This window comes from Falco biarmicus, chromosome 7 (assembly GCF_023638135.1).
Source record: "Falco biarmicus isolate bFalBia1 chromosome 7, bFalBia1.pri, whole genome shotgun sequence".
NCBI lineage: Eukaryota > Metazoa > Chordata > Aves > Falconiformes > Falconidae > Falco > Falco biarmicus.
In genome coordinates this window covers 46,374,934-46,661,099 of record NC_079294.1, presented here as the reverse complement: position 1 = coordinate 46,661,099, position 286,166 = coordinate 46,374,934, and the positions used below count along the sequence as shown (strand labels likewise).

Here is a 286,166-nt window from a genome sequence, read left to right as displayed (position 1 = left end):
ACAGAGGCTTGATAGCTGGGTAACAGCACCATCTCTGCCTGCAACTCAGATCAAGCACAAGACCTTTTATTTGAGAAATACTTGAACTTTAAGAAGCCTCTGAAAGAGATTTTGGTGGCAGCATTAAGCAACAGGGCACTGCCTCTGCCTCGTGGGCAGGAGAGAGCTGGCCAAGAGAGACCGTGAGAAAGGACTTCAGCAACTCAAGTGGATGTGTCTCAGATCAAAAGAAGTGCTATGTTTTAGTTGAATACCTGAATCTGTGCCTAATAAGGTATTATTTCTCGAGATGCCACAAAGTGTCACCTCTGCCTCATTTTAAGTATAAACCACCCCAAATGTTTCTATTGCTTTTTGTTATAAAACAGATCGTTTCAACAATCTCAAAACACCACTGGGGGGGGGGTGGGAGGGGGGTGGAAAATAGCATATATTTAAAGTATAGAGTAATTCTGGCATAAAAACAAATAAGACAGAATTTACTGCGAATATAGCTAGGCTGGAAATTAGAAGAACGTTTCTAACCATTAAAGCAGTGAAAATCTGTAACAGCCTTTCTGTGAAGAGTAGCAGAGTCAAAACACAGACCTCGGCATTTTTATTTTTTTTTAAAAGGATTATGTGACACAGTCTCCTTGGCAGAGATACTGGAGCCAGGGATCCAGAAGGGAAGGATGTTCCCACGAGTTCCCTCCACAGGCAAACACCAGCTTCACAGTAACCATAGGACCAGTAGCTGCCCATCAGCCCTACACACTGCATGTAAGTAAATACACACAGTATACTGTATTTACACTGTGTATCTAACCAGAAACAGCACCCGATATCACTCTTCACATTTCCACTGCCTAAAGGGAGTTACGTGGCAGTGGCACCTACTTTTTCCCCTCTCCATACTACTGGGAGCCCTGGATGCCCAGCCCATATGTGCTCTCTAAACTATAATCCTCTACAGCCAAGGGAGTGCTCTACCAGTATCCAAAGCTTCAGGGGCATTTCTATCCTTCCCAAGGTGTTTGCAAGACACGGGCCTGTAAGTACCAAATTTAATTAGTCATTTTCATGGGAAGTGCAGAAATCCTGGGGCGGGTGTTATAACTTTAGATCCACAAGTAAGTTAAGTCAATAAGGTTGTGCAATAGCTTTTGCAAGTAGCCTACAAAAGGGAATCCTCCTTTCAAAACTCAGAGTGTGATCAGTTCTTCTCTTCCAAATGTCTTTAAGGTGAGCTAAAAAATTACTTGAACACTCCCTAAAAGTCACAAAGACTATGCAGAAGGGTCCAGCAGGCATCTGCTTGAAATGAATGATACTTCTAAAATATTCCGATTTCTCACTAAACTGTCAAAGGGAGCAAAAGCACAGACCACAAGACTGAAATGCAATGGGAAAACATCACCTACAACTTCAGTCACAGTGGTGTTTGATCTGGCCACACGTGGCACATCACTCCATGCTTCCTGAGCATCCTTGAAGGAAACCGTACATAAAACAAGATCAAGCTGGTCAAGATCTTCCATTTGACCTGTAACCACAAACTGGTGGGAAAAGCCTGTTCTGTTTCCTTAAGGACAACTGTCATCACAGTATTTACGTACATTATCACCAGCTATTTCTCCAAGATGAAAATATATTTTAAAGAACGTACTATTTGAAGTAGGTAACTAGAAACTTTCTGGCTCTTTTCCTTTCTGCAAATGCTCCATATATTCTTGCATGTCAGGGTAAGGGGGTGTACATTTAATGAACTGACAGATCTGGGAAGCCCAAGAGCCCCGGGCACAGCCCCAGGGCTCTCATACCTGCCACATGCAGACCGGAGGAGCAGCAGACCAGGGACCTTCACCTCCTGAACGTGAGCAGTGACACAACCGGACTTTCTCCACTTTCCTTCCCAGGGAAAGGGATGCCAGAGTCACTTTCCCCTGCAGAGCCTGCCTTAGCAGGCAAGATTATGGCTTTGACATATTATCCACTGTAGAGGCACAGCATGGTGAACATGACTGAAAACTGAGCTGTCTGTCTAGACAGTGTAGTCTGAGCAACAATGATTCCAAAGGGAAAGGCCATAAACACTCTCATCCTAGAAGAAGCCATTACCACAGAAATAAACCCATTCCATATAAATTGGGCCCAATTCTAAACCAGCTTGTGCTCCAAACTGTAAAGCTCTTCTGAACTAGTAATATCATCCCTATTCACGAAACACTGAAACAAAGCACTCTGAACAAAACGGCTTTGGCAGCTCTGCCACAGAAAAAGCTGTTCTCCACTATTCCCTGGTGGGACCCTCCTCTCTGCAGAGAGGCTTTGTACGTGAAGCCGAGCTGCAGGAAGCACTCTCAGCAGACAGACTCACAAGTGAGATGCTGCAAGTGGCTCATTCCAGCTGCTAACAGCAAGGCCATTGAGCAAGGGTGGCACGTTAAATCCCAGGGCTGCGGCAGATAGACGCTGTGCAGGTTGCCATTTGCACCAAACCCTGCCCACTTCATTCATGCAAAGGTCTCCTGGACATTAGCAAGGGCTGCCCCCATGTGTCCCCAAGCTTTTCTTCTACAATTTACAGTCATAAAAGCAGGAAAGCACTCATTCTAAGCTACTGAATATTTATTGCTCATAAGTGACTGGAAAAAATCTGAAGGCATCCTATTTTTGAATGTGCAAATCTGGTACATTGGTAGACTCCATTTTACTAGTGTGCTGTTTGGATTTTAATGAGCCACGTCTCAGGCGTTAGGTTCTGGGAATGTGTATGAAGTCATGCATATGGATTTTGTATGGAGGCATTGAAGCCAGCCAGCCACCTACAGTAAGGCACATCGCTGTTCGTGCAGTCCGACCTCCAGCAGAGGTAAGACAGACATGCATGACCCCTGGGAAAAGTCTCCTGTTCTCAGGGACCTGGGGCTTCCCAGGACTGAGGCCATACCATTTAATGACAGTGATCATGTTGGAGAAGCCTCCTCCTACACTGGGATTGTCCTGTGCTCTCCCACCTAATACCACAAGATTCAGTTTTCTCTGCCAGTATTTCCTATCTCTAGCTCTTCTCTACTGCTCGGGGAAAATCCACGCCGTCTTCTTTTCCTTCCCTTAATTTTTTTTCCTCCACGGGAGAGAATATTCTCTACTAATTAGAGAACTGAACCGCAAGCCACTGGTTTTGGATTTCACTCCTGACTAAACTACTAATCATGGGCAGCTCTGACTCCTCTCCCAACCTTTGTCTCTTTTTGTCCATGTGGACCACCCATTAACACACAAAATTCAGGTATTCATCCTAAGCAACTCTCCAAAATTCTTTTATTAATGGGAAGATAATGATAATTCCATGAGATAACATGTTCTGCTAAGATAAGAATTGCTCTCCATATTTGTCTCCACTAGTTATAAAAGGAAATTGATGGCTGGTTTACACTAAAACCTGAACTAAATATGGGTGAGGTGAGTCACATCCTTCTTGGGTATTTCTATGGCACCTGCCCTAATGGGACTTCCCATTTCAATTGTAACCTCTGGCTGCTGCAGGAGCACTGTGGTGAATGCCAAATTCTGGGTACTCAGCTCCACCTTCCTGCAACCTGTGGAAGCTGCTCTACACAGCAAGGCGTCCTTCCTGCCTCCAAGTAATTTCTTCAGTGATTTCACTATCTATGCTACTGAGGTACACATCTGGTAGAGCTCTTCTGTATTAAAAGTATTTTAAAATGCCTGTTTCTGTTTCCTCTCTCCCAAGCCATGGGAAAGCTTCAGCATCCAAAGGTTCTGGAAACCAGCTCCCAGCTCCAGAAAAGTTAAAATTTTGCTAATGTCAGCACCAAAAGCATGGTAGGCCTGTTGCAAGTCAGCAATCAGGAAATTTTATGCTGATGAGACACTACCCTACCAAGACCAAAAGCTCTCTGTTCATTGAGATGACTAATCTGGCCACCCTGCTGCTGTTGCTCAGCCTCTTCCCAAAGCCATTGCAGACCTTCCAGCCTACAGCAAAGCACCTGAGAAGATTATTTAATTTTTTTTAACATAAATCTCAGCTTTTTAAAAGATAATGCTTGAGCACCTGCTCCCGCAGGCAGCACAGAGCCATTCACCTTTGAAACAGCATCTAAACCTGCTGTGTAAAGCTGTATTTCACAGACTTTATTACACATTTCTTTTTCATCACCAAGATTCAGTTATCTGATGCCTTCTTATGGGTACCAAAAGCAGAAGAGGGTTGAAAGAGCTGAGAGACAAGTGACTACTACATTAGCTGGGAAATGAGGACACTGCAAAAGAAAATACAAGGCCTATGGCAGAAAGACAAATATGCGTGGGAAACTAGCAGAGAGAATAAAAGAAGGTGATGCACTAGATAAAGACAGGAAAGGGAAAGGGGAGGAAATCTTTGAAATTACTTGAAAGTAAAGATGGGATGTTTAGAAGTGTGGAGGAAGGAGGCAACAGCAAAACACATTAATATTGTTATTGGGAAGCTGCCAAGGCATCGCAAGAAGTGGGTCAGGTAGGAGAGGAACACATCAGAGCAGCCACTATATCGCAGTGTAGGGGGACTGCAGTAAAAAGGAGAGGAGGAACAGTGGTAGACCTGAGGGGAGGAGACCAGATCTGGGTCCTCCTGCAGTCAGCATGGGAAAACAAGAAAGGGCATTTGAGATCAAAAAGAGAGAAATATATATATATATTTAAAAATCAAATAAGGAAGGTGAGGAGCATTTAGGAAGCAACACCTGGCGAAGCTCTGTACACCCTTCCACAGCATTTCCAGGCAAGTCTGAGATGTGCTATAGGAAGAGGCAGTTCTCTAGTGAAAAGCAGGTAAACAAGTGTTTGGCACAAGAACTAGCAACATGAGGGGATAAGATGTCTCCTCAGGACAGGGTTAGAGAAAAAAATCATGGGCAAAGGGCATTATATGTTTGCATGTGTATACATACATATAAGTGTGTATATATGTACATACATGGGTGTATGTGTCTGTATGAGAAACTTTAAATATGTAACGTTTGAACAATATTAATATTTAATATATAAAAAATATTATACACTATAAAATCCTGAAGCCAGCAGATCTAGGAGGAATTTTGCAATCAACTCAGCAAGGTCAGGATTTTCCTCACCTGGATAAGACACTAGATTTTTCCCTTCTACAGGGCATCTCCCGAAAAAGAACTAACCTACCTCAGGATGACCTGTTGGAACAGCATTTCTTTGAGATCCTCCACCATCATGTTTCAAGACATAGACCTTCAGTGAGCACATGCCACCTTTCCACGCAGCTTTGGCTCCTCTGCTCACCCTTCAGCTCCCAGTCTTTGGCCCACGCAGGTACACTGCATCACACGGACACGTCTGTTCTGCCCACTCCGCTCACCTCCAGGCCAGCAGGATTCCTTAGCCCCCCCCCCCCCCCCCAGTCTATACTGCTAAGGTATTGATCCCAGACACACACCAGATAGTCTGTATTCAAGTATCCGTCACCCAAAAGATGGAGGCAGCTTGATTCCTATCTTTGTGCACTTTGTTTTGTATTCTTTGACAGATCCGCACTTAGAGTGACTCAACAGTCCCATTTAGACACCTGCTGCAAATTACAAGTTAAAAAAAAAATATCTCTGAATATTGCACAGCAATTAAGAAAAAGACCAGGGCAACAAGTAATTGAAGGCAACCTGATCTTCCCTTACAGCTGGCACCCTCTGCCCATCTGTCCAGATGAGGAGGGCAGAAGAGGCCATCTCCACACATACAGCCTTAGCAAGGGGCATTCCTTCTCATTACAAAGGAAGGGAGATTTACCTGCCTTTGAGAATCTACCGATGGAAACAACAGTTTTTTTAGCATCTCCAGAGGTGTGAAACCTCCATTACCCTGATTACCACTTCAGAGAATACGTAGTGAATGCCTATCAACATTTAAGGGATTTAAAAAGTTCTTCTCAGGTTAAATTTGCATCCTTCACCACTCTTCTGCTGTTAGTGTGAAAAGTTTCTGCTTTTCTTCTGTGCAGGGATGAGGGGGCCAGGTGGGCACTGCTCCAAGGCTTCCAGGGTAACATAAAAATATCATCCAGGCCTATTTGGTGAACTGATAATCTTAAAAAGAAATTTCATTTGTCATCATTGAATGAAAATGAAATCTCCAGAGGCCACAGAACCTAATAGGCAATATTTAGAAATTGAGGCTGAAAATTAAGGCTGTCTTGCGGAAATTATTTCTGCATGGCTTTAACATATTTCTTCATGAAATTTAATGTCACCTATAAGGGCATTCAGTGACTAGATTTTGTTATTATTTACAGCCCATTATCTAAAGTACAACACACATAATAACTCCATACAGAATATGAGTATTTAACAGTAGTCAATGAATAAAACTGTCAGCTCACCATGCCTTACCATCGTCGGTGTCTTTGCAGAATAATGGGACATCACGAGGTATGAAAACATTGAGCTTCATTATCCGAAAGGAGAATGCTTTCAACTCAGCAAGCGATAAAGTGAGAAGTATGACGGTATAAATAACCCGCTTAATAGTACCATCATAAAACACACCATCCTAATTAGCACCACTGCCAGTCCTGCCTGAGCTATGCTGCATGCTGGGGATGAGCTCCTGGGTTCAAGCAAGGCCCATGGTGAGTGAGATTTGCTTTGTATACAGCATGTCTGCTCTTGGTATCATCATGCTTTTAGCCATCATGTTCTTTTGAACATTTATTATTTGCCCTTGGTTAATGCCATCTGGTTTCTCTGTCCCTTCCCCTGTCACATCGTGCCATCTGGTCCTTTTCTAACCCATAATCACTGGTGGAGGGTCTCTACATGTCCCATTTCACATACAGATTTATATGTACATACAAGCTCCTCCACCCAGCCCCTTCCACATCTCACACTACGTGTAGTTGTCTTCACCAGTCTCCCTGTAAAGATCTGGTGCTCAAAAAGACCAAGTAGCACAAGGCACAGAACAGGGAAGGTAATCCATGACAAACCTGAGTCAGAGCCTAAGCAGATCAAAGGGATGCTTTCCAAGCAGTAGCACAAAGTATGGCTTTGTCCCTTCTGAGATGTTATGACTGTTCCATACACAAACTCCGAGGATCACCCTCTGCTTGCAAAGTGATGGAGGCTCTGTGAGATAGCGCATGCCATACAGCCCCACGCAGCCATGCCGCTGAAGCCGTGTGGGATGCACAGCCGCGCCTACGAGAGGGAACTCTCTTTCACTCCTCCAATGTTTTTTCTCAAACTCACTAAAGCTCCTACCTACAGGCAGAAAGACATTTTGGCAGAATAAAAGTGATGACAAATATAAATTCACAGCAGTAGCTCCACAGTTGAATTTGGATGCATCAAGAATAAAAAAAAAAAAAGTCACAAGCATGGGAAGGTGTCAACATGTCTTCCCTTCCATGTTTCCAAACAACATAAATGTTTACATTTAGGTGGAAGTCAGCTTTTCCCCCCACTCATGCTGAGCTGCAGCTTCCCTTCAATATCTAACTGTGCTATCATGACTATTTCCTCCCCTCCCTCACTACAACATTTGCCAAGGGTTCCCTTCAACCCTTTGTGTAGGCTGCTGTTCTCAGTAGGCTCCACTTAAAGAATGGAAGAAACCCTTCTTGAACTTCATTTTCATTCTTCTGGCAGATACTTTCAAATTGGCTACGGCATTGCCTTACAGTCTAAACCAAGAGGTTGGAGTACAATTGCCTTCTCCTGTCCCATCTACGAATCAAAGTGTGCTGTTCTCAAATCTAGGAATTTTTTTTTGAAATTACATCTCCCTCCATTTCACTGAAAAAACCCAAATCTCTCAGTGAGACCCTGCTACCAGTCAGTATGCTATAGGATCACACTAGTCCTGGCAAACAGAAACTGAAAGAACACTTCTAGCTGTTGTGGTCTAGTGTATAAATCAGTCCACCTAAGAACAAAAACATCTTTAAAAAAGAAAAACTGAATCGATGCCCTCTCTTTGAGCAGCTGATGTTTCAATTCACAGACCCTCAAACACAAGACTCAAACATGAAACCATTGCACTTTCAAACTAAAAATGGAGGCAACTGGGGTACTTATGGGAAAGCTTACGAAAGTTTCACATGTTCCCTTCTTCCCCAATCTTCTCAGGTGACACAGATCAACATCTTTCTTGAGATAAGAGACCTAGCTGAAAAGCTAGACTGATAGTGCCTTTCCCCTTTTTGTTTTAAATCATATTGTTTATTCATCAGGGAGGGAAAGGGTTTCAATCCATAAGCGTGTAATTGTTTTGCTTGCACATAGTCTTATTTTGCAATTTCTAGATCCATTCAAGCATTCCTACTCTGTCTTACCAAGGATTTGCATTCTTTGTGGGGAAAAATGTTCTCACAGCACTGAATAGTTTAGATTAATCAGATCATGATTTCTCTATGCTTACTGATTCTTTGAAATTAAATTATTTGCTCCCTTGCTAACTAAAAGTAGTTTAGAGAACTGGAGAACAGAAAATTTGCCAAAGGATGTGGTTGGAAGCTATTAAAGAATTGAATGTAAATTTACTAAAACACTTCAGTAAGAGTTTACTAAACACTTTCAGATCAAACAAAAGTAGTAGGAAAAGGGGAAGGACCCAGCTCCTACCAACAAGGCGGCAGTGACAAGTCACCATAAACCCTAGACTTAGACCATATAATTTGGTCATTAAACTGCCTTCTTCAGATTAAGGAAACAAAGCCCAATCCCAGCCTCTGTTCATGGCAATTTTTCCTTTCCCTTCCTACTTTTTCTCTTGTCCAAGGCATTCCCCTCCTCCCATGGCTACCAGGAGCTCAGGGTGTAGGTGCCGGTGCTGCCAGATCCCATCCTGCCTGCAGGAAACAGCCTTTGCTTGAGGCGATGCACTTTGTGCAAGGCAGTCAGCCCTGCAGACAGCCCACACCTGGATCTGCAGCTCTGCCCCCAGCTGAAAGGATTGCTCAATTCTGGGCCAGCAGAAGAGGCTGAGCATGCACAAGCTCACCAGGTATTTTGTGCCATGGTTAGAGCCCCATGCCAGGACGCAGGGGCTCAGCTCAGCACAGGCACCAGAGCAACTTGAACGAGCATCCACAACATCTGGCTGAACAGCTTTTTCTGCTAAAACACCATGATGAAGAATTTGTCCTGTGACCACTTGCTAACTTTACTATTCTTGATCTTTAACACTTTTTAATCTGCATAAAACAAAGCACTTTTTTATTGGATGTATGGAAGGATTATGTGAAGTCAATGCATTTTTTCATTCCAAGTCATTTAAAGGGAAAGGACAATCAGAATTAGCTTGGTCCTAAACCTGATCTTGTATGCCATCTTTTTTGATATTGAAAAAACATATATGTGAGCAGCAAGCTCCACTCCCTGTGCTCACTAGCCTGTATTACAATCAGTGGTGCTGCACATGTACACAAGACACTGGTCAGTCCCAGACCTTATGTCAGACTGGTCCTATTCAGAAAGTTAAAGTGAATTCCATTGTATCACTATTCAGGACCTTGTGCACAAAATCAACCAGTGATTTTGGGAAAAAAAACACACATATACACATGTACCCCAATAATATTTTAAATGCAGATGCCAGATACAAGTGTCTGTATTAAGCAGCACTAGATCCAAAGCCTGAGCACAAGAGACAAAAAGCAGCAAAACCAAGGGGGAAAAAAAAAAAGAGCACAGAAGGTGAAAAACAAAAAGGCGAGTACCTGGCCCACGAATATGCCCACTGAAGTGAAGAAGATACTACAGAGAAAAACTAGAAGTCTTAGGCAACTGTTGACACAAGACGAGATATTTCTCTCCTGCTAATTTGACAGACTCAGAGTCCCTGGGAAACTTCAGGCTGAACTCCGTATCAGCATTTTCTTGCTTAAACTTGTTTACAACCAAAAGCAATGCATGATTGGTGTGCGTAATTAGTCATGATCACAGCAAAATAGTCCCATAGATAGATCAAGACTGAGAACATGTGTATGAACTGATTAAAAACAGCCACTATAACACCTCCACCTTAGGCTGCATGTAACCAATTATCATTTTTGTAAATATCACTGGTTTAAGCTGTATTTTTTTCCTAATCGTTTTTATTTTGCTGTATATTTGTCAAGCTGTAAGTGATAAAAATGTAATTGTAGTTGCTCTTTAATCCTAAGGAATGGGACACACATCATACAGTCTGGCATCACTTAAAGCACTAATTAAGGGAAAGACTGTTTTGAACATACCATGGCATTCTCTCTGGCACCTTCCTAAAAAATTCCTGAGCTATTTTCTCCTAACCCACCCAATGCTCATGTTGAACTTTTCACAGTCACTGGGCCAGACACTCTGTCAATGCAAATTGAAGCAGCACCTGGGAAGCTCTGCCAGCGTGCACCAGCAGCCGACATGGCTTTTTGCTTCTCCTCTGACTGTCATCCAGGAGAAGTTGTCACTCATCCACTGGGCCCAGTGAGGATTTTTTATTATTTTTTTTTAATAACTCCAGAGAAAGGAAATTTAACGATTCACCAGAATAACCATTCCAGCTGGTAAAAGTTCACATCGCATATTTATGCCTGGAAGGGTGACAGCAAAGAAACCTTAATGTGTGCATTTCTTATCCTCATTACACCAGCCACAGTCAGAAGTAGACAGTGGCATTTAAAATTTAAGACTGTTACAAGAAATTATCATGTCCATTAATGAGGTTAACTTTTATATTGCTACAACTGCCATCCTGACTTTATCTGTATACATGGAAAGAGAGTGTTAAGTGCTACCAGTCAGGTATGTGGACTCAAACCTCTTCAAAGGTACCGGTAAAGCTGGCTTTTCCACTAGGATTTTATTAGATTCTCAATCACAATGGGTTTATACAAGACCACTGCCTGCATCCCAGCAGAAATGTCACACCAGGATTTAAAACTTCTTCCATTTTGACTATGGCATTGATATAAAATTGTTGTTTATCATTCCTATCAAAACTCTCCCAGGGAGAGACAAAACAATGCCCTTCCAGATACAGCTGTATTCACGCCACCTCCGCTTGCATTTTGAAACCTTGATCCCATTACCATGAATGCAGCTCACCTCAATTACTAGGTCCCATAAATATTTTGTAGCTGAAACCCAAACGCAGCAGGTGCTCCTTATAGCAGAGAAGGCCTGATAAACAACCCATGCCCAGACTGGTTTTAACCGATTGCCACGCAGAGATCCTTAGACTGCCTCATTAGCAATTCACAGGTTATTATATTCCCAAATTACGGTGGCCTCAAGTTTGCAGCAAGAGCTGAATCTCACCAAGATGATGATTGTGTCATAAAAGTGATCAATGAAAATCAGTATTAGACCATGAGAATTGCATCTCACAGCACCTCAAGTGTTTTAAATTCTGTTTGGTTAACAGGCAATATCACATTGCTATAAATGCATAATAGAAATGCATTTCCAGTTGGACCCTTATCACTGAGGCTTTAAATCTTTGTGACGTTTATTTGACATTGAGCCTGATAAGAGGTAGGATGATCGTTGAGGTGGGCTTGGTGCTCGCCTGCACTTCATTTGAAGTCACTACCAGTGACACGAGAAAACTTCAGACCCACAGTTTGCTGTTGCTGCCTTCTTGCACATCTGTGTTGAAGTGTTTCATCCCAACCAAGGTTTTCCCATATCACAGCACAGTTTTCTTACCCATCAAGTTCATAATGATTACAGCATACTGTGTATGGCAGCCATTGTTTTAACCTATACTTTATTTCAAGAATGTCACAAGCAAGCACACACTTGGAAAAATATGGAAGCAAGTTGGTGGGTTTTCACCTCTATTAATGCACAGATTTTTTTAATTGCCTCAAATATCATATTAAGAATTATTTTCCAGTCAGAAAGCTACCTGTTCCTACTAAAAGCATGTTATCCTAGAAGCTGTAAAGTAACAAGTTCCTACAAGGAACATTTGGATTTTCATGTTGTCTTTACCAGGAAACCTGGCATTTAACGTTTAAAGATCAGAATCACTATTACATTACTAGCTAGTGTAAAATTAATAACATTTCTTACTCAAGTCCTGTTTTAGGGACTTTAATTAAAGTGCCATATACATTTCACCATACAGCAAAGACATCCAAGCAAAATTGGTTTTGAGCCCTATGTTCACTCACAAGATACATTTCTCCTACCCCCTACCTTTCATCTGTTTGCGTTTCCTAATGAGCTTGTTAAAATAGCGGTATCTGGTGCATGCATCATTCCCAACATAATGGATCTGCATGAGTCCTGTCAAAATAGAATCTAAGTAATGGATGCATTTCATAATCATCCTCGTCACAATTAGATAAAATGGTACTCCAGGAGTCTTCCACTTAGCAGGTGCGGTACACCTTGGGAAAGCATTTCAGAAGCAATCACAACAGCTCTTGTGGTACAGATCCATTTGTCAACTTGAATTCTTGAAATTAAAAGACATCACTTTCAGGACAAGACGCTGAATCCTGACTCCTGTGTTATACTTCCCTGTCAATAGGATTACTGCCATCAAAGCATTAAAGCAAGTCAATACACAATTGATTTCAGTGACGTAGGTCACAGACTTACAGTTACATGAGTTTCTGGGACTAGTCCTGCCACAAACAGCCAAGAAATATATCCATGTACTGATAAAAAACTGGAACAGATGCTGAACACCAGTTTTTCCATGGACACTCAATTATTACTAAGTTTAAGGAAAAGATTGAAATTATTTTTATCCCTTTGATATTTGCTTGTCAAAAATGCACTTGTCAGGACTGTGTCCCTATTAAAAAAAAGTTGGTTTTCCCAAACATCTTAAACACTGCTACGACATCTATGGAGTGTCCACTAACAACAAGCCCCAGGCTAATGCACTTGGAGTAGTAATAGTGACTGTAACCTCCATATGTCCAGAAAGGACAGTCACTAGTCTGCTGGTACAAGAATATCTTGATTGATCCACTGCATTTTCCAGCTTCACAATAATGATATATTTGTTGTCATAAGACCACTGGTGCAGTTCTTTGTTCTTCAGATTTGTTATGATGGGATCGTTCTGCTGAACTATAGGCTGCTGACACATTGTGCCAACTGCTGAGATTCCCTACAGACAGCCCAAAAAAAGCACACAGAAAGTCTGCTTTGAGAAAGAAAGCCAAGTTCTGCCTTAATTTACAGTGGCACCAGCAACTACTGAGGTACCAGAGGGAGTGCAGGGAAAGGGATAATTGAACCCTTGAGTCTTTTTACCTTTGAATGCTCCAAGGTCATTGGCTCCATCCCTTTGCTCTGCCCCATTCATCATTGCTGGTTTATAATGATTATCAGCAATTAAGCCTGTCATGACATTACATTGTAATATATGCTACCACATGCTGAATATTTTGAGCTCCAAGCCTCTAGTTTATTTTTAACATTTAAGTATGAACTGAAAAAAAACACTCAAACCCAAAATTACAGGGACTTAACTTTTTTCTTGGTCTTCACAAGGAAGCATGCCTCAAAAAAAACTTTTGTTTAACTTTTTATCTGGTTTTCATTCAACATTGTATGTGGGCTTTAGAGAACTCATTTCACAAGGGAAACGCTTCAGAGTGTTAACTAGAGATAACAAGGAAAAGAGTCCCCAGTAACTGTCTTTGACATGAACGGTGACCATGTCCATCCTTCCTAGATCATATGTGACATACCAGGCTCAGCCATTCTCCTTTACAGACAACAACTGATCTTCTACTGCCTTAAATATCTTTGACATCATAATGTAGCTGAACTTATTTCACTGATGTCACCCAGCCCCTCTGGCACATTTTTGGGGTATGAGTGCATGACAGAGGTGGCCTTCTGACCACATCTGGGTGGGATTGTCCAGCGACCCTCAGCCCTTCGGTGGGGAGCATTTCCAGAGAACCAGATGTTTTCACTACAACAAAAGTCAACCCAGCTCCAGAGGCTACAACAGAGAGGCAGCGGCTTAGATGCTCAATAACCCTTCCTAGAATGTTCAGAAAACAAACAGCAATTCTGCTGCCCTCAGCCTTCTTGTTTGCACCAAACTACTCTTCACTTGCACCTTGTGCTTCACACAAGTCAAGCCAGGTCCTTTTGTCAAGTCAGTGTAGGAACTGACTTCTTCCCATGTCCCATGGACAGGGTTTTTAGCCACTGACCAGAACAAGCAGTTGTACTATAATATCAGCCTTAACATTAGAAGAGGTTTAAACAGCTGGGCTGATGCTAGACTTTGGCCTTTTCTGCTCCTTAGATTTTCAGAGGGAATATATATAAATACAGGAAACATTAGTGGAGAAAACAGTGTAGAAATATTAGTGTCTGCAGTGGCTGGGTGATCTAAAAAACATGCTCAGAGCTGAACAGTGACCTTCAAAGCCCATCCCAAGATCAAGTCCAGCTTTCTTTCAACCCTGTCATCACAGGTCCGAGTCCAAGCATCAGGCAACCACTGTCAGCCAGCAAGGGAAAGACAACCCATCCTCTGCGAGGAGCTTTCAGGGATACATCTGGAGCTGTACAGCAGTAAGCAGGGATAGGCAGTCCCTGGTAGCACGATCTTGGCAGCCTGACACCTTGGGAACTTAAGGATGCTCTGCTGAAAGGGTGTGTTTTGGTCTCACTTGCTCCAAGCAAAGGATCCCTACAACAGTGTTCCTAGTCCTTTGTCTGAAGCTGGTAATGACTCTCCTTACTTACGACCCAGCTCTTTATCTCCTGTCTTGCTTAGGAATTTGAATTACTTAGTGGCAGCTAATTCTATTCATTCCTTGTTTTGCTCTGGGGTCAATCACAACTTACTTATACTAACTGTTACTTATTTCAGTTATAGGCTAGTCAGCCTACAAACCCGAACTTGGCTAGGTTGGGTCAGCTGTCCTGGCTGTGTCCTCTCCCAGTTTCTTCTCCCCACCCAGCCGGCTCACTGACAGGGCATGAGAAACTGAAAAGTCCTTGAATTAGTCTAAATATTACCTAGCAACAACTAAAAAACTCCATATATTATCAACATTGTTCTCACACCTCATCCAGAACACAGCACTGCACCAGCTACTAAGAAGAAAATTAACTCTATCCCAGCTGAAACCAGGACAAAGGTTTTGACAGACTTTCACTTTTTTTAAAATAATACCATAAACTTTTATTGGTGCAAAATGCTATGACATCTGTGATATTTATGGAATTTACACAATAGGTAAGATACAACTGACATGTTTTCACATGACCAGTAGTCATACATCTAACTTGGCTGCTCTTCCTCACTTGGAGCTCAAAGATAGACACATGCAAAGGGCAATTCGTCTGACTTAACTTAGACATCTACCAGAAGAGGAGATCAATCACTCTTTGAAGGCAAGTGTTTCACTCCATTGGTCATAAATAATCCCAAGGTGACTAGCCTACACAGAGAGGCTAAAAATTTAGTTAAGGCAGGGTTGGTCAACTCCACTCCATTAAAGGATTTGGCCCTATTCACACAGAAGTTGAGTCGAGAGGTCCAGGGCTGAGGTAATGATTCTCTCGCCAGCATTCAATGGAAAACTAATTAGGAACATCTGAAAAAAAAATATTATCTATCCAGCTGAGGTATCGGGATACTCACAGCAAATATGCACATCCACATAACTGCATTTCATTTTGTCTCCTTCCCCTACCTCTAAAACCACACAGGAGACAAATTACCATGGCTGTTCGCCAGAGCAGGCCGTGGTGTCATCATTTCAAACTGCTTCTAGCAAGAAAGTCTTGAAATATTCATCATGTTTTAGACAGTTTTTTACAGAACTGTTGTCAGTTTGACCCACTCATAAGATACTGATGGTATTTTTTTTTCTTCTCAAAAATTCTTTCAACAAAAAGTGAATGTGATTCTTTCCATATGTATGTGAACCAAAATTCTTGCAGGAGCCATTGGACCATCAGCTCCTAGAGGGACCATCACAATGCTTTTCAGAGGGTATTTCTGCACAGCAGTGTAAAATCAGGCTTGCTCAAGGTCCTCCAACTTTTGCATTGATCACGCAGCTGACTTGACAGCACTCAGCCCTTCTTCAGTTTGTGTGCACAGCCTCCACTTTGCACTTAACCAGGCCTGGACCCAAGGAAGATGTATGCTAGCAAAGCATAGTGACATCTGAAGCCACCCTAGAAAGGACGACCAGACTACACAACATGCCTGTTGCTAACTGAGGCCTCAGCAGATCCCCAGCCGTGATTCAGCAGCCCAGGCCACCCCCAACAAACAAGCTGAGGTCTCCGAGGGTCTCTGTGCTTCCAGCAAGCTCCAGAGCCAGAGGAAAGGCCGTTTCTCACTGCAGGCTTGGGAAGCAGCCAAGGCTGCTCTTGGGCACACACTCAAAGTCCTGTTCAACAAGCACTGTAGGTACCTCCTAAGAAACACAATATATCCTCCACATCTATTGAAGCAGCAGTAGATACCATAAATCTCAGTTTGCCTATCCTTTGCCAAAAAGCAATTCCATTTCACAGGGCTCAGCCACCCAAGTTTAATTTACCACATAAGTACTGAGCTAGGATGGTTTTCCTCATAAGCAGTGTTGAGGAATGTCACATGCAAAATAACACCATGGAGCCTATTCTGCACTGACAAAGAATCAAGTGGTATTATTTTCATTTTGCTGCAAAGTTAGAACATGCATATAGGCTGCTACTATACCTCTGCTGATGTTTGGTAGCAGGTTACACTCCACTAATGGTATTTTGCCTGAACCTTCAGTGCACCGTATCCTCTATAAAATTGGTAGGGGTTTCTTTTCCACACAGATCATCACAGTTAGCAACACACCTTGCTTTTGAGAAGCCATCAGCCTACTGAAGAAGTCACTCCAGCTTTCCTCAAGGGGATGCCCCATCCTGGCATTCCCACTAAAAGCCTGGCTGTTAAACTACCACTTGCTGTAGAGACTGGATCAGAACATTTACCTATGGACCAGACATGGCCCTTTACTTCCTGCAGGACTTACTCAAGATCTACTCAGATCCAGACAGAAGATGCTACTTGGGTGTCTACATTTTCAGCCATCTCTCAGGCCTGTGTCTCTCTGGTTTAAAAGTTACTATTCTTCTACTGTTAACCATCATGTATGTTTCATGAAGTTCACACTGCATTGCTGAGGTTAGAAAGACATCTTAGGATCACCTTGTCCAACCCCCTGCTCAAGCAGGTTCCCAGAAAAGGGGTCTGCATGCACTCTTTTTTTTTGGGTCTCTGTGTCAAATGTCTCATTTCCCCCAACCCCTGGCTTCAAGTTTTTTCAGCACTTGCTCACAACAGAGCAGAGAGCTCAGCATAAAGTCATACACAGATTGCCACCCAGGGAGATGCAAAGGATGAGAAGCACCATCGCTCTCAAACAAGGTTATCTACAGCACACAACAGGAGGTGAGGGCATGAACTCTCCAGAAACACTGAAATACAGATCTGACTCTGGGCATTGTAGTGCCTCACCAACAATGCACTCAATCAAAATCAAATAAGAAAGACTTCACACTGCTGCTGCTTCCATTTTACAGTGGCATTACTACTGGGCCTGGAGGCTACAAGAAAAATCTCTCTGCTATAAGCTTTCAGGTAGCAAAGAGTTAAGATTATTATCTCCAAAAACTAAAAAGTTTTCCTGAAATGGGGCTTTCAAGGCTACTAGCCATACTTTTAGAGTGGAAAGTCAGATAGCAAAATAGCTGAATCAAGAGCAAACATTCCTCCTGTTCCCAAAGGGCATTCCCATCACTTGGCTGGCTGCACTGATGCAGGATGGCCTCTGAAAGCCCTTGGTGTCCAGATGTGACACACTTTACTCATCACACTAAAGGATAACCTTTGCTATCTGTGGGGCAGCTTCTGGCACTGTCTGTTGGATCGTGGGTTATCACAAGGAGTAGTCCACAGCAAAGAGACAGAGCTGAAACCAAAAGAAGGTGAAAGCCTTGGCTGAATGAGAAAAGCATCTTCCAAACCCAATCCCACTGGAGTGCTGGCATTATGGACATTGTCAGCGTCCCTCTTCATGCAGACCTGTGGGTCCTTGGCAGTAATTAGTGTGCCAGGTGGCGTTTCCAATTCCTCTTGGAATTAACATTATTTTTTCTACTACATGTAGCAGGAAGACACGCATCTCCATCTCCAACCCTCTGGGTCTCAGGAAGCAATTACTTTAAAAAGTCCTTATTTTCTGGGATGGCTTTATTAGCAACAGAAATTTATCTTTCAGCAAACTGCCCTTTTCATCCAAGATACTCTTCTAGAAAGCGTACAACAGCATTAGGATGAAAGCATTGAGATTGCACGCAATGGTTAGTATGTCCTATAAAATGCAGGATATGTGTAGAAAAAGGAACTGAACTTCCCTAAAAGCTTTGCCAGCTGAAGGCAAAGTGCTCAGGAGTTCATGGCTTTGAACAAATTGTCCAGAGAGAGGGGACAGGGTGAAGTCAAGCAGGACATCACACTGCCATGCAACACAGACATCTTTTACAAGCCAGGGAAGGTTTCTTTGACCCCATGAGGCTGTGTTAGCCAGGGAACCAGGCACACAGACACAGCTTTGTGGCTGGTAGCCAGGACTGCTTACACATAGCCAGCTCAGAGACAAGATCAAGGCACTCGGGTCCTTCTGCCCCATATGTGTGTCACACACCTCTAGCCCAGCCTGCCACAACCTGTGACAAGTTAAGATAGCATAAGCCATACACTTTGCAATTATAGCCATCCCCTGTCATGCCAGGATTCTGTTAAAGTCAGGAAAAAACCCAAACCCAATAGGCTCCTTTCTTCAGGGAAATCTGCCCTACTGGTCGTCTTTCTTGCCCACCGTGGACTCTGCAGAATGATGCTTTGGATTTAGTGGGTTTTCATTGCTGAATGACAGTAGTAACAAAACCAAAAAAAGCTCTCCTGTAACCAAGATTTGTCATGGAAGACCTTCATGATCCTCCTCCAAGCAAAACAAGTACCTGGTCATGGTGTGAGCTTCTGGATACTCAGAGCTAAGGGTCATGAGATACACTCCCTGACCTCTCTTCCCACCAGAATAGCAGAGAAAGCCATTTTAGCATATTGAATTAAATACTTCACCATACTGAACACCTTCTACACCATCTGGCTGAAGGACCACGGAGCACATAAGTACAAGAATAAGAGTTTCCTTTCCTGTTTTCCAGGCCACAAGGAAAACCAGCCTTTAAGCTACTTACTATCCCATGTCTTATACCCAGCTCAAGCAATACAAGCAGCATTGAAGGCTCTGCACTTCAGCTGGTACCAGTCCCTAAATCAGCTCATGAAAAAGCAGACTTCAGAGCAGCTTTACTCTCACATTTGTTCTTGCTTTGCCACCATGTACACAGGAACCAAAGATGCAGCTGCTGCCTCCAGCTCACACTGAGTAATCTGGGTCCTTTGCTTTATATAAACGCACTGTTGCCAAACAGGGCTGGTTATGCTGTTTAAGTAATAGATCAACATAAGGGTGGCCTTTTGATCAGAGTTCGCACAAATACGTTATTAAAGCTCTAGTGATCAGCAGGCTGCCTTTCTGATGATCTATTAATGTAATACATCATCAGGATGCAATTTGGGAATGATGAATTAGTGGGATATGTCATCAGAGCTCTGTTGTCGTAGGGCCGCATTACACTCCAGCAGGCCAAAAGCATGACATACTGTTTTAAAAGGTTTTCTTTAAAAACATATAAATGAGATGTGGGCCAGTGAGAGAAAATTGCACTTAGAGTCGATAATACGCCTGAGGATCCCGCATGCCTTTTGCTCCATATTAAGCACCAGCATCTCTCAGCTCTGTTCTAACATGAGGCTGACGAGAGATTGCAATAATTTGATCTCCTTCTGCTAATACCCAACCTGGCTTTGCCATTGGAGCTACTGAGCTGGAGTTGGTTGCAAAACTCAAAATGCAGCTTTGGTTTCCAACCATTACGTCTTCATAAAGCTCAGGTAATAATGAATCCCAGGGATGGCTTAGGATTTTTGCATCATTACTCATTTTTATGTCACTGACTAAGACCCCGTCTCCATGCTATGTGGCAGCAGCCCTGGGCTGTTATCTTTTAACACACCAGAGCTGGTAAGGAGGGCAGCACCATCCCCCCAGCTTCTTACAGCTGTACTGCCAGAGGCTGACTAGGTCTGAAATGGGAAATGTGGAGCAACATGTGGATGCCTGATGTTATAACATATTTTTGGCCCAGATCTAAGTGGCAGGTATCACAAAAATCTGTACCTGCTAGGACAACGCAAAAATTCTCCAGACTCCTGAGCCCCCACTAATCACCCAAGCTGTGGTGAATTATCCGACAGGACCCAGCTCTCAATCAGGCTGTCCAGAGCCCCACTGGAGCGCTGAGAAGAGCCAACCAGAGGAGATGCTGGCAGCCAGACAGAGGGATTTTTATTATCACAGCTGTTACTCAAATCACAGTCCCACCCACTGCTTTTCTGCGGCCAAGGTGGAAATGTCCTAAGACAGAGATCAGCCATGCCATCAGGAAACAAGACGTGATCAGTGCCCAGGAGGCAGACTCATCCCCATGGGGCTGACATAGACCACCAAGATACCAGGGAAGAGCCCATAATGCCAGGACTTCCACAGGATGGGGAGGAAATCAAGCAACCTGCCTGGTTCTGGGATACTCTCACATGACTGGGAGTCCATTTGGGGTCCAGACACAGCTGATGGACATGATCAGCCATGGCCATATGTCAGTAGTCCAAGTACCACCAAGATTTATCTATCTAACTGCCCCACCCCAAGTCTTTTTCCAGCTCTCCCAACACTGAAACTGTCACCATCCACATCCCTGAGATGTACCACAAACAAAAGAAATCACTGCCCAAACTTCTGATGACCAATTCCCTATTTGAAGTTGCCCACCAGAAATCAAGGAAGATACAGAGATTTTCTCCACCCTTCGCTTCAGTTTGATGCCAGCGTCCCATCATGCTTATGGATGTAACACGAGCTGTGGAGGCACTCACAGCATTCCAGCTTAACATACAACCTCTCAAGCACTTCATTTAACTACTATTGAAGAGAAATTAGAATGAAACAATTTTAATTTTAAAGACTCAGATTACTCACATAGCATTTCTGTCTTAAGCCCATGCCAAGCTCAGCCTTGTTAATTGCTTATTTGGTCATTATTACTGGAGCTGATAATCATAATCACATATTAAATGAGTTGACAAAGAGTGCGTATCACATTATAAGCCTGCCAAGACTAAGCTTGTTCTCTGAATTTTGAGCCATCCTTGCATGTGAAACTAGAGTCAATTTCTAAGTTTTGATTTTCATAATAGGTTAACATTTGTGTTACTCAATGACTTAATACCCAGGCAGAAGAGAAGGAACATTGCCTGTACCACAAAGCAGCTTTCCTAATGAATCTCTTATTGTCATGTAGGATGTGCTGGCACTTCTAAGCACAACATTCACGGCTCTGTAATTAAGTTCCTTCTTCAATGGAACAAAGCAAAACACCCATTTTTACAGCTGAGTATGGCAATAATTAGAGATCATCACTACAAGACTGCGTGCAAAATACTGTCTGATGCTCTAGCTGTATCTATGGCAAGGGGGAATGTTCCTCTATACATTGCAATTAGGATGACTGTGCATTCTTTAGGAATTAGGAAGTCATAAGAAATCAAGTGGAGACAATAATCCCCCCACCCCATAACAGAGCAGCTCACCAGAGGGGGAGCACAAGGAGCCAATTAAATGAGCAGGAGACACTTATTCTTCCATTCAAGTCAATATATCCTCATCTTTGTTAATGGAAAGTACTTCAGTTTGAAATCCAGGAACACAGCAGCCAGTACCATTGTCCTCTTATCAAGTCAAACGAAAATTAGCAGCTTAATAGTGCACAGCCACTAGTGGAAGCAGACTACTATAATTTATTGCCCCTCTTAGTATGCTTCTCCAGTGACAGCCATGCAGCTCAGTCCTTTCTAGCCAGTACCAGCTCATTTCAGTATTGAAAGAACTGAAGTTGCTGATGGCATCATATCATCTACACCACTGACAAGGCACAGAGGGTCTCGAGGAACACTACATCTAATTAACTTACCACCATATGATTTACTACTACTTTTTGTTTCTCTTCAAATCTTGCAACCTGGACTTCCCAAAGCCACAGCTACCTCCAGCTGTACTGGGGTTTTACCACACACCTTCCCAGCTTTCTTTTTTGTTTGGTTTGTTTTTTTTGTTTTCCTTGGTTTTTGTTGGGTTTGGTTTTGGGTTTTTTTTCAAAATAGAAGTTGCAACCCAGAGGCATGGAAGAAACCTTTCCCCAAAGTCTGGGGTTTTTTTGCTGACCCTGGAGCAGCTCTGGAACTAGCATGGCTGGGCCAGGGCAGAGCAAGATCCACTATCACATATCCAGGGCAAAGGCAGAGCTGTTCAATCTGTGAACAGCACCTGCCTAAAGCACATCATCCTGTTTCAAAAGCCAGCAGCATTTTTGCAGAGTGCTGCAAAACGCACCAGCTGCACTGCTGGGTGCAAACACATCTGGCACCAGTGACATACCCAGACATGGTCCAGCCAGTCCCAACATCAGCCTCCTCCCTCAGAGAGGGATCTGACCCACCAATGCATCACCGGGCAGAACAAGTTCTGCTGAAGCCTTTTTCTAGCAGAAATATATTTTTTTTTTCCTTCAAAGGCAGAATCAGTCCGATATCAATTGAATTTTGCTCTAAGAAGGAAAAAACAAAAATATTGCCTCCAAAAAAAAAAACCACCAGTCTCCCACCTTCTGATTTCTCATTTTTAAAGTTGCATATATAAAATAAACATTTCATAATAAGACATTTGAAAAATGGATCAGTGATAAGACATACCATAAACCAAACATTTTTCACTGATAAATTGTTGCTCTTCTCTTTCTGTAAAGACAGTTTTCCATTTTAATTTCTTTTGACAAAGCAGCCGAACTTCAAAATTCCCTCTCTTCCAAAAACCTTTCACAAAGCTGAACATCTGCTCTCTGCACAGCGTCAGTATGAAACTAATAACAAAAAATTATTAACCCTCATGAGTCAGCCATGTAAAACTGGTGGGAACTCATACAGCCACAGCTATACCTTGTGTTTGGAACGAAAGACTCACACCTTTGTTGACTCCAGTACAATCCAGATATTTGTTTAGAGACGGCTTTCAATGGGTTAGATCAGGATCTGCAAAGGTGAGACAGGGGGGGAGAAAGCATGTGAAGACAGAAGTAGCTACAAACCGAAAGTGGTTTCAAAACACCCAATTATCCCATCCTTCCTACAAAACTTATTCAGAGCACAGTGCCGAGGTGCAAGGAAGCTGAAGCCGTTTTGCTGAGCCTGAGCACTACTCAGCTTATTAAATATGCAACCTACAATAAAGAAATAAAGCCCCCATACATCAAATCATAGCCAGATACAGCACGCAACTGTTTCAAATGAGTATCTGACACAAGAATAAGGGTCTGCTTTAGAAAGTGATGAGTGCCCTTGTTTCATAGGGTTGAAGAGTACTTGTGAAGAGAGCGTGCTGTGAGCATAGGAGGATGTCATGTATAATAGAGCAGCCTGCTGCTGATGGTGATCTGCTGAATTACCAGACCTTTGATGTGGGAAGAAAGCAAAGAAAGAAGAGGGGGGAAGGAAAAGAAAAAGACCCAGCACTTCATGTCTCCCATGAAATACTGAAGGCTTCATAAAGAAAGCATCCATTTGAGAAGCACAGCTGATAAAACACTGGGGTTTTGTGCAGCAAGGTTGTTATCGTACACAAAATAAAGACTCACACAAATACCCATCGTGGAGTGGGTGGAGTGGAGGGAAAGTAGTTACAGCTGATCTCAAAAGAGGATTTGAGTAAGCTGCTGACTCCGGCTAGGAAATATCTCCAAGGCCAAGCGATTTTATAATCTCACACTTATAGCCTCAAATCTTATCTGGCCAAACAAGAAGGTAATCTCAAGTACAGGGAAAGCCACGTGATAAGGGTATTTCTGGAGCCATACCTGTCAGAAACAGGAATTAGTAGGAGAGATGTATCCTTCAAATCTCAGACCAAGAAAAGCTGTTCTCCCCCGCTCCCAGGTACACTGGCCCAGACGTGCATCTGCAACCAAGTTGTGCAGAAAAGACCTCAAAAATGGGTTGAAATTAGGTGAGGTCCTGCAGGCAGCATTCACTCCATCACCAACACTGGTGATGGTTCCAGCTACCAAGCTGTGCTCTGCCCTTTGCTGTCACAGAAGAGCTTTGCTTGCTGTTCCCTGCAGAAAAACTCATTTTGCGTAGGTTCCTATAAACTTTCCTCCACCTTTTGCTATCATGATCTCTCTTATATGCCTTCCCCTCATTATCCAGTAACACATCCAGTGTTATCCCAACAAAGCAATCCAGCTGCAGTAAATGCTTCTCTGAATCATCAATCCATCTCCACAATTCATCATCACCCAGGGCTGGCCAGCCTTCCTGGATGGCCCAGGGAGTCCTACCAAAGGGCACACATTTGCCCTTAGCCATTACAGCTGGAGTCAGTCTGACAAACAATAGGAAAAAAAAATAAACCTACTCTTCAGAAGCGCAGCTTGGCAAGAAACGTTACCGATGGCCATGTTTCTTTTTTTCTGCTCTGTATAATGCATTTTCCACTGAAATTGAGGGGCTGGTTTTGAAAAATGTTTCACATGGGATTGCATCACACCAGAAATCAAACCCTGGTATCTTTATTCTGGCAACAAGGAAATTCTGGAGGCTGCTAATGATATTCAGACACTCTGCCTAGGTCTTCCCAACTGTAAATAGGAATAGCAAAACTGATCACAGAATCAGCCTAGGATACGATTGGCTTTCTGGGCTGCGAGTGCACATTGCCAGGTCATACCCAATTGCATCCACCAATACTCTTAAGTCCTTCTCCATAGGGCTGCTCTCAGTCCATTCATCACCCAGTCTGTACTGATACTGGTGACTGCCCTGACCCACTTGCAGGATCTCGCACTTGGCCTTGTTGAATTTCATGAGGTTCATACAGGCCCACTTCTCAAGCCTGTCTAGGTCCTTCTGGATGGTATCCCTTCCCTCTAGTGTATTGGCTGCACCACTCAACTTGAGTGTAAGGCTGCAGATGGCACCAATCCAACTAGATCTATTAATAAAGACATTGAACAGTAGCCATCCTGATACGTACCCCTGAGGGATACCAATTGATGCTGATCTCCCTTTGTACACAAAGACATTGACTGCAAGCCCTTGGATGCAGTTATCAAGCCAGTTACTTATCCATCAAATAGTCCATCCATACCTCTCCAATTTAGCAACAAGAACTGCAGTAGAGTGACTGCATTAGTGGATAAGTCAAGATAAAGGACATCAGTTGCTCTTCCCTTATCCACTAATGCAGTCACTCTATTGCAGAAGGCCACCAGATTTATCACAGTACCATGTAAAGCTATGTCAGCTGTCTCTAATCACCTCCCCATTATTCACATGCCTTGCTTGAGGTCCTTTATCAAGTGTTTTGGGACTCGCAAGATAAAGAGAAATAAAGGGGGACCAGGCAGGAATCTTCACTGACAGAGACAAAAAAACAGAACATGTTCAGAGCTGGTCAAGGCATGGGCTTTGGTGGCCAAAGAAGTGCTGAAAACAAACAGCACTTCCCAGCAAGGGGGGAGATTTTACCATACAAGCGTGTTCTTAAAAGATACAGCTGAAGAGATACAGAAAGATCACACTGAAATTGAGAAATCTAGTTTCATCTTATCCTCAAATAAATAGTAACAATGAGAAAATTCCTAAGATTTCTTCAGACAGGAAATCTATGTCCTTATTCAAGTCTGTTACTGCAGCCCTCCATTACAAGAAGACATAAAACACATATGCTAGCAAAGTGTGTGTTCAAGTTCTTGAACGTGTACATCAAATCTTTTTTCACAACACACGGCATATTCAACATAGTATTACGCTGGTCCAAGTTTAACCTGTACTTCTTCGACAGCTTGTGCTTCTCTTGGAACAACACTGAAGGAGTCTTCAGACAACTTGCAAAAACTTGAGTTAGTTTAAGCAATTCCCAGTAAAGAAGCTATTGCAATATGTAGCCAGAAGGCATCATGATCCCCCGGCTAATGGGTTTAAGGATATATAAAGTTACTATCACAATCAAACTCTGATCGGTGTTCAAAGCTCTAAAATTACACAACAGCCCAAGAAAAAACATGGCTTGACACCCACAGTTAAAACCTGGTCACAGATGGGGCCCTTTGTCCTTTCTGCAAGGACAGAGCAATACCCAAAGGGCTGGGTTTGCACCAGCCCACAGAGGTACCACCAAGCCATGTAGGGTTGAACCTCTGCATCCCAATTGTAATAGTGCAAACACCTCCCCACAGAGCCCACAGGCACCTACAGCAGTACTTCAGGGCCACCACACAGCTTTGGAACAGACACCTGAACATCTCTTTATAAGGAACCCCAAAATCAAAAGTGCGTTTCTCAGAGTATTAGCAAGGATATGCAGCACAAAGCAGAGAAGCACTAAGCAAATGGGTCAACCACACCAGAAATACTGATTTATAGGTCCATGTTTTCCTACCATGTGTCTCTGCAGGCAAGATTCTTGCTTGTAGGCTTGGTTTTCAGCATCTCTGCAGGTTCCCAAGATGCAATAAAGCCTGTACAGACATCACTTACTCCAGAAAGGTGCCTAATTTCCCTCTCCTAGCAATCACCAGTGCCAAATAACCCATCCTGGTGAGAAACCACATCCTCAGCCCAGCTGGAGAAACCCATTCCTGCAGCTCAGACAAAGCACACTACAACCACAAAAAAAAAAAAACACCAAACAGCAAACCCCTGAAACCAATTTATACTTTCCCAGTGGGATGATTCAGAGCCATTAAGCACCTGTGGTTTCGGCACAAAAGCCCTTTAGGACATTTTCCCCAGTAGCACCAAATAAACTTCTATATGGGTACACTCAGGTGGGTGCTATTTTATGCCCTTTCCTCATGGTCATCTATAGATTTCAAGAAACTGGAGTAATAGCTCTCCTGTCTTTTTTGGTCTTTTATCACGAGAATATATGTTTCCCCCATGTGTCTTCTTCTCTGTATGGTATGCCAGGTAAAAGAATATGAATTAATAATAAAGAAGATCATACTGGCTTCTAAAGCTAGCAGCCCACACTGAGTCTGCTCAGGACATGACACATAACTGGTTTATTCCACAAGCTTATTCACCATAATTTTCTCTCCTTACAGGCTGCTCTTTTCTTACTGAAGTGCTAAACATGATTTTTGCACTCCAAGGATGCACTTTTCCCTGATTTCACATGCTTAATTCCCTGTTATACCCAAAGAGAGTCTCAAAGGAGAGAAAATGATGAAGTGCAAGTAGTCCAAACCCAAAAAAGCATTACCCTTGGATTTATTGCTTCTCGAGCAAGAAAGCTGGTAATGATACTGAAAGCTCTCTGCACCTTACAGCCCCTTCACTCTTACCAGCCATGTCCTCATATATTATTTTGCTGGGTTTATATTACACATTTCATCATACAAGCAACTCTGCTGTTATAAATGCATCAGGCCTCAAAACACAGAAATCATCATCAGTGGCAAATTGTAACACTCTCTCCCTGTTCTTTAATTTCTTCTCTAACATTTAATATTAACTAATGAAATAATTGATACTGGCCCAATAGCATCTGGCAGTATCCAACAAGTTGCCTCCCTTAAATCTGCTAAACTACAAACATTTTGTGGATTATTGTTCCATTTTTGTTATTTTGTTATGCATGAGTTTTTTCTTTCCTTTCAGTGGTGTGTTTAAGAATAAGCTTTGATATTTTAGAAAAAAACACAGTGTCATAGAATCACAGAATGGTTTGGGTGGGAAGGGAGCTTTACAGCCCATCTATTCCATGCCCCCTGCAGCTAGCGGGGACATCTTCAACTTATCAGGTTGCTCAGAGCCCCATCCAACCTGGCCTTGAATGTTTCCAGGGATGGAGTATCCACCACCGCTCTGGGCAACCCGTGCCAGTGTCTCACCACCCTCATCATAAAAAATTCCTTCTTTATATCTAGTCTGAATCAACCCTTTTTTAGTTTAAAACTATTGTCCCTTGTCCTATTGCAACAGGCCCTGCTAAAAAGTCTGTCCCATCTTTCTTATAAGACCCATTTAAGAATTGAAATTAAGGTGTCCCCAGTGCCTTCTCTTCCCCAGGATGGACAACCCCAACTCTTTCAGCTTTTCCTCATAGGAGAGGTGCTCCATCCCTCTAACCATTTTCATGATCTCCTCAGGACCTGCTCCAACAGATCCATGCCTTTCTGTGCTGAAGACCCCAGAGCTGGACACAGTAGTGCAGGTGGGGTCTCACCAGAGTGGAGCAGAGGTGGAGGATCACCTCTCTCGACCTACTGACCATGCTACTTTTGATACAGCCCACAATACAGTTGGTTTTCTGGGCTGCAAGAGCACATTGCCAGGTCACGTCCAGCTTTTCATCCAGCAATACCCCACACAGGGCTGCTCTCAATCCATTCATCACCCAGTCTGTACTGATACTGGTACCTACCCTGACTCACATGCAGGATCTTGCACTTGGCCTTGTTGAACTTCATGAGGTTCATATGGGCCCACTTCTCAAGCCTGTCCAGGTCCTTCTGGATGGCATCCCTTCCATCCAGCCTGTCGACCACACCACTCATCTTGGTGTTGTTGGCAGACTTGCTGGGAGTGCACTTGATCCCACTGTCCATGTCATTAATAAAGATATCAAACAGTACTGGCCCCAGTGCAAACCCCTGAGGGGCACTACTTGTCACCTATCTCCATCTGAACATTAAGCCATTGACCACATCCACTAAACAGTCCATCCATCAAATCCATCTCTCTCCAGTTTAGAGAAGGATGTTGGGGGGACCATATCAAAGGCCTTACAGAGCTCCAGATAGACAACATCTAGCTCTTCCCTTGTCTACTGTCACAGCACTCTCAAAACTAGCCAGCTGCAACAAGGTCTCCTACCATCACATACCAACAGACTCTTCACACCAGTCCCTCTGCTGCCTTCTCCTGGTCTCTCCTCATCCAGAGCACACTCTCTTCCCTTTCCAGATTTCTCTTCATTGGCTGCTTAATCACTTAACAGAACCAGCCACAGCTGCACCTTATCCACATCAGCCAACCCACCACCCCTGAAGCCAGCCCACAGCTGTATGTTATCAATGATAATTAACCTGCCTTCATTCCTCTACAATTCCCCCCTTTTTTTTTTTTCTTTTCTTTTTTCTTTTCTTTTTTCTTTTCTTTTTTCTTTTCTTTTTTAACATTTCATAGCTTAGGTATTTAACAATAATCGTAACCTTTTTACAAATAAACTTTTCATACAGTCCTCTATAGTCTACTGCTGTAGTTACTCCATCATAGAAGGCCACTAGGTTGGTCAGGCAGGACTTGACCTTGGTGAAGCCATGGTGGCTCTCTCAAATCACCATTCTGTCCTCCATGTGCCTCAGCATACCTTCTAGGAGGATCTGTTCCATGATCTTCCCAGGCACAGAGGTGAGGCTGACAGGTCAGTAGTTCCCAGGGTCCTCCTCTCTGCCCTTGTTAAAAATGGGTGCAATATTTCCCTTTTTCCGGTCACCAAGGACTTCACCTGACTGCCATGATTTTCTAAATATGGAGATTGGCTTGGCAACTACATGAGCCACTTGCCTCCGGACTCTGGGATGCATCTCAACAGGTCCCATAGAAGACCTTCTCTTACAGCAGGAGGGACCTTGTTCCCCCAGTCCCTGTCATGTGGTCCATCCATTTGAGAGGTGTGGGAAGAGAGGTTGCCAGTGAAAACTGAGCCAATAATGACCTCCTAACACTTACCATATCTGCTTGGTGCAGATACGTCAGTACTTGCTCATATTGATAAAAGGGGATCATTCCAGTATCTCAAATTTATATAGTTCACATGCCCAACTTTATAAAAGAAAGGCAGAGTCCTCCTGATGTTCCTGACAACTGCTGGAAAATGTACAGCTAATTTAGGCACAAAAACTTGGAGATGGGTTTAATTAAACCAAGAAAGAAGCTTCAGGTTTTTGTTATAATCTAGTCATTGTTTTCTTAGCCATGAGAAGGACACCAACTGCAACTACTTTTGAGCAGCCTCCTCACTGCAAGGAAAAGGTTTAGACTTCTGCGCAGCTTCTACCTCTTCACCTCCTTCCCTAGCACCCCTTGGCTATGTGTCACAACACTCTCATCCCAGACCAGCCCTCCAAGCACACCGGGGTTACTGTCTGTTTTCACTGGAGGTAATGAGATTTCTTTCTGAAAGAAGAAAATGGCTTGTCAGCTCAGGACCTGACAATATCTGTTTAGCTCCAGAATGAATATAAGTAACTTCAGTGATATGAGCAAGAATGCCATTTTCTGACAACGCAGACTAAGAACAATCATTTCAATTACAGACAAAAAGGCTGTTGCCACCTAAAATCAGATGTCAATCTACTCAAGTACAAATTGGCTTTCTTTGACACAATAATTATGACTGGCTCAATAATACATCAACACTGGCTAGCAAATGGCACGTTGAGCATGGGTCAGCGCTACCCTGCTTGGGATCATCCGGCTTAGAAAACCTCTGGTGATTTATGTTGTCATCGCACACAGCGCTTCGGTCGGGGCAGATTTACATAGCGGCTTTGAAGGCTTGAGCCACCTGTGTCGGCAGAGCAGGCACCGTGGCAGGCTGGTTGGGGTTACATTTGCTCTGGGGCTGGCCCCTGGGTTTGGACCTCCCTTGAGCAGGGCACTACCAGATGATGCTGGGATGGCAACGCACGGCAGAAGCACTTGCTGTCTAAGGATGATGCCAAAGCGGCACAGAGTAACTGCTCAGAGATGAATTTTGTCTTTAAGCAGCAAAGGTATTTATTTTGTGCAACATTGGGGAGCTAGCCAATTTGCACCGGACAAACTAGATCCCAAGTTTTCAGTGAAAAGTCAGGTAATTTATACAGTTTTCATGAAAGGTTACAATATCTTTACATACATATTCATTTGATTTCGACATCTAATCATTCTATTCATAATAGGTGGGATCTAGGTGGAGTAAACCTTTCAACTTTCTTTGTTCAACAATTTCCTGACTCATGGTCACCTTATCTCCTTCAGGTACCCACCTTATCTTTTCTAATTATTCAGAGTACATTCCTAACATCTTCAGTGGAACCTTTTCTAATTATTCAGAGTACATTCCTTTCTCAACACAAACAGAGCATCACCCAGAGCATTGTACCAAACTCATCCTGACCAATCTTTTTAAGACGTTGCTCTGTTTCAGGATGGGATTGATTTTATGAAACCTCAGACATTTGAAGGTAGACTTTTAAACTAAACCCATTGTCTCAGCTTCCTCCATGGTCAACACTGTGAGACACACACCCCAAAAGACAACTACATCTATCTGAGGTGCCTGAGACGCACAAGAAAATGTCAATGTAGCTGGGCTTGAGTATAACAGAATTCACACCATTTTGTGCTGTAAACTTCATTTTGCATAAATAATATCACATGCTGCAGTGTCTCTCTCTCTCTCATGCTCCCTTTTAATCAGTGACACAAAGAAAGGTGTATTAAATTAGGCCCTTGATTACTGTGAATGGGATAGTGTAAACAAATAGGCACAAAACAATGCCAAACACTGCTGCGATAGATATGCTGCCAAGCAAAAGAAAAGGAGCTCAAGATGCAGAATTTCATCAGAGGAGAAGTTAAACAGAAAAGTAAACATAAACCAGCTTGGATTCCTACACAACAAAGACATTTAAATGTGGTCAGTTAGATGATAATGATATTGCAGTTTGGAAGCAAAGCCCAAATACAATGAGAAGCTGAGCACAAGCAAGAAAAACCATCCTGTAGATCACAGGAATGCCCCTTCTCTTGAAACTGGAAGCCTGGCTAGGAGGTCAGGGACAAGAAACTGCTTGTGCTGTATGTGACTTTGGTTTAATCCAGTTGTAAACCAGTAGGTCACATATAACCACCATGATCAGGGTTCCTAGTAATGTCTTGTGTATATGCATCTACACTTGTTGGTACAACAGTAAGCTGGAAGGAACCACCTTTGAATGTGTCTTTTCACCACCTCTTATAGGACATCCCAGATGAACAACACAGGCCAGACATCAAAGTATCCTTCATCTGGCTGATGAGATATAAGCCACCCTCAAGTCAATCCTTTGCTTGACGAATTGCATCATCACCATCCCCTTACCAGACAGGTACTGTTTAAAAGTCTCAGTGTTCTCATCCACTTTGCCTTAACCTCAACAGAGCTAGAAAAAGCATCTTGCAAAATTTTAGTTGGAAGGACTCCTCCCAGTCCTTCTGAACCCAAGGATCGTGTACCCATGAAGGACTGACTCTTGTGTGCACAGAGTTGTTTGTACACATCTTTGTTTCAGACTCAAACAGATATTTAGTCCCAAAAAATTACTCACAGCCGTGATGAACAAACTGTGAACTCTCTCATGCTAAGTGTAAGGGATGCTTTTACTTCTGATAAATTTATCTGCACACTCATGAATCAGATCCTAGGAAAACTCTCTGTCAACAGGGATAAAGTATTTGTAGAGACTGTACATGTGCATTAAATTAAATACAGCCATTTAAAAATCCCCTCGGAGAGCTACCGCTTTTCGACACACATGTTGAAGTGGAAAACACCTTTGAGCTACCCTAGGGCTAACCCTCAAAATCCACCATCCCCACTGTACCCAGGCACGTCTCATCCCATTTTCCCTGTTTTTTTCTCGGGATGCAGTAAATGGCTATTGGCTGCAGCACCAAACCACCCCCTGTCATGCGGACCACTACTGCCAGCTGATGGTCTGCAAACTTGCACCCAGCTGCCCGAGGATGCCCTGGCACCATTTCTCACACCTAAGCCTTGGAGCCTGGGCCCACCCAGTCTTCGGGAAGAGGTGGAAATGTTTTATTTGTCTGCACAGGATGCATCGTTTGAATCACAATCCACACTGAGGCAAGGTTTGTATTCAAAGATTTGCTCACAACTGGATTTTTTTGAAGATCTATTATTTGGATCAAGCCAGGCTGTGCTTCTTTAATGTTATTCCATCACGGTCTGCTGCTGTATCCATTAGTTACACCAAGACAAAAATACAAATGGATGCAGTAGCAGAAATCATGTTATACAGTCAAATCTTTTTACACAAATAAGTTCCCCACACCCAGGTGGATTTGCTCTGAAGATATTAGCTGGTTACTTCTGAGGACGTTTCTGGAAGCCAGGAATTGCAGATCTTTGCAATACCCTTTGAGAAGCAGGCTCATTATTCTTTCCCAAAAAAAGCCCTATGTGTGTGTCTACATGTGTGTGTCTGTGTGAAGGAACAATTTATCTGGATGACTAAAATCCCAATATGAGTTGACAAAGCATTGACTGCTTGTGTATTTAAAACCATGACAACCCTGACATTTTATAAGTTTTTTGCTCCGGGCATAGGATAATTTACATTACAATTTTAATATTTTGAGAAAAAAAGGCCTGAGAGGTTTTCCTGCTCAATTGCTTTGTTCAAAGTATCTCAGAAAAACTTGATGGGCTGTGATCATATTTCTTCTTGGGCCAAAGCCCAGCCAGAACTTAATTTGGCTACTGCCGTAAAAGGTAATAAAGAACCATTTCCATAAATACATTAGCAACAGAAGGAGGGCTAAGGAGAATCTCCATCCTTTATTGGATGCAGGAGGAAACAGAGTGACAAAGGATGAGGAAAATGCTGAGGTACTTAATGCTTTCTTTCCCTCCATCTTTAATAGTAAGACCAGTAATTGTCGGGGTACGCAGCCCCCTGAGCTGGAAGACGGGGACAGGGAGCAGAGTGAAACCTCCATAATCCAAGTGGAAATGGTCAGTGACCTGCTACGCCACTGAGACACACACAGTCTCTGAGGCCTGATGGGATCCACCCAGAGGTACCAAGGGAGCTGGCAGAAGTGCTCACTGAGCCACTCCATCATTTATCAGCAGTCCTGGCTAACTGGGGAGGTCCCAGTTGACTGGAAGTCAGCCAATGTGCCGTCCATCTATAAGAAGGGCTGAAAGGAGGATCCGGGAAACTACAGGCCTATCAGTCTGACCTCTGTGCTGGGGAAGGTTATGGAGCAAATCATCTTGGAGGCCAACACACAGCACATATGGGACAACCGGTGATCAGGTGCAGTCAGCATGGGTTTATGAAAGGCACATCCTGCTTGACTGACCTGATCTCCTTCCTACGGCAAGGTGGCTCAGTGAGTGAGGGAAGGCTGTGGATGCTGTCTACCTGGACTTTAGTAAAGGCTTACAAACTGTTTCCCACCTCATTCTCCTGAGAAACTGGCTGCTCATGGCTTGGACAGGCATACTCTTCACTGGGTAAAAAACTGGCTGACGGTTGAGCCCAAAGAGTGGTGGTGGATGGAATTCAATCCAGCTGGTGGCCAGTCACAAACGGTGTTCCCCACAGCTCAGTGCTGAGGCCAGACCTGTTTAATATCTTTATCAGTGATCTGGACGAGGGGATGGGGTGCACCCCCAGTCAGTTTGCAGATGACACCAGGCTGGGCAGTGCTGCCCTGCTGGGGGGCAGGGGGCTCTGCAGGGGGGCTGGGCAGGCTGGGCTGATGGGCTGAGGCCAGGTGTGTGAGGTTCAACACGGCTCAGTGCCGGGTCCTGCCCGTGGGTCACACCAGCCCCAGGCAGCGCTGCGGGCTGGGGCAGGGGGCTGGGAACTGCCCGGCGGGGAAGGGCCCGGGGGGCTGCTCAATGGCCGGCTGAACACTAGCCAGCAGGGTGCCCAGGTGGCCAAGGAGGCCAACACACCCTGGCTGGTGCCAGGAACAGTGTGGCCAGCAGGGCCAGGGCAGTGCCCGTCCCCTGTGCTGGGCACTGGTGCGGCCGCCCCTCGAACCCTGTGTGCAGCTCTGGGCCCCTCACGCCAAGAGGGACGCTGAGGGGCTGGAGCGTGTCCAGAGCCGGGCAGGGGCTGGGGAAGGGGCTGGGGCACAAGGCTGATGGGGGGCGGCTGGGGCAGCTGGGGGGTCAGCCTGGAGAAAAGGAGGCTCGGGGGGGACCTTATTGCTCCCTACAGCTGCCTGAAAGGAGGTGGTAGCAAGGGGGGAAGTCAGTCTTTCAGATAACAAGCGCTATGTCAGGAGAAAACAGCCTCAAGTTGTGCCAGGGCAGGTTTAGACTGGATATTAGGGAAAAATTCTTCACCAAAAGGGTTGTCAAGCACCGGCACAGGCTGCCCAGGAAGATGGTGGAGGCACCATCCCTGGGGGTGTTTAAAAGATGTGTAGCTGTGGTGCTTTGGGACAGGGTTTAGTTGTGGCCTTGGCAGCGCTGCGTTAATGGTTGCTCATGATGATCTGAAAGGACTTTTCCAACCTAAACAATTCTATTATTTTATGATCAAGCTTCTGTTTTGCAAGACAATGGAATGAACTTTGTTCTTGGCTCATGATGCAGTTCCCCACCCTCTTAATGACTGATTGGTCTGGAATTAATATTTGTACCTTGTTTGGCCTTACAGATGTGACCTTGCTGCAAAATTCAGCTGATCTGATTAACTACAAATTTAATGTGCCTAGAGATGAGCTTCCAGCAGAGCTTGCAGGAGTCGTAAGCTCTTCAAGGCTCAGCTTTCTCACAGGTCTGCACAGCACCAGATGCAATGAGCCCTTTATCCCGAGGGGTGCCTCTGGCACAACCTCACTCAATGCACTAATAAACATACAGCTCAAAAAGGACTGTTCCATGTAAGTCTTGGCACTGGCACTTTTCCTCCCTCCTGCTGCAAAACTACAGAGCTGGTGACCTGCACAAGTGCGCTGGTGTAACATGTTGGGAGTAAACAAGTATTGCACAGAAGAGAACAGCTCATGAGGACTGGTTTTATACAGACTTACTTCCTCTGGGACTACCCTCTCCCATGCAACATAACCATGTCATCTCCTGCACCATGGCCGCGTTGCTGCAGGCAGCGGGGAGCTGGCAGCCCCCATCTGCTGCTGAGCCAAGCCATGGGCTGTACCTGGGCTGCACCTGCCCATCCTCCCAGCCCCTGTCAGAAATGGAGTGCTGGATTTTTTATCATTATAGACATTTTTATACGTTTTGCACATTTCTGGGTGTTGAACTGGAGCACTTAAAGTCAGCTCAGGCACCTCTGCCATGCACTGTAGCAGGACATGTAGACATACACCCACGAGGTTCAGTGGGGCTGAGACCTCAACAGTAGCAGAAACACCACAGAGCAGGGTGTGGGAACCACATTACACCCCACAGCTTCAGCGCACACCCAGCTTCAGATACTACATATCATGTTCTAATTTCTTCATTCAGTTTTTAATAATAAACAGATTTCAGAAGGATGCACCTACAAGTTTGCTCCATCTAGTAGAAAACCTGCGATGGGCTGCTCTCACTCTGGGTTTGTGTTGTACATTCCTGTCAGCATAATGAGGATGTGAAGACAATGAAAGATGCAGCACCAGGATTAAACACATCTTTAGAAAAAAACACTGGCTTTGTGAAGGGATACAGGAAAAACAGACCCAACCTAACCTTTTGGAACACATTAGTTTTATCTGCTGTGATACCAGACACAGAAACCTGCCGAGTGTTAGGGCTTTTGGTTACTTATTATACTGTGAAAGATCTGGAAATGGCATTGAACCAAACATTAGAAAAAAACACTGAAATAATGGATCAAGGACTTGCTGTGCAGTTACATTTATGATGAAAGTCAAACGAGCAGTGGGCAGTTTTGTGGCATGCATGGATCTCAAGAACATCTGGGGAAAAAAAGGACATTTTTCACCTGGCATTGATAAAAAGCAATGGGAGCAAAGACTGGAACAAAGTAATTCTCTAAATAGAAGGTTCCAGCTGGATCCTTACTAATAGCATGAGAGAATATTCATGTTCTACATCATAAATATATGAAATTTTTACATTCCCACTCCTGTCCAGTTGTCCTCCCCCAGGTCATCTCCAAGGGCTGTTGCTGCCCTCTGCATTGGTGTCACCAGGACTCACTGCGGGGGAATCAGGCTGGAGGCTGCATATGGTACCATCCAACTCAACCAACTAAAACAAACACCAATGAAATAAACCAGCATCTTGAAAAGTAATTTGAAATCCGCAGTAATATCTGCTTCAAGCAAATAAAAGCAGATTAAAGAAAATGAGATATTTCAGAAATGCCATGACTATACAACCCAGCCAACGCATTCTGAAGACAGCAGCTCCATGAGAAAATTCATCACCATTGGCCCTCCACTGGCATGAGAGCAGAAGAACAAGTTCAACAGCATCAGCATGAAATCGCTCACTGAGAGCCAGAGACCCTCCCTCCACAGCACCCTGCTCCGAGATGCAGGGAGCTGCGCCAAAGCATCCGTGCAACCCAACATCAGCTATCGAGATAGGACCACGGGTCCTCAAAATCTTGGCCACAATCTGGCTCTGAAGACATAGCAAAACTCCTCAGTGGGTATTTTGATTCTTAAAGTGCTTCCAGAAATATGATCCCAAACTGGAACACAGCCCAGCAATTGCTGTGGCAGACAACTTGGCACGGTGGCTGCTGCCCGACTGAGCCCAAGCACAAATTAACAAAAAGTGTGTGTGTGTGTGTGGGTGTGTGTGTGGAAGTTACAACCGGAGAGAAAAGCCTGGCATAGAATGCTGAATATTAGTAGAAATGACACCAAAAAGGGCAATAAAAGCTATAAATGGGAAACAGCAACAGGAAGGCTGTGCCTGTCCACAACATGCATAAATGCTGGAAGTGGCATCTGTAGGCTTGAGGTTGCCAAACCTGCCCAAGTCTCTCACAGTGGTGATCCAGTATTCCTAGCACTGGGAGAGAAGGCTTAGGCAGAATGCCGTAACAGCTGATTTGCTGCCAATGGCCTGGAGAGATGATCCAAAGATTTTGCCAGCAGTGTGACTTTTAGCATCAGTTGCAGACACAATTTCTGGTAGCAGGTCTGTTGTGAGTGTGACCTGGGCTGAATATGACTGAGCTCCTGTGCCTGGGGTCATTTGGTGACCTGTGCAAATACGTATCAGTTTCAGCAAGGCAATGGGCATCTCCATTACAATAAAATAAATTATTTTTAGTGTCTTTGTCCTGCCTCTTGCTGTAGCGTTGGGAACACCCTGCTGTTCACAGGGAGCAGAGGCAGAGCCTAACAGTCCCTCTATTTCAATGAGACAAATTATGTAAATGACAATATGCATATTCAACAAATGAACAAACTAAGTCAATGGCTTCTCTGCAGGAATCATCCCAAAATTTAGATGTTCGCTTTTCCCTGGGAACGTTCCTTCAGAGCAGGTGGGGATGATAGCATGGTCACGCTGTGTGGAAGGAGAGACCCACAGGAAAAGGCTGGTCTTGGCCATGCGCTATGAATAAGGCGTAAAAACCCTACTGGAAAGAGAAAGGAAGCAAAATAGCAGGAGTGAATAAAATGAATGAAACGCAGCTCTGTGATTTTTCACACAGTGGTTATTTCTGTAGCATGCTGCATTTGATCGAGTGCCATATTTCATATCTGCAAGCCACTTCAGCAGGACCAAAGTGCTCCAGCCTCCTCGCACAGCCCCCAGAGCAGCCACATCCCACAGCTGTGGGGAAACTCTGGAGCATCTCAAGGTTTTGAAACTTAGCTCAGCTCCTCCTCCATGAGAAACCCAGGTTTCTGCAGGGAAGAACAGCTGGCATAAGTGAATCACCCCAAATAAATGGAAAAACTTTATTTTGGCAGAAAGTGGAAAAACTGCGTCTGACTGGAGTCCTCTATTTTGCCAGCAGTGCTTCTAAGGAAAGCACCACAACGCTGTGCACATTGGGCATGCTGTGCAAGCTGGGCATGTTGGTGTTGGCCCTTCAGAGCCATTACTTTCCCAGGTGAGTTCCTTGAGGAACAGCCAGGTTCTTGCAACATGCTTTGATTTTTTTTCTCACCTGCATGTAGGAACAGATACACATCTTCAGAAACGATAATCACATTCAAAAACAAATAACCACTGAGTGTTACAGCCACTATAGCTACTTTTGGCTGACCAAGGCAGCAAACCCCCCTTTATTTTCTATGGCATTGCACCATTTCTGAAGGTCTCAGAAAAGCAGAGAGTTGTCAGGAGATGAGGATCTCCTCATCTGGGTTCTGGTGGGAATTCAGGGTTAAAAATAAAAATTAAAGTTTGGGAAAGAGCTGAGAAATTATCTTTTCAGTAAGATATCGGGCTGCTCATGTCACGGAACATCTTGTTGTTAGCAGAGTTCCTCTGGGCTCTGTTCGAAGCCCTTTTTTATTTTCTATACAAACGAGCTAGACCTACACTTCTAGAGAGTCAATTTGCATTTTTATGGGGATGAAGCCATTTTGTATGCCAGTGGGCCTTCTCCGAATAGCACTCTGGTTACTTTTTAAAAGGCATTTAACATAATGAAGGGTAGATTGCTGAATATTAAGCCACTGAGTTTAGCAAAGGAAATGTCAGAGAGTGCATTTCATCTAGATGCATTAAAAATGGCAAATAGCGTACCATCCAGTTCCTTATCAAACAAATACACGCCATTTTCCCTTCAAATACGCAGAATACACAGCCAGGTTTCCAAATTTCAGCCTTTGCAGTGTTGGGGTGTATCAACGTCCCCGCAGAGCAAGAGCTCGCCAGCTCCAGACACCCTCTGTATAAATAAAATGCGGTGGTATTTAAAGAGGGACAAGAAGCAGTGAGTAGAAGGGTGGGGATGCACCGTAAACTAACGCTCAGCAGTTTTGCAGCTGAGTCTCCCACAGCCCTTTCATCCTGAGGGGTAGTTGCCTGGACATCTTCAGTGTTGTCCCAGACCACTGGAGAAAGCACGTCCAGGGTCTCCAAGGATGTGTCTTTCAAGCACCTCCAGTGATTAACCTTGTGTATATATATATTGCACACAATAATGTGCTGCACTATTTCAATGAGCTAATTGACTATAAAAGCAGAGACTAGTTCAGTCTTTACACTTAAATTGCTATTGCTCATCAAACTTTTGATCTTTTTAAATAAAGAGCAGTTACTAAAGCCTTTAAGAAAAAATAAATGCCACCTATAAAATTCCCTCAACATTCTTTAATGTAGAAAAAAAAATTAAGGATTAATGATCAGTATTCTGGACAAAATGCCTAAGTGGGCTGACAGGTAACAACAGTTTCTCAGCGTTCAAATCCAAATGAGCTGATATCCTGAAAGAAGAAGAAACAAAAAGACTCTACTCTTAAGCAGAAAGTGTTTTTTAGAAGTGTCAAGAAAGCACCGCAAAATGCAAATACTGCAGATTCCCATGATCCCGGTACTGAGCAGCTCGGTCTGGCACTAGTAACAGGCTGCTGCGCTGCCGTGGGCGAAGCGTAGGAAAGGGCCAGATCCCCTCCTCACCATCCTCAGAAAGCTTGAAGAAAAGAGCCTGCTCACAGAGGAGAGCAGTGAGCAGCAGTGCTGCACAGAGACCCTCGGAGCAGAGCCCACGGTGCCTGCTTGGGTGCCCACTCTGCTGCACCCCCAGTTACAGCAAAGCGCTGGTGTCCTAGCTCATCACCTCTTTTGTTCTTTACCTTCCTTTGTGGGAAGACACTGGAATGCATTTTCTGCATCCATCAGCTCCTGTTTCAATTCGATGGCAAAAATCAGATGATCACATCTTCCTCAGTGCTCTCATATATTTCCATCAACTTCAGCAGAACCGGTCCGGATTTACCCCAGGGCAGAGGAGACACAGACCGTACCAACAGGCTCCTTTTCTGCTGTGTAGCTCAAGGGGATTTAAAACCTGGCAAGCAAAAGTGGGGATGTTTTCCTCCTGTTCATTGTATCTTACTCCCATGCTGTCACCTAAGACGCACAGTGCCTCAGCTCTGCAATCCGCTCTGAGCAGGCACACATGGATCCCAACCCGGACCCCGGGCCAAAGCATCGCTGCGTGTAAGCCAGATCACACCAGCCCCTGTATTTCCCAGGTTCAGCAGCACAAATAAGCTGCACTTCACACCTAGAAACATTAATTCGTACAATGAAATCATTAGAGATGCAAGATGAGAGGCACTGGGAAGAACTGAGGTACATCAGCAGAGAGCGGAGAGCAGCACGAGCCAGAGCTCGGTGTTGTTTGCAGCTCTGGCCGGGCACATAACGCGGTGGAGTGGCACAACCCTCTGGCAGAAGCAGGTAACACGTACATCACTTTCTTCTGGGTGGGACTGCTGGGATGGTACGGTGCAAACAGGAGGCTGAAGGGAGCCCCCGGAGTGCATCGCCCCTGGGGAGTCAGGTGCTGCCTGTCGGAGATAAAACGGGCAGGAGGGACTGAGTATTTGGTAGGTAAATATTGCTGCAGAAACACCTTCTGGTGGTGCAGACCAGACTAATACGTGCAACAGGCATTTATCAACTGCATGGATGGTTCACTCATGCGCCAAAATGCCCTCAGGGAACAGACTGTAATAACAAAGTAAACCTTCATTCTTTTAAATTAGCATTGCAGGTTGTACTGTGCAGGGTTAAGCTGGACATGGCATTGCTTGCTTCAAGGAATGCTAGAGGTGAACGAGTGCCTCGCTGGGAGAAGATCACTCCTTGCAGTGGGACGGGATGAAAGCTGCATAACCTGTGGGGTTAACAGGTGCACAGGGATCGACATAGCCCTCTTGGAACAGAACAAAAAAAAAGTCTGAGTTCTTATAAAATTGCCAGGAAGTGTTTGCAGAAGTTTGCTTGCTGTTCTTGCTGTGCTTTGTTTTGGTGGTGGTTCGATGTTGTTTTTTTTTAATTAAAGAATTTGGGCTGTTGCACAAGGCAAATTGGGTGAGACTAGGAGGACCAGCAGCTCCGTTCCTGCACAGGTCAGCCTCAGCCAGACACCTGCCCCATGGTCAGCCTTAAAGCTGACCCATCCCCTCGTAAAATACAAAGCAGCCATGTCAGGAGCAAACTGGGTGGGTTTCCTAGAGTTTACACTAGGTTTTCTTCAAGTGGAGAGGTCCAGCTCTGGGATTTGGTGGAGTAGATCTGGTGCATGTGCCCAGGCCAGGGAGGGAAAGGCCACTGCTATTTCCAGCGGAACAGCAAATGCAGGGATGTGCAGTGATGAGGCAAAAGCTGGTACTCAGTGTACCTCACAGGCATGAAAAGCTTAGCAGCCACAATTTACTATGCTTTGCACTTCCACCCTCACTGCTGTAAAGCATGGGAACTTTATAATGAATGAAGTCCTCTCCAGGCTGCTGCAAACATCACCGCCATGCCACGACATAGTTGATGCGTTGCAGCGCTTCCCGACAGCCCCTACCACAGTCTGCCTCACACCCAACCTCAGCTAACGGCGTGGACACCAAGGAGACATGAACAAATCTCCGAGTGGGAAGGCAGCCCACACCAGAGCTCATTAAAGGAAAGCCTAATTGGCAACATCAGCTTTGCAGCAGGCTTTGACGTATTGCAGGAGCTCAGGGAGGCTGAAGGGTGGGATCCCATGGAAAGGAGGTGGGCGCTTCCCAGTGAAGGCTGTCTTCTCAACACTGATCCCCTCCCCGCCTCTGACAGCAGTTTTCAGGGTGGAACAGCTGTGGTCCCGTGCTCAGGGTAGCGCTGGGAAAGCAGAAAGTGAAGGACTGATGCGCAGTGTTAATATTATACACCACCAAGCAGCGGACACGGGCCAGGGCAGGAGCAAAGGAGACCAAGTGGACATGGGAAGCACGGAAAAGAGGAGCTGAGTGCTGGCTTCCACCACAACACCCAGCAGGGTCCCATTATCCCGGCTTTCCTTTACATGGACATCTAAGCTGAGCAAGACAGATAAAAAATATCCTCTTTTCAGCCAGAATTCGATCGAGTTCAACTTGACTCAAAGGACAGCCTCAGCCACATCCCAAAAATGCTTATATTGCATACCCCAGAAATATAAGTGCCATTAAACTGAGCAGGTTTTGGCAGCCAGGAGGCTGATGCCCAGAGACAGGGAGACCACCAAAGATGTTCAGAGAGGCAGAAACTCAGAGGTGGAAGGAGATGGCTGATTGCAGGGATTCGGTGAGGCGGCACCGCATGCTGCTCCCCCAGCCACCGTCATGAGGGACCCTGAGAGCTGCGGGAGGAGGGGGATGCAGAGCTGGCCTGGGGACTGCTGCTTGCCCAGAAGATGCCACCACTGACAAACCACAGCTTTGCAAAAGTGTTGCCTTTCCGTGCATTTTGGTAGACCGCTTGTTAATTCTCCTTTCTAATGCAGATCAATGAGCGCTACTTTTTCTGCTCTGATATGTTAATTTCTAGAAAACAGACAAAAGTCTATTTAATTTAAACTCCAGACTTGGTGGATAACTTCTCCACAAGAACTGAAGAAGGAATAAGAACACAACAGGAAGCTTCGGGGGGCCCAAAGGTTGTTTGTTTATCTTTGAACTTTGTGCCAAAACAATAAAACACAATTATTCTAATTTTTGCATGCAATTTCCAGCATTGTAAATCCTTTATGTAAGAATACATCAAAACCCTTCTGCCTGCCAATCCCCTCTGTTGCTAAGGAACAAGCAGGCAGAAACCCTGAGCTGGGAGACTTGAAAGTCCTCATTAAAAGGCTTTGTGCATCACTATCAGTGAAATGCTAATTCAGTAAGGCTGATTGATACCCCTGTGTTATCAGGTTCCAGCGATGAGGAAGCCGGTCTGGCTCACCTTCAGTCACTCTTGTTAACAGCAAAAAAAGATTTCTCACTTAAGCAAGTGGAAACATTTTAATCCTAAAAAGCAAGCAAAGTTTTCATGTTCAGCATACTTCATTTCTGCCCAGTGTGCACAAGGCTTGGGAAATTATTTACATACATTTAAAATTCACTTAGCAACCCAGGCTGCATCACTTAATTAAAATGTTTCCAGTCGTATAATCATAGGACATCGTTTTGAGCATCCTACGAGGCTGATCAGCACTGACTTGGAAGGAAAGCTGCTGATCCAGACAGAAACTTTTTGCCAAGACCATGTCTCCTTCCTCCAAGGCTCCCAGTCTCAACGTCATTGTAAAATCAATGTTGTTCACCCATTATTAATTTTTACTTCAATCTCACACCTCTCCTGGAATGGGGCTTTGTATGCACAAACGTTGCCATGTTACAAGAAACAGTATTTTAGCCTTTTTGTTAAACCTCCTCCTCCACTTTAAATCCAGACGGGACTTGGATTGTTGCACTGTTAAAGTAAAAATATACGTGTATCAGGGAAACACTATTTAAAACCAATTGTTCTGCAGAGCAGAGGAGGGAGGTGCAGGGTTATGCTTTCTATGCTCACTTAAGGAAAAGACAATTTACCCCAAGTGCTCATATAAGGGACTTCTTTCTTCCCCACTATAAAAATGAAGGAGCTGCAGCAAGTGGTTTCCAAGCCCAGATACTCCACTAAGCCAGGATTTATAAGATTTCACATCCTTTTCCACCTCCTTTTGAAGCAGGCAGTGACAGTCACCCTACCCCTCCACAAGTGACAGCAGCAAATCATGACCAGACTGTGCGCAATTGGTCACCCCCTTATTAATTTGTAAAGCTAAATTAGGAAGGGAACACTTTGCAGTTTAATCAAAGCTACAACACCACGATTAATGCACTGAAAGGTTGGAAGGGGTTGACCCAGAAATGAATTCCCAACAGAGCAGGCACAGCTTCACACCAAAATTAAATGGAGGGACGTGTCAGGGGGAGGAAACAAGCATATTCGAAAGACATCAGGGACCTTTTTACACCAATGAGGTAAAGAATTTCACAGCGATGTAGCCAAACAACCCATATTTCACTATCATGCCCCGAGCAGAGGAAGTTATTGTTTGATCTAGGTTTTAAATGAAGCCGTTATTTGACTCTGCTCTCAGTGAAAGCGGAGCATTATAGAGCAATTTATCCAGGATTTTCTCAGGCAGTTCAGTTCATCCAGCAAACCCCACAGCCATCCCTGCATCCCATCTCTGGGCAGCACAAGCCCTCTCCTGCCACATCGAGATCGGCATCAGACACACCAGCTTTCTCAGGGACATATCCCTTATTAAAGGAGCAGCAAATCCATGAACAAGTCACCTTTCTCCCCTGCCAAGCCCTGGTTTCCATTGCAGTAATGTTGTCCAAGTTCTCACCAAACCTCTCATAGGAGCTCACTGCTATCTGTGGGACATGCACATGCTATATGAGGTTACGTAGGGGGTTGGTTTCTAATTCTACTTGGGGTTTTGGTGATGGGGAATTAACTATGAGCTGGCCATGTTAGAAGTGGTCCTTAGACCAGCCCAAATCACCTTGTGTCATCCTTTTCTAGGAGGCATTTAAGATGGAATTGAGTTTGGAAGGGTGATTGTTTACTGCAATCCATCAGAGAACCGCTGTGATGCTGCCATACCCCAGAGGATGTTGAGGACCCACTTGGCAAGGGGAGGACAAGTGTCCCTGTGGCAAAGCTGCTGGAAAACATTTGTCCTGGCTTTCAGCATCACCCAGGGAGCCTTCTCCATCCCACTGTGAGCGCTTTCCACTGATTTGCATCCAGCCAATGCAGGAAATTTGCAGTTCCCACTGGAGTTTGGGTAATCAGAGTTGTGTCAAGTTGTGAGTGTTGTCCAGATGATGCCCAAACCTCCTTCTCCCCCCACAGCTGCCCCCCATCCAAACTCCTGTAGCAGCACCCAGGAGACCTGCGTCACCCCCAGCATAAAGAGGAGGGGAAGGAGTCCTGGCACCGCACTGCTTTAAACTGTTAAGGTTTATTAATATTGCTATTTACCCTGGGTTTTTCCATCACCAGTTCATGCAAAAAGATTAATATTTACCTTGGTGTAAACCCCAGAAAGCTGTTTATATAGCTCTTAATGCACAGCAACAGTTCAGCTGGGAACTCTGATCTCCGGCACTGTGCATATATATCTGGGCTGTTCTCCATACACCCAGTGACAGTAGTTTGAAAGGAACAATTAAAAAAAATAAAAAAAAAAATTTCAGAGGCAAATATTAACCGCCAACAGCTTGCCAGAGTTGTCTGCTGGAGCTGCAAGTGCCACAGAGCAAATCGCTCATTAGCAACACGCACAAAAGGAGGGTTTATTTGAGGCAATTAAATAACAACAGCGGTTGTGCAGCTCAGGGCCTTGAAATACATTTAATTAAACGTTTTTATGGATAAGGAAAAATCAGGTCAAGCAAACACAGGCACAATTCAGAACTGTTACCAGATTTTTGAAGTTTCTCAGCGACCCACTTTTTTGCAGCTCAGACTTGTTGAACAGTTCTTGGAGCATTTGGCTGCGGGAGAACAAGAGGGAACTGGGGAACTCCATTAATATTTTTTCCCTATTAAACTGATACATAATTTTGAAATCACTCTATTTGCAACAGAAGAGTTAGAAAACAATGGGAATTTGTCAGTTTTGTGAATTTTTATGAACCCCCAGGACACAGACACAGCAAGAAACCCACCCAGAGACCCTACACATGGCAGGTGCCTCACAGACATCACCCCAAGTTCTTCCAGGTGTAGAAAACTCTTTGCTGAGGACACAAATACTGTCAAATCCCTCAACCTGCAGTTGGGCCAAACTGCATCATTCAGAGAGCCAGCATATGTCTGATCTGATTTTAAGGCTTCAGGTAATGATGCATTTACCACTTCCCTTACAAACTGATCCATATGATTGATTACTCCCATTTTTAACCGTTGTCTCCTAACACCAGGTTCAATTTATGTAACTTCAGCTTCCACCTACCAGAACATGCCACATTCCTCCCATCAAAATGAAGAAGTAACGTCATTAGACATGAAGGTACATTAAAATGCCATCAAGTGAATAGCCTCGCTGATGAAGGCATTTTGCTATGTTGTTTCCCTTTGCAGCGGCACTGGGAAGCCCTTGCATGCAGCAAAGAAACTCAAATACTTCTGGAGGCTGCAATGAGGCTCATGCAGAGGCACCCCAAAAGGCTGCAGCCTTGGAAGCTGCACCACAGCGATCTGCCTTGAGGTGGATTAACAGGACGCAATGCTGCATTAACCTGGCGCTGCAGTTTCAGGAGCAGCTTCCTGCATGAAATGTCTTTTTATGTTCTCATTTTTCCCTCTTGACCCGTTTCTCAGAATAAAGCATCTAGCACTTGCTAATGCCTGAGCTGTGGCATGGCAAAAATGTCTTTACGGAGAGGGTGGCCAAGCACCGACACAGGCTGCCCAGGGAGGCGGTGGAGGCACCATCCCTGGGGGTGTTTAAAAAACACGTAGACATGGTGCTTTGGGACAGGGTTTAGTGGTGGGCTTGGCAGTGTTGGGTTAACAGTTGGACTCGATGATCTGAAAGGTCTTTTCCAACCAAAATGATTCTGTGATTCTATGACCTTCGGTCTGGCCCTGCTGGTCTGATTCCTAAGGACTTGCTCAGGCACGCAGAAATATGTGGATATATATGAGAAATGCAGTGCACTTCTTTTTGAAACCGGGAAAATATAGTCAAACAAAAATATAGTGATTGATCCAAACTTCCACAGGGGAAAAAAAAAAAAAAAAAAAAAAAAGAAGCATGTTCACTAACATAGGACCATCAAGGGATTGCCTTGTAAATGCTGAAGCCCAGCTAGCTGTGAGTCTCTGCAGCAATCTACCCTCAATACCTCAGCTGAGAAAAATTCACGTAATATGTTAATATTATAAGAAGATTAACATATCTACTAACCAGGTCAAAATCCCAGGAAATAAATGTCTGTCGCCTAATTGCAGTGACTCTGAATCAAATACAAAGACTAAAACCAGCCTGTGCACAGGGTCTCCAAGGGACCATACTCCCTCCCCTCCCCCAAACTGAACAAGTTCAACTTTCAGCATTATCACGCATCTTTCTTGAGTATCCTAGGGGGTAGAGGGAAAACCTAAAACTGTAATCATAAACAGACTCAAACACCAGATCTGAATTCCCTCTGCATTTCCCTCCTTACATCAGCTCACCATGAACCTACAGATTAAGAAACCTGCTTTGGAAAGAAATACAAAAATACCGACAAAGTTTTGCCAAAAAGGGATGGACAAGTAAATATTCTGACCCTAATCCTTGCCTCATACCGCTTTTCTTCAGGGGCAGAGTTATGAGACTGATCCTAGATTGCACCAACAAGCTGGACCTCTCACAGCAACCCCCACAGTCCTCCCAAACTCCCCCATAAATGCGGCTCATTGGACCCCTCCTGGTGTTTTCATAGCAGCCAGAGAAGTTTGCACAGATTAATGTCACAGGAGGATAATTCTTCACCTCAGGTGAATACATTGCTTTGAACCATATATAATGTAGTCAAAGAAAATGGAAATAGTGATTTTAAATCCAGGTACTGTAAAACTATGAGGTGCATGGGGATGAAGTTATTTTACAACACTGGCTAAATAAAAGTTTGAGAAGGGGCTCAGCTATTTCTCAAACCTGTCTGGCACTCTTTGTGGAGGAGAAATTATGGCAATGACCATCAGAAGTAGTTCATGATGCATTTGATACTGAGTTAAGTAGCAAATTAATATTTTCCCCCTTTTCAAAAAATGTAGCCTGCCATAGTCAGTCTTGCTTCCACTATAAAGGCAGCTCAGGCATTCACTTTCTTCCAATGCAATATATATTTCATTTTTCCTACTTGAATAGTTAAGTATCTCAACAGTAAAACTCAAGGAATTTATGGTTTATTTTAAAAGCCCATGTAGAATAAGGCAAGAGTCCAGAGCCACAAAGCTTTATTTAGCTAGCTATGGCTTTATTTCCTAGCTATTAAGAAGTCATCCATTATATTCAGCATTATTCTAACATATAGATTTTTCCCTAACCTATTGCAAAGTCACTCTGGAGCCCAAATTTCAAGATGAATTCAAGCAATGAGAAAAGGATGCTCCTGCAGCAGTCAGGTGATGTACCTGAGAAAGGCCTTAAGATCATGTCCCATTTTGCAAGGAGTCATTTTTTCACCTGGTTGTGAGCAGTCATGATTTACGAGCTGTATAGCAAATGTTCCGCGACATAGAATTTGGCCAAAAAACCCATTTCCCAGCTGGGAGTTGCTGCGCTGGTGGGGCAGCTCGCTGAGGAGCACTGTCTGGGTGTGCTGGGGTCGTCACTGCCTGCAGTGAGACCTGGGTGCTCACTCAATTGGCTTTATTCTTGGAAAAGCAATATAAAAATGAAGTCTAACCAGAGGTAGAGGGTCTTCAAAGATGCATAAACAGCTTTCTAAGGTTTACAGCTCCACCTTGGTGCAGCAGATTCTGCAGGGGTTGCAGCCAACATGCAGAAAAGTATGGTTACTTAGCAATTGCAAGTATTCTTCATCTTCAGTACTATTTAGCAGTGTTGCGTTCTTAATACTCATGGCATAAATATTCCCAGTTCATTAATGGGAAGCCGGCACAGTGCAGTTGTGACTATGTTCTGCTCAAAGCAGAGAGTCTGTAAGAACACCAGCACCAACCCCCAGCTGCATCGACCCTCAGGGGGACCAACATTTCCTTTGCTCGTAAATTAGAAAGCAGAGGCATCGGAGAACACAGAAACAGAAGAAACTGGAGGGGGCATCAGCCTTCTGTCTCGGGTTTTCTTTTTCTGCGTGAATATTTTTCTCAGCTTTTTGATTAATAGAAAGTTTCATCTACTTTTCATCCAAAACTCACTTACATATATTTTCAAACTGGTATGATGTCAGAAATCCCCCCAGCTGTCACTAAAAAGCTTTTCTCCAACTTTAACAGTGTCAAAAGCCAACACCTAGCAGCATTCAGGCCACAAGGAGGCACTGCTATTAGAGCGGCTCCTATGGAAAAATCCAGCCTTGACTAATTTACAAGCAGTCCCAACCTTTTCTAAACCCTCTCTCAGGCATACAGGTAAAACTAAAGCCAAAAGAGGCATCACCCCAGAGAGGCTAGAGCCTCCCCCCTTGCAGGACACATGGGGGGACGAGCATCAGGCTTCCCACTAACAACCAACAACAGAAAAAACACATCAGAATACAACTATAGTGATATTAACAGGGATATAAAGGGGCACCACACGGAGCCTTAAATACTGTACCATGAGTCAGACCACTGTCTTTAATCTGAGTTTAAGTGTCTATAAATTGATATATCTCTTCATGAACATGCCAAGCGAGTGACCACCTGAACGCAGCCCTGAGCTTATGGCTGTCTTATGGTTAGGTTCAGCAGGAGCAGAGAAGAAAAGTAAATCATATTATGCAAGGTGAGTATTCATCTCATTAAATTTAGTAATAAAGAAAGAACTTAATAATATTCTTGCAGGCTGGCTTTCAAATTGACTAGTTAATGGATTATTAGATATCTTTTATAGACAGTAGAAGATCTGCCAAAAGTGTGTGGATTGATAGAGCCATACAAGATGAATGGTTAGTGTCCGTTAAACCTTCAAATAAATTGTGCAAGCCTTTGGGTAATATGCAATTAGGCATGTTACCATAAAAAACATTGCTTCATCTGATAATAGCCATTAATTCCCAATATTTATAAGCACCTATCGTATGTTGGGCAATGACTTTCCCATCTGAAGACTCCCAGCTGCATATTTGCACCTTAAAGCTCCTGTGCCAAGCCCCAATTGAGGCTGCAGATGTGTACCAAGAGCAAAGCCCTACCAGCCTAGCTGAATTAGTGCATTTGTCTCCTGATATTTGGCATGAAAATGGATCATTGAAGAGGGAGAGACAGGAAAATTACAGGTTTTCAATGACACTTTTCACAATGGCTTTCTAATCCACCATGCAGTCTTTTCAGCCTGAACACCGTAAAGTCCATTTAGCTGGAATGAGAGCATTAAATCCTTAATTTTACAGGGAAGCTGCAGTTGGATCTAAATATCATGTTTGAACAGAACTTTTAAATTATGTACTTGAACTGGTCAATTTGTTTAATAAAGGTCACTCAGCACCAAGAACATAAGTTTGGAGATTTGATGAAGGCGAATTACTATCAGCGGCACAGAGTGGGCTGCTGCTGAGCATCCCACAAGCCACTGCCTGCAGGAAAATCATGCTTATTAAAATGGCTAAAGTGACATATTAATTACTTGGGCAAATTTGAACTGCAAGCAAGTGTGAGGTGGCTGGCGCTGGTTGCCACACCTTGCCTGCACAGTCAAGCAGCACTTGGCCCCAGCAGCAGAATTCACGCAACAGCCATGGACCCCATAGCTACACACCATACAAGACCACCTTCTGCAGCTCCAGAAGGATCCAAAGCAAATATGCAACAATTTTTATCCTATTTCAGCCTGGGTTTATCCCATATTTTTGCATCCCAGTGTCAAGGTGCCCAGAACTACACAGTTCACGAGTGATGCACCTGCACTTGGTTTTCAAGTGGCCTAAAGGGGAGTGAACTCTATAGTCTCAATAGCACAGAATTTCACAGCAAATTGCTTTTCCTCCTTTGCTTCTCTTCTTTAATATACTTTGCACCTCCTAACAGAATCGCATGACCAACACATCCAGTACCATGCCCAAAAGACCGAATTACCAGCTATGCAAAAAGAGCAGCAGGTTAGCAACCAGTAGGCGGAAAATTATTCATCAAAAGTACGTGGTAGTTACTTTCAAATAACAAATGAGCACACACAAATTATCAAATCTACGAGGCAGCTATTTCCAAATAACAGAAGGCCATGCAGAAATTTGCTGATCAGAAAGGACCCTGGGAAACCATTGCAATAAGTCATTCAAATATGTACAAATACATAAAAAGGTTGGTGACCGTGATATTAAATGTGTATATTACAGTAGCATATGCAGCCAGTAAACAGAGGTAGAGTCCACATGTACTACAATGTCCCATCATCACCATCACGCTACAGGTAATTTTAAGTATTTGCACAATTTCATGTTTATTGCAAGGGTTCAAAGCCCCTGCTTTTGAGCCAGACCCATTCAATGCTGGGTGATTTACTGAGCTTAGCCACTGACACACAACTTCAAGATCTCAGCCCTCAGAGGTAATGCATGTGGCATGGTGTTTTATGCTCAGGAATGCAGGCGTGTAGCAAAGGAGGGTTGCAAAGTTCAGGTGTCTGCATCTGGTTCTGGATAGGATTCACACTGAGTCATCTCAGTCCAAAGTACTAGGTGCTCGGGTTCCAAAGGCATTACTTAAAAATTGCTTAGTACAAACACTGCAAGGCAGAAAGAGAAAGCTCTTGGTGGGGGACTTCTTTAAAAACCATCCTGAAGATTAATCCCACCTTTTTTAAGAGAGAAGAAATATGGATTCCCCAGACCTAAGATTCAGCTTTGTCCCCAGGCACCCAGGCAAAGCTTTATTTAAGCAATAAAACACGGCAAGCGTCTGTGCCTTTAGCACTTCATCTGTCACTCATGGGAGAGCAGGAGAACTTCTTCCCTGAGAATCCCAACCCCAAAAAGCAGCACCAGAGGAACAACATCCCCTCTTAGAAGATTTAATCTCCAGGCAGTGGGAATGCATCAGCTAATGGAGCAGGTATTTAGGAAGTACAGACTACTAATGTGCCAAAAAATGGTCTTTCTGTAGGGTTACTCTTTTCTTCTGATGTAAAACCTGAGCTGTGCAGGACACGCTAACGAGGCCAGGCAATGGCAACGGGGCAACCATGAGCCACAGGTCCACATAAATGTACTCTGTGCTCATACCCTGCTCCTGGGGAGACCTAACCAAAGCTTTGAGTCAAAGGCAATCCTCAAGCCCAAAAACCAGCTGGGACCATGAAAAGGCAAAAATAACAGGGATAATAAAGTAAAAAAAAAAAAAAAAAGGCAAATTACTCCAGCATGTCTGGACTTTAACAGAGAGCTACTGTCATTGTGTTTGTTTACAAGCTTTTAGGTAGAACAAGGTAGATTAGAGACATCAAGAGGAGGTGACTGGAGAGACTAAACATTTCCCTGTCCTCCCAAGCCTTCCAAAACACAGTCCTTGAGATCTCTCTTCAGCTGACATTCAGATGAACCTGATGGATGTGAAGGTTTAATAAGCAGTACCCACTGCACAAGCAAATCCCAAGTGCCAGGACACAGGGCAGCTATTCCTGCCCAACTCAAGCAAGAGCACCTCGAAGGCAGAAAAGCAGGAGCACAGTCCCCAGCTGGACTTAACGGAGGCCAGTATGGATGCCATGTGTGCAGAAACTTTGCTTTACCATGCTGACACAATTATTCGGTGCACTCCTGGAAGCTGTGGCTTGTGGGAGCGGCACCAAGGTGGCTGGCCTCGAAAGGAAACACTGGGTTTGGGACTGGCAGCTCTTCCCCAGGTCAATGGTTCCTCTCCTACAAGCACAGCTTCCCCTGGGGCAACCCAGACATGGCAGCATCTTGCACGCCTTTCCAGATCCCTTCTGTTGTGCCAAGCTGGGGCTGCTGTGAGAGAGCACAGCAGCTGCCCCCAGAGCTGGAGTTCAAGTGGAACAAGGACCCCCAGTCCTTGGAGAGGACTGATGCCCAGGACTGTGGATCACAGGGCTTTGGATACTAGAACTCTCCTAATCAAGGGCAGTGATGCAATCCCAAGTCTCCTTCTTTACTTTCTGACCTTCCCACATTCAAGGCAAGACACACTAGCATGAAGCTTCTCAGTGTTCCCCCTCTGTGCTCAAAACAACGGAAAAGGCAGCTGCCCTCCCTTCTACCACGTGGAGAAAAATTACCTTGTTTCTGCTGCATTAGAGACCAGGAGCTCTGAATTGTCCTGTAGTAGAGGAACAATTAGCTAAACCAACACAGGCAGCAGGAAGCTTGTCACATCCCAAACATGACTCCAAAAGCTAATGAAATTATTGTAAAGGCAAAATTATTCCATTATTTTAAACCTACAGCTGTGTGACCCTATATATAAAAACCCTATATATAATGAGCCTGAAGCAAACAATAATGCAAGATTTTGCCTACTAAAGAGCAAAGAAAAATTATATAAAAGCATTGAATCCTACATCCTAGGACCACTCTCAGGGGGCTACTCAGTGGTAAAGAGCTCCTCCAGCCCCGTTTCTGATGTTCCTTCCCTGCCCATCAGCCAGAGAAAGGGTCAAAGCCATTCAGGAAAACAAAATATCTGTGTTAAAAACAAGGGTTTGTCTATAGAAAGAAGTATCCCAAAACAGCAAAGATACGGATCTAAAGCACAAAAATCTTGCAGCTGATTTTGCCAAGCACCAGGCTAATGTCTCACTGCCAGCCCCTTCGGCCGGCTCGGCACGCAGATGTGCTATGCCTTACCTGGGATTAGTCATTGCAAGCAGCGTATGAGCATTTAGCCTTAGAAGTGTGCTCAGATATAGTACATTACCCAAGACTGATTGAAGACAATTCCCTGTCCTGAAGGTGTTGATGGCCTAATATGTCACACAAGCTTTCCTTTTGAGCAGCCTTGTGGACTTTCCCTTATCCCGTCTGACACATCCATAATGGCACTGTTCTGCTAGAAAAGTCATCCAAGGAAGGAGATTTAGGCTGGGATGTTTTACAGCCGGCAGAACGTGAAGCCATTGCTCATTTATGCCAGGTGTGATGAGCTATTGCCTCTCTCTGCCTCCTCTGCCCCTGCTCACGCTAGCAAGATCCACAAAACTGAAGGGGATAAACGAGAAACAGCAAAATGTTTGTGAAATCCATTTGCAACCAGCAGCAGGGAAGGGAAACGATGGCGTAGCCACATTAATCTGCTACCTCCTGCAACGTCGTTAGGATCTGTGTATCATTAATGACTTCCTGTAATCATGGCATGGGGAATCAGATACATATTCAATTTACTGAAAATTGTAGTCGTCGTACTGTCCCACTGTACTGCCTCGTCCACTGGCCCAGCAACATGCTACTGCCAGCAATTACTGGAGCCCCTTTAGACAGAGCAACAGAGGTCCACATTGCTAATTCATAACCAAAAAAACCCAGAAAAAGAAGATTTTCCCTTAGACAGAAGTAACGTTGAGGGAACTGCAAGACTGCTGTTAGGAAAGTGGCCTCTCCACCACTGACAGTTTTTCGGAACCAGTCAGACACCAGTCAGGATCAGTCCACAATCTTTTCTGGGACAAGGCAATGAGTCAGAGACTTCTTTCTGCCGGGGGTACATAGATTTCACTGTGTTCTGCACCATATATACTGTATTTCATGTACTTCTACAACACTGTCTCATCAGTCTAGCCCAGGAGGTTCCTTTCCTCTACAATTACGGTAATTTAGCTATTGTTGCTGTGCTTTTACCCCAAATCCTTGAGGATGGCAGTTTAAAAGAAGGAGTACTTTTTAAGGGTTTATTGATATAAGTGCTCAAGGCCAGGCTGGATGGGGCTGGGAGCAGCCTGGGCTGGTGGAAGGTGTCCCTGCCCATGGCGGGGGGGCTGGAACTGGATGATCTTTAAAGTCCCTTCCAAACCAAACCTTTCTATGATGATTGTTATTATTACCGAAAAACTGCAAAGCTCTGGTTAGCACAACATTGAGTAGTCCCAGAGGAGAAGGTAGGAACTTATAGCTGGGGAGGTTGAGGGGTCCCACTCCCATGGTGCACACACTCACTAATGACACATACCAGCATACAGACTGGTTCCAGTATGTATCCCAGCAAGTCTGCAAAGGGAAAGCCTAAGGGAGAAGCTGAGATGGAGGGCAAACAGCAAGCTCAAAGAGATGAGGAGATTATTTGATTCATCTGTAAATCCTCACCCATCTCCAGAGAGAAAATGCTGTCTTGCCAAATAATATCAGCTCCTTTGTGCAAAGACTTTTTTTCATTGGTTTGGGATATAGTTGTTAAGCTGACAAAAATATCATTTTAAATATAACACTGGGATACATTTCCAGAAGTTTTTCTCAGCAAAGAAAGCAGCAGCAGGGGAGAGCAGGACCCACAGGCAGCCACCACGGATACCCAGCCCCTGATTTTCCCTTTTTCTATCCCTGCACCCTCAAGTTTGGACAGTAGAGAGAGGAATTAGGATCAGCAATTTGCTTCATGATGCTATTTGCCTCACTTAGTCTGTGAGACATCTGTCTAACCTTTCCTTAAAAATTCCCACTGTGGAGATTCCTCTCCTGGCTTGGGCAATCTGTCCTGATGTTGAACTAACTTTAGAGTAACTCAAACCTGCATCCCTCTTTAAGCCTACTATTTCTTGTCCCACCTACAGTGGATGTGGAGGATGAACCACTCCCTACCCCTCTGCAGCTGCCTCGCCTCTTGGGTACGTTGAAGTCCCTTCAGTCGTTGTTTCTTTAGGTTAAACCATTCCAGGTCTTTTAGGACCTCTATTTTCTACACGTTGATCATTAATCTTCCCCTTCTGCATGGCATCCCTTTGGTCCATGACTCTCCTAAACCCAGTGGCCAAAACCAGGTAAGAGACTTCAGCCAAAGCCCCAGAGCTGAGCAGCACGGGAGGACTTGACTGTACACCTTGCAGAGGAGGTGCCTGCTTGCACACCCCAGGACACATTTTGCCTTTTTGATAGCACTGTGGCATCACTAATTTGTGCGACTCCCTCACACCCAGAGTCTTTTCTCCAAAACCACAGTCTTGCTGGCTGATCCAGCCCTTGTGCAGGACCTGGCATTTCTTCTTATGGAATAGAATCACGGAATGGTTTGGGCTGGAAGAGATCTTAAAGATCACCTGGTCCCACCCCCCTGCCCCGGGCAGGGACACCCCTCCCCAGCCCAGGCTGCTCCCAGTCCCGTCCAGCCTGGCCTTGGGCACTGCCAGGGATGGGGCACCCGCAGCTGCTCTGGGCAGCCTGGGCCAGCGCCTCGCCACCCTCACGGGGAAGAATTCCTTCCTAATACATAATTTTACCTAATATCTAATTTTTTCAAACCGTTTCTCTGGTTTGTCCTATCCATACATTCGGTCCCTATCCAGCCGCTGGCAAATAGTCTCAACTCCAAATATTATAATCCTTTTTACTCCATCATCCAGCTCATTCTTCAAAAACTCTGAACGCTATTGGAGCCAGGAGAGACCTCTTTGGACTGCCAGTTACTATGTTCACCCTGTTTGACAGTGAAACATCATTAATGAATCCAAGGACATACTTTGAGTCAATCTCCACCCACCTCATTCCTAGTTTCACCCCATTGTCTATTCTGCCTCTGTATAAACATGTAAGTCAAGACCTGATGAAAACTCCAACCACAATAAATGTCTTCACTCACGGACCATCTCAGTGCTTAAAGGACAAGTTTAAGATGTTGCTGGGCTTCTCAAATGACCACTAGGAGATAAGCAGAGATCCAGCTCAGCTTTGATGACTTCCAAGAAGCACTAACACAGCAGCAGCAGAAAGTTGGGTGAGGGTCAATTCACGCTACAGGAAGACGTGCCGCAGAGGTGACACCGAGTGACAGGCCCATGGGGACCTCAGCAGTACCAGGGCTGAGCAATGCTCCCACCCACCTCAAGCTGTTCAGGGTGGTTTACATCTCTTTACAAGCAACCCTTGACCCAGGGTTGTGGGAGGCTCCTTCAGTTCTCCTGAACATCACATCACCTTTGTCTGGTATCTCCAGAATAAGATATAGAAGGGAAAAGCTGCCCTGCTGCCCTCATCAGTCTAGTTTTCCTTCAGCATAAATATGATCTGTTTTTATTTAAAGTAACTTTGACCTAAAATGTTTATTTTCTCTCAATGTGCTGCAGCCAAAAGCCTTAAAACCACAGTTCGCCCTCTAATTACATTACCTCCCTTCATGATTCCCACAGAGATGGAAAATACCCTGGATTAGCACTTTTCCAACTGTTTGTGTATCTCTAGGAGGAGAAGGCTTGTATGAAGTCATGAAACCTCCCTGGCAGATGGGGAGGTCACACCTGAGTGCACCTGAGGGTTGTTAGTTGGAATTGCCTCCATCCATCCCTCAAGTACTCCAGTCCTGTACAGGTGTCCTGGCTGATTCCAGCTGCAGAGATGAGAAATCAAAAAGATGCTCAGATGCTTCTGAAACTGAAATAAACAGCTCTATGTTTCCCCAGGGGTCAATCAAAGCCACCATGTCCTTACTGAGTACAAAGGTCACTTGCTCTCCTGGGAAGGCTGAGGGTGTTCACTGTGCTCCCCCAACCCAACGGTCCTGGCCACAGCCTAAGCCAGGAGAGCTGCAGGAGCAATGCCAGAGAAGAGGAGGAGCCCAGGCTAAAAGGATGGTTTGTCCTTGCCTCATTTTCTCCTCCATTCTTCTCCACATTGATTTTATCTATTTGCTCTTTTGCCCAAGACATGGTTTCGCAGCACAGAGAACAAATCTAGTGCCACAATGGAAAATGTGTGTTTATTAATTTCCACCAGGCACTACATCTGTGCTTCTTTCTTGTTGAGTTACTTTTTAGTACACTTCTGTTTCTCTTACGGGGCAGGCAGATAATTGTTATCTATCTCTCTATAATTGCAGCAAATGCTCATTAATCAATACAACACTGGGCAGAAATCCTGTTTTAGTTGACACCTGGGCTTCTGACTGACTATGAGACAAACCTAATTACCTCCTCAGCTAACAGAAACCACACACTTTGAAAATGAAAGGCTCCTTTTTACATGAGTCCATTTTAATGATGGAAGCTGGCAAGCTGTGATGAAAGATCCAGACACACCACTTTAGGCCATACCTTGATGCCTTTGTAGGAAGCAAAGTATGGCTTAAGCATTTAGCATTTTTAAGCCAAAGAATTGCCCAGCACTGCTAGAAAATACAAGATGGGGAAGGTTTGTGCTTGAGAGCTGTTTGATGGTATTGATAATACACACAGGGGTTTTATATTACTTTTATAAGCATGGGATGTCTGGAAGAATTGTGCACGTGTCACACATTAGTCTGGAGATTTTGGGGCCACCGCAGTAAAAGGGCAGACAAGGTGAAGTCCCTACAGCAGTCACAAGCTTGGGTTTTCTGCTTTTCCCTCTTTGTCCCCACGCTGGTGCTGGCTCTTGCTGTTCATCCTTCCAACATGTAGGCTGGTCCCCAGTTTACATCCAAGATCTCAACCCATGGGGTTGATCTGATCATCCTGCCCAGGGCTCAGTCTGCTGTATGCACCCGGCAGGCTCCTACTTCCAAAACACCCCTGAAACATCCCAGGGCCACTACAGCTTCCACATACCAAGTATAGTTGGGATTATGGCCAGAAAGTCATAGTCAAAGCCATTGGTGTATGCAGCCCATATTGTATAAAGAGGATAGCAAAAAAGCTTTTCTGGACCCGTTTTGCAGACCAAAGGCCAATACCTCTGCCCACCCTGTGCAAGCTCACACAAGAAGTCTGCGACCACCAGGAACGATACTTAGCCCTGACAGCTAGCTCCTGCTTTTACCCTGAGATGGTCCACCCTGTCCAGGGGAAACCTTACCATAAACACTGGTTTCTCGCAGAACTGAAGACCTTTTGCCTCAGTTACTTAACAAACTGGCAGCTGAATGCAGCCACACACGTTGGGGTGTAAGTGGTTTGCTGTTGCTCTGGTTTATTTTCAGCAAACAAGTAAAGTGCACTTCATTATGGCTGAAAATTAAAACGAAGCTGGGTTAGAGAAGCAACTAAATGTTTGTTTGATTTTCTTTAAAGAACGGTCATCATGACCAAGCATTAATTTCTTAGCAGCTAATGATTCCTATTTTTGGCTGCAAGTTTGCCTGTCTCCTTTCTTATGGAGACGGGATTTAACTCACAGCAAAGTAAAGTCCAATTGCTGCTTTCAAAATTGCTATTAAAAACTGCCCTGTTCAACCCTATTCAGTACCCTCAAAGGAAAGAGAAGGTCTCTGCAACTGACGACAAAATGACAGTCGCAACTCCAATCCCTGTCCAAATCCTGCTGAAAGCCAGTTTGGCCATAAAGCAAAGTAAGGTCAAGGGACCGGCAGAGGAGATCCAGTTTTTAGGAACAAAATGGCAAGATGGACATTGTCACATCCCAATGGATGTGATCAACAAAATAACATCTGTCTCCACCAACTAACGAAAAGGAAACACAACCTTTCCTAGATGATGTGGGCTCCTGGAGAATGCATATTCCGAATTACAGCCTGATTGAAAGCCCTCTCTATCAAGTGACCTGGAAGAACGATTTCAAATGGGGCCCTGAACAAAAAGCCTTTGAACAAATTAAACAGGGGATAGTTCTTCTAGTAGCCCTTGGGCCAGTCCAGGCTGGGCAAGATGTAAAAAATGTGCTTTACACCACAGTCAAGGAGAACAGCCTTACCTGGAGGCTCTGGCTGAAAGCAACAGGGGAGACCTGAGGTCAACACTTGGGCTTCTGGAGCCGGGGTACAGAGGAACGGAGCCCCGCTATACTCCAACCGAAAGGAGGTATTGGCAGCACATGAAGGGGTTTGAGCTGCTTTGGAAGTGATCGGTGCTGAGTCCCAGAACCCAGCTGCCGGTGCTGGGCTGGATGTTCAAAGGCAGGGTGTCCTCTACACATCACGCAACTGATGCTACGTGGGTAAGCGGGTCCCACCGAGCTGGCCCTGCCTGATCAAAATTTTTATGTACTATAGAAGGGTATAAGGTCCCCGTAGCGCACACAAAAAAATATGCTGAGGAAGACAGTCGGTTATTCCTGCTTCAGGCAAAGGAAAACCCATCTGTGGGACGGCTTTTGCTCAAGGACCTGGGTGCACTTGACAAGTAATGCATAAGGATGGCGAAGTCTGATGTATGCCTGAAGGGGCTCTAATTCTGGGTGAGAATAGCCAATTACTTTAATTGTATGATGTTAATTGCTATATAATACCATATGTTATCACTACTATGGTTGCTGTATGACATATCAACAGTATTACAATAAAAATTACCCAGATTAATGAAGAATGAATTTTGATGAAACCGGACAAAGTGCAGCAATAACAGAACCAGACCAGCACAGCTGTGACGGAGACAGAACTGGCTTCAGCACGCAACAATCCAACACTACACACCACCTCTCCTGCCCTGAAGGACTACTGTGGCTGATGGAGCCTGAAGTCACAGACTAAACAAACTCAACAGACATTTTAGAGGGATGACCCACAGCCTCAGGGAATGGTATCTGTGTGTATATATCAAAAGACAGGAAAGGATGCATTGGAAAGTGTGGGACCTGGGCATGGTGCAAATGGTATAGAATAAGGGGTGGATATTGTCCTGGGTTTGGCTGGGGTAGAGTTAGTTTTCTTCCTAGTAGCTGGCACAATGCTGTGGTTTGGATTTAGGATGAGAATAACGTTGATAACACGCTGATGGTTTAGTCACTGCTGAGCGGGGCTTGCCCAGAGCCAAGGGCTTTGCTGCGCCTCACCCCACCCCACCAGCGAGCAGGCTGGGGGGCACCAGGAGCTGGCAGGGGACACGGCTGGGACAGCTGACCCAAGGCATATCCCATATCGTATGATGTTATGCTCACTATATAAACAGGGGGAAAGCTGGTCAGGGGCCACTGGTCAGGGGCCACTGCTTGGGAACTAGCTGGGCATCATGTGGTGGGTGGTCAGCAATTACATTGTGCACCACTTATTTTGAATATTCAAACTCTATTATTATTATTATTATTATTATTATTATTATTATTTTCCCTTCCTTTTCTGTCCTATTAAACTGTCCTTACCTCAACCCATGAATTTTACTTTTTTTTTTTTCCTAACTCCCTCCCCATCCCACTGCAGGTAGGGGAAGTAAGCAAGCAGCTGTGTGGTGTTTAGCTGCCTGCCGGGTTAAACCATGACAAAAAGGGATATATATTCTAGCCTGGTGTCAGCCAGTTTGTTAAACCGTGTTGCGTTTTGTATGAGCAGAAGACAGTTTCATACTGCTTCTTATTCAAAAGTGCTATAGGCAGAGTTCAGATATTTGGGCTGTACAGAAACACTCAAGTCACATCTACAGAAGTGGTAAATAATTTGCAAATAAGGCAGAAAAGCTGTACGTTTCAGGGGAAAGAGTTAGGAATCAGTAACAGAAGCCAACAGGCTCATGGATTTGAGGAATTCCTTGATGATCTGATTATTTTACAATAATAAGGGGGAGGGTGGGATACAGGGAGGAAAGGGGAGAGTTAAGGGGGAGAAACCATGTCTGTGGAGGGAAGAAAGTGCCAGTGCAGGACCCTGAGGCGTCTCCCCCAGGGCAGAGATGAAACTCTCAGACACTTTGTCCCCAACTGGACACTTCAAGAGCTGCTAGTTTGTGCTGGTGAAGGCACAAGCACCAATTTGGAGGACAGAGAGCACTCAAGCTGCAAAGCGGAGAGGAGCCTGTGAATTCACCCATGTAACATAAACAAGTCCGAGTTCAAGGCAGACACATCAGTTCCCAGCAAGAGCAGTAGGAACTGGAGTTTTATGCAGTTTGCTCTTTTGACACAATCATACGATGATTCATTTAGTGTGCATTACCTAATACAAATTACTGCAAAGCCTTGATTCATTGATCTAGACAAAGAAATGAAAGAGCTGAACCATGGGAAGAGATCTACGGTTATTCGTCCTCTGCAGAGCAATGACATGTGAGGACCCATTAGATACAGGTGTAGAAAATAGAAGCAATGGGAAGAAGAAGGTGATGAGAGAGCTCCAGGAAACACATTAATTGGAAGCTCTAGCAAAATATAGGTTATTGTTAGTGCACATAAACTATCAGTCTGCAGAAGCAGGTATAAATCAATATCATGCCATTGATTTCAACAGAGATGTAGCAGCTCTGGACAGCTGATAGCTGACTGAGAAGAGGAAGGAAAGCCTGCACCTTCCAGAGGTCTTCTTTAGTTTACAGAACAAGAAAAGAAGAGAAGAAATTAAAATGCTTTGCCTACTTCCCAAATTCACCTCCAAACTTGAATCCCAGCAACAACAAATCTTCACCGAGGGAAGCCTTCAAGACCGGAGCAAGAGAAGAAGAGTGATGCAGAGGAGCAGAGGTGCCTAAGGCTGAACCCCTGAAATGCCACCATTCAGACCTGACAAGAAAAGCAGGGGAGGTAGAAAAGACATCAGAAAGCACAAGATATTTGTCGTTCTGCAGGACAGGGACTCACCCTACCTCAGCTCTGCAGGTGTGGTCATGGGGGGGTATGCAGACACCATCTTCACACCCTCTTGTATTTCTAAAAAAGTATTCTCCTGATGCAATCTTTGCAATTACAAGCACAGTGGAAATTTCACATAGAGCATCCCAAGGGCTACATAAGCCTTTAACAAAGTTAGGAAAGAAGGATTTCTGGTGGCCAGACCACCTACAATCCCCTGCCAAAGGGCCTGGCAGTTTTCCCATGCTTTCCCTCAGGATACATACAGCTGTCAGAACCATGACCTTCTCAACAGTCTGGCAATTCCTAATGACTGAGGTGTGAGCAGCAAAGCTGAAGGTGTGATGGATAAGCCATGTCACAGATTTCAAACCATCCTTCATTTTTATTGGAGGACAGGGGTCAGATCAATACACCTCTGCAGTACACTTTCTGACTGATTTCGAAGGGTTTGAAATGAAACTCACAACAGACAACTGTAAAAGAACAAGCTAAATGTACTTGGAGTACCAGGTTACTTACCGTACACCCATGGAAGCCAAGTACCAAAATAAGGTGTCACAGTGATGGAGTGCATGCAAGACAGAGTTTCCATTTGCCACGAAGAACGTCCTTCAGAAAATCACTAATACTACTATGATCACTAAAGTTAAGCACTTCTGTTCATCTTGGCCTTCTTTCTGTGTTAGGAAATAACTATGAAAAACAACCTGAGCAAGCTGGCAAATAATTATACCATCACAGTGTATCGATTCTTCACATCCATAGTAGAAACCGCAGTAGGCTGCAGTAGCTCTCTGAATGACGTACCGCTTGGGTCTTAGGACAGGAGCCAGCTGGGGTTTCCACATCCTTCTCCATGCTCTCAGGAAATTATGCAGCAGAAGCTAGTAAAACATTGTTGTAAGGTAATAACAGGGTCTTCCCCCCACCCCAGAACTGTCTCGTTCCACTCAATAAAGAGGAAAGCACAGAAAAGATAAGGACAAAACAGCAGCTGTCAGCTGTTCCTGAGGCACCGTAATTATGAAAATATTATTTCATGTTTTGCAATAGTATTTTCCACGAGAGAGACACTTGCTCAGAGCTTTAAAAATCTCATCATATTACAAGAGTTTGTGATCGTGATGCACTCCAGGAGATAGATGAATAAATAAGACTTTCCATAACTTTACATCTTAAATATCTTTCTCACTCCCCTCTTATGTAGCTACGGAACATTAGAAGGGGAGCATCATTACACACAGAAAAGCACCTACACAATGTAGCCATTTGTACTCTGCCTCTTCCTTATCATTTCTCTTTTGTGACATCTGGAGATATTAGGCACAGAAAACAGTATTCTCTATTACCCAACAAATGAAAATACCCATGACTTTTAAATTACAACTAGATCACAGTGAAGAGTCAGAAAGAGCTTATTTAGGCTAGCTGACAGCCCATTTGTCCTTTTCCAAGCCTGCTGCTTTGCCTGTGTGGCACACAAGAAAGCTGATAACAGACTAATGACACCTAACACGTGTGCCCAGCTGTTGCACACGATGGGTTTGATGCTACAAGGAATAGTCCTAAAACACTCTGTGCATCAGAATCCTCAGCCTCCACCCAACCCAATGGCCAGGCAACATGGTTGATGTACTGACACCAAACCTCAGCATCCAAGCACCCTGAGGGTACAACAGGAAAGTCATCTCCGTATGGGGCCTGAACAAACAAACCTTGGTCCAACCAGAGCAAGAAGGACATTTCCAGGCTCTGGTGCTCAGCAGGAAAAAAAAAACAAAGAGGCCAGGTCACACTGGGAAGACAACTGCAGGACTGAGGCCACGGCTACTCTTGTGCTGGCCACAACTCTTCCCAGCTGCATCAGCAGCTTCACTTGGGGCCCAGAGAAGCTCTGACTTCCACCAAACCCACCTAAAATGGCAGAAGATTCCAGCTAGGAAGCCAGGGGAAGGCCCTCAGTTTTTCTGCAAAGCAAGGAAGGGAGGCTGATGACGGAAGAAAGGGAGATACTTGTACAAGAGCACATCTACATAGCCAGGGACTGATAGTCCACGAGCAGGCTGGATGCAAATAAAATTATTGCGAAAGACCAACCCCAGATTGTGCCAGTGTTAACATGCCTGAGGAAGGGCAGGGAGGTCAGCCTGGGCTCAGACCCACACCCCTAGCCGAGCACAGGTAGCTCTGTCTTGGGTCTCCCCACACCCTACAAGGGCTGCACCCCAACAGAGAATTGCCACGCACAAAATAGCATGACAGGTGCTTCCCAGCCTGACTATTCCTCCGACAGCAGACACAAATCTGATATTCTACAAGAAACCGTCCAGTACTGGTTTAGCCTATACATCATATCGCAGACTTTGTCTTCTGCTGCCTGTGAGAGCCTCCTCTAATGATTATGTTGCAAATCAAGCATGAATGAAGGTGATTTAAAAGGTGCAAGACAAAAAGGACAATCGCAGTCTGTAAATACCTCCCAGAAGGAAATATCCTGGTCATCACGCTCTACCTGTTTTTTGGTAGGGTAACCTGACCACAGGTCAGCCTAGGTAGCCAAGAGTACAAGCAAGAAGCCCAGGTGGGTCCCCTTCATATGGCCATGGAAGACAAAGGTGCACCCCGGGACCAGCTGCCCGTCCTGATTGCGGCTGCACAGGTGGATGGAGCCCAGGTGGAACCTCTTCTCGTCAGCTGTATCAAACCTATTAGTGGCAAGAGGCAAAATGGCAAGATAATAAGAATGACACAATTAGAAATAATTAGCCGAGTAGGAAATCCATTCCTAGACAATTAATGGTAAGAGGCAAGGACTGCACGATAAGAAGCCAAGACTGTATTTAGCTGTTCTCAGCTCATCCTGCTCCCAGTAACAAGAAAGCAAAGAAACAAATTGTTTTTTCATTAAAAATAATTGGATAACAAGCATCGTACCAGCCGTAGGAACCTGAGAGGGGAATTGGTCTCACATTCCTCTGCACAGCACAAAATAATACCCTGAGGTGGCTTTTTCCACAGTACAGGGAAGAGGCATTTGAACAGAGGGATGCCTTCAGCTGCCTGCAATTACCCCTGCCTACAGGTGCCTGCCAGAGAAGGGCACAGATCCCACCGCAGTGACCCCGAGCCAGGAATAGGATTTTGACCCTACTGACTTGTATTATAAAGCTGCACCAAGGTGGCCAGCCTGGTGATAAAATACACCAGTCACATCCCTAGCAACTGTGCAAGCATATGTTTGGGGAGACAGTCCTGAAACGCAAACATTTCTTCAGGCCTTTTTATGGGAGTTACATGCAACTGTTCAGAGTGTAGCACAGCCTCGTGAGTCTTCAAGCATCTGATCACCACAGAGAGACCTCTGGGATCATCAACAAAAGCAAGAAGTGCTCCCATAGAATTGCTTGACATCGGTGTCTTCATGGCATTCATCATCACAACCGAAGAAGCAAACGTCTTTGTCAAAATATCCAAGTATCTCACTGGATAATTCACACACAGAAAGAGAGACTGAATTCATCAAATAAATTGTCTACAGGGGACAGTTTTCCCTGAGCATGGGTAGAAAAAGCTGCTGGAAAGAGAGAACAAAGTGTCAGCATCTCACTTTGAGATGTGAAACCGGAGCTGACAACACTGTGATTTATGGAGAACCAAGGCCTATTTGGGGAGAGAGCAGTTTACAGGAGCTGTGCCAGCAGAGGTGAAAAGATGGGCCTCAGCTCTGCTCATCAGCCAATTGCAAGGGCTAATATTTTATAAGTGTAAGAGATAGGCAGTGACCTTCCCCTTCGGAGTCTAAAATTGTTTCTGGGTTGAGCCTTTAAAAAACAAAAAGGTATATATTTGTCTGAGTACAATATGTCCAAGATCTTATCTGCAACCTAGTAATTCACTGGCAGAAGACTTGGGTGAAAAGATTTAAGTGCACTGCTCACCTTGCATAAGCCTGCACTTACAAATACTCATTTAGTAGCTAAGGGTTTACCTTGACCTAGAATATACAAGCGCGATAACAAGGCATTAAATACAAGACTCATCCAGCACACTACACAGTATGCTTCCCCCTTGGATGAGTGTTGCATAAAGATAACGTCAAATCATCCCACTTGCACAACACATTCCTGAAAATTATAACTTGTTCCCAAATTCATTAATATCTCCTGCAAGCTATGGCTGCGCCATCAGCATGGCTCTGGTGAAGTCCAGCTAGAGGGATCAGACTTTTCTGGGGTAGTCCTGGGGACAAGACTTCCACGAAGACACTAGCATTGCAATTGCCTTGTATTTTTTGTGCCAACTTGTTGTATTAACCAGCCTTTCCCTTTGCCAGTGTGGTTTGTTCCCAGCTGGGGACACAGCGCCTTGACATCGCTGAGGCAAAGCAAACCACATTGAGCTGTGATTTTAATCCATCAGCAGGTGGGAAGGACCTCAGTGTGAGGAAGTCACAAATCCCACCTGAGGCTTCTTCCAGCTGTGGAGGTCCAGAGGTTCATCTTGGCTGAGGCTGTCTGGGATATGAGGAATATTTAGGTGCCATGGACTTCACTGGAGGAAACATGGTCCTGAGCACCTACATGGTTGGACTTCAGCTGCACAGGACCATGGATGATGAACTAGCAAAAAAATGGTGTCCTGGCTGGCTAAAGCACACCTACTGCAGCAGATACAGGTGTCTCTGGGCCAGCTGTTGTCCTTGTAGGAAAGAAGGAAAGGGGTATTTAAGCAGTATCCTCAGGCATGGAGTCAAAAATCCCTCTGCTGGCTCTTTACGTGTGGCTGCTGTTGGAGAACTCACAGAATGATTTTAACCCTCAGGTTATCCCTGCAATGTGCTTGCAGCCGTGGCAGTTTCAGTGCCCACCTCCCTCATGTCCTGCCCATCCTGTTCTTTGCAGCTTCAGTTCTTTGGCGAAGCAAGCTGCCTGCAAAACATCGCGGAAGAAAAAGTGCAAATCTTGTTCCATCTCTGCAGAGAGGATTTCTGTTTGACCGAGCTGGGATGTATCAAGAGCAATGTCAGGGTAGATGCCAAGATATCAATGCTGGGGATTTTTTGGTGCGAGAGAAAGAGGAATTCACATGCTGTGATGAGTAAGGGCAGAGCAGTTCAAAATGAGTAGGGGAAAACCCAAATAATCACAGACCATGGAAAGTACATAGAAACCAAGGGCTATCTCGGTGCTCCTGGTGAGACAATGAGGATGGACATCTTAAAATATAGGGGGGCAGAAAATGGATTTGGCCATAGCATGTTGTGCCACCAGGCAGGTAGTTGCTGTGTGGCCTTGGTGCCTGGTGGCAGGCTCCCACGGTGGCCTGTCCACAGGGAATTTATGGCACACACTCCAGCACGGTGGCAGAGGGTTCTCTTTGTCCCGTCCAGACCCCAACACTCCTCCTTTTGACCTCACTCTGAGAGGAGGATGGAAGATCCAGCACTTAGATATTTACAAACCAGCTGGGAAACTGTATCACTGTTTCTGGTTCCTTAATCACTTAAGCAGTGACAAGAGTTAATGGTCCCTGAAGCTTTCCTAGCAAATGTTCCTTGACATGCCATTTTCTGCACATCTCAATGATAGATAGGGAGTGAGAAGTCACTTTATGACAAGCCTTCTCAATTATTTAATAAGGCAGATTCTAATAACTTGGGGAAGTCCCCTAGAGAAATAAAAGAATAAATACAGTTTCCTTTTTATTCTGTGAATAGTTGGAGTGGAAAATGGATTGTCCCCTCTCCCATTACCTGTTAGGTTTATTTCTGGGACAAAGATTTTCTGTATTTCTGTCTCCATATTTCTGGCTTTTTGAACTGCAAGTGAAAACAGTACATGAAAATGAGGGTTGAGGTTTTTTTCTATAAACATGGTCAAGAAAAGTTGCTGTTGTATCAAAAGCAGGAAGAGGGCTGTGAATAAAGTGAAATGCTGGACCACGAGGGAGGTGTTTAACAAGTCTGATGGACTCTTCCTTCGTTTTGGTGTCTCTCTCTTCAGCTTGTAACTTATTTTTGGATGAGGGTCACTGCTGAGGGCCTGTAAGGCTCTGAGCACAACAGAATTTGACAGGTGGAAGCTCTTCTGTCCATTTAATTATGCAGAACTGTAGAACTGGATTAGCACTGTAATATTTGATAGCCTACTCGTGTAAAACCACCAAGACAAAGGATTATAAAAGGGACCCTGGGACCTAAGTCCATGCCACCCACTTGCAACAGCAGTATAGCCTGCTTTCTCTCACCCACTACACCGCACCAAAAAACGATCTGGATATGGTAGAAGTAGTACTCAGACACCTCTGTAAGTCATGCAGGTCTTAATGCAGCTGCCTTACAAGAGATCTGCTCATTTGTGCTGGGAGCAGAGGTCAGAACTGGGCCAGAGTTATTATATGGACAGAACTGCATGTTTTGCTGTCTTTTATTTCTCTTCTCATTCACTTTGGAGTGGGATCCAATTTACAGCAGTAGCAGGCATACAGCGGAGTCACCACTTCTTGCATTTCAAACATACGCGCCTATGCATGGTAGAAAAAGTAGACTGTGATATATGCTGGCCTCGGTCCAACGTATCTGCAATATCCCTCTATATCTCTTGAAAGAAACTTTGGCAGGCTGGGCATGCCAAAAGCAGAAAACATAAATCTGAGTGCAAGAGTAAGTCACTTGCATTAAACCAAGGACACCTTCAGCCTGTTTCTGATGCCAGTCAAAAGCCAGTTGCTGCCCAGCCTTCCCCTGCCTATTTAGAAAATAGGAATAGGAGCCAGGAGTGTTAAATGGTTAATCCAGACTGTTTGTTGAAGATATGTCTCTACAAATGTTATACCATCTGGTGCTCTGTGAAAGCTGGAGGAGTGGGTGCTGTATTTTCATAACAATACGCCCTTCTACTCTCATTGATTAATAACATGAAGCTATTTTGTCTTTGTTCTTTTGTATTTTAAAATATTTGTATGAAGGCTTTTCAATGTGAAATCCAGTAATTATCTTAAGAACTGAGTCAATAGGTTTTTTAGGCAGAGAAATTACACATTAAACTGAACAGTAAAAACCTCAGTGAAAAACACCTCTGCACCATGACCCAAGACCACCAAAGTCCCTTTTTTTGTCACGGTGCAATTATCCCCATGAGCATTTATTACCAGATACCGTTTGGAAGCAAGAAGGCTGGATGCCATCGTTGAGGAGTTACTGCAGAAAACTGGGTTCACGGTCAGCTCATGTCCACCCAAAATCACGGGCAGCTGGCTTACACTACCCCAGTGCCCACACTGAGGCCAGGGCCACATCAAGCCGAGGTGGGCACGTTGCCCTCAGCCAACACCTTGAACCTGCTCCAGGAGGTACAGAAGAGACACGCGGCTCTGCACCCCTCCACCTCCTGTCAAAACTCCCCTTTTCCCACTCCACTGTCTTCCCATGGCAGCTGGGGAAGCTGCTGCAAAGCCTGGCACCACCGGGCATGGAGGAAGCTGAAAAAAATCTACCTTCAAGCCTCTTCCTTGGGTGGGTGGTTGCAGAGTTACCCTCCCATGAAAGCGATGCTTCAGAAACTCCAGGAAAGGAAAAGCTGCGGAGGGAACAAGGCACACAGCCCTGAACCAGAAGATGTTGGTGCTTCACCAACTTCCAGTGGTCCCTAGGAAACAAAGGAATGAAAACTCCTGAATTCAGTTATAATAAAAAAAAAAAAAGGAAAAAAAAAAAAGGAAAAAAAATGGCCATTTCTGATATTAGCTGAGCCGAGTCAATCTATGTAATGCCGTGTGCTTGCAAGTGTGTTAAGACCAGACGCCCTTCAACTATTGAAGAATGTAATGTGAGACAGACTTAAACCTAACTGCAGATGCTTCAGTGTCAAAAGCAAAATCCTTCCTTAATTTAACATCTAGAAGACCCAGCTCATCAAGGCAGAGCCTTTTTAGTTCCAGCGGATGAACAGGGAGCACAGCTAAAAACGTGCAATTGGAAGATGATTTAAGGAGTGCAGTTTATAGTAGATACAACTAATAAGCAATTTCTCAACGTTTCCTAGAAAATGTAAATTTTTTTCCCACAGGAAGCTTTATTTCACCAAGAGGTTCCAGTATTATGCTGAAAATCCAAATGAAACTCTTTCACCCTTCCAAACTTCTTTCAGCAGTTGTAAAAGGTAGAAGCTTAATTTCAATGAAAACAGTTTCCCCCACAATTGCCCCATGCACCAGCATAGCCTGAGAGAAGAAACATCAAATACTGGGAAATCTGTGATAAAATTAGGAGCCACCCCCCAATCAGCATAACTCAAAGTATGTTTTCACCCCCTCACACACAGCACCCATTGGAATTAAAGCAGAGGGAGAATTCCACAACAAAGCAGCACACCCAGCAGTGAACTGGATCAATCGATTCCCCATAAAATGTACATCCACCGCGCCTTCAGCAGCCGCCCACCATTTCCAGCCTCGGCAGAATTTCCTCTTTTCTTCAGTTTCATCTCCCTCTTCTACCTGTTGTGTCATGACAAAGTTTCCAAGTACAAATGAAGTGACCCTTGTCAAGCAATAAAGAAACAAATCCTCCAGCAGCTATTTCCTGTCTGACAGTTGGTATGTGAATGCTTCACTGGCTTTACTGTTTAGCCATGAAACCTTCATCCTAAGTGTCATTTGGCTTTAACTTTGCAATAAGGTAATTATAGCACCATGCTTATTAAAAACAGACTCCATCACAGCCGACGTTGACTGATGTTGGTTAGATCTGGGACTTGACAGCCAAGTAGGATGAGCAAGTGCATCAGGATACTAACGACATTATACTGCAAATGCTGTTTATTTTCTGTCAGCTCTAAACTATGCAGTAAATAACACATTATTAAAAAAAAAAAAAAGAGAGATCCAGAAATAACATTAGGTTAAAATGAAAGCATCAATTATCCCCCTTTCTTCAGCTTTTGGAAGATTTTGCTCTTCTTTTAATTTTTCTCTTTTTTTTTTTTTATCTTGAACCATTTGTGCAGGGGTTTTTTTCTTTACTCATTAATTGCTTTCTTCTGACTCCTCTGTTCTGCTTCAGTGCCCATAAATCAATGTAAAAAAGATAAAATGCTACTATTATCAAATGAGTGTAAAACCATATTCAAATAAATTTCCTTTTGCACACATTTCTTCTTATCTCGACTCCAAAAACATCTGCTCTGGCTGAGACCAAGACTCATTTTTCCATCCCAAAGTGCACCTGGTCTGTCCCCCGTTTCAAAACCCTCCCAGAGCAGCGTGCTGGAGGACAAGCCCATGGTCCTGTAAATCATTCTCTCCTAGCAGCCATGAAAGAGGCTCCAGTACCAACTTTCTCCAGCATCAAATATTTGACGTATGGTAATGCCCACAGCACGATCACTTGCATCTAGAGCCAGAGACAGCCCTAAATTTTCCCTACAAAAAAAGTGGTTTTTTCCAAATAGCTAATTTTCCTAGAAGGATGTTTATTGCTGAAAATTTCTGTGTGATTTTAAATTACAGAGTTGCAGTTTTCCCCACTTTTTAATATTTCTCCTGTTGAAGATGCTGGGACAGGAGCAGGGGGAAATGGGAAGGAAGAGATGATGAAGATGAAACACCTTCCCTCTTCCCCAGACATACAGCGAAAGAAAATACAGCTTAATTTTAGCTTAAAACGTAAGAGGAAGAGTGTGAGGGTAGAAATCACTGTTGTTCTCAGTTTCATAAGAAAAAAATTAAAGACTTTTGCAAATTAAATTGGAGGGTTAGGGGTCCCTCCCTTTTGGGCAGCAGGACAGAAGCTGCTTTTGTTGAAAATGAGCCAGAAGGCTTGCATTTTGCAGGATGAGGTGCTGGAAGCATAGGACTGCTTTGAGAAGGAGACGTAAGCACAAGGACAACAGATTTCCCAGCTTTGAGACACACCAGTGTTTTCTGGAGGAGGAAAAAGGGCATTTCGACAGGACTGTGGCTCTCCAAGGCAGAGGCCATCAGCTACGTGGTACCTAATGGCACAGTCTCCCACTGAGCATACAGACGCACAAAACTTGCTTTTGGTTACGAAAAGCTCCACCTTACAGCCCCACCTTGCACCCCAATATCAGACCTGGGAAAAGAGAACTGTGGGTGTCAGGACATCAGGATGTAAATTGAATTTATGCAGAAGCATTATTTATGGAAAGGCAGGCAGGGTGGAAGTTGTTTTTGCTTGGAGACATGCAGTTCAGGAAGACCTTTGAAGATCAACATCCACATCACAGATAGGGAAGTAAAATATCGTGGACCATCTTAACGCAAACTGGAGTACTTTATAAGCTCCCTTCAATGGCAATTAAAGGATTGAGACACTCACAAATACAAATCAGGAAAAATGCATTTGTCACTTGATTTAGCTCTGCCAGGAAATTTTTTTCAAAGTTCTGGTGTTGAACAGTGAGTATTTTCATCCAGGTCTGAATGTTTTCAAAACCTCACTACTTGTCAGTAATTATTTAGGCAAAAGCGCTTCAGTAACATTGATGTGCCCTAGTCCACCATTTCCAAAATGATTTGATTTCTCTTACAAACCTTTTTAATTAAACACATTTTCTAAGGAAAAAATAAAAAATTTGAATTTGAAATAAAGCTGCTCTGTCTCCTAAAGCAAATGTGTTCTTAGAATTTCTAATACAAAAAGTCATTTTCACTCCTGTTTGTTTCAGAATGGAAATATTTGAAGAAGCAAAATTTCTTGGAAATTAGTTTTCTGAATGCTATCGAAGCATAAATTAAATGCCATCTCATCACGTTGCCACTAATACACCTGATCGCTGCCCTGTGGCGATCTCCTGTGCATGGCTCGATCAGGATTCCCTTCCTGGGTGCAGGAAAGGTCAGGAAGGGATGCGCTCCTGCTCTCAGACCTGAATAAAACTGCAGCTTTGATAACTGAAAGGTGAACACCTTCTTCCCCTGCTAAGTGACCTACCAGGAATTTACCATTTTGGTAGCAAGGTGCCCTAAGGAGGTCTGTAGAGACTTTGGTGGATTGGCCCAGCACCAGCAGCTTCTCTATCCAGTTGTACCTGTGTCATGATTTAACCCCACCAGCAGCTCAGACCCATGCAGCCACTCATTCACCCCCATGCTGCTGGGATGGGGAAGAGAATGGGAAGGGTCAAAGTGAGAAAACTCCCAGGCTGAGACAAAGACGCTTGAAGAGGCAAAGCAGAAGCCGCGCACAGCAGCAAAGCAAACCCAGGAGTTCCCCCACCGCTGCCCAGGGCAGGCAGGTGCTCAGCCATCCCCAGGGCAGCCGGGCTCCATCAGGGTGACGGGGGCTTGGGCAGACAAACGCCATCCCTGCCAGCGCCCCCCCTTCCTTCTGCTTCCCCAGCTTTACATGCTGAGCGTGACGCCGTATGGTCGGGGCCGTCCCTGGGGCCAGCTGGGGTCAGCTGTCCCGGCCGTGTCCCCTGCCAGCTCCTGGTGCCCCCCAGCCTGCTCGCTGGTGGGGTGGGCTGAGGCGCAGCAAAGCCCTTGGCTCTGGGCAAGCCCCGCTCAGCAGCGACTGGAACAGCCCTGTGTGCTCAGCGCTGTTCCCAGCACAGACCCCAGCCAGCCCCACGCGGGCGCCGGGACCAGCAGTCACTCCAGCCCGGCCAGCACCAGCACAACATGTCCAGTGCAAGTATGCCCTCCTGAAGGGAGCAAAAAACCAGTGTTTAAAAATATACCTCACTTGCTGCATAGGTGTCAGGAAGCATCATCCTTTGCATGGTGAGAAGATGCCAACCCCAGCAGGCTGTCCCCAAGGCGCTCCTCTCTGCAGAGACCCCCAGGGCACAGCTCCCTTCACTCCTCTAATGATGAAGATCAAAAGGTTGAGGATGCTAAATATTCATCATGAGTCAGGTCTGTTTGCACAGAAAATGTAGCCCAATGTTTTTTTCAGCATCACCTGGCAGCTTTCTTCAGAATAAAATGATGGGGGATGAGGGGGGACACCTCTTTTCTGTTAACAATACAGGGCAGAAAGGTCAAAATGAAATCCAGCTGTAAATTATGTGTGTGTCCATGAAATAGACCTTCTTCAAGTCCCCGTTCCTATGAATGGCTCATCATCCTCCCTGCCCCTCTCTGTTACTTGAGGCAAATCCAGGAGGAGTTAAGGTCAAGCTCTCTGACCTCGTGGGGCAGAAGACAGGGAATAGTTAGGCTGGTGTTTGACAAGCAGTCAGCACTAATCAGAATAAATTACTTCTCATCTGAAACGTCTTTTCTGCAGCTTCTAAGGGTCAGGTACTATCTTAACTTGGCTTATTCTGCCATGAACCAAATCTGGGATGAGATACGTGCCAGTTCATCCCAAAACTCAGGGCTTTCACGGGCCCAACAGCACAGCAACAGGCACGAGGCTGGGTCCCAAGAATCTCTTTCAGGAAAATTGCTGCTGTTTCTTGTGAAATTGTCAACTTTTAAAGAATGTTTCTTACAAGAGAGCTTTTGAAGCTACATTTTTCTTCATTTTTTAAACATTTCCAAGTGTTAACTGATGGAGGAAATTATTTTGAACTTAATTTTTACCCCATAAATTAGGTCAAGTTAAAACTGGGCAACCAAACTCAGCTGCTCCCAAACTGTCTCTGTATTGATTCCAACATGAAATACTCCAATAAAAAATATGAAAGATATTCTAGAAGATGTTGTTTCTATGCACCTCAGATAGCAGCCAGCATGCCTGGCTCGAATTTTCTTCATTCTCGATCATTATCCCTTCTTCCCCACTTTTCTTTTTTCCTTGTTTTGAGATCTCTGACAGCCAAAACCTTCAATAGATCCAGAAATCGCCCACGCAGCACCCAAAGATGGGATCCATCACATCATCCCTCTAACCTCTTTATGCATAGTCGCTTAGACATTTTACCCATTTTTTCAGAGAAATGATGAAATACCGAGTGATGAAAGCAGCATGTGCAAATGTGCAATCTATTTTTCATCTTCAGAGACATTTAACTTCTCTGAATTCTTAAACAAGAGCTAACTCTGCATTTGTCAAACTCTGCAATCATTTCAGTTTATGCAAAACATCTTACACAAGTATATCTCCTTATTTTCTGTGAATTTTTTTTTTTTTTAATCTTTGAGGTGCCTCCTGATGCCTTTTAAGTAAGAAAATCCCAGCACTCCTAAGAAAAATCACTCTTCACGAATTGCACGACATTGTGGACTGTTTCAGGACTTGCGCTGGTAAAGGGGATGCACTCTGGTCAGGAGTCAGAGATTCACACAGGTGATAACAGAGACACATACTTGAAGGCACACATGTGTCTACACCCTACCTGTTTAGATGTCACCTCTTAAGAGTCTCCAGCCATCTGGGATGCTCCTTTCACAATCCTGCTACACACCCTTTCAAAGCTGTTATAATAATTTCCCAGCTTGGGACAAAAATCTGTGTGAGCTCTTACACAAACAGTTTACATCTCCCACAGACCATTACTTTCTGTATATTTAACTTGAGAAGCATCCCTGTCATTCAAATCTCATTCAGATCATTAAAATCTCATTTCACCTTCAGAACTGCCAAAACTTCTTGCAGTGGAGACCTGAGCTTCATCTCCTGCATCCTTCCCATCACTGAAGTGCAGAAGTACTGCAAAACCTCTTTCTATTAGAGTTGTAAAGTATTAATTCAGTAGTTTTGCTCGACTTGCATTTAAAAATATGGAGGCAATTGAGAATACTTTCAAATATTTAAAGCAGGAGTTTGAAAACAATATTCATAGATCAACACTCTCTTCTGCCATGTAACTATGTTAGCGCTGTCTGGGGAATATTCTTGGTCTATCGTGTTTTTGATCATGAGTTTTTCTATATAACTATGTCTGTTTGCATTTATTTATCAAAAGAATAGATAAAGAGTTCAGAAAAGTTATATCTTCCCTTCGTTGACCTGGCCTTAAAGAATGCATCTGAAATTCCTTTATCTGCAGGCAATAATACCACATATCTTCCCCTGTCCCTATCACCTGTCTGCTCTGTAAGGTGATTAACTCTATGATCACTATAAAAATGTTTTATTTAGTGGATAATTGTAAGTACTGGTATCTACCGTTTCCAAATCTCTTGCTTTATTATCCTTGTTCAAGAAGGTCTTAATATTTAAGTGATTTACTGATCACTTAAAATGCCAGCCTAGCCATTAGGAGGTACATTTCACTATGCATTGCCTAATTTTATAGTACATTATTTCTTTATAAACAGACACATTACTCTGAAGCATTAATTAAACCTCTTTGCCCATTATGAACTCCATTTGGAAGACAACAACATAGCCAACTGCTTACCCTGACGGATGGGTCTGCAACTTCACGTTTTGGCTCACACCAAAGAGCTTCCCAAAACGCGGTGCTACCAGGAGCAGGGAACATTATGCCATGGAGAGCAGTGATTTGTGGAAAGAAAGCATCTAATGAATAATACATGGCATTTGCACTTCAGCAACCCAGTTTGCTAAACTATTTTGCATCAATAACCTGGTACTAAAAAGCTCTGTTTATTATTGCAAGCCTCTAAGGCTTTTTGAAATAGAATTATATCAGCCACATTTATAATACTTAAATTTTGGAGCAAACTGCAGCTTGTTACATCACCGGAGAGAGTCTTCTCCCAGAAACTTCTCTTGAACACGTCTGGAATGACTTTGGGGCTTTTCACATTGCCACCACAAGGATACTTAGAGCAAACACAGAACAGCCCATCCACCACCCCCTTACTTTTTGCCAGTGCTCCTGGGTTGGAAGCCCTCAGGGCACAAGCACTCAAGATCCCAGACTACCGCAGAGAGCCCTCAGGAAGCAGAGGCTGTCCTCTCATCAGGCTTTCTACACAAGAGAGATTAATTCAACCTTCCCATCCCTTCCTAGCACCATCACCCCCACCACTACGAACCCTCTTGAAGGCTGCTTGCTTCTTGCAACCTGGGTACCCATCCCACAGTCAGGACCCATCACAGACTGCCAGGGTCACCCCCTCATTTTCCAACATTTATGGACTCTCAAGGCTGGAGGAAGCCCCAGCCTCTGTTCCTGACTGCTCCCAAGCAGTGCAATGACATGTTCCTCTGGAGCATACCCCACTTCTGCTTTTCACTCCAAAACAGTCACATTTACAAGACAGGCTGCAAAGAAATAAAACTCTAGTTCTCAGTCCTGACTCTACCGAGTATTACAGTCTTTACATATTTTGTTCTTGGGTGTGCACAGCCTGAGTTATTGTCTCAGCTATCTCCCTCTTACATCACTTTGGAGGCCACAACAGCCACTCCACAATTCAAGCATTCAGGACAGAATCGTGCCCTGCTGTGTCTTAAAATCCCCATTAAGAATTCAACATTTACAAACAGTAACCCTGCAGACGTCTGCACAGATGTTCCCTATATTTAGGATAGGAAATAACCGTGGTTTCTCAGGTACCACTATGTGGATCTGACTGGGAAATGATTTAACAGTGCCCATTATAACTGAAAATCCCAAAAAAGCTATTAAAGGTTGTGGAAGAAGTGCTGTCACAGTTGGAGGACTCTTGGCTGAGCTGAACCAAAGGCCACCTCATGGAAATTCAATTTATGATGAGCACAGACAATGCCAGGAACAGCACCACACGTGCCGATGAAGATCAGTGCTACCATCAGATGCAAAGAAAACCTCGACATGCACTCGTGAAAACCTTGACATGAAACTCCACCGCCACACAGGGCACCCTCATCCCACGCCCACAGAAAGCAGCCCAGATGCTTCTCAGTCGCCAGAGCTGTGCCACGTCTCAGTGACACCCAGAGCTCCAAACAGACCTGGAAGAAATGCAAAATGCATTAAAATACAAAGGCAATGCAAGAGGGCTGGCAGCTGATGTTGCTTTCCAGCTATCTGCAGGCACCAGAAGAAACAAGCTGACAGAGAAGAATATACTGGCAGGGTTTGATGGAGACCTTAAAGGAGAAGGGTGAACTTTTTCCTCTCACAGCACACAAGATAGCAGGCACTGAAACGTGTGCATGGAGCACACAAAAAAAGCCATCCCACCACCTTCCTCGCCAACCTCATTTCCTCGGGTCTGGGTGCAAGATTGCTGGCTGAAGTGTTCTCACAAACAAACCCTCTTAGCACAGCAATCTCCTCAGACGTGAAGGGAGCTCATTTGGATTCAGCAGGAAAGCTACAAAAACGGCGACAGAAAGTGATAGTTCAGGAGGGAGTTGGAGGCTTGCAATAGAGATAACACTGTGGGGACATTCATCTTCTGGTGATGGGAGGAAAACGCAAGGGAGGAGGGCCAGACTGCCACAGAGGTAGATGGAGCCATTCCACTGCTTCCCAGTCCCTTCCACACTCACCCCAGCGGTTCAGACCCACACCAACAACTGGTAATCCTACCAGCATCCCAAACCTTCCCCTAACCCCCTAGTATGTGCAATGTGCCACATCAAAACAACCTAAGCGGAACAAAACTACGCTCCCTGTTTTGGGGGTTTTTTTTGAACTCTAAGCTTATGATGCAAAAAGCCTTCAAATCATAAATTGCAGTCCTGTTTCGTCAGTTACATAATTAGTCTGCTACCACTAATTAGCAGCTGACAGTAAACACAACTTTTATCCCAGAAGACATCCCCTGTTCAGAGCACGGCTGGAATGCAAGTCGGGCACCGCTCTGGAGCTCAGTCCAGCGTGTTTAACAATCCTCGGGACTGGTCTTCCTATACTCAGAAGCCTTTATCAAGGCAAGCCAAGAAAATCCCAGAGCAACATTCAATTTGAAATTAGGAGGAAAAGCCAGTGCTTAGGGAAAATATGCTCAGCTGGACAAAAAAGCTTGCCTGGGCCAAACAGTGACAAATTGCTCCCACCACTGTCAGACATGGAGAGACCTTTTTAATAGAGGTAGAGGAACGCACTGAAGAAATGCCATGTTATACTCAGCAGAAAGATCTGAGATTGATCCAATTAAATCCCTAAAGGTCTAAAGGTAAATGCAGCCACAGTAGTGAAAGCAAAGAGGGTGATCTGGCTCCAGATAATTAAATGTCCATTTTGATGCCAACGGGATCAGAGTCCAAAAGTGGAAACCTGGATCCCTCTTGCAGCCAGCAAAGGGAAGGACAGTGGGGAATGCAGCAAGGCAACAGCGGGGATGGGGCCAGCCTTACCCAAAACCAGCCTCACCCCCAAAGCATCCCCTTCCCTGAGGCCCCCCACCGAATACAGCATGGGGGCCAGGTGGGAGGAGGTCTGCAGGGATCTCACCCCACAGAGAAGGAGCAATGTTGGAGTGGCAATGACAGAGATCTCACACAAGCCATGCAGCTCCATACCACCAGCCAACACACTGAGAAGAGCGCAACTCTCTGCAGCTACCCACGAATGACCGCAGAGCCAATGGCCCAGCTGGAGAAGCTATTTCAGCCTGAGGGACAGATGTTAAAGTGTCCTCACCAAGGCAAGGTAGAGACCCCATGAGCAGGGCTCACAGTAATGCCTGCAAGATGGACAGCTTAGAGCAGTGTTTAGCAGAAGCAAGGGACAAGATGATCTTTCTAATCTGATATTTCAATCACAGATGCATAGCCCAAAAATTTCCTGTTGGAATATTCCATGTAAAGTTCAAGAGAACTGTAAAGGGTAGGTATCACTTGCTACACAAAAATGAAAATTATACATTAGCTTAGCACCACTGTCAGGAAAAACAAATAAAATAGCCTAGTTAAAGTCCTGGCAAGTGGGTGATGGCATTGCCTGAAGATCCTGAATTAACCATTTCCTTAGGCCCAACCAAGCAAATTAACTTTAGTGCTCCTGTTTTTTTAAAGATAGGTGCGTGCTTAAGTAAACTTCCCCAGTAACTTGCTGAACAGCAGCCATCATAACTTGAGTTTTAAAACAAGTTCCAAAGCACAGAGACTCATTCTCATCTCCATCAAAAGCTGGGAGGCTTCTTCATTGCACCAAAAAGATGGTCTGTGACTAGAGCAACTGTAATTTCATTTCAAGGAATTCAAGAACAAGTTAACCAGCATTGCTAGATCTGGCACGTGTTTCTGGGAGAGGTTTTTTTGTCACTGTGAGAAGGTGCGCAGCCAGCCCTTGCCCACAGTACCTGAGCCCAGAGCACACCCTGGTACCCTTGGTAGCATCCCATCCCAGGGTGCAAAGGTCAACCAGTTTTCAAGAACAGTGGTAACCTGAACACCTAGTTCTCTCGGAGAGTCCTTACCCTGGGCTTGCACTCTGAAGTTGATTTCTAGGCTAAATTTCAGGAAGATTTAAAGTAACGCCAGTAAAAATTAAGTTACTAATAAAAGAGAACTACTTCCACTACAAAAGGGCATTTTCATTGAACTAGTGAAAACCAGAGGGAAAATCCTTTCTCCACCTGAGTCAAAACTTTCAGCCAAACTGAGAGTGGACTTTAAGGAAAGTCACGGAGGATTAGTCATTAGTGACTGCTTCAAGGAATGAAAATCATATAAATCACCCCTTTCATTCCCAAATAATGCAGCCCCGGGCAAATGGGGTCTTCCCTTCCCTCCTGACAGAAACATGAGGTCAAAGAGCCAGATGCAGCAGTGTTTTGGACGCAGAGCTCTGAAATCGCTGGGGAGACCCACACCAGCCCAGCTCTGCCCCTTGCCAGGCTCCTCTGGGGGGGCTGCAAACCCCTGCAGGGGCATGAGCCTGGATCTGCAATTTATAATGCAGTTTCCTCCCAAAACACCCTCTGGCATCCCTGAGCGCAGGAGCAGATCCGGCATTATGATTCTCTACCATTCCTGGAGCACGGGTCTCCTGAAGCCACAGCTCCGAGAAGGGCGGCCACTGCCACCAGACAGCGGTTTGAATACCAAAGGTGCTCAGGAGACCAGCTGAGCACAGATCAAAGAGGGTGGACACCTCCAGCCAGAGAACTGTTTTTTGTTGTTTGTCTAAAAATCAAAAAAACAAAAACAAACCCAAAAAACAAAACCAAAAACACCAAAGTGAGCTGGCGATGATAAATGAAACAACTTAGCCACCTGCTACAGCCTCCTCTCAGAAGGTATGTGATCACAAGATGGAGCTTTCCAAGTCAGCTCTGAGGTCAAAAATGAAATATCCTGAAATACCAGTAAAAAGCAGGTTTTTTTCCCCTTCAAGAATTCAGCACCTAGAAATATGCACAGCAAAGGATTGCCTGTAGCAAGGCTCACAGTCTATACTTAGTCTAATTATTTGCATCTTAACTACTTTACAAACCTACAGAGAGAACCAAGTTAACTACTTCCCCACCTGAGGTTTTATTTTATTAATGAAAGCGCTACCAGAAGAATGACATGTTTATTTTAATGATTCTGTTGCCCTAATTTATACAGCGCTGTCACTTAGGCACCAAGTAGATCTGCAGATCAGCAAATGAGCCTTGTTAGTGTGTATATTCAACTTATACATACAGGCAAAAACACTAACTAACTTGATTTGCTGATCAGCAGATTTGTAAGTCATTTAAGTGACACATTTAAGTGTACAACTCTAATTCATTAAAAAAATTTAATGATTTTCCCATCAGCATTTTCATACAATCCCTCACTCCCCTGCAGAAACAATGACTGTAGGAGCGTGGTAACTCAATAGTATTAAAACTCTGCCAACAGGGAGCCGCACGATAAAGATTTCAAATTGCAGGAAAGAAATAATCCCTGGACCACCTGTACCCAGCCAGAAGCACCTCCAGGCAAATACAGACCCTGCATGCAGCTCAGATCCACCACCATCTGCCAACTCCTGCAGGAAAGCTGAGTACCTGCTTTCAGAGAAACATCTCCCAGCTCATACACTGCTTTATATTCTTCTCCATTCCTTGCATGCCCTGCTCAAACTCTTTGCAAGCTTATTCTCCTCCACCAAACCTCTAAAACTTGTAGATTTTTAGTGTGTGGCTCCCTTCAAATATACAACTTCAGGGGGTAATCTCAGCTCTCAACCATTTACCACAGGTATATAAAGTATCTATCAGTTATATTGCATGAGCTATGTGGGGGGACCCAGAGCTTTGCAGAGCTCTGACGACTTCACATCAAAAGGCAGAACATGATGAAAAGGGTAAAAGCTCCAGAAGGGGAAGCTATGGCTTCCCAAACAGGCAGGCGGCAGGTCTGCAACGAGAGGAATGGTGCCACTTACAGCAGCTGTCAGGGAAGAGCTTTTTCTTCCCCATAGAACAAATAAATAATAATTAAAAAAATTAAGAATGCAGACACAGAAGATAATGGTAACAAATGTGAGGACATTGTCCTTAAATTATGATTAGGGATTTTTTCTGTTATTTGTGTTGCTCACATCTCCAGATTTATTTCCTCCACCAAAAAAAAAAAAATAATCAGAAGTTTTTAACAAGGGAAAAAACACTTATCACACCTGAAGCTTTCCTCAGAAAACTGCTTTTCAGCCCAATATGAACTAAAAATAGCAAAGCAGTCTCCTTCTGGTATCCATCCCCATGTGTTTGGCATGGCAGCACCCCCCGAGAGCTCCCCGCAGCAGAGCTCTCCTTGGGAAACTGGCAGCCTTTCAGGCCAGACCAGGGCTGTTTCACTCATTTCACAGCCACGAGTTCCCCAGGTCCAGGCCACCCGTGCACAACGTGTACTCCTGCAGGAGCCAGCACCTTCACCTCCTGCCAGCCCTCACGGTTACGCCAGGCATGGCTCAGGCTCTGCCTCCAGCCCAGCACAAGCAACACTTTTCCCTATTAAAAGCCAAGCACTGCGGTCAGTGCAGAGCCCACCTGGATCCTACCAGCAATAATCCCCCTGAAAGCATTGGTTGGCAAGAGGACCAGGCACTTGGTGAGCACAGGCACACCTCATCCCTCCCAGCCTTCCCACAGCCTTGCTCACAAGCTCACCTGCCCCATCCCGGCTGCCTCCAGCTGTCCAATGCTCCGTCTCCTCCCCAGAGGACTTATGGCTGGTGTAGGGCCAGGTCTCACCCTCACCTTAGGCATTTCCTTGGGCTGCTCTGGAGTCTTTGAAGAAACCAGTGCCTCAGCCTCTCCCTAGCCACCCCCAGCCCGTACGCCCAGGCTGCCTGGCCACAGCTTCCTACTAAAGCCGCCCCAAGGTGGGCAGCAGGTGCTCAGCCCCCCTGCTTTCTCCAGCTGAAGCCCATGGTTTCACCCTGCCACCCTCCCGCTCACAGCTCCTGCTGCCACTCGGATGATCTCCACAGGGAAGGGCACGACCACACATCCTTTTCACTCGCCTCAACACAGCTGGGATTTGCAGTAGGCTGCGCCTGGCCTGTACCCACCACATTGGGCTTCAGCTGTCACCTTCAAACCATCACTCACAGACACAGGTCACAGTTGTGTCTCCCATCGTGGGACTCCTCTCGTACTTTTCAGCCAGCTCCTGCCTTCAGCCTTGCTCTGAAGAACAGAATCAGGTTATTTTTCCCAGACCCTCCCCAGCCTCAAGCGTCTCCCACTGATTTTTCTTTAATCACTCCAGAAGAATCTTCACTTGCCAGTGCACAAGAGGTGGAGCAAAAAGCCAACATTACATTTATACACCAAGAGAAATGTGCATTTTGGGTGTCCCCAGAAAATACAAACCTGACCTGTGGTCACCAGGGATGGAGGAGGGACAGGGATGTGCCTGCCCAGTGCTGATGCATTTGGGAGCTGGCCACGTGGGAGATGCTGAAGCAGGAGGTGAGGATAGCAGAGGCGGATTGGGGTGAGCTCATGGGACTGAGAGGTCCCAGAGAGCGGGATGGGATAGAAAAGGGGAGGGTGGTTGTGGGATGGACTCCTCAGTGCCAAGTTGGAATTGCCACAGAAGCAAAACACCATGCAGAAGCAGAAAACCACCCATTGTCATGGGACCACAGCCCACACACCCAGTGAACTCATCATAAGGAGGGCAGGGTATCGTGGGCTGGGGGAGAGCAGGGATGCAGCGAGCTCCCTGGCAGAAGAACAGGGAAGACCTGGCCAGCCCAGGGGCAATCAGCAAGAACGAAGAAAGCATTTCCGTTCTTTTACAACCAGTTCCATTTTTAAAGAAAGGGAACAAAATGCAGGGCTCTAACCCAGCATGTCAGAGCAGCCTAGGAGGGTTTCTCTCTGATGGGTTTTATGACCATTCCCTTGGAAAGGCTGGCAGCAAGTCAGCCTTTGCACAGGAACGACAGCTCTGTGCCCAGCAGCTCTCAGCAGCTCCTCTGCAATGAGTAGTGAACCAATGAAGGGGCAACATTTGGCCAAGGTCTGATTTCAAATACCTCCATTTGGCAGATATCTGGACAAACCAGATGGATAAGTACCAGTAAAGGACACTTAAACCAGCCTTTGCATAAGCAGCTAGACCTTGCATGCAGATGGCATTTAAGCTGGTTTATTCACACGTGCTCCAGCACACAGTGGGAAAAACTGCAATGCAAGCAGGTCTGTGTTGAGCAGACAGGGTCTTGGGGACCTACCAAACCCATGGGATAAACCTGAGCACCAGCTTCACATACACTCTGGCACAAATAAGCTACAAGATTTTGGCCAGCTACTTCAGTGCCTTCAGATGGGACGAATGCCCATCTGTGCCCTGCCTCCTTCCTTGTTTCGCCCCCCTTACCTGTAACTAGAAGGCTACAGTCTCTCCCTTCCCTCTAAATTGGCTATTAAATTAATTCACTGGATGACACTGGCTATCCTCACATACATCCCCCCTGCTGCAAACCTTATCCAAGTGTACAGAAAATCAGGAGGGGGAACAGTTTTGCAACTCGCAAGAAGAAAAAGAAAGTTTCCCAGTCCCCAGCCAGATCAGGGAGAACATTCATGCACTAAAAATGCGCAAAGTGTTCTGATAACTACTGAGGGATTCATCAGCACAGGACATGATGTATCAGCACAGAGAGTGGTACGGGCACTGCTTAGAGACTCATTTCACTGTTCCCTCTGCCCTCTTTGATTTACTAAAAAGTTCTGCCAGCACTTTGCAGAAAGTAATTTATACAGAGTATTAAAAAGAAGGGAAAATGCTCACGAGAAGATAACAGAGCATCAAACATTGCCTGTCCGCTCACGGACATTGCAGCAAGAAGGTGCGAGGCAGGGAAGCCCCATGCATGTTTTGCTCAGCTTTGAGCCCCAGCAAGTGCAACTGGGGAAGAGGGTTACCACACGCAGAGCATCACCAGGCTTTAGCTCCAACCCAAACCACCAGCATTTCTTTTGCACTTGTTTTAAAACAAACCTTCAAGTGAACAGAAATGATATAGCCAGTGGCACATCACTGCTGTGAAATGCACTAAGCCATTTGATTTAATAAATGATGCAATTACAATTATACATATTAAACATGACTGCCCTGTGTACGGCAAACTACCAAACAGCATGTTTCAGAAAAGCTGCTCTGTCAGTTTACACCGGGCTAGATGAATTAACCAGACACACCAAGCATTTCTAAGGAGAATCACAGACGTGGTACTTTCAAGTGTCCATCTCTATTAATTCAGCCTGTGCTCTGATTTCCACCTTCCTGCCAGGAAATGGGATTCCTGCAAGGGAAAGCACAGAGCACACTGGCAGATGCAAACCTACTGGCACATACCATCCCTCGTACGAGACATGCTGCTAATGATGAGCGTGGAAAGTCATGGCATCCCTTCACCATCACTTCATCCTTTTTAGGTACTGACATGCAAGAGATATCACTTGGATATGGATAAATCAAGGCGGGGGGGGGGGGGGGGGGGGCAGTAATCAAAGACACATTCTCCTTCTTTTGTCCTGAATTTCATATCAGATATGAGCAAGAGCAAGTTTTTTCAAATGTCTTCAACTTCACAGAGAGGCATGTAGGTAGACATACAATACAAACTCCCATGAACTAATGCACCAGCTTCCTGCAGAATGAAGACAGAAAAAAAAAAAGCCTTACACTATACATGTATGCTAGACTTTTGCTACGTTTGCTGTTGTTGGGTGAGGGAATGTTGTCCCAGCAGTCAGAACAGGTTAAACCACTTACAAACTTTCAGGATGCTCTTTTCGGTCCCAAAGCAGTCTGCCCCCACACTGATAACATGCCCATGCAACTGCTGCACAACACTTCCTAGACAAGTGACCTACAAATCAGTCAGGACCTGCACTCAGAGCATGCCCATTCCTCCTTGCAACAGTGGGAACAAACACGGCCAACCACAAGTGCAAAGATCCTCTTAAATTTGCTTTGAAAAGCATTTGTCAGGTTTCATAGTCAGCTAAATCAACAAATCTTATTTTATCAGAGTGATGAGGACTGGCTGATTCAGGCATTTTGCCCCTTGGTGGTCCTTGATGAGAAGAGTTTTACTTAGCAGTTCTGTTTGCTCCAGCCTCACCCCCAGCCCCTTTCCTCCATCAGGTGGTGACAGTCCCAGCCAGGAGCATCACAGGACCTGTGGCCGGGGGATCTTCAAACTTCCCCTTCAATGTAAAAATACATTTCCCAAATAGTGCAGCTGTCTGCAAACAAGCCCCTGATTCTGTGAGCACAGGGAGAGCGAGAGTCTCCGCAGGGCCCATTAATCAGGGGCTCCAGCACTGCAAGGGCTGTAATCAGAGAAGAAAACACAAGACAAGAGTTTCTCCTTGCTTGTTACAGTCAGCTTAAAATGGCTAAAAGCCTGAATGGACCTGCTCAGCTTTAGCTGCTTTAATGAATTTTTTTTTCTTTTCTTCTACCAGCAATTTCTTCCTCCAGTGGGACCGTTCCTCTTGCTTGATTCAATAATTTCAACATTTCTGAGACAGAAGTCTAATAAATAAGGAAACCCCAGAGTTTGCCTCTTCCTCTAGTGCAGGATAACTGTACCGCATCCTCCCCTGCATCGGCGCGTGCAGAGACCTCTCCCAAAACCAAGTCCCACCCACCTTCCATGAAACAGATCATTTGCAAAGCACAACTGAAACAGGGCAGCTGCTTTTCGCCGTTTCTGCCATGAAAAGGCCACGCAACCTTTCCTTCAACCAGGTGGTTGGGGCAGAGCTAGTACGAAGCACCGGGTTTCCCACAAAACACCTGCCCTTCTGTTTCTGCAACACAGGGACCTAAAACCAGAAACTCTCCAGAAATCCCTCCTTGGACACTGCGCTTCCGCACACACTACCACGAGTCCTGGGCAAAACAAACCACGTCATTTTGTGAGTCACTGTAAGCCTCCAACGGTGTGTTTCTGAGCAGCCTTAGAAATAAATAGCGATAAAATGCCAGCAGCTTTTGTTGTCCTGTTTGTTTAGGGTTTTATTTTGCCTTGTGCTCCATATGTGTCACTTCCCTATTGCGCAGCTCCCAGGCGGTAGCATGTCAGCACGTTATATTGGGGGGAGGGGGCGGGGGGGGGTGTGCGGAGATGAGCAGCCTCTCTGGAATTCTTTCATTTCCCATTTTATAATCATCAAGAGCACCTACTTCCAGATGGAAATGCAGATTGGCATGAGCTGCAAGCCTTCACCACTACCTTCTGTTCACTCCTGCTTTGCCAGGAAAGATTATGTGCCCGGACAAGCTAGAACTTCATGCCAATGGCAAATAGTCCCATTGAATTAGTCCTTCCCAGGTTCATTTTAGCAATTTGCATTAAGTTTTGCAATTTGTTTACACAGCCTATAGTCTGGGTCTGTCAGATCTATATATACCATCCTGCATTAGGATGTTATACACTTTTTGGGTTTGGTTGGTTGGGTGTTTTTTTAAATGGAGAAATAGGATATTAAGATTCGTTTTAAACAAGTGCCTTGACAAAAATATCATTGCACTTCTTTTCTGCAAGGGACTTCGTGTGTCAGCCCCTCAGCACTGGAATGAGAGCACTTTGCAAAGTAAACTTCAGTTGAACTCAACTAAACCTGCCCTGATTTGAGCCCGATATTCCAAATCCCAGTAATTACCACTGCATATGCCACTGTCCTCCAGTGCTCTGCACAAATTAAAAAATCCATTTCCGTGTCCCAGCTCAAAGTATCCTCACTAATAGCCAGCTGAAAATAATCATCGTAACGTGGCAGCAAAAGCAACACACAGGCAGTGCTTCGACATTGTGTGCAAACGAGTGGAGAATCCAACTCAATCTTAACACAACTGGGCTGGGAAACTCAAATCTAAGAAAAGGTAAAATAGACAGAGAAGTATAGCCAGTTGCCATGGCAACGGTAGGCTATGAAAGCACGAACTGATGGAACCCTTACAGTTATTTAAATGCTTATTATAACATTATGCAAAACAGCTGAGTAAAGAAAGCAGAGAGGTTAATATACTTGTAAGAAAAACAGTCATCGCAGGATGAGCAAGGTAACAATTTATAAGTCAGAAATAAGGCCTTGTTTAAATTCAGCCATTTGAAATAATGACATAATTATGCCCTCTTAAATTAATGAGGGAAATTTGTTTTGAAGAGCAGATAAAAGAGGGAACTCTCACTGGGCCATGGTATTGGGTGCAAAATTCTTTCTCCCCGAGAGCTGCACGAGTCGTCCTCCAGCATCTCACCTTCGTAGTCCTCAGCCCCAGCCATGCCCAGGCTCCAGGGAAATGGCTCAGGGGTGAGACCTGAGCCATACCAGAGTCTCCCCTTTTGGGAGTCCTTCTGGGCTTTATGGCATCCATCCATTTGGAGAGATCCCCCCCCTTTTCCTCCCAGTAGCTGCTCCGAGCAGTGGGATGACAAGAGATGAGCATGGTCACACATAAAGGCAAAGCAGAGATTTGAAGGCAGGAGTTCCTCTGAAATTCGGGTTTGGTGCAGCAACTAGATATTACCACCCACGGACAAAAGCAAACACAGGCACATCAGAGAGCAAGTTCAGCATCTGCAAAGACCTACCATGTCCCCCTGTCCCAAACTGTTCACCTACCCCCTGCACAAGTTCCACGGCGCTCTGTCTCCACCTCTCTCATAAGAGCAGAAGGATTTATTATTATCCTTCTTCCTGTGAAAAAAAAAGGAAAAAATTGTGACTTTCCTCTTCTTGCCCCACAATTCACCCCGAGCCTGGAGCAGGGCTGCCTGGTGTGGACTTTTCTCTGGAGAGGCTGACGGGAGTCAAATGGAGTAAATCCCATTACAGATGTGTTCAGGCCTTTGGGCTCAGCTCCTTCCTATACTCATTTGTCAAGCGCTTTTCATCTGAAACATGATTCTGGGATTCAATTACTTTATAAAGTCAATATTTTAGGTCACAGCTTATGCATCAACAAAGACATCTCCAGGGATTAGAGTTTACAATGGTGGAGCTCTAAGTAACGCTCCCTACACTGCTCCAGCTAAAGAACTCAACAGGTAGGTTTGTTTTCCCCATTTCACTCTCAGAGGCTGAAAAATTATTGTTTGCCTTTGTAAATTTAAACCATCGAGAAGGAGCAAATGTTCCTGCCTTCATTATTTCCAGAGAGATAAACCAGGATTGCTCCACCACCCTCTTGGCAATGCTCGCCTCCCACCGAGCTACAAACAGGGTCAAGCCGTTCCCTCAGGAAGGGTTTTGCCCATGCAAAGGGCCAACGCAAGGTCTGGAGCATCACTTAACTCCCCACACAGAGGTGGATTTCTGGTATCAGAGATGGATTTTTGGTATTGGAACAGTCCTCTGGTCTGTTTCAATTTTCTAAACCTCCCAGCAAAGCGGTTCTCAAGCTGTGCTGCTGGCGAGGGCAGCGCACTTCTCAACCCAGTGCCTAAACGCTCTGCAGCAGGGTGCACGTGCACCTAAAAAAGCAGAAAGCACTGCATTTTGGGGCAGATTCTACATCAGCTGAGGTCTCCCAGGTACCTGCCAGGGCAGCCAAAGATAATCCAAGGTCAGAGATTGTGAAAACCTGCAGTGTTTGGCTCCAGGGTGAGAAAGGAGTCACACTGAAGACCAAACCTGATAAAGAAACAAGAGTTCAGGTGTAAGGCAGCTCGGGTGAAAGGTAAATGGTTTCAGAACTGGACTGGGAGAGAGATTTCCAACAGTCCTGGGTACAAAGGGCTGGTGAGACCTCACCCAGGATGATGTGTAATCCAGCTCACACAGCCAAAACTGGATACACTTGACCTGGAGCACAAGGGAGGGTTGGGAGGAAGGCTGGGACCCAAAGGGGAGTCTCAGAGTTTGGTTTCTCTACCCTTGCAAAGGGCAGCCAGCAAAGGAAGAAGGTGGGGAAACCCCACTATTTCAGCTGAAAGACAACATTAGCAAAGGGAAATGTCAGGATAAGCTGGTCACAAACACATTCAGGCTGGAAAACGAGAGAATTTCTAATGATCAAGAGAGGAAAGTCTAGAAGAGCTTGGTAGAAAGGGAGGACATCTGCCTGGGTGTTGGGTGGCTCTTGGTGGGTTAACACCAAGGCAGTGGATGCAGCCGTGCTGCAACAGCAGGGAGCTGGAGCCTCCCACCCTCTGCTCCAATATTTCAGGCCTTTTTACTAAGCAGTACAAATATAATTCTTCAGGGTTTTAATTAAAGGCTTCAGGCAAACTAAGGAAAAATAAAGTTTCACATTTCATTTGGGATGGGGGCTTTCTCCCTCCTTATTATGAAAGTTAGCTCAATACTAAATTAAATATTTCACATTCTTTTTTTCCCCTGAAATCATCCAAACAGTAATTTTTGAGTCTTTATTTAACAGGCTATCTATTGATCTTTGCCAAGGCCACAGCACTTCATAAATCTCCACTGAAGCCAGAAAAGCATCCAAAAAAAATCAAAAAAAAAAAAAAAGGATTAAAAGTTAATACAAGTCAGATCACTTTCCAAGAAAATCTCCTAAGCCCAGAAGCGTGTTTTCAGCAAACAGACTGTGCAGAAGCCAGCCCTCTTGTAACTCACAGAGGCACAGCAGGGCCACGGTGCTCAAGATGGTCTAGGAACAGTTTTCTTGGTGCATGAATACATTCATAGCAAACCCAGCTGCAATGCCAGGACCCTCCCATGGCATTCTCAGGGTGTTGCAAGTGCTGAAATACCTCTCACATCAAAGCCAGCAGCTCAAACCTCCGCAACACACACTACAGGAGACCCCTACAAGCAAACATCCTCTGGACTTGTTTCTGCTCCACTGGGACATGTGCAGGACCTGATGCCAGAGTGCTGAGCCACCGCTTGCCCCAAGTGGCCAGGAGGTGCCTTTGTCCCACATCTACTGGGCCAGCATTGCTGGATTTTGGCTAGCAGCAACAGCCCCTCCTCTCTTACCTTGCAGCTCCTGGAGGATGGAGAAGAGGGATGAAGGTTCCTCTATACCTTCAGAAAAAAGGAGGAGCAGCTACACCAAAAGAACCATGAAGTATATTTAATTCAGGGTCATTAGAAAGTGAAAACAAGTCTAGCCAGTTAGCTGAGCAGCTAATCAGGATAACATGCTGTGGGCATCTTAATGGGATTGCTTCAGCTGTGGTTAGGGCTAAATCACCTGCTGGAGCTGGGCACACCACTGCAGGCACGGCTGAGGGCAGGCAGGCAGCTATCCAGGGCAGCCACCCAACATTACCACAGCCTAAAACCAGCCCCCAAGAAGAGGTGGAAATCCTCAGCCCCTGTGGTGGGCCTTTGTGTCAGTTTTCATGAGTGCTTTAGCAGCTCGTTATCACCAAACACTCAGGAAAGACTGTTCAATTAACAGAAGTTAGTAAAACTAGAAGACTTAGCAGCAGCAGCAACGTTTAACACCAGATAGCAGAAACGCCCTCCTTTGACACTCTTTACCCATTGATAAGGTTTGATAAAGCTGTAAGCTTCACAGACATTTTCTGGCAAATGAGCCATAAAATAGGATAGCTTAAGTATTATCCCTAAATGGTAAACCTTCCAATTATGCCTGAAGAAAAATTACTATCCTGCTAATTATAGCATCCATGGCTAGGATTTGTTTGAGGAGAAGCTCACTTCATTTAAAATAAACACCAACTTTGAAGGCAAGGTGGGGGGTGAAAAAAGAAGGAAAATGAGAATTTAAATACCTGGAGCATGCAGAGGGACTGAGCACCCGCGTGCAAGGGGTACGTGCTGCAGCTGGTGCACACGATGACATCCATCCAGCTGTGGCAGCCCCCCATCTCCAGCAGCCCTCTCCAACAAGGACCAGCCTGGTCCAGACCCAGCTGCCAGCAGAGTGGTCCCACCTGCCTTCCGAATTACCTCCAGCATGCATCCACATCACACCCTAGCTCCATCTGCATCCCAAAAGAGGAGCCCTTTCCCAGGCTCTCTGCCAGTTGTTGAGACACAGAGGCGGCTGCAGCAGCAGAACACCCTGCACGTGTCGGGATCTGAGTGATTCTTCTTCTCCTGCCCTGTGGCCCCTGCCATCAGGTGTAAGATTAGAAGCCCAGGTGGAAAGCAGGAGGAGGAGCTGCAAGTCTACACACAGCAAATGGCTCTTGGCAGCCCTGCAGACCTGGTTTAGGGGTTTCCCAGGATAAGGATGAGCTCTCTCTGACATGAGGTGATAAAGGCAGCAGGATTAAGTAATGGGGTTAATTCTTGTTAAAAGAAGAAACGGCCCAATAATAAACTAGGTTTTAGAAAATGCCCAAGTCTGGCTTCAGGAGCTGCTCAGGAGAGAGACCATGGCACCACACTCAGTGCGTTACAGGTGACCAGGACCCAGAACAGAGCCAGGCTCAAAATACCTGCATAAATGCATTAATCCATCACAAACTCTATTTTTAAGGCCATTTCCTCCCAGGGAGATCAAGGAGAGGTCTGGAAGCCAGTATTGGCTCTGTTTGCAGCAAGCTGGAATTAACCTCAGGACCTTTGCTGCTCTCCAGAAGGCATCACTGTGTCCAGGTGATGGATCAAAATAAGCCCCGCACCGAAATACTGTCCACAGCAGCTGAATTATGGGGAGAGCCAGGGCCGCCACCAGCCACCCACACACCTGCATAAATAGGTCAAACCCAAAAATGTTATTGCCTTGATTCATTAAATCTGAGTAGACAACAGCCAGCATTAGACTGGGGACAAAGGGCTTTTTGAGCACTTTGGGTGTGCTTCTCTGGGGTTTGCTGGCTGTCACCTGCAGAATTTGTTGTACCATATCACATTTAATTTTCCAGCAGTATTTCAGCTGCAGTGACCATGAAATGGTGAAGTTCAAGACCCTTAGGGCAGCAAGGAGGGCACACAGCGAGCTCACTACCCTGGCCTTCAGGAGAGCAGAATTTGGCCTCTTCAGGGATCTGCTTGGTAGGGTACCATGGGATAAAGCCCTGGAGGGAAGAGGGGCCCAGGAAAACTGGTTAATATTCAAAGATCACCCCCTCCAAGCCCAGCAGCGATGCATCCCAGCAAAGAGAAAAGTCAGGCAAAAGCGCCAGGAGGCTGCATGGATGAACAAGGAACTCCTGGACAGACTCAAACACCAAAAGGAAGCCTACAGAGGGTGGAAGCAAGGACAGGCAGCCTGGGAGGAATACTGAGACACTGTCCCAGCAGCCAGGGATCAGGTTAGCAAAGCTAAAGCCCTGATAGAATTAAATCTGGCCAGGGACATCCAGGGCAACAAGAAAAGCTTCTATAGGTATGTCGGTGATAGAAGGACAGAAGGATAGAAGGAAAATGTGGGCCCTCTCCGGAAGGAATCAGGAGACCTGGTTACCTGGGACATGGACAAGGCCAAGGTAGTCAATGACTATTTTGCCTCAGATTTCACCGGTAAGTGCCCTGGCTGCACTGCCCAAGGTGCAGAAGGCAAAGGCAGGGATGGGGTCAGTGAAGAACCACCCTGCTGTAGGACATCAGGTTTGAGACCATCGAAGGAACCTGAAGGTGCAGAGCCCATGTGACCTGATGAGATGTATTCAAGGGTCCTGAGGGAACTGGCAGATGGAGTGGCTAAGCCACTGTCCTGTATACACTCGCATATTTGAGAAGTCATGGCAGTCTGGTGAAGTTCCCACTGATGGGAAAAGGAGAAATATAACCCTCATGTTTAAATGTGGGAAAAAAGGAAATCCAGGAAAAAACAGGCCAGTTAGTCTCACCTCTGTGCCCAGCAAGGTCATGGAGCAGATCCTCCTGGAAACTATGGTAAGGCACATGGAAAATAAGGAGGTGATTGTTAACAGCCAACATGGCTTCACTAAGGGCAAATCACACCTGGTAAATTTGGCAGCCTTCTACAACAGGATTACAGTGTTGGTGGATGAGGGAAGAGCAACCAATGTCATCTGCCTGGACTTCTGCAAAGCATTTGACATGTCCTGCATGACATCCTTGCCTCTAAATTGGAGAGACATGGATTTGATGGATGGGCTACTCAGCAGATAAGGAATTGGCTGGATGGTTGCACTCAAAGAGCTGCGGTCAACAGCTTGATGTCCAAGTGGAGACCAGGATCCCCTTTCGGATCCCTTTTAAATAAAAAGCTTAAAAAGAAACTTTTAGCCTTTTTCATTGCTCCACTTCAACCTGAAACATAACTACAGAACTGACTCCTCTGCTGACAGGCACCAATATTGTAGCAGTTATGAAGAAGAGCAAAGCTGCTGGACTGACATACACAGCTCACAGGACCAAGGGGGCCAAAGGCTCAGTGCCCATAAGCACAGCCAATAGCCCCCTGCTACAGCAAGGCCATTTCCATCTGTGCACATTTCCAGGAACACAGATATCCCTACCCACCCATACCATACCCATCTCCATGGTGGGTTTCAGAGCAAATTTTTGAGTATTTTCTTCTTGGCTGAAAAAAAAAAAAATAATATTGCTTTCTGCAAGAATTCTGCAAAAACCTTTGTTTTGACTGACAATCTTGTCCACAAACTCAGTTGCCCAAAACCAAAACAAGCGAGGTGTAAAAACGGAGCCAATGAGAAATTTTTCCAAAGTGGAAAGGGATGAATATTCATGGCAATACTTTGGTTGCATCTAATCTATCTTTATAACAGACATTTCACTCCAGCACGCCAAGGCTGGAGCTCTAAACAGCAACAGCAAAAAGAAGCATAATTAGCATAAGGGCTAGTAATTAAAGATGCAAATACAGTAGATGCCACTCAGAAATTTTGTCAGGAGGGCGGGGAGAGCGACGAAGGTCCCCGGGGAGCAGGCAACGTGCTCCCCTCACCCGTTAAACGCTGCATTGCACGGTCACGCATACTGCCCATACAGACATAGGAAGTGTTTCGCTCTGCTTCCACAACAAATAGAAAGGCAGCCCAGCAAACATAACGCACCGGGAGATTGCATCACACAGGGAAGGAGGGAGGCTGAATTTTCTGTTCCCAAAGCATGTCTCCTCCAAGTCACTGTGGCCCAAGAGGTGACAGTGATGGCTTCATACCGCACAGAGCAGCTCAGACAAAGTCGTGCAATGGTACCTGAGGTGTCCCCCAGCTCATCTTTTCCGCAGAACTAGATGCCTGGCTGAAGCCACATGCAAGGTGCATCCTTTTGGTACCCTGACCCTGACACAGATGCATTTTGCTGGCAGTCAGCCTGTGCCATTAAGTCATCAGGTTACATAGCACCATAGCATCGTCCGATCCCTTCAGTGGTGTTCAGAAGCCATACCTAAACAGCATGGACAAATCCCTCATTTGGATGCTTAATTAACTGGTGGGCACATAAATGTTGGGCTTATGTGCTTCCATGGGGAGCGGAGCATATAAATGTGGGCTTTGGCTGGACTGTTAAGGCAGTCAGGTCCAGAAATGGGGCTTGTTACTAGAGGAAACAAGCAGCATGTGTCAACGGAAACTTTTTAAAACAAAAGTACAAAGAACCCTACCTGCCCTAAAATTCAAGGTGGCTCACCACACTGCAAAGCCAGGCAGCACGTGGGAATGTGTTGGTTTTATTGACTTTTGCAGCATGCAAAGAGGGAAACCAGGAGGAAATCATCTCTCGCAAAGATTTATTCTGCAGTGTAAAACAGCAACATCCACAGGTAGCCAGAGATCCCACACGTACCCAGGCTCAAACACTGGCAGCACCCCTAAACTCTTTGGGATCTTCCCATTGGGAAAATTATTTGCCAAACAGGACAGGGAGCTAAATTCTGCTAAAAAGGGCTCTATGTCTTTTAATATCCACCCAACACTCCAAGCCAAGTGACAGTCCTCACATATAAATCCATTGCCCTCATTATAAAACTGCTCTTACTTTCTTCTAGGATTTTCAGAACACTTTTGCACCATATATTTCACACAAAGGCTGGCTATTTTGAAAGCACTGAAAGTGTAGACTGCTGATTTTTAATATGCATTGCATTTTATGGCTCAGCTACCAGGTTAATATGCAATGTCAAGGATTTCAATGGGACTATATTTATAAGCATCATTAATTCATATGAGTTCATAATAATCCCATAATATGGAATTAGCAGCATTCTGCTTTATCCAAGGTGCTATTAAGATATACATCATGCAAAGAGTAAGACTATTCCACAAAGCAAAAACACAAAGGCAAAACAACTTCAATGGCATGTTATTATTAGATACTGAACAGTTAGAGAAGAAGAAAAGCTTGTTGAACAGAGGTGGAAGTTGTATTTTATGTGCTTCGTAGTATCATCACTGCCACACAAGGAGGAATAAAAAAAACAGCCTGTACAAGCTGGGGCCACAGGAGGAACGTTGAGTCTCCACGGGGTGCTGGAGGGGAACCCTTTTAGAGCTGCTCTGGTGAGCGAGGGAGGGCACCTCCAGCCCCTCTGCTATTGCCCAGGCAGCCTTCACCCATCCCCACGCCACCCAGCTGGCTCCCCAAACAGCATGTATCAAGCACCAGGAGAGTTCAGTACCTTCCCAGAAAGTTCATTCAATTCTGAAAAACAGGCTCCAGCCCTGCTTGGGATCACATTAGCTATGCAACATTATTCAGCTGGGAGCAAAAAACCCTCCAGTATGCAATATTTCTTAACTGCCGTACACTTAAGAGGCAAGCGTTCAGGAGGAATTAGGAAAAAAAAGCAGATAAATGAGCAGGGAATTTAGGACTGGGCTCCTGGGACTGGAAGCAAAAAAAACCCCACAGCATTCACCACAGAACCTGCCTTTCAGGCTAAAGATGACAGCAATCAGCTTTGCTTTTCCAGCTGTGGGAAAGGGATTTCCTTGGACCATTTCACGGTTGTTCAGTTTGGGAAAAAAATGAAGAAAGGATACCCAACACTGCTCCAGCTCCTACCAATGATGCTGCGCATCATCAAGCAAGAAAACTCCAGACATCACCATTCACAAATCACTGCTACGTTTTGTTCACAACATTGCTAAATGAAAAACAGGAAGGAGGAAGCGAAATATTTCACCTACGAAATCTCAACAAAAGCTCCACGCAGATGAGCCTACATCCATATGTCTGAGATCTCCCAAATGGGGTGGTCGCAGGAATCGTTTTAGCAATGCACCAAAATAGGCATCGGAGCTGCAGCACCTGGGGCTGGTCCCTGGGTCTGGCTAATTCGCTAAATCAGACACAAGCACTAAGTCAGAGAGCTAATTTACCTCCAGCTTTGCAACAAATTAGCAGTATACAGATTAAAATCACACTCTTACTAATCAGCTTTCAGGAAATGGATGGAAAAGTCATTTTCTTTGATGGACGTAGGGATCCATGAGCTTAGGCACCATTTCTCCAAACCCACTCGCTGTCCCAGGCAATTCACTACGACCCTCATGCTGAGCCTCTCTGGGCCATCCCAGGCACCTGGGTGACTGTACCATCCTAAAAACTTCCTCTCCATCTTGGGTTTTGGCTTTTTCTTTTTTTTTTTTACCTCCAAACATGTTGCTACAGCAACCCCAGCATTTTATGGGCGCTCCAGGGAATATTCATCTCCAATTCAGCTGCTCCATGGAAACACATCTCAGCTGCCCCTTTCCATCATCCCTGCTCAGAGGGGGAGAAGATGACCCCACCGCTCCACATCCACTGGAGCATGGGGTCCATAGCAGCTGGGCAAAGACAGAGGGATAGGAGGTGTTGTGGAAGGACCCTCTCAGCTTGAAGGAGTACCAAAAAGCTCCTTGCAATGATGAGACCTGCACTCACAGCCTCTGAAACACAGCTGCAATGGCCACTGGGTGAAAACATCAGATGTGCAGCAGTGGGGACCCCACGCTGGCACCCAGTGCCCATGGTAGGAGGGATCTCGTTAGAGATAATTCCTCAGTTTACTGAAATTTTAATACTTGGTCCATAACCTGCTGAACATGGGTGGTATAGGACAAGCCTGTATCTTCTAGCATTTCCCAAGACTTGGTCCTCAACATGTGTTGCGCATCGGGCCAGCGGGTCGAGGGAGGTGATCTTCCCCCTTTGCTCTGCCCTGGTGAGGCACATCTGCAGTGCTGTGCCCAGTGCTGGGCTCCCTGGTTCCAGGGAGACAGGGAACTGCTGGAGAGGGGCCAGCGGAGGGCTGCACAGATGATGAGGGGACCAGGGCATCTTCCCTGTGAGGACAGACAGAGCACTGGGCCTGTTCAGCCTGGAGAAGGCTGAGAGGGATCTTATCAATGTTTACAAATATCTTAAGGGTGAGTGTCAAGAGGACAGGGCCAGGCTCTTTTCAGCGGTGCCCAGCGACAGGACAAGGGGCAACGGGCACACGCTGCAACACGGGGAGTTCCACCTGAACGTGAGGAGAAACGTCTTTACTGTGAGGGTGCCGGAGCGCTGGGACGGGCTGCCCAGAGAGGCGGTGGGGTCTCCTGCTCTGGAGACATCCACACCCGCCTGGACGTGGCTCTGCAGCCCGCTCTGGGAGACCCTGCTTGAGCAGGGGGGTGGGCTGGGTGAGCTCCACAGGTCCCTTCCAGCCCCCACCAGTCTGGGATTCTATGATCTGCCACGTATTTAGAGCAATCTCTTTGGGAACCAGCCCCTCCATAGGGCAATTGGAATGACACTTCCACTGATGTGGAACTTGCACAGTGTAACACAGCAAAACCACCATCATAATTTTCCCTGGGGTCTTTGAACATTTACATGATGGAAAGATGTTGGTCCTGCACCCAGCCATGCCCCATGGTGCACAAAGAGACTTGTACACGCACATAGACACCAGCACAGCCGTTGCAGGTGCAGCCTTGCAGCTTGCTACCACAACCATCTGCAGAACAGCCAGCATGACACAAAAATTGCCATTTCCAAGAAAATTAATTTAATCCCTCATGTGTATTCTGCAGCGCCCATGTCTCTCCCCTGCACCACACTCACGACACTTTCCAGCGAAAGCAAACCCTGTGGCTCTGAACGGCTCTCCAACACATTGCCTGGAAAAGACAATCCCAAAATAACACAGATAAACCTCTAAACTGGGAAAGTTACATTGCCTTAAGGTGCCATTGCCCTTCCTGACTGCAGAGCAGGCATGAGACCGGGTCCCTCCAGCACCAGCACATCACACCAGAGAGTCCTCTGCCTCTGGCCCACCGCAGAGCGACTCAGCCATGGGACCTTGCTTACCCATATAACATGATGTTAGATTATAACATCAAGCCGATATGTAAGTGATTATTGAATATAAAATTATTAAAACCAAGCATACTTCTTCAGGCTCTAAAGGCAACTTTACAGCATCATGCAAAGGTCTCTCCAATGTGGTGCTACCACTCACAGCTAGCATGGCACCAGCAGCCTCAGGATCACCCTTAGGTTCTGCAGTTTCCATGGCATTTTTTGTATATTTAAATTCAAGACGCTCTTAAGATTTCCTTGGCCAGGGCCAAAGTTCATTAATATTCCAAGCAAAATATTCAAGCACTTAAAAATAAGCAGGAATGAAGTGCTGTGCTGGCTTGCAGATAATAAAATAATATATCTGATCATGCAAAAAGTAAAAGCAGAGTTCTTCCTCTTGCTTTTGCTTAACTTTTTTCCTTTATAAAATCTAAATTTTCCCTGTCCTGTTTTCCCAACTTTCTGCTTTTTTATGAATAAGAAATTAATTCTCTCCACAGGACCTCAATGAAGGCAAGAGGAGAGGAGGTGTACCTCCTTCCAACCCAACAGAATGGGTTTCCCTCTGTCATTTCATAGAATTATGGAATGGTTTGGGTCAAAAGGGACCTTAAAGATCTTCTAGTTCCAACCCCTTGCCACTTGCACAGACACCTTCCACCAGCCCAGGCTGCTCCAAGTCCCATCCAGCCTGGCCTTGAGCACTGCCAGGGGTGGAGCATCCATCAGTTTCCCAACTGCCTTACTCATACCTCAACACATTTCTTCTCTATGTTACTAATAAGCAGATTTTCAGCCAGTTGGAATTTAAAATAAAATTAATATATTGGCAGATATCCACAGCAGCCTCTCAGGTGTTCATATTGAAAATTATTATTTTCAACAGTTCATGGCTCATTTCTTTAAAATTAAAATTAGTGTTGTGGCAGCTGCAGATAATCTCCCAGATACCTACACAAAGGAGATCACAAAGCTGGATGATGCAAGGTATGAGGATCTGCTACAGTCAGATGTGTCCAACCTTGGGGCGTCTTGTGTCCACACCACTGAGGGTGACCTTGAATGGGGGCTCCAAACTCGGAGACCAGCTGCAGATGAAGCGGAGGTGGGGATGTTCTCCTTCACTTCCCCTGGTTGTCTGTGTTCAGCTACCATCAGAGCAAGACGTTAGGCATCAGAGTGAGATGCTGGGTGAGATGCGTGGTATGAACTGGCACTATTGGTTTCACATATTCATCCTATACCCATGAAGTCAAGCAGATTTCTCTCTTAACTACTTAAATCTCACCATCCCATTGAACTCCAGACAAGGATTTGACATAAAAGCTGCACTAGAACACTAAAAAAGTGAGATCTGGCAGAAAAGGTTATAAAAGCCAGGACTGAAAATAGCATGTGTGCAAACCAACTCCCAGTTACCTGTGCCAGAGAGTATTCAACGAAAGTGTGTGCGTGCATGGAGCAGCAAGCTTCGGACAAGTGTTTGGACTTGGGTGGCACCCTGCTAGGTGACCTGGCAGCAGGGAGGAGGACAGCTTCCATCTCCGCTAGCCACTGGGGAAAAAACAAGTATTGCGGTGGCCACAGCCCTTTAAGTGGCAAAAAAGAGGCAGTGTTTTGCTTTAATTCAGCCCCACTTCATCCCACCATGCTGCTCACACACCTTGCCATGCCACCTCCTGACATGGCATGAGGACCCATGGTCTTCAGAGGGATGAAGCACCAGGTTTTGCAGAGAGCTGTTTTGTTTTACCTGTGGTCCCTGTGGAGGATTGATGCCATGGCCATCCCTATGGCACGCCTCTGGGACTCCCACTTGCTGTGTCCATCTCAGGTGTCCCCACATGGAAGGTCCTGCACTTGGCCACCCAGCCAGCCTTCACAGCAGAGGCAAATAATCTGCTTTCCTGGGAGGGCAGCCAGGAAGGTACAGCCTTCACCCCATGCTCCCAACACCCCGTGCAGCGAGGCAAAACACGCACAGGATGGGAACGCTTCCCGAAGGCCAGGAATGCTTGCAGCCTCCACACAGCAGCAAAGCATCTTTCTGCACTGTAAATCACAGGGAAACGTTAATAAACAGCTCCATCTGCTGACATCCTCACCTCCGACATACAGAGCCCCGTGGCAGCTGGGGTGCAGCATCCAGAGGTACCCATGCTGCTGGCCCCATCGTACCCAGGCCAAGCAGGTGCTGGTTTCCAGCCCAGGTACCGCCCATCACCACCCCGGGATCGCTTGCAGGGGACCTGGCGTGGTTTAACCCCACCGGCAGCTCAGCCCCACGCAGCCCCTCGCTCACTCCCCCCACAGTGGGATGGGGAGAGAATCAGAGGGTCAAAGTGAGAAAACTCCCGGGCTGAGACAAAGACACTTTAACAGGCAAAGCAAAAGCCACGCACACCAGCAAAGCAAAACCCAGGAATTCACAAACTGAATGTGAAATTCCACAAATGTCCACAAAATGGCAGCTCAATGCCTCCTCCTGACCCAGCTTTATTAGAATTCCCTTCTAATTACAATATAATTGACGTTACTTAAATTTATTTTCATTTTATTGAGCGAAATGTAGTACCTCTTTATTTCAGGCATGGAAATTAATATACATGTGATTAAAAGGAGCTCACAAGCAAAGGTGGTGCAAAGCAGCACCTGCCAACAAGCAGCCTTGTTACACCTGTGTAGCACTGGGACATAAAAAGCCATAGCCAAGCCTTGGCCACCCAGAAGCCACTCTTTTCTTCAACACCGAGCACTGCAGACCCTACGCAGCTCCCGCTGGAGGATCAGAAATGGCACAGCCAAGCTTCCCTGTCATGTAGCATCTTCCTCCAGGGGTTTTCACCACCTCTGAGAAACGAGGCCAAAATCACAAAACTGCAGCCAGAAGCACCCAGAGACATCACTTTCCCCCCCGCCAAGCTCAATCAGTAACAGCGCAGCGGCAGCAAGCCCCACCACCAAAGCAACTGGTCCTTCACCCCCATTTTTCCCTATGCCTCAAGGTTAAAAAAAAAAGGAATCCCATGAAGCAATGCAGACAAAGAGGACAGACAGATCTGGCTGCAGAGCATTTGACTGAGTTGCAACAGTGCATTCAGAGTGCACATTTATTTTATAGACTGTTCATTTGTTTTCACATTTGTTGCAGGTCCTTACCTTAAGAGCACCCCTAAACCCCAAAGCCCCCTCCCTGCCCCAGGGAGACATAAGGAGGAAAGACACCTGGCTTTCTACAGTTTCCCCTGTCCTCAAGGGACAGATTCTGCTCTTTCCACTAGTGCAGAGCAGGATTTAGCTGTGCCCATCACCACAGTCAGTTCACACAGGGATACAGTGACTCCATGTCCACTCTGCCACCACATCCATCCCCTATGCGTTTTTATTTTTATTGATGAAGCCCAACCCATCTCTCAGATCCCACATTTGCAGGCAGGCTCAATGCAGAGGGGAGGGTTTGGTCACTAAATCCCACAGACAGCATCCCCAGGACATGCCTCCACCTCCCAAAACCCTGAGCACTCCCAGGCATTCTGCTCTCCATCAGACAAAATTAAAACCATGGCTTCGCTCTTCCACATTGCCACTACCAAGCAGCAATTGCAAAGCACCCGTGGGAGTAACAAGCTGTGCTCCGCACCGCTCTGCCAAGGGGGAGGTGTTATATACAGCCAACAACGGGATTAAAGCTTCAAATCGCTTTTAAATTTGGAAAAAGGGGCTTGTGCTTGGGGAGCTCAAGTGTAGAGAAGTTGCTCACACGGAGGAGGAAGGAGGCGAATTGGAGCTGTTTGGATTGAGCATCGGGGCAGCTGCAGCTGGCGCTGACTGCGGGATCAGAAACACAGGGGTGGGAAATGATGATTGAAGAGGAAGATGTCAACAAGACCACAGGTCTCTTTTGAAAAACAGCCTGTAAATATCTATCTTTAGGGTAAATAGCAAAGCGGTTGGAATAGAAGTGTCCTTCCCCATGCACCTGCAAGGATATTTGGGCAGCAGCAGCCATGCAGGGACTCCTGTTCTTCTCTTTCAAAGAGGCATGTTTAAAAATCCCAGCCCAATATACAGCTTGATGCAGTTGGATGGATCCTTATACCTAGCCTTGATTTATTTATTAAAGTATTTCTGGTTTTTCCCAGTAGCTCAGGGGGCCAAACTCCATCCGCTGACAGACGCGAGTCGGGTGATGGCTGCTGCCGAGTGGAAACAGCACCCGCTCAGCTGCACTCACTCTTTCCAGAAAAGTTTTTGCCCAAAATCTTCATCCAAACCAAGAAATGCCTGCAGAGCAGATGGTGAGTCCCGTCTGGGGGAATTTCCAGACTGTCTTTCCCCCCTGTGCTGAGCAGCATAAGCTCTTCAGTAGGTCTATTGACATCTTCTCCTGCTTCCTCCAGGAACCCCCTCCCTCCCACCTGTCACAAGGATTAAACGAATTCAAAAACCCTTCAAAAAAGATCCAAAACCCTTAGTAAAGGACCCAACTGTGAGCAGTCATCTGAGGAGACACCCAGTGTTCCCTGGCTGCTGGAGAAACCTTGTGCAGGCACAGAGTGGGCTCATCGCCCATGTCACCAACGTCACCAATGGCAGATGTGCTGCCAGCCGCGCCGCCAGCCTAAACGCGTTTCCCACTTCGGCTATTTATGGCAGACTAGAGAGAAATGTGTCAGAGCTGCTAAAACCCTGGCAGAAGCATTTTGAGCTAATTATCACCTTCTAATGCCTGCCAAAAGACCGGCAGAGACAGGGTTTGTTAATGTGGGTGAGATATTAAAAGTCAAGGTAAGTGGCTTGGTGTCCCTAATGAGCATCACTCCCTCCCCGGGGAGCAGGGGTCCCCCTGCTCCTGCCACACAGGCAGCTCACGCATGTCCATCCACTTCACAAAGCTTCGCCAAAATAGTGGGACTCAGGGAGACAGTCATATGGGGGAAGCACCTGTGTCCCCAAGCTTGGGAGAGAAAAACCACTGGAAGAAAGGGAACAAGGAAAGGTGGATCCCATGTTAGAGCAGAAATCTTCCCAGCAGTGCTGTCATGAAAACATGTTTTGAGCATATTTTCTCAGGTGAGGTGTCAGCCCCTGGCACCGAAGAAAAAAAAAACCCTGAAACCACACACTTTCCTAAAACGAGCTTCTGCTTACACCAGCTTGTTTGGAGCAGCACGGCGGGCAGGCGACTGATGGAGGATGCTCTTTCTCAAACGAAAAATCCCACTAAACTGGGGTTCCAAGGCTGTATCAAAGCTGTCCAGGCTCCTCTCCAGATCTTAAGTGTTTAATCCCAGTTTCATCCATGCACCAGCAGCATGTAGCAGGAGCTGGGGGGCCGTGCCCAGCACAGGGCTGGCACATGCCCAAGGACCCGCACTCCGGATGGATTTTCAGCCAAGCAGAGATCACAGCAAACACAGAGCAAGAAAATGTTCCTTATGCAATTTTAACTCTATTTCACAAACTTATTTCCATTTACTTGTTAAAGTTTAATATGTTCCGGGGAGATGGGGGGGGGGGGGGGGGGGGGGGGCGGGCGGAGCTGTCGGTGCTGCCTTAAGTCTCCCCATAGTTCAGCTGGCATTTTTTATTTGTTTCCACTCTCAACAGATAAATCTGCTTTTATCTCCTTCCTAGTTATCCAACAGCCAAAAAAATATAGAGGCAGGAGGAGGGGGACAGACATCATGTAGGAAACTCAGTGGCAGCAGATTTACTGCAAGGAGACAGAAAATACCAGGAGGTGATTCTGCATCTTTGCTGAGAGTGACTTGTGCATCACAGGTCATCAGAAATATTAATTAAAGTGAACCAAAAGTTAGCATTAAGAAACCCACAAGGGATTTGACCCCCTGTAATACCCAAACATAAGTTTAGGCTACAAAAAGTAACGGAGACCCCCTGCTCCCAGGGTCACCACTTAGGAGCCAGGCTCTAACAGCACAGCCGATGAGCTAAAATGCAGAAAAATAGGAAAAAGATGTGCAGCGAAGTGGTAATGGATCTTTTCAGTAAGGGGTGTCATGGAGCACCTGAAATTCCCTTTGCCATTTCTCTCTATAAATGTCATTCTCAGGCGGATGCTTTGCTATAAAGGGATGATTTTTGGTTTTATTTTTTTTAACTTCTGCATACAGTAGCTGTTTGTCTGAACGTATAGTCACAACCTCTGTCAGGGCTCCCAAGACAGCTCGGCTGCTGACTTCGGCTCCCTCACTAGCAGCGTGCCCTGATTTTCTCCTCAGCTCACCCCTTCCAATCCTCCGTTTCCTTCTCCTGCCAAAGCGCAACAAGTTTCACTAAAAAAGTTTAGCTTTGACCTATGCCTATATCAGGAGTTAGCGCTTTTTGGATCCAAAGGGGCTTTTTAGGGCAGTAATCCTCCCCATCGGCGAGGGGGTGCTTGGTGCGCCGGTCCGGGCTGCGAAAGGCTCATCAGGATTCACTGCTTTCACATCAGGGCTGGGGCTTTTCAGCAGGGAGGGTTTAGGAAGCAAGGGATAGAGCAAGGCAATAAACACCTCTCTAATGTGCACGTCTGCAGTGGTAGTGGAGAAACGCACTGGAGGCATTTTCTTTTCTCCGAGATGGCAGCCGGAGTTTACCCTGTACGATGAGCCCCTGCAGCCATTAATGACTGAAAAAGCCACTTCCTATAATTAGATTTTCATAGGTGAAATGAATTTAGGCAGGCTGCGGTGAGTGATTATGAGACTTAATGACGGTCTCTTTCCATGGCCGTGAGGATGCTCAGGGAAAGCTGCATCCCAGTTATCTTCACCAGAGGCAGGCACAGCATAATTCGATATATTTTACGCAGCGAGGAGAATGGACTCCTGGTGGACTTAACATACCTCCAGCCCCTCACAGGCACGAGCAGTGAGAGATGGCTGCAACGGGGGAGTAAGACACAACACAGGGAAATCTCTGCCACCCCAGTGCATACACACACATCCCCCTCCGCCACCCCCCAGGCAGGCAATAGCAATCATTTACCCTCATTGACATCAGCTTGCTTAGCACCAGCCTTATCGCTCGTTCACTTGGGATGCAGGATGCTGTTTCCTTAGCCCCCATCAACACTCCTGCTCTTAGAAACACCCTTTATTGGCACAGATTAGGTGTCTTTTCCGCACTCCCCATTCCCAACAGGGCTGTAGGAGCTCCCTGGGAAGCCACACCACGACCCAGCGGGGTTTTCTCCCCCAAAAAATGCAGGTTGGATCGGGGCAGTTTTCATTGATCTGCAGGAAGATGGAGCTGATGGAGCATCATTTTTTTAAGTCTCTCTCTATGAGCAGCTCTTGGGAAGAAATAAAGCAGAATCGCTCCAGCTCTGACTCCTTCTGCAGCTGCAAACCTGGTGTTTTATGGATGTTGCAGCTTTAATATTCCGTTCAAAATAGGCTGTGGACATAAAAGGCCAGTTTGTCAATCCGTCAATCGCCTGGGGCTAAGCTGCTAATTCTGCTGCATTGTTGTGGTTTGCATTGAACAAGCTGGCTTTCCAATATCAAAAAATATTCTACATCAGCACTCTCCCCCTTCCCTGGGAGTGGGACAAGAGGATGACAAACTCAAGGATTTAGCTTCCCTAAATACCTTCATTTTCCTTCTTTCTTCTGAAGCGTGTAGTCCCCTTTGCTGGTACCATGTCACGCAGCGTATCACTACGATAAGCGCCATCAGACGTGCCAAAACCCATTTTGCCAAATTCCATCTTTGAGGTCCAGTGTAGGATGGGAGAACAGGTCTGCAATGTGGATTTTGAACTGGGGATTTTGCTTCGCTCACTGCACCCCTCTTCCCCCCAGCTCCAGCCCAGGGAGCCGTGCCCAGGCTGGCATCACACTGCTTGCTGGAGGGACCCTCTCCTGGGGCTACTGTAAAGTGCCAGTTGGTGCCAGGTTTCCCATGGCTTTAGTAGCCTGAAGCCATTAAACCACCCACTCTGCCCCCAGCACAGCACTGCTTTGGGCTGGTTCTGTGCTCCCTGGTACCTGCTCCAAGCACAGCTCAGATTTCCAAACTGCCAAGCAGAAAATGAGAAATAATCAACTCTCAGACCTAGTACTGTGGAAAATTACCATTTTTCTTTCAGATCCCATTCCTGCTCCTTCCATTCCAAGGCCGCCTCCAGCAGGATGCCTCTGAGGTGCTCCACCACCTTTCCCTGCTCTCCCACCACCTTGTATTTCCCATCGGTTCCTATCCCAGCGTAACCCTTACAGGAGGCTGTGAAAAGCAGTTTTACATTAACTAGCTTAAACAGCTGCCCAAAATCCACCTTCCAGCTAATACAGCGTTGTAGGGCTCCTGCTGGAAACATAACAAGCGCTTCTGGGGATGTTCATATCAGGGGGGAAAGGGGGCTTTAAAAAAAAGGGAAATAAAGAAACTCTTTCTGCAGTGGTAGTTGTATTAGACCCCTTTGAATGCCAGCGTCGAAGCATGGAAACTGGCACTGAATAACCGCAACAGCCATCCTCACCTGTCTGCTGACCACTAACTTTTAAGAGAGAGCCATTTGAAAGCAAATTGTTGGATATTCCTTCCCCGACAGCAGCTAGCCGGCATTTAGATGAAATGGCTGCCCTCCAAGAAAATAGCAAAATAATGACAGAAAAGCAGCCAGCTCTAAATACAACAAAGCACAAGAAGACAAAGTCAAGATTAAAACTGCTCTCACGCTGGGGACACAGGCTAGGTTCATTGAAGTGATGTATTGCTGCTCCCACTCTTGCCCAGAGCAGCTGCTGAAGCTATAATGGTCCACGTACAAATCTTGCAAGCTATGTCCTAGCAGACCATCTGTAATAACTGGGCTTTTAGATAGAGGAGGTGCATGAAATGGAGCATCCCAAGCCCTGCAGAGAGCAAAGGGCTCTGTTAATTGACAGTGATGTACAAAACGTGGAGGAGACCCTGCCAGGCTGTTTATCCCCAAAACCTCATGAAGGCAAACAACGAGGTTTCCACTGATCCTGGCACTGATGCCTGCATGTGTGAGCGTGGGAAAGCACCGGGGCAATGTTGGTGTCCATCTGCAAAAATGCCTTGACAAGGACAAGTTTCCCCATTTGAGTGCTGTCATTTTCTTGTCAGCCTTGGCTGAGCTCGTTCCTTGCATAGCTTTGAGTTGCAAAACATTAAAAACTAGTATTTCCTCTGTTTGTGGCAGCCCTTGCTCTTCCTTGCAGTTTCTCTGTCTAATAAGGGCTTTGCACACACTTCAGCCTTCACTGCAGAGGAGTGTTATTAAAAGGTCTCCCTCCTCTGCTCAGCCAGCTGTCCTCATAAAATGTGGAAATTTAATAACTCTGATGAGCTCCACTGTTCTGTCAAATAGGGGAGGAATTGGCCAGCAAATTAAAGAATTAAGCAAAAACTCAGCAATTGCATTTGTTTTATTTTCTTAGGAATCCAAGCTAGAAAACACAGTCCAGCCTACTGGAGAGAGAGCAAATGCTGCTCTCACAGGCAGCTCCCAGACCCAGGAGGACAGGGAGAGACCCCAAGGTGCCAGCCCATGCACGCACACATTGCCCTGCACGCACGTCTCATGGGTCACCATGTCAAATGAGACTGAAACACCCAAGAGCATCAGAAACCCGTGTGCGTGGGCTTGTTTGCAATGAGCTTGTGTTTTTGAGCTTATGAATTTTCATGTGAATCGCCTGTTTTGGTTTTGCATGAGAATCGCTGGTCTTGCAGAAGCAGCACAGACCTCACGTGTTTTCCATCCACTAGCCAAAGCTCTGTTCTGACATTCACACTTTTACACACATTTGCACTAGAAAATCAAATTATTCCTGTCCTAAACCAGTTGAAAAGAAAGGCATGGTCACTGGCAAAGTCCCTCCTGGTCTCTGACAGTTGATAGCATAAGCGCTAAACACACCAAAAGTATACCCACACAAAATACAACACCCACTTCCTAACTTTGTGGAATCCAATCCAAAGTCAACCCCAAACCATGACGAGTTCAATGCCATAAAAGAGCCACACTTGGAAGCAGCCCCAGTACATCAGCTGTGAAGGAAAGGTGTGCTTTTCCCTCTGCCAAAGAACTCCGAACAAAAGTAGAGGTAAATGAGTCCTTGGTGAGCACTGAAAACTGCTTTGGTTCCAGAAGCATCCAGCTCACAGATGGACCACCTTAAAAAAAGAGCATTACCACCAAGGTATAATGAAAAACGGTGCCGTTTTATTTGGTATATCACGAGCCGCATCTCCCTGCTGTACCCGTTGTAACTGGAGTGCCGGCTGTAGCAGGTACAGCCATATCTGTAAAATCTTCAAATGTTGCCTCCAGGCAAGCAGTTAATCTTCTTTCCCTTTGTTGATAATATTTTTTCTGTAGGTTATATCTGTTAAAATACAATTTGCACTCCCCAAATCAGAGAATCCGCTTCATGACAAGGAGAAGCCTTGCGCCAAGATGCTGATGTGTTTTTTCCGTCTCCCAGCCCCGTGATGGCAGCCGCCGGTACCACGTATTACATCTCTAAACACAATAAAGTTTCATTGTTCATTAGGACGGCTGCAATGAGGCGCTGGCAGAGAGATAAAATAATTGTTTCTAAAAGCACTTCTTTACGACGCCTTGATGTGATGCTTTAAAGTATTGTTGGGAAATGAATCAAGTGCAGCAGGTAGGGGATTTCAGCCTTGTGAAGAGTGTGATGCTATAAATGAAAAAAACTAGAGAGATCCATAGGGCTGGAGGTGATCAAGAAATGACTGAGCTCATCCACTTCCCCAGCCACAATCAACTTCATCGTGTCATTCCCATGAGATCCTTGTCTGACCTGTCTTAAAAACCTGCCATGACAAAGAGGCCATGGCCTCCCTGGCCATCTACCCCAGGCGCTTCTTTCTTTCTTTCCTTAGTACAAATGCATAAATAAAATCAGCACTGCTGAGCAGACTTTAAAACTTCATTCCTGTTTCTACACCCAGTACAGCACGTGGGTCTTCCACAGGAGCCTGGCGCAGGTGACCCATGCCCATTAGGTTACTTGACCCAAGCCCTCTCTTCCCCAGCTCTGTCCCCTGGTCCTTCCCCACCCTGCATTTCTGCTGCTGATCGCTCCTGCTGGTCCTTCCCTCGCTGATGGCCATCCTGCTTTTCTCAGACCAGTTTTAGCCAGTTTCATTCCATATTTAGTTTCCCCATCTGGTTTCCCTGCACTCCTAAGCTGATGCCAGCATGGTGGGACCATCCTCAATCCAGATTGCCTCCACTGAGCCTGGTGATGACTTCCCCTGGTGTCCCTTGGTTTGTACTTCAGCTTTTCAAATTTTGTTGCCATTTCTTTTCATCATTCTTTTAAGCCTATTTTTAATAGTCAGGCTTATTGTCTACTTCATATACACCTTTTTTCACTAAGACCAATGAAGATTTGCTTGAGGAGTTGCCCCTACTCCCTAGCACTGTCCCCAGAAGCCCCCACCTGCCTTTCCCCACAGACACTGTGCTTTGTCTCCTGAAAATACAGCATTTTTAGTATGGGCTCTTCTTTCATCCCACAGTGACTTTCAGCCAATTGACTTTTCATCTTAATGAAGACAGCTCACCCTCCCCTTTCAGCCAGGCCAAGTCTAGAAGCTCCACTTTTCCAGTCACTTATTCCACCTTCAATTATACCTATGAAAACGAAAAATTCCAGCTTCTAGTCACTTGGAGTCCCTGTATTTCTCAGCTGACATCCTGCCAGATGGCAGTTTACACCTACTGGAAAAGTTGAGCCCACTTTGTTTCAAAGACCCACTGGAGATGGTCTCTTAAATGTGTTTCCCCAACACGCTAAGACACAGCGACTCCCGAACCAGCACGTGTCCAGCAGCTATATGGGTTATGTACAACATCATAAGAAGAGAACCGAAGCTACTGCATGTTCAGAAAGAAGGAAAAAACTTAACAGCATGTGATTTATCATAGGTGATCAGCAAGTTCATGGCCACCACTCTAGCACAGTGCTGGCTACATTGGCCAAAAGATCACAGTACTGGGGCCACCTCAGCCTGGTTTAGGAGGCACCACCGTCTGCTCAAGGAGTTGGAGCAGTAAACCCTCTCAGACCCTTTTTATCCTGGCAGCAGCTCAAAGCAGAGGTATGTCAGAGGACAGGTACGTCCTGGAGCCTGCCATCCACAACCAAGAGCAGCTTTCAATACCACTTTCATGGAAAAACTCAACTTTCAAACCAACAGCCAGGCTTTACACCTGAGGCATGTCCTTCTGGATGATTATCACGCTTCAAATACTGCCAGGGAACCTGCATGTCACACACACCCAACTTCAGCACTTAGTTTGGAAGAAGGTTTCTGCTCAGCTTGGGTTATTTTGGACGCTGCGTTTTGGTCAACAAGCTCTGTTACATTCTCCTTGCTCACAGCGGGGATGAGATAGCCCAGCCGTGCAGCCAACATACACCAGCATCACACACGAGCAAGCCTTGCCATGCCCCTGGAAGGGACAGCGCAGCCTAATGACATGAGCTCTCACCTTGGTATTCACAGGAGCCGAGTATCCACCTCAGGTCTGTGTGTGCTTCTCACAGCAGGAGACATGAAGACTTCACATCTCTTCTGCAAAAGCCTGCATCCCGCGAGCACGGGAGAAGGAAAACAGCGAGCTGGCTCAAGGTCCAAAAAAATAACCAGCTAGAGAGACAACTAAGCAGACAAATTTAAGATGTATAAATTATCATCGCTTGCCTCAGTATAGTTAAAAAAAAAAAATCAATCTTTATAGTTGGAAAATGACAGTAGCTTATTTAATTTATGACAAAAGCAAAGACAAGAGGAGAATAGCATTGAAGATTACACTTGCCGAGTGCGATGCTCTCCTGTAATGTAATGAAATGAGTTAAGAGCAAAGTGAATTAGTGTTACAGGCTGACCTCATCCCACTAATCCTGGAGAGCAATAAGAAATGGAAGGTTGCATTCGCCAGCTTGCTTTTCAAGGTCAGTGAGGACCAAAGTGGCCGGTCTCCTCTCCCTGTGATTTTAGCATTAACTGAGCGGCTGGCTGTGATCCTCATAATTTATTCTAACAAGGAGAATTACTCCAGTGCCTTTGGCAGGTAGGTAACTCCTTCAGGAGCAAGGAGAGCATGAGAATGAGGGGATGCAGGTATCAAACCAGCTCCCACACAGAGGGGGAGTGCCGTCCCTCTGTATTTGGTGCTTTGCACCAAGCAGATTGATAGGACTGCAGAAAGTGATGGCTCGCCCTGGCACGTCTGGCCTGCGTCGCTCTTGGACTGATCCTGAGGTGGTCACCATCCATCCTGCACTCAGCTCCTGACCAGTTCCTATGTCCCTGTTGTGCTTTTTATCAGAAAAGTTCTGGATGCTTTAAAATTAGGGATTTTTTTCAAAACTGTATTTCTCATGCCTCGACAAGAGCTTACCCCCAAGCAAACTGCCTGTGAAGATTTGACGGTGGTAAATAGCCACCCGCTGAGCTGGATGTTCCTGCAGGTAAGATGGTCCTCGCAGGGAGAGGCGGCTCGAGACCCTGGTAGGAGACACCAGCCGCTGAAGTGTTTTGCAGATGTATGTGCTCTGGCTGCAGCTCCAGCTCTGGCTCGGGGCTGAGTTTCACGGTGTGCGGGGGCTGTACGCCGCTGCTCCACCACCCTGCCGGGGGACAAGCGGGTGCTGGTGACACCCCGAGAGCTGCTCCGCCTGCACCCAGCACTGTGGCATTGCCCTGCAAGCAGGAACTAAAGGTGGCAGAGGCTGGGCATCTGGTGGGAAGGTTTGTTCAGGGGAAGGTGCTGCTGGAGCATACTTGGTCTTCTGCATTATCCAAGAGAGAAGAAAGGCTTATGAGGATGGGCACTGCAGCTCGTTAGGAGATCAGTAAATGTACTGGATCAGACTGCCATCGGCTTTGATGGAAGCGGTGTCAGGGCAGCTTTCTTGCAGAGAAAGGCTGAAGTATGCAGCGTTATCTTTCTGGGAAGATGGACACTGGGCTGGAAGCTGAGCTGCGGGAAATACAGCAAATGCAGCATTTCTCTCTGTGATGCACACAGAGGATCCATCCTTCTCTCACTTGCATGACCATCACTATCGATCTCATTGAGTTACGCCTGAGCTGTGATTGAAGAGGAAGGGAAAAGGGGGAGATCATTTCAAAGTCAGTGAGAACACTGCTTTTGAAAGGCAAAATCACCAGACCCACCAAACAGAGCCATGTATGCCATGGGTGAGGTCCAAAATAGGAAAAGGCAGGATAAATCACCAGCAGATATTGTCCCATTTACAGCTGGAAGGGATCATGCGCAGATGACTCTACATGGTGCTACATGAGGAATAAAAGCCAACAACCAGGGGAGCTGCAAATGCACCTGCAGGAGCTCAGCACCTGCAAAGCAGCAAGTCACATCAAGCTGGTGTTTAAGCACCCAGGCTTTCATTGTATTCATGGCTCCTTAGCTTGCACGTGCACAAGCAGTGAGGACCTACCTTAAGGAGCACTCATATCACCTTGCACACATGACTGTCAGAAATGGCAGAAAGCACGTATGTCCAGCTGTCCTTCAAACCCTGCTTCTGAGCACTCTCCATTCATCCCATAGATTCAAAGAAATGTCCACCATTTGGCCAATATCACTGCAAAAAACTGTTGGGATCAGAGTCTGGGACAGGCATTCTTGCAAGGCAGGAACATGCCGCTCTCAGAACCTGCATCTGAGATAACTTTACACAAGACAAAGGGTCAGATTTGGGCAGGAGCCTTGCCACAGCTGTCAGCACACCCCAAAGAAAGGCCACCAAAGTCCTTGGATCCAGCTGCAGACACTGGGTTGGGGGGGCCGTGAGGAAGGGTGTGGGTGGCCAGCCAAATTCCTGGTAGGAAATGTGGCTTTAGTGCAGCTAAGATTTAATCTAATTGCAAAACTCATTATGTGCAGAAGAATAAAGTCCTATGGGTAGCCACCATATTAAATATGAAGTGCAAATAAATTTTACTACCAGGGGTTTTGGGTGAGCACTAAAGGCTATATACCTTTTGGAAACTTCTTAAATCCCCCCATCCCCACAGCTAATCCTGTGAGATCACCAATATGACTTTTCCAAGCCTGAGGCAACGGAAACTGTTAATGCCTGAGCGTGTCTGGAGAACTTTAAAGGCCTCACAAGGAGCTCAGCTAATCCATACCCGCCTGCTTTCACTGGGTCCAAGAGATGTGGAGATTTGCAATAAAACTTCCAGAGATATTCGCACCATTGCAAAAGTTCAGGCCATGGAAGAAGGTCGATTTGGCATCGCTGCTTTGTGCCTGTAACTCACAGACCACAAGGAAACGTCCAGAGCTGCCTCGTGTTGTGAAGAACAAGGGCAATGCAATGTCAAACCACACTGAGCAAAGCTCAGTGTGCATCCCGGCCAGAGGCAAGGCAGAGAAGTGCGGGTGCAATTTTCCCCTAAAGAAAATTTTTGAGCCTGATCTCCACCCTACAACATAACCACGTTGTGCAGACAAGCAGAAAGTGGGGTTTGGCAAACTCCTGGGGGAGCATCAGCCCCATCAACACCACCCCGCGCAGCCGCGTTAAGGCATTTTCCACCAGAATGACAATTAATGCAGGACTAAGGCAAGGAAGCAGCCTGGTGGGACAGCACCACTGCGCACGTGCTCAGCCCCAGCTGGGCTGGCCCCGGAGGCACATGGTCAGGCTTTTGACCCAAAACCACCACTTTTCCAGGGCCAATGTTCACATGTATCCAGGCAGCTCCAACCTTTTGGCAGCATGTCATCTCAGGCTGCAGCCCTAGAAATGTCACTGCTGCTTCTCATTTATGTGTTTCTATTAATCATTTTCTCCCTGCACACGCAGCCTAATCAATGGGGACAAGTGTGCAGTCCCTCTAACCGATTCCTATTACTCCTCATTACACCGTTTGTTCCAACCCTCTGCTTCCCCATCTGGCATTAAACCCTAAGACCTCCCCCCCCACCCATCCAAGCTGTCCTTTGACTGTCTCTGTAGGGACAACTGTGCTTTAGTTGTGTAATCAATTAGCCAAGAACCAGACCACTGGCTCAGATACCTTCTTAGAGCAGCCTTAATTTTTATTAATATCTCTTCATGACTTTAAAACCATATAGGCATGATACCCCTACACAACCATGCCTGTTAAAATCGTAAATCAGTCTATTCCATTCCCTCCAGACGTGCTGAGACCTTTCCAGTTGCAGCCATCCAGCTACCGCCACCACAGAGCATTATTTACTGGATTTGCTTCATCCCTCTGCAAAGAAGAAATCCAGTCACCAAAGCCAGGAACCTGTGTTTATTTTAAAGTAATTTAAGGTTACCTCCTGTGGACAGTACACTTTTGAACAGCTCTATCCATGCCGAAGCGGCTGGGAGCATGCGCTTTGCTGCTTATCCAGAGGGTCACCCCAGCCACTCTCAGCTGGAGATTCGGCCCAACTTCGCAGCTTTAGCACCTGCCTAGTGGGGAGGTGGAGGAAAAACATACACTCGCATGTGCTTACATACCTATATATAAAAAAAAGATCTCTCAGCTTTAGACACCAGCCAGTTTAGATCCTAGGAAGCCCTGCGCCACAGCCAAAGATCCCATTTCAGAGCCCCAAACCAGCCTGGTTTATGCCTTCCTGATGCTCAAAGCCCATCCCAATTCCAGCCCATCCACTCAGCTCTCTGAGATAAAAACAGCAAAGAAATAATGTTTCCTTTTATGTTTTCTGTCTTTTATTCCCTTTTTTGTCATCCTAGCCCAAAACACAGGTTTTGGGGTCCAGTCCTCATGGTGCAACCCAAGGCACTGTCACTGGTAACGGAGGGAAGTAAATGGGGAACCCCAAGTGCATCCATGCTACAGAGGTGCTCTGCAAGGCTTTTGGACCTACAGTCCCCAAGAAGGAGAGACAACACCCTTTAAGGCAGAAAACTGCAAGTGGGAGAGACACGTCATCTTTTTGATATATATTTTGGAATATGGCACTAGTAGGGATAAGATAAAACGATTTTGCTCTGTAATAAAAGACTCAAGGGTTATTTGTCAGTTCTTCATTCCTTACCCCAGCAACTGAGTTTTCAGCCAACACTTTGATCATTTCTCAAGCCAGAAAAGGTAATTTGTGTTGCAGTGGGATGAACGTCCACAGCTTGAGGCAGCCCTCTGGGGAGGGGAGGCATTGCTCCATCCCTTTCACCCACCCCCTCAGTATTCTTGGGACAGCCTCTCTGCAAACAAGGCTGCTCATTTAAACTATCTTTTCCTCTTGATGGAAAAAATATAACTATCAATCAAAGGTGTAAATATCTAATTGCAAAGACACATCAGGGCTGGTATGGGTGCAGCAGGGACCATGGGCAAGTTCTGAGGAAGACATGGATGGGTGGAGGACCTCAGCTGAAGACTGGGGCTGGCCCCATAATATCTCAAGTGGGCCAAGGGACAGAGCAAGGTATTAATTTTAGGTTTTAAGCCCATATCCATCCAGCAATCTGGTTTATAGCCCGGCTGCAGCAGCAAAATGCAGTGTGCCCCAGAGGGACCTGAAGGCAAACTAAGACAAGAGGTTTCCCTGGAGCACCTGGACCACAATGCTGGAGCAGGTGTCTGCAGGTGGAAAAAAAAAAACAAAGAACCAGCAAAACTATGGCATCTTCTAGTTGTTCTCCAAGCAGGGAAAGTCTCTCCAGCACAGGGACAGATGGCAAAAGGCACAACTAGGGGGAAAGTCTGCTGAGGCTCCCCCAGAGAGGACTATGTCTGGGTAGCCGAAAGATAAAACATTGCAAACCCACCTGGCAGCCACATTTCAGTCTGGCTTTGGAGAAATACAAGGGGTTTGACTGTCATCTGAGAAAAAAGTCTGAGCCTCTTGCCAAGGACAAGCCACCCAGCAGAAAGTGCCTTAAAGTTTGTATGAGTCGTGGTCCATTTTTGCACCATACCCACAAGGGTCACACATTCCAACTCTGCTTAAAACAAATCCCTGTGTTTTCTGCCACAGCAGAAGGGACAGGCAGGACCAGACACCCAGCAGCACAGATGGGACCTTGTGAGCCACATAAAACCCTGTGCTGATAAGACTCCTCTGCAGTCATTTGTTTTAAATGCCAGAATATGCTTCAGGAGTGATGACATTTGGGGAATAAAAGCAAGCGGTGACCAACTCCCCTCTCTTCATTAGCTCCTGTAATTGGCATTACTGGCAGAAGGAAGCTCAGCCATTGTGCAGCGACCAGACCCTGCAAGCCCTGGGTGAGACAAGGTCCACCAGGGAGCGGTTTGGCCACCCACGGGTGCAGCACCTCACCCCATGCTCCATCCCTTCCAGCAACCCCTCACTTCCCTGGGAAGTGCTGCCAGCAGCGTGCTAACATATATATTACAAAACTCCCAGTTCAGCTCTCTGTTAATAAGACACGGATGTGCTTTACTGCATTCATCACTGCTTTTGAATATGGCTTTACACCCAGTAACTTGTGCAAAGAGAACCCCCCACCGCTCCGGTTTGGCTGGTGTCTCAGCAGGCACCACCTCACTATGGAGGGGTAACCGGTCAGTGCAAGTGGAATCCATATCTTCAACCACACGTTTGCACTAATGGTCTAAGGTGGACTTCAGACCCGACCACCAGCTGAAAGGGGAGGGACACATTTCTGGATGTGTGTGATCCTAAAATACCATCTTCCTTCCTGCTGCTGAACCTGCTTGTATCACAGGAAACATTGATTGGCCGTAACTTCATGAATCCCCTTGCGCAGAGGGAACGTCAGCATCTGCTCATGATCATTCAGGTTCAACCCAAACATTCCCCAAAAACGTGGAAATGTCCCATATCCCTATGTTGCAGATTGTCTTAAAGTTTTACTGAATCTTTCTATATTTGGTGTTTATTTGTGAAACAGTTAACTATAGGAACATCTTGATTTCAAGAAGCCAGCCTCCACGTTAGCACTGTGTTAACACTTATTAACCAGTGATGTATGGGGTGCTGTGCTACTTGTCTTTTGAGGCTGTGTTACTTGAAGTCCTTATTCTCTAGACCATAACCAGAGCATCTGGGTTCTATTGTGTACAGGATAAGTGATTGGACCACTTGGCAAGGCACATCTAGCCGTCCAACTTGGCAACAAAACCTACTTTTAAGGCATCCCAAAGTCAACTACCTTCATTATAATACTAAAGAACACACCCACAGGTCAAGAAGACCTTTGCCCAGGTGAAGACCCTTCCTCTGCGCAAGTGTAGGAACAGAAGAGGATGACACAGCAGATATATGTAAAGTACTAACCAATCATTGTAACTGGGAGTGTACGACCTTGTAATTTTCGTGTATAAACATAACAGTGAAATCTGCATAGGTGTGCTTCATTTGTGGAGATCCCACCGAGAACCCAGCGCTGCAATAAAAAAGCGCCTGCTTACCTACTTCGTGTAGATGGGTTTTTCATTCCCCAGCTAACACCTGTAATTCATCATGAGGTCTAGGAGTGATGTACAGTTGGACCTGAAAATATTTGCCTGAGAATATCCAGACTTGTGAGACCTGCTTTATCCCACAAAGTCTTTAGAAGGGTGAGCCATTGGAGCCCCAACCCCGTGAGCCCAGCTCAGCCCCGAGCCCCCGGCCGCAGCCCCACCGTACGCTGGGATGAACGCCTGGGAGAAACGAGCTGGGCATCGATTTTGTGCTGCCTACTGCTGTGACACCTTACATCAAACATGGGGAAAGAGCAGGGGAAACATAACCAAGTTTTACGGCTCATGTGAGCGCACCGGTGTTGCAGACAAGATGCCATAAACTCGGGGCATAACTCCGGAGGATTTTCTGCTCTTCTAAGCCACAGACCATTTATTTCCCAGGGTTTGTTTAGTGCTTACCCAGGGTATACGCAATCAAAGTGGTGATAAACAATGCCTGCACGCACACACAAAAAGTATATATCTGTGTTCCTAGATCTTCAAGAAAATCAGCTAAACAAAAAGTGGTCCTGAGCAAAGCTAAACCCCCAGGCAGGGGCTGGCTGCTGGTTTCCACCTGCTGTTCTGACCAAGGCAATGTTTTTCCCATCAATGCAGGGGAGTTAACAGAGAAGCAAAAAGTAATTAAGCCATCAGAAGACACTGCAGACATGTAATGATCCCAGGTGTTTGGTTAGGAGGGGATTTCTACAGCATATGTGAAATCCTCATTAAAATTCTCACGTTTTCTGTATGAAATCCTGGTTCTGCAGACTTACTGCAGGCACAGGAGGAGGAGGATGGAGAAGAGCAAGACAGAGCACAGCAAGGAGAGTGTGCTGAATAAGCAAAGCCCCCACTGCGAAGTGTAAAGCTTTAACCGGAGGCAGGACTTCGGCTACACTCTGTTGGATCGCATCCAAGAAATCCCCGGCTTTGGCACCAATTTCCCCTTGCAGAGCTCACCTACGAGCCCCTCCTGGCAGAGGGCTGTGGGAAGCATCACAGCAGTGGCTTTGGAGTTGTTTTTATTCACCAACACAAGCACGAGCTGTCAGCACAGCAAAAAGGGCCCCTGGCTCCCACGTGCCTTTACTCTGATGAAATATTCACTTTAAGCCACCGTCACTGCCCGACAAGCCTCTTTCGATCCGGTGCCAGAAGAAGATGATAAAAATCCACAGGCTGTGAAGGCAGCGACTCGACACAGCTGTGGGGTAAAGCTGATCGGCTGAAGCTGCAGAGAGGGACAGGAGGGGCAGCTTCATCCTCTCGATGCAAGATACAGAATAACTCACTTTCTATCCTACAGGTAATTAAATCACTCAGTCCTGCTCAGCAACATGGGTATCAGCGTTTGGCTTTCAGCCCCTCTCTGTGCAGAGCCTGTCACCACCCTGCGGTGGCCATGTCCTGGGGACCCCTGGTCAGGAGGGGACAGGCAGGACTGCCCGGTCAAGCAGCAGTGGCTGGTGGCCACACGTGGCTGCTGCCTCCACCCCGGGGGGACGGAGCTCTGGCTGCACGCTGGGCTGAGCCACACTGTCCTGTCCCCTGCCCCTGCAAAGGTGCCTCATCATGGCAGGGAATTGGCTTAAGTTATTTTTACCCATGACAGAGCCCAGGTAGTAACTCCTGCACCCCTCAGTATTTCAGCTCCCATTTCTGCCCCGCTCAAAGCCTTTTTTTTTTCCCTTTTAATTTAAAAAAAATTTAAAATAAAAATCACAGACCTGAACTATATACAACTCCTCTGCAAATGCAGCAGACCTGATTTCTATCCCTGCTGCCACCTACCTCCCCTGCTGCTCAAGAAAGCAAGGAGAAACACAGTGCATTTCCCAAAACAGCCCCAGGAGGTCCCAGCAAGGGCTTCATAGCCTGACAAGAGCTCACCTGGAAAAGGACAGGTGGGGGCACGCAGACACACACAGGAGCGCAGGGCGATACTCTGCCTCCGGGCAACTTTCAGCCACCGTGTGATTAATGGCACGTGCCACAGTGGCTGCAGCCTACCCACCCACCCACCCCAGGGCCCCTTGTCCCACTGGACACACGCAGGGAAAACATGCAGGTTTCCCTTCAAGGCATATAAAATTGTCTGCCTCACAAGCTGCAAATACAACATGCTCCCTCAGGGCGTAAATACATCTCCCAAACTCTCACGCTTCCAGGCTCATCCTAATTTGTAGAGTCCGGGAGACCCTCACCTCAGCAGCGAGGCAGCGACCTGGAGTTTACTCAGCACAGTATTATTTAAGACTTAACACTGAGCATTTGCTACACTGAAGTGCCATCGTAACTCATCTGTCCTCGTAAGACCAAGCTGTTTGAGAAGGGCAGCAGCTCTGCTGCAAGCACGGTCAGCACTCAGAGCATACAATCATCACGGAATGGTTTGGGTAGGAAGGGACCTTGAAGACCACCCAGTCCCCAACCCCCTGCCCTGGGCAGGGACACCCCCCCCCCCAGCCCAGGCTGCTCCCAGTCCCATCCAGCCTGGCCTTGGGCACTGCCAGGGATGGGGCACCCACAGCTGCTCTGGGCAGCCTGGGCCATTAGAGGATCTAAATATACAAAGGCTGTTTGAGCTGAAACTATAATAAAATATTACACGTTGCTCAGCAAGCTGATGTCTAGAATACAGTGGCAATCCTACTAACGGGGAAGACGTCAATTTGATTTTTAAGTTTGTTTAAAGCAGTTTTAACACTAAACAAGTAAACATTTATAACTGAATAAATAGTTTTCAGTTTAGTCAAGGAGCATTCAGTGGATGTTGGCATAAATATTCAGTTATGGAAATTATTTGATTGAAATAGATTTTACACGCCATAAATAAACATTGTCTGCGATGAACACACACTCCCAACAAGCGGCACGAATTAGAGAGCCACTGATGCCTAATGCCAGTCTTTGAAAATGTTTTATTTAGAAGCACTTCTGCTCACCACACAGCCAGCCAAACCCCATCTGCCTGGGCTTTCCTAGACGTTCATCCCACCACGTTATTAAACACTCGGAGCAGAAGCACAGCTGCACAGCAGGTGCTGCACCCCTGTGCCGGGGGGGGCATGTCCAGGCGCTGGGACGCAGCAGGTTTAGCAGAGGATTGTGCCAAAGGAGCAAACAAAACTGTAAACCAGGAGCCTGCCACACGCGAGCATCGCTGTGGAGCCAGCCTTTTGGTGTTGGCCACCTGCAGAAATCAGGGATAAATCTGTGTTTTGCCAAAATCAGCTGCAGCTTCGGTGCTAGCAGCAGGATGCGGGCACAGGAGCGATGCTCTCCCCCAAGCAGAGAGCATCAGCCCAGCACTCAGCATAGCTTTTAGCCACATGAAGTAACACGTAGATGCCCGTTAGACTTTTCTAAATTATATTTATTAATAAATGCACTTAAGTTTGGGACTATTTGTAGTGTCAGCCCAGGTGGGGATAGCTCTGCACAATCTTGTAAAGAAGCAGGTGAACTCAGCACAAAGGTAGAAGAAAGCCAGGGATGACCTGACCAGGGATAGGCAGCACCTGGTTTGGGTATGTTTTTAAGCTTCCTCTCCAAAGCAACAGCACGTGCAGGACCAAAACACAAAGTTTGCAGTGAAGCTGAGCCCAAAGGTGAAAAAACAAAAAAACAAACAAACAAAGAAATAAAAAAAACCGAGGGGTGGGGGGAACAGAAGGAAACCAAAGAACTGGAATTTCGGTTCTGGTGTCACACCTGTGTGACCACCAGGGTCACACAGGACCCGAGCAAAAGCGAGGAGAGGGACAGACCCACGGGCTGTGCCTCGGCCCTGCCGTCCAGGGCTGGTGCAGCAGCAAGGATCGAAACACACAGGGATTTCTCCAAAGCAAGGAAGCACAGGGCACCCGCGGGCCAGCCCCGCTGCGTGCTGCGGCTCGCGGAGAGCAGCCCCGCGTCTCTGGGCGCAGCGCTCGGGCACCCCGCGCTGCCGGGCTGGGGCTGGTCCCAGCCGCCCAGCGATGCTGAAACTGCGGGCGGACTGTGCCACCTAGCTTCTACACTCAGACATGGACTGCTGCGCTGGGGTTCCTGCACACACCGCTCAGCCCTACACACCGAAACCACACGTGTCCAGGGATGGCAGAAACCCCCCTGCCTGTGGGGGGAGAGGTTCTGCACTGTGCCGCAAGCCTGCCCCCGGCACTGACCCGGGGTGGGTGGCAGGTAAGACCCTGCCCAGAGTCCCTCTCGGAGAAATTCTGCCTGGCATTCCAGCTGAGCATCACCGAGTGCCATCACTGCTGATACACACAGCCGGCGTGGGGTGATGCACACGGGAACACGTCCACTGCACCTTCACACGGGCACTGAACCTCATCCTAGGACCAGGCACCCCTTCCACCTTTCCCGGCTGACCCTCATGCCACAGAGCCCAGGGCACTCAGAAAGCTGCATTTGGAGCAGCAGCTCAAAGCCACCACCACCAAACACCCTGTTTCTTCCCAAAATTCCCAGGTCCCTTTCCCTCAGCTTGGGGGTGCAATGAGGAACAGCTTTAAGTTCAGCATGCTCCACTCCGAGCATCGCCTGCAGCTGACCCATTGGAGCAGCCTCCAAGCTGCCCCAGGTAGAACCTGCTCCTTGCAGGAATTCAGTATCGTCAGTGAGTGTTGGGAATATCCACATCCCTGGACAAGCTGCTCTCCCTGCTTCAACACCTCTCACTGTGCAGAAAGCGTTATCCCAGTTTGACAGCTGGGGAGCTGAACGCCACGGCAGCGGAGCAGGTTGCAGAAGGGCAAGGAGCCAGGTCCTGACCACAGTGATGGGGATCCGCTAGGGGCCTGGCACTCACCTCAAGGTGCTGTAAGTAGGAAAACAGCCTGAAGATCATCCCCCATCCTGGTCCCACGAGCCCCCTGCTGCGATAAACCAGATCAAGGCGCACCTCTGCATGCAGGAGGGTCATCGCAAGGCATGGGCTTCCACAGCACCCTGCTGCCACAGCTTACCTGAAGGAATCACACTTTTTTCCTTATCTAAGCATGTCAGACAGCTTTATTTTTATAGCCTAAAGATGAGAGTAAAAGCCAGTGTTTTACCCAAAGCCTTGCAAATTCCTCCTGGAGCCTCTGACAACCGTAGATTTTATCTGGCGCATAATCCAATGCAATTTAGTGTTTTTTCAACAATTCAAATCCCCTGTAAACTCTATTTCAGCAATTAGAGGTTCATCTCTTTGAAAGCTAAGGCATCACTATCTTTTACTTGGCTCCAAACAGGCAATGTTATTTCCCTACAGGAAAACATGTATTAGTTGTTTGCTATTAATGCAAAGTCCTTGAAGAGTATTTTGATTTTACCTTTTCTTTAGGGGAATCAGCAGCTCTTTATAAATCATTTTGCTTCCAAATAAGTTTGAGCTTCACATCTGTGCACCTTCAGAGTCTGTAACCATCAGCTTTAGGAAGAAACTAAATGCAATTTTCACTATAACGGGAAATTCAAGGTTTTGGCACCTAGTCTTCATTGCATATTGGGCAATAAATACCTAGTTAAGGCAGCAGTAAGGTAAAAAGGCATCGCAGTGTGTACTACATGGCCTTCCCTCTAGACTTAAAAGATGGGAGCAGTAGAATAGGAAAAAGGCAAAGAACACCTAAAGCATTTACAAAATTACAAGGTGACAATTCAGGTATTTTAATGTGTACAAAGTAATTTAAAAACATATTTTAGCTTTGTTTTCAAATAGGAAGCTGCTTTTCAATTGCCATCCCTAGCTATCTGGTACAGAGAGGTTTTTTATTGTTATTGTTTTCCATCACATAGGTAACACAGATGCTGTGGTGCTTAACTCTGGGGACCAGATCCTCAGCCGCTTTCGAGCAGCGCAGTTCACTGCCCTGCAACAGCACCCACAGAGGGCAAAGGGAGCAGCAGCCCCCAGAGCCTTTTCACCACCAGAAAGGAGCTTTGCTCAGGAAAGAGGGACAGATATCCACTGCTCCCGACCAGATTTGAATGTCCCTCGCAGCTCTGAGCATCCAAATAATTCTGATACCGCTGCCATTCTCAAAGCTTTCAGGCTGGTACCCAGCAAGGGGGCATCCTCCTGTGACCAACACGGGGGGGGGGGGGCTGTGGGCAGGAACACGCTTCCCACTGGGAAGTGCCACAAGCACAGCTGTGCACCTCGAATAGGTAGCAGGAGGCAAACTGGACCTAGTTCTGTGTAAAAACCAGCTGTGGGAACTGCAAAGACTCTCCCCTCCCGTTTTGCATCTTTACTGACCTTGTGTTTCACTGAAATTTTACACTAAGGTCAGTTATGAGGAGGTACATGAAAACAGCGTGGAGCAAAACCGCAAAGCACCTTGCACGGTGAGCAGAGGCACGGCTCGTTATCAGGTTCACACGGTGGGAATCACAGTGACCTACTATTGCTAACACAAACCCTTGGTGCAAGACATCAGGCCTCTCCCTGGTGTCAGGTTGCTGCCCCAGACAGCACTGCTCTGCACACAGCAGGAATTTCCTTCTCCAGAGACAGCCAGGTTATAACACACACGCACACGACTGCTGCCCGTGCAGGAAGAGGCACTGCACAAACACAGCGCGGGGCAGGAGAAGCAGCTCAAAGCTCTCACGTACAAAGCTGTCATCACAACCACTCCTCGCATTTCATGCTTCTGACCAGTTATCCACATCCACAGAGCCCAAGCAACAGCTTCACCCAGTGCTACCAGCTCCCCCGCAGCAGGCGCGGTGATTCACACCAGTTGCTGAGACCAGCTTTTGCACTGCAGCTCCCCATTCAGGGCATCCGGAGCAGCCAGCAGCAGACAAAGCTCTCCGGTTTACTCGCTTCCTCGAAAAAAGAACACATCTTTCTGATTGTGGCATGGGTTAAAATAATGCTTTAGAACAAGACTTGCTCTTCCCCAGTGAGAGTACCCCCGACATAAGAAACCCAGTAACCTGTTAGAGAGGCAGTCAGTGCTTTCTTTCAGAATCACGCTGAAGCCAAACACACCCCGTAGGTTTCACCTCCCTGCAGACACCAACAGACACTGGGGGCGGGGCGTGTGTGTGATCTTTAATGACTGTTCATAATGACTGGGGGGGGAGGGGGGGAAGCAAAAAATCACCAGAGGAACTAAATCTTTTTATTTTTATTTAGTATAGAAGCTCACCTTTACACTGAGGAGTTTCCAGATAAGAACCAGGGATTTAACCATTCCTCAAAGAGGAAGCGGCCCAACAACATCCTCTGGCAAAGCTGGCCCTTCCCCACTCCAGCACCAAACTGGACCAGCACCAGCCATAGCTCCCCAAGTGACCCCAAATACGCATCCCTGCGTGCCACACAGGGCTGCCTTTGGTAACAGGAGCTGCCGAAAGGAACCACTTGCTCCCCGCCACCTTCGCAGGCTGCAGCAGGCATGCCACGCCACGCTGGTCAGCACAGCATTTTGAGAACTGGTGCATTGTTAGAATGCAGTAAACCCTTGCCAGAAATCTGTTCAGTCTGATGTCATCACCCCACAGCAAAGGGCTGATGGGAATCATCTGAGCAAGACAGCCCCATACAGTCATTTTAATTTTTATACCAGGCTTTAACTACAAATTGATCTTATTTAGCACCCCAGGATTTGTAGTTAGCTGTGTGGTTAGTCTCCTTGCAATGAAGCCATGGTAGCTGCTCTTAGGATGGTAACAACACACTTTCCCCCAGCTCATAGAATGGGTGGGAAAGGAGCTTCACAGGGCACCTAGTCCAATCCCCTGCAGCAAGCAGGGACATCTTCAACTCCATCAGGTGGCTCAGAGCCCCATCCAACCTGGCCTTGAATGTTACCAGGGATGGGGCATCCACCACCTCTCTGGGCAACCTGTGCCAGTGTCTCATCACCCTCAGCGTAAAATTCCCCCCTTATATCCAGTTTGAATCTACTCTTCTAGCTTTAGAAAACTTCCCTTTTCTGGCTGACATCCCTGTAGAGGCCCTTACTATTATTCTCTGCACCTCCTGTCAAGTTCAGCTCCATCCATGCCTTGGCCTTCCTGACCCCATCTGTACTCAACCAGGTAGCATCCCTGGATCTTGCAGGACCTTCCCAGGATACCTGTCCCTGCTTCCACTGCCTGCGCAGCAGATGCAGGAGTTAACCCAGCCAGCTGCTTCAACTTGCATTTCTTGTGTTACTTACCAAGTATTTTTCTAGTTCTCATTAGTTTCAAGTAATTCCTAAACCAGTCACCAACTGACCACAGCAGATTTAACCAGCCAGCTGAGGAAAAACGCAGCACACTGAGCCCGTACCATCACTACCAGCCCACAGCATTACCTCCCCAGCCTTTCAGCTTTTGCTGTGAACACACCTGCAACCCCTGCCCAGCAGCTGCACATCCCCAGAGGTTCCTCACAGGGAGTTTAACATTTGAAGGCCAAAAGCTGTGACAGGAGGCTTGCCTGCCTACCTACCTCTGGCAGCTCAGTGCTGACCTTATGCCATGGGATCCACCACATCTCTGCTTCCATCACTGCAGTAACCAGAACAGGCTTGGCAACAGGAAGGTACAGCCATGCTTCAGTTCAGGAGGGAGCCTTTACCACACAGAATAAATCCTCCAGCCAACTAGGTCAGCACCTGGGTTTATTTCCATTCCCTCTTTGACTTCCCATCTTTTTCAGTTTAATAACCAGTGGGACAAAAAAAACCCACAAAAGGCTATTAGGGATTTCCAAACTAGATGCAGAGCACTTAGCCGGAAGGGATCAGCCCATTTGCCATTTCAGGCATCATCAAGACATTCATCTCATCAGTAATCTCACATACAGCAGCAGAGACACTCCAAAAAACAGCCTAAGCAGCAGGACAGCACTGTATGCTTTTAATCCCCTTACAGGGAATTCAAAAGCCTCACCCCAGGTCTTTGGCACAACTGAGAAGTGTTTGCCCAAGTAACTTCAGTCTTATCATACCACAACCTTTATGTGGCTGGAGACCTCAGAAAGTGGCAGATTAAGTGGAAGCGGTGTGTAGCTCCAGCCATATTAATTCACTTCCTTCAGAGGAAGTGAGGAAGTGCAGGCAGTACAGCCCATCACACACAGGCTCCAGCAAACATCTGCCCTGTCCGAAGGCTGCCACGGGCTCTGGATGCTGTTACCTTAACTTATTTTGCTATCAGTTGTAACCTTCCCCACAGCTTCCCATACCAAGAAGCACTAGGCATCCTAACAAGTGAAGAAAGCTTGGACACATTTCAGGTAGAGCTCTGTACCCCACACACACTGCAACATCACCGTTTTCTGCATTAGCAAGAGCACAGTTTGCCACCATCTAATGCAAGCACAACCATTACCAGCAGCTACACTCCAGCAGACTGCCTGGCCATTCACCTAGCAGTCATTTGAAGCAGACCATTCTACCACTCTGCTTGCAACCCTGAAGGCTAAGGGCATCATAAAAGCATCAACACTCCTGAGACCACCTCATTTTGTACGGGAAGACTGAAGACAGCAGGGCAGGCTTGCTTAGGCCTGTCCCCAGGGCAGCACCCCTCTGGCAGGTCCACTCTGAGGAAGTGAAAGCCCTATTGCCATTAGGACCTTTACAAAAGGCAAACACACACATTATCAGTCGGGAAGGGAGACTATTTATTGAGTAGGGCTGCGCCGCGATGCTACAGATGTGTCAAGGAGGCCCAGGGAGTTCTGGCGACAGCCTCATCCTCCCGGCGCTCAGTCCAGCTGCAAGAGAGCGAGAAAGGAGAGGAGTCAGCGTAAGGCGATCCACCCGTCCCGCCCCGCACGGCTCGGGTACCGGCCTTTACCTTGATGAAGCCGATGTCCTTGGCGTACTGCCGAAAGCACTGCCGGCACATGTTCAGGCCGTACTTGCGAATGAGGCCGTGGCGGTTGGAGCACACGCGGCTGTAGGGGAAGAAAAGAGCAAGGCCGGTCAGGACGGGTAATGGCGGCGCAGGGCGGGGGAAAGGAAGGGGGGGGGGGAAGAAGGGTGAGGAAAAAGGCAGCTGCCGCGGGCCAGGGGGAACCCAGGAGCCACACGGCCGCGCACTGACCAGGAGCGGGAGCCCTGGCCGAACTTCCTGGGGTGGCTCCAGTAGAGCTGCTGGTGGCCCATACTGCCCGCTGCGCGCCTGGCGGCTAGAGAAAGATGGCGGGCCGCGCACGCGCTAATCAACCCTACCCCGCCTCCCGGCCTGCACCGCGGCGCGCCTGCCCGGCAGTGCGCAGGCGCGCGGAGGGAGAGGGGCGGGGGGGGCGTTGTCTGCGCGGCCCAGGCCCCGCCCCCGCCCCGCCCCCGCGGCGTGACGTCACGGCGCGGCAGCACTAGGGGCGGCGGCGCGGAGCTCGCAGCGCCGGGCGCGGTGGCGCGTGCCTGTAGTCCCAGCTACTCGGGAGGCCGAGCCCGCCGGATCGCTTGAGCCCAGGAGTTCTGGGCTGCAGTGCGCTATGCCGAGCGGGCGTCCGCGCTAAGGCCGGCATCAATATGGTGAGCCCCGGGGAGCCGAGGCACACCAGGTTGACTAAGGAGGGGTGAACCGGCCCAGGTCGGAGACGGAGCAGGTCAAAGCTCCCGTGCCGGTCAGTAGCGGGATCGCGCCTGTGAATAGCCACTGCCGCGTAGCCTGGGCAACACAGAGAGACGCGGGCTCCTTTTCCGACCCCCCGCAACAACGCTTTTGCCCTACGCGCACACCGGCCCCTGCCGCTCGCAGCACCGTGCATGACCCCTGCCGCCCACCCACCGCGCACACCGCCCCCTGCCGGCCGGCTGCAGCACATCTGCCATCTGCGCATGCGCTGACTCCAGAAAAAGAAATTGCTTTGCAAGAATTAAGAGATTAAAAAAAAATAATAATTACAGTTTAAGCCTAAACCTTAAAAAGTTCACGTTGAAAGCAAATATGGAAAAGATTCACTTTTTTTTATTCTGTCTTTTTTGAGGGAATTTTTTATCTTTTAGAATTTTTTTTTGTCCTTTTTTGGGATTTTTTTTTTATTTTGTCCAATTTGGGGAATTTTTTTGGCATTTTTTCATTGTTTTAAACTTTGTCCTTTTTCGGGATTTTTTTTATTATTATTATTTTTGGCAGCTTGTGCCGGTGCTTGACAACCCCTTTGGCAAAGAAATTTTTTCTCATGTCCATAAACCTGCCCCAGCACAACTTGAGGCCGTTGCCTCTCGTCCTGTCACTTGTTACCGGGGAGCAGAGGCTGAACACCCCCAGCCCTGTCACATTTGTGCTGGACCCCCTGGCCAGGGCTCCCCTCCGGCAGCCACTCCCCTGAGCCATGACATCACACTTTTTGGAATTTTTTTAGGTTTTGGATTTTTTTAGGTTGTGGGGCTTTTTCTTAAAATTTTTTTTTTGAGGTTTGGGGACTTTGGTTAGTGCAGTGAAAGCTGACTTTTGGCAGGCAGCAGCGAGGCTGGCTATGCCTTCACCCTCTGCATCCCCTTGGCACACAGCCCCCACCCAGCCTGCACCACGGACCCAAGAGTTCTGTTAAGTTCAGCAGTTTTATCCCAATTTCTACTGCAGCCAAGCTGATAGCAACTCTTTCCAGGTGCTGAAATTTCACTGTTGGAGGTTCCCAACCCGCGCTCTCTTCACCAATATGCTTTAATGTTGCAAATTCCTCAGTTTTTCTAATTTTTCACTTTACTGAATTTCTCCCTGTTATTTTGGTAGCACTTCTTCCGTAAGGCCCCGCATTCTCCTATGGCTTAGACAGCCTGAGCTGCCATGAAGAGTAGGCAGATGATAAGGGCTGGCACAGGCATCTAAATCAACCAAACAGCAACTGTACGCCATAGCAGATGAATGTATCTTTTTACCCGGGCTTGGTTTCCAAACACCCACAACTCTCATTCCTGGTGACATTTCCTGAACCTCTTTTAGCAGCAAACCCAGCCTCAGCCCAGCTGGCCATGCCGGGGCCAGAAGCCACCACAGGGTGATGGCAGTCACTGGCAGTCATTCCTGCTGTCACCACGCTGGGCAAGACTTGGGGCAGCGCTGGGAGCACTGGTACCTTTGCAAATGAACACACAGAAGGATTTATTGTAAATTTATATCTATTTTTTTACAATTAATTCACAGGATCCCGGACTGGTGAGGGGTGGAAGGGGAGCAAAACCTCCCCAGATCTAAACTACAGTGAACCTTTTTTGAAATTGCTTCACAAGAAAGACTCCACTTCTTAGGAACTGATTGTCCATCCCTGGGCACTGGCCAGGCTGCCCGGAGAGGTGGTGGGGTCTCCTGCTCTGGAGACATCCAAACCCACCTGGACGTGGCTCTGTGCAGCCCACTCTGGGAGACCCTCACGGTAAAGACGTTTCTCCTCAGGTTCAGGTGGAACTACCCGTGTTGCAGCGTGTGCCCGTTGCCCCTTGTCCTGTCGCTGGGCACCGCTGAAAAGAGCCTGGCCCCGTCCTCTTGGCACCCGCCCTTATATATAAATACATATATATGTATAAAAAAGATATTTGTATGAAGCAGTACGATCCCCTCTCAGTCCTCTCCAGGCTCACTCTATTCCTCTGTTACATACAATTGTAGAAATCGCCCAAAAGATTTGCCTGCAGTGTGGACCCAGGGCACTGAGCCGCTCCCTGCGGTGAGGCCAGTCAACCCTTCCGCCCGTTCCCTGTGCCTCACACCCTGGCCTGGGCTCCCCGCTGTGGCCAGCACGGGCGGTGTGCCACTCCCGCTGCCAGCCCCAGGTCACCGAGCCCAGGGGGCACCGGGGACCGGCGTGCCCACAGGGCTGCGCTCCCGTGCCCCTTCAGCTCCCCTGTGTCTGCTCACCCCCGCCACCTCCCTCGACTCTTTCCGCCGAACGAGCCGAGCCGGGCCGAGCGGAGCCGATGAGGGCCGAGCCGATGGGTGCCGAGCCGAGCCGAGCCGAGCCGATGGAAGCCGATGGGAGCCGATGGGAGCCGATGGGAGCCGATGGGAGCCGATGGGAGCCGATGGGAGCCGAGCGAGCAGCGCCGAGCAGAGCCGAGCCCCCTCCAGGGGGCGCCGGCGCAGAGCCCGCGCTGAGGGCCCCTGGCCGGGGCTGGCCGCTGCTGCCGGTGCCGCCGCCGGTGCCGCCGCTCTCCCTTCCCGCCGGGCGAGCCCTGACGCCGGGCGGGCGGCCCCCAGCCGGGCTGGCGGCGGCAAGCGGGATATCGGGGAGACAGGCATGGCGGCGGGCAGCTGTGCGCGGAGAGCGCGGGAGGCCCCCGGGCGGTGCCGCCAGTGAGCGGGCCGTTGGTCGGTGGCGGGGCGGGCGGAGATGCGGCTGCAGTGCGAGGTGGAGGTGGTCAGCCGGCTCCTGCCCACCTGCGGGCTGCGGGGCCGCGGCCGCGCCACCAGGGCTCTCCTCTCGCTCGGCCGCCCGCCCGGACGGGCGCGGGGCGGCGGCGTTTACCTCATGGTGTGCACGGCGCGGGACCGGGTCGGTGCTCGCTACAAGGTGGGGACGGCGGCGGGGAGGGGGGAGACCGGGCCGGGGCGGGTCCCCTCGCCCCGCCGCGGCTGCTGAGCGCCCGCCTTGCCTCGTAGGTGCAGGAGAACATCGAGCGGTTCTTCACCCGGTTCGTGGAGGAAGGCAAGGCCACCGTGCGCCTGCGGGAGCCCGCCGTGGACGTCTGCCTCAGCAAGGTGGGGGGGGGGGGGGCGGCCGCGGCTGGCGGCTCGGGACACCGACGAGGGATCGGTGCCGTCCCGAGCTCGGAACCGAGCGGGTGTGGAGGGGCCGGGGTGCGCCCCGCCACCGTGCTGGGGGGAGCCCGGTGGGTGCCCAGGCTGCCGGCTCGAGGTCCGGCCCGCGGACGCCGCACGGCGACTGACAGCGCAGCTTCGGCACCGGAGGCGTGCGGCGGCACGGAGCTTGGCTTTGTGTGTCCTCAGCAGGCTACGGCAAAAAGGAGAATAGGAGGTGCCTTGCTCACTTTGTGCCAGGAAGGCTGAGCCCAGCTTCTTTGCTGGGCTGTGTTCTGATTCTCCCACCTTCTGCTTCCTCTGGGGAAACAGCGGGAGCAGAAAGTCCATTTTTCATGTTGCTGTTCATCGCTTGTGTAGAGAGAAACAACTCTTCATCTCTCTGATACGTCATCTTGCTCTTTTGTCCTAAATTCCATGAAACGGTTAGTGCTTACTCTCTTTCTAATGAAGAGAAAAAAAAAAGGAAAAAAAAGGAGAACACTCTTGTCTTAGTGGCCAAGCAGTGTCCCCACTGGTTTTCAAAGCTGGAGACACATAGTAAGGATCAGCGCTACAGGCACTGTCTTGCCTTAATGCTTAGCTGATAGTGGGACTCACCAATGTATTTATTTCCAGTTCATAAGGTATTTGAAAGCTGTAAAGTGTTTTTAATAATGATAAACACACCAAAAAGATCACGTTAACATTCAGTTTTTATGCTGGTTAAGGGTTGGGTTTTTTCTTGCGCCTGTTCCAGTAATCTTATGTAGCCTTTCAGAGGAGGAAAGCAGGACAGCTTTTCTAAAACCTTAGAGTTAGGATGTGTAAATAAAAGCCAATAATATTGATTTTTTATTGGGAAAATAATTTTTACTTTCTGTTGCAACTGATTATTTGGCCTGAAGAAGGAGATCCTTCAGTAATTTCAGTGATGTCGGACTGAGCAGCTGTAACTGTGAGTGGTGAAGCTTATTCCTTCACAAGCAGAATGCTTTCTCAAAGGGTCTGTCTAAGGAGAAATGCACAGGGTGTGTTTAAACTGCAGCTGCAACAGGCACTGACGAGAATCTTTGCCAAAGCAGAGTGGAGCTCAGGGCAGGCTGCAAGGTCTGCTTGAGAAACAAGGTGAATGAATCTGTATTTGGGAGGGTGATTTGCTGAAAAGAAAACAAATGTGACCCAGCAAGGGAAAAAAAAACACCAAACACTTTATTGGGAATAAGACTAGTAACTAAACATAAGCCTGAATATAACTGTGATAGGTCAAGATTTTGCAGAATGTGGCACAGTGCTGTGGTGGTCTGGAAATACCTTATCCGTGCAAGAGTGAAAGCTGTAGGTAAGGGAAGTAGCCTTAATATGATGAAGAAAGCAGTTCACCTGTACAGGGTTGAACAGAAAAGAAGCTCTGTATGTCCTGATCCAATTAATTTTTCTCTTGTCAGAAGCAAATGCGCTCTGTATCTTGCAAAACAGAAAACTCATGCACTAGATTCAGAGTATCTTCTTGTTCTGCATCCTTTACTCTGAACAATTCAGCTGAAGCCTGAGAAGTCAAAAAGTTTATCTCAAAGCAAAGGTACAAAAGCAGGCTTGTTGTAAGGGGATCTACTAGTAGTGTAAAATTGGGGAAGAAAGGTCTGTGGCTTAGTGCTACAAGATCTAACTTCGACTGTTCGTAGGGCCTGTAGGAAAACAGTTTGACAGATACTCTTTCAGTGTGGGTAGTAATTTAATTAACACTTACATCCATTGTTTTCTGTATGATAAGATAGCCCAAAACGTTGTTAGACTAAGTCTCAACTGAATCTAATGAAACAGGGCTTAGAATAATGACCAGAGTTTCTCCAAGGAGGCTAGATCCTCACTCCCCATTTTAACATAAGGCTCACCCTTATACTGTCAAGCTCCAGAAACTAATCCACTGAATTCTTCCAAAATCAGTGATATTATATATTTCTTTTAAAAGCTCCAAATCCAGAAACCAAATTTAAGATGCTTGGTAACTCTTCTGTAGTGTTTCTGCTAGTCTTCCATGATTTCTTTACAGAAAGGCTTCTTGACTCTCAAAGGTGGACAAAAGCTTTGTAGAAAAGAGATTTCCAGGTATGACTATAGCAGTTGTATGCAACTACTGTGCAAAATCCATCTTTGAGTTCTGCCAGGCAGTGCAATTTGCTGCATTCAGCCACATCAGAAATTTAAGTTGAGAAACATCGGTCTGGAGCATTCAACCCTGGAACAAAAATAATAAAAGTCACTGTGTTGGGTTGTTGGGTTTGGGTTTTTTCCTTCAGCAAGCCTGTGCCTGCTGCATTGCACACAAGGTCTGAAATCCATGTAATCTCCAATTGCCTTGTCATCATTCATTTAGCTCTGAAACAAGAGACTTGTTAAGGCATCAGCGCAGATTAACCTCTTCTCCTGACATCTATTCTGTGGTTGAGAGTTCAGGCTTGTGGCAGAAAATTGCATCCTGAGTGCTTCCATCTAATTCTTTGGGTTTTTTCTTAGTATTTTTCTCAAGGTATTCAAGGTTCCTCAACAATGGGTTTACAGATACTACGTTGCCTTTATGAAGGTATCGCGGAGGAAATTTGATGCAGAGATATCTGTTGTGCTTCATGCTTTGAGTGCAAAGAAATGTTGCCTGTAACTTCATTATAACATACAGTCATTTCTTTCACTTGGTCTTTACAGATCTGGAGGACTTTTTCTCTTCACTTCCAACTTTAGTTAGCTACTTATTACCCTCAGGAGCATGACAAACCTGCCTGTAGTTAGGGGGAGTTCTATAGCTGAATGCTTTTGTTGGATTGGCTGAGATAACGAATGCTGGTCTTGGATACAAGGACTTTTTATGTGCACCTTCCCCACCTCTGGAGGATATCACATCGGGAGTTAAGAGAATAGATGTGCATTAAATGCTTAAGGAAGGCAATCATTTTAGATTGCTGATGCAGTGAAATATGTTTGACCTTTATGGTCTTTATTTATGTCACCTTAGCATCCAGAAGTCTCCAGGGTGATTGCTTTGGTGTGGTAGGTGCTTATATTATGTTAGCTAGTTCTGGACCCTCTAGAATTTGGTATAAACAAATACATTTAGGAAAAAAAAGTCTTTCAGGTGCGGAAATGGGCATCACTAGGCCTGGGCAAGTTACAGCTGGGAACAAAGTGCAAACCTCTTGACCCTGAGCCATGCCAAAATGCCAAGCTTGTTCTTTCCTGCAATGAGAGATGACTTTTACTTGTAGGGATGCATTGTGCTTGTTATTTTAGAATTCACTTTATAGCTTAGCGTCTGTCAGCCGCACGTCAGCTTGACTAGGGACTTGCTAGAAAATTTAGAAGATAAATGTTTGGGCACCCCCCTGTTCATAAAAGTTAATTATATCAGTACAAGTGGATCACGGCTTTCTCGACCTTTATTTAAAATACAGGTCATCTGATACTCCATTGATTTGACTCTCTGTCCTTACTGCCATTATATTGTATCCCACTTAAAGCAAAATTGCTCAGTTGTTTACAGAAGGACTGCAAATAATTATCCTCGTTTGATGCTGGCACAACCAAACACAGCTCTGTGTGTGCAACCAGAAGCACTGACTTAACCTGCCTTGAAGCTTTCTACCTACCTTTACGTTGAATTTAGCCTCTGATTTCATCCTCTTCCTTCCTAGCAACTTTCAGAAATTATCACCTCCAGCTTTGGATCTCTGATTTTCCCCCTGTGTGTTTTTATAAACTGTCCCTTTATCCTGTTGCAGGTTAGGAAGATCACAGTGCATCAGGCTTTTTTTCTGTGCTTCAGTTTCAGCTGTGAATTCAGTGCTTTGTTCCTTTTCTGAGTAATGCAGCCTGGTTTGTTTGATCTAGATTATTCAGAGAGGTCGTTATGTCGCATTCAAATTGCATGCCATTTGTTCTTAAATGCTGTAAACAGCACATCAACCTAATAAGCCCGAGTTGTTTCCCTTTCTCATTTCATTGCCCTGCTGAGTTAGTAGCTCCAGATAGGGGTACAAAATAGTTCAGAAAGTGTTAGTACAAATGAGCACAAGAATAATTAACTTTTAATTCCACCTTTGTGTTTTCCTGTAGGCAAATGCCAGCAATTTAAAGAATTTCCTTTCAGCTGTGAGGCTGGCTCACCAAGGGACCGACATAGGAGCTCTCCCTCTCTCAACTTTGGTACCAGCAAAGAACTCGGAGGTGGAAAAACCGAAGACAAAAATGATCATAACCTCAAGAAGGGACTATCCTCTCACCAAAAACTTTCCTTACTCCCTCGAACATCTCCAAGCCTCGTACTGCAAACTTGCTCGGATTGACACGCGTGTACTTTGTTTGAAGAAACTCCGAAAACTAGACCTAAGTCATAATCATATTAAGCAGCTGCCAGCTACTATTGGTGACCTGATCTGTCTTCAGGAGCTTATTTTGCATGACAATCACCTGGAGTCCTTCAGTGGGGCTCTATGCAGCTCCACCCTTCAGAAGTCTCTTCAGTTCTTGGACCTGAGCCAAAACAAAATCAAAGCCCTTCCAATTCAGTTTTGCCAGCTGCAAGAACTCGTTAATTTAAAGCTGGATGACAATGAGTTGATTAGGTTGCCCTTCAAGATTGGCCAGTTATATCATCTGCGCTTTCTGTCAGCAGCTCGAAACAAACTTCCTTTCTTGCCCAATGATTTTAGGAAACTCTGTCTTGAGAACTTGGATCTCTTTGGAAATCCTTTTGAACAGCCTAATCCACTTGTTCCCAATATACAACTGAAAATACCATTGACTTTGTTAGAGTGTGCTGCAAGAGCAACCATAAATTACAGGTAAGAGTAGCATGCTGGGTACGCATTGCACCTATTCAGTTTCAAACCTGTCGAGTTTAAACTTTACTGACTTCTTTTTTCCTGTCAGCAGCTATTGCTCTTCACCTGTTAAAAACTGTAAGGTTAAAGTTGCTTTGAATTCCGCTTGTAAAATCATCCCTTCATTATGCAGGATAACGCAGTAAATTGGTGACGTGGAAGCGTTTAGAGCAAGCTATAGGTTTAAATGCTTTTGTCCACAAAATGGGGGCACCGTAACAGAAGATTCTTGCCCAAAGAGAATCGGTTCTACAACCCAGAACAACTTCTGACATTTTGTATTGAGGGGTTTCCGCTACAGTAGAGTTTGTGGCACTGATCATATTTTGTGTTGGGCTCTTGGACATTGCTTTCAAAAATGGTTCCCCTTCATCTTGTGCTCACATTAAAGTACACTAAAACTGTGTGTAATGCCCATTAGCCTGTGTGAGAGCAGTGTGTTGGCAAACGGTTAACTTCTGCCGTGCAGCTCCTAGTTACAGACATGGACCGGTCTGCCTCTGCTTGAGATGGGACCTCACACAAGCTGAGTAGTGTTGGAAGGGTACTGCAAGGTGGCTTCTCAGAGGGCAAGTGTCACACTGGAGTTGATATGACCTACTGCAGGCTTCTCCCTACCTTAGGTTTTCCCTGATGTTTATTTCCTTTGGTGTTGGAGTAAGGTTACTCTGTCTTATGTGGAGAAGCCCAGTTCTGAGGTAATTTTAAAAAATACTATTTCACCAAGTGAACATCACCCTTGCCAGGCTGCTGTTTGTTGTCAGTTCTCTCTCCTTCTCCAACACGGCTTGCATAGCTCTGCCTGCGTGCCGCTGCCTCTGATCCTTTGGCACCAGCTGCTGCTACTCCCTCCCTGTTCTGGGTGCAAAGGGAGCAGGAAGATGGAAAAAGAGTCACCAGTACAGAAAGGGGGTGAGAGACAGACTTGAAATGTTCCAAATCTACGTTCTGTGTCCATTCCTGCCTTAGGGGTGGGCAGCGCCCCATAAACCTGGGTTAATTGCTCAGAAGTCTCTGCTAAAGGTGTCCACAGGCATGCAGGGCACACCCTGGAAATGAGCCGAGCAACCAAATGTTCTGGTTCAAATCTTACCCTGATTTTATTAGAGTAATTAAACTCCACATGTCTCCTTTCCCAACTTTATATAGATTGCAGTGGTTTTGTTATAAGTATTATTAAGGCTGGGGTCTTACTTTCCTGGAGAATATAATCCCTCATCACTGGTCAGATTTTGGTGCTCAGTTACATTACCGGAGTACCTAAGGATACCTAGTCATTAACCCAGGCCCCATGCAGCAGGCTTTAAGAAAATGGCACCACACAAAACAAAAAAAACTTTCTGCTCCAGGAGTCTGGTGAGACGAGAGGCAATGAAAACAGTCCCCTTGCCCACAGATCTGTGGTTATTAGGAGACAACTTTGGTCAGAGTGGTCCTGATTATCTTAAGTGTAAAAGAAAAAATAGTCAAGTCTAAGAAGTGGGCAACAGACATTGTCTGACATTCACCAGATGTGAGAATTAACAAAGAATGAGAAACAGGAGTGATGATGGGCTGTAAAAACCTTGAGAATGGAAGAAAACAGGAGGAGGGAAGATGTGAAAGCAAATGTTTGGAAAATCAATCTTCGTAGTAGCAGTCTGGGCAAGTACCAAAGCTGTGATTATGCTTTTCCTGACCGGAAAAAAGGATGTCCTGAAATTGAAGTGGTAAAAAAAAAAAAAAACAAACCAACCACAGGAGTCTTAGCTATGTGAATGATGGTATGTAGAAAGAATTGGGAATGTGTAGGTGTAGTCAGGATGTGAGTCAGTGAGACCTATTCTGTGAGTCTCAAATGACAGCTGGGCACTGGTGATACCCACACTTTGAAGTTAACTCAACAAAGTACTTCGGGGAAAATACTTATTTTGTACCCCAAACACAAGGCCACTCTGCTGCGAATTTAAAAAGAAGCAATTCTTGTTCCTGTCTCTGGATGTCATTATTGCCATGATGGATGAACAGAGTGGTATATCAAAAGAACCTTAATTTATGGCCTGCAATGTAGTACTACTGTAAAAAGGCTCTTTTTGTCCTCTCTTTCCTCTAGATACGGTGTTTTTATGCTACTACCACTTCTTCATATTAGAGAGTGAGAAGTAGATGGTGGGTGCTTTCTCAGGCCAGGATGAAATACAGTGATCTTCCTGGCTAACGTGAGGGAAGAGCAGATACGTGCCCAGTTGTTTCATTATTCATAATCTTCTTTTTAATTATCTGTCACTGTGATACAGGCTGTTATGATTTCTGTGAACTCCCTGGTTCTTGCTGCAGTGTCTTCTGGAGTTCAGGCCCTTTGTACTTAGGGGTCAGTAACATGGTTGCATGTGTTTAGCGACTGTCTTGGAAGGTGGTGTTTAATTACTAACTGGTTCAATATTGCAGGTGGCAAAATTTCAGATTTGCCTTGTCTGTGATTTCAGAATGGTGTTTCTTCCAGCTGGTGCATATGGCATGTCGCTGCGTTTGAGTGACACTGGTTAATTTTGACGTGAATTCACACTTACTCCTCTTGTTCAACAGAATCCCTTATGGTTGTCATCTTCTTCCTTCTCACCTCTGCAAAGATCTGGAAGTGGCTAAAACGTGCCAGTGCGGAAGTGCCTGTCTGAGCAGCTTCATTCAGATCACGGTGACCATGAATCTCCACCACGTAGCTCACACCGTGGTCCTTGTGGATAATATGGGAGGTACAGAAGCACCCATCATCTGCTACTTCTGTTCTCTAGACTGCTATTCCCAGTTTCTGGATAGGTGCCTGCAGAGTAACGGGTGACCATTACCAGGTGCAAAAGCTCTGCCTGAAGTTCTGTCCAGTGACGGAGGAGCCTGAAATTGTTTTCTGCGTGTTACCCACACGTGCTGCAACAGAGCATTTGCTGCAGATAGCAAACGTCAGTCTTGCAGTGAGGGGGCTCTGTCAGCCTGATCCGGTTGCCTGACTCTTCCTCCACCGCTAGCATCTCCCTTTGGTTTGAATAAAGATCAATGCTTGGCTTGAATGAACCTTCCTTAGAATGTATTTTGCTTTCCCCTATTACTGTGATTCTGTTTGGAGTATCACGACAGTTTTCTTTGTTTTGTGGAGTAAGTCGTTTCTTCTCACTAGGGGAAGGAAGGTGAGCTTATATTGAACTGCTTTGCTTACTTACGCTTGAGGCTCTGAACGCTGCCTACAGAAGATGGCTGCATTGGCTTTTATCACTGGACTGGGCTCTTCCCGACCTGTTTACTGTAGAGCAACTTGGCAGGCTGCTATGAGAAGTAATTACAGTGGGAGCAGTTCCAAAACTGGTCATGTAATTCCAGGTGCTTCTTTTTTAAAAGTTCTGTTACAGCATTCTCACTTCAAGTGGGGACCAGCATTGCTGGTTGTTTTTTTACCAGAACAAATGGGTTTAGTTTTATCTCTTTGTGATACAAGAAATTACTTTTTCTAAATATGTGACCTAAACTTTGTTTCTTAACTCTCATGTTTTAAAGGTTCTAGAGTTGTTCACTGTGTCAACTTATTAAATTTTGAAACCCTTCTATGTACATGTGAATTGTGTTTTCTCTAATGAGTGTCTCATCCAGTGTATTCTAGGGATTAGCTCCTGGCCTTTTTCCTGATGAAGGTACCGAAATACTTGAGAGTATCCACACACCCTTATTTCACATCTTGTCAGCTGGTCCATGGCTGGGGTATTGAAACAGCACGGAACAAAAGTCCCTTGAGAAGTCTTTAGGCATCCCGTGCCCTGAGACATGTGATGGCTTGGAGCGAGAGGGAGCACGTCACACTGTTATTTTTGAAGCGGTATTGAAGCAGGAGCAGCAAATTACACACTTTGCATGTCTTCGGGTTATAGATAAGTACCCTGCTGTGGCAGTCATGTCGTTTCAATGGGAAAACAGGATATCTGTACTTCCTGAGCACAGAACTGATCTAGACTGGGCTTCAAGTGACAGCTCGATGCGATGTACAGCACAAGGAGCAGCCTGGAAGGCAACAGCAGGCTTTGGAAGAAGGTACTGGCTTGCAGGTATAGCTTAATGTCTCCTGTGCGAGCACAACCTTTGTCCACGTTCTAAAAATCGGCAGTTTCAAACTCTTTACTAATCCAATTAGTAGCATTCACATTCATAGTAGAAATAAATATTGAAGCACACCTATGAAAGGGCTTTGCTCAGACAAGGGCAAAAGACACATCTTCCTGAGGAAGAGGATCCCTTATTCTAGAAGTATCGAGTGTCATTAAAACTTTCTGTGAAGGTCAGGATAACTTGACCATGTTCTTTTGATACAGTATTCATAAAACCGTAACTCTTAAGCAACTACAGGAAGAATTGGATGAATCATTCCTTATATGTTGCTCTTCAACTAGAGAGAACTTGTGAAGGAGGGAGGCAAGTGTGCCTGTTTACCTCAACAGCAGCCTTTGGAAAGCACTGCAGAGCTCACCCTGGGAGTTTTTGAATAGTTGTATGCTAATGCTGTTGTAAAGGGAGAGAGATCTTGTCCTAATTGCAGCAGCGTAAAGATTACTCATTTGGAAAAATACCTTTTAGGTGGAGTGCATGATTAAGGGGAGGGGAAGAGAGTACATGCAGAAATTTGGCCTCCTGTGGGACTGGGGAATTTCAGATGCAGATGTGTGGGTGTCTGCATGGCTGAGGGCCTGCCAGGGGGGCCAGCTGTGCTGGGCGGAGGAGGGAACTGCACCTGCATGGCCCAGGGCGTGAGCAGCCGGGCTGTGAAGTCAGGTCCAAGCCCTGCTGTGCTGGGAGAAGGGATCAGCTGGGGGGCCAAAGGCCAAGGTGAACAGGGCTGCAGCCCCCCCTTGGCGGGGAAAGGAGACTGTGGGAAAGGGCTTTTTGTACACAAATAGTTTGCTGTCAGCTCTCCGTGTGCGCTGGGTTGGTTGTTTTTTTAAACCCCATGTGTGTGCACTGGGCTGCCATTACCTCTGAAGCGAATGCCATCCCCAGAACTTGACTTGGCTTCCCTTAATCCTCTGAAACTACGGCAGCTGACACGGCGTGGAGGAGGGTGGTAGGGTGCTGGAGCCCTGTGCTGCAGAGGTCACTGCATTAGCACCAGGGCACCTTCTAGCAACGCAGCAACGTCCCCAGTGTGCTGTGATCTTGCCGTCTCCACAGAGGTCAAATGTGAGGAGGAGCTTTCTGAACTCCCTGCTTTCCCACCACCCAGCAAAAGACAAAGAAAAGGGAAGTCTTGTGCAGCCAAGCAGAGGGGTCGGAGGGATGTACGATGTCCCCAAGTTCCCTTGGGAGTCTGTTCCAGCCAGCTCCATTTTCTGTGTCTCACAATCCCTGCAAACAAGCTCTTTCCGTGCTGCAGAGCGTTGTCTCGGTAGGGTGAAGTTCCCCGATGGCAGCTTCATCCCAGAGGTGCGAGGTGCGCGGGGAGGTAGCTGGGCTCTGAGCCGGGGGGCTGCAGAGGGGTGAGCAGCCGGGGCAGCTGCTGCAGCGCTCCGTGCCTGCGCTCCCGGCCCGGCGCTGCCGGCTGCCAGCCCGCCAGGAGGTGGCGGGGGAGCCAGAGCCGAGGCCGCTCTTCCGAGTTAGATAGAGGGCAAAGCAGAAATCGCTTCTTTCAGGAGCATCTTCTCCGGCGGTTTCCCTGGCGTGCCAGCAAGACGGACGCGGTGCCCGACATCTCCTCCAGCTCGCTCGTCTGGGGAAGAGGCCGACTGGCAGGTGCGGACGCCGGTGTAGATGGCAAAAGACGGGCACAGTTCTGCTGGCTGACAATGCAAGCACAGGAGCGTGTGTGGCCCGACTGCTGTGCCCAGGGCTTTTCGCAGACAAAATGGGACCAGGCAAAAATTGTTCTCATGAGAAACTATTCTACCTCATTTATTGTACTTGTGGGGAACTGTTGGGCCGGTTACATGGTGTTTCCTATTTGTAGCAACACAATTTGATTGAATCAAACCAACTTTGCTGCAGAGTCCAGCCTCTGTCTTTTAAGCAATGCTCTTTTTTAATGCCTCGCTTGAAAACCACCAGTTGTGCCTGCATGATTCGGAGAAACTTGCTGAGTTACACGAAGCTCAGCAAAGGTCAGGCTGTGAAACTGTCATTAAAAATGCGTCCTAAACATAGAAGCATCACTGTGGTCACTTCTCGTTTACCTTGTACCCAAGAAGTTCTGTGTTTGCCTTGGATGTTGTAGAGTCAAGTCCTGCAGGGTTACTCTCATGGGGTTAAAGCAACCGATGGCTCTCACTCAGAATTTGAGGACACTGTCTGATGTGAGACGCTGTTAAATGCAGTTGAAACCTGTATTTACCTGTCTCGTCTTGGGGAAAAAGCCTTGATGGCAGATCTCGAGTTGATGCTCATGAATGCTGCTGCAAGCGGGGCTGGTGGCAGGCGGGGTCATTCTTTAATTGGCCTGGGTTTGCTGTGCTGATGCCACTTGGCGTTATCTGAGTGCTTTGCAATCCTTCATGTGTTTATCTGTGTGCTGCCTGTGTGATAGGGAAACTCTGTTATCCCAGTGGGACAGCATTGCAGTTGCTGAAGTTTTACCCACAGCCGTGGCAAGATCGTAAATCTGGCTCTGTGGGAGTTGCCTTCTTGGGACAAGGAATGCTTAAAATTAGGAAAATGAGTATTGATTGCTAACCCAGACTAAAAAATAAACAGCCCCCGAACCTGCATGTATCAGTAACATCCTGCGCGGGAGGAGGTGGTAGCAGCCTCCTGAAAACAGTATTGTAGTGCCGTAAGGGATGAGGCGCAGCGGAGACCCTCATGGCGGGGGTGCTTGTGAAATGCGGGGCCACTGCTGCGGGCAGGCGGACAGAGTCAGAAATTCCTGCTGGACAGAGTGGGACATGCCGGCACTGCCGTTCGCTCCATGGCCAGGCTGGGGGCTTGGTGGAACGCTGCGCTGTTGCTGCTCACCGCCACCACCCCCACACACGGCACGGGGACGGCTGGCAGGTTTGGAAAGCTTCTCGAAGGCAAACTGGTGCGGTTCCGCAAGCACCAGTGTCCTGCTGCCACCCGTCCCAAGGACATGCATGGGCACCGTGCCTGGCCCTCGGAGCACACCGTGCCCTGGCCACGTCACCACGTCTCACAGCTGGGACTGTTCAGGATCCCCAGAGTAACCCCTGCCATTATTTGTAACTGTAGGATTATTTCATTCTAGATTACTCTTGTAGTTTTAGAATGACCGTCATCTTACATTCCAATTCTAAAATTATTGTCTTATGTTCTTGTAATTCTAGGATTATGTATTATTCTTGTAGCTTGATTTTATTATGTGTTATTTTTGGAATTGTTGCATTGTTTTATTATGTATTATTCTTGCAATTTGAACATGATTTTATTACGCATTGTTCTTGCCACTCTAGAATTATTTTCTTGTATTCATGCAATTCTGGAGTGATTTTTGAATGTATTAGTCTGGCAATTCTAGAAATTTAGTACTCTTGCCATTCTGGAATTTTCTTCTTATACATTAATCTTGCAAATCTCGACTAAATTTATCCTTGCAGTTCTAGAATTAATGCGTCTTATTCTTCTTGTGTTTCAGGAAGGAATGTCTTGTCTCGCTTTGTCAAGCCTGGCATGGTTTTTCTTTCCTTCTTGCAGCTCTAGGGTGAGTCTCTCACGCGTTGCTCGGGCACATCTGGGCCGGTTTCACCGCTCGGTCCCAGCGGGGCAGCTCCACACCCGGCTCCCGCAGCGACTTTCTCTCGCCCCCGCACCCTCAGGGGCTGGGGGCCCGGCCCGGAGGTGCCGCCGAGACCCCAGCCCCGCTTCGCGCTCCCGCTCGGTCCCGCAATTACCGGCGGCCAATGGCAGCGCGGCGCGGCCGAGCGCCCGGGGCAGCAGCCGCCCCCGGGCCGGCCCGATGTGGGGGGCGGGAGCGGCTGCGCGGCCCCCAGCCGGCGGAAGCGGCGGGGAGTGACGGCGCTGGCGGCCAATAGGAGCGCGGCGGCGGGGGGGCCGTTGGCCTATGGCGTGCGGCGACGTGTGCGGGAGGGGGCGGCGGCGGCGCGCGCGCGCTGCCTGCGGGAGCGGCGGCGGCGGCGGCGGCGGGAGGGTGGCGGGGAGCGGCGGCCGCCGCCGCCGGGAAGGATGCGGCTGCGGATCTACAAGCGGAAGGTGTTGCTGCTGGCGCTGGCGCTGGCGGTCTGCGCGCTGGCGCTGTGGGGCAGCGGCGGCGGCGGCGGGCGGAGGCGGCAGCAGCAGCAGCAACAGCAGCAGCACCAGCAGCAGCAGCAGCAGCGGGGCGGTACCGGTACCACCGGGGAAGCACCGCGGGTCAGCGAGCCGCCGCCGCGCCGGCCCGGTGCTGCTAACGCCTCGGCTGCGTCTGCAGCGCCGCCGGTGCTGGCCGAGAACGGGACGCTGAGCTACCGCTCCCTCGTTTACCGGCTGAACTTCGACCAGCCGGTGCGGAACGCCGGGCGCTTCCCGGCGCGGGCCGCCGCCGCCGACGTGGTGCTGGTGGTGCAGGTGCACGATCGAGCCGAGCACCTGCGGCTGCTGCTGGAGTCGCTGCGGCGGGCGGCGGGAGTGGAGAACGTGCTGCTGGTGCTGAGCCACGACCTGTGGGCCGAGGAGCTGAACCGGCTGGCGGCACGCGTGGACTTCTGCCCCGTCCTGCAGGTCTTCTTCCCCTTCAGCATCCAGCTCTACCCCCGCGAGTTCCCCGGCCACGACCCCCGCGATTGCCCCCGCGACGTGGGCAAGGCGGCGGCCCTGCGCCTGGGCTGCATCAACGCCGAGTACCCCGACTCCTTCGGGCACTACCGCGAAGCCCGCTTCTCCCAGACCAAGCACCACTGGTGGTGGAAGCTGCACTTCGTCTGGGAGCGGGTGCGGGCGCTGCGGGAGCACACCGGGCCTGTCCTCTTCTTGGAGGAGGACCACTACCTGGCACCCGACTTCTACCACGTCCTCAAGAAGCTCTGGGCCCTACGCGAGCGGGAGTGCCCCGAGTGCCAGATCGTTTCCCTGGGTACCTACAGCCCCATCCGCGGCAGCTTCGCCGGCCGTGCCGACAAAGTGGAGATGAAGACGTGGAAGTCCACCGAGCACAACATGGGCATGGCCTTCGGTAGAGACACCTACCAGAAGCTCATCGAGTGCACGGACGCCTTCTGCACCTATGACGACTACAACTGGGACTGGACTCTGCAGCACTTGACTGTCTCATGTCTTCCAAAGTTCTGGAAGGTGCTGGTTCCCGAAATCCCCAGGATTTTTCACACGGGGGACTGCGGCATGCACCACAAGAAATCCTGCAGACCGTCCACCCAGAGTGCCAAAATCGACTCTCTCTTGAACAGCAACCAACAGTACCTGTTTCCCGAAACGATGAGTGTCAGTAAAAGGTACTCCATGGCACCCCTTTCCCCTCATGTGAAAAACGGAGGGTGGGGAGACATTAGGGACCATGAACTCTGTAAAAGTTACCGCAGACTTCAGTGAGGATCGCTCTCGCAGCCTTTTTCTTTTTGAGTTGTTCCATACTGTCTTTGACAGACAACACACGTGTATAAAAAGCATTTATGAGTTGGTTTCTGCTTTAATATGAATAAACATTCTTGTAAAAGGTGTCCCAAAATAGTAATCTTTCATATTCGGCAACCACATTTTGGAAACAGGTTACTTGCTGCTGCCAGGCCGCTCAGAGCAGTGTCACAGCCCCTACGCAAAAACTGACCGCTGCTGCATTCACCGGGAGGAGGAGGAGGAGAAAACTTGTATGTAAGTGCATCTTTCCTGGTGCTTATAGCTGCCCTGGTGAGGGGTGTTTTCCCCCAGCCGTGGCAGAGCGCTGGTGCCCGTGGCGCCATGCTGGGGGTGGTCAGCCGGTCTTTGCACGCCGCCTGCACCAGTGGCACTGGCACTACTGGCCATCCTGCCTGGGTCACCTCATGCCCGTCCTGGTTGGTTGCGATGTGTTGATGAATATATGAAGGAAAAAAAAAATCATTGTTTTTACTACAATGTAGATAAATACACGATTTTTTTAGTTCTGCCGAAATAAAATTCAGTTGTTTTGTAATACCAGAGAAGTTCTTGATTCTCACAAAAAGATGATGTCATCTTGTGTCGCTTGAAAGTCAGGACTTGGGGGGGAGGGGGGCGGCAGAGAGGGGGTGTCTTTGCTTTAATCCAGAGGGCTGAACGCATGCCGTCACCCATTCTAGTAGTCTGCATTTAACTTCATTAAATTTTTAACGATACTCACTAATTGAGGCATAATAGAGTAACAAAGTGTGGCACGACACCTCTTTTGTTTGGATTAAAAAAAAAAAAAAAAAGTTGGCTTTCAAATCCGTCAGCTGTGTAAAGCGACCAGTAAAAAATACTGCTGTGTAATGGAAACAGGCTGACCTGGCGCTGCAAGCCGTGATCGGGTGAGAGCAGAGCTGGTCATTAACATCCAGCACTTCCACGCCTGTTTTAAGTCTAATGGCACAACAGCTTTAACGGCACTCCACTTTGAAGCACAAGTGGTAGCAGTAGCACAGAAGCAGCTTTTTGCAACACTGAGAAAGAAAATGCTATGCTAAGGGGACAGACCTACGATATTTAGAGGTGGATTTATACCAAGAGATTTGGGGGGGGGGGGGAATAAAACCTAAAAGTTTCATTTTTTTTAATTAGAGGAAAATAGGGTTGGTGCTCTTAGGACTCTGGCTACAACAGTTGGTTATGAATGGAAGGGCATGTAACAAGGCTTTCCTTTTACCACCGTTTGTCACCTACTTTATGGGTTGTGAATACATCAGTTAAATGTTACTTTGAGAGAGCGCCAAGTTTTGTGAAATACTCTTAAGTAGTACGCAGATGTTTATTTTGACCGTGATAAGATGCTCTGGTTTATTCCAGGGGTAATTTAACTACTGTGATTTTGTACCAGCTTTGGTACTTGCTCCGTTTCCACAGCTTCACAAAGCCAGGGCTGATGCTGAAGAAGCCGTGCCTGTGCCTCAGCCCTTCGACACCTCCCACCAGGAGTTGCACGACTGCGACGGAGCTGATCAGGGTAAAAAGCCCAGGAAACCACTTACCCCCTGCAGCTGCGCTGCCGTAGAGGGTCAGGCAGATGCTTTTGGCAGCTGTGGCTTCCGCTGAACTTAGAAAAGTAAAACTTGCACCATGTACACCCCCGCCCCTCTGCAAGCACTCGCATTCCACAGAGAAATGTAAAGAGTAATTCCAGAGCAGTTGTGAAACAAGTCAAATTTAATTTTTGTCAAAGCACATTCGTGTCTTGTACAACTCAAAAGAAAACATAAGTTATTTTGGAAGCAGTGAGAAAGGGAACCGAAAGTTTATTAATATGCTCTTTTGGTTATCACACTTGAGAGCAATACAGGGAACAGCACACTGCGGCTTGTGGGGAACTTTTCAAAAAGTAAATTCGATCTGGATGAAGTCAATCCATTTTACAAATTGCATATACACATAGCAGCCGTACAACAGAGAGGGTGTTTTTGTTGTGCAATCAAATGTGTTCAATTGACGGACTGGGGTCTGTCTGGGTGCTGCAGATCTAAATAACGTACTAGGATGGAATACATGGCATGAATGTTGACTATTTCTAAGAAACTAATTAGAACTTCTCTGTGTAATTAGAAATTTCATTTGATTGCTAAAAATCACTGCAAGTCTAATCCTGCAGTTACCCCAAATGAAAGGTTTGAAAAAATGATGAATAATGCTTATTTCTAGGTGGACTAAAACCAGCAGTTCCTGAGGAAGCCGTTAGAAGGAGGGTATATAGAAACACTCCCTGTAATGTAGCAAGAGACCAAGAAAGTAATGTAAACAATAAAGATGCATTTTCTTCCACAAGCTCAGATTCACCTTCAACTGTATCCTCCTTGTCAGTAAAACTATTTCGGCCCATACATGTGATGAGAAAACTCAGACCTATTAACTTCAAAAACTAACAAAAAAAAGTATTAGATTTATAGAATTATTGTAAGTATTCTACATTGACATGTAAACAAAACGGTTTCAGTAGGAACCCGTTGTCCTACTCTTAGCCCTGAAGTCAAACCAGCTTGTGGAAGTTGCAGTAAGTATCAAACAACAGAAGGAAATCCTACAATAATTAAACTAGTCCAACTCATACAGCAAAGGGTTCTGAAACACGACTGGGCAGCGCGTTACGTGATCCCTAACAATGTGCACGCTCCCATCCTGTGTGTTCACTTCTCGCAGGAGCGGGGAGACTGGTCTGCTGTTTGAGCTGTGCTGGTTCCCCCGCGCCAGCCCTGTGGGCGCAGCCCCTTCGCCCCCTTCCGCTTTTGCCTGCCCCCCCAGCAGAAGGCCTGCTTGTTTTTCAGAGTCTGCGGCCACCGCCGTTTCTCCTACTACGACAGCACTTTCTAAATCTGGTTCCTTTATCCTAGATTCACTGGGAATTGCTGAACTGGTGTCAGAAAGTTCATGCTGCAAACAATGGTGTGAACTACAACCTACTTTTCCTATTGTTTCAGCTGTTGCAAAAGATGTGGAAGTTTTGTTGGTTTCTGTACCACGTTCTCCTTCGACTGTGTCAGCTGCAGTACAGTTTGTTTCTGCCTTTGTTTGAGGGTACTCGCTGTTTGTCTTTTCAGCGAGATCTCCTCCTGAGCTGTTAAGCATTTCTTCTTTTCCATCACATTCAGAAGGGACTGCTTCCTGCGGCTGTCAAGAAAATAAATTAATTGTTTTTTAATTGGAACAGACTGGACACACAAAACTGCTGTAAAGACAAGCCAAGACACTTGTTTCTCCAAAGTCGACTTCCAGAAAGCCAAGCCAGTACGGTGCTGAGGTTTTCCTGATTTTTGTACCGCACGTGGGAATGAGTGGCAGGGAGGACGTTTGCCTCCCGAGGGTTTCCTCTGCGATAGGAAATGCTGCTGGGCAGCTGCCAACTGGCCACAGCCTCCAGCGCAATTAACAGCGGGGAAGGCTGGAGAGCCACCACACCCAGGCTGTTTTCAACATCTCGGGCCACAGAATCAGGGAAGGGATCTAAACTTTTCGTGGCAAGAAGTGTGTTTTAACCTCACAATTAGGGAAATTACTGTCCTGCCTTATGTGAAAGGGGTAACTGGTAAGCAAGCTGTCTTTCTCAATCAGACCGAGTAAATTAATCCAGTGATTGCTGCGGTTTGCCTCGGGAGAGTGTGAACCGAGAGACCCGGTGCTGCCTAAATAGCAGTTAGCCAATTTCACCATCAGCTGTTGACAGTTTTAGCAAAAAACAGCTGGTAACTCATACATCCCTCTCAGTGGGCAGGCAGGATCAGGCAGACATCTGTCCAGGAGCAGCTGGATTCATCAATTCAACGCTCTCTCACACACCCAGCCCCCTCTGACCCCAAAGCCACTGCTCACTCCAGCAAGAAACGAAAGAAACACTAGTAAGTCCTCCCCAGCTCTGGATGATTCTCCCACATGAAAGTGTGATGATCTAAGATACCTCAGCTTCCCTTTCTTAGATACCAAACCATCTGCTCTCTAACAATTTGAATTTTAAACTTTAATGTACAATCCACACTAGCTACAAAAGTTAAGCCTGTCAAATAATGCTGTAGCCACTATCTTTAGGGTAAACTCCTCAGTCCTCCAGCTTAGTTCCAGAGGTTGCATGCTTTGTCTGAACTTGCTTTCCAAGAAGCCATCTGCACATTAACTATACCTGCAGTCTCCAGTTCATGGCCAGAGAACTAATCTAATTGTCCCTGCACATTATCATTCCTTTACGAAAAGTTTTAAATGAATTTCTGATACAGTGTCTACCAAGAAATACCAGTTGATTGTGGGGGTTTTGCCTTCACATTTTCCTCTTTACAAAACTAATATTTTGTTTTCTTTTTCTCTCCATCTCCTCTTTTGCAAAGGGAGGTTGTTTTAATCCTGCGGCAGACTTCAGAAACAGACTACCTTGCATCCTTTATATAGTCAGGGTGACTGAGAAAGAAGGGTAGCCTGAATGAGGCCTCATGCATTACAAAGAGTGAAATTGAGACCAGCTTTTACAGTGAATAGTCCCATATTTAATTATCTAAACAGGAAACCACCACATATTCAAACATTTGGACCGCATAAAGATAATGAGACCTGGTTCTTCAGAGACAAAATCCTCACGGTTTTCCCACCTGTGCTACATGGCAGACAGCATGAAGCAGTGGCCGTGACCAAGCACCCTCTGTCCATCTTAAAGAGCCCTTTCCGTTCCACGTCCCCAGCAGCCAGGTTCTCTGCCTCTCCACTCCCCTCCTGGCCTCAGGTCCCTGGGGTAAGTTCACTTCTTTTTCATCCAGAAAGGTGTCTGTGCAGAAGCTGGCATTCTTTAACCATGGGCTCAGTACATGAGCCCAAACTCTTGGGCATTTGAAGGACGTGGATTATTTACCTCTTTATTTCCATTTTAAGAACATTCTGGGTTTTATTCTGATGACATCTTCCATGATTTGTTTGCAGCATGTTGTCATCAGCTCTGACCTGGAAGCACTTGGGGTCCCTTTGAAGGAGGGCTACAAGCCAGTTACTTAGTCATTCTTTTACTGTAATACCAGTGAGAAATTTAGCATGTGCAAGCCATGCTGTATTCCTGCAAGGAGAAAGCTCTGTCTTTAATGACTGTATTGCAGTTCTCCATCTCCCAAATTAAATACGGGAGGTTTCAATCCCTTGATCACATTAAACGGCACAAACGTGAACCTATGCTTCTAAAAACTGACATTTACACTTGCAAATACACCCTACTCCAGGGTCTTCCCTGCTATATCAAGACAAAACAGGAATGTTTCAGTCAGATTTGATATGATCTTGCTGAAGTACACAAATCAGTCAGCAATATGTACCACTGCCAGGGAGATCCTTACCTTCAACCTGATTTGAATTCTGTCCTCAGTAACATCAAGCACTTCAATTAATGGCTGACTTTCCAGCGCTGATTGGGAGCAAAAGGAAGGGCATAAAACAGTGCCTAGAAATTCATCAACGTTTTCTTCACTGACAAACAATCTCTCCTAAAGAAAAGAAAGAGCAGGTTACGTTCTTCCCATACTACAGTGATATCAGAGCAAGAAACTCACTCCAAACAATGCCAGGACCCCAATTCACAACACAAGCTTCACAGCACACTCATATCTCGGTAGAGAAATTCTAAGTCAGACATTTAGAAGTAACAAGGTGAAATTAATTGAAGACCAGTGCATAGCTGGTTTTGATTTAAAGTATGGATTGGCATCATACACAAAGATAAAAGAAACATATGTCTTGTCTCTTTCGATAACGTGACTAATATATAGATTTAGTCTCCCTGTGAGGAATGATTTGGACCAACACTGTTCCACTGCCCTCGCCTGCCTTAACATCAGGAAGACATTATGCTTTTATGGATGTTTCAGTGTCTTACTTCAGGAAAATGCAAACACCTCCTTGGACAGTCACTGCGGGATCTTTGAACCCTCAGCCTTCAAGATCAGACCTTCTAAAGCACAACCTATGAAACATGCATGGCTAGATCCGTTACACATCTATCTATGGAGGCTTCTCAGGTCTCCGTTTAGGCAAGCATAAACACCAGTTGGAAGAAACAGGGAGGTACACAGAAACAACAGTCTGGGACATGTTTTGAGGCTGTTAATACGCAGTTCACAAACAATGTGAAACATGTTACTACAGGTTTAAAGATTTAAATCAGGTACAGGTAATTAAAGGTCCTAAAATATGTCCTGGAAGGGCTGTTTCATAAGAACTGGAGAGCTTCCCCTGTCCTCATATTCTTCCTAAATCATCTGCTGTAGGCTGCGAGACAGGACAGATGTTGGCACAATAAAAGTGATCTAACCTAGAGGACTATTCTCATATTCTGTCAATTACCTTTCCTGTTTAACAACAAACCATTTAATTGGAAATAGCAGGGAAAAGTTGCAAACCTTTTACTTTGAGTCGTACTTTTAAATTTCTCAGTCCAGTTCTACTCTCTTGTCATCCCAATGAAAATTAAATTCCATTATCACTGACATCTTGTGGACTAGGGCACAAAAAGGCATTTCTGCACATTTTTGGCCCCCTGTGGATGTAGCCTTATGCACAGCCAGATGCCACACGTGTTTAAGGTACAAAATCTAACTGTCATCTTGGGAAAAAAAACATTCTGTATGGGAAAAATAAAACAGCATCCTATTTTTTCACTATTTAAATTAGAAATCACAATATGGAAAGTCGTAAAATACCTATTGCTGGTTTTCAGCACCAGAGGATTGAATTAGTTTTCTATCCAGAAAGACTACAATCCAGGCAAACATCCAACATTGGATGCTGAGACAATTTGTGGAAAGATTAAACTACAGCAGGGTTGCCCTGACAGAAAACCCTCTAGTAACATACCTACTTCTTGCATATTTTTTAAATAGAAATCCTAAAGTACTTATTCCATCGTCTTGCCTGCCAGAGAGGGACCCTGCCAGTGCTTTAGGCTTATAGAAATATTCTGCAAAGTTCAAGAGGAGGTGTCACAGTAAAGAAACAAGGCAGGGAGTACAGACACAAAAATCTGTGCAGCACCAAAACTCCCACAAGGTCATGAACTAGATCGCTGGCAAGGCCTTGGGCAGCCCAGGAGATACATTTCCATCTCCACCAAGGATCGGTTTGCCCATGCATCACAGACAGAACAGCTTGGCTTCCCTTCTGTGGGGTTTTCGGCACACTGCCGAGCGCAACGGCAGTGCAGCCTGTCCTGGTATCGTGCCTTGGCTTTAAAGGGAGGAGCAGCAAAGCACCCTCTGCTCCAGCGCGACTCTCCACACCCAGCTCAGAAACCGAAGTCACCTGCCCATAATTCACCTTTACATGACACCTCCACTCCTTTGCACTCCATGTTTTCATTTTAAGAGCAAGAACTCTTTCCTAATAGCTGGACACTCACAGTTTGAGTTCAGTTTTATTTATTTATTTATTTATTTATTTATTTATTGAGAGAGAGAGAGAGAGCAAGAGAGAGCAGTTTGTTACTGTTTTTCTTCCAAAATCTCTGCTACAAAATCTCCACATCCCAACACCCCTTTGGGAAAAGAATCACCATGGGGTTTGGGTCTCAGCAATCTTGCTTCAGTTCTCTGCTTTCTCCCAAACTGCTATGACTGTGAGCAAATCTCTTTGCCTCCATTTTTCCTATCTAAAATGGGGAAAACAATCTTTTTCCCCCCCTCTGAGCCTGCATTTGTCTTGTCTAGTGAGACCATAAGCCTTTTGTGAAAAGACTGTCTTACTGTGCGTTTGTGCTCTTAACAAAGTTGGTGCCTGACCTCACTCATGTCTGTAAGCAGCGTAACAATAAGAAGAAATCCCAGGTACAAAAATCAGGAGATGCTTGAAAAGCCAACAGGTAATGAAAAGCTTTGTTATGTCAAAATATAGCAAATCACATCCTTAGATCGCTTTATCTGAAGCAACTTTAACTACAGGGTCACTTGCAGACTCTGCAGATGTGTTGCCTCTGAAGTCAGTGCTGTGGAAAAAGAGCTGCAGCAGCAAAGGGAGTGTTCTGCCACAGGGCTCAGCACCTAGCACCCCATGAAATGCGGGAATGGTTTCACAGAAGCATTTCTGAAATAGCAGGAGACCATTTACACCCACCAAAGTAGAGATGCAATGAAGAAGACCGGGAGGACCCTTACAAGTAAACACAAGGTAGAAAGATCCGTACAGAGAGTGCCCGTGCTGCCCGTGAACCATGGCTACAGAAGTGACGGTTGTTCATCCTCATCCCAAATACGACTTCACCCTTTGGCAACAAACCCAATAAATCTTTCTGAAGGTTTTCTCCCTGATTAAAAGCAAAATGATTTGTTTTCTTCACAGAAAATGCTGTTAAAAAAGAAAAACTGAATGGAATGTCTATTAATCAGTACACAAGGATAAAAAGTAACTGCTTGTGACAATGTTCCTATCATTTTGACTAATTACTATAAACCAATTTTACCAGGTTTCATACCAGCTCAACACCGTATTCCCAGAGCACTACACTTACATTTCAAATAAGTATTTAAAATTTTATCACAGCACTACCCAGTGGTCTGCCATAAATCATGGTACTTCATGCTGTACGCGCAAGCAATGCTGTTTGTTATCAATATAATGATTATCATTAGCCTGTTCAGACAGCCAGTGACTGTAATTCAGACTTTGCATTCACTGTGAGTATACACTGAGGCACTTATATTACTGCAGATGTTATCAAAGCACAGACCTTGAAAAAAATGATTCAGGAATTTATTTTAAAGCCTGTTTGCTCTGGCTTGGAAGAGCAGCAAAGGACAACCACCTGCAGATGATTTCAATGACCCTGTAAAATAATTCTTCAGTTTAAACTGTTTATTTTCTGATATTTATGACACTCTCTTAGCAACTTAGAATTACATTTGTTTTTCCCTGCACATACTGTCATCTGCTGTTTGGTACACATTCGTTTTTCCCTGTGACTAAACTGAGACCAAATTAACATAAACGTTAGCAGGAACGACTCTGGTTTCTAGAACACTTCATCATTTGAAATTGTCCTCATATTGCACAGCACTGAGAGTGCATAGCAGCAGCGGCTGCAACACCGGCAGACACAGCACAAAGCCAGTCCCCCCACTGTTGCCCTTAGGCACTCGCATAGTTTGTTCTGCATTATTTTATTCAAACCCGCAGCCAGTTACCATCCAGAGTTACCTCCCATGCAGGCTGCAACAGTTTTAAAAGCGGGACAGATTTCAGGCTTAAATTATTCATGTCTTCTGTAATGAGAGGCTCATGCCAATATGAAAAGGGACTTGGATCTAGGACCTCCTGGCCTCTCGGTTTGGAGGGTCCCACTGCAAACCAGCTCGACACAAGAATTTGAAGCTCAAAGTTATGGCAAATGAAAGTACCTGTACTGGGGGTGGGTGAAATATGGTATACGTTATATGGTATTCGTGACTGCAAAGATTAAACAGCTCAAAAGAAGCTTTCATGAGCTTAATCAGTAGGTTAATAATGTTTCCTGACATTACTGTTTTATGTGAGTACGTTATTCCCATAATGCATCTACCAATTAAAGGCTATTCAGAAATCAGTTTGGTTTATAGCAGAAGCAAACTAATTACGTTTCTTAATGTAGTTTGGGAAAGAGATTCCTTTGGAAAAAAAAGTATAATCAAACAATAAGTTTGTTCTGTTCTCCTTTTCTGTCCTGCTCTGACCTCCCCAAAACTTGCCAAGAGTCCTGAAACGCTGAGCACAGAATTAACTGAACCAAAAATAAATTGTTGTAGGATTAAGCACAACAGTCCTAGTTTCTAGCATCATCTTCTAAGAAGTGACCCCTATCATAATTAACTCTTTGTAGTAACTTGGAATTGAAAATTATAACCCTGATTTTCAAAGAAAGCATGTAACACAACTCAAAATAGCTTGGGAACAAGGGTGAAACCTAGATGCAGCAGTTCAGCCAGCTGGCCTGCCCCAGCCAGCTGAGATCCAGCACCTCTGTTGGGACTTGTGGGAATATTGCAGCACCCATTCAGCTCTCCAGTACAAATTTCTCCCTGAAAGGTGGCCTAGGCTTGAAACATCGATGTATCTTATACCTGCCAACACGGCCCTCTAGGTTTCATGCTTGGTTGACTCTCAAACCAAGCAATACATTTATCCACAGGAGCCCTAATTCTGAGATGACCGTGTACAAGAACAGCCCCAGCATGGCCACGGGATCACGTCTAGCCCACGGCCTTTTCCACATGCTCCCAGTTCTGGGAGCAACACAGCTCTGCTGCCTGCAGCCGCATGTTGATGACTTCTTTTCCAGGGAATACGTGGCCTCTTGGCAGCCCCATGCCAGGCTCATGTCCAGCACAGCTGGAGAGCAGGGGATCTGCCTGGGCACAACAGATCTGACAGCACATACAAGACAAATACCATACTTGATGAGATAACAGAAGATTAGTTTCTAAGACTGACAGTCCCTCTGTTGTAAAGGCAACCAAAAGTAATATTATTCCCATGGGGTTTTTTGTGTAAACAGGTCATAGCGGCTATTTGTCTTGGAGGAGCTGCGCCACTGCATACCTGTTGCCAAAGCAGAAGACAGAAGCCCAGGGATTAGAAAACAACCCATGACAGTAGGTAGGTGTGAGCAGAGGTCATGGGGCTTCCATGTTATTTACCAACTGCTTCTCAAAGGAAAAAACAGCAAAGGCTTCAAAAAGATCTCCTTCACAAGGCGCTGGTGGCTGTACCAGCAGAAAAATCACATCTCTTTATTCCATGCTCAGTAACACACCCATCTAAGACATTCTCCACGAAAGCATCAACATTCACACAGAAGTTAAAGAAAGCTCTCATATCACTATGCAATTCCCTTTCAGACATGTACGTTAAGTAAGCCTCATAAACAGCATAACTCATGCTTAGTTCAAACCATGAACTAATCAGGAATGTTCAGTATATTTTTCATACTGTAAATATTAAAAAGCCACAATCTCAATGCATAGTAAAGCAGAGAAAACTTTTCTCCCTGCTGTTCTCTGGAGCCCAGGGAGGGGGTTTACGTGAGTTAAATCTTAATATTCTCCATAACAGAACATGGGCTTTTATTACAAAAGGGAAGCACTGACCAGGAGAGTGAGCACACATCCTCTGAACAAACTCATTTCAGTCCATCAAGCAGGTCAGGAAGGGTGTTGATCAGCATGAAAGGGAATTATACTTTAACCCAACTTTTTCTAATCACATGAAAATGAGCACACATGACCCAAAAACTGCAGGCAGAATTAATTATCTGTTTCACATGCTAGTATAACTGAGCCTCCAAGTTGCAGTAATTCAGATACACCCACCAGAACACCAGGCTTTGTTTCTAAGTATTGAGCATTTAACCCCAGGAGACCAAACATTAAAAGACAGTGCTTTACAAAGGCATGATTTCTGTAATTGCCCAACTCCAGCTCTGCTGTACACCAGGACGTTCTGGGACAAGCTGTTCTCAGAAACCTTGCCTGGCAGGCTTACAAATTTTATTAATGGTTATTTAACTATCAACCATTCTTTTTTCATCATTTACTCCTCAAGCTCTGTTGTCTTAAAAAGAAGGCGAACTCTCTGAGGCAGGAGTTTCCTAGGCCTGAGCTCTCAGGATCTGAACAAATGGGAGCAAGAGATGTAGAAGGTATTGCAGTTCATCCACTAATAAAGAGTAACGGAGGGAGCACCGTCCACAGCTGGTCCTTCGAGGAAAAAAGCAGATGGTGACTCTGGCAACAGGGCAGCTGGGCAACTCCTCAGGTCATGAGTCTCTATTCCCCTGGAAAAACAGGGCCTGGAGGAAGCCCTGCAGAAAGACCAACGCTGTGTGGTCTCTGGCACAGTGATGGAGCACAAAGCCGCTGACAAAAGATAATTTTTGAACTCCTGAAACACATAACCCCAGTCCATGAAGTCCAAACTTACGGAATCTTTCTTTTTACAGGATGTAACAAGCATGTGGACATTATGGTTTAGCCAAGGAGCGAAACTACTCAGAGAGAGAGAGAAGCAATGGCTGCAACCGCTGATAAGAAGTTAGAGCTCGGTCAGCAGAGAGCCGACTATCTATTGTACGGGAAAGCAGTAAAACCAAAGCAACATCAACAGCTATCAAAGGAGGGAACACTTGCAATGACACAGTTAAAGTCCAGGGAGAACTGTTGCACTGCAAAGACTTGCTGAAAATAAGCACTTGCTGGGGTGGGAATTCAGACTGCTCAGCATCTATGGAAACGGAGCTCTAAATATATCGCCTTTCAGCACAGGGATTCAAACATATCTGACTACAAAAGCAAAACCAGTCCTTGAAATTCTGTTTCAAGAATGGCATCCTAAGGACAAGCTCAACTCATTCTTCTACCAGTATCTGGATCAAACCAATTCCCAACAAGAAAAGAGGCCGGTGCACTAACAGGAACATCACAGGCATACAAGGCAGGGCTGTGCAATTACCGGCACTGTTACTGCACGTGTTGATCTGGGCAGAGGTGCACAGGCAATCAAAATCAAGCGATTATGCACTGAGCTACATCATAGTCCAGGGACGAGGCTGCTGACGAGATGCATTCTGCTTATGTGGTGAACAATTACCGTCACATTTTCCTGGCTGTTTGGCAGCTTAACGGGAGATAATTGCACAGGCAGCCTAACAGGGTACTCTTAACAGCCACTGGGACACAAGCTCTCGCCGAGTTGGGCAGATTTCTGAAGTAACTAACCCAGCAAGGAATCTGTTCCATGAAAAAACACAGAAACCCTTAGTCTCCAGAAAGAAGCAACTTCCCAGAAGACAGTGGAGTAGGAATTTCATAGCTGTAAAGAACACTGGCCTCCTCTTTCGCTGTGCATTATCCTCTGGCAACACTACTGTGGGAGAAGAGAGTACAAACAAGCAGACACCAGCGTGACTGGGAGATGCAGGACAAAACTCCTACTCACCTAGGCCACCAAAAGCTCCCTGAAGTGATTAAACAGGGTGCTGATACCGCGTGCGTTCCTAAAACACTCTGCTATGACTGATGCAACTCATTGCAGATTTCAATGCAAGAACCATAACTCTAATTTATGGAAAGAGATTCAAAGTAGAAAACCACCAGAGATGACAGCAGACAAATTGAAGAAATCAACGTAAGTAGAAGAGAAGCTACCACAAGCAAATAGTTAATGGACAGAAGACAGCATGTAATAGTAGCTCTAATTAAATATTAATTTTTCTCACTTCACTCTGAGTGAATGCAGCTATTGGCACTGGCACAGGCACTTTTGGGAAACAGCACAGCTAAAAAAGGCAAACAGAACAAATTACTTCAGATTATTTCAGCTGCTTCAATCTGCAGGCCCGGTATCCAAAAGGACTGCATGCCAGAAAAAATCAATCTTTTTTAGTCTGCTACATGAATGAATGGCTGGGAAGCCTGTGACTAATGCCCAGTCTCCACCTCCTGCTACTCCACCCAAAATATTTTGCAATATATAATAAATTCAGCATAAATGTTTCTTTAACTCACAAAATGGTAATACTGACCAAAATCTCGTTACTGGATGGCCTTTTAACAACTTTCAATCAAAAGATGTTCCCCCACTCATAATAATGAATGCAATACCAAACACTTTCAGTCATTAGACTGAGATCAAAGCATGCAGAAACATCTGTCAATCACAGTACTAAAGAGATAATGCAGCAGAACTTCCTGTTCCCAGACAATTCTCAGCTACATCCCCACACAGAGTCACAGAAAGCTTCCCTTAAAACCTGCTTTTAGGCCTGCATGCCGTAAAATAACAAGGAAGCACACAGATGGACACACCACACACAGCACATGATGAAAGATATTCAGACTATCTGGAAAAGCGGCTAAAATGCCTGTAGTTTCTACCCCACGACTTTAGTATCTATACAGAAAAGGGGTGATAGTTTGCTCAACAGCTTATTTGACATCGCATCAGCACCTAGTACTTGATCACACCAGTTAACAGTAATGCCAAATGTTTCACGGCCCCATGTGCACAGACTTGCAGGCTCCCACTCCAGTAAAAGCAAAGGAAATGCACTGCCAACAGTTCAGCATAAGTGGTTCTCAATAAACTCATCATCTTTGATACTTACCCAAAATGATCAGCTCCTCCTTCAAAGAAGTTGCTGTTAAAGAAAAGGTATGCAGCCTGCTAAATGGGAAATAAAATGTGAAGATTCAGCTGCACATATACTAATTGGATCTCTTTCAGAAGCACTCAGTATTTTCTATTTGTAGGGATGGAGCAATTAAGATACTCCAAGCCACCATCCTGGTGGATATACTTTAAGCCTGCCAGTTTTCTGGACTTGCACTCCCATGGTACACAATCCAAACCGCAAAGGATTTTATTGCTCTAAAATAGAAGACAAACTCCAAATCACAAGGCTGAAAGGTTACACAAGAATTGTTCAGTCTTAATCCCTGCTCATGATAAGTTGTTTGAAACTCTGAGCTTACAGAATAACATTAGTTCTCCACAAAACTTGTGTGGATGCTCCTTGACAGCAAGTGGCGCAAAGTGAGCATCCCTTTGCAGGGACGCTGCCACTTCTCCGCAGGCACTGTCAGCCAGATGCAGCAAGCGAGCCAACTGCCTCCTGCCACAGGGAACATTGCTACCTAACAACCCATAAAATAATAAAACATCTAAACTAGGCTCATATTCAGACTGGTAAGAAGATGAAGAACTAGCCCAGCAAAACAGCAATTGACAGCAGTTCACAGCTGCTGTTTGCTGTACTGCTCTTGAACTAATGAGTGTTCCTGCGGCTGTAGATGGGAACTCTGGCCTTTAACAGCCACACAGCTACACTCCCCTCACATGGCTGCATTTCGTGATGCTGTACACATGTGTGTTTACAGCTGGTGTATTATAAACATCTCCTTTCTTCGCGTGAATAGTCTGCATGAGCAATTTACCCAGCTTTAAAAGCCAACGCTAAGGACATTGGGCAGGCTTTGTTTTCACTCATCATCAAAATTTCCCTTAGAAAAAAAAAAAATCAGCACAGGAGGCAGAAGTCACTTCAGTTCCAAGGACAAAGATGTCAGCTTTGTGATGTGACCTTTGTACTGCTGGTACAAGACCAGCACTAATTAGGTCATTCCACTTACATCCGGTAACAGCTCTGTCAGAAAGGCAGTTTCCGTCACTACCAGCTTCTTCTGAACTCAAACCATTCACCTAACACCTCCCTGAGACACAGTTCACAGACAAATCCAAAGAGAAGTCGCACACCGCAGCAAAGCGGTCGTGCTCTGGGGATCGTGATGCATCAAACCCTGCCATTCTGAAGCCATTACCTGCAGAGCGGAGGTGTCAAGGCCGAAGCAGAACTTCTCCCAGGGCCCGGTGCTGCCGGGGGCCTTGGCGAGCCCAATGGCAGCATTGTGGGCAGACACGCTAACGCTGGTCTCGGGGGATGCCAGCCTGTTTGAGGGAGGAAACTGTAAGAAGAGGGCATAGGCACCACTGTCACTTGAGAAGCAGAGGCTGTAGTGGTTCGGGCCCACGTCCCCGCTGAGGCTCTGGGGCTGGATGCCAGGCACATGCAGGAGCAGCGTGAGGGAGGCCTCATCCTGCCTGCACTGGAAGGGAGGGCACACGGCGGCCTCGAGGCTGCCGGCGCCCCGGGGAAGAGCCATCTCGCTGGGGCTGCCCTCTGCGGCCTGCGGGGCCGGGCCCTCGGGAGGGCACGGAGGGGCGGCCCCGCCGAGGCCGGCACCCGCGGCGGGGAAGGCGGCGCCGGAGCAGGGCGGCGTTGGGTCGGGGCCCGCGGGTGGCTCGGCGGGCTGCCCGTCGCCGGGGCCCGCGGGAGAGGCCGCCGCGCCGCCCGCCTTTGCCGCCGACGGCTGGCCCAGCGCCTCCGCCCCGGGCTCGGCCTCCTCCAGCCGCTCGGCGGCCGGGCCTGGCGGCTCCTGCGGGGCGGGTGGCGGCAGCACGGGCAGCGTGACCAGCAGCTGCCGCTGGGCCCTGTTGAAGGTGGCCCGCCCGCCGCTCTCGTCCACGTCGTAGGGGAGGCGGAGGCGCAGGCGGTAGGCGGGACGCTGCGAGTCGAGCCGCAGCTCCCGGCCGCGGATCTCCAGCGTGGCCTGGGCGGCCGAGCGCAGCAGCGGCAGCTCCACCGTCACCACCAGCTCCCGCGGCACGGGGCTGGGCGCCGAGTCCCGGCAGCAGCGGTAGTCCTGCAGGTCCACGTAGGAGCGGTGGCGGATGCTCCAGCGCGGCGCGGTGGGGCCGGGGGGCTGGGCCGCCGGCGGGGCGGTGGCGGGCGGCGGCGGGGCGGCGGGCGGCGGGAGGGGGAAGGGCGGCAGCGGGGAGTCGGCGGCGGCGGGCGGCGGGGCGGCGCCGGGCAGCGGGGTGCGGATGACGGGCGCTTGCGGGACGCCCTTGTACTTGGTGCCGCGGAGGACGGCGGCGTTGGCGCGGTCGAGCTGCACGGCGCAGTGGCGCTCCACGGCCTCCAGCGCCGTGTCGCTGAGCAGGCGGCGGAACCGGGCGCTGCGGGCGGCCAGGCGGAGGGCCGCCGGGTGGAAAACCACGTCGTAGACCAGGCGGCGGCGGCCGCCGCGGTCCAGCTCCTCACGGCCCGGGGCCAGGCTGTAGGGAAGGGCCCAGCGATGGCCGCCGGGCTCGGCGCGGGCCTGCGGCGCCCCGACGTGCGGGTTGCTGCAGACGTTGAGGTAGCAGCGGCGGGAGCCGGCCTGGCTGGTGCGCAGCACGTAGCCTGCCTCGGGGTGGACGAAGCGCACCTCCATGCCGCGCTCCCGCTCCAGGGCCGCCACCTCCTCCTCGTACAGCCGGCGCTGCTCCGGGTCGGCTAGCTCCGCCGCGTACTCGGCGAACAGCGCCTGGAACTGCTTGTCGCGGAAAGCCCGCTGGAGCCGCTCCGTCTCCTCGGCGCTGAGCTCCAGCTCCTCCAACCGCCCCCTGCCCGCCATGGCTCCGGCCCGGCCGCTCTCGTTGCTGTGGAGACACCAAACAAGATGGCGCCTCCGGCCCGGGCGGGCTCGTTGCTATGGTGATAGTAAACAAGATGGCGGCGCCCGCCTGCCAGTTGCTATGGAGACACCAAACATGGCGGGCTCTCCCCCAGAGGTCTTCAGCAGAGTGGGTTCCTCTCCACTCCTGAACCCGCCGTCGCTGAGCCTTTCCCCTCCTTTCACCTCAGTGGCGGCTCTTAGCCCTCACCGCTGACTTCCACAGGGGTGGCTCTCCAGCTTCGCCTCCTCATCCCTCTGCAAGTCCTGGCCGATGGTCAGCCAGTGCATTCAGAAGTGCTGGTGCACTCCCTCCTGCGTTTGGGTTTACACCCTCAGCAGTTCAGCTCCCACCTCTTGTACCCGGTTTCCATCCCCACCCCGATGTACTTGTCCTGCTCCTGCCCCCAAGCCATGCTCATGGTGATGCCAGCACAGCACCAAGGGTCCCCTGTCTGTTCCACACCTGATGCAGGTGCTTTGGGGTAGCACCAGTCTGCTCAACTGGTCCCAATGCCCATGAGTGGCTGCAGCAGGTTTTTGCTCAGTTTCATTGAAAAGGGGCTGGGTTCATGTGCCAACAGGCTGCTCTGTGCTGTAAGCCAAACCAGCTGCTCCTGCAGAAGTCTGTGCTGCCAGGCCCTGACTCTTTCCCACCTTTCTGACTGCTCCCTCAGTAAGATTTCCACCTCCCAGCCTTCTCAGAGTTTCAAAGGACCATGTCCTTGTTCCTCCTACCTCGCCTCGCCCAGTCTGCATAACGCTGTCTGCAAACAGATTGTATACTGCCATCAGTAGGTAACACCTCACAAATCTCCTCCAGACCTTTCCTGTCCAAAGAAAAAACCTCACCCACATTTCCAGTATCTTCTGTAGATAACTACCTGTCAGTTCAATTCAGCATGGTGAAAGACCAAGTTCTCCTTATCTTTAACTTCTTTTTTTGAAAGACAGATATTCCCTTTGATATAGCTGCCTCTGGTTCCCCCAGTTGCCTTCTTTTATTATGCTTTGCCAATTAATGTTCACTGTGACTCTATACTATATCTAAACTAAGACCAGTATCTTTTCCTGTAGAAGTTTATTTCTGTACAAAATACACCATTTTTGGCTTTGACATTTATTATAAACAGTCTGCAATAACATAAAAATTTATCCATCTAAAATGTACGCTACAGTTGGCTTCACAAAGGCTCACTCCCATTTTGCAGGCTTGCAGAAATTCAGAGACCCTGAAGCTTGCTGAAAATATCAAAGGAAAACAGTATTTAGTGGGATTTTTTTAGAAGGTGATTTACAATACTATCCTATTTCTTGATCTGTGAAAGACTTGGTAATGCTTTCAACTATTTAAAGACTTAAAGCATCTCATGGTATGAGATTTTCTATGTTCAAGTAAAAGTTACATGGGTCGATCTATTATTATCAGTTCCCTTGGGAAGGTGGGGGGTGTTACACACTCCGATTTGAAAAAACACAGCTTCTGCAACAAGGCACGAAACTGAATCAGTCAAGGTAAGTTTATACTTTTCCCATTGGGTTATACTGTCATTATTTCAAAAAGGCAAATAATCATCACAGTTGTAAGCCCTTTGATATGTTCTAACATTTTTTGGTGTTGCAGCTGGCCCTTTTTCCACTCATTTGAAGACCACAGTTGGAATTAATAGGTACAGGTTTAAATTATGTGAAATCAAAGCACCCAAATGGCTTCTGTGCTGGATGATGATCATAAAATGAACCAAGAATTAACCTATGTAACAAGCATCATTTCTGGAAATGAATCTGTTTCTCAGTTGGGTCCCAATTACTGAAAATCACGTAGTAGTCTATCTTTCCTTTGGGATCATGCTTCTCATCATTGTTATTTGACTGTAATTTCTAAATTTAATATTTTAGTTCTAGGCATTTGGATTTCTTACACTGCTGAAGTATGAAGCTTAAGTCTATGTTCAACTGCTAGAACATTCACTCTATTTATGTAATTGATTTTCTGTGTTCCTCCTGATAATTGGGAAGTCAGCAAATAAGAACATATATCCTTTTAAATGAGAAAGTGAATGTATTTACCTGTCTTCAACTGCCTTGTTGGAGGGGTAGAATACCTTAAACGAAAATCCACTTCTTGGAAATGAACCCTGTAAAAAAAAATCCATATACCACACTTGCGTAAGTAAAACACTGTACAAATAGTAACAGACATACTTGAATGTGACTGCACACCCCCCCCCCCCCCCTTCTTATTTTGGTAAAGCATAAGGCAATCTTACAGGATTTATGCAAAGACAGTCAGCGTTGGTGACAGTGAATGGGTCATATTTATCTGCAATGACGAGCATATCTGGCACAGGATACACCCTCAGGGTGTAGTCATAGGCCCAGTACACTGGGCTAACGTACAGTGGAAGTGGCGTCAGATGTCCTTGTGACAATATAGTCTTTACAAACTGCAACATAAACATACATAGTTAGTTTGGACCATTTTCTACAAGTCAAATTCATTCCTGCAGATGCTAATGCCCTGTTAATAAAGAAGCTTTGAACCTGGAAATGGTTTTTTGTGTATCTCTCTCCCTCTGATTATTAACAATTTCTAGAGTAAAGCTGCAACTCCCCTACAACAGGCAGCTGTTGTTTTGTTTGTTGTGTTGTGGGGTTTTTTTAATACACAAAGTCCTTTCTAAAGCATATCAACCAGTATTTAAGGATGTCAAAACTATTTCATCGATCAGACTCTCCAACACAGAGAATCTGCTTACCTGTTCCTCCAATCCAGGAAGTTCCAACGCTGCCACAACTTTAATTTTATGGGTGTTTTTTTTCTTCAAGGCTTTCCTCGCAGTACTAGTTAACCACAAGACCCACACTTAAACAGAGTCTTTCCCTGAACTGAGGAAATCATTTGGTCCAAATGATTTCAATTCCTTTGGCTGTTCTGGGAGCTGCCCTGCTCCACACACCAGCTGCCCTGTAAAATCCCCTTTTTCATCTGGCAAATTCCAACCAAGTTATTTTGGTTCCTGAGACTCTCTCCTCAAGCCCCTTGAAAGCTTTTATTCTTTCTAATTGATTATGTAGCTGCCGTTAGGCTCTGTTTTCCCCAAAGGGCCAAAATCACTACAGCAACTTGGTGGAAGGGTCTGCTATTGAAAGAAAATTATGTACCAAGCATAGGCTCGGTTATTCCACTAATAGGGTACAAGGCCTAAAGATACTAATAATTGAATCTAATGTTACAAAATTTCCCTCTCTCATTCATCTTTTTACACTGATGGCTGCATTAAAAAAACCCCTAATGACAGGCAGAAAAGGCAGAGGAAAACTGAAGTATGCAAAAGCAATTCAATACTATTATCTGCAGAAGTGTTACAATATATAATTCTACATTCTTCAAGATTCCTTTCTTTCCAAGCATGAGAAAGCCCTGTATGAGTACAGGGAAGTGACAGCTTGCAGCATACACATATGTGTATGCAAACATGCACGCTAAAAACACATTGTCCACAATGGGTTCGCTGTGTTCACAAAGAAACTGAGCACTGTTGTGATGGAGCAAAACAAGAAAGAGCTAAAACAAGTTTCTGAGTCAAGCAAACAAACAAAACCCTATAAAATAAACAGAAACAGACTCCATCCATCACTGCAATAAGCCAGTATTGCCTGGTTCATTCTCATTCAGTTATATCAGTAAGTCACATCAACTCCTGCTGTGCATTCATTAACTAGAATCATAACTCAAGAGTGCTGTGGCAATGTATCAAAAAGCAGGATTAAGACTTCAAGTGGGAAGGCAGAAGAAGCAGGTGACCTTTCAGAAAAGTGACGTGCTGCTTTACTGCAAATGTCACTGGATAATTGATCCAATTTTTTTTTTTTAAAAAAAAGGTAATTTATATTAAACTTTGCCCTTAGGAATCAATGTTTCTTGGTAGGACATTCATTGGTGGTGTACATACACTAACAGTCAGCTGCTATGAAGTTCTGCGTTCAAGGGCACCTGCAGTGGGACAGTCAGAATGACTCAATGCCATCTATCAGTATCGGGGTTTCAGTCCTTTTACTGTCAAGAAGGAAAGAAAGGTAATAATACTATGTGTATAGATCCTTCTTACCATCCCTCTTGGTTACTTTTGCAATGTGTCATGAGAATGCGGATCAGAGCATCCTAGCAGATGCAGACTTGCTGATCAAAAAAGAAGTCAAGATCTTAGCAAGAAGTGCAGAACACAACTCACTCACGTGGTTAGGAATGTCCATGTTGCTGCTAGGGAAGCGGACACAGTTTCTGCACATTTTGTTTACCAAATCTTCACGAAAGATAATGATTTCTTGGGTGCAATATTGAATCCTAAGTGGAAAACATTAATGAAATCAAATACATTAAGATGAAACTAAAAGATAGGAAGCTGCGTTATAAAGCTGATCTCCTTCTAATAGAGCAAAATGAAAAAGCACACTTGAATTAAAACACTTTCCCATCTTCCCTTCATTCCCTCCAGATTCAGAAAAAATGTAATCCTTTTGAACAGGATTTTTACACTTGCTATCAAACTTCTAGCATTACTTCCCTTCATCACTAATTTATTTATGTCTTAATGTATTTAAAACTACTTACAACTAATGCAAGTGAAGAACTCCATTAATTTGAGAAATTTGGGACAAATTTTTCCAAAATTTTAGTTTTTGAAAATTACATCTGCACATAAATTAGACATTCAGTAAAAAAAAAAAACAACACCATGAAAACTAGCAGTAAGTTACACTGTTACCGGCAAGGATTTGTGGTGAAAACTGAAAATGGCACCAGCTGTCTGAATTCCTCAGTAATATTTTTAGGCAGGGGAGGTCTAAAATAAATAGCAACAGATTTATCAATGAATATTCTTACTTTCTTTAACAATTTAACTCAAAATTACAAAATTTGAGGAAGTGAAGCAAACTGACCTTGGTAAAATAGAACCAGGACCAGGGTCTTCAGGGCCAGGGACAAACACAAATCGACTACTGTAAAAAGTTCAACGTACCACGTTTATGCAAAATGATCCTAGAAGTATCTAAACATTGGTTATATATTGCCATTACTCCACAGATGCATGCAAATAACCTATTTCAGGGCAGAGATGACAGCTCTTCCTGGCCTTAAGAACCACGGAAATCACAGCTAAGGCATAAGGTACCTATCCACTGCTCACTGAAGCAGAAGAAATCTTAAGAACTGTTCATCGTGCAAGGGGGACTGACTGTGGGAAGGGGGAGAGACCAGGTTTGCAGCCTGGCTCAGACTCAGTGTAATGGGCACCACAGTCCCATACAGGGACCCCAGATAATCCAGCAGCAGCACACCATGAGAACCCCACCGGGACACAGGACAGAGGATCAGTACAGGAGATATCCTTGCTTATATCCCACACATCTCAAGAGCTGCAGGCTGTGGCCATTCCAGCTTTTGGGGCCCATTCTAGGAACCAGAGCTACTTAGGTGCTACTGTTACAAATTCAAAGATAGAAAGGAAAAGCCTGGCTACCTCCCTGGCTTACTTGCCTTTGTATATTCCAGTGTCTGTAGAAGGGATTTAGTTCTCCAGGCCCAAAATGGGGCTCCCACAGAGCAGGGACACAAGAAGGGATAAATAAAAGATTCCTTTCCAGGTTTGCATTGCTTTGGTTAGTTCTCAAACTAGTGGCCGTGGAGAACCATGTATGCCAGAATGCAAAAGATAGCAATGAGGTGCCTCCATGTAGGCAGCTGTCAGCGTTTCAGATGACATTTTCCGGGGCTGGTACAGAAAGCCTGTAGGTGCTCATAGCAGCATTAAGACTTCATCAGTTTATAAAGCAGCACTGCTGAGGCAGAACCCTGCTGATTTCAAGGGAATTCCAGGGGAAAACGACTCACCCAAATAGCACTTTTGGGGAATCATGGGCTATGTTTAATCCATGTGGAAAATGTTCCAGGCAGAGGCAGTTTCACTTTTGATTACTGAACAGCAGCTTCCATGCCCAAGCTATTTTAGATAAAATCAAAACCTTACACTGCTCCCAAAACAAACTTAAGAGTCCTGTCACAAGACTAGCTTGCCATCTGATCATAGCTGGCTCACAGTAATGAGAAAACATGGTATCTGCTAGTTTCTTCAATTAAGTAAAGCAAAGGTTTCACAAAAGAAACAAATTTCCCTTTTTGTAGCAATTCGCTGGGTACCTTTTATGAATACTGGGATATTCACATATAATATCTGCAAGAGCCTTCAAAGAACCTAGAGTAAGAAGAAAAGAAATCTATGATACAACAGCTGGTTAGACAATAAATACACATTATATGAATCACCCCTATATGTCAGTACATTAGAAAATGTGTCACTTAGAAACTGAGGGTTTCTTTTCTGCTCTCCTAATTTGTTTTGCCATCATTATTTTAATTTAATGTACATGTCTGAGTGTATAACAGAGTCTTCCCTACCTTTTAGTGACTGGATTTGATTTTTTCCATATGGTGCAGATGAAAAATTTCCACAAAAGAAAAAGCAGGTTGGAGGTGCAGAGGAATAACCTGGAAAATAGAGTATCTGTGAGTATACCCATTCGCTTCAGTATCTTTCCACATTCAGCCTCCATTCCATTCCATGAAAGGCAGAAACTGAAGCAGCACTTCAAGCTCTGCTGCTATTAATACACCTGAACTATTTTCTTGATACAGGCTTTTGTTTGCTTAAAAAGAATGATGGCAATGTACAAGTGTCACTTCAAGGGAGCCCTCTGTTATTTACAGGCCCAGTTCCAACAACGTTGTTTGTGTGTATCCAGCTAACTACTAACCCAGGTCATATAATTAAACAAAGTATAATTAAAATAGATAATACAATTTTAAAATGGATTATTTCCTTAAAAGACAAAAATAGTGGGTAGGTAGCAACGGATTACTATTAAACCCCATGCATCATTCCAATTCAAGGTCTCTACCAACATCTAAGTCGCCATTTGGCACTACAAAGCAACAGTAACTGGAACTGTCTGAGCATTTCAAGAACCTGACGAATCCTCACAATATCACTAAATACCCAGAAACACATGCTTTATAGCAAAGAGTGGAAAAAGAAACCCAATTCTCATCCCTAAAATAAAAATAAAAACATCTACTCAGGCATTCATCTCACGTTCCAGGTTACTCTCAATTTTCCCAACGTGCAGTACCAGACATGGATTTACTTCACTATTTTTCTAGTTGGTAAATAGGGCAGAATTATTTATACCAGAGAAATGGCTCATCAATGTTTTTTTCCTTGCTATTCCACTCAGCTATCATTTTTAGTTTATAATTATGAAGCTTATTACTTGCCCATTAAAAAAAAAAGTCTCAAAATAGTAAATGCTATGTAGGCATCTTTGCCAGTTGAGTTCAGTATATCAACCTCACTGACCAAAGCCCCTTTATTTCTTCAGCACATGCATCTTGGGTCAAGTTCAGTCTGCTTCAAGGATCTTGCCAACTTTGATCAAGATAGCAAACTGGTTTTGTAACTTCTGGATGAGTGTCATAATTTGTGTCCAATTTTCTTTAGGTGAGTAACAGCTCCCACCCGTAATTTTATGTTGCTTATTTTTAAAGCAGCCACCCTCTCACACTTCCATTCTACCTAAGACAGACAGGACAAGCTGTTCCAAAACTGCTCTGGAATACAAAGAAGCAATTCACAGATCTCACACATGCTTGCTATCCAAATGTTGTCAACATTACTAATGTAATGAAGTGTGGAAGAAACAGTTCATATTTTAAGAGTAACTGACATTTTTTCATTGGTAGAACCAGAAAGTATTCAAGGGATTGCTGATCTCTGATCAAGTAAGGAGCTTTCTTTAAAACAAGCCTAGAAGAACTTTCACAAGCAAGGGAAGTGTTCTTGTCACAGCACATAAAACGGCTACTGTCCAAAAAACTATTAGTACTAAGTGATTCATGAAAAGGAAGTCTCAGCTTGCAAAAGTATAATACAATACAATTTTTAAAACTGTTAGAGAAAGATCCAAAACAAATGCAACAGCAACCATGAAATGCAAATAGCTGACACTAAAATTAGAGTGAGACTGCACTGGCTTTGGGCTTGGGTTCAGTGGGATCCTACAAAAAATAATACAGTTGGGCTTTTTCTAGCGTTCTCAAAATGGAAGTTCATCAAAAATGCACAATACAGTAATAACAGGACTCTTGAAAATTGTTGCCTTTTTTGTTTACAAGTATACTTTTGAAGAAAGGTACACAAACCACTGTCTTGCTGTCAGCTCTACACTGTCAAGTTTCCCCTGCCTGACAGGGATGCCCACTCAAACGATCACACGATGGAAGAATTCACAAAGCTAAACCAGCATAGAACCGATTCTCCAACAAAGACAATTAGTTTCCTGCTGAGGTGTTCCCTGAATTAGCTCACCATGGGGTCAAACTTCCCAGCCAATGCCAAGGAGGGGACGCAGCCACAGCTGAGGACCAAGGACCAGCTAGGCATCAGACTGCCTTGCTGCACTTGTCAGCTCCACCCATCAAAACTGCTAAGGGCTAAGGAAAACGGTAAAAAAAATCTCTAAAACATGGCTCAAAGTCAAAGCAGTTCTCACCTACCTGAAAACATTGTGTGAAGCTTTTCCAGTACTTCTGCTTGGTCCAGCCACACATCAGAAAGAAATACAAACATGGCGTCTTCGTTTTCATCCTCCAGCTGCTTTAGTTTGGCAGAAGCCTTTACTGAAGCTGAAGAAGGCCCTCCAAAGAAGTTCACATTCCCATAGAAGGCCCTACATCAGTAAAATATTCAGGTTAGTTCTGTTTTCTTCCCAGATCGTTAGTAGTTTTGATTATGACTCACTTAATCCATTTTAATTATTATCATTATGATAGGTAGCTCAGATGGTATCAAGAATCATTTAGTACCTCACAAAGAAATCAAGGAAGAGAAACGGCAGTCACCTAGACATAAGGCTGGAGCACTGCCTTGCTGTAACTCAGCAGATCATCTCAGCGTAATATTTATCCTGGGTTCTTTCCCACATCCATTCTTTAAGCAAGTAGGAATTTCTTATTCCCATGTAATAGTTACCTGGTTTTGCAATTGAGAAGGGCTTAGATCCCAATTATCATTAATATGCAGAACCCAATGGCCTTTGGAAGGGTTTTTCTGCTAGCACTACAGGCTTTAGCACTGATCCAAGTGGACCAGCAAGTCCCAAAATTGCTTCCTTAGAATTGCATTTATTTTGGAGCATTTGGGGATGGGGAAGGATAGCATACTTTAATGTCACAGAAATTATAAAATAATAATGCGCTTACTTAGAAACCCATAACAAAATATGGAGGGAGGCTGCCAAAAGTCAGTTTTATACCTAGTGGTAGCAGAAGGCTCTGTAGGCGGAAATCCAAAAGCGTTCACATGAAAAACTTCATCTTCATACCAGCCTAAGAAATTTTTGAACAACAAAATAACCTTTCATTTTTTGAACAACATCATGTCCTAGACATTAGTCAGACAGTTGGCAGCTGCGCTACATAGCTAGACCCAGCCTCCATCAATCCCTCTCTTGTGATTGCACCAGTCCCTGTGCTGTTCAGTGGTGAACCAGACCAGGGAACTATCTGGCTGGAAAACAGGCTGAGCAAGAAACCAACTATTTTTTACCCCAGATGCTTATTTGAATGGATTTGCTGCACAGCCACATGAACAACCATCTCAACCCAACTGAGTAAGAATGTAGGGGAACCAGAAGCATTTTCGCTGGCCCTGTCCTGGAAGAGTCTCTGTCCAACTGCACCCTTTCTCAAGAACTCTCCCACCCATTAGAGGCCCAGAAGTAATAGGGAACTACTTGTCCCCACTATCATTCGTGCTCCTAACTTCTATTTACTTTATAAAATTGAAGCATAAAATACATTATTAGAAAATAGACTGGGATTATGTATATTGCACAGAATAATATCCTACAAACAGAAATGTCCATTATTTTGCTAAAGCAAGGCTCCAAAACTGCAAGCCCTTACATCATCTTAATGAGAAGACTCATTAAAGTCTCTGAAGGACTAAAGCTTTTCCAACAGAAAGCAGGATTTTCAGATTGTTAAATCATACTGTTCAGTTATTCTAGTTCGTCTTCCTAATCTAGTCATATGTCCTCCAAGCATGCTGGAGCCAGGCTAACTAAGGCAAATCTTCAAAGCTGCTGCAGATGCTCACATCCCACCGGCATCGCTGAAAACCACAAATTTTGCAGAGCTCTCTTCTCTGTCTCCAGAGCCCACAAGGTAACAGGAAAAGCTTTTGGCCAAAAATCTCAGTCACCAACTGCTTATGGTCAAGCCTTGTCAACATGAGACTTGTCTGTTCAGCCACATCTGGCAGACATGTAACTACAGCAACAGCCATTAACAGAGTAACTTATTACAAGCTAAGAAAAATAGTCTGCTTTACCTTCTGCCAAAACAAAGCATGATTCAGTATATAAACCACTGTGGAACTGGTGCAGAAAGGTTAAGAAATGTATTTTTCTTAGATCAGGAATCTTAAACTAGCTTTTTAGCCGAAGTTTGCTTTCCAGCTGGTGTAATACATTTGGACACTATTGAAAGTTCACTGCCTTAAGAGCCAGACAGTTACCTGGTAACTGAGCAGGTAAGTTCATAAACAGCCTGCAAACAGGAACACACTCTGCTTCCACTGGGAGGAATACTAACCTTTTCCTAACAGTCTCTGTGCAAGGGCACTGAGCTGCAGCAACCAAGTAATTTGAAAAGAAGGAAAAAGACAGAGCTGCAATTCGCGATACATTATTTTTTAACAGTCAGTACTGATTTATTATTCAATTTAAAATTTTCCAGGTCTATAGGAAATTCTTCAACTCTTACATCACAGGAAAAGGATATTGCTTTACTAAGGTCTAGCTGGACGACTCCTGTAGGGTCTTCGAGGAAAAATTTCCCCTAAAAAACAGTATTAATTAATAAAGCAAAATACATCCAAACACATAAATGCTTCAATCAGAATCATCTATCAGTCAGAAATAATGTAGTTGTCTTTAACATCATGATCTTAGAACACACTGGCAGAACTGGAAACGATGCTGCTTATAGCAAGTGTATCTTAGCACCTCCCCTTTGAGCTGCTGCAGTCTGGATTGCTGGTGCACCCCTCCCCTACAGTCACAGTCCAATGCAATGGCAAGTCCAAACACAGTCACTGTGAGCTCCAGTGTTTCAAGAAAGGGCACACCTGAAAAACGTAACTGGTTCTGGTTGCTGACTCAAAGCATTACAAAATTCTGCGGTGAGAAGACATTTTCCCTCACACACCAGAACCACCTGCTTGTGGAAAAGTCTCTTCTTAGGAAATGGATCTTGCACCACTGATGTTGATAGGAGTTCTGCCCCTGACATATATGATGAATAAAGTGGTGAGATATTTAAGTCTTCTCATTTTCTAATATATTACAATGTTGAATGACTGGTGACCTAGATACTCTACAATGAAAAGCAACCTACCTCCTTAAGCTGAGTTATCATCCCAAGCACAATCACTTCTCCCACTTTAGCTGTATTGCCCAATAGAGTTTCTATTGTTTTAAGCTGGAACCAAAGGTGAAGAATCAAATAAGAATTAAATCAAACTCTCCACGTATCTATTCTTAAGCAAGCAAGACAACGCACCACATAGCACTCATTTTTACATAAATACACTAAAGAGCTATGAGAAAATACAGGCTCATTAGAAAAATCAGGGACATATTTTTGAATGTCAAATGTAGCACAGTTTAGGAAAAGATTTCCAATAACTGATGCTAGCATAAAGAACTGCTTAGCAAGTAAATATTTATTGTGATTACTTTCCTTAAAACTGAATTAAAGCTGAAAAGAACAAGTGGCAATTTCTGCTCTTGCCTAAGAATGTCAGTTGCAGTTATTGGATCCTCAGCAGGAGGATCCAACCCGAGCCACAGGGCCAGCCTGCACCCATGCAGGAACAGTGGTGACTTTTATCGAGGAACCTTGGATGACAGAGAACACTCTAGAGTGATGCAGGTGACATTGCACAGCATGCTGTCTGCAGTTTCTGGACAAACTTATTTTTATCAAACTGCAGTTAGGAGAGACAATCATCCTACAACACCAACATAAGCAATGCATTTGCCAGTGCTGACAGGGAGGATAGGAAGCAGTCAAGGGAGAAAGATGTCTATAAAGCCTAGATGGAGATAAAGGCTCCACTCAGCTAAGGTCAGTTGCTTTTTTCTACATGATGGCATGCTCTGAAAAGGGACAAGCAGGGAAGATGAGCAAAGCAAAAGCTGTTATTTGGTACCCAGTGACACACACACCCTTTCTCATCTTTTTTCCAGAATACGCAGTAACTGTATAATATAGTAGAGAGGGTTTAATATGAGAAAGCTGAGATGGGAACAGAACAGACTAAAGTTATGACTTTATTCAACTATAGGTTTGTGAATTTAGTGCTTATGAAAGAAAGAAGCAGGGAAAATATTCCCAAGCAGAGGGAAGCAAAGTGTACTAAGCTGAACAGCTAATGTTCTTCCACCGCAGGAAGCCATGCTTCTCTTGCACTTCATAGCTGCTTTTCAGTGGTTTGGTCATCATGCTGATCTGAGACAAATAACTGCATTTTTGACAAACAGGCTAAAAATGATCAAAAATAACTTGTTTGCATTGATTACTCATACTGGAGGCAAAACTAAGATGTCAGTGGAGAACTATTACTGTATTAAAATGTAACATAAGCACCATTTCCTTTGCAAGAAGAAAAAAGCTTTTTTTTTTTTACCTGGAATTTGCTCCTACTGTCATCAGGATGAGCAACGATCACTGAAGGAGTAAACAACTCATGTCTATGAGTCCTCTGCAGAAACCAAAATTGAAGTAATTCAGTTTAAAAATAAATGAGCACTTTCGAAAAGCCAGTTCATTACAACCACTATCCAAAATACTTTTTAAAGTTCTCTTACCCTATTTCATCCAGAAACATTTAATTTGTTGAGCATAATCAGTTCTTTTGACAAGAATTTGCTTCTAAGAAACAGATGATCAGTAATACCGGACAAAAAACCTAAGCCCAAAAAATTAACATCAAAGCGCCTGTAATGCTTCCAAAAGAAGTTATTTCTGACTACCTGGAAAGAAGGGGTGAGAGGCCAAGGGAAGATAAACTGTATTAAATGGTAACTATGTGGAAAAGAGCAGATTTCTCTTCAGGGCAGGGCCTATTAAAAGTAAACACTTTTTTTTTTTTTTTTTAACAGGACCAAGTACACTAACAGATTGTCCTGGTTTTGGCTGGGATAGAGTTAATTTTCTTTTCAGTAGCTGGTACAATGCTGTGTTTTGGATTTAATATGAGAATAATACTGATAACACACTGATATTTTTAGTTGTTGCTAAGTAATAGTTAGCCTAAGTCAGGGACTTTTCAGTTCCTTAGGCCTTGCCAGTGAGAAGGCTGCAGGGGCACAAGAAATTGGGAGGGGACAAAGCCAGGACAGCTGACCCCAACTGGCCAAAGGGATATTCCATACCACAGAACATCATGCTGAGGACATAAATGGGGGGAGTTGGCTGGGGTGGGCCAGTTGCTGCTTGGGGACAGGCAGGGCATCAGTAGTGGGTGGTGAGCAACTGTGTGCTGCATCATTTGGGGTTTTTTACCTTTTGGATTTTATTCCTCTCTCTCCTTCTCATCACAATTGTTGTTGTTGTTACTATTATTGTATTTTATTTTAATTATTAAACTGTTCTTATCTCAACCCACCAGTTTTACCTTTTTCCTGATTCTCCTCCCCTTCCCACTGGGAGGAGGAGTAGTGAGTGAGTGGCTGTGTGGTATTTATTTGCCAGCTGTGGTAAAACAACGAAAACAGCTGTGTAAAAAAACCCAGCCAAACTGCAGAGAGCTTGATGAAAATGCATTGTAGAAATTTTCACTTCTTTCACCGTTTTTCATGCGGTCTGAAAGCCACCCCTTGGAACAAACCCACCGCTACCAGCCCATGTAATACACACAGTAATTCCTACCACCAGCCCTCACCCACGTATTGACCTGAACCTTCACTTTTCTGGAGGTCAGAAAGGAGTACATACCATAAGCAAACACAAAACTTGCACAACAGAGAGTCTATGTGAAACCAGCAGGCAAAGAGGTGCAATAACACAATACAGTGGAGGACAAGAAGGCTTCAGGATATACACCCTATGGACACCTCCAGCTGCTGTTCACAGAAACCAACTGGTTTGCACGAGCATGCAATTCCAGCAGGTTTCACTAATCCTGATTTGTATGAACTAAAGCTTCTTCAGTTAATGGCTAACTTGTCTTCCAGGGCAGAGGTTCCCAAATTGCAGTACAGATACTCCTAGTGCCAGTAAATTCCCTGGCAGACAAGAGTTGTTGCTGCCCTGGAGTAGCTGACGCTGTGCATGCAACTACCACACGGTCCAAAGGACAAGCAGTTCGTGCAGGCAGCTGAGTATGTCCGTGCTGCCCACGGGGCAGCGCAGACAAAAAGCTGTGCTCACTGCCTGTGGCCAGGCGCTTCGCTCACACTTCGGGCCAGGGTTGCACACAGGCAGTAAGGTCTGCTAAGCACCTGCCAGCACCAAGCAGGATCTGTGCTGTGGATAGCCTGCTGCAGTTAGTGCAGACACCTGAAAACCGACTACCAAGTCATCCGTTAGCAACCTGCTCCCCATCCCCTCAAGGGCCATCGCTGGGCTGCCCGACAGAGACAGGGCAGAGCACAGCACTGAGCAGACAAGTGACAGTCCCAGCTCATGAGGTGAGTGGAAGAAAAGGAAGAACAGGGTTGTGACCCTGTTCTGAGGGATAATCAGACAGAAAATGCCGAGAGACTGACAAAGTCCTGTTGTACATGTAGGAATGTAAAAAACAGCGTTCTGTTTGTGTATTTTGTTAAACAAAGCAAAATTTCTTCTGACCTGTTGCAAGATGGAGTAGCGTTCTCGAAACAACTCCGCTTTATCTCTGGCAGTTCCAAATAAATTTGGTACAGGAAAGTTGGTCATTGACAGACTGCAAGAAGTTTAACATAATCAAGATTAAAAAAGGTATGTTCCACACACAAAAATGACTTACTGATCTAAAAGTTGTAGGAGGCTGCTGTAACACTACTGCATAATTTATTTACTCAATGACAAAGATTTCTGCTACGGATCCTGCGTTTCTGCATTTTGAAGGCTACATCCATTTAATTTCCCTCTACCTCACAGGCCTTGAGATTTATCTTTCCACCTGAATGGGACCCTGCAGAAATAATTTTTTTAAGAAGCAGTTATGTCTTTAAGTGGCCATGAGCAAGAGTATTTTCTTCCTCTTGGTTAGCAGATTGCATTCAAGCAGCTCTCTGCTTCCAATAGCCCGGAAAGCCAGAAAGTGGCACTGGAATAAAACTCCTACTGCAAACTTGCTTTTGCTGGACTGACAGAATCATGAACCAAGGCTAGAATATGATCACATATAACATGAAGGTCGCTGCAACCCCTCACAATGAACACCACTATCCATTCCTCAGCTAACACCACTTTAAGATTTTTAAAAGCACAGCCTCTTTTTGGCTTAGCAGTCTGGGCTACTTGCTATTAAAGGTGAATTCTTTACCTAGCAAAATATTTACAACCAATTCCTCCAATTACTTCTTCCTTTCTCCAACCTCCAGAATCACCAGTTGCTCCTAATTTTTTCTTTTTTAGTTTCTGTAGCTCTCCTTAGAAGTCCTCCAGGGCTTCAGGGAGTTGCAAGCTACAGTCAAAGAAGTAAATACATGCAACAGACAGGCTAGTTTTGTTTTTTTTTAATTAAACAGCCAACTGTGGAAAAAAAACCAACCCAAACTACATTTTGTGATGGATATCCTTAGCCTTACTGTCTCTTTTATTCATTAGATGGCATAAACATGGTTGGACATTTTACTATCTAATAAACACCCTAAAGTTTCAGAGCCAGTAACATCATAGGCAGCACAGAATACACTGCCACAGGAGATACAGGTCCCCATTTCAGTTGCATCCTACTGGACTAGGAAAAAATTCAATGCCACATTTATTTATAAGCCAGCATTTATCATGCAGTCTGACTGGCTCTTTAGAGACTAAGAAAAAAATTATCTCACTTTCTCACTCAGCCTTGAGATGAGCAGACCCAAGAGGGAAAGATTACAAAGCAGACTTTTAATCATACAGAAACAGAGGCTTTTTTCTTAAAACAAGATATGGTTGAAATTTAAAATATGCAAGACTTACGGTAGAAACTTCTTTCCTTCTGAATTATAAATATAACGTGGAATATCAAAGGCTCCAATAATGTTGAAAACATTTTCTCTGAAATAAGAATACATTTACAACATTATCTGAACTGCATGAAACAAACAGCAACAAAGCATGCCAAATAAAATTATATTCATTTTGTTCACTATCACCCTGCATTATCACCATTTTTCCTGCGTCACTCACTTTACCTATTGGATACTCCTGCATCTTCCAATTCAAAAAAAGAAAGTCTTCAGAAATTCATTTAGAAATGAGAGCAGGATACATCTCCTCTTAACCATCCTCCGCTATCTTTTTTGACAACAGAACAGCCTTGGCACGGTTAACGTAAGTTTAAACAACAGACATGCACAACTCTTCAGACCATTAATTGAGTTGATACATCCCATTATATTTACAGGCTCAGCTCCCTCCTCCGATGCCTCTCATTCCCCTCTTACTGTAAGCGGATCAAATTCATCAGAGTAGATAAAATTATCCCATGAACCTTCACGAAAGCTTACAGGCACAGGAGAACCATCACTGCCTATCAGACACTGATGTCTGAGGCTTCAGAGTGCATTTCGTACAACACTTTGCCTTCAAGCTTTCTGCAGCGTAATTCAAGAGAGTTGTACAGGCTGGCCCTGCGATCTGTAGAGCTTTTCCCTTCAGGACTCTGTACTGAGGATCTCTGCATAGAGATTTCTCTTCTTTTCTGGAGCTAAAATTATATTAAGTATATGAAGTGACACAAAGAAATGTCACACTCAAACCATCCACATCATAAAAGTTCCAATGACAAGAAGAAAACTAAAAAGCAAATTTGCTTCATATTGAGAAACTGTGGGGTCACAGTGTCTAATTGGCATACCTAGCAAACCATTTATTTTCATGCTTTGCATTAATATTCAATATACAACGTAAACACTAAAGAAACACATTCATCACAATCACAAATAAAGTTCTCAGAAACTCAAGTAATTGCTCTCCACTTTGTTATCAGAGAGTGAAAATCAATCATGGTTTTAAAAAAACCTGCCCTGCTATACAAAAAACAGAAACAAGCACCACGGAGGAAAATTTTTCCAAGTGCATTCAGAAAAGAAGTATCTTATGAAAGGCACAAAAATAACCTTAGATAATTCTGATCTAGAGAATAGGAAATAAAGACAGGAACAGAAGTGACAAGTTCTCCCTGGATTGTAACTACTGGTTTACTTTGTTGGTTAATATTCAACCTGTATCACACGTAACACATAACCAGAGCATTTTAATTCCAGAATGTCAGCATTATATTTAGAATCCCCTAGAGGCCTATCCATGAGAACAAATTTTCTAAGAAGGAACATTACTAACCTTCAAAGACAGTACCAGGAAGACAAAAGCACAAAGCAATTACTGCATGTGTAGCACTAGAGAAAATGCCTGACATTTATTTCCTAAGAAGAAATAAGGGAATGAATACCAACTCCCGTAAACATCAAATAAAAAAATAATGTCACCGTACATAGTTTCATCTGATGCCTGGCTACATTCTTGGACAGCTGCTTCCACTGTGGATTGTTCAATCATATTAGATGACACTGAAAAGAAAATTTCAAAGGATTAAAACTGCACGCTATGGAAAGTAGTAAGAAAGAGAGTTAGGAGGTCTTAAATATTTTACAAAAAATGGTTTGGTCTTCTCAGAGGAATATATTGCACAAATAAGCATATTTTCGGTAAGCTAATGACACATGCTGTTTTCTCTTTACAAATTGATCACTTAATATTCTTACCAGAAGGATACATCTCTGGTGAAAAAATAATCCACACGCATACCGTGCCCACCATTAATTCACTAAACATGGAGAACAACACAATTATAGTTGATGCAAAGCTGCCAAATATACTACAAATGTGTTAGATCTGAGCCTTCACATTCTGGAGGATAATTTTGTTTCAGAACATTATCACACAGACTGTTGTCATAAATAAGTATTCCAACAGTTTAACACAATTTTGAAGATAAGCACATTGTTGTCTTCATGGGTTTAAACTGATAATTAAAATTTTAAAATATTTCTAGACACTAGTGTTTTGCTGAATTTGAATGGAAAACCATTGATGCAGATTCACAAAAGGACTTGGCCAGCATTGCCAAGCCTAACTGCTGGGCTTCTGGAACAGAAATCAATACATGAAAACCTGCCCTTGAGCTCCCTGTTCAGGGTATGGGACTTAAAATCACAATTCCTGTAAGACAGTGATGAATAGCAGAGCAAAAGGAGTACTAAGGGAGCTAGCAGGAATCACATGAGAGACCAGCATTCTGAATTGCACCTCTACCTCTAACTTCAAACAATTCATGGATATTAACTGGACAATATTGGAATTTGTAGCACAAAATTACACCCTGGACAAAGACCAGTGTTGGCGAATGCACTGACTGCATGCACTACATTGGCCCTAGAGTTTCTTGTACCAATTCATGTTTGTTCAAAAATGTGGATGCATTAATTTGTATCAGCAGACTTTATGCTAGACCAGGACCAGTTCTTCAAACTGCTTTTACTCCCTGTTTGATCAGCTATGATCTGTTATCCCATAACCAGTGAAAGGATATAAAGTCATAGATTCTGTAATCCACGCTGCAGTAAAACTATAGAACAAGCATATACCCACTCTTGATTTCATCAGGTTTAAATGAAAGGCTGGGAAGGTTTCCTGAACTCACCTAAGGCTAGTACTTATTGTAGAACACATTTATATGAATTTGAATTCAGCCAAGAACTGGAAGTGAGCCCAAGTTTCCTAGTTCTCATGAGCTCTGATCAGTAAACACACATATATGTCAAGCATCAGGTGCTACGTCTGCAAGACACATTCTTCAACTAAAGGTTCTACAACTCCTATATTTTGTGCTGTCAGTGCCAGGTACATCTTGAGCTACTACCCCATGCCTTTCATGACACTTAGGAGCAAGGACACTGGAACTGTGTACCTCAGGACATACTGTCCCAGCTAAGCAGGAGGCAGTCCCCAGACAAAATACTCCTGGCCAAGACAATGGACTTTCAGGCATGCTCAGAACCAAGTGGGTCATGAGAACTCTACCAACAAAAGCTCAGCTCTTTGAGTGTCTCACGTTTTTATGGGATTTTCCAGGAGTTTTCTGGATTGCACTTTTGGATTTAATAATTTATAGAATTCTACGTACTTTCACATGCCAAGCTGGACAGCTTCTCCAGTGCTACAGTGCCCCAACCGTTACCAGCATCTTCTGCCCAATGTTACTATCCTGAGATAACATCAGCATCTGCCTTGCTGCTTCAGAGCATATCCAGGTGATGGTTAAACTCCATCCACAGTTGGTTCACATTAATAAGCTGGACCACTATACTGGTGTACTTCCATCTCCCGGCTCCACCTGGCTGCAAAGGCAGTGATCTCTGAACAAAGGAATCTATCTGCTTCCTTCCTGCAATCACAGCTAGGCTCCTCAGATTATAGCTGTCAACAACCCTAACCCTTTTCTGGACCTGGACTATGAATAAAAAGTGAATTACTTTCTCATTATTTCTTTGGTTTATTTTAATATTTCAAATTATAGTTTCAGATGCAAAGATGTCCATAGAAACTCAGCTAGGTGCTTTTAGTAACTAGCACTGAAAAAACTCACTACTCTTGGAAAAGTCAGGAGGTTGCCAACTTTTAAAATGGCATACCTTTTGCAGATATTAAGAAATTCAGTATTCAACTAAATGTCAACAAACACATTTATCTTGATCAACCCCATAGACTAGAATGATACCTTAGTGCATATGTTGCCAATAGCTCTGTTGTCTAAATAACATCGTAAGTGCAAGATAAACTCAGCAAGCTTAAGAAAAATAAATTGTTTACTTACAAGGCTGTTTTTCAACGGCATCAATGACATTTTCAATTACATTGTCGAGTTCCACTTCACTGATGGACTCAAAGGCTTCGGCAAGATACTTTAGAGCATCCCTAATTCCAATGAAGATAGTCAGCTCAAAAAGCAATTAATTTTCAATGGTTTACATAAACTATGCCAATTTTGGCAGATGTGCACATAATCACTAAATGGGTTGTGATTAAAAAAGTAGAAATAATTAGTACTGCATAATACTGCACTGGTTTAAGTCAAAGAAAAAATATCATCAGGATTGAAAACACTGGGGATAAGAAGCAGACACAGAGAACCTCATCTTCATACAATCATAGAAAGACTAATGTCAGAAGGGACCCCTAAGGTGGCCTGGTCCAGCTTTCTGCTCTAACAGCACGGGCTGGTCACATTGCTCACAGCGCTGTTCAGTGAAATTCTGAACGTCTCCAAGGATGGAGTTCCCACAGTTTCTCTTGGTCCTGTCCCGGTGCTCAACTACTCTCCTTGGGAACAATTTTTTCATAGGATTGTAGAGAAGCCCACGTGGACGGGACCTCTGAAGACCATCTGGTCCAACTTTCTACTGAAAGGAAGGCCTTACATTATGCTATCCAGGGCCCCCAACAAGACAGGTCTTGGAAAACTTCCAGCGAGGGAGTCTCCACCACTTCTCTAGTCAACTACTCCGAAGTTTAATTGTTCTTACAGCGAAGATTTTATTTTAAGCTTGTGCCCAATGCCTTTTGCCCTGTCATTGTGCAAAACAGAGAATAAAGTACCTCCATCTTTCTATAACCACCTTGTAGGAAGACAGATTAGATCCTCCTGAGCCCTCCCTTCTGGAGGTTCAATAAACCCAAATCCTTCACATTTTTTCCATGTCCAGTTCTCCAGCCTTCTAATCACAGAATCATAGAATGATTTGGGTTGGAAGGAAGCTTTAAAGGCTGTCTAGTCCAACACCCTGCAGTGAGCAGGGACACCTTCAACTCCACCAGGTGGCTCAGAGCCCTGTCCAACCTGGCCTTGAATGTTTCCAGGGATGGGGCATCCATCACCTCTCTGGGCAACCTGTGCCAGTGTCTCATTGCTCTCACTGTAAAAAATTCTCCTTTATACCTAGTCTGAATCAACTCTCTTTTAGTTTAAATCCATTGCCCCTTGTGCTACCGCAACAGGCCCTGCTAAAAAGTCTGTCCCATCTTTCCTACACGCCCCCTTTCACGTACTAGAAAGCTGCTGTAAGGTCTCCCCAAAGCCTTCTCCAGGCTGAGCAATCCCAACTCTCTCAGCCTTTCCTCAATGAGATGTTCCAGCCCTCCAATCATTTTTGTGGCCCTCCTCTGGACACACTCCAACAGGTCCATGTCTTTCCTGCACTGATGACCCCAGAGCTGGATTATATCTTGGTGGCCTTCTGCTACACCCTCTCCATTTCTTTAATGTCTCTCCTGAAGCAAGGTGACTAGACCTGGACAAGTGGGATTTCTTCTGTTGCAGTCTGTGCTTCCTGCCTCTCACCCCTTCTCTGTGTGCCGGCTCCTTCTCGCCAAGTTGGATCATCTTTACCCTCTTTTCCACAGACTGAGCAAACCCAGCTCCTCCCACTTCCCTTACACACCGCAAGCTCAAGCCCATGGCCACCTTAACAGCCCCCTGTAGGACCCACTCCAGGTTACCAGTATCTCTGAGATTGGAATTATTTTCATTCTAAATAACACAAGAATCAGAAATTAGCTTCTTGCCTCATCCTTAGGCTACAGTCTCACAGTTAAAGATAACAATTTTCTTATCAACATCACCTGTTGGCCAATCAAACCTGGCATTTTGGTTAACAGCCTGACCTTCAAAATGTCTCAGTTCATTTAACTGTGGCAGTCGGGAGCACTGAACTTGGGCTCCTCACTAATGAAATTGTCAGGACATTGTCCAAAATAATCACATCCCATCCACGTCGGAAACAAAATGGAACTAATATTAACACAGGATCTTGAAAGGGAAAATATGAGCAACAGAGCCCCAGGCACCCTTATAAATCATGACACCTTCCACTGCAAGTAGAAATCACTTTTATTTGACCTCGCAATCTCTAACTAATACACACTATTATGTACCTTAGGACATACCCTTTTTTTCCTCCAGTACAGAACTGGCAAGTGTAACTCAGGAAAGAGATCCCAAAGTTGTCAGAGCTAGCTGCGGACAAAAAAGCCCAACAAAACCCCCAGCACCACGGCGGGGGGGCCCACGGGGAGAGCAGGGGCAGCTTCTGGTGCTACCTAACCCCGCGGCGGGCACGTCCTGGGTGAGGATGGATGGAAGTGGCCCACAGGACAGGGCTTCGGAGGAGACTCCAACGGCCGCTGGGCAGCGCAGGGGAAAGGAGGGGAAGGAGGGAAAGGCATCGCCACCTCCCCGAGGAGGCGACGGGGGGTGCGGACCTGTCCCTGACCACATCCCACGACTCTAGGCCCTGCGGCGCGCCCCGAAAGCAGAAGGCGGCCTTGAGGGAGGCATGAAGGACCACCGCCACCCCCCGCCCGGGCGGCGCGCATCCCCCCGCCCCAATCCCGGCGCTACTCACGCCCGCAGCAGCAGCCCGCGCAGCCGGAACGCGGAGCCCAGGCGCCGCCGCAGCCGCTCCGGCTCCATGACGGCCGCTTGGCGCCAAACGGCACCGCGCCGCCGCCGCCCGGCCCGGCCCGGCCCTGCCCTGCCCCGCCCCGCGGCGGGCGGAGGCTTCGCCGCGGCCCCGCCACCGCCCGCGGGGCTCGGCCTGCAGGAGCTGGGGCACCCGGCCCGGCGGGCGGCCCCCTCCCCCGGCGCAGGGCGGGCGGTCGCGGTGCCTCGTGTTTTCCGACGTCCTGGAACTTCTCCCCGGGAACGGCACCGCTCCGTGCCGAGCTGCCCAGCAGCCTGAAGGCACCGTTGTTCTGTAGTGAAATGTCACAACAAAGCAAGGGAACAGTAAGGACGCCAAACACAAATTGCTGCGGCTGACACGAGTTGCCCAACAACATCTCCCACCTTATTAGTTTGTTGCTTCACAGGCAACGTAGCTTGCAATACTGCTGACCCCTCGTCACTGCTTGTAGGCCCTGGTACAGGTTGTGCTGCATCGCCAGTAATCTGCAGTCTCTCCGGCTTCAGTTTTACCTGCCATAACACATCCATCAAACACGGCTGGCTGTGAATAGATCCTGCTTGCACTCCTGTGGCCCAGCTTTGTTCTCACCCGTTGACGCCTTTAGTCCGTTAGCATGGGATGTTTCTCTCCCATACTTCATTTCTCCTCACTGGTTGATCAGTCTCTCCCAGGGTTCACCAGCTGTGGATCGGGGCTGTTAGCAGCCTGCTGTAGTTCTGCACTTGGTTGGTTGGCTGTATAATATCTGTCATAACTCTGCCTTGCCTTTAACTACCACTTTGTAGGGCTCTTTCCTAGTGGAAGGGTGCCCTGGGACCCTGGTCCTTTCTCTTACGCTCTTACACACAGACAGTAACTGTCCTGCCTGGCTGCCAAGTTTCCTAGCACAGCTCTTTGGTCGCCTGAGAGTTTGGTATATGGTAAACTCTTAGTTCTTCAGTTCATCACTACTCATGTGCCTGCACTGCCAGAGATCCCTCCCAGCTGGTTCTGTCTTGGCCAACAAGTACATGATGGTCTCCAAGGCTGTTTTTATGCATAACTGGGGGAACTGCTGTTGTACATGATTTTTCCTTTGGCCCTGAAGCAGCTGAAGTCTGTTGCAACATACTGAGTCCTGGTATAAAGCATGACCAAGAATCACAGAATGGTCGGGGTTGGAAGGGACTGGAGTCCAACCCCCTGCTCAAGCAGGGTCTCCCAGAGCGGGCTGCAGAGCCACGTCCAGGCGGGTGTGGATGTCTCCAGAGCAGGAGACCCCACCGCCTCTCTGGGCAGCCCGTCCCAGCGCTCCGGCACCCTCACGGTAAAGACGTTTCTCCTCACGTTCAGGTGGAACTCCCCGTGTTGCAGCGTGTGCCCGTTGCCCCTTGTCCTGTCGCTGGGCACCGCTGAAAAGAGCCTGGCCCTGTCCTCTTGACACTCACCCTTAAGATATTTGTAAACATTGATAAGATCCCTCTCAGCCTTCTCCAGGCTGAACAGGCCCAGTGCTCTGTCTGTCCTCACAGGGAAGATGCCCCGGTCCCCTCATCATCTGTGCAGCCCTCCGCTGGCCCCTCTCCAGCAGTTCCCTGTCTCCCTGGAACCAGGGAGCCCAGCACTGGGCACAGCACTGCAGATGTGCCTCACCAGGGCAGAGCAGAGGGGGAGAATCACCTCCCTCGACCTGCTGGCCATGCTCCTTCTCACGCACCCCAGGATCCTATTGGCCCCTTTGCCACACAGGCACACAGCTGGCCCATGGGCAACTTGCTGCCTACCAGCACTCCCAGGTTCTTCTCCGCAGAGCTGCCTTCCAGCAGGCCAGTCCCAGCCTGTACTGGTGCAGGGGGTTGCTTCTCCCCAGGTGCAGGACCTGACACTTGCCCTTATTGAACTTCATCAGGCTCCTCTCTGCCCAGCTCTGCAGCATAACCAAGTCTCACTGAATGGCAATGTAGACTTCTGGGGTATCAGCCGCTCCTCTCAGTTTGTATCATCATCAGACCTGCTGAGGGCACACTCTGTCCCTTCATCCAGGTCACTTACAAATAGGCTGAACAAGACTGGACCCAGTACTGGCCCCTGGGGAACACCAGCTAGACTCTGCATTGCTGATCACAGCCCTCTGAGCTCTGCCATTCAGCCAGTTCTCAGTCCGTCTCAATGTCTTCACTCATCAAACCCACCCTTCCTGAGCTTACCTATGAGGATGTTACGGGCGACAGTGTCAAAAGCCTTGCTGAGGTCAAGGTAGATAACATCCACTGCTCTCCCCTCATCTACCCAGTCAGTCATTCCATCAGAGAAGCCTGTGAGGTTGGTCAGGCATGATTTCCCCTTGGTGACTCCATGTTGACTATTCCTGATAACCTTCTTCTCTTCCACATGCTTAAGAGATGACCTCCAGGATGAGCTGTTCCATCAGCTTTCCATGGATGGAGGTGAGGCCAACCGGCCTGTGGTTTCCTGGGTCTTCCTCCTTGCCCTTTTTGAAGACTGGAGTGACATTGGCTTAGGTCCAGTTCTCAGGCACCTCTCCTGTCCTCCATGACCTTTCAAAGATGATGATGAGTGGCTTAGCAATAACATCTGCCAGCTCCCTCAGCACTCAGGGGTGCATCCCACTGGGACAATAAATACGACAAACACCCTCCGCATCACACAGTTCCAGTCTTGTGGGAGAGCTGCCTTCTCTCCAGATGAAAAATGCATGACATTCTGTTCAAACACTCTGAACCCTGTTCCTCAAAGTACAGCTTTATTCCACAGAAGGCTCACAAAGCAACTCTGAAAGAAAGTTCCTTGATCAAAAGATTGTAGTGATATAAAGACAGATAAAAAATATCAGCCTGTTTTCTACAGTCCATTCTCAACTGCATAATTTATAATCACTCCTCACCTGGGACCAAGCTAATGGGTGAAGCTGTATCTACTCTCTTTAGACGAAACACTACCATCTGACAGGTCTCAGCTATTTTGGCAGGAAATATGATCCACTTTTCATCTCAGGCATGCAGCTAGGTGCAAATTATGAACCCAATCCTTACATAAGTTCTTGTATTTGCTAAGATTACTGCTTATTCTCATTTCAAGAAAATCTGATTTTGACATTCAGCTCATGTCTCACCTGACAAAGGAAGACGCACCTGCAAAAGGAATATACCCCTCATCTAAAAAGAAACTAATTTTTTTTTAAGGTATGACCAAACCAGGAATATAAAGCATACTCCTACAGCATCCTGTTGTATTTGGGGTTCTGTTAGGTTGCCTGGAGCCTCCCACCAGAGATATAAAAGTATTCCAGCATGAGCTGTAGACTTCTGTTACACTGAGCCATCTGTCTTGAGCTCTGGAAGCCATGTCCAGCTCTTTGTCTCTGCCCACTGCCATGGCTTTGTGGAACATCACGGTGCCATGGTCGCAGCACTTGTGGCCTTAGAGTCAAGCGCCAGCTGAGACAGCCTAATGGTTTATGGTCAGATAGCACATCTACCTCATGCCGAAGGTAAATTGTATTGTTACACCAAGCATGACAAATATCTCATTTTCATGTCTGTCACTGCTCCACCAGCAAAACCACGGGCTGATGACTGCACACCTCATAAGCTTCTTCCTGAGACATCACACTGTAGCTCTACCTGACACACAGATCACTTGCCTGTTACCCATGTTTTTCTTAACTCTTCCAAATGCTTATTCCTGTGTTTTAACCATCATCACATTTCTTCATTTTAATATTAGCAGTTATTGACAGGAATAATTCATGTTTTCCCTCCTAGATCCAACAGAAGAAGTGTATGTCCCACTTTCACAAGAAAATCTTTACAAATACTTTTCAGTGTTCTTTTACAATATGGTAAAGTGCTTGTTTCTCACAAGCTCTACTACACTTTCTGAAGAACTGTATCTGTTTTATTTTGAATTCTGTTCACTCCAGCTGTGTCCACTGTCCAGCTGGAATACACTGGGTTGTTGATCTAACAATGTAAGAGGTGGAAGGGCAGCATAAGAGGCTACTGCTTTTCCTAGCCTGCTGTTTAAAGGGCAGGCCAACATACAGGAAAGACTGTACAGTAGTGGGGATCACAGGGAGTTGAGATCTCTCAAATAAGTGAAAAATGTGTAGCTTGGGACCTGATGGCACGTGACTCACTGAGATCCCAACATCATCTTTATTCTGTTAGTTACCTCTAGCTCAGCACTGGCCCAAATGCACAAGGCCCTGCAGAGCACCTCTGGTATTCTCCTCAAGCAACTCCACCACACACAGCACGTAGCTTCTTGCTTCGGCTGCTTCTAGGCTGTAGGTTACACAGCACTCACAGGATCTTTCTCTCTAGGGTCAGTAATTTGAACTCTTATACAATTGTTTCAAGTAATATCAGCTACTGTTTCATAGCTGGTATTTCTGGCAGGTGCATAACTCCTCTCACCTTCAGAGAGACAGCAATCTGCTGCGGTTGTCTTAAACTACCTCCCATCTTGAGACCCAAATCTTCCATCCTCGCACTGGATTTGTGCTTAGGTATCCTTGCTGCTTTTTTCCTCCCCTTACGCTCTTTATTCACAGGCTTCTGCATGGTTTATCAGGCCTTCGGTGTCGCACCGCAACTTTCCACACGCCTCACCGGGCCGAGGCTGCGTCCTGGCCCAGGGCAGGAGCCTGCGCCCACGCTGACAGGGCCCCTTCCACGCGCTGTGCCAAGGCCAAATCCAGCGAGGCGCACCCACACGCCCGCCGCCGCGACCCCCTCAGCCCGGCCCGGCTGCAGCGCCGGGGGGCAGCGGGAGGGCGCCCGCCCGCCGCGCGGAGCCGCGGGGAAGCCACAGCCCCGGCGCCGAGGGGAAGGTGACGCCCCACACTTTGGACCCTCTTCGCTTCCCGTCCGCCTGAGGGGAGCGACGGGCAGAGAGCCGCAGCCTCTCCCGGAGGAGGCGGTGGCGGGACGCGAACACTGAGGCAGGCGAGCTGCTGCTTCCTCCTCCTCCTCCTCCTAAGATGGCGGCAGACTCCGCGGAGCAGTTCTGCGTGGCCGAGGAGCGGAGCGGCCACTGCGCCGTGGTGGACGGGAACTTTCTCTATGTGTGGGGAGGATACGTGGTAAGGCGGGAGGAGGCGGCCGGAGGGCGCTGGGGGCGAGGACGGGAGGAAAGCCGAGTGGGGACGCGAGAAGCGGCGCAGCGCGCTGCCGCCCGGGGGGAGCCGGCCCGAGGAGCCCCGGGGGAGCGGAGCGGAGGCGGAGGGCGCTCCCCTGCCGCATGGCCGGGCCCCACATCGCCCCCAACCGCCCCCTCAGCCGGCGCGGCCCCTCGGCGGGCCGGGAGCGGAGCGCTGTTTTCCTCAGCGCGAGCGCTGATTGGCTGCCGGGGCCGCGCGTCCTGCAGGGGCGGCCGTTTTAAATGGCGGCGGCGGCGGGAGCGGCGGTTGCGCTGAAGAGAAGGGCGCGAAGGGAGGGAGAGCGCCCCTCTCATCTGGCTGGCCCCTTCTCTGAGTGTAGGTGCCTCAGCGCTGGCGCCCGTGGCCGTCTCCTAATCTGTGTTCAGGTGCCTCCATCACGGAGCATGCGTTGGGGAAGGGGCTGGTAGAGCCGGTTTGCTTCCCCTTTCATATAGACGTGCGGCAGCTGTGCGCTGGGAGTGCTGCTGTCATCTCCCTTCCTCTGGGGGGTGACGGCTGTAATTTGTGTCTGTACATAATTCGTGTTCTTGTTCCTGAGTCCCTGCATTTTTTACTGATTAGTAGTTGTATGTTAGGTACCGTGTATCTTCCTCCCTCAGAAAGTAGTTTTGTTACTTCAAAAACAAGCTAGTGATGGACTAAAAACACATCTGCTTTTTTCCCCTTGAAAGATCACTTCTACTTCTGGCATGTGTGAATCTTTGGGACTCTTAGCTTTGCATGAATTCAGTCCAGAAGGGAGCTACGAACATTAAACTACATTAAATACAGCCAGTTCACTTTATCCACAATATTTGTGCGTGTTGGCTCTAAAATGTGAAAGTAGTTGTGCTTGGTATTATTCCTGGTCTTGAAACTGTGTTTCTACTATTGTACTCCATGTTCTTCCGTCTATATTTTTCATGGGCTAAGGTAAACTTTCAAATGTGCAAAGCTTGTTCTTTGGTACTCAACCAAAGAATTCTATTTGAGGCCTCTTGGATTTAAACTTGGAAATTATATGTTGCGCATGTGTGCAGTAGCAGGGGGAAGGACGTTTCTAGGGTTCTCAGGTACTAGTTGCCTCTTCTTGAAGCACATTATAGTTCACTTTCTGGAAGTTGGAATGGTTTTGGTGGGGTTTTTTCGGGTTTTTTGGGTTGTTGTTTTTTTTTTAATAACTAAAAGTGTTGGACTTTTTAGTCCAGAGGCATAGAGCTGGGCAGCTCATGGAATTTGAGGAGTTGCTCTGCTCCTGAACTCGATCTGTGTGACATGGAAAGGTTTGTGCTGCTGGTGACAACCAAAATACTGAAAATATGAACAGATACCGCATACTGGAAAACAAACCCCTGCTGCGGCAGGCAGCCAGGGCAGCTGGCTTTCACTGCCTGGGTTACCCTGGCAGGCCTTCTCTAGATGTTGTGTGGCCAGGCTTGCCCAATACGGACTGTAATGAAGTTGAGGAGCTCTCTGAGGAGCCTGTAAACTGTTCCCACTGCTTTTCTTTCCTTTGCAGGTCTTTGGTAGGTAGTGTTTCTTGTGGCTGCAAGTCACATAGAGATTTGAATATGTATTTTGTAGTGTCAAGAAGTTAGCCACCTTTAGAATAAGCAAATATTTAAATAATGTGAGTCATCTGTGATGTACAGGAAGATTCAGTGTCCTTTTCTGGCTCTAAGCTCCATAATACACTGTATAACTGTGCAACATCTAAGTGATTGGTAATACTTTATGCTTTGGTTTTTAGAAACCGAGGTTGTACTGGCTAGCACAGTGTTTTCAAAGGTTTTCTAATAAAGAATCCTGGGTTCATGGCACAGTCAGAGTGGACAATGTGTTAAGTTTAGCAGAACATCTCTACAAGCGTTTTTAGTAGATTTACATACTGGTTTGTGGAGAGTACTATGAAAATCATTGTTACTCTTTAAGCAGCACTTTACATGGGTGAATCATTTTACTTTTTTACATTTTATATGTAATGGTGGACTGCCGCCTAGCTAACTTATTTTTGGCATCAGCATATTTGCTCAGAGTTGGTTCTGTAGCAAATGCTCAGCCTCTGACCGCTGACATATCTAGATTAAATTGAGTAGACTTCAGCATTTTGTGAAGGCTGCAAGCTGCTTGTAAGAGCAGAGCTTACCTTGTGAAAGGTACCTGGCAGGATAAACTGTACCAAATGTAGTGTGTATGTGCCTGGTTGGCACCTTTCAAATTGAGAAGGTAATAATAAAATGTCTTTTAAAGGCAAGTAATCAATATCAGTAACAAAATTGTTAATAAGTAAATTTTGGTTTTGTATTTAACTTCTTTTCCTCACATTAATTTTGATTGTGGTTTTTTTTTCTTTTACTGACTCTGGCTGCTTATTCTCTCTGTCTTTCATTTCTTTATAATGCTAAGACAATAATTAATGGTGTAATTGTTACTCAATCCAGTGCTGCAGTTGCAGTCTTTTGGGCTTCCTTCTTCTGTTTGTTATTCTTCCTCATAATTATTTCCCAAATTATTTTTCTTTCTTGCAAAGCTTCTGTTTGGGAGTCTTTACAGATCTGTCTTCCACTGAGGAATTATTTTTCTCCATGTTATGTCATAGGTTAAGCTCTTTTATATTTGACATTTTGTTCTTTCGAGTTCCTTCCGTCACTGCAAGTAACTGTTCTTTTTGTGCTTTTTGGTTACACTGTTGTCTATATTTTCCCCATATGCTAAGAATTGCCTCCTAATTAAAAGTAACTTCCAAACCAAAAGATAATGAGTTTTAATTCAGGAGGTTTATGTTGTTATACATCTTTCTTGGCAAAACATTAAGTTGGTAAATCCGCCCCTTTAGTGAGTGGGCCAGAGGAATTAAGTTCCTTATTTTTAAAATAAATACTTTTTTCTAACTTTGTTTAGTTGTTCAGTTCTTTACCCAGCTACACAGCATGGCAAAATTTCAGTTTCTGGAAAAGATAAAAAGGAGTTAGGAATGAGGAAAAAAATCCAGGGGAAGGAGAACTTTTTTGTCCTGGAAGATGCAGAAAAAAGAACAGCATTAGTACTTTGATCCTTGTCTTTGATTTGTGGAGGTATGAAGGATAACGGATACAGCAAATTTGCTCAGAATGATTGCGGCGAATGAAGAGACGGGACGTAGCTTGATGCAAGCAAATGTCAATTTATTGTACAGAAGCACGAGTTTATATACACTTTCAGAAGCTGCGCGTTTTAAACAGATTGGTTCTTGAAGCTAAGCACTGCATCCTAGGCAATCCCCGATTGGTGGTTAACTACCATCAATTAACAGCAAGGTGTTACCTTTCCTTGGCGCCATCCGTCCCCCACTCCCCTATGCTCTGTATCATGTTAATTGTTGTCTAGACAAGCTCGAGCACATTCCCCTCAGCTAACTGATTGCCACGCATGGTCCTAGTTTCCAGCCCGCTCCTGCAAATGATCACATCAGCGACTGAAAAAATACTTGCTTTTGCATTTTCATTGAGGATGGAAGCATCTTTAACCGTCTCTTTTAAGATTCTTGTTTTTTTAAAATCCATGTTCATGTTATGGTACTGTTGTGCTACTTGTTAGTAGCAGTTGTGTATGTTTCCTAATGACTTGATTGTTCACCTGCGCTCTTTTCTTATTTTTACAAATAGGCTATTGTATTAGTATTGTTTTTTGAATATTGTAACGCTTCTCTCCCCACCAAACTTACTTTTTAATAAACCTCACACCTTAAAATGAGTGATTTAAGATGCTATTAATAACAAAGCTCAATGACATCAGGAAACACCTAGCACTGTGCTTTTAATAGCTTCAAAAAATGAAAAACGTATTTTTTTGAACTTCTAGTATAAAATGTAAGATATTAGCATTATTGAGCTGCCTGTTTAAAATTGTAGTGATCAAAGCAATAAAACTGCTTTGGTAGGTTATCTCCTTAAGATTATTCTGTGTTGCTAAGTAACATGACTTGGTATTTAATTTTAAAATGTATGGTGTATAATGCATAATTGATTTAACATTTGTGAAATTTTTCTTGGTTTTAGTCAATTGAAGAAAATGAAGTTTATCTGCCTAATGATGAGCTCTGGATCTATGAAATGGATAGTGGCTTATGGTAAGTTGCGTAATTTACATTAATACATAGAGTTGATGTTTGCATAGATTAGTTAGCTGCGATGAAAAGACTTCAGTTATGTGAGTTATTGGTCATGTTCCTTGGAGTTTAAATAGCGGATGTTTAATATAAAGACTGAAGAACAGACTGTGTACTTATGAATTTACTCTAGGAGATACATTAATTCCTTTAGTACAATTGTTTTTTTCAAGAGAGTGTTTGAAATGGTCAGCTTAAGGCTGTGTTGTTAAAACAGGTGCATTTTATTTGGGCATTTATTTTGGCTTAGTTCTCCATCCATTAATTTCTGTGTTAAAAGGAATATTTAAACACTGGGTATTTGGATTCTTGATCTATTTACAATTATATGGGTTTTGTTATTACTTAATTCTGTTCAGAGTGTATTTGCATAAATACTCATAACTAACCAGATCTTGCATGTCACTAGCAATCTAATATTTACATTTTATATTCATAGAATTATTTAGGTTGGAAAAGAGGTTTAAGATCATCAAGCCCAACCATTAACCCAACACTGCCAAGCCCACCACTAAACCATGTCCCTAAGCACCACATCTATGTGTTTCTTAAACACCTCCAGGGATGGTGCCTCCACCACCGCCCTGGGCAGCCTGTGCCGGTGCTTGACAACCCTTTTGGTGAAGAAATTTTTCCTCATGTCCAATCTGAACCTGTCCTGGCACGACTTGAGGCCGTTGCCTTGTTCTATCGCTTGTTGCTTGGGAGAACAGACCGACCCCACCTTGCTACACCCTCCTTTCAGGTAGCTGTAGGGAGCAATAAGGTCCCCCCTGAGCCTCCTTTTCTCCAGGCTAAACCCCCCCAGCCGCCCCCCATCAGCCTTGTGCCCCAGCCCCTTCCCCAGCCCCTGCCCGGCTCTGGACACGCTCCAGCCCCTCAGCGTCCCTCTTGGTGTGAGGGGCCCAGAGCTGCACACAGGGTTCGAGGGGCGGCCGCACCAGTGCCCAGCACAGGGGACGGGCACTGCCCTGGCCCTGCTGGCCACACTGTTTCAGATACAAGCCAGGTTACATATTGTATGTGGGAAGAGATTAAAAGTGCCTTTTTTTAAAGCTTTCTGGTGTTTTTTATTACAATGATTACATTCAGTCTGGTAAAGTAGTATCCATCTGGGCTTATATGTTCTTTCTGCCAGCTGTCTGTCTAGTCTCCCACCTGTTTATATATTTCTTGCATACCTGTATTCAGAACAATTTAGAGGGAGAATGGGAGGAGGGGGAGATCAGGAAGGTGTCTTAGAGTATGTATGAATTTCCACATCTCCATGGTCTTTTTTTCCTTTTCTCCTTCCTTTCCTTTTTATAGATTGTACCCTCACTGAGACTGCATTTTGTTATGTTTCTTTTGGTGAAAGGGTTGGCTAAAGCAACCTCATGCTCTCCTTGGTTTTCACCCATGATGTCCCCGTATCATTTGTACTGGTACAGCTGTTTATATGGTCACACGGGAAATTGGATCAGGAAAGTGATCTGGGTTAAATATAACTTTTTTTTTCAGGGTTATTTTTAACCAGGATCCATTCTTGATCTCATTCAGTTTACAGCACAAACAGTTGTACGCATACAGCTGAGTGCACAGCATGACACAGGAACAAGCAAAATGAGAGAGCAAGAGCAGAGGAGGGGAAGGAGGGCTGGCCTGTGGCAGTGCTGGTGCCAGAACAAAAGTACTTGGAAGCAGCGACTTGAGTAGGGAGGTGCATCATTCACATCTGGTGATTTACCATGTAAAAAGCTTTTCCTTTTAATGGCTGCCTCCAGTTCTTTTAGGTTGGGGTAAAGTCAAGCATCAGAACTCAAAGCTGTAAGAATGCTTTTCTTCTGTATAGCCACCAGTGATGGACAATGAAAATATCTGATCTAAATGTGGATATGAAGAAGGGAATGAATGGATTTGACTGGGCCAACAAGTGTGGTGATATTAGAGCTAGCAGACAGAATAAAAAGTAAAGCAGGCTTTGAAGGTGGGAGACCATGACTGAGAGGGAGACTGGGCCAAGGACCCAGTTGGAGGGCAGACTCAGATCAGGTGGAGAGCTGAGAAAAATGAACAGGAATGGCAGAGGAAGAAAGCTTCAGCCAGAAACCATGGGGTGGAAGCTTGGGCAAGGAGTTGGAGTGCCAGCACAGACAGGCTGAGGTTTAGCTGCTAACTTGACCATGACCAAAGGTGTGGCAACAAGGTGGAAATCCTAAACAAATCACATGTCCTCTGTGTGTGTGTACATGAGAGGGAAGTGCAGGTCCCTATCTTCTGCAGGAATTTGAGATCCTAGGGGAGCTGTTTTCATTGTGGAGTAGTGATGCTAAGCATAGTCTTTGCCTAACGCTCAGCCTCGTGAGTTTGCTAGAAACAGAGGTTCATCAGATAGTTCCATAGTGCTTGAGATGGCGTGACATCACATCCCAGAATGTTACTGGTTTGTAAGTGAGACTAGCAAGGAAAAGGCTAGGAACTGCAGCTGCTGCTGAAGAACAGAGAACTCATTGCTAAAATTGGCATTTTTGAAGATTTTTTTTTTTAACTTACGCTAAATACAGTGCAAAAAGCAGTTTTAGGAGTGGCATACTATGTACCAAAATTAGTGAGTACCTCTGACCTTTATTTCTACTTCTGCCTCAGTTTTCCATTTGTAAAATAACAGCAGTACTGTGTTCTCATTTCAGGAGTTTTGGGAGTTAATACTATTTCCAGGTTTTGAATAATGAATGTTTCAGCTCTGCTCTCTTAATACGGGCTTCACCTCCAGGAAAGTTGAGGCACTTCATAAACATATGCACAGTATTCACATAAAAGTCCTCTCAGCTACAGGAGCCTGACTTCATATATCAGCTGTAGTTTCTACTGCTAGTTGTGGCTAAAACTGTATTTTTAGCTTTAAGTCTAAAATTATTAATACATCTGGCTTGGGTTTGTTAATTTTAGCAATTTGAAAGCAGCATTGTAAGATTTAATGTATGTGCTAAATTGCAGGACAATGCACCTAATGGAAGGAGAGTTACCTACCTCCATGTCAGGAAGCTGTGGGGCAAGCATTAATGGGAAGCTGTACATTTTTGGTGGATTTGATGATAAAGGATACAGTAATCGGGTATTGCATTCTTTTCTTTTCTAACATATTGTATTTGAATGAATACTAATGCTGACCTTTCTGTTTTTTCTGGTGTACTTTGCATTTGAATTAAGGAGAAATTTAAGGAAAGGCTTTATTTTAGTAGAAAAAGTATACTTCTAAACTGACAAAAAAATCAGGTTTTGTTTTAATATTCAACTCCATATATTTTTCTGGGATTTTTCATTGAATCATATCTTAAGAGTAAGACCTTATGAAACTTTCTGTATTTATTGCTGAAAACTGCCAGTGCTTTTCCAGTTGCCTTTTTTTAAAACTATGTTGGCAGCCATAATTGTAATTGATCTCAGAATATCCCTTTTATTTTTGCTTTTTGATAGAGATCGCCTTTCGTATGTATTTAGGTAATAATTAAAGTTAAAATAGAGCTACCGGTTTTCCTTGTAACTGAAGACTGGAGTGGCTAAGTAGATGAAATGAGCTGTTTTATCATTTAGTGTAAATGAAGTCAGAGCTCAGTCCTGACTAGAAAATAACTGAAATTGACCCTGTAATCAGATCTCAGTTTAGTACTCGGTTCCCAAGCCTTGCTGGTTTTTGTAAGTTTTTTTGCAAGTTAGGTAGACAGTTCTGCCAGTGGAACTGAACTGAGAGCTGTTTGTCTTGCAGAAGTTTTTTGCCAGGCTTCAGTTGACTCTGAAAGGAGCAGCGTATTACTGTTCCTCGTCTAGCTGAGTGAAGGCAAGGAAAACTTGCTGCTAATTCTCAGACTTTTAACTGTGTTCTTGTGGTGTATTGGACTCTTCCTGTATGTTGCTACATATTGTAAGCTTCACTGTCAGTTCCTTTTTTTTTTTTTTTGAAGGAGTGGTGTATTCTGGGGGTGGTGGGTTGTTCTGTTTGTTGGTGATTTGTGCTGGAGTCTTTGGCATAATTTATACTGAAAATATTGTAATTTTTTTCTTTTAAGCTGTATTATGTTAATTTGCGAACAAAAAATGGAACCTATAGGTGGAAAAAAATTACAAATTTTAAAGGTCAACCTCCTACACCACGTGACAAGCTTTCCTGCTGGGTGTATAAGGACAGGTAACGCATTAAGCATATTTAATATGTGTTAACTGCAGAGAGGAAGTACTGTAAAGTGAAGAGCACACAGGTTTGGGATTCATGAAACTCTAATCTTAGCTTGACTTGCTGTGGGAGTTTGTGTAACTCTCCTAACAACTTTCTACCAGAGTTTTGTCACATGTGAGCTGAATTAATGGTAAGTATAAACCCATTTTAGAAGAGGGTTTGGAAATTTAGTGAAAGTTTATGGAATGCTTTGAGACTTTAGATAAAAGTCATTATGCATTTACTACTTATATTTTTAATTTTAACACATTAAAAGATCAGTATAAAAGTTACGTTGCTTTTTTGTTACATTATATGAGCGTTAAATTATTACCTGAAATAAAATATATTTAGTATGTTTTCAAGGATTTTAATAGCATATAAATGCTGACAATTGCAAAGGCATTTCAGTGATAATTTTACAAGAGCCAAGTCAGCCTAGATATTTGTGTTGTAAAAGTTACTCAGTGTATTTAGAAAAAATACTTAGCTAAAAATAAATACTTGGAGATTTTGTGTTTATTACGGAAAGTGTCCAGATATTGTGGTGTGTGTGGTCACAAGAAAGTGACGTGTCAGTGATTTCTTATAGAAGTTATTGTAAGCAAGTAGCAATGTGATACACAGTTGAACACTGTATAATGTAAATGATTTATCTGTTTCTGGACTCCACATATAAAGAGGTTTTGCATAAAGTGTATAATGCCTCTCAGTACTATATCTTGGTTATGTAATTCTAATTTAACTGCAAGATATATGAAATTACAAATATTTGAACAAATTCTCCTTAGCTGTTAATACAAGATTATTCAACACAATCTACTCAGAGTATCATAATCTGCATACTGAGAAAATTACCTGTTTTAGATGGCAGAGTGTAACCTTTTCATTTAATGAAAGTATTTGGGAACAAGCTATGCACCTTTTCAGAAGCATACATTAAAATTTCACGAGCTGTGAATTTGCAGATCAGGATGTCTTGGTGTATTGCACAATGCTTTCAGTTAACTCTGTTTCCCTAGGAATGTCAGTCTGGAATGACCTTCACCATCCCATCATTTCCTAAATTGCCTTCTCCCAAGATCACTAACAACTATACCAAATATCCTCAAATGTTGAAGTTAAACAAAACTTTAGGAACCATTACTTATGGATGGCCATTTCATGGGTGGAATATTAGGCTGGGAGGTGTGTAACAATACTTGCAATGCAATATGTTCAGTAGTGCTTAGTTGAAAGAATCTCTTTATAAGCTAGAGAAAGACTTTGCGGGTCACAGGCAGTCTGTGGGCTGAACCTTGGGAACATTTGTTGTGAAAAGATGTATACAGAAGGCTAACAAATGTAGCAGGAGCACAGGAGTTTCAATAGAAAAGGGTAGGAAATCTGGAAAAAGCATAGGCATTTCACTGTCTTGTGTGTTATGTGTCGTTTTGAGATTAATGTCTTAAAATCTGACTGATAAATAAGCTTGTAGATGGAGGAATAGAGAGTAGGGACTTTGAGTTATCTTGAACCTCCTTCCTTGCTTGTGTGGATTTCTGTCAGGCTTGTTGAGGAGTGTTAACTATTGCCTCATCTAGGTAAGGTTTGCTATGTAATTAGGTTCAATAGGAAATATTTTGTTTATATGATTCATAGTACAATAGGTAAACCAAAATTTGAAATTATTGCAGCTTATTCATTAGAATGTTATTCACAAAACAGCTAACTAAACTTATTTTTTGTTGTTATTCTTTTAGCCTAATATATTTTGGTGGCTATGGCTGTAGGAAGCATAATGAACTGAGTGATTGTTTTGATGTCCATGATGCGTTTTGGGTAAGAGATTTGTCACAAATCAGAGTGTTTTGTCCTTTCTGATTGTCAAAACATGATCTTTTATACTATACTCAGTAAGTATGAAAATCTGTCTGATTTTTCTTGTATTTGTAACATCATCAGCAATGCAAATTAGAATCTTCAAATTAGGTTTGAAATTTCAGACACTGCATGTTGGGAGCGGTGGGTGTTTAGCTTATTGCAAGTACCCGGTGCTAGGCTTTGAGTGCAATGAAACAAAATGCTGTCAAAGCAGAAACAAAGGCAGTATTTTAAATCTGAAGACATATTTTAAATATGAAACTCCCAGAAAATTTTAGAATTTGTTTCCTTGAAGTAACGGTAGGGAATTTATAGCTTCACAAGTCTAACTGGCAAATACTTTCAGTTTTTCTTCAATTTGTTACCCGCAGTGAATGCTGTTACTTCACGATGCATGGATTAGCTAATTTCCTATGATTTCTTACAGTTAACAGAAAGAAAACTGATTATATAGTGACAGGAAATAGTAAGAAGTAGATATGCATTAAGGGAGTATAGGTCCTTACATCAGCTGTTAAATAGTGACTTATTGAAATGTATTACTTGATACAATCTATTTATTCCTGAGTGTGCTACCCTAAAAATTAGAAGGTAGAGTTTTCTACTGCAGTGACTGATGTTGGAGCCCAAAGCCCATTTTCAGAAATGTCATCAGCCCTAAAATTCCTGAATGCTGTTGACCTTCAACTAGACCTGAGCTGCTGCATCATTATTTAAGAATATTAACGTATGTGTCTTTTAAGAAAATTCTGTATTTTAGTTTATTTTCTGTTTTGATAGATCATTTCTGGATTTACATCCTTTAATAAGCACAAAGATTTAAAAAATAAAATATACTTATTTTTAATTTTTTAACTTCTTTTTTTAGGAAGGACAGATATTCTGGGGATGGCATAATGATGTTCATGTTTTTGATACAACCACACAAACTTGGTCTCAACCAGCAATTAGAGTGAGTGTTTTTTAGTCTCGTCTTCTGGCACAATTGTGATTTTCCTGCATTTTGAATAGTTATGGTGCTCTAGAAACTTATGTTGGGAGAAGAAATCTGAATATGCTTAGTATTGCTCAGGCTTATAACATTAAACAGGAGGACACTCAGTGCCTGTGAAATGTGGAAAATTCAGAACTGATACGAGATTTTTCTCCCACGGGATGTTGTTAGACTGCTGGTTTTTCTATAATGTGGTTCTGATGTAAAAACCATCATAAGCTTCAGAGAGGTATTAGAAATCTGAATATGTTAGAAGATGATTAACTATTCTGTATCTAGGGGATGGTTTTGAGATAAAGCTTTGTATTCAAGCTTTAAGACAACTGTTTGGAATATAAAATTACTGTCAGCGCTCCATTACTGGAAAGACAAGGCACAGGAATACTCCAGAAATCCGTTTAGTAGGAATACCAGAGTGGGGCTGAGGAACGGGTTGTGGAGGTGTTTCAGTGGGCTTCTCACAATGCAAACTTGGGTCCTCTAGAAATGGATCACGTCAATTATACTGACTTTGGGTATCGTTGTAGGCACTGCCAGGGCTTTGGGTCTGGAAGAGTTTTGTGGCTGGAGCACAGCCATTAATCCAGGCCAGCTCCATATTCATCCTGTCTCACACCTAGTGAAGGCCTTCTGGAATGAAGCAAAGATCTTTGGGCAGTGCTTGGTAGAAATGCAGGAAGGGTTTTAATGGTGCCAAACCAAGGTTAACAAACCCCATTTATTTGAACTGTTTTGGTATGAAGCCATTTGGATGATTGTAGCTAATTAATCTGCAACATGGATAACCTATCACAGATAACTGAGAATTGATCACATGAGAGATTAAGGTCTGCCTGGAGATTTCTTCGTCTCCCCTGCCTCCCCCTTTTCATAAAGCTGATAGGTTGGCATGAAGGATAGTATATTGGGCTGAAAGAACAAATAGTCGTCTTGAAATCTGTTCTCTCTTGGTTCACCACTCAGCTTTCACAGACTTGAGGAAGGCAAGGGGAGAGACAGTAAACTCACTATATTGCTAGCTTAGGCCTTCAGTTTTTCTTTGTGAAGTTTATATGTTTTATATGGTTAGTATGCAAGGGTTATATAGTTATTTTAAATGCTGTGTATATGGACTTGCTATATTCCCTTCAAGAGTTAAATGTTGAAAAAATCTGTTGAACAAATATCTCCCAGTCATGCTATATTGTTAGAATAAACAGATCAGATATTAATCAGCAAATACTTTATTTTAATAGTCTTCCAAGGGAACATGTATACTCACTTACCCAGTAATATAGTAATGCACACATTTCTATTTATTGATATTAATATGATAGTATACTATAAAGGTTCATAAAATCCTAGTGAGTTTACGTGAGAACTCAGTCGAAGTACATATGTCAGTAGAAGTATCAGTGTCTGACACTATTTTATGGTCTTTATAGGATGTTCTAAAATTCCTATAAAACTAAATGAAAAGAAAAAGAAATTACCTTTGAAAAATAAAAGCCAATTTTGCTATCTTTATTTCTGATTTACACAGGGAAGACTTCTTGGCATGTGGCTATTGGATATAACATCAAATTTTAAGATCTGATTTCCAGAGATTTTAGTACCTGTTCCTAATGGTTTGCACTTTGGAAAAATAAAGCTGCCCAGGAGTTATCAACAATAACTGAAGTGTTACTGTAATTTTATGCTTAGGAATTAAAGCTAAATTAATTGAATTTAACTTAAATGAAGCAATGATAAATGAGACCAAGAGGGAATATATTAAACATTAGCAACTGAGGGAATGTGATTAAAGCTGTCCTTGGCAATTATATGTATCTTTTAACGTCTATGGAGTCTTGGACATGACTACAAATGATTTTCCTTTTAAAGTTGCAGTTTTGTCAGCATATTGATGCACGTTGGCCTTATCTTTGCAGTCTCAGTGTTACTGACTTGCCACTATCCTCAGCTGGCACTTTGATGTTCTGAAGGATCTTATTTTGGTTCTTTCAGGGTGGAGATCCACCTCAGCCTCGAGCAGCTCATGCATGTGCTGTGCTGGGAAATAAAGGTTACATCTTTGGAGGAAGAGTGCTGGTTAGTGTTTAATTAAAACATTTTATTGGCAGTAATATTATTTCCGTGACAGCTATTTTTTTATAGCAAATTACTTTGTAGTAGAAAAAAATCCAAAATGTCTCTGGCCTAACCTGTATGTTAGGGGTGCTGAATCCAGGATGCTTCTTTTCATCCCCCTCTATCTTACAAAAATAAGAGTCTGTCTTTCTGTCTGTAGTATTAATGATGAAGCATGCATTGTCCCCAAAAGGGAAAAAAATATGACTGTGTGGTAAATACAAATGTTTATAAATAACAAAAATGGTTGATATGTGTGTAAGAGATGGTTCTTTGAGAGTGGAGCAAAAGCAAGCCTGCTAACAGACCAAGTTTAAATAAATGAGATGCTAGCACTCTGTGCTTGCTACAGCTTAGATTTATACATTGAACCTTCTGGCTTTTTTCCCCCATTTCACTGTATTAAATATAAATAAATTAAAAATAAAGCAAGTATTAAGTATAACTGGGATTTTAGCTTGTGCTCCCCCCCCCCTCCCCGCTAAAGAAAGAGGGAATGTGTAAGAACCATCAGTTACTTACATACACATCTTTCATACTCTGATGTTTACCTTCTGGGAGAGTAAAGTTCAGAATAACTGTTGGGATACAGTATTTTATATTTACAATTGCAACATGGTTGTGAAAGGTAGAAAAGAACAGATTTCATTTGGCTTTATGATTTAAACTGTTGTCATTTTTTGCACATAAGTGACTGAAATACAGATGTCTGAAGAGTAGCATGTGATTATAATGGCTGGATACAAAGCTGTTAGTCTCCAGACGTTCAAGCTGGTACAGGATGCTGCAGTGTGTTACCTGATAGCACAGGCTGCTGCAGGCACAGGTCATTCCAGTCTTGTTAAGCCTCTCCTCTGCTCTTTGAATGTCGATTTTGCAGCCTCAGTCTTTACCTTTAACATGCTCTGTCCCCTTGATACAGAGTATGGGCAGCATACCGTAGAGATTGCTGTTAACAGCTTTATTCTGGGCATCCAACATAAGCTCTTTACCACAAGAGTAAGGTTTGTGTTTGCTTTCTTGATGGTTGATTCAAAACTGTACCATTTAATACACTGTGGGAGGATCTTAAATCTATTGTCCCTTAGGACAGTCAAAGGCAGAGTTAAGAGCTGTCTGTATAGGATGCAATCAGTGCATATTTAAATCAAGGCTAGATTCTTGCCATATAATCTTAACACTTCTTAGCTCTTTTTAATAATAATAATTAAAAAAAAGTCATAGGCATCATCCCCCTGGTTATCTGTACCTAACAACCTTGAAGCCAGCACTGGTAAGCAAGGAGATACTAAAACCTTTCAGCAACAGACTTAATTTATCTAGTACTAGACAGAGGAGATTTTCTCTTCAGTTGTTCTCTGCTGAAGCATTAATGTAAGAATGTAAGCCTTAGGCAGCAATCCAATTCAAAAAACATATTCCTGTCTTATGTCTGAAAACAAGGATGGTAGTAGGTAGTCTTAACTAATGCAAGCTCCCCTATCATTTGTAAAGTTTTTGCAAGGGTAGTTTCTTCACGAGATGGAAAGTGTGCCAGCTCTTTTTAGAGCTGTTGCAAAAGCATAGAGAAGATATTATTTTTAAAGGTCTCTGTATGAGCTGGAGTTTATCAGGAATGTGAGAAACAGATTCTGTAAGGCAAGTAAAAAAACCTTCCTAATTTAAATTACTATGTACTCTTCCATACTTTTTTTTTAAATTTAAGTTTTTAGCTCCTTTTACCTACAGTTAATTTAGAGCCTCTAATCTTATTCAGCTGGAGGATGAGACAATGCTTCCTATGCCTACTACTATGAAAAGTAACAGTGAAGAAGCCCTCAGTGTTGTGTTTCTATAGTTTTGTTATATGAAAGTGAAGGAATTAACTGTTGGTTGGAAATACCCTGCGGTGAACATACGCCAACTTCGTCTTGGAAAGCTGCCATAACCTAAACCCTGTCTTCTCAAGTACTTGCAAATGAAACAGTGTAAAATTGCACTTTGTTCCCTATCCCCTGTTTTCATGTTGTAAAAGCTGTGCTCTAATGCAGTGTTCTTCTCAGGGAAAGTCTACAGTTCTGTTACAAAATGGCTTACTCCTGCTTGCTCAGACAGAAACCAGACATACAGATCAAAGCAGGTTTAGAATGGCCACACAATATCCAGCTGGTTTTTCAGTTTGAATTGCCACCCGCAGCTGCAGGAAAAAATGTCACCGAAGTAAATTTTCAAAGCAATCAGGAAAGAAAGTAAACAATATTGATCCTGTTTTTTCTTAACCATCATGTGTTACGTGGCCTTTTATACAGGCTCATGATCCCTGGAATTGTTGCTAAAGCCCCACCCCTGAGAGACAGCTGCATGCAGTAGCTTCCAGAGTTGTAGGTTTGGACAAACTTGATTTGCAAATAGCTAAGGAAATTAAGGGATATTGGGAAAGCTTGAAAAAGTGTCTAGTCTTACTTGAATCTTGTGTGTCAGGGAGCCATGCAAGTGAGCCCTGTGCCTCTGCTATGGACTTGCTCTTTTGTGCCTGCTGTATAAATGAGCCCTTGCAAATCACAGCTGAACTCAAGCCTGCAGACATGAGAGGGAAAGAAACCTAGATGTGAAGAATTAAACATGTAGCTCAGGACCTTCTGGCCTGCCATTTTATTTCTGAACACTTCCTCAGCCCTCAGAGCCTTGCTCCCTCTGGCTTTTTGTTAGGAAGGGCTGTCTGCGTGGTGCAGAGGTCTTCACCCCAGAAACAGAACAGCATTAAGTGTTGTGTCCAGGCTAGTCAGAGTTCCTGCATTGTGCCTGTTGCAACTGAACTGCTTTGTTACTGAGGCTAGGATCCTCAGTCAGCCTCTGCAAGTGACATTAGTAAACTGGAACTCGCTTGTCATTTCTCCACTGTGCTGTTACATGATTAGATATGCCCTAAAAGGACATGCCCTCTGGCTTCTATTTGACTACAGGATTCAGAAATAGAAGAAGGCTCTGATCTGGAAAAGTTTTTCTCTTCATCAGGTAGCATCAGCTCCCTTAATACCCATTTTCTAAATTTTAGTGGAACCGCTTGGGAACAATGAAAGAGAAGAGTAAAATTTTGGAAAGCTATATTTAATTTTGTAGAAGAACAGCGAGTGTAATTTTCACTTTCATGATTATTATTGATTCACTTTGTATCCTAGAAATAAATGGAAGGAGACTTGCAAAGGTTAGGGAACATTCAGTGGGGCTTGAGGAATTAATGTAAGTTATGAAACAGGAAAGGAAAGGTAAAAGACATCAGAAAAACACTAAATTTCCTGTCAACAGGAGTAACTTCTCCCCAAAGGATGAAGTCTTGCTTTTCTCCATAAATTAAGGAGCAAATACGGGGTTGCTCTGCTCCTCCTTCTCCTTCTAGTTCACCATAATACAAATCTTCCCAGGGAAAAGGCTCTGCAAGGAACCAGAAAGGGCCAGGAAGTGTCATGAGGCTTCTCCTATTCATCTTTCTGGGAGGAAAGGGCACCTTTTTCCAAACTTGGAGCTAGAACTGGTAAAAGAAGATGATGGTGATCAATATCAATTGTACCAGGATTCATTTGAAAACAGGCTCAGAAGTGTTATGTGGATTCTGTTCCTCCAGGTAAGCCCCTGAAAAAAACAGATATGGGAGAAAGTGGGAAGGAAGGAGAATTAGTCCAAAAGTTGGTGCAAGTCGCATGTTTGATTTAAGTGGAAAATTTTCATGTAAAGAATGATGAAGTATTAAAACAAAAGTCTTTCTAGCAGCTCTTCACACATCTGATGCCTTAATGTATGCATGTTTGTATTTCCTGTTATCCTTTCTGTCGCTGAAGATCAGAAGATACATTGAACCACAATCCTTCTCGTAGAAAGATTTGAGCTGTAGTATCTGTTTGATTGTAAATCTGAGAATGGAGAGCTGCACAGTATTTACCATAACAGCAGTGAGCTGTAAATATGTCACCCCTAATGCCTTTCATCATGCTAGAAAGCTAATTCTGTGACAAAGCAGATCCTGGTTAATGTTTACCAGGCTGCAAATAAATGAACATGCCGTAGATTAAGTAGGATGTCTGAGGAGTCTTTGTAGCTCAGAGGGAAATGCAGAACCTTTGGTGAGGCTTGATGCTTTTAAGCCAATTAAGAATCATCTTAGGACTATCAGCTAAAAGATTAAATGTAGTTGATGCATTTGGAAATACATGAAAAACGGCAAGAAAACTTTGCAAGTGACAATACTATAACCTAACTGTGTGCTTTACAGTTCCCCAGTTAAGGGTCAGGTAGAAGGGCATTTTCATTTGTTAAAGCTGAGTCTTAGACATAAATGTCCAACTGATGCTGTGTTTTGAATTCAAGATGAGGTTGATGTAATTATGCATCTGTCAATCTGTTGAACCATGCAAATGTAAAGATTATAATACATTGATTTCCCAGGGACCAAGAAACTGAAAACTACTCCATCTTCTGCCTAATGCCTAGGAAAGGAAAGTCAGCAAGGAGGTCTTGAACAGGATCTTCTTGAAACCTTTATTTCCAACATAACAGCAACTTTCTTTCTTCCCTTTCTTTAATAGATGTCCTCGGTATCGAACTGTGTTATTCCAAGATGAGTAAATACTTTTAGTTCTAGCTGTGTACAGGTACAGCAGAAGATAGTAACTGCATTTTGCTTTCTGATTTTATAATTTGTTCCTTATCTCCTTCAAAGACACCTGAAGGAGCAGGAAACTAAATAGACTTGTTATGGAAGATGGATCTGTTCCACTAGCCGTCAGCTGAACCACACTTTATTGTTATATTCACCATCTTGGGGGGATAAAGTTTCTCAGGCAATGCACAAAAGCCCTCACATTCTCCTTTTCTTCAGCCTATTGGCCTCTCTGAAGGCGTTCCAAAATGCTAGTTAACATTCTCTTCCCTGGGACAGAAAAGGGCTAGCACCAACTTGATCAGAGGAGGCCATAGCTATCCTGAAAACCTTGCTGTTTCCTGAAATACCCTGAGAGACTTTCCATAGCCCTGATGGACAGCTTTGAAAGTCTCTCAAACTCACTAACTGTCTGAGTTCTCAGGGGTAAAACTACTCCTATTCTGATCTAAATGACAAGTCTAGTTTCTGCCTCAAAGGATCTGCAAGCTGGAGAAAGGCTTATTCTAATAGATCTATGGACTACCCTAGGAGAAAAGAAATTGTAAGGTAAGGCAAGATATATTTCCCTACTTCTCAGATATTGTTTTGTAGTGCCTAGGGGAATCACAAGTATCAGTCAAGTGTATTGTGAGCCATTGAAAATACTGCTACAATCTGAAGCAAAGAAATTCTTCCCTACATTCTCCCCTTGCCTTTGTGTTTCTAAGGCAGTTACTTTCTTCTTCTCCACAGACAGGCAGATATGCAAGTGTATTGATTTCCCATTGTTCTTAATGATACCTTTTACTATTTTTATGGCAAATGCCATAGGGTCATAAAACGTTGCTAGCAACAACTTTGTGAAAGGACTTGCATTCCAGAAAAGATAGAAAAACACAGATGTGATGAACTTTTTGTGGGATGTCATGTACTGAGTACAGTACCTACAAGAATATTTCAAGGAATAAGTGACCAGGCAAGAGGATGCATAGTTCTGATCAGAATGCAAAGAAAAGTAATGAGAGGAAACTGTATGTGGAGTATTACACCTTCTACAATTACCTGCTATGAATTCTATGGATGAAAATTGAATACATTTGCAGGAACGGAGTACCACGTAGTTCTTCACTTTTAAACTACTGTTAACAGCTAAAATTGGCCCCATACTGCTGTGGCATTACTGTAGATATTCCTGACAGGTAGTTTTCTGAGAGTTGCGTGGGGTTTTTGAGAAGAAATGCTTTTCATCTGGCATATAATACAGTGTTGTTTTAAGGCGCATGGGTACAGTTTTCTTCAAAATATTGTTACTTAAAATATTCTGTCCTGGGAAGGCCTTGCTGAAATACTTTGCTCATTGTTTGCTTAATATAACACAACGGGGATTTTATTTATTTGTTTTAGCAAACTAGAATGAATGATTTGCACTGCCTGGATTTAGACACTTGGACTTGGTCTGGAAGGTATGTTTTTCTCTGTAACACTTGAAGTTGAATGTAGCAGATTGAAACATATTGTTAAATAGTTCCATTGCTAGTTTTGTAGCTTTTCCAAGAGGAGAATGGGGGTTTGGGGACTATTTTAACAGCTGTTATATTGTGATTTCAATTTAATTTAATTTGATAGAGGTTATTAGGCTTTTTCTGTTCTGCACCAAAGCATTGATGATGCTATTTTAAGCACAGCATGTACTGATTTAACATCCTAATTTTCAAGATGGGTAAATTTTTTGTATGGAATTTTAGTTTTGATGTCTTTTTGAATACTGTTTTTACTATCTATATGTGGCTCATTATAGTACAGATTGAGGAGAGATCTCCCTGTCCCTAAGATAAGCATCTTAACCATTTTTTAAAAAATTGAGTAAAAGCATGACCTAAATATTTCAATTTTAAACTCAATCAGATATTGGCATACTTCCTAAGATTTGTTTGTTTGCGTATAGCATTTATGATAGTGCCTACTATGTGTGTAGAATCAGTGGATATATTGTTAGCTGATAGACAAACCAGCAGGTAAACAGTAACTAATGGGTGATAACCACTGTTCTGTTTCAATTCTCAAGGTAACCTAATAGTAGTTTCAAAAAAGGCCATGAAATACACCTTTCCTGAATATGTGCCAGTCAGTACAGATCTTGCTCCAGGCCTTCATGTGCTTCATGCAGCTATGATGGGCATCTTTAATTGCCTGTAACTGCTGGTCTGATCCTGCATCAAGTCGCTGCCCCCTGAGCCGAGAGCAAAGCGAGGGGGTAAACACAATCCTCCATCCATTCCTTCTTGCTGCTGATGGCAGCAGGACAAAGAAGTTGCACAGTGTCCTTTCAAGAAAACTTCCCTTTGAAAATGTCTTTAATTGGCATTCGTGGTTATTAACTGGTCAGCTTAATTCCCCTTTTTCTTTGCTAGTTGTTTTAAAATTAAAAATGTTCTACCTAAATGATGGCATTGTCCCTCTTAGACTGTGAGCTTTACCTCTGAGTGGATTGATTATTCAGATTATTGCTGTAGCTGCTTACGTTTTGTTGTTGCATGAGCAGCTGCTCTTTGGCTTGCTTTTTATTGCTTTTAGAAAGGAAACTTGTGATAGTTGAGTGACAAGTCAATGAGAGGAATTTCAAGTCCTGAAAGGAGGGATGTCAATGTCAAAGTTCTGTCTTAAGTCCTTGTCAGCCAGCATTACATTTTTGTTTGGCATTTGAAAGCTAATATTGAAGTTTTTAAAAAGTTTTTCTGTTCTTGACCTGAATACAACAGGCTGATTTACACCCCCACCCCACCCCCACACACACCCTGTTACACTAAGGACGGTAATACTACGTGCAGCCATTCCTAAAAACTGAAGTTTGTTCCAATACTCAGTTATTTCCATATTGCGATCCAAGAATAACTCACAAGACTTACCCATGATTTAGTATAGACTCTGATCATTATAAATGTAGGAGCCTACTATCCAGCCATTCTACAACACCTTTGCAAAGAGTCTTTGAGAGACTGGGAAAAAAGGAGATTTAAGAGAGACTAAAAAGAAATTAGGGGGAAAAAGAATCTTTGCAGAGTGTCTGCTGCTGTGGTTGCACCTCACAGGAGGTGAAGCATTTGTATGTATTCATCTCTAGAAGGGTAACTAATCAAAGGCTGGTCTTACAGGAAGCTTTACATACCTGAGCACTGTTCTTCGCTTACTAAAGTGACAGATCTTAGGGAAACTTGAGAAATATGGACTATCACTGACGACAGAATATTTAGATTAGCCGTTGTCAGCTGCATTGGGGTGGGGCGGGGCAGGGAAGGGTGCCTTCCTAGGACTAGATGATGTTTTCTCCAAATAATTTAGTTGTGCCTATTAATTATCTACTGTGGTAAATTCATCTTGTATTACCAGGCTACTTGTCAGCATGGACAAACATACCTCTTTGTGATTTCATCTCCTGGTTACAGAAGGAGCAAAAATCAGTGTATCTCTCAGAACAATGTCCAATCAGTATTTCCATTTTGACTCCACTTTACAGTCTGTCTTTGCACAAATTGTTTGGAAAATTATTTCTGGCTATGTGCTTCCTTTCATAAAATCAGTAGTGGTGGGTGTATTAGAAATTGGGCATTTGCAGGGATCATCTCCAATATAAAGAACTTGGTCCCAAAAGTCTTACGAATCCATACACAAACATTGTAAAGTAAGACAGAGTAGATAAAGAGGGTGGGGGTTTTTTTCTCTCCTCTTTTTTTTTTTTTTTTTTGTCTGAAATTTATATAGCAAAGAAATGCTTGCTGAGACCAATAAAATTAAATATTAAGAGTGTGAAGTAAAGAAAATAACTATATCCTTTAAGCACCAGCAATACTTTTAAATAATTCTAACCAGACAATCCATTTCCAGCTGAAAACTGCCTCTAATAAGCCCTCGTGTCATTCCAGTATTTTACAGAGGGGTAAATTACTTCAGACTAGTTTGCTGTCAGGGTATTTTCTCCTCTAGGTGTTTTTTGGCAAGGAGACTTCCCTTATGCTGTAGCTACAGATTCCTTTCTACTGAAATTTCTGATCTAATGATGAATTAAAAACTGGGCAAGATGCAACCTTTCTCGTCTTGATAATAGAATTTTCAGCCGTTCTGCAGCTGCAAAGAGATTGCCTTTGATTGCCCATGTGAATTATCACCAAATGAGACTCAAGGATTTAATACAGATTAAAAAGTTTAGCTGTCTGAATGCTGCTGACCAAGACAAGTTTACTGCAGGTGTTTGAGGTTCTTCTGTAAGGTACATGTCTCCCAGCAAAGAGGGCTTGGTTTGTGCAGTCCTGCATTTGGATTCACTTATTGGACATCTCCTAAAAGAAAAATTCCAAATGCAACGATGGTTTTACTTAAAGCCCCATGGCTTCTCATTAACCAGTCATGTCTTCTTTTTCTTATGCAACTTTATGTAGATTTCTTAAGGAATTGCATAATATTAACCTAACTAATCCAGTAATATCTTCCAGCATGAGATTGCAGTGTTTATTTCAGTTGCCACTACCCAGAAGTTACCTTGCTTTCCCTGAGCTCCACTGACTTGTTAACTCAAAATGTTCAATATTATGTTCTTTCTCTTACTGTGATTTTTGGGGGTTTTGTATCAGTGGTATGAAGGATTGAAACATTATCAGCCATCAGTATCTGGTATATCTGTATTTCTAAACATCAAAGCCTGTTTGTATCTCTGCACAGTCTGCCCCTTTGCCAATTTTAGAAGCTTCTCATGCAAGAGTTGTGCAAAGCAACTCAAACATTGTGACTTGGCTTCAACTTCAGTGCCAAATTTAGTAGGACGGTTTTGCAATCACTGTTTAATTAGCTATGATTCTTCAGGCTTTGCTTCCAGATGGAGAACTGCTTAGCAGTCACCAGTAGTGAAATTCCTTTAACTGAACTGCAGATGCCTGTATTACTCACCCTAGGCTTCCTCTGAGCTCACTTAAGAGAAACAGGCACTTCTTGGGCATGAGACGACTGCTGCTAAGGCAGACATCTAAAATAAATCAAGAGTTGCGCTTTTCAAGGACCTGTTTCTTTTCATTGATAACAAAGGAAATACAGCTGACTGTCTGCGCTGCTCATATTGTAGATTGAGCACACGTCTGTGTATGTTACAGTTGCCTCACTTCAGGAAAGTGGAGGGAAAAAAAAGTAACTGGTTCTTTGAGAGGTATAGTCTACCTGGATTGAATATTCCTTTCTTACTCCCTCTGGACAGTCTCCGACTAACGTTCTGACCCCACGAGAGGCCTTAAAGGTGTTTGCACTGGCTTCTTCCATCATCTTTCCAAAATAAGGATGTACTGAGTATGCGGTGGCCTAGATTCTTTGTATCTAACCAGGTACTTTGCAACAGAAGTTCGTCTTTTTGCTTAGTAGCCAGATACTAGGTGGGCTGATGCCCTCTGGAGGTTCTTACTCTTGCTAATTGTTGGGATCCTCCTAAGACAGCTGAATATGTAAACTGATGCTGTGGATTCAGGCCACCTGCTGTAGGTAATCCCTTATGTTCAGATTCTTTACTGTTCAGTTTCTCATCTTGAGCACACCTAACTGTGCAACTAAAATGAAATCAATATCAAATCCCTGTTTTTGTAACATGAACAGATTTTTGGGATAATAAACCTGAGTCTGTTTTGTACTTAGGAATTCCATGTTGTACTAAAATTTATCTCAGAAGTTTGGGTGACCATTTAACCATTGTGTTAAAAGGCACAGTGGTTGAAGAGGTAGTAGCTTTTGGATAAAAGGTAAAGCCACAACACTTGCATAATTTAAGATCATTTTCCTAGGAGCAGAGAAACTCTAGACCCTCAGAATTCATTAAATTTTATCTCAAATAACTTAGTCTGTTTACCTACATGTATTGTGCAGTTTATTTGAATACGTATGTGGTCCTTTCTTTGCTGTCCTAAGTGCCTTCAGTTGTACATTAAGTAGTAGCTTTAGTGATCTTAAGAAAACAGACAACCAAAATAACAATCAATGCTTTTGTCCTTAAATTTGATACTTATAGAACTGATTGTTTAGAGAACAGTTACTACAAGAAATTACTTCACTTAGATTTTAACACCATTCATCTTAAGAGTAAATTCAAATTGTGTGAGTGCAGCTTTTTCACTCGGAAAATATCCATGTTTGTTCTAGGACAAGATAAGTGAACTATTAAAATTTCTGGCAGGCTAATTTTTAGCATTAATTGAAAATTTGTTTTTGTTTATTTGTTTCACCAAGAATTAATATCAATGGAGAGAAACCAAAAGACCGATCCTGGCACACGTTGACTACGATAGGAGATGACAGACTTTTTCTTTTTGGTGGACTAAGTTCTGATAATGTTCCTTTAAGTAAGTAATTTAGAGATTATAATTCTGTTGTACACTTTAACACTAACATCATTTAGTGTGCACATTTGTTGTCTTTCTCAGGCTACTTAGACCTAAATCTTGTTAGAGAATTTTCATGGCGCTTGAGTATTTCTCTAGCTATCTTATTATTTTTATAGAAATATAGGAGCACATAGTATATAGTACAACAAGAACATATGATAATAAATCTTTCATCAAACTGTCATCAAAAAGAATAAAGGCAAGAGTCTGATGCATTTTGATATGAAAAAGGTGTAATTTGATATCAATAGAAATTGCAGGAGAAGATACAAATAATAATGTCGACATAATGTAGATTTTTGGATTAATAACAAATCACAGGTACAAAACGTTAAATAGGAAGTAGGATAATCTTATACTGAGTTCCTTTTCTAGAAGAGGCAACTTCTTTTCATGAAAAAATGTGAAATCAGTGAAAATAGTTTTGAGTGTCACAGATATATTCCACTGAGAGGGGGTGATTTTTCTCAGTGTATCCGAAAGGAAAAAAGTAAGTGTATTTTAATTCCAGATTTCAGTGTGGTGATCTTTCTGTGACTGAATGGTTAAATCACAAAGACTGAAAAGATGCAAGTTAATGTAGTGATGATGTTACTGTTATCTTAATATGGGCTCTTAGAACACAGAGCTTTTTGTATAAATAAAAAAGGTAATACTTTGTCCCACGAAAAAGTACTAATGTATGTTCTTATATTGTAGGTGATGGCTGGATTCACAGCATTACAACAAATGGATGGAAACAACTTACCCATTTGCCGAAGAGTATGCCTAGGTATACGAAAATAGATATTTTGCTGAAATTAAGGAAATTATAAAAAATAAGTACTTCTAAATTATTGGATAGTATTTTTAAACTACATTGTAAGAATACCTTAGAAAATTAATGCCATATGATTGAATAGTTTGTTTTACTAACTTATGTTCCTTCACACCTGATACAGCATTATTACTTTCTGTATTTGTTACAGTTGATGGTTACTTGCATTAGAAGAGTTTTTGTAATGAAGGATCTGGGTGTCCAATTAACTTGGTGTTTGATAGCCAAATTATTTTTATATAAGAAAACGTATCTTGCATAACTTTTGAGGAACTAATAATCTATAAGAATAATAAAAGTTGATTAATGTTGATACATTATTAGAAGCACTGGGGGGAGGGACAACCATGAAAATGTTGATGCATCTTTCAGGGTTCAAAAGTACTATGAAATACCTTCTTGCTTGTTGTTTTTTTTCTTTTTTTTTCTAAGCAGCAGTACTAAGCAGCACAGTAAATGACTGCAGAGTTTTGTTATTTCGAGGATTTAACTGCCAACCAAAACCAACCTGGTTCTAGAATGTGTGTTGTTCATACTGGCAACAATACTGTCTCTTCCAGACAGTTCCCCTTCCCTGTGTTTGAAGCATTCCTTGCATTTATAATATAAATACTATTAAATTGATTTGCTGTAGATAGTAAATATAAGTTTTTCATGGAGTTCATTCAATACAATCACCCAGGTACTCTCTGCACAATTTTATATCATTCCTTTAGCACAGTGTACAATTCTGGTCTGGCATTTGCATGCTTCCTGCTTTGCATTCTGTTTTCTGTTACTGAAATATCTTTACCTCAATTACCTTTCTTCCTGTTTTATCCTATTCTAGGGCGTCTTTTAAATATAGCAGCACCGTAGATCAAGTTTTCTGTTTTCTTATATTTCAAACTCTTCAAGCCCAAATAAACTTATACCTTAGCTTCATAGAATATTTTCTGTCTTTTTACAATTAGTGAACTGATATATGAAGGGACTGATGACTGCCTTAAATAGAAAAGCACATCATTAGCAGTCAAGGATCGTGTCTGTCTTGGTGTTCAGTTCTTTACATGGATGGTCTCATAAAAGTTAACTGCTGAAATGGCAGACTGCCTCACCTTGTGTAATTATTTTTACCGGTGCATCATGGAAAAGGATGGGGAAGGGACAGAATGTGCTTTTTCTGCAGGCAGCAGCCTAGGGAGCTGCAGCTCAGCCTTTACTCTGCAGTTAAGCTGGAATAACATTTGTGCCTCCAGTGGTGGCAGGGCTGGATGTGAGGAACCTGTGACTCTTGAGCCCCAAGTGGTTTTCCAGCAGTCCGAGGGCAGATTCCATACAGGGCTACAAAGTGGAATTGTCACTTGGCTGTGCTGGCAGAGAGGCTATTGAGCAAGCTCACTTCCTTGCTGCAGCAGAATCACCAAAGAGGCTTCCTGAGGCTGGTGCTGCTAAATTTGCTGGGAACTGTACAGCACACACAGCCCAGACCCCCTCCTACAAGAACAGAGCTTTTGGGTCACAAGCTGACAAGAGTCTCAGAGCTCCCTCAAGTCCAAATGTGTCCTGTGGTTCTCCACTATCTGAAGATTTTAGTATGCAGTTTGTAGGCTGAAGGCAGTTGCCTTTCATTGACCTAATTCTTTATTGAAATAAAAGACCTCCCCTGTAGTTGGGTTGTTGGTTGTTTTTTTTTTCCCCTAAAAAGAGAAACTTCAATAACGTTTTTCAGGAAGTCCTGGAAACTTGCATAAAAGGAGACATGCCAAAAGCTGGTCTATATACTGAACTAATTTGAATGTGAAGTACTTAGTTGTACCATAATTGTATCCCTATACTTACACAGGATTACTGCTGGATCTGTGCAGCTGAAAAAGGTTTAAATCAGTTCTGTCACTCATATGACTTCACAGCAGGACTTAAAATGTACTGGTGATAACACGTATATGTGTACTTTTTTATCATTTCCATTATTTTATAAAAATACGTGGTATATCACACATGCATGAACGTGTTTTCCTAATGCTTCTGCGAAAGTAATTCCCTCCTTAAATTCTGTAAAGAATCATTTCCTTCAACCTTAATTTTTAGTAATTGATTTCTGAAAAATTGTCTTCCAGGTTATAGATCTCTGATTCTGTATTGGTAGAACATACTTTTCTTCTTTCTGTCCATCAGTTGTACTTTAGCTAACATTTTGCATGCCAGGTTAAAGTATTGAACAAATTGTATGTTTAAATTACAGACTCCCAGTGTTTTCATTACAATGTATTTCTGTTGTTCTAGTTAGAAAAGCTGTGTAAAAAAAGGTTATCAATTATTAGATTATACATCTGTATGATTTAAATAACATGCTGTATTAGAATGTTTAGGTGATAACTTAGAGCAGCTGTGAGAGGACATAAACTCTGTCAGTCTGTAGAAAAAGCATCAGGTTGCAAGCTAGGATGTCAACAAAGTCAAGGCAGGAAAGGCTCCCCAGTGTTCTTCAGTGATGAAGTCCAGGCCAGAGTTTTCATAATGCAGATAAGCCAGAGACAGATCTATCTACAGGTATGAGGAAGGCTAAACTGTATCCCACCTTTTCTCTGTGGAGAATGGTGAATAATTACTGATATGAATGGAGAAAGAAAGAAAATTTACTTTTGCATGAAAGTTCCGGTGGTGCATATTATTTTGGTTAAGTAGATTTAAAGGGCCAGAGCTCTGGTGGTGATAATCTTGTGATACTTACTTCAGTGGTAATACACTGGTATAAAAATTCTAGATTTTTAACTGCTAATAATAAAAAGTAAATCTAACAAGGTGTAGCTGCTAAAGTAGCAGAATCTCTGTTAAAGCAAGATTGTACAAGTCACGTTTTGTTTTGGTTTTGTTGTGTTTTCTTTTTAATACCATGTATTTTATATGCACAACACAAAACTTGTGGGCATGATCTAAGTAACTGACACACAGAAAATGATCCCCAGGAATCTTTGGGGGGAAGTGTAAAACTGAAACAGGATAACTGGTGTTCTGAAGCTCTCATCCTTGTGTTCAGGTATAAGAGTCAGTACTGAAAACCTCACAGGCTTAAAGCCATTAGAATTGTAGTTATGATTAAAGAAATAGTGGAAAATTTTAAAAGAAAAAAAAACCACAACCAAAACTAAAAGCTGTTTTTAGCAAAAGCTTGTTTTCTGTAGTTACTTTGTTTTCCAAAAATTTTCCACTGTAACATTTTGTTGCAGTAGTGATAAATACGACAAAGTATATATAACTAGAGAACAGACAAGTCAGATAATGACAAAAATATACTGGCCTGTATGAAAGGTAATCATTCAGCAAAAATCTCATGAGATCAATGGTCATATTGCTCTCTCCTTTTATATTAAATATATTAAAGAAATGAGTAATATATTTTAGGGTATTATTTTTTACCTCTGGAGAGTTTTTAAATAATGTCTTTGCCTTGATTTCCTAAGAAGGGTTATATTATTGTGCTTTGTGCATGCACGGCTGCCTGTCCTGCCCACGTACATTTTGAATCAATTGACCCATTTCAGTAATATTTGACAAAGAAGCAGGAGCCTCAGAGATACTAAGGCCCAACATACTCTGTGCAAATAAATGGCCAAACAGAGGAGAGGCTCTCATCAGCACTGTGTTCCACCGAGGGCTCGGCGCTTATTCCCCATTCTGTTGTAAGAATGGAAGGTTTGCCTTCAGGCACAGGTTGATAAAGAGCAGGCTTTATTGTTTCTGCAGCCCACAGAGCAACTTGTAAAGTACATTACTTGAAATTGTAAAATTCTTCTGGGTGAGTAGTGAGGCCAGTAAGACTTCAAGTCTCTGTGTGTAAAGTAATTGAATCATGGGATTAGAAGAGTGACCTTTCCCATTTTAGTTGTCCTTATAGCAAAAGAGTCTTTTGAAAATAAACTTGAAGAATGGAGGAGAATATGTGAGGTAAAGAGGTTAACATGCAAGTAAACTTGCTGCTCCTCAGAAACCCTTAAAACCATTTAAGTTTTAGATTTGTTTTGCTGATAGCACACAGCTGATTGCTGTTCCTTGGTCACTAATCACAATTTTATTTCTAGATTGTGGCATACAGCCTGCCTTGGAAGAGAAGGAGAAGTGATGGTGTTTGGTGGAAGCAAAGATGACTTGCATTTCATGGACACAGTCAGTAAACTGAATAAATAAATCCTATCTCTGTGATAACTAAAATTGAAATAAAATAAAGTGAATATGATTGGTGATATTATCAGGTTTGTTCATATCATACCGTGTTCTAAGATGTGACCTTAGGTGTTTTTGGAAAGTAATTTTGAAGGGTTTTTTCCTGCCCTTGTTGGGCTCATAAAAAGGAATTTGTTATTCAGATTCTTTATAAATAATTATTTAGGTATTATCACTTTTAAATTATACCTGTGGTAATAAATATTACATTAATCTAGAAAATAGTGATATTTCTGAGAAGCTGTTTGTCATTTTAATGGTTCTTTTTTTCTGTTGATTAGGGTCACTGCAGTGACTTGTTGATATTTCAGACTCAACCTTATTCGCTGCTCAGGTGAGTTGAGGTTATTGGCACAAGTTGTCTAGCGTAAATTGTCACGGCACTGTGCTTTTAGACACAGGTCTGAACCATGCGCTCTGCATAGGCAGGTAAAATATAGAATTACCTCCTCGGTAAATATTTGAAACGTGCAATGTATGGCGATCCATAGCAGTTCAGACACTGGTGGCGTGTAGTACTCTGTCCCGCACATGCAAGTTCAACATATAGAATGAACATCACAAGCTTTTATTAGATGTCACTTTTTTTGTCTTTAGGATATAGACCATTTACTTTATCTTTCTCTTCTTTTTTTTTTTTCCTCTTTTTTCTTTCTTCAGGTTGTGTCTTGACTGCATTGGTAAGAACGCAGCTGTCTTAAAGTATCAAATACCGTGCTTGCCATCGGAATTATCACAGCAAGCGCTGAAAAAAATAACCTTCTGGGCAGCAGTTAAGCACCGGCAAGAGAAAAAAGCTGAAATTGAAAGACAAAGCCAACTAAACACCATATGAACAATGGTAACAAAACTGTTGAACACTTTGGTTTACTTATGGTGTACAGCAAAGTCTTTTGTTGTTGAATTTTACTAATGCTACAGAACAACTGTTTGTTGAGTTTCTAAGTGAAGTTTGAGAACAAAGAAATCCTTTTTATGGAAGTTTCTTTTGTTTTCTGCATTATAGAAAATGGATAAAAGTTCATTTGTATATATTGTTAACTTCTGCTGTTGTGGTCTTAATGAGGCAGTCCATATGATTCATTCTTCTCGATGATACAGAATGTTTCCAATCGGATAAAATATTGGCTTAAGTCTAAAATCTTACTACAGCCTTATCACATCAGCCTTTCGGAACATATTACATTAGTCCAACACAGTATCTTGGGAAGATTCACACTCACCAGTCTTGAAAAAGGTAACTTATGTGCTAACACCACTGAATCTTGGTTGATTCCACTGGGCTCTGTCGCCTGACCATCAGTCAAACGAAGGAGCCAGACGTCTTGCCCGACATAGGAAAGTCAGTGCGCTCTCCGTGGGATTTGGATCCAGGCCTGCCATGGGCAGCATCACCATTGGTGTAGGAAAGCTTATGAGCAGTTCATAATACTGGTTTACTATGTTTCTGTAATCAACAAGTCCTTTTTGAAATAGGTTGTATATTGTATTTTGGATGTGTAAAGTTTATATTTAATTCTTGTTAAAAAAAAGTTTATTTATTGTTTAAAAAGAGCATATGTAGTACTTGGCTATTTTTCAGTTTCAATTATTTAGTTAAAGGATCAGAGTCATTAAAATTTTCTAGAGTTGAAGCGGGACTGGTTTTGACCCATTCTTTTTACGATCTGTAAACTTGATCTGTGGGGGAGGGGAGGCTTTGGAGCAAACCTGTGTGTGAAGGCCAGTTTTGTGCCGGCCTCGTAGCCCAGCCGGGATTCAGCCAGCGCTAAACGTGCAGCATTAAGCCCCTGGCTTTTTTTGTTTTGTTTTGTTTTGTGGGGGTTTTTTTGTTGTTTTTTTTTAACGAGCAGCTGCCATCTCTCGGTTCTCAGGGCTCGCTCCTTACGAGAACCCTCGCAAATCCCCCTTGGTCGCGGGTATTTCTCCCAGGGTGCGGCCCCGCGGGGCACGGCGCGGCCCGGGGGCAGGCAGCGGCCCGGGGGCAGGCAGCGGCGGGGCGGGGCGGCGCCTGCGCGGCGCTGCCGGAAGGGGCCGCCCGCGGCGGCTGTAGGCGCTGTGCGGGCCCCGCTGAGGTGAGGGAGGGGAGGCGGGAGGGGGGGCGGTCCGCAGCCCCCCGCCGCGGTAGGTGCCGGGCCCTGGGCGGGGAGGGGGCGGCGGGGGGGCCGGGGGGCGGCTCACGCCCTGGCAGGACGCGGGAAGGGCCGCGGCGGGGTTGTTAGCGGGTCTGGGAAGTGCCGTGATGGCGCACTGCGCAGCGCCGTGCGGCTGCCGTTCGGCTTGGCCGCTGCGTTGTGGGCATGTCGCGACAGATGACGTTTATCGGGGCTGCCTCAACATGGGAGGTGGCCGCGGCTGGTCAGTCGGGGTGTCAGGGGGTTGTGGACAGCCAGGGCAGAGCCGGAGAGGGCTCGGGAATCGCGGTGGCGTGTGAGAAGTGTTTCAGCAGGGAGCTGAAGAATGGCTGAAGGGGGACACTTGTCCAGCGCGGCTCAGTTGTTAAAAACAAAAGAAATAAAGAGTGCCGAGCGCTGGGGGGGGCCGGTAAAAACCGGGATAATTTGAAGCAGACAGATTTCATGGAGCTGCGGGTACGGATTTCTGACTGAAAGGGTAATTAAGGTTCGGAAATAAACTCCCGAAGGCGGTGTGGTGCCCGCACCGTGGGGCGGGTGAGGGGAAGAGGCGCGGGGTGCGGGGCCGGGCGCCCGCGGGGAGGCCCCCGCGTTCCTCTCGCTTTGCCTGCTTGTGCGGAGCTGCTGTGGGCCCTCCCCAGCTCCCGTGAGCGTTTGATCCGTGTCAGGAAGTGTCGCTGCGGTGACGGGCTCGGCTCGCGGCTGTAGGGGAGCGAACAGCAGGCCAGGGCTTGGGAGCGGCTTCCGCGTGGCAGGTGGCTGGCGTTGGGGTCCCCCAGCTCCATTGCAGGCTGAGGCGGAGGGTGCAGGCAGCTTCCAGGATGACCTGGCAGGGCTGACTTCAGCGGCTCCTCCTGGCTTGATTCCTCCGGCAGTTGGGGCTTTGAATTACCACCGGTGTCACCCAGTGACAGCGTGGCCCTGGGGCTCCCCGCGTACCAAAGCCCTGGCGCGGTGGCTGCTCACACCCCTGCACTGCACAGGCTGGGTGCGCCTGGCTGTCGGCTTTCCAGGGCGCTCTGGGCTTTGGCCCTCTGCATGCTAGCGTGATTTGGAGCAGGCGGCTTTGTTTCGTGCATTGTTTTTGGTGTTTTGCTTTGGTATTATTATTTTTTTTTTTACCATAGGTAACGCATCCTGCATTTAACAGCTGTGGGAAAGTTTGTGTGTGGGAGTCTTGGCTTAGGCAACCCAAAGGGACTTGGCCTGAAAAGCAGCAGGAGTTTTCACTTTTGTGAAAGCCATACCATAGGCAAAGCTTTTGAGTCTTCTCCACTGTGGGTTGTTTTATTTTTTGTCAACAGTTAATGTATTTATAGATAAATGTGGGTTTTTTTAAAAAACAGATAGATACCTTAGCTCAAATTGGCAACCGAAACCATTATAAATTGCACACCACTGAGGAATCCCCATCTGAAAGTTTCTTGACTGATGAGAGAACTTCTTCCACTGAAACATCATTGTGAAAGAAACAACAGTGTGTAGTTTCTTTTTTTTTTTTTTTTTTTTAACTCTGGTGTTTCCCCTGATGGTTTTCAAAGCTCCATACTATGTGTTATTCTGTGCACATAGCACTGTATCGAAATGGCTGATGATAATGAAGACCTGCAGGCAGACGAAGAGCTCCCAGCCCCAGCTGAGGACAGCTTTGAGCAGCTGGAGAACGACAGCCCTGCTGAGCGCAGCGGGCACGTGGCAGTCACGGATGGACGCTGCATGTATGTCTGGGGAGGCTATAAGGTAGGCTGTTCTCCTCGTTACGTAAGCCTTCTGCCACCCATGGTGCTGGTAATTACATCCCATTTGTTTGGGAGTGACTCTGTAAAAGTATCCCTCCCCCAGAAAAGAAGAGCTCCACTTAACAAATTAGAATATGGCATTTAAGAGTTTTTAAATACTGAAATAGATCACGAGTGTTAAACGCAGATCTTAAACTTTTTGTGGGATGCAGGGTGGTGACTGCCTTTGTCAACTCACGTGTTGGAAGAGGAGCAAATACTGTCTGATCTGAAACGCACACCATGCAAAATGGTGCTTTTATTTATGGTGTTACCAGCACAACTATATATCGCATGGTAGTGGTCACAGGTTGGTTATTTATCACACTGGGGTGTATGTGTACTGCAAACAGAACCAAGTCACTTTAAGATTTTGACGAGGATGAAGATCAGTTGTTAACTTGATAAATAAATGAGTAGCCCAAGACAAAGCTTTGGTGTATTGTTCTGCTGGTGTTATGCGGGGGGTGGGGGAATTAAAAAGGAAATTTTAACTCATTTATGCACCTAATTATCCTGCCTGGGCTATGAAAAGGAGGTTTAACTTCCATTTACCCCAGTCTCTGCTGGGAGCTTGTCTGGTCCCCAGCCAAAGCTAAAATAGGCAAATACCTGCTCTCTGAGGGCTGCTCTGCAGGTGAGAGGTACAGGAGTGTGGCAGGTACTGCTCCTGCTGTTTGCTGTTCTGTGATTAGATCTCTGAGGGGGCGTGTCAGCATTCACAGGAGTCTGTAATTCAGTGTGTCAAGCATTTGTCTTTTTTGACCCGTTCTGCAGAATGCCCAAGTTAGGGGATTTTATGACTTCTATCTGCCTAGAGATGAAATATGGATCTACAACATGGAAACTGGAAGATGGTACAGTAAATAATTACAATGTTGGGGTTTGGGGGGGGGGAAAAAGAAAAATTCTTAAACTGGTATAGAAAGCATGCTGAGGGTCTGTGGGTCTGTGAACAGAGAGAGAATTCCCTGATTTCTTTGTTCCCACCTCTCAAACTATTGCATAAATATGTAAAATATTTCCAAATAATTTATTTCTATAAAAGCAACAAATATGTTTTCACAAGTTCAAGTAGGAGAGGCAGCCCATACAGGGAGTACGTGGTCAACAGTGTGAAGTGGTTTGGTATGCTTGGTGTAGGATATAGCACCTGAAAATTGTATTTATACCACTTTTGATTACAGTGATATATTGGTGAAGGAACCCATATTGAGGTTTTTATTTCTTGTCCTTTTTAGGAGTTGTTTTTAAATGTTGATGCAGCCAGAGAAACTGCTGTGTCATCTTAGATCATTGGGAACCTGGAAGTTGTGTGAAACCTGCGTGCCTGATAGTGCAAGAAGAAGGGAGTCCAGCGCTCCCGTTCTGTAGCTGGCTAGGGCCTTGTGCCACGAAGCCGAGACCCCTCCGTGCTTTGCAGAAATTTCAATTTCAGCAGTGCTTCCAGTCCTCGTGGTTAGCGAGAGCCTTGGACGTGGGGCGGAAGCTTATCTTTGTGGTTATAGTGTTTACAAATATTAAAAACCCAGTATCAAAATAGAAACCTTCAGTTTAGACAGGAGTGTCCTCTTTGCCTGAGGATCTTTCTGAGGATTTTGGACGTGAAAGGCATACCAAACTCCTGAACTAGGTAGACAGGATTCCTCCCCCACAAAACATGTATCAGTTTAATTGCCTTTTCCCCACCCCCCTCCCTCATACCAGGTTAGTGGTGTAAATTGTTAAACCTGCAAGGGCGTGAAGAACCCGTAACTGAATGGTGTGCAGTGACCTATTAATTAAAAACATGCTGATAGCGTTATAAAATTCCACTCCAGATAAAATCATTATTGTTCGTTTTTATCAGATAAAATATTTTAAACTGTGCTTCTAGGAAGAAGAGTAAAACAGAGGGAGATGTTCCACCTTCCATGTCTGGAAGTTGTGCTGTGTGTGTAGACAGAGTGGTGTACCTCTTCGGAGGACATCATGCACGTGGCAATACAAACAAGGTTAGTAATTTAAAGGTAAACTCCTCCTCACAGATATGTTTCTCCTCATTAGCTTTTGTTCCCATTTTTTATAAACTAGATGTGGCCTTTTCAGTTAATTAAAATCCATCCAAAGCGAGAAGTCAATAATGGTAACAAATCATGGAAACATTTTCTTCTGAATGACTGGACAGGTTGGATCTCATTTCAGAGCTTAAATGTTAATAACAGGAAATGCTGAAGGTGTATTCCAGTCATTGTATCCTCTACGGCTTCTGCAACGTAATATTTTCATCTACTGGCTGCATATCTAGTTCTTGGAAGCAGGTAACCAACTTTCTCGTCCTGTCAGCTGCTTTCCCAGATGTGAGCTAATAGAAGCCGTGTTCTTTTTGAGCTTGCCTAGGAGGTTTTTACTAAGAGAATATGGTGCTTATTGCTTGGATTTTTTTTTTTTTCCCAGGCAGGTGATTAGCTGGCTGACTTTTACCCGTTCAGTGTGTTAATTTCGCTGCAGCAGGTCAGATAACGTGACTTTTGTGTAACAGGTCAGCCTTCAGCTCTGCATCGTTTCACATGATGATTGTACTCCGGTAGCTTTACAGCTCTGAAGAAACACCATGACCTATTACTTGTTTTGGTTGCCGTTGTTCTTGTGCAATTCACCCTATAAATTGTATTGCATTTGGTGCTTTTGAGTTTGCTTCTTTTGAAAGATGGGAATTTCCAGAGTTCACTGAAATAATATCGGAGTGATTTGTAACTGGTCTGTAGTTGTTTGAAATGCAGTTCTTCTCTGGAGTCTCTAATAATATTTTCTGATGTTCTGGAAGAGTGGTTTAGGTTAAATAGTTTTGGCCTCACTCTTAAATATAGACTGAAAGTAGCTTGATGCAATGCTTGTAAATGGTCTGAAACAAGCCACATTTATAAAGTGTGACTTGCTTCCTTTCTGCTGTGGTATTACATTTCACTTGGTTTATATATGTGTATCAGCTGTTTCTGTGTATGTAAAATGATGTAACATGCAGAGAAGGGATGATACTGTAGAAAACCACACTTTTTGTTTGTTTGTTTTTTAACCAGTGTTTTTATTATTATTATTGTAAGAGAATTGCTACTTTGTACACTCCTTTGTTGTATCCCCTGTCAGCCTTGGGATGGTACAACTCATGTCCATAATCCTGTTGCTTTTGTAAAAAGTGTTTGGGGCTTGAGTCCGCAGAAAGATAAGGATCTTTGGATCCATATTTTGTGCCTAATGCTGTCGGTACTCTGTGCAGCTAGGAAAAGAACTTTTAATTTATTCCTATACTAGTACATGCTATATAAAAGTTAATATTTTAACATCAGTCAGACTTAAGCTTTAAGCTAACTGTGTGGGTAAAAGAAAATCTTTTTATTTTCTACAGTTCTACATGTTAAATTCCAGATCCACGGACAAAGTGCTGCAGTGGGTCAGAGTAGAGTGTCAGGGGGTACCTCCTTCATCAAAGGACAAACTTGGCGTTTGGGTTTACAAAAACAAGTAAGGCTCCAGCAACGAAGTCAGCACAGCTATCCTTGCGCGTGTGTTTGCTTTTAATCACTCTTAGTCTTGTCATTGTTGTGTCTTTTTGTTTGAACAAGAGCTGCACAAGCGATTTCTTGTTTGCGGCACATACATGCTTCAGGAAGATGCTGCTTTTCTTCCCCAGCCAGCCTTTTAAAACTTCAGCGGTTGATAAGGGTAAAACCTCACTCCCGGTTTGGGTGTAAGCTGTAGGTTATCTCTGTGAGTCACAGTCCAAAACGTAGGCTCGTTACAGGCAAATCTTCCACAGCGCATTCTCAGTACAGGGCTTTAAAGGCGCTGCATTGTGGTTACTTGTCATTCCTCTTGGCAATTGCATCTGGAATTGTTCTCCACAGAAGCCTGTTTTCCCTATATCATGGAAAATGCAGTCTTTTGGTCACATTTTGTGGGACAGCTTGCTTTTCTGTGATAGTTGAAGAGCAGGAAGCCATTTTAATCTCTGGCTTTTACAGCGGTGCACATACTGAATTCGGCGTGTTTTGTGCTGGTTGCACAAAACAAGGAGTGTGTTGAACTGCTGTTGATGTTGTCCAGTTTTAATGTGTTGGGATAGCGCCCCAGAGATGGCAGAAGGCCTTCTGGCATCGCAAACCTTGGAAAAGATGAGGAAGATGGGTAGAAGGTGTTGAAGCCAGGTGACCTGACAGGCAAAACGTTGTTGCCTTGCACGTTCCATTCATTTAGTGCAGTGCTAGTCCCCTAAGCAGGGAGCTGTGTGATGTTCCAGCCTCTGGCACTGGAGGATGGACTGAGGAAAGACCCTGTTGTAGGTAGTTTCCTGCTTCCACAGGCTTGCTGTACCCCAGCTGCTCAGGAGGTTGGGGGTGGCAGTGAATTATCTCAGGGGAGGTCAGGGGCTTTGGCTTTCTTCTTGGAGCATCTACCCAGGGCTGGTTTCTCAGAGGATTCCTGGCTTCCAGAGAACAGGACTCCCGAATGCTGTGGCACAAGGGACAGCTCACATGGCCAGAATTTTCCCCTTGCAGGAGAAGCTGGAAAGGCTGATCCCCACAGAGCAGGTCTCTCTGCAGCCTGGGCAGTGCTGCTGGGGTACGCGATGCCGGGGCTGAGGAGGTCTGATGCGAATAGGAGGTGACAGTCAGGGGCCTCTGGTTCTTCTTTGGTCACAGCTGGCAAGGGTTACAGGATGCCACCATCTTGTCATGTCAGGGTAGGGTTTTAAGCTGTTACCTACAAAACCTTACCACCTGGACAGCGCAGGCATCTTCTGCCTGTTTGCACAGCTGGTCTTGACTGTAGCATCTCTGGCTTTACTGAGGCAGAGGAAATCAGGGACGCCGTACGTCCTTGTGTTTGAGCCACGTACAATGATTTTGGTGTGGAACACTACAGACGCTTGTGCTGCTTTGTCCATTACGTGGAGAGGAAGCTCACTGGTTTGGTATTTGCTGAAGAGACTCGTGAAAGACAGGAAATTGCCTGTGATGCTAATTTTCTGATTCTTGATGTGGAGAGAAAGCTTATTGTTACGACACTCGATGTGATCAGTTTAGATGTCAACTTGTGCGAGACTGGTATTATGGATGTTTCGTTAGGTGGTGTAGACTGTTTTCTGTTACTTCATAATTCAGTAAGGATTTCTGGCAAAATCATGCCGTTAGTTTCTAATACGTGCTAAAACCCAAACGTAAAACTTAAATGTAAATTACATTTTAAAAACCAAAAGAACAGTAAAAACAGATGAGCGACAGCTCATAGTAACTGTTCTTCAGGCTTTGAAACAAGCGCAACAAGGAAAATACCTTCCTCTCCCAAAGCTAAACACTTCCCAGGCAGTTTCATTGGCAGAGGGTCTGCTGCATGTAGTGTCCCTTGGCCTCCCCTTGCCCTGCCCTGCCTAGCACCCATCTCCGCAGTGACTGTGCCCAAGATGTAATGCTTTCTCCTTGCTTCTTACGGGAGTGTCTGTGACCATTTTGGGCTTGGGAAAAACAGGCAGAGAGCTTGGAAAGGGCAGAGTGAGGGAACTGCAGGAATAAACCCCTGTAGCTGCTGTGTGGGAGCCCCAGTAGCGAAGGCTGAAGCGCAGTGACCAGGCAGCAGGCCTGGTAGCATCACGTGTTTGGGACCAGTGCAAAGCTTGGAAGCCTGAGGCGTGGGAAACAGCTACAGAGGGATTTAATGTGGGTGGTAGGGTTGATTGGGCAAGAAACAGGGCCCCACACCTGGAAAACTTGCATTGTAGACATATTGGAAGTAATGAAGCCAAAGGAGCTTCCCGGTTTTCCTGTCTTCTGTAAAGGCTCTGCTGAAACAGAACTTTAATTTGTAGCAACAGATGTGATAGCATTTCTAATAGATCTTGATGCGTGTTTTATTGCAGGCTAATATTTTTTGGAGGTTATGGTTATTTTCCTGAAGGGAAGCAACGGGGAACTTTCGAATTTGATGAAACCTCATTCTGGGTAAGTAAACTTGGAAGTAATTTCTATTTAAACTTAATATTTAATTAGAACTTATTAATACTTGTTGATTATTTAATATTTTTAAAGAATTCAGGTCTTCCTAGAGGGTGGAATGACCACGTGCATGTTCTGGACACTGAAACTTTTACTTGGAGCCAGCCTATAACTACGGTAATTATTAATCTTATGTCAGTTAATTAAGTTACAGCTCTTAAGAGATACGGGCACTGTCTGCTGTATCTCTTGTAGCATCCTGTGAAAATGAGCGTGACTCTGCTGGGCCTGGGTTCACCGCTTTCATTTGTGTCACGTGGGAGGAGCGTGCTGTCGCTGCGCAGGGTTGGCAGTGGCCTGTCCCAGCGGCAGTGGCTTGGGGCCGCCGATGTTCTGAGTGCCTGGCTGTGTGTGCGGTTAACTAGCAGTGTGAAGCTGTCTTAACCCATTGTATCTCACGGGGATCCTGTCTCTAATATCTATCTCCCCGGCAGTAATTTAGAAGATGTGGTTAACTGTTTGCCAGCAAGAAGCATGGAAATTCACCGAAAATACATTTTTCTGCTTTCCTGCTCCACTCTGCAGCCATGTCTACGTGTTGCCCGTCTTCAACTGCCGTGTGTTTAGTTGGCAGGTGCTCTGTGATCCTGCCTCCTTCGGGATATAAACCGCTCCCAAAGAATTATTCAGCTCTCTGAAATACCTAGTGCTACCTGGCAGGAGGATGTGAGAAAAGCCTCGAAGGGTCGTGAGCCTGAGACTCTGCAAATGGGCCACGTGGAGCTGGTCCTGTCTCAGTGGTGCTTGCTAAGTTTGTTCTCTCCGTGGGGTGAATCACAGGCCGCTTGCTGTGGCGGTGGCTGGCGGGAAGCACTGTGCCTGCAGCGCTGCTGGCTGCTGCTGGTCTGCCTTCCCCCTGGGACATGCAGTCTGTCTGATCCAGCCCGGGGAGAAAACCTGGCCAGGGGCTGAAGCTTGGAGCTTGGGACTGTTTGACCAGGGCTCTCTTCCCTTCTGGCTTTTGATGAATGAGCTGTCTTAGTTCCCTGTACCTTGCTCTCTTGCCAGTGAAGCGGCACCATTAATTTTTCTCCTATACGTGGACTCGGAGGGGTCATTAGCTTGTGTTTGCAGTCTTAGCTACGACACACTTGTGTTAAGAGAGGGATTTGAAACGCTGTTGGTAGAACCGGCTTTAGAAACATCCCCTCAAAATAGTAATTACCTGCTGCCTTTTCAGTAGCATTCTTGAGGCTGTTTAAACTGAATTTAAACCATTCTTTTACTGAGGTCTCCTCTCCTCTCCAAAACCAGGAAATTTGCCTTTTATTCCGATCTGTCTGTCTTCATCTTTTTTTCTGTTGACTTGCTTTCTTTCATGCTTCAGTGGCACTGAGCTCATGGGAAGCTCAGGAAAATGAACTGTATGGTTTCCTGTTGTCCTCACTAATGTGGCGGTTCGGTACATTTCACTTGGGTGCTGAATTGTGGTCAAAACAAAATGAACTACTCTGTAATTGCAAATATGCACCATCTGAAGTGTCCTGGAAGTATTCAGGAGCAGGCAAATGGAGTGACATTGCCACAGAATTGGAGGAAATGAAATTGGAGATTAGTAATCTGAATAAGGAGTTACTTAAGAATTGCTTTGTCTTATTGCATACAGATCTCAAATATTCCAGAAGTAGCTCAAGAAAAATACTGTCTAATGATTTATTATGTCATTGTCTTGTTTACAGTCTGAGGCCTTCTGTGACTGTCTGAAGCCCCTTTTAAAGGCAAAATTCATACCTTGACACTCAAAGGGTGGGTGGGGGGAATCCCATTTTTAATGAGTTTTTTGATCTTCCATCCATCAAAAAACCCAAGTTTCTGCACAGAGGAGAACTTGCTGAATATTTTTTCCACTCTGCTCCTTGTTGGCCTTAAATCTGACTTTAGTTCAGCCTTTCATCTCCTCGGGTGAGTGATTTCTGGCACTGTGAGTCCTCGCTTTACCTGGAGTGTGACATCCAGGTGTACTCTCCTGGGAGGCCCGAGAGCAGCCCGGCCCCTTCCCCGCCGTGTCTGCTGTCGCCCCGTGCATCCCAGGGCGCCTGACATGGCCGCAGCCGTGCTGCTTCATGTGTGTGACGGGTGTCTTCAGCCCGGCTCCTCCTCACTTGATCTGCCACAGGTTTCTGGTGAAACAACATATTCTCTCTTTTGTTACTGTATCAAATAAACTTACCTTTTATTTCACATTTTCTTTTCCCAGGGCAAAACTCCCTCACCACGAGCAGCTCACGCCTGTGCTACAGTTGGGAACAGAGGCTACGTGTTCGGCGGCAGATACAGAGTAAGCCCCAGCCCAGTGTAACCGTGTCTTACTGAAACATAAATGGAGTATTTCAGCCGTCGTCTACTTTATTGCAGGAGTCCAGAATGAACGATCTTTACTATCTGAATTTGGATACCTGGGAGTGGAATGAAATGTAAGTACTAAAACCTGAGTTCTTTTGTTTGTAAAGGAATGTGAAGATGCCATTTTTATTCACTTCTATCATCCCAATGAAACTTTGTAAACTCCAGCAAGTAAGCAAGCAAGCTCAAGTAGAACTGATCCTCCTGATCAGTTGCTGACTCTTGCTATCAGGCTTTTTGAAGTACTGATACAAGTAAAATTCTTTTACCGTGTCTAAAAAATTAAATTTGCTGTTGGGTCATGAGCTACGCACAGTATGAAGCTGCATCCTTTGAATATCTGAAAAATCATCAGAGTGGAGAAGAGGAGCAGTATTTTATTTTAGCACATGCATAATTTGTGGTGCTTTTATTGAAATGCAGAATCACACAAGGCATTTGCCCAGTTGGCCGATCCTGGCATTCTTTAACACCAATTTCTTCAGATCACCTCTTTCTCTTTGGAGGATTCACCACTGACAAGCAGCCATTAAGTGAGTCATTCCAAAAGGATTTTGTGTTGTCTTTTTGTTCTTTGTGTTCTTGAACAGTTGTGCACAGAAGCTTGAATTATTGCCTCGTCACCTTAAATTCTCGCTAAATTCCTTCCAAGCACTTGTGATCCAGCTCCTTAAGGCCAACAGCTAATTTCACAGGGCAGGAGTTGCTGAGTGTGTTGAGGCAGTATGATTTATAAATTAATCTGCTCTGAAAATGTATCTAATGCAAGTTGCAATTAGCATGAGCTCTACAGTTCCCCATCCTTCCCCTCTGACTACACTGCTATAAACCACTATCAAACACCTTTTTTCAGACAGGTAGCCCAATGTTTCATATGGTTTTTCCTAAAATATGTGATTTAATTAAGACCAAAAATGGTTACACTGGAGTCCATGTTTATTGCAGCAAATGTGAAAGAACTAACAGGATGCTGTCTGTATCGGGGTTTTGCTTGTTTTCAGGCGATGCTTGGATTTACTGTATCAGCAAGAACGAGTGGATACAGTTTGAGCATAACTACTCTGAAAAACCCAGGTATGGTAGACACTTCTCTTGGAAACACATTAAAAAAGAGCGAGGAAGCATTTGATGTTGGCTGTCAAAGAGAGGACACGCACTCCTCTACAATTTTTCTGAACAGCACAGCGCTAACGCTAGCTTCCGCCCCAGAGAGGCGGGTGTGTCGAACGCACACGGGATGCAGGACGCGCACCGCTGTGGCACTGGCGCTGGAGGTAGCGTATAGCTCAGTGTTTGTGGAGCGGCAGGACACAGCGGGGGGTTCGGGTTTGACCTCCAGACTGCAGAGGCCTCCCAGCTGTGACTGCCAGCACCGGAGCTGACTGGAAGCCATGTGTCCTCGCACTGCCAGCAAACCTGACAGAGGCAGGTGTCACCGTTCTGGGTATCCTGGCTGGTGGCTAGTCCCTGTGCACACCCAGGATATTTTTGTCTTCCTGCCGAGTAAATGAGAGATGATGACCTGCAATTCAAAAGCATCAGAACTACTGTGATGCATGTATATGGCATTGAGAACACTCACATCACGGGAGTTACTGTGGTCCGTCTTGTTTGGGGCGGTGTTCTGATTGAGGTTAGACGAGTCAAAGCAGTAGTGCTTCCTGCTTTGCCCTCTTTGGCCTTGCTCTTGCTGCTGCTGCGGATGAGGAGGGGTCTGTTTTCCTGGGGCAGTAACAGGGCCGAGCTGCTGCTCCTCTCCTGCCCTCCCCCGCGCCCTGGAGCGGCACAGCGGTGCCCTGCTGTTGGTGAACACACGTGTGTGATTAGTTGTTTCCTCGAGTCTTAAGAAAGCAAGACAGAACCGGAGTGACTGTGTTCATTCAGTCTTTTGACTCGAGTGGGACAGGAACATAACGTTTGTGCAAGCAGATGATGACAGCCGTCCTCCCGAAGCGACAGGGCTGTGGGTTTCACAGGTGCCTGCGCTTGCGGGCGGCGTGCTGCTGAGCCCTGCAGCCCTGCCCTAACCAGGCTGCCGTACGCAGCCCACCATTTACTGACCAGTTTTCCTTCTCTGAACATAAACACCTGTTGAATTAGTCACATCTACAGCGTGCTGGTGGAAGGGCAAAGTCGCGTGTGTTAACTTTAAATACAAATCCTAAATGTGCATTATTGGGTGGGGTGGCTTTTTTGTTTAATGCAGTGCTGACTTCTGTTTGTAGGTTGTGGCATACCGCTTGTGCAAGCGAGGAGGGAGAGGTGATCGTCTTTGGGGGCTGTGCCAACAACTTACTTGCCCACTCCAAAGCTGTAAGTTTATTTTGAACTTTCCCTTCCTGTGCAGCCCAGCCCTTCCTGCAGGAGCTGTGATGCGTTATCGCTCCAGCGAGAGTGAAATGCTGGTAGTTGGCAGCGTGATCTTGTGGGGACTGACAAAGGCGCGTAAACAAAGCTTGAAGGGGAAATGTTTTGCTGCTTTTCTGGAAACCTGATCATTATTCATTATTTAAACAAACTACGACTTGCTTTCCCTCACACGTGTTTTACTTGGAGGCTGTTACCTCCCACCTACTTCTCTAGCTTTGCCCTGTGCTGCTCCTGGGGGTGTTTCCAGGGAGCCCCTCCCAAAGTCATTTCTTTGCTGGGATGCTGGAAGGGGGAAGAAAAGGCTGAGCAGAGAGGGGCTCTTGAGCCAGGGTGGGGGTGTCCCAAGATCTGTAAGAACAGTAGTTGGCTGGAAAGGGAGACTGGGAACAAGCGTGCCAGCACCTTCTGGTGCAAGAGAACCAGTGGGCGTCAGCTGGAAGGGGCGAGTGGCAAACAAGAGTGAGGCAACAGCTCTTTGTGCAGCATCAGCTCAGCTCTGCCAAGGGCAGGTTTGTGGGCAGAACCCAGCTGGCTGCTGAGCCTGCTCGCAGTCCCCATGGCCAGGGTCCCTCGGTGCAGTTCCCCTGCGCGCAGCTGGTGGTCCTGCTCTCTGCAGGGGGTCAGCCGGAACACGGACAGATGTGGCGCAGGGACGGTGTGTGAGCCTGGCCACTGGTGTGCCCGTTCCCCTCTGGCTCTTTGTGTGAAGTGTCACTAGATCAGGGGTTTGGTTGATCTGTGGTTCCCCGTGTGCCCGTAACTTCTCATGTTGCGGGATTTGGTGAGCAATTCCGCATTCAGGCTGTTTGCTGCCTTTGTGGCTTGCGTGAAGCCCAGTCTATCCCCCCACCTCGGCCTCTCCTCGCCAGTCCCCAGAGCTGTGCCATTTGCCTTCCTTTCCGGGGTCCATTTATGTGAGCCTGGGCTGCAATAATGTGAATCCACATAACCAAACCGCTTCTCTTTCTCTCCCCCCCTCCCCATCCCCAGGCTCACAGTAATGAAATACTTGTGTTTTCTCTACAACCGAGATCTCTCGTAAGGTAAGAAAGCAAGACTTCAACGTGAAACTCTCGTGTTGCCAAGACAAGTAGTGCAGGGTTACCGCTAGATCTGTTACGTTCCTGAAAATAACTGTAAAAAGTTCTTCCTCTCGAGAAATCTGAAGGAACAGCAGCCAGTTAGGAGAGGGCAGAGCGAGATCCCTTTCAGACGCACATTTAGCATTAAAGAATGAGCTTAGCCTGCAGCCCTTGTTCACGCTAACAGCGTGTCTCCTCTCCCCAAGGCTGTGCCTGGAAGCAGTCATTTGCTTTAAGGAGATGCTGGCCAGTTCCTGGAATTGCCTCCCCAAGCACTTGCTGCACAGCGTCAATCAGCGGTTTGGAAGCAACAACACCTCAGGCTCCTGAGCCTGCTGCCGAACGAGCTGCACACGGACGAGCAGTTCAAAGAAGATGTAATAATTTTACCGAGTGTGGCAAACATTAAACTTGTATAGGTTAAATCTCTGTTATTGTGGTGGGTAGTTGCTTCTTGCCTCGAAGTTGCATGTGAATGGCCTAGAGAGAACCTATTTTTGTGTAAAGATGTTTGCAATAAATGTATTTAATGCAAGTGGAGATGTATCCCGTGCTTAAGCTAAAACTAGTCCTGGGTTTGGCCACCTTGAGGTGTGGGCGAGGGCCAGCCCCCAGCAGCAGGCGGGGTGTGCATGCATCGAAGTGCTTGTTACGGAGTCCCTGGTCGAGGACCTGAGGACGGCAGGGGTTGTGCAGGAACCACCGAAGCAGGTCGTGGCTACTGAAGGGGGGTGTTGCTTCAGTCTAGGCTGAAGTGACAGGCTAGCAGTCCTGTGGTAGCCTACAGCATTAGGAAACAGTCTGCTTAACACTGCCACAAACGTTTAAGGTCAGAAAACTGGGATTTGGTAATTGTACATTGTCAGCATTAATAAACTCAGATGTTGTTGTAAACCCTCAGATGTTAAAGCACTGCTACCCTCTCCTTGTTTGTAGTTTGGTTTTTGGGAACTCTTTTATGTTGTGGAACTTGTTGTGAACCTTAGGTAGCAGATATTCTGCCCTGAGAAGCGTTAACTGAAAGTGCTCGAGCCTGTGATGGGCCACGTTGGTAACCCGTGGAGCTCACCTACAGCTGGAACCGCCTGAAGGACGTTGGCTTGGTGGAGGCGCGCTGAGAGTGGCTGCAGAAGGGTCAGTGCCCGCCTTTGCTGACTCAACCCATCACCAGCCCCAGCAGGTGACAAGGAACAGGCTGTCCTGCTGTGGGGATGGGGTGAAGTCATGTTTAAGTTGTCCTCAGAAAATAAAAAAAAAACTTTGACTTCTAGAACAAAATAAATTCTGTACAGCAATTCCTGCGGTGGTTCCTTGTGTAAGCGGTAGCCATGGCTTGACTGGCAGAGCTGAGCTGTGGTTTCACACCTCGCTCTGGGGTGCTGATGCAGCCCGCGCAGTTTACACTGACCCCCTGGCCCCAGGTCTTCTTCCCCGCCTGTCCCTCACTTCCACAGGGGTGACAATTACACAGCACAGTGAGGCTGTGTTGGTGAGAGCAGCTGGGACCGCGCTTCTGGTTCTCGGCACGGTTTGGGAAAAAGAAAATCCCGCTTTTTCCTCAAATGATGCATTTTGCACTGAAACTGCCCTACTAGAAACTCTGGTCTCCTTCAGGGGAAAGCGGCAGGTGGGAGAGGGAACTGAACAGCACGGAGTGTTGCTGTGGCAAATCCAGGCACAGCTTTGCCCAGCGGTGTGGGAAACGAGCTCAGCTTCAGCATGAGACAATGAACAGCACGAGACTGCACCTCTGACCAAAGGCCAGCCATTTACTTGTTTTTGTGTTATTGGTATCAAGTTGTTAACGTCCATCTAAACCACAATGCAGGAACTGGTCCTTGTCTGCCCGCTGCCGTGGAAGTTAATTCAGCCAAAGTAACGGCCGTGGGGGTGGGTCTGTCTGCCCCACCTGCAGGTGCTGGGCGGGTGGGTGGCGAGGAGCCCAGGTCCGGGGCTATCACTTCTTTTTCCTGTTCAGGAGATGAGGCGCGGACACTTTCACTTTACCAGGAATATTTCTCGACAAATCTGTGTCCTACAAAATGTTAAAATGAGAAATTGAAGACAGCAGAAAAGCATTTATGACAGCCTTCCTTATCCCGGCTAGTGCTCCCACGGCTGCTGGCAGGAGCCAATGTGCCTGTTCCTGCCAGCCTTCCCCCCACAGAAAAGAGGGCTGATGTCAGGCTTCTGCTCTCACACCGTGTTTTATTAATGAAAAACGTAATGGTTTTCTGCACAGCTTCCACATACCGGCGCCACTGGGAGGGGCTGGCTGGGTCAGCAGTTCCCTGGGCACTACTTCACTTCAAGCTTGTTAACCATTCTGTTTTTCTAGCAGAGTGCCGCCAACAGTCAGCATTAAGCCTGCTGCTGTTCAGTGTTTCTGACCAGTGAACTATTACGGCAGCAAGGAGCTGTTGCAGAGTAGCCTGGGCCACCTGACCGACAGGTGAAATGAGAAAAACACCCAAGGACGGCAGGTCACGCCAGGCAGTGCCGGCAGAGCGGGAGGACTGGGCTGCGCACGGCTGAGTGAGCTACGGGAGGGAAGCCCGGCAAGGAACCAGCCCTCTCCCCGGTGGGCTGACAGTGGCAGCTGGAGAAGGGAAAGGGGGAAATGGCAAGAGGGTAGAAGAAAACAGCAACAAGCAGGCTAAGACCTGCGTGAGCAAGAGACACTGCATTTACCGGGCCCGTGGTAAGCGCCCTTGCCAGGGGAGAGGGGCAGGTGAAAGCCCACTGCGAGTGGCGTGGCAGGACTCTGTCTCCTGAACTCCCAGCCCCTTCCTCATGCTGCCAGCAGGAGTGGGAATTTCCCCTCCCAAAACTGGAGGGCTTCCCGCCAGAACTCTCTTATCAGGTAAGTTATTTCAGATCAAGAGCAACACTACAGCAACATCAGGCACACTGGTACTGGTGCGGCTCAGTTTCTAATGATTCTTTCCAGCCTAAGCAATGCGTCTTCCGCAGCAGTACTGAGAAACACAACACTGCTAAAAGAAAAAAAAAAAAAAAAGGCAAAAAAAAAAAAAGCAAGTTTGGAAGTGTTTACCCTTAAAATGGCACTAGTGGACATTTTGCTGCTGTTGCTACCTTTGTACAAGAGAAACTATGTAGAAGAACTAGTCACCTTTACACTCCGGAACAGATCTTTTTCTCTTGCGCTAGCTTCTTTAGACTGCATAAAATTATGCAAGGCGATCTTCGCAGCTGTAGAAACACAGGCAAGATTTAAACAGTATGTAAAAATGTGCTGGCATCAATAGGTAGAGCACTGAAAAGGATTCACGTGCTTTAATACGGTACCTTTTCCCTTCTTCTGGGTGCCTGGTGTGAGTTTGACTTTATACCTTTCAAAAGAAAAGGTTTCTCTAAGTAGTAGGCAGGGTCCCCTCGGCCGGCGCAGGCTGCGCCGCTGCCTTCCCACACAAAGCGCTGCTGCGACTTACTTGTAGTTGGCCATCGTCGTGTAGGGAGCGCAGATGGGAACAGCGAAGAGGAGAATGTCCTCGGGGTGGGGCTGGCCGGTCAGGGAGTCCAGCAACGCCTCGCCTTCCTGAACGGGCAAAGGAGCTTCTCTGTGAAAGCAGACAGTGTCCCCCCAACCCCCAAGGGCCGGTGTCGCCGGGGCGGCGGCCGAAGGGTCTCCCCTTCCAGCTGAACTACAACAGCAAGCGCACCAGTGCCGCGTGTCAGGTCGCCTGGCGGCGTTACCCAAACGCACTCCGTTTGCCGCTTTATCACTCACTTTGCTGGCACTGAATTACCTACCGAGCCACAATTCATTACCAGCCATCTTTGATGACTAAAATCACATCGTTTGAAACAGGATGGCTCTTAGGTTGTAAAGGACCCAAACGAGATCCTACACGTAGTTATTGTCTTCACAGGGCCACCAAAAGCGACCTTCACTCTACAGACAACTGTTCTCCTCCTCCATGAGAAGAATTCAAAGAAATAACTTATTTCCAGCCTTGGGCAATACCCACAGCCTGTAATTACCAAAAAATCTGAAGCAGTTTTATACATAAATCAGCTTCTAAACTAAAGAACAGCTTGCTCTGCATCGTTTTGTGCCTTCTCTCAGCCCAGAGCCACCGTTACTGTGGGGTGGAAACACCTCCGGAGGCAAAGACAAGGGACAAACTTCCCCTAGTTTCTATAGGGGATGTCCACGATAAGCAGGGTAGGGAAAAAAAAAAAAAAAAAAAGGTTACTTTTTTTAAAAATGCAAGAAAGCTGGGTCCAACCAGTCACGGGCAAGGACTTGGGGGCTTGTAACTGTAACTGCAGAGCCGTGCCCTGCTGGAGGGCTCGCACGTGAACCGGTCCCAGCACACTAAAAGCCTGCACCTCTTGTCCCACTCCCGGGGGGCTGCGTGCGGCAGTGGGGCTCGCCAGCTTCAAGCAGGAATAAAGCCGCCTCGGTGCTCATTGAAGCTTCAAAAGGTGAGCATTTACCTCAAGTCCTGGCTGATCCTGGTCTTGCTCCTCCTGTACACAAACAGAGGAAACGTCAGAGCTGAAATGAGCCCACAACTGCTATTTTCTCCCCCAGCCCCTGGAGAAAATAAATCCTTTTATCAGCAGTACACAGAAAACCGTATTCTCACTGCAAAGAGAATTTAACTTACTTTAAAGCAAAGGTAAGCAGAGCATTTTTATGCGGGTGTGGAGCAGAATTATTTCTTTCAAAACGAATTTGCTTGGCACACACCAAGCTGGGAGGAGAGAGATAGGTTGTGATTCAGAGATACTGACTCACAACAACAGATCTGGCGAGCGCTCAGTTACATTTCGGCTGCGCCGAGTGGGAGGTATTGACTTAACTGGATACTCGGCAGCCTGGGAAGGCTCAGTACTCCCCCAAGCCCTCGTTCTGGCTGTGCTGGGAATGCAGCGTGCACGCGGACTTGCTGCAGGGCTTTTTACTTCTTTTCAAAACCGATGGGCTCCCAGTGTCATGGTGTTAGGCACGGTGTTCTCCACCGTCCCCCAAAATCAACAAGAGCTGCTCAGCCTCCCTGGCAGGAAAGCACAACACAGTGCCAGGAGAGCCACAGTAGAGGGTGAGAAGGGACAGACGCGTGGACAGGAGAGGAGAGGCGAGCCTGCTGCTCACCTTCTCATCCTGCTGCTCTTCCAGCGCTGGGTCCTGCGACTCATGCAGCAGGACTCCTGCTGGGAGTGTCTCCTTGCCCCTTCCAGCACCATGATGCACAGCCTTGGGTTTCTGCTGTTGCTTCTTTGCTGGCTCTTCTTTTGCCTTCCCCTTTTTCCCTTTTTTCCCTTTCTCCTCCTTATTTGACCCTGCAGACTGTGGATACACACAGAGGTGGTCAGAGTCAGTGACACAGGTGAATGTGCCCCAGGGGAAGGCAGAACTCCTCTCACGCACCCCCAGCAGCTTCATGATGAGCTCCCGGTCCTCCTCATCCTGGTCCTTGTACTTCTCCTTGATCTTCTTCATTTTACTCTGCAGAAAAAAACACACCAACAGCTTTAGAAACAATGACTTCCACAGAGTTTTGTGTCTACAAACACCTAGATGCTGACCCTCCACGCACTTTCCTTCCCAGTCTCCTGAACCTCTCCCAGAGCAGCTCACCAGTAACCAAGAGACTGCAGTTTCAGTAAGGAAAGCACAGGGTGCTGAACGCTAACAGACCAGCACCATCACCCTAAAACCACTAAGCGCACCACCAAGAGCCTAAAACTATCAGGCAGCCATGGATGTCTGACAGAAACCTGGAATTTGTCCACACTTCACACAGCAACGCCTCAACCCACGGTTAAAACCTGGTCCCTGCCTACCTTTTGGCCCCGCTTGATGGGCTGAGGGGGCAGCACACTCTTATTGGTGTTGGGAGCAGGGGGAGGCTGCGTTTCCATCTCTTTCTGCTTCTCTTCAGGTGGCTCCAAGTTCTCAGAGTTTTGCTGCTTCTTTTTCTTCATTTCTCTAAGGAAAACAACCACTTGACACACTGCCTCTTGTTGCAACAAGAGAGGCTGCTGCTTTCAGCCAGCATCACCACCACCCTGCCTCCCTGCCACGAGGCTACAGGGAACCACTGGAGGCACCACTGGAAATAACCCTTCCTCAGCAAAACCTCTCAAGCCCACGAGTACACAAGAAACTGTTGTGTTCACAGCCAGCACTCCCAAAGGACAGGAGCAGCCGCCATCCCACAGGCGGGACCCGCACTGGAAATGCAGGACAGACAATGGGCATGGACCAGCCCCAACTGGGAGATGCACGGTATGCCCTGCGCCCAGGCCCTGGCGAGGGAATGGGGAGGGGGCATTTGTCTCGCTGCAGGCACAAAGAGGCTCTCACCTCCTCTCCTTGGCAGACAGATGCCTTCGCCCCTGGGACTTGCTGTCACTCTAAGAAGTGAAACGCAGTTAGAGCACACCACGCCCAGCAGCATTTCACGCTGCTGTCAAACGTCTGAGCTGGGACCTTACCAAGTTGGGTTCTTCCTCTTTGGGGATGATTTTCTGCAGGGATCTGTGGGGAGATCAGAACGAAGCTCATCAACAGATGCAGAGCAGCTCAACCGCGGACGCATCAACCACAGCCCAGACACTGGCTAACTTGGTTGCACCACTTTCAGCTTTCTACTTCTTGAAAATCCCAGCTTTGGTGACTGGAAAAGGGCAGCAATACCAGGTTTCAGTTTACAAAACAAGTCTTCAGAACTCTGCCAGCTTGCCTCATGCACACGCAAGCAACAAAGACAGCCTGGGTACAGTACGTGCTAAAGGAACCCCTCCCGTGCACACAGTCCCACTCAGCTGTGGCATTCCCTGCAGAGCTGACTGTTTTCCACTCACTCCATCCCATCTCCTTACACCCTCTAAGGAGTGCCACTTGCAGTGACAACAGGGAGATGAGCTCATCTCACAGCCACACGCAGAGCAGCAGCTCAGCACCAGTTTGGCAGAGCAGAAACAACTCACAGCTCAGTTTCTCAGGTCTGAACAGCTCTGAAAAGAAAACGGGGACAGCCATCTCCTGAGGAGCACCCCAGGGCATGGTGGTCAAGGGATGATTAGGCCAAAACTGGGAAAAGCAGCGATGAAAGAGACAGATTCGTGTATATGTGTGTGTGTACTTCAGGAGCAGGGGCCAAAGCAAGCAGTCCACAAAAAAGAGCTGTGCAGGGCAACAGCAGGGAACGGCACACAGCATGGCAGTACTCCCGCAGCACAGGCTTGCTGCCCTGCACTCCGGCAGCCTGCAGAGCTGAGCATCAGAAAGAAGTGATGGCAACTCAACATAGCCCTTGTCTCGGCAGGATTTTAACAGTCTGGAGATCCTCAGAAGTGCCCACGTTGCTGACAAGTGCAGCTGCTTCTTCACTTACCTTTGAGACTGAAGATGCGACAGGTCGATTGTTGTATCTGGGTAATTTACATCTTCCTCCTTCACTTCGCTCTGTGATTCTCCATCATCCTCTTCAGAGTCACCCTCCGATGCAGGAGGTGTGTTTACTCTTCCCTGGTCAAGGTCAGCAATGCCCTCGTCACGGTTACTCTCTGACATGGCTTCCACATCCTCTGGTGCTTCCGGACACTCTGCTTTTTCCTCTTCGTTGCTGCTCTCTCCTCCTTCTGGGGGACAGAGGTGAGGAAAACACTGTTCACATTAGAAACGCCAAACTGACCCATCATACAGTGCAGGGAACGAAATGCTGAACCCCAAGGGTCCCTTCTGGCAGCAGCACACAGCACCCCAGTCACATCCACTGTACCTAAGAGCTCCACTTCTTCAGACACCAGCTCACTGGCACTGCTGGTGACCGTCTCCAGATCCTCATCGTGTACTCTGATCTTCCTCTCTTCTCGGTGTCTCCAAACACAACTTTCGTCCACCTAACAACAGAGGTGCCTTCACGTTCGGCCAGTACCACCTCCAGTGATGTTTGCTAGTCCATTCACCTGCCTCCGTTTTATTCTTTCCCTTTCTTGCCTTTTGAATGGCAAAAAGCATTGAAAACTAAGCCAGCACTACTTACACCCAAGCCTGACAACCTAGAAAGTACAACTAGTGAGGAGACACGCGTAGCTACGCAGCCAGCAGACCCCTTAAACATGCATACACTTCTAACAGAGCTGGTGTAAAAATCTAGCAGAAGTAGTGGTGTCCACAGTGTCTACTTTAAACGCAGATAGCGCAAACTGGGGAAAAATGGAAATGAAAGCAGAGTAATTTTCAGCGAATAGCATTTTATGGGATTTGTCCCAGTGGGAAAAGTAGTAATTGGGAATATACTGATAAGCAAGAACCAGAAAATAAGCCTCCTACAGCTCAAACCAAATTACAAAAGCCAGCAGGAGCTGCACAGAGAAAGCTGTACCTTAAACAAGAAGCTAAAGCCCATCATCAGATATGAAGGTGGAAGAAAATTCTTTTTCCCTGAAAAACAAAGGCAAATTCTCATGAGGAGGTTTAAGAGCTATGTTGCATGATGTATTTTCAAAACTCATTTTTATTAGAGGCTTTAGGCTACCAAAAAAAATTACACTGGGGCTCATTCTGTCTCTTGAATGACAACAGAACAGGAGAAACTCAGAAGCAGTTTAGCTAATGATCTCCTGCCCAGAGCTCAGCTGGAAATGCTGCTGCAGCTGCCTGATATTCAGTCTAAACCACCCAGAACAGATTTTCAGGAGAAGGATGGGATCTGTCAGCTGCCACGGAAGGGGGCAGCTCGGCTGGGTGCCACTGCAGGACAACACAGCATCTTCAGACAGAATGCCTAACGTCAAATTCACACTGTTCCTTTGTGTCTCACCTCGGATCATGAAGCTTCCAGTAGTGAGGTATTCTCCTGTAGGCGCAGTTTTAGAAACCTAAAAAAACCCATGATATACTATGAAGAATATCTGTCAAAGGCGGCCAGCACTGTGTAATAACAGCATGAACAAAAGCAACATTCAAGCAAGCTGCATTTTTAACTTATGGCAACAGCTTTGCAGGACTCCATATCCAAGGGGTTCCTCCTGTCCTTTGTAGGGTATTTTCCTAAGAGACGCTCCAATTCAATCACACACTGCTGGCAAAACATTTTAGAAGTCCTGGGTGAGTAACCAGGTTATTCAGGAAATAAGAACACTAAAGGAACTGCAACTTTCAGTTTAATGTAATCTTTACACCCTTATACTTGAGTTGACTAGAAGCACAGCAAGACTATAATACACAAGCTAGAAGCCCAACTGAAAAAAAATGAAGGCTTCATTTCCAGTGAAAGTTTTTCCCCCTCTGTTTGTAAGAAGCCAGTCCCGCAGCATTTCCTCTGTCCTGTGCATGTCACATCAGAGGTTACCCCTCCACCCCTGCCCTTAAGTGCAGCAGAGCCGGGGAGAACCCCCAAGAGAACAAAATTTCACCCGCATCCATCAGCTCCCACACAGAGACACTTCGTCTGCAGTCACACACCAGTTCCTGCAGATGTTCTGTCTCCAAAGCTCGTACACGAGTGTCCTTACCTGGTTGTGGGAGACCCACCAAGCACTGGTGACAACACGCGCATCCCAGGCAGCGCTGTAACACAAGGCCATTGTGCCAGCCTCTGTCAGGGTTCGCGGAGGGATGGGTTCACCTACAGAGTAACACCCAACACATCAGTGAACACAGTCAGTGCACATGAGACGAAATTCTCCAATTTCCACATGTGCCCTAATCCAGCATGTGAGCTTCGCAGGGTCCCCAGGCAGAGCCAGCATGGCCTGGCTCAGCTTGCAGGCAGCACAGACAGAGCAGGAGCAGCAGCAGCTGCTCTGCACAGCTCCCTAACAGAGGCTGGAGCCAGCTACGCTACTGCTCCTTCCTCAGCTCAGCTCCACAAGGGAGCAGCAGCTGCTCCTCACAAGGCCAGCTTCCAGCACCTCCCAGGGATGGGGCACAGGTGGGGTCTGCACACCTGGCCTCCCATAACATCCATCCCACCACGTTAACACTTTTCTGCTGAGATCAGTACCCTCCACCAGCACCCAAACTGCTTATGCCACCACTGAAAGACTCAGCAGGACCTCCAGTCCCTGCAGCAAGCACTTGCACCACCACCTCTGCCAGTGACTAATGCCTGTCTCTGTGAGCACATCTCCATTGCTCCTTCCCACCAGGAGCTCAACCGAGCAACTGCAAGCAGCCAGTCGCAGCTGGGAAGTGGCAGCAGTGACAACCTGATTTTGGAAGGACTGATGCCTCTCACCCTGTAAGGGGAACGTCTGCTGGAGCAGAGTACCACTGTGAGGGGGGAAGGCAGCTCACCGGGCTGGGCTCATGCAGGCAATACAAAGACTGCCAGTTCAGTGCCCCCAGGCTTCTGTGCGTCCCTGCATCAGCCCTACACAAGGTACCTGATGGGTTCTTGACCACACAGCTCGTGGCTCCATGGAGATCGGCATGCACGTATATGTCCCCTGGAAAAGAAGTGACTTACATCAGTCATACACGTGGTAACTACACAGATCGCTCAAGCTAAGGTAAAGGTTTCTAATCCAGTTGGAAACAGCTATTTTGGCTGCAAGGAGCAGGGTGGGCAGAGGATACAGGAGCCTGTTAGTCCATCCCAGTTGCCCCAGGGAAACTCAGCTCTCTTGCTCCTGACAGGTGTCCATCCAACCTACTCTCACCCCATGGTACTGGAGGGTCCAGCTTCCCACAGCAGAACCCCCAGCACTCCACAGACAACACACATGAGACTCCAGGACTCACCATCACCAAAGTCACCTCTTACCTAAGACCCAACTTAAGAACAAAGCAGACAGACCTTCCTGTGCCATTCTCGTACATCTACAAAACTGGAAAGTAAGAGAAACCAACATACGCCACTTAAATCAGACTCACCTGGTTTAAGATACCGCTTTACAATCAGCTCATTCTGCTGTTGATCTCTTCCGGCAATAATAAGGTAATTCTCAGAACTAATGAACCACAGGAACTTCTCAAACCTGCCAAATTACATCAATCCGTTGTGTGAAAAACATCTGGAACTAACAGAGCATCACAGAGCTATTTTTTTATACCAAACCGAGAATATCCATCTTAACATCTACAACTCTGTTTTGCCAATAGACACGGTCAACACAAAGGACACAGGCACCTAGTTAAAGAAGTGAGTTTATCTTTGCTTACATTTAAAGCAATAGAATAGTTAAGTGAAATAAACAGTAAGTGAAATAATACAGCAAAAAAAAAACCCCAAGACAAGGTAATGCACCTCATCAATACTACATAAGACAGACTATAGCAGTTGAGAATGTACATCACCAATTGCCCTAATACTTTACTACCATCCGGATCTGCAGTCGCTGGGGAGCCCCGGTTACAGCGAGGATTTGGAGAGCCCTTCCCGGCAATCGGAGGTCCTACGTCATGCGTCTGCTCGTAGCTGAGGTCTCCAAAGTCGCTGTAAGGGGGTCCAGCTTTTATACTGTTGAATAAACAAGCTCACTCAATTTCAAATGCGGAAACATCTGGTTTCACTCTCCTCTTAGAACCCACCAAAGCCTGGCCAGGGCTCAGGGAGGAACCGAGGGAGTTTCCCTTAACCACCGGGCTGCAAACAAGGCCATAGGTCTGGTTTCATGGCCTTGACCACCTGCCCCTAAGCAAGGAAGGATGCACTGTATCGTCGCCAATGGTTACATTCTATCTAAGCCACGTCCTTCACTACTGATCATGCATATTTCAATAATGATCATCCACATTTTACTAATGACTGGATACTAAATATATACATAATGTTTGGCTGGCAGGTTCATCTAGAGGTCAGCTGTGGCTCAGGGCCTGTTGCTCAGGCCTCAGTACTTCAAACTCATAAAAGACTGCAAATAATTTCACATCCAATCACATGCCTGAGGCATAAAAACAGGGCACGGCACAAATACAATATCAATGCAACAATATTTTGAGAGGAAACAACAAATACTATTATCACAAAGTCCTCCTATTTATTTTAATAATTCAGTTACTAAACTATTAAAAGCTTTGGGGTTTTTTGTTCTGTTTTTTAAAATCTGCTGTTACCATTTCAGATATCGAGCTGCCAGAAAGTAATAGCGAAGTTTCCTATTTTCACTAAGCCCACAATCCTAGCTGCATTAAACACAAAACACTCAGCTAAACTGCAAGTCCTTGTCCACTGAAAGGGACTTCCCCAGGCAAAAGCACTAACAGTATCAGGCCAGCACCTTCGAGAAACAGCTGTAAGGAGACTCGAAGTGTAGTGCTCAGAAATTAGCTCCACTTCTAAGCTAGCGAGAACTCAGCCTGACACAGCCATTCTAAATGTGCATACATTCACAGTACATTAGGTAACGACAATGAAACTGTACTTGCCAATAGACCTTTCTGGCTTTCTGAATGGTGGTAACTGTCTGAACTTCCCTCAAAGTCTGCTTCGTCTTCTTCTCAGCCGATTTAAATGCCTATTTAGACAGAAAGCATGATTGCAATCCGCCAGCACGGGAATCACAAAATCGCTAACTCAGCAGTAGGTAGGAAATGTCTGAACCGTTTGAGAGTGCAGGCTCTGCACACTGCTATTCAGACCTACATTCCCTGTACGCACATGTAAGATAGCTCCCCAAAATCTTCATAAATCTCTGCGCTGGATAGCTGCCCCGTGAGATTATCAGCTCTTTGGTTTGTAAGGATTTCCACCGGTTTTCCACTCCTGCCTCCATAATTACTGGTTTGTCAGTACCTCCACCAAGCACCCATCTTAGGTGTTCGCAACACTCCCTATGGAAACCAGGTGATAGAGCAGAGATCTGCAATCACTGCTAGGTCAGCTTAAAAGCTCAGGCATGAAACAACCCTGGTCATTTACTTGTACCTTTGATGCCTCATCAGGGCTACCCAGATCAGGTCAGGGTTTTCCACTTATCAGTGACAGAGATTTTGCTTTTAAATATCTTCTAAAACCAAAGAAAAATACCTTTTCTGCAGCTTCTACTGTCTTCTGAGTTTTCTTAGCTGCATGTCTTTTGTGATCATAGTACCTGCAAAACACGTTTGGTTGCATCTTAAATCCCCGCAGATTCACTCGTTATTAGAATGCACTTAACACAGCCCTCTACATTTGCCATTAGCATTCAATATGAAGAAGATTTATTATTTTTTTTTTAGCCCAGATCTTCAGCTCAGCCTTCACCCAAGAAAAGCAGCCAGATGAAGTAAGTCCCCTCCTCAGACCGACAGAGCCCTGTGTTTGGGTTGATGTGTGGCCAGAGTAGCAGTTTTCTTCCATGTGCCACTGTGCAGAATTGTACTCGAAATTAAGGCGACAGCTGCTATGCAAGAGTGAGCTACTGATTTTTGACCACGAAAATGCACATCCTAGAGCTCAGGGCAAGCCACCCATTTCAGTTTCTAACTTTTAACAAGTTATACACAAAGCCCTTCCTATGATGTTATCACTAGCAACTGCAAGCATACAAAACCTACTACTACCAAAGCAGACATTTACTGTAAACCTTACTTTTTGGCATTGGCATATGCAGATAAACTGAGATCAACATCAACTAATGACGGTTTGTTCTTCTGGGGTTTCTTCAACTGTTTGTTTTTATTCTTTTTCTTCTTCCCCTTTGGCTCTTCCGTTTCTTCTTTCTCTAAATCAGCATCCTCCTCCTCCTCTTCCTCTTCAGATAATAGATAGGGGTTCCTAAAAAGCACATGAAATCATATGATTAAGATAAGAGAACTGTTTGGTTTTTTTAACCTTAGTGCAATGCACTCCTATCCCCTCATTAAGACTGGAAATATCTCAGTTTATCTAAGGCCTCAGGAACCCTTAAACCATTTTCGCTGCGCAGCCACAGGAAGGCCCCAGGAAGCCTTACATGCAACCCCTTTATGCCTTGAGTCAGCCACAGTTTTTCAGGAAAAAAAAAGCAAAAACAGAAGATAGAAAGCCCAAATTTTCCAATCCAAGGAAGTGACATTTTGCAAGGCAATTTCTTCTATCAAAAGACAAACTCCATGGTATCAACCTGAAGAAAAATCCAGACTTGAAATGAGGAACGTTCTGAAGATCTACTTTCATAAAGCAAAAGAAACATAAAACCTCCTATGCACGACTGCTGCATGAAAAGAGAACATACTGACTCACTGAGCAGGACAGCAATGCACTGGTTTAAAACCTCAAAAAAAAAAAAAATCTGCTCCATTGTTTTCAAAAGATGTATGCTGAGCACACAGCAGCTGGATTTGTATTTGCTTCTTGCCTGGATATTAAATCCTGCTCAATATGGCTGTACTAAGTCTGTGTAGCAAAAGGCGGTGGAGCAGCATAAAATAATATTCTTCATAAAGGAAACTATATCTCCGTAGTCCTCTGTACCAAGGATGCACATCATTCAACACTTGGTGGACTGAGTGATCTGATCAGCAAAGTGATCACTCCTCACTACTAAAACAGACAGTGAGGGGATACTGATGAGACAGTTGCCAGCACAGAACTCACTCCTGAAAACAAGTTTATTCTATATACTAACATTTCTGAAAATGCAAGTAACAAAAAAATTCATAAATTAACTTTGCCACATCACAGCTTTCATATTAAAAGTTCTAGCTATGAAAAAAATAATTTCTTGCTTTTTTTATCTCTAACATCCCGACACAGTGTCCGATCAGGTTTTTGAAGACACGCCAAACACTGCCTCACTGCCAGCTCTCTCATCAGGACTCCTGCAAGAACCAGCATCAAAACCTGCAGCTTACAACAGTTGCAATCTTGAACCACCGGCCTTTCGCTGGACTGCCTTTAGCAGTCAGTGGCATTGAAAGAGGCAGGATCTCATGGGAATTTTAGATCAAAGAAGTGTAAATTAGACAAAGTTAGCTGCTGAGTGACAGACCGGAGCTTCGGACCTATACTACTTTAGGACACCTTCCAATGTTTTAGAAGAGACTCTAAAAATACTAAAACAAAAGCTGTTATAGTAACCAAATTACTAGTATTTTTGAAAGGTAAAAGAAGACATCCCTCTCTGCTCACAGAACTACATTCTCTTCATGCTGCTGTAAGAAAAACTGAATGATTTAAATACCAATGCACAAGCTAAAAAGATACCTGTCTCCCATGCAGCTCACGCGGTCAGTCCTACTTGTATTTGGTAAAGGTGATCTGCAACATACTTACCTCAGCAGCATTGTGATATGATTTGTCTGAAGCTTTAATTCTTTGATTGCACTTGCAACGGGGTCTCCCTGGGCTTGAGCTTCTTTAACAATCACTCCAATCTCTGTCCAGTCTATCTGGTTGGCTAATGCACTACGGACCACCTGGATGGCTCGGTCGACGATCTCCAAGTTCATTTCTATAAGTTCTCCTTTCATCTTATCAGCTTCCTTAAAGAAAGAAAGTTTACACCCATTGAAGCTAAACAAGCACTCAGCAACAGTTCAGAAAACCAAAAAAGTCGTAATTAATATTGAGATGAAATCCAAGAATGGCACTGAAGTGATCACATAGGACAGCAGCCAACTTGACTCCTGCAAGCAGAGCAGCACAGGCAAATTTTGGCAGGCGAAGCACTTGTAAGAAAGCAGAGCCCTACAGGGTGGGCCTAGGCTCCCTGAGGGGCTATAGCATGCTCGCTGACCACAGAAGGCTTCGCTTTGGGGTCTAATGCTGACTGTAGCAATGTGAACCAGCAGGCACAACTCTTTAAGAAACATTACGTATCTTCTTAGATTAAAAAAAAAAATAAATATCTCAGTCTTACCTGAGCTTGCTGAAGAGCTTCTAGTCTGTGCTCGTGATCCCTACGGACATTTTCAAGTTTCTTCAATGCTTGTTTTTCCTTTCAAAAACAAGTAAGATGGAAAAATATAAATACAAATGGCATCTTATCACCTAATCACTGCCAGACACTCAACACAGCATTCCAGCACAGAAAAATACAGCAGCGTAAGAGATGCAGAGTCTCCAAAATATTGCTGTTAATGCTATTACTTGTATTCCAAGCAGAACCAACTGCTACACTCTACATACTAAAATTCACTTGCTGACCACGACTGACTCAGCATTTCCTTAACAAAAATAAGGAATGACACCTCCCTCACCCCAGTCTTTAAGAACCAAATGAAGCATATGAAGAAGCTCAGAGAGCCACCTCAGCTGCCCCACTCTTGGATGAGAGCATACCTGCTGCAATGCTTTCAGATCAATTTTCTGTCCCTCCAGCTTCGAGTAGAACTCATCTGCTGCCTGAAAGAGAAAGTCAGTTTTAAGAATTTCCAAGTTGCGCTGACTTATACCAGCAAACGTGCAGAGGAGGTTCTGGTCAAGAGAGGTGGCTGCAAAGAACTAAAAGAGGAGACAGGTGCTAAAACAGGGTTCAGTAACTTCCTCCATTTTACCTTTGCAAGAGATGAGTTCAGGAACACACTCAAGGCTATGTCTCACTGCAAACCAGGGACGATGCACAAGTAAGCGGTCAAACTACGACCCACATTTTTTGCTTGGAAATGATGAAAAGTGAGCCGCTGTTTGCCACCGTGTGCTCTTCAGATTAAATGACTGCAATGATAGACCTGTCTGCCCTGTATTCCTGCTGCTTCAATAGGTCAGTTTAAAAAAAACAAAAACAAAACACCACCAAAACACAACACAAAAAAGGTAGAAGGTAAGCCTAAGAACTGCTCCTGGTGTTCCAGTTGCTAGACACTGCTTAAAACAAAAGAGGAGGAAGGTTTTAGGCTGCTTAGATCATCAGTGCTTTGAAGGAGGACAAAAATTCAGCCAAGAAGCAGGGCGGGGAAAGTGAAATTGGAGTTCTGGAGATTAAGGTCAGGAACAACAGGCAGTTAATGACTTCAGATGTTAACGAGTCAAGGACCAGGAAGGACAATACTCAAGGAAATACTAAATCAGGTGCCTGAAGCTTTCAAAGCAGTAACCAGAAAAGTATAAACATGACGGCTGTGACTACTTTTTGCCTCCAGCGGTAACTCAGCATCTAAACTCTCCACTAACAAGATGTTTGCCCAGGACTGAAAACAGCTGCCTTCCTCACGGGTTCAACTCACATCTCCTCCATTCAGTGCCACATGCTGTATTTCAGCTACAGGATCTGAATAAAATTAATAGCTTCTTCCAAGGTCTATGTTTTCATTAACAACTTCTGCACTATATTTTAATTACTCTTTTTAGCATCAGTCAATTAAAGCACTTATGTACAGTATCAGCAAAAGCACTGTACCTTATTGAATGAGTCAAATTCCAAGTACGGACATTTTGAATGTTGAGAAAACAAGAAAGGATGAAATTCCTCATATCTGTAAAATACACATTTGATATTATCACCTGAAAACTAATTTATGTTATGCAGAAAGAGAAATAAATACTTCAAATATTTACGTGTAGATATCTTCTGCTGGTTTATCTGGTTCCAGACTTGGTTTTTTCTCCTTTTTCTGGATAATATAACCCTAAAAGAATATAGAAATATGTCATCAGCATTCATCTTTGAAAAGGATCTCCCTTATCTTGGCAAGGCAGCAAGTTTTAGGTGCTAACCTACTGATCAGCATAAGACAGTGAATCACTCCGGCAAGGAGATGTGGCAGAAGCAATGTGATTGATTGAGTAAAGGCCTGACCCCTTGCTTGTCTGATGACTTTTCTTCCAGAAAAGATGTGACCTTCTCTTACAAACCTCATGACTATCCTACAGCTTGTCACACAGATGCACATTTTACATGCAGAACACCATTACCTGCTATTGAAGCACAAGTGCAGTTCTCATAGGACCTATATAATCTGCTTGTAAATTATTTAATTGCTATGGATCTTGTACATCCAGTGCAAGGAAGCAATTTTTATTCCTCATCACTACCTGGCGCCCAGGCTCGCCAAATAAAATTTGTAGCTGGTAACACCAGGAACAAGCATGAGCTGAACAGTATCTGCCCACCAGTTTAATTCTGCAATTCCTGCATAACTGATAACAATCAAGTTGCCCAACTGAGACCCACCTTTCCACTGAAGTTGTCAGTTAGTGTCATATATTCTTCTGCTTTCTCTAAAGCAGTAAGGACTTTTTCAATATTTTCTAAAGAGAGAAGGGGGAGGAGAGGAATAATTTAACACACCTAAAACAGAAAGGTATTTTTATATAAACACAGCACAACAGCAAACCAACAAAAGGCCCAGGCAACTGCCCTTCCAATTAAGTGCCTGAAGCAACCTGTCCAACCTAACTACATTAAGTAGGATACTAGCACGTCTCAAAAATAAAACAACAGATATCCTTTACCCCTGGTGCTTCACTACAGCAATTACTGTTCATTTGAAACAGCAGTGTCAGTACACATTTTACATCTGGAGAATTTTTAATAAAAAAAAAATTAAATAGTTACTTCTAAGACATAATTATTCAAGTTTCAGGGGAAAAGACGACCACACAAATGCTATCACTTTATAAAAATAAAACTGCAGAGGCAAACCATAAACCAGCAGCTGTGAGAAGTTATTTGTTTGTTACCAAGTTGATTTATTACAGCACCATAATGTAGTAGGAAGTAAAAACCCCTTTTGATTTATGGCAAATATAAAGCAGCCAAGAAAAATCTATTCTGACTTTACTGCCTAAATCCATGATTTCCCAATAAATCTAAAGCTGCTACTTTATCAAATTCCCACTGTGTTTCCCACAGATAAAGGAAGGTTTTGATGCTAACTCTTCTATACAGGATTCTTGTAAAACATCCCTTTACATAGCCAGAGTTCACAGGCTGTGTAAGGTGGTCCCGCATTATAAAACCGTTTAGACTATAGGAGGAATCTGATGTTTTATCTCCAATATATGCACATTTCAAGAGTCTTAACGTCAACAAGGTTGGTCCCCAACCTAAAAACATACAACCATATGGTCAGAACTATGTCTTTAAGGGTTACTCATTTTTTTGGAAAAAAAATACTACACAGACATAAAAATTGCCACACATATAGTACAGCCTTTAAAATAATATTTCCTACATACCTTTACTTTCCATATGCTGATCTATTTTGACATAGCCAGAAAATCCAGCTTCTATAAGGCAATGCTCAATGAGAGTGGCTCCATAAGCTGTTATAAAAATAAATAATGAAGAATCATCTGTAGAAAACATTCACAATGAAATTCATATTCACACTGAAATTGTAAGAAGTGTTTCAACACGCTAGGGCTGTGAAATTACAGCCCATCCTTAACAGAGGCTGGGGAGAGCGAGCAAGCTGCGGTCCTGAGTCCAGAGAGAGCAGATGCTCAGGACTCCCACAGTCGCCTGCTCAGAAATGCTGGCTGGCTAGGCAGAGCAGCTAAGTCTCAGCTCACAGCTGACGAATTCTTACAAACTTACGGATGTTTAGGTTCACCTAGAACTGGGAAAGGTCTAGGACAGAGTGAGGATATACAGGAAGGCTGGGCTTCATGCTGACCACAATGGAATGAAACCCTTACATTTAAAAGGGGGTAGGAAAGACTCTGAACTGAAGAGTGTAGGAAACCCAACAAGGGTGGCAAACTGCCCAGTTTGGGGTAAGGTATTACAAAATGTGAAGCCATACAAACTCCATAGCTTCAAATAAAGAACTAGAAAAAAGCTGGCAAAGCCAAATGTGAAACGAGTGGCCACAGAAACAGATGCAGCCCTGTTTGAACTGGGTGCAGAGAAGCAGCGAATGAATAGATATGAGCTCCTACAAAGATCCTTGAAGACTAAGAAACAAGGTGGGGCCATGGAAGACCAAGTTTAACTGAGAACACGCAGAGCAGAAACATGAAGGAAGAAAACCAGTGGGACAGCGCTGCATCAAGGTCAGAACAACAGAGATGACCTTAGAACAGGATCTTAAAGAATCCAAACAAATTAACAAGATAACCACTTGAAAAAAACCAGCACAATCCCACGGGAATGAAAACCCAGGCCTACATCTGGGACACACAGCATTAGGGCTACAGTACCAACTGCCTGAGCAGGGCTGCTGCTCACCCTAATGTGCGGAGGGACAGCAAAGAGATTGTAAAAACCACAGAACAGCAAAATCAGGTTTCAATCATGCCAGCCTGGCTAGACAGGTGTCATGTCATGGTACCAGGCTGACACTAAAATGTACCTGGATTCATGCTAGCACAGCAAAGCCCAAGAAACCTCCCTACAGGCATTCCCAGCTCAAAAGGGAATATTACATTAAGCAAGGAATCTTCTTAGAAAGAAAGAAATTAAGACAATCAATAAAAGGCAACATCTGCAAATAACCTGCAGGCTACTTAAAGATGCTATTTTGGAGGTTCAGAACAAACACACACCATTTATAAACAGTGTTTCAAAAAAATCCAGGGACGGCTGGCATGACTAAACATTGGGTTAAGAGAAACTGTTAAAGGCAAAAAGTTATGTGAATCTGTGTCCCCTGTGGAAAATGGGAGACCAGACTCTGGCAGGTGAATGTAAAACATAGCAACACTGGCCAAAATTGAGAAAATCTGAAAAAAAATCTTTTAAAAATACCCCATCAGATTAATAATAAAGCCTCTTCCAGATATAGCAGCTGCAGGAAGCCTGCTAGAATCAGTAGGTTCAAGAAGTGACCAAGGTGCAAAAGGAACACAGATATGACAAGACAGGAAAATTAAAGTCTTGAGTTTCATCGACAGTGTAGGGGCACAGGGAAGCTCTGGCTGGAATGTTTCTTTGCAGGCAGTCTGTCAGAAAATCTGACTCACATCCAGTTGTCAGAAGAGGCAATAGATCCAACAGGCAAAACAAGCAGCAGCAAATCCTCAGGATCATATGGTACTCAACCAGGTATTCAAAAGAACTCAAGGATGGAGATACCAAAACCGTTAAATGTAGCTTGAAACGACTCTCTTGCCTTAGCAGCAGAGGCACAAGTTGGTTAATGCACTGGCAATTTTAAAAATGGACTAGAAAACTATCAACTCTTTTCAGACTAAAGACTAAAACTAGCTGAAAGACAGCTTTGCACTAGATACAGGAGAGCCAGCATAGTTTTGTATTTTGCATCGTAACACTACGAGACAGTTAAAAAGCACAAAGACAAGGGAGGTCAAATAGATAAGGTCTACTTGGATTTCCAGAAAGCATTTAGCACAGCTCACCCCAAAGCTCTCAGAAAAAACAAGCTGCCACTGGATAACAGGACAGCCCCTGCCTGGATGAAGAACATGGCTGAAAAACAGGAAACAGGGAGGAGGTATAAACTGTCAGCTTGCATCCTGGAGGGAGGGGAGGAAAGCTGAGCTCTCCGGGGACCTACTCTAGGGCCTGCACGGATCAACATGCACCTAACTGACCTGGGAAGGGGGAACAAAGGACAAGGGGCAAAGCCTACTGACAAAACACAACTCATCTAAACAATAAAGACAACAGCCAGCTGTGAAGAACTGGAGGAGATTGAGCCACAGTGAGTAATTACATAAAGAACTGACACATAAACTCACTGTAAAACAATATAAAATTATCTACATGAGGAAGAACTATCCTACTCATGCATATGCCCAATGGATCACTTCTATTTGGGAGCAAGACCTCACAACAGATGGTCCTGTGGAAACAGAAACTCAATTGTCAGTGAACTACAAAAGAGTCAAGCTGCGTGTTGGGAATAATTAGGAAAGGCAAACAGAACAAGGGAAATCATGCCACAGTATGAACCCATGGTGCACTTCCACTGTGAACGTTATGTACATTTCTACTTACCCCGTTTCAGAACAGCTAGAGCTAGAAAAGGCACAGAGAAGGGCAACAAGGATCACCACAGGCTTGGAACAGACTCTGTACAAGGAAAGACCCATGTAGGCTATGCAGTAGGCTGCTCAACCTAGAAATTACTAGGACTTACAAAATGAGTGGTGTGGAGTTGGTAAACAGGCAGTTCACCTTCTCTTCAAATCCAGTACTAGAGCACCAACTAATACTGGTGAGATGAGTATCAGAACAAAAAAAGGAGGTGACTTTTCATGCGACACACAAGCAAGTGGAACTCCTCACCACAGAAACACCACGGATGCCTGAAGTTCATACAGGTTTAAAAAGAGATCTGGTAAATACACAGAAGGAAAATCCAACCCAAGCTATTAAATACAAAGATGCCTGCTGACCAGTCATGGGAAGGCTCCAAAATGTAAAACTGTTGGGACTGAGACTCTTCCGCAAAAACATCAGCGTGCCTGTCAGGGCTGCAGGCTAATGCCAGGGCTAGTGATGACCAGGCACTGGCCCGAGGCTTAGCTAACTGAATAGGATCGGAGGAACTACAGGACGCTGTAGAACGTCAGAAACTGTTGGACATGACAGTTACCAGCATGAGAAGTGGTAAAAATCAGAGAAGCAGCAGGAGCGATGGCTGGGTTCCACAGGTGGTTAAGGAGGAGTGGGGTGAGAAACAGCCAAACCCACACAGTAACTGAAGGGAAGAATTGTGGACCTTTTAGAGTGGAGCCTTGTCAAGCCAGCTGTGTCTGGGTACTCACATCAGTAAGGCCAAGGTTACCTAGGTAACAGTATCAAAAATACTGAATGCAGGCATGGGTATAGCAAAACTGGGACCAGTGTGGGAAAGTAATTAGCAGAGGGTTGTTTATTTAGGAGAAGTTCAGGGTGGAGAAAGAGAGGAAGAAGGGTGGCAAAAAAGAGAATCAAGAAATGGGAAAGTAATACTTAGGTCTGCAAATCATGTGATTTAGCTGTTCAGGGGTATCTGCCAGGAAATCCTCTGCTTGATCAAGACTGCCAGATCAGGAGGATAAACCAAATTTGTTCTGACCATGTCACAGAAGTCAAATTTGCTTCTGTGGTCAGGAAAACCAGGGCACAGGGTGCTTTGCCCAGCTATCAGAGAACACCCAGACGGACATATCAAGCATCCTGGATTTACCACATTGGACATCATTCCAGGAACTGGCAGCACTGACACCCACTTCCTAACAACATCCTTGCCCTGACTTTACGCTTACATCTCCAATTCAGTACCACTGAGCACAAGATGCTAAGCAAAACACATCAAGTCAGAGCTCTAACAGAGCTTTCAGGTGCTCATTGCTGCAGGATCATGGCAAGCCTTATCTTATCTCTTCGTGCAGTTGGCTTGGAATCAATGAAATCTACTCTGTTTTCAACAGCTTAGTTCTTTTGTTGTTTTTCAAACGAACATAAAAGCAGACTGTCAGGACCAACATTAAAAAAGAAAAAAAAAAAGACTGGCTGAAGTTGTCAAATATTCAGCATCACCTAAACGTAATGCATATTGACCCCCTTTCATTTTCTAATGAAACACAATTACTTACGAAGATGTGGGTTAAGAACCCTCTTCAGTTGTTCCCCTTTTGGTGCATTTGATATGATTTCAGTTAACCTGGAAAAGATAATGGAGAGTTGCAATTCCAAAGAACCATGAAGTTTAAGACTACATTGTATTGCTTAGTAGCTACAAAACATTTTCAGTTTTAAAAAAAGAAATGCACAATGGTGTGTAATATGTGAGACTACACAAAGACATGCTGGCTTTCATAGTTCCTAGTAATTTGGGTTTATTCCAATACATACACCATTTAAAAGCAATTACCTTTCCAAGGTTGGCAGAGGTGCAGGTGCTTTTGCGCTGTCGACTGGGTATCGTTCCCGAACTGCAAATCTGACATCGTCTGCTTCATCCGTGCGAAACCTCAGAATGTTTAAAATGATGTACTCGTGGTCTGTCAGGACAATGTTACCCTGTGAGCACACGACAGGGGATCATCAGCAAAGGCCAAACTCATATGCCTGCTTACAGAGGACACGCTTTGCACTCACCCTGTCGTACAGTTCAACGATGAGGTGATAAGCAGCTTCATCGCTTCCAAACTGGAAGTCCACAATTCTGTCTATACCCAACTGTTTTACACTGACAAGTCTCCTGGTCTTTAAATGCTTACGGCACTGTCAACAACAGAGAAAATGTCTGTGAGATGATGCAAACAGACATGCTTGTGACATTTTATTCTGAAATACATTCTTAGCTATAGACCCCTCCTGTACCACTGATCACTTTTTACTTATTACAAATACCCTAAGGGCAAAAATGCTGATCTTGGTAATACAAAGACAAGACAGCTCTTAGCAAAGTAATACCTTGATATTTATAGGTAATATAATTCTTCCAGACTCTTAATGTTAAGACATTTTTGCCATTAAAAACTGTTATTTGTTTACCTCAACAAGTGAGCAGCTAGTTAAAATTCAAAGGGTTTATTTTACAAAGAGAACTGGAATTATCCGTGCATCCATGTAAGACGAGGAAACCCACCCTGGAGATCTTTGCTGAGTCGTTTCAATAAGGCCACATCCAGACCTGTGTGAGTCAGCACTCAGGTTGTATCCCTGCATATCTACCTGCACAAACACAGCCTAACAGCTTGCAGCAAGATGTGAACCCTCAAGATCCAGCAGACTGAACAGCAAGACTCTATTAATACAGGGAGTTGCATCCAGGGCCTAAAAATCTGGACAATCCAACTGGAATAAGAAAGACTTTGCTGGATTAAAATTCCAAAAGGTCTAAGTGGCCCAGAAAACAGCCATCAGATTAATATCAGTCTTCATAAACTTAAATATGATGTTTTATGAACATCAATGACATGACCCCAAGTCCACAATTGCTCTTCCCTTGTCTTTAGTGACCTGCTTGATCAGGATCCAGCAGGGAAATCCTTCCACTGTTTTTTATTCTGCCTCCAAGACAGAACACAAATGCTGACTTCTGATATCCAGCCATCTTATTAAAAAGAAACTGCAGGTTAGTTTACCTTCATCGCAAAGCCAGATGGCATCATGTTTTTTGGCCACTCAAACTCCGTCGTGTGAATGCGTATACCAGATTCAAGCAGCAGCGTGGCCTTGCAGTCCGGTCTGTTAACAAAATAAAGACTCACCACTTGGCACATGAGCAGCCACCCCTCACCACATGCCAGTTTGCACTGGAATGAGACCAAAGCACCACAAACCAGCAGCACACCATCTACATAAAACCCTTGCCAAAACCGGTAACATCCATCAAATAGTGCCGCTGACAGTGAAAGGACATCCACTTTTCAAGTTTACTTGAAAAATTACTAGATAATTTGGCAAAGCAAAATGCTTGGCAAGCAATGGAGTTCAAAATTCCCCAGTATAAGTGGAGGCAAGCACGTGAGCAACGGTCCATCTCAGGTACCACTGGAGCATGTCACAGGTTAGTGACAGGACAAAAGTCCTACCTCCCTCTTCACCTGTGCACAAATATCACTAAGTATCGCTCCCCATTCCTTGAACTCCTCTCTTCCCTCCCCACAAAAAGAAACAATGGCAACTGTGTGCTTTTACACTAACATCTTTGGCCTTTTGTATATTTTCTGCAGTATCTCACGCTTCACGTTCATCTCCCAAGAAATTCCTGGGTAAAAATTCCTGCATTTTATCAAAGAGCAATAGAATTTGACTGAAAACTATAGTCAGGAAAATCACACACCTGTCAACAGAAATTACATTTATACAAAAAAATCTAGTACAATAATAGCATAAAGAAATTTAAAGAAGTTCTTACTTTTGAAGGCGAATAAGATATGTCTTATTATCCACATCATAAACATTGTTTACTCTCATTCCCAATAAGCTGCCAAAAAGAAAATACATGCTTTGGAGAATACGATACACAAACCACACAAGGGGCTGAAAAAATCCCAGTGATAATTAAAATATGCAGAGGTGCAAGTTATGATAAATTACCAAGCAGTAACTGAAAAGGCAGCAGAGAAAGATTAATGGAATGAGCTGGAAGCCAAATGGCCAAAAGATGGAGAAGTTGCTATTAATGGATAAAGTGCAAAAAGGTAAACAAGCTGAAGTATGAACAGCTACTGCGGACACCCCAGCTGCAACCAGACGGCTTCTGGATCTGCAGCACAGGGTGGAGGCCGGGCTGCTCACTCCTGCAAGCGCTCCTCTTTGCAGCAGGGATGCAAAATTTACTGGTTACACTGGAGCACTTTGCTCCTCCGGGCTAACTTCTGTGTCACTTGGGCAGCCCTTCGCCAGCACGAGGCACCAGTATTCCCAGTACAAGCACAGAAATGGCCTCTGGGTCAGTCTCATCATCATTTTCTTCAGAGGGGGGCTGAATACGCAACGCAGGCTGCCCTGGACACCAGAAGGGTATGGAGCTCCTCAGGGCATGAGGATGGAGCTTCTGAGCCGGGCGGGGGGGGTAGGTAACAGACCCCAGCACCTTCCTTCCCCACGCAGGCAGGAAAGGAAGAGCACTCAGCTGCTCTGCAGGGAGAGGCTGGGGGGGGGGGGGGCAGCAGCAGGACGATGGGGGGGTGGGGAGGGGGAACAGGAGCACCCGGCGGGGCAGAGCGCCCGCAGCGCTCAGCGGCGGGGGGATGTGCTGGGGACCCCCCAGGCAGCACCGGAGCAGGGCAGAGCTGCCCCGCGGCGCCATGAGGGGCAGCCCGCCGCCCAGCGAAGCGTGGGGCTGCGCTCCCCACAGGAGTCTCGCAATCTACGTGCAGCGGCGAGGGAACCAACTCAGAACAAGGCGGCACGGAACTGCATCGCCGCCAGGGGAGGGCTGCGCTCCCGGCGGTGGCGGTGCCGAGCCGCGCGGAGGCCGGGCAGATGGGGGTGACGCGGAGCCGTGCCTGGCAGGGCAGAGGGGCTGAGGCCGGGCCCCGCGGAGGGGCAGAGCGGGGGTATGCGCGGAGCCCCCCAGCTCGGGGCCGGGCTGCCGGCGAGGGAAGCGGGGCAGAGCCGCCACACGCAGCCCCGGGGCCAGGGCCCCGCTGAGGGGAAACAGGCGCTACAGACCGGGTCGGGCCCCCCCGCCCCAGGAGCGGGCCCCGCGCCCAGGGACAGCGTGAGGGGGGTGAACCGGTACCTCTGCCGGAGCTCGGCGAGCACCGCGCGGATATCGACGGTGCTGAAACGGGATTTCATGGCGGCGGCGCGACCGCCCGCTCCCAACGACGGCGCTCGGGGCCGCGCCTGCGCTCGCTACGGATCGCGCCCGGCGCCAAACCCCTCCGCTGCGCGGCCACGCGCGTGCGCGCAGGGGGGCAGCACTGCGCTGCGGCCGGCAGGCGGCGCTGTGTGCGGCGGGCAGCCGACAGGAGGCGGTGTGCGCGGCGGTGTGCGCGGCCCCCGTGCCGCAGAGCGGGGCAGTCGGGTGCGAGCGGCAGGGGCCGGTGTGCGCGTAGGGCAAAAGCGTTGTTGCGGGGGGTCGGAAAAGGAGCCCGCGTCTCTCTGTGTTGCCCAGGCTACGCGGCAGTGGCTATTCACAGGCGCGATCCCGCTACTGACCGGCACGGGAGCTTTGACCTGCTCCGTCTCCGACCTGGGCCGGTTCACCCCTCCTTAGTCAACCTGGTGTGCCTCGGCTCCCCGGGGCTCACCATATTGATGCCGGCCTTAGCGCGGACGCCCGCTCGGCATAGCGCACTGCAGCCCAGAACTCCTGGGCTCAAGCGATCCGGCGGGCTCGGCCTCCCGAGTAGCTGGGACTACAGGCACGCGCCACCGCGCCCGGCGCTGCGAGCCCCGCGCCGCCGCCCCTAGTGCTGCCGCGCCGTGACGTCACGCCGCGGGGGCGGGGCGGGGGCGGGGCTGGGGCCGCCGGGGCTGAGGCGGCGAGGGGAGCCCTGGCCAGGGGGTCCAGCGCAAATGTGACAGGGCTGGGGGCGTTCGGCCTCTGCTCCCCGGTAACAAGCGGCGGGACGAGAGGCAACGGCCTCAAGTTGTGCTGGGGCGGGTGCAGAAGAATGGCTGCAGAAGCGTGGCCTTAGAATCTCTGAAGATCTGCACAATCCAGGCCTGGTATTAGAATAGGCCTGTAATCAGAATTGTACTGAAGTTGCTGTGCTGGAGTTAACAAGAAAGGTGGCCTTGAGCTATTCCTGAATCCTGAGACCAAGTAATTATGTTGTGCCAACAGGCCGTGGCTGTAACAAGCTACAGCTGCTGGGAAAGCAGGTGCAGGGCCAAGGAAGATAGGGACCGGTATGGGAAAATAGGGAGTAACAAACTACAAGGCTGAAGCACAGCAACACAATTAGCTACATGGATAGAATGCTTATTTTAGTCATGATAATTAGGGGTGTGAGAACCGCGCGCATTTAGAGACTACTAACCAATTATATTTCTGCTTTACGAATATGCATGTGTATCGGTTCTGTATAAGTACTGATAGAAACTAATAAAGTTGAGCGAGATGCATAACTCATATTGAGCATCTTCTTGACTCCGGCAAACCCTTATTCCAACAGGCAGGTTTATGGACATGAGGAAAAATTTCTTCGCCAAAGGGGTTGTCAAGCACTGGCACAGGCTGCCCAGGGAGGCGGTGGAGGCACCATCCCTGGAGGTTTAAAAGACGTGTAGATGTGGTGCTTAGGGACAGGGTTTAGTGGTGACCTTGGCAGCGCTGCGTTAATGGTTGGACTCGGCAATCTAAAAGTTTTTTTCCAACCTCAGTTATTTTGTGTTTCTAATCTGATTTGTTAGGTCTTGACACGACCTGGGGTTTGTTGCCAGAGCTGCATGGTGGGATCTAGCTGGGGCCAGTGGAGGATCAGGGGTATCTCTTTGATGAAGGGATTTCTTTAAAAGTGTTTCTGGGCCCCCTCCCTCCCCTTTTAAAAACATCTCTTTTTTTCCCCCCATCCCTCTCTCTCCCCACTGTGAGGCGAGATGTGGTCCCTGCTCCTCCATGCAGACCCCTGGCCGCCCCATTCCCCACACAAAAGGAAACTGGGTCCCGCCCTCTCACCCAGGCTGTGCTACAGGTGCCATCCCGCTACTGACCGGCACGGGAGCTTCGACCTGCTCCGACTCCAACCTGGGCCAGTTCACCCCTCCTTAGGCGACCTGGTGGCCCCCGGCTCCCCTAGGACCACCATATCGATGCCGGCCTTAGCGCTGACGCCCGCTCGGCACAGTTTGCTCCAACGCTGAGCTCCCAGGCTCAAGCCATCCACCAGCCTCAGCCACCCCAGGCGCTTGGATTACAGGCACAAGCCACCGTGCCCGGCTGTTTTTCAGGCTTTTGCAGATTCCTCCACATCCGTCTTGTGTGGCTCTGCCTGGCCACAGAGCGGCAGTGGGGAACTGAGCAAATGTCCTTGGGTTGCTCGTATTTTATGTTTAAAAAACGGATGGATGGATAGACAGGAAAGATTTCTGAGTGCAAGTATATTTAAGCAGCTGAGAAAGCCCAGGCTTCTTGTTTTGAGCCAGAAGAGGCACATCATGATGCTCTACTTTCATTTTCAGCCAAGTGAGGTGCATCAGGGAGCTCAGTACATTTCATTTACCGAAGAGCAGGTAAGAGATGTCCCACTCCTTGCTTTGAAATACTCCTCATAGCAAAAGGCTTCCTGATTCGCCAGTGTTTTTCCTAGGAGTGTAAAGCTCAGAGCCAACGACACAAATGAGCTGTGACAGTAAATACCTGATGGGGCAGACTAATGAAATGCTCCTGGGAGCTGCAGCCCCATCTTGGTCCGGAGCAGGCTGCCTAAGCCAGGGAGTTTGAGGGATGCTTACCTGACTCACAGGTGTGCAGGGTCCCTGAGCCAGAAACACGTTGAAAATTCTGCTGCCTGTCATTTCCCATTTTAGTAGTTACATCTATTGGGATCCCAAAGGTCTGGCTGGGTCCTGCACTGTGGCCTTTCACCACTCCAAGAAATCACAACACAGGCCACCAAAACGTGAGCACACCTGAGGGAGCAAGGCAGGGGCAGCATCTTCAGCTCAAACATCTGTGGGAATGCTTCTGCCTTTCCCCAGTATTACTTCAGCCTTCTGTGATTGCTCCCTGGCACAGAGAACTGACAAGCACAGGGCTGTGCACGGGAAAGATGCCAAAAGAGGCTGGGTCCCGCTCTCTCGCCCGGGCTGTGCTACAGGGACTGTTCACAGGCGCCATCCCGCTACTGACCGGCACGGGAGCTTTGACCTGCTCCGTCTCCGACCTGGGCCGGTTCACCCCTCCTTAGGCGACCTGGTAGCCCCCGGCTCCCCCAGGACCACCATATCGATGCCAGCCTTAGCGCGGACACCCGCTCAGCACAGCTCGCTGCAGCCCAGAACCCCCAGGCTCAAGCCGTCCACCAGCCTCAGCCTCCCTGGCGCTTGGATTACAGGCACAAGCCACCGTGCCCGGCTGGCCGCAGCTCCCGCCGCCTCCGCAGAGCAGCTCCTCCAGCCTTGCCGTGGCAGCCGGGAGCTCAGGCAGCAGCATGCATTAATGCTTCAGCAACATAGTGGGAACACAGGGGAGAAGGAGCATCATGAGCATCAAGTACAGGAAGCAAAATTTAGCTCTGCAAGTGAAGATTCAGCACAATATTTTGCTTTAGAAAGGCCAAGTTAAGGTAGGTTTGTTGTAGGCCAAATTAAGTTCATGGTCCTGATCTAGGATGTGTCCAGTGAGAGCTCAGAGGATTTGCTGAGGAGAGTCTAAGGCAACCTACTCACTGCAGTGAATACTCACAGATGTAATAAAGTGGTTTGATTCTCAGAGAAGGATATAAAATCACAAAAATGTAATGCAAGGAACGAAATGCAGGAGCTTCTTGCCTTTATCCATTCACTTCTGCAACAGACAGCAGAAATACTTTAACAGAGTATTTGAGATCTTCACTGTGTGTTTTGCCTCTCTCGGAGGCCTGTCCAAGAGACCACCCCCAGGCATCCCATGAAAATAACTGTGCAGCTGGCCAGGGCTGGGGATGCTGCAGGTCCCTCACCTCCCTCTGGCTCCACGGAGACCTGTGGCTGCAAAGAAAGCTTAAAGCCAACATGTTCAGATAGTCAAAGCAGCCTTTGGTCTAATCCAGAATTGCACTGCCCCTTTCCCAGCAGAGCGAGCCAAAGCTGATCCCAATCCACACGCTGCCATTGCCAAAATGGCCTTTTGGGGCTTTTCCCCTCTCCAGATACATGTTATTTCTTCAGACACACTGAGCACTAGCCTGGGGGATCTCTGGTGCCTGTGAACATGTACAGTAGAGTAGGGGTGCCCAGACTGTCATGTCTACCCAGGAAAGCCATGCATATCACCTCCAAGGGCAGCAACCTGACTCTACGCCAGCCTGGAGGAGAGCAGAACCAGCTGCCGAGGTCGCAAACACTGCTGGAGAGCAGCACCAGCCCAGCCAGAGCCTCCTGCTGCTGCCCCCTCCTCTGCAGATCCCCTCCAGGCTCTCCCCACCAAAGCTGTCGCTGATGCTGTAGACACAGCATCTGTGGACACAGCAGGCCTGCAGCCGGCTTAGTCCTAACCAAAGGGCTAAAGACATCAAAGGATGGTGTCTTTGTATTGCATTTCATAAGTGCAGAGGTCAAGGCATGGAGGTACCTCCTGGCCAAGCGCAGACGTGCCTCAGTTCCAGACACAGACATGCCTCCTCCTGGAGGCACGGACACACCTCCTGCCCAAGGCCAGACCCACCAGCAGCACCTCAGGAGGTACCTAAGCATTTCTTCCAGACTGCCTGACCCAAGTTTGTGGAGCAAAGTCCAGGGCTAAAGTACACACACGGCAATCCCATCTCAGAAAAGACAAACAAGATCTTCCCCAGTGCTGCACAAGTCCTGAAAGGTGTCAGGGCTGCATGGGAGAGAGAGACATCTTGTTCTGGGCTCCTATTATCTACTTAAGGAAGAGCTGTCAGTGACAGCTGGAGTTTTGGTTAAAGGCATTAGGATAATGACTTAGGGGTCACGGGCATAAGGAGATGTAGGCCTGACATCCACAAACAGGGGAGAAAGGCAAGCTGCCTGCACAGAAATGACACTTAACACAGGGCCAGACATCCCCCTCCCATCCTCTTCTTCTACGAGTGACACAAAGACACAAAGACACAAATTTTCCATCACATGAAAAAAACAGCAGAAGTGAATCAAGACAGCAGGGGCATGAAACTGCCTGTTTTGCCTGGGAAAATCTGGTGGGAACGAGCTTGGCAGACTGAGGAGGGACAAGGCAGAGCCAGGATGCAGCTAGAGTCCTGACAGTGCTGCTGGCCTGCACAGAGGTGTGCCCTGGTACGGCTCCTGACCACCACAGCAACAAATGAAATAAAAAATGAGGCCGCTCAGAGCTGGGGAAACCTTGGCTGCTCAGCTCTGAGCTCAGGGGGAGCTCTGCCCCGTGGTACTCATCTGACAGCTGGTTGCTGCATCTTTCTCAGCAGGATCAGCTGCTCCAGGCTCCTGCTGAGCTCCCCATGTGCAGGAGCTGTGGCTTTGTGCAAAGCTTTACGGGTAAGCTGGGCTCCAGCCTCCTGAAGAACTGGCTTTGGGATCCCACTGAGCTCCAAACCTCCACCCCTTGTGAGGGCCAGGCAATGTCACACTGTGTCTGCAACCAGAGACCCTGTGAATGACTAAAACACACCTTAGAGGAAAAAAAGCCCTTGGAATCTGCCAGCAAAGAACTCTCTGCATTAGAGCGTGGATGGAGAATACAGCAGATTTCTGCTGGACCATGGCACTGACTGCAAAGTACCACCACCATGAGCTTCCTGGACATCCCCTTGTCACTGCCATGCTTAGTAAGACACCAAGATGACTCAGAACATCTAGACATCAGCAATGGCTTGGGGTCCAAAAACCTCCGGGTGCAGGTCTCCATGGGGTTAGGCACGACATCCAGCTGAGTCCTGAAGGTCATCGGTGTATCTTCTGCTCTGCTGCTGCTGGTAAATACAAGGTGTAAAAATGCAAAAGCCTCACAGATTATTTTTACTCTTGTTAAGGCTTCATGATTTTCCAAGCCAATATTGTCACGGTGGTGACTCAGGATTTTGGCCTATAGAAATTTGGTCAGGCAGTATCCCCCACCTACATTTCCTCTGTCTGCTCCTGAAAAGAACCCATGAAAGGAGAAGACAGATTGTTTGCCGATATTAACTGCAAAGGCATTTCAATGTACTTAAGATATAAAACAAACCCAAACAGCCTGGAGGCCAAACTGTTTTTCCTGCTGAGAGGCCACTTTGGAAGAACTCTTCCCCGCTTCCACAGGAGGCTGGAGGAATGCCAGGGAGACCAGAAGAGGGCCTTCGCCTGATGAGAAATGTGGGATTTCTAGCCCTTCTTCAGGGTCCTCATTACACTGTTTCACCACACACAGAGGCTAACAGAAACCTGCTGCAGTCAGAATACAACACCCCCTTCCCACTCTACTTCCCTAACGCTGTTACATTCACCTTATGGGAAAAGCCCAAGGCTCTGCTTAATGCCACACACAATTTCCTTCCTTGGAAAGACACAAAGGTCTTTGAAGGCTCAGTGTAACAAAGTCTTTTCCCATCTCCCTCTGCCAAAAGAAGAGAAAAAAAATAGGAAGCATGATGAGCTACACCATATTAAAATAAGTTCAAAATCCCAACTGATTGGGAAGATAATCATATTCAAAGAGATAAAAACAAAGGGAGTTATTGATCCATTTCCTTGGGGCTTGCTTCTTCTGATGCGATGGTTAGTACATAAAGTTGAAGGTGTATCGTTTTCGTTCACCACTTTAATTGTGACAGCACTTGGATCACTAGTGGAGGACAGAACATGCAAACACAGCCTCACAAAACCATGAAAAACAATAGGTGCAAGCCTTGGTACCCGCTCCACCCATTCAGCTCCTTATGGAGACAGAAAAAGACAAGGAACAGCTGCCCTGCAGCCAGGCCCAGATGAGTTTCCAAAAGGTTCTACAGATACTTGCTATCTTTCTCCCCAGGCTTTAACTCATAATCACTTTATAACCATAATTGCTTTTTACTCTCTGGGCTGTAAATCTATACTGTCATGCAACAGGCACTCCATCCAGTGACACATTGTCAGCCAGTGCTTACTTTTAAAATATTTAACTTCTGCAGGCTACCCAGTAACTCGCTGGGTGTTGCCAAGGCCCCGAGAAGGTTTTTAATTCTTAAGCAGGTTATGTGAAACTGAACCCCTTCAGAGAAGTCACATTTCTCGGGTAATCTAGAACGTGTTCGGGTATTGTAAATGCTTCTGTTGGGTGTCTGACCCTGAAAAATCAACCAGCAATGTAAGAACCTACGCTGTATTGAGTATATATAGTGCCTAACGTGCACTTCTTTCCATGAGGGGTGGTTACAGGGCGTAGATTTGTATCAACTTTCTGCAGGCTGAGCACTGCAATCAAGTCTTCTTGCTCGCACCATCACACCTCTTCATCTTTGATGACACATTTCCACCCCACAGTTCCTTATGTTGCTATCTGAAAAATAAGAACCTGTCTTTCAAAACATCTTGCACTGGGACAAATTCACATTTTAAAGGCTCGTAACACAAGCTATGTTTTTTCCTGGCTCTCCAAGGTAAGAGGCAGTAACTCTGTGAGGACACAGCAGTGGGGTTCCTCAGGCAAAGAACCCTTTATTTGTTTTACTAAGTTATGCCGTTTACATTCTGCTTCCTGTTTACCATCCTTTCTGTTCACTTACGGAAACTAATATGGTTCCACATTAAAATGTTCCAAAAGTAGGTGGTGCTCTCTCACCAGCTTCTCACCCATTCTCTGTGGGACTGGTAAATGTGAGCTACAAGGATTGACATGCACAGAGTTTATTAGTGACTAATTGGAGATCTTAACTATTGAAAGTGCTGAGTTTCTCAAATGTCTTTTTGCTATGTATCATCCTAAAAAGCAGTAATAACTACTTGAAAAACACATGCCAAACCACATAAAATCTTCTTCTGGTGCACAGACCATACAAACAGAAAGTTTTCCTGAAGGGCAGGGAGGATCCTCATGAATAAAGCCCAGTGCAGGTGAAAAAGTATTTGCCTGAGTGGATCCCATTTCTCTTCTACAGCACGTAGCCACATCCCCACATCCTCAATTAAGTTTTGGATCTGCTGTGTGTAGTGCAGCATATCACTTCTCTTTGTCAGGTTTTTGGACTTGGATGACGGCAAGATCAACTTTGGATGCTTTCAGCAGGTCACACAGTGGCAGCTGAAGAACACAGCACCCTGCTCCAGCTCAGGGTCCAAGCAGAAAAGCTCTGATCAGCAGCAGAGGCATCAGCGGGAGAGCTCAGGGAACTGTCGGGGTGCCTAGCCTGTCCCTGCTCTGGCTGCTGAGGGATGGGACACGCAGCTGCTAAAGGCTCAGGGACCTGTGGGGCAAAGGCAGTTGAGCAGAAGCTGTTGACCACAGCCTGGAGCAGCATGGCTCGTCTCGGCCACGGGCCCACCCAGGGCAGAACATGCATCAGGAAAGGAGTGGGCCCCTGCTGGCAAAGGGATAATACAGATTGGAGCACCCTCTCATTTGCCGATATCAAGCATGGGCACGCAGGAACCCTGCGGGGAGAGGAGCAGCGCAGGAAGTGGCACTGCTGCTTAGTCAGCACAAGGTCCCACCACGTGGAGATGGGATCTTCAGCAGCTCTCGTGCAAGAGCAGCTGCTGTCTCCCTGAAAGGAACTCCACGCCTTGGCATGCATGCAAGTACTTCACAGTCCCACCGCTTCCAGTTTACCAGGAGGGAAAGGAGAGAAGCAGCTCAGGAAAAACAGAAGAACCCAGCTCTTGGCCAGCTGAAATGGGCAAAACCAAAACTGGGCAAGCCCTGTCTGCAGACGGTCCCCAAGGATGAGGGACAATGCAGTCACTAACAAAGGTAAAAAAAGACACAGTTCAAGAGGAGAGACCTGAGGAACAGCACACCTGGGTCAAAACAGAGGGAGAAGGTGATAGAAAAGGCACTTTCCCACTCTGCAGGTATTCATTTTTGTTTGTGCCTTGTGGTACCCACTGGCTGGTGGCACAGGCTGCAGAGCAGCCATCCCCTCCTGCAGCCCAGACAGAGAACCATCCCAGGTGCCATTCAGTGTTCCGCTGGCTGCCAGGTGCTGACACACTTAATGCTTGAGATCCATATTCCACAATGGGTAGATCCCAGGAGAAAGCACCTAAGGTAACTCTCAGCTGTTAACAAGAAAAGCAGAAAAGCCTCACATGCAGTCACACCCTCCCCTTAATGCTTTACACAGCCCAAACAAAAACACTAAAAAGACAGTCATTTCCTGAAACCAGAAAATTCTGCTCTGAGGCCAGCGGGTAGAGCAATCAACCTGCACGCAGACAAAGGCAGTACTTCAAAGCTTCTGACATCTCCGTTTGCAACTATTTTGGTCAAGACCCATGGTCTTGTACTACTGCTGCCTCATTTAATAACCTGCCGCTCACATTCACCAGCACGGAAATGGTCATGCGGAACAGAGCCAAGTAGAAACCCACAAACGTCCACATCCTGATGTTAATTTTAGCCCTGCTTGGCAGTAAAATATTTAGATAAATTTCTGATGCCAGTGAGAGACTGAACTAGCTGTATCCAGTGGGATCACTAGGCCTTGCTGTTAATCCCACACCAGTACAGTACTTAGCAGTATTACCTGCTACTTTAACCATGACAGTATGAACTCTGGCACTGCCTGATGCATGCAGGGACACTCGTGAGCCCTGGTGTCAGCAGACGGTACCCCTGGCGCAGCCTGCACACACTCATTTGGAGAGGCCATGGATGGTATGTTTTCCTTGGCATCCTCCGTCTTTGCTCGCTGCATGAAAGAGCAAGGCTGCCTCAGAAACTTACTGTCATCCACTTAATAGTCCTGTAGTCCAGGAAATCTCCCATTATTCTAGACTTTTTTAAAGACACCAATTTCCCTTTTGCTGTCCCAAGGGGGATCGCTTTGCATGTCCCACACAACTGCAAAAATGTCTGCCATAAAAATTAACTCATAATTTAGTATTTTTGAAGGGACAGAAGGATACAGTGAAGTCAATCTTACGCACGTGATCCAAAGTGGAAGACACCTGTGCTCTCTGAGAGCCATACAGTTCAGAACGTGACCACACCACCCAGCTTCCCTGAAGGCTGACCCCAAAGTGACCACAGCACATTTTGCTGGGTTTGCATTCTGGGTGCTGCTTCCCACATCCATGCCATCAGCTCAGAAGCAACTACCAACACAGGTTTGCTTTCCCCTTGCCTTCCTCTGCGCAAGCCTTGCCAGCATGAACTGGGGGGGCAGCCCCATGCTCCGGCATACTGAAGGAGCAGCCCTGCACTGCTCGTGTGCGCTGGCCTCGCTGGCACCGCTCTGGGAGCGCAGGGTTGCGACATGTTGTGCGTGTGGAACTGGCCAAACGTGTGCCTGCCGGTGTGCAGAGGGCGCTGCTCTGTGTCAAGCAGGGCGTGCTGGGGCACTGCTCCCGGGGAAGGCAGGCCCGGACTGTGGCTGGGTAGGCGAACGCTGCATTTCCAAGTGGTTGGCCACAGCTGGAATTTCACTGATCTGGATTACAGGGAGTGACCCAAGACAAGAAGGGGCCATAAACCCAATGACACTACACATCACAGAAAGGTCTGGGTTTGAAGGGGGCTTTAAAGGCCATCTAGTCCTGCAGCAAGCAGGGACATCTTCAACTCCACCAGGTGGCTCAGAGCCCCGTCCAACCTGGCCCTGAATGTTTCCAGGGATGGTGCATCCATGACCTCTCTGGGCAACCTGCGTCCCAGCACCCTCTCCCTACATCCCCCCCAGTATCCTAAGATAGGGTTTAGTTTTACACAGGGAAGGCTCTTTCCGGAGGGTTCTGTGAGGGCCCACCCCAGCAGGTCACAGGCACAGTGGCAGGGCCACTCAGGTTACCTCCCCGCCTGGGACCCAAGCGCAGCACGCAACTGCTGCCAGCTGCCCTGTGCCTTGTCACCACACTGCCCTGGGCTCGCTCAGGACCCGACACAGCACCCAGCCCACAGCAGCGCTGGGGCCAGGTGAAAGGGGCCTGCCTTGGTGCAGCACAGCCGGCCGTGGGCGGCACCTCAGCGCCTTCCCGAGGCGGGCACCCTGCCACTGGGTTCCTTCTCCCATCGGGGCCTCTTCGCCCACCGAGGCGAGCAGGGAGCCGAGGCCTCGCAGCCCGGCTGGGTGTGCCACCTGCAGCGCTACCACAGCCGGCCAGCTAGAGGCCACCCCGATGGACACGTTTATGCCCAGCTCCCGCACCGCGCCCCGAGGCACTGGGCCGTAAGCCCTCGGCGCCCCGCCAGCCCAGCCTTCCCCTCCTCGCTGGCCCCGCCACCCGGGCGCTGCTGGCCCTTTAAGACGCGCCCTGGGCGCCCTCCGCGCGCTCCTGCTGACGTGTGATCGCGTGGCGCCTCTCCCCACCGAGGCCCCGCCCCCTCGCCTGCCCGCACGCGCAGTGCCGCCCGCGGGAGCCGGGCCCCGCCCCGCCCCGCTGCCGCCGGCCCGCTCCGCGCAGGCGCGGCAGGGCGAGGCAAGCGGCTACCCCGCCCGGCGGGCGGGGTAGGTGGGGCTGGGGTGGCGCACGCGCACCGCGCCTCGCGGGCGGGCGGGAGGGACAGCCCCGCCCCTCCCCTCCCGCCAGGGAAGGAGCACGCGCGGCGGGGGCGGGGTTCCGGCCGCCACGGCCCCCGCGCAGCCGCAGTTCGCGCCCGAGGCCGCGCGGGAAGCGGAGTGGCGCGCGCGCCCTGGGCGGAAGGGGGCGGGTCAGAGCGCGCCCCCCCCCTCCCCGCGGCCGGCTGCGGCGGCGCATGCGCGGGGGCAGGGGCGGCGGGTGGCGCCGCGAGCGGCCCGGCGGGCGGGGCGGGGGCGCCGCGCGCAGGCGCCCTGGCGGCGGAGGGGAAGTGAGGCGGGCTCGCGCGGCGCCTTTTCCGGCGGTGCTGGCTGAGGGAGCGGCGCGCAGAGGAGCCGGCCGCGAGCCCGCCGGCCCTGAGGTAACTGCCGCCCGCTCCGCTCCCCTCCCCTCCCCGCTCGCCGCGCCGCCCTGTCTCACGCTCTCTCCGTCCCTTTGCAGGCAGGACGCGGAGCCGCCGCCCCTAAGCCGGCATCCATGAGCTGAGGCGCCGGCGCGGGAGCCAAGGCAGGAGCCGGGCGGAGCCGCCGCCTCGGGCCAGGCGGAGGAGCGGAGAGCGGCGCGGCCCCCCTTCCCGCAGCGCCTGGTCCGCACCGCCGCGCCAGGCCTCCCCTCGCCTCCCCCTCCCCCGCCCCGCTTCTTCCGCAGCCGCCCCATGCGCGGCCGGCGCTGAGCCCCGCCTGCCCTTGCCCTGACACCCCTGGGCCGGCCCCGCTCCGCTTCGGCCCCCGCCCCGCCCGGGCTGTTCGGGTGGGTCGGCGCTCGCCCTCCGCTCCCCCCACCCCCCACCCCGGAGGCGCCGGGCCCCTTGGATGCCGCCGAGATGGGCAAGGTGCTGTCCAAGATCTTCGGCAACAAGGAGATGCGGATCCTGATGCTGGGTCTGGACGCGGCTGGTAAAACCACCATCCTGTACAAACTGAAGCTGGGCCAGTCCGTCACCACCATCCCCACCGTGGGCTTCAACGTGGAGACGGTTACTTACAAAAACGTCAAGTTCAACGTGTGGGATGTCGGGGGCCAGGACAAGATCCGTCCCCTCTGGAGGCACTACTACACGGGCACGCAAGGGTTGATCTTTGTGGTGGACTGCGCCGATCGCGACCGCATCGACGAGGCCCGCCAGGAGCTCCACCGCATTATCAACGACAGGGAGATGCGGGACGCCATCATCCTCATCTTCGCCAACAAGCAGGACCTGCCTGATGCCATGAAACCCCATGAAATCCAGGAGAAACTGGGCCTGACCCGAATCAGGGATAGGAATTGGTATGTGCAGCCCTCCTGTGCTACTACAGGGGATGGACTCTATGAAGGGCTGACATGGTTAACATCCAATTATAAATCCTAATGAGAGAGTAACTATTTAGTCTACAAAGAATTAAAGAAAAAAAAAGTAACCGACATGGCTTTCCAGAAGAATGATTCTCTACTGAAAAGTAAAACAAAAGCATCCATAGGATTATCATCACCTTTCTCCAGTTACCACCCTTTCCTTCTGCACACTTGACTGGATTCCTGTTTTAACTCTTCTTGCTTGGCGTTAGGATGCTCTAATCTCCGAATGTGACACGAACACAAGCACTAGATGCTATGGCAGACTTCCAGCAAACAGGGGAAAGACACATTGTAGACTTGCTAAGTAACTTTCTCCCCCCCCCTCCCCCCCCCCCTTTGATAGCCCTTAAGATGGTTTGATTATTTTGGGGGATGGTTGGGGGAGGGATACCATTTTCAATGTATGCTTTCTGGTTCTACTGTTTTGATTATATTATTTTTTTTCTTCTATCACTTGCTGTAGATTGCTACTTTTTTGCATTCATGCAGAATATGTTGATAGGTCTACTTCATCTAGTAAACTGAAAATTATTGCTTAAAATCAAACTGCAGTCTGTCTTTTTATATTAAGGACTTTTTTTAAAGTTCTGTTAATCTGTAACTAAATAGTGACTCTCAGTTTGTCTTCATATCTCAGACTAATAATGAAACAAATTCTTGCCTACAGTGGCAGATAGTGAGAATACCATTGTAACATGTTCAAAGTGCATATCAGGCATAATGTTAACTAGGTAATGTAAGAACTGCTTTGAAATGTCAGCTGTGAAGTTCTGAACCATACATCATGCATGAGAAGGGATGCAAATAAGTTCCCCATACTACATAACAACCATATAGCAAATAAGACATGAATGATGTAATAGTTCCAGGGTAGATACTGTTCAGTTTTCGTCTTGCATTGCAAACTTAAATGATGTTTAGCTGCGGTTTTTACTACCTGTGTCAGTCTCCGAATCAATGCAAGATAGGTTCCTTCCAGAAAATGCAGCAATAAGGTGTATGCATTGCAACAAGTTTTACTTTAAATCACAGGTGTTTAGGCAAAAATCTAGCACTGACTTGCCTGTCTTGTGAGCGAGACAAATTGTTTTCATTTCAAGGCAGTTGAAGACTTCTAAATCTTAAAAGGGTTTCTGATTCTTTCCAACAGGCATGTAGTGGAGAAGGAAATACTGGGGTGTGTTTTTCCCCCCATTTTGTAGACTTCCAAAGGGGCAAGTTCTGTGCTAAACTTTAATTGAGCTCGGTAATTTCTGACACCTGAATAATAGCCATTTTGAGGAAATCACTTCTTGGTTCAGTTTTCCAGGACTCGACTGAACTCATGCAAGTAGTTGCAGTCCTTCACCATCTGTCTCGGTAGCCGGTTGTTGCTGTAGTCCTGTAGGAAGGAAGCTATGTTGGATGTCTGAAGCCCATTGAGTAACTACTAATGAGAGCGGGGAGGGGAGAGAGAGAGAGAGAGTATACGACAATGAATGTAAACTTCCATAATTAGTTCTTAAAGGGCAAGCAGCTCATTTGCCATATCACAGTCTGTACATGTGACTGGCAAAAAAAACCCCACCCAGGATAAGTATTAGTACAAAAACTCAATCAAGTATTAATGCTGGGTGCAAAAAATGTTAAAGCAGCTGGTTCTTATTCAGCCTTAAGGATTAACTTCAGATTTCCTCAAGGAGTTAAACTCAATTGGGGAATTCTAGGAATGTATGCTACAAAACCAGAAGAAAATGGCTTTTTTTTTTTGGCTTTTTTTTTTTCCAAGGATATGGGTTTTACATGAAATTGGGGGCATTACACTACATTTTTGCAGTGTTGACTCTGCATGCTGAGTACATTGTATATGGAGCTCTTACCAAAGATGTATGGAAGATAAAAATACTGAATTAACTTCTGAAATTGAATTCTTTGGACCACTTAAAAGTTCCTTTAGAATATGGTTCCAAAAGACTTACCTTGATGTGGGTTGCAGATGGGACTGAATGGGTTCTTAAGCTAGAAGGTAGAGCATCAATTGACTATTAAGTCTTTGTAAGTTAAAGAAAGTCTGCAAAAGCTTAATGTAGAATAACTCCAATCTCAGCTCTAAAGAAGAGGAGGTGAGATTATTTTTTTTTTCACTCAAGGCTTTTTGCCATTGGAATATCATTGCTCTATTTTCTAGCTTTTTTTTTTTCTCCTGTTGATGTAATTTAACAAGTAGGTTGGTGGTATAAAGACTAAAAATACAAGAATAAGGTTACTGTTTTCTTCTGGAGCATAAATAAAATAGCCAAGCACAAAGTAAATGCCTAAACTGGAAAACTTGAAGCTCTGTTAATGGTTCTTGAACTTTCTTAAATCTATTCTCAGTCAACATGAAAACTTCAATAACTTCCATTTTTCGTCTAAGTTGATTTACTGTGTTTTCAAGTGCTGGGGCAGACTTCTTTGGTAGACTTTGCATTAAGTTGAATTCACAATTTTGTATTTCCTTAGTAACTTTGTTATTCTGTTTTTGTAGGTGAAAGGAAACTGATTATGCTTCTGAATTTTTTTATTGTCTTTTTTTGAGGGGGAGAAAAAGTTACTGAAACATGTGGCAGAGATGTCAAAAATAAATGGCCATTGCTACTGAACAAAATACAAAGGTTTCACTTTCAACATGTCCTTTATAGGTTGTAGCTGAACCTTACCACGAACTAGTGGCTCTCGGGCAGTAAACACAGCCTGTAGGATAAAGTGGCAATCTGTAAGAAATCCTATGATTTCAAAACTAATCTGGAGTTTAAGTGCATCAATTTGTGTTCATGTGAATTTATGGACTAAGTTTTGAATGGCGTTAATTGTGTCTGATCAGTGAATGAGTTTGTAGACTGTGATCTCCCTGACTAAAGTAAACAGGAATTTTGTGTTCTCAATATGGCTGTAGTGTTGGTAAAGAACTAATAAGCAGAAAATAAAGCAATTATACAGCGGAGCTCTCCTGGTATGTTACTTATATTTAATTATGAGAGAAACAGAAAGGGGCAATATGGTGCTGGAGTAGAGCATTCTGCCGATATAAAGAGGTCTCTGTTCTGTATCTTGCAGTTTTGAAAGCCCGTCTGTAATTCCTTTGAGACTTAGATTAGCGACTATTTTTATAAGTGGAAAGGATGATACTTCTTTAATACTCCCACTTGTAGTTCACAATCTTTAGCAAACTTTAGTGTCAAATTTATACTGCCTCGGTGCCAGCCCCACATAACTTGGGAAGGTGATCAGCTCCGTGCAAGGGCATGGAGGGACTGTGGCTTAGTGGGACAGCGCTGCGTTCCGTGGAAGAAATTACTTGGTCAGAAAGGGATGATGTTAGGCCAGCGTAGAAAACGCAGCAATGGACAAAAGGGTTGATGAGTGAATAGGGGTGCTTGTGGAGTGACAGATGTGGAGTTGGGACATCTTTGGTGCCTGAATAGGACGCGAGCGAGCTGATAAAAGGACTTGGGCAGGTGCAGTGGGGAACACATCGGGGGGCCGGGAGCCAAGCAGCAGGCTGGGGTGCGCGCAGTGGGCTATGGTTACTGCAACAGCTGCCGTCCTGCGGCCCCGAGGAAAGGCAGCGGTGTTACGGGAACCACCCACGGCTCCCAGCCTGGGGCTGGGCGGGCGGAGGGGACGGCGGAGGTCCTGAGGCAGCTCCCAGCACCCACAGCTGCAGGTGTGAGGCCAGGCACTGGCTGCTGGGAACTGTCTCCTTGTTGCAAAGCTTTTGGGAATCGTCAGGGAATATCACTCAGCCAGGGGGGAGTACCTGGGTGCAGGGGCGGTGGGCACACTGCAGCTCCCATCCTCCGCAAAGCCTTTTTCTGCCGGCTATTTAGGCTAGGCTCTGTCTACCTGGATGTCAGTTAAGGGTGTGGCTGTGTAAATGAACTTAACTCTGACTTTAATTAAACTACTTGGAGTTTGGAGACAAGGCTCCAGAAGAGTAAACTCATGTCTCTTTCATTGTAGTAGTTAGTAATTTTTCAAAATGTCAGCACTTATCGTTTTAGATCGGACCTTTGTTACAGCAGCAGTTAGTGTGACTCCCAAGAGCACCCTTCCTGAAGCGCGCTGTGACTCACGCTCCGGCAGGGCTCTTTTCCCCAGTCACAGGGCCGTGCTCCTTGTAGACAGGGTTCGGAAAAAATGTGCCTGCCACCCCTAATTGGAAATTAACCCTGCTAATAACGATAGTCCTCCCAAAGGAACGTCTGTTGGTTAAAAAAAAAATAAATTAGTTGCATCGTCAAAACAGCTGGCTGCAAGATCTGCGATAGCCAGTTGCTTCGCTGGTGGACCTGAGCATTATTTCTCTTGTGGCTGGGACTGCTGGGACCGCTGGCAGCGGAGAACTTGCTCTGGAGCCTGGAAACAGCCTCGGTGTGGGCACCGTGACTCACACTTCCCACTAACGCACGGCTGCGCTTTTTGTCTTGGATTTGTTTCTAGTATCTGTCCAGCCTGACGGGTTCGGTATGTGGAATCTGAAATCACCTTGGCTTTGGCGCTTTCTGGAAAAAAAAGAGCTTTCCCCTCGCCTCGTGGGGAAGCGTCAGCTTTCAAGGGCTGTTGGTGAGTGAGCGGCAGCTCTGCTCGCTAACTCTGTTCCTCTTTTGATGTCCTAAGCGCTGCTCCAGCCTGCGTTTCAGAACTGTGCCTAAGCACACCAAGATGCTTTCAGGACTTCAGGCCGAGGTGGATGACTTGCGCGCCGCCATCAATCTCGCTTTGAGAATTTGGAGCGTCATGAAGAACGGTGTAATTTTAGCCCTGCTGTCAGTTCTGGAGGGGTGAAGCGAGTGAGTCACAGCCCGTGGCGCTCGGCACCGAGGGACGCACCCCGACAAGCGCCGGGAGCTTGTGCGAAAGGCGGATTTTGGTAGGCGGTAAACTGGGTATGTGGTGTATTGTCCAGGAAGTCGCTCTTCTCTTGCTTAAGAACAGGTATCTCTGGCGTCCTTAAAAAAACATAGAGAGGAGAGGGGAAAAAAAAAAAAAAAAGTCAAGATGTGAGTCATCTGCTGAGCTCTCCAGCCTCAGAGTCTTACAGCGGTTTAACAGGCTTGGGCCCTTGCTTCGCCTCGAGAGAAATTTTTCCCTTGCAGAGGATGCACTCCTCTGTTACTGGTTTCTTCAGTTGCATCTTCTAGGACAACATTAGTTAAAAAAAACCCCAAAACTTAATTGGGGTAATTGGGGTTTAATGGCTGTCTTGTGAGAGGTGGAAATTGATAATGCTTGAAAATTGATAACGCTGGGAAATTATATATAAATATATATATATAAAAAAATAACACTTTATTTTCCATAGGAGTATTCAGATGAACGCCACCTGGAGAAGATCCCGCCTGGCTCAGCGTAGGTACCCCTTGTGCCCAGCCGCCCTTCAGAGCTGGTGAACACTCACCCAGTGGTTACACAGAGGAGGAAGCCGAGGTGCAGGTAACAGGCAGAACTCCTGAGCTTATTTCTGCATCTGTGCCTAGCATGGATTCCTTGTCTGAAACATAGCGGGGGGAGCGCTGCCTGGGCCAGGTGCTGGCTTCGTCCCCAAGTTCCTTTCTGATGGAGTGGGATCGCAGGGGAGGTTTTCTCTCTCATGGTTACAGGAGATGACAAGCTGTGGAAAGCTGCAGGAAGACACTGTGTTACATGCTGACGGTCTTGGCTCTTTTGTGGGAGTGCAGTTTTATTCATGGTTTTTTTTGGGGGGGAAGCAAAAGACCTCAAGACAGCTTACACAGCCCTCAGCCTCTGCAGTTAGAGTAGGACAGATGGGGGGGGGGGGGCTGGCAGACCTCAGCAGCTCGGGAAGCATTTTCCTCAGTTTAACTGGGACTACTTGAGGGGATGATCTTGCTCTTTGCATACCCGAGCTGCAGCAGTGCTCGTCCCCAAGCCTGCGAGCGTCCATCAGAGGAAGGTCCATTGCGGGGAAAGGTGCAGGCAGCCAGCCTCCAGCACCTGCCTGGATCGTTGCTGCTGGGGACAGAGAGGAGTGGAGGGAAAGCATCCAGGGCTGGCACCAGTGCCAAAATACCTCTGGCGTTCATTTGAAGCTGGTATTCGAAGAACAAACTCGTTACATGGGTTTGGAGGGCTGGGGCAAGGCTGCAAGGGGGAACTGACACTGGTGCTGGGTGCTGACAGCTTCTAACTTGGAAGTAACATTTGCTTGGCATACTTTCTCAGAAGGAGACTTTGCACTCTACGTGCATGGAACGTGGGATTGCATAGTCCTCGTGCTGTTAATATTTGCTATTTTTGCCCTGAGGAGCTTTCTACATTTTCCTTTTGAAAACAGGGGCTGCTGTGGAGCAGGCGCTAACCCCGTGGCTGTTAACTTTCTGCTGCCGCCCATCAGCGGACCGAGGTGCGCTCGTGCAGTTATCCCATTAGCTTAACATCTGCCAAAACGCCCTTTCCCCACAGGGGCTGGATTAGTCTGGAACTGACCCAGCTCCCCGGGAAGCTTTTCCTATCACGTACTTGTGGCTTTCAGTCCGCTGCCCTAACTGTAGCCAAACCCAGCGCCTGCGTCTCACCATAGAGCAGGAAATTTCCGCAAGCAAAGCAGTGATTTGGCTCTACTTTTCCCTCCAAAGCAAGTCTAAGTCTTCAAATTGCACTGTGTTTAAATGTTCAAATTACATCCTATATATCATGTAGACACTTGTATTTTCAATCTAAAGGCTTGTTTCAGCTGCAATGACCTGTGCTGGACCGGTTTTCACACCAGTACCGAAAAGAAAAGCATTTCAAGGGAGAGGTGAGGGGCAGCAGCAGGACAGACACCACCGGTGTGCTTGATTTCTTCTTGCTGCCCGACACAAAGGTTCAGGACAAAATTCCCCAGCACCTGCTGGCTGGAAGATGAGCCCAGCTCACCAAGGGCCAATGTGAAAGTCGCTGGCATCCAGTGCTGCGTTGTGGAAGGCGTTGAATTGCTGCCAATGAGCTGTCCCTGGATCTCGCCCTGGCTCATAACTTTGGACTAGTTTACGAATTCAAAGTCTTCTAGCCCTTGCCTCCAAGCACCTTGAGCATGTGGCACGTGTGAGCCAGGGTCACCGTCGGCCGGGCTGGGACACTGCTGCCTGGGCACTAGCGATGCTCCGGGGCTGGTCCTGCGGGGCTCTGGGGTTGCAAAGGCACCCTTCTGCCTCGGGCCTGCTCCTGGCCCTCTGTGGGGAGGGACGGGAATGTTTCAGACCAGGGTGGTGATATGTTATGCCTTAAGTAATGCCATCGGCAGCCTCGCAGCTGCAATCTCAGGATCTCAGCTCCCGCCTTACCTGTTGGGTTGATACCTAATGAAGAAATGATCTGCATTGTCCCCTTGATAGGAGGTTACACTCTCAAACACAGCACCAAAGCTTCCCAGCTTTTGTTTCCACTGTGGATCTTATTAATGATTTAATAACGGGGGAGGCATCTCCCTGTGAGGACGAGCTGCAGCTTTTTCACTTTGTTTGCGGTTGCCCATGGGTTTCCTTTACCCTCCAGGTCCCAGCCTGCCACCCTCACTCCAGCGCCACCCTTCCTTTTGCTCCCGGTTTTCAGCATCCCCCTAGCCCTGCGGTGCCGTGGCCGTGCCTTTAGGGAGAAGGGGCTCCACAGCTTCTCCCTTCCCTCTTCCAGGCTTTCCGGCAGCTCCTGCTCCCAGTCCTCCAGGAAACACTCAAAGTAGTGAAACTGGTTAATCACGTTGACACTGGAGGAGTGCTGGCATCCAAGTGGAATCTGTGGATTAACTCGTTCAGCCTGGTGTTTGCTAGCTTCTCAGCAGCCTGATGCATTATTCAGCAGCCAGGTTGCTTTTGGGCCTTCAGAAAAACTGGAGCTTCCCAACACTTGAGGGTTTTATGAACTGACGTTTCTCCTTCGAAGCTTGCAGCTTCCTCCTCTCTTGGACTGCTAATGAACGGCAGGCTGATTAAGGCCGAGACCCAGAATATTTTGTTGCTGGTTCCTGTAGTCTGGCCG

At 45.8% G+C, this 286,166-nt stretch overlaps 9 protein-coding genes and 1 long non-coding RNA gene across 14 annotated transcripts; 6 read left to right on the top strand and 4 right to left on the bottom strand.

The window, feature by feature from the left end:
- Positions 1 to 129,736: 129,736 nt before the first annotated feature.
- RPS29 (ribosomal protein S29) lies at positions 129,737 to 130,346 on the bottom strand. Its single transcript, XM_056347766.1, has 3 exons — positions 130,186 to 130,346; positions 129,937 to 130,036; positions 129,737 to 129,853 (listed from the first exon to the last, which is right to left on the bottom strand). The coding sequence occupies exons 1-3, from the start codon at positions 130,245 to 130,247 to the stop codon at positions 129,845 to 129,847; spliced, it is 171 nt and encodes a 56-aa protein (XP_056203741.1). The 5' UTR covers positions 130,248 to 130,346; the 3' UTR covers positions 129,737 to 129,844.
- A 2,829-nt stretch (positions 130,347 to 133,175) lies between these two features.
- On the top strand, positions 133,176 to 142,273 carry LRR1 (leucine rich repeat protein 1). Of its 2 annotated transcripts, XM_056347117.1 has the most exons (4): positions 133,178 to 133,597; positions 133,687 to 133,785; positions 137,932 to 138,659; positions 141,264 to 142,273. In XM_056347117.1, exons 1-4 carry the CDS (start codon positions 133,418 to 133,420, stop codon positions 141,514 to 141,516), a joined length of 1,260 nt encoding a protein of 419 aa, XP_056203092.1. In that variant the 5' UTR covers positions 133,178 to 133,417; the 3' UTR covers positions 141,517 to 142,273. The 2 variants fall into 2 exon arrangements, with proteins under 2 accessions (XP_056203093.1, XP_056203092.1); XM_056347118.1 differs by lacking the exon at positions 133,687 to 133,785 and having other exon boundaries at positions 133,176 to 133,597.
- A 4,512-nt stretch (positions 142,274 to 146,785) lies between these two features.
- MGAT2 (alpha-1,6-mannosyl-glycoprotein 2-beta-N-acetylglucosaminyltransferase) lies at positions 146,786 to 148,327 on the top strand. The gene has a single exon (XM_056347017.1). It carries the CDS (start codon positions 146,841 to 146,843, stop codon positions 148,197 to 148,199), a length of 1,359 nt encoding a protein of 452 aa, XP_056202992.1. The 5' UTR covers positions 146,786 to 146,840; the 3' UTR covers positions 148,200 to 148,327.
- A 1,617-nt stretch (positions 148,328 to 149,944) lies between these two features.
- Positions 149,945 to 166,207, bottom strand: DNAAF2 (dynein axonemal assembly factor 2). The gene is made up of 3 exons (XM_056347014.1): positions 163,607 to 166,207; positions 153,611 to 153,757; positions 149,945 to 151,418 (listed from the first exon to the last, which is right to left on the bottom strand). The coding sequence occupies exons 1-3, from the start codon at positions 165,242 to 165,244 to the stop codon at positions 150,846 to 150,848; spliced, it is 2,358 nt and encodes a 785-aa protein (XP_056202989.1). The 5' UTR covers positions 165,245 to 166,207; the 3' UTR covers positions 149,945 to 150,845.
- Positions 166,208 to 166,347: 140 nt separating this feature from the next.
- Positions 166,348 to 188,201, bottom strand: POLE2 (DNA polymerase epsilon 2, accessory subunit). The gene is made up of 19 exons (XM_056347016.1): positions 188,066 to 188,201; positions 185,479 to 185,579; positions 183,097 to 183,172; positions 181,581 to 181,658; positions 180,261 to 180,354; positions 178,096 to 178,170; positions 176,802 to 176,885; positions 176,187 to 176,243; positions 175,735 to 175,783; positions 174,656 to 174,728; positions 173,898 to 174,070; positions 171,744 to 171,833; positions 171,486 to 171,540; positions 170,228 to 170,287; positions 170,053 to 170,130; positions 169,523 to 169,631; positions 167,554 to 167,730; positions 167,354 to 167,421; positions 166,348 to 166,525 (listed from the first exon to the last, which is right to left on the bottom strand). The coding sequence occupies exons 1-19, from the start codon at positions 188,131 to 188,133 to the stop codon at positions 166,507 to 166,509; spliced, it is 1,584 nt and encodes a 527-aa protein (XP_056202991.1). The 5' UTR covers positions 188,134 to 188,201; the 3' UTR covers positions 166,348 to 166,506.
- A 4,577-nt stretch (positions 188,202 to 192,778) lies between these two features.
- Positions 192,779 to 224,261, top strand: KLHDC1 (kelch domain containing 1). The gene is made up of 13 exons (XM_056347018.1): positions 192,779 to 193,214; positions 197,309 to 197,379; positions 200,395 to 200,512; positions 201,465 to 201,583; positions 203,353 to 203,431; positions 204,342 to 204,425; positions 206,454 to 206,537; positions 212,596 to 212,654; positions 217,447 to 217,559; positions 218,301 to 218,373; positions 222,480 to 222,564; positions 222,903 to 222,955; positions 223,282 to 224,261. Exons 1-13 carry the CDS (start codon positions 193,113 to 193,115, stop codon positions 223,454 to 223,456), a joined length of 1,215 nt encoding a protein of 404 aa, XP_056202993.1. The 5' UTR covers positions 192,779 to 193,112; the 3' UTR covers positions 223,457 to 224,261.
- A 366-nt stretch (positions 224,262 to 224,627) lies between these two features.
- On the top strand, positions 224,628 to 239,283 carry KLHDC2 (kelch domain containing 2). Of its 4 annotated transcripts, none has more exons than XM_056345184.1 (14): positions 224,628 to 224,696; positions 226,329 to 226,496; positions 227,312 to 227,391; positions 228,411 to 228,528; positions 229,920 to 230,035; positions 232,428 to 232,509; positions 232,597 to 232,680; positions 234,761 to 234,841; positions 234,919 to 234,977; positions 235,330 to 235,439; positions 235,908 to 235,980; positions 237,132 to 237,219; positions 238,267 to 238,319; positions 238,565 to 239,283. In XM_056345184.1, exons 2-14 carry the CDS (start codon positions 226,341 to 226,343, stop codon positions 238,686 to 238,688), a joined length of 1,224 nt encoding a protein of 407 aa, XP_056201159.1. In that variant the 5' UTR covers positions 224,628 to 224,696; positions 226,329 to 226,340; the 3' UTR covers positions 238,689 to 239,283. The 4 variants fall into 4 exon arrangements, with proteins under 4 accessions (XP_056201159.1, XP_056201160.1, XP_056201158.1 ...); XM_056345185.1 differs by having other exon boundaries at positions 224,643 to 224,745; XM_056345183.1 differs by lacking the exon at positions 224,628 to 224,696 and adding an exon at positions 224,825 to 225,212.
- An 818-nt stretch (positions 239,284 to 240,101) lies between these two features.
- Positions 240,102 to 265,436, bottom strand: NEMF (nuclear export mediator factor). Its single transcript, XM_056345182.1, has 33 exons — positions 265,285 to 265,436; positions 263,953 to 264,021; positions 263,177 to 263,279; positions 262,185 to 262,310; positions 261,958 to 262,106; positions 261,680 to 261,747; positions 257,369 to 257,455; positions 256,362 to 256,438; positions 255,746 to 255,816; positions 255,588 to 255,663; positions 254,531 to 254,593; positions 254,109 to 254,186; positions 253,523 to 253,731; positions 251,858 to 252,043; positions 251,315 to 251,378; positions 250,714 to 250,802; positions 249,220 to 249,323; positions 248,730 to 248,792; positions 247,857 to 247,969; positions 247,163 to 247,220; positions 246,725 to 246,783; positions 246,119 to 246,239; positions 245,732 to 245,978; positions 244,830 to 244,872; positions 244,699 to 244,748; positions 244,176 to 244,320; positions 243,760 to 243,837; positions 243,484 to 243,678; positions 242,823 to 242,855; positions 241,811 to 241,917; positions 241,668 to 241,711; positions 241,492 to 241,571; positions 240,102 to 240,393 (listed from the first exon to the last, which is right to left on the bottom strand). Exons 1-33 carry the CDS (start codon positions 265,341 to 265,343, stop codon positions 240,316 to 240,318), a joined length of 3,192 nt encoding a protein of 1,063 aa, XP_056201157.1. The 5' UTR covers positions 265,344 to 265,436; the 3' UTR covers positions 240,102 to 240,315.
- An 11,596-nt stretch (positions 265,437 to 277,032) lies between these two features.
- Positions 277,033 to 281,130, top strand: ARF6 (ADP ribosylation factor 6). Its single transcript, XM_056346939.1, has 2 exons — positions 277,033 to 277,191; positions 277,272 to 281,130. The coding sequence occupies exon 2, from the start codon at positions 277,654 to 277,656 to the stop codon at positions 278,179 to 278,181; it is 528 nt and encodes a 175-aa protein (XP_056202914.1). The 5' UTR covers positions 277,033 to 277,191; positions 277,272 to 277,653; the 3' UTR covers positions 278,182 to 281,130.
- Positions 281,131 to 282,317: 1,187 nt separating this feature from the next.
- Positions 282,318 to 285,737, top strand: LOC130152686 (uncharacterized). Its single transcript, XR_008823079.1, has 3 exons — positions 282,318 to 283,075; positions 283,492 to 283,622; positions 284,485 to 285,737. It is a non-coding gene; the product is annotated as an uncharacterized LOC130152686 (long non-coding RNA).
- The last annotated feature ends 429 nt before the right edge of the window (positions 285,738 to 286,166 follow it).

What these genes read in the sequence shown, in the direction of transcription:
- RPS29 (XM_056347766.1), bottom strand. Translation starts at nt 130,247, where the DNA reads ATGGGCCACCAGCAGCTCTACTGGAGCCACCCCAGGAAGTTCGGCCAG. An exon ending in GGCCAGGGCTCCCGCTCCTG is followed by an intron (nt 130,037 to 130,185) that starts GTCAGTGCGCGG and finishes CTTCCCCTACAG; the next exon opens with CCGCGTGTGCTCCAACCGCC.
- LRR1 (XM_056347117.1), top strand. Translation starts at nt 133,418, where the DNA reads ATGCGGCTGCAGTGCGAGGTGGAGGTGGTCAGCCGGCTCCTGCCCACC. An exon ending in TGGACGTCTGCCTCAGCAAG is followed by an intron (nt 133,786 to 137,931) that starts GTGGGGGGGGGG and finishes GTTTTCCTGTAG; the next exon opens with GCAAATGCCAGCAATTTAAA. An exon ending in AGAGCAACCATAAATTACAG is followed by an intron (nt 138,660 to 141,263) that starts GTAAGAGTAGCA and finishes CTTGTTCAACAG; the next exon opens with AATCCCTTATGGTTGTCATC.
- MGAT2 (XM_056347017.1), top strand. Translation starts at nt 146,841, where the DNA reads ATGCGGCTGCGGATCTACAAGCGGAAGGTGTTGCTGCTGGCGCTGGCG.
- DNAAF2 (XM_056347014.1), bottom strand. Translation starts at nt 165,244, where the DNA reads ATGGCGGGCAGGGGGCGGTTGGAGGAGCTGGAGCTCAGCGCCGAGGAG. An exon ending in TTGACACCTCCGCTCTGCAG is followed by an intron (nt 153,758 to 163,606) that starts GTAATGGCTTCA and finishes TCTTTTCTTTAG; the next exon opens with GAGAGATTGTTTGTCAGTGA. An exon ending in GAATTCAAATCAGGTTGAAG is followed by an intron (nt 151,419 to 153,610) that starts GTAAGGATCTCC and finishes TTTTCTTGACAG; the next exon opens with CCGCAGGAAGCAGTCCCTTC.
- POLE2 (XM_056347016.1), bottom strand. Translation starts at nt 188,133, where the DNA reads ATGGAGCCGGAGCGGCTGCGGCGGCGCCTGGGCTCCGCGTTCCGGCTG. An exon ending in GCTTCACACAATGTTTTCAG is followed by an intron (nt 171,834 to 173,897) that starts GTAGGTGAGAAC and finishes TCTATTTTCCAG; the next exon opens with GTTATTCCTCTGCACCTCCA. An exon ending in TTCACCACAAATCCTTGCCG is followed by an intron (nt 169,632 to 170,052) that starts GTAACAGTGTAA and finishes TTTTCCACTTAG; the next exon opens with GATTCAATATTGCACCCAAG.
- KLHDC1 (XM_056347018.1), top strand. Translation starts at nt 193,113, where the DNA reads ATGGCGGCAGACTCCGCGGAGCAGTTCTGCGTGGCCGAGGAGCGGAGC. An exon ending in ATGTGTGGGGAGGATACGTG is followed by an intron (nt 193,215 to 197,308) that starts GTAAGGCGGGAG and finishes TCTTGGTTTTAG; the next exon opens with TCAATTGAAGAAAATGAAGT. An exon ending in TTCTGATAATGTTCCTTTAA is followed by an intron (nt 217,560 to 218,300) that starts GTAAGTAATTTA and finishes CTTATATTGTAG; the next exon opens with GTGATGGCTGGATTCACAGC.
- KLHDC2 (XM_056345183.1), top strand. An exon ending in GGAGCCAGCCTATAACTACG is followed by an intron (nt 232,681 to 234,760) that starts GTAATTATTAAT and finishes TTCTTTTCCCAG; the next exon opens with GGCAAAACTCCCTCACCACG. An exon ending in CACTGACAAGCAGCCATTAA is followed by an intron (nt 235,440 to 235,907) that starts GTGAGTCATTCC and finishes GCTTGTTTTCAG; the next exon opens with GCGATGCTTGGATTTACTGT.
- NEMF (XM_056345182.1), bottom strand. Translation starts at nt 265,343, where the DNA reads ATGAAATCCCGTTTCAGCACCGTCGATATCCGCGCGGTGCTCGCCGAG. An exon ending in GGTTCTTAACCCACATCTTC is followed by an intron (nt 257,456 to 261,679) that starts GTAAGTAATTGT and finishes TTTTTATAACAG; the next exon opens with CTTATGGAGCCACTCTCATT. An exon ending in CACCCAGAAGAAGGGAAAAG is followed by an intron (nt 241,572 to 241,667) that starts GTACCGTATTAA and finishes GTGTTTCTACAG; the next exon opens with CTGCGAAGATCGCCTTGCAT.
- ARF6 (XM_056346939.1), top strand. Translation starts at nt 277,654, where the DNA reads ATGGGCAAGGTGCTGTCCAAGATCTTCGGCAACAAGGAGATGCGGATC.